We start from the raw sequence: 238,814 nt of genomic DNA, 5'->3' as shown, positions 1-238,814 counted from the left end.
GGAGAGGCAAGTGGGAGTACAGGCAGAAATATCAAAACTACTGTCTTTTTAGTTTGTAATTCTGGAGGGGGCGGAGCTCAGCTTTCATTTTACGCCCTATTTCCTCACTTCCTCCTGTGCTTGATCTCATACACAAATTTCACATGCTTATTGGGGAAGGTGGTGGCAACGTGCACCTCGCTAACGTTCCACCTGCACTTAAATGCAACATCCATTGTTGTTCCTGGAAAGTTCCCAGAATACTGCTTTGAAGGGGACCAAAAAATAAATAAATAATAAAATGTCAGCATGCTAGAGAGTGCATGTGTGAGAGTGGAAAAAAAATAGATAACATGCTCTTTGAATTGGAATATGAATTGCTCATCTCATGCTTTGGTATTAATCTCTCGGCCTCTTTATTCACTCTCGTCCTTTTGTGTTCAAGAGGAAAAAAGAAAGGAGAGGGTGGTAGGGGGGGGTTGAAGGAGAAAATATTGGATATTGTAGGATGTCCTGTTCGGAATTAGGTCAGCTCCAATCAAATCTTAAATGTTATCCCCCTCCACCACATCCTCGCTGCACTTCCACTTGAAGGAATATTCATGTCTTTCTTTGTGTTTGCTCTCAATGGAGAGACAGAGACCCCTACTGACTCCATTCACACGCGATATAGCGCTCACGCGGCACACCACTGCCACCTGCCGGCCATATGAACAAAACGCTCTGCTCTATTTGTGCATGAAAAGATACAAACAGGAGCTGAATGAAATAGAAAAAACGTAAAAGAAAGTCATGACAAAATAAGACGAATGAAATATTAATAAATGAAATATAAATGAATAAAATAAAGCCTCCCAAGCTCACTTTGGGCAAGAGGCCGAGTACATCCTGGACTGGTTGCCAGCGATTCACAGGGCATATAAAGGAAAACAGACCATTCACATTCACCTAACGTGTTTGTTTTGTAATGTGGGGAGAGCTGGAGTACAAAAAAAGACACTGAGAGGGGAAAAAAGTATTTTTTAAATAAATCAAAACATTTAATTGCGCCCCCCCCCTCAAGTTTAAATGCAGATTGAGCTGAGTGTTAGTTAAATACAGCGGAAATGTATTTAGTAATGCACCACTAGAGGGAGCCCGTGTCCAAACTTTGTGATTGAAGAGCAGCTGTACTGTATGCGTGTGCATGTGAACAATTGAGGAGTATTTACATCTCTCCATCCATTATCTATTCAAATAAAATTAATTATATCCAAGTCCTCTAATTAACCTCTATTGTACGTATGTGTTGTTTTAATACCACTTTGTTATAGACACACTTTAACATCTTGTTGAAAGTCTTCCTTTGAGGGGGTTGAGCCACATTTTGTTTTTGGTGTCCCAAAACTTCTGTACACAGCCCGCATGCATTTGGCAGGCATCTAAAGAAGAGGAATTACATGTACTACACAAATGTAGGCCTGCTCCCATAGGATCTCTTCTTTTATCATTTCATGTGTTGTTGTGGATCGCAGGCTCGCCTTTATTTATTCATTCTTTGGCGGTTCTTGGCTGATTCACAATTAAGGAGAACTTTCATGTAATTATGTAGCTTGTTTGTATTAAAAAGTACAATACATTATGTAATAGAGTAACTGGTCGATTTTTTTTTTTTTGGGGGGGGGGGGGGGATTTTTTTATTTTTTTTTTATCATATTTGGAAACATACCTGACAAGTGAACCAATAGATGCCACAATAGCTCACTATAAGGCTCACTAAGTGTCAATAAATAAAATAAAAATATTATACAATATTACAAGAGTCTTGGACAATTTTTTTTTAATGTATTAAAATGTATGCATTAATACATTATACACTATAGTGTCTATTAAAATGTGTTTACAAGTCTTGCACTTGTTTGATTTGATCTTTACGACTTCTTTATTTTATTACTACTATTTTTTAGGATGAATTATGTCTTTAATTAATGTGACTCGCTGCTGCGATTGAGAGACGCAACCAAACGAAATTTCGTTGCATTCTACAATGACAATAAAGCTCATTTTCTTATCTATTAAACAAAACAATAAAATAAAATGGGGCTTTTCTTTAAAAAAAAAATAAAAATAATTAACCAATAACTGATTTTTTTTAAATGAGCAAATATTAAATGTTAAAATGAACTTCAAATTTATATAAAATCTAAACATTTGTTGAGGTGAGGTATACAAAAAAAAAAAAAAAAAAAAAATCAATGGTGACATTTATCCCTGTAAACTTGTAAAGTGTCAAACTAAATTATACCAATAAAAACAATTAAATACAAAAATAAGAAAATTATAGAATAAAAAATAAATATGATTTTATGCCATAATTTCCCCAAATTAAATTACATACAGAAAAAAAATAATGTAAACATCCAATTAAAACAACTATGTGTGATGAAATGTTTTTCTTCTGCTCTTTTATTTTTTAATCAACATCAAATCCTGAAATTCCTACATTGTTAATAGACGTCATGTTTTCTTTGTTGCCTTCTACAAAAGTGGAGGGGAATAAAATCTTTCCCCCCCCCCTGCACCTTGTTCCGCATTCCTCTCAATCCCAACATCGTCTCCACTGCTCCTTGTTCATCGAAATGTATTCACCGACCCCCCCAGCAGATCTGACAGGCTGATTGCCAATTTCACCAGAGTTCAGCAGAAGCCAATGTGAGAGCACCCCTACCGTTGCCACGGTAACACCGCAACAAGAGGGAGAGAGAGCAGAAAGGGTGCGGGGTGGAGAGATGTGATCAAATGTGATGGTTTTGATATACGCCCAGCTCGCATTGTGCTCACACACGTAACATCTGCTCCATGCTGATAACGCGTCCTTGTTGCCGTAAAAGCATGTAAGAGGGAAAACAGTTGGCGAGCAGCAGGCCTAATTGCCTCCATCGCACACCCCGCTGACTTAAGCGGCCATCATCATCATCATCATCATCATCATGGTACGCGTCTGTGTGCATGTCATAAAACGCCCCCTCTGTTGAATAAAGGCCGAACGACAGGCGCTTGTGTTTGTGCTTGTTTACGACGATGAGATGGAGCATTAAAGCTTACCACTGATGCATGAGAGGAGCATTTGTTTAATGTGAGACTGCAGGAACATTTGGAGTTGCTCGACTGAACCTCAAGTCGAAACGTGCTCCGATAGGTCACAGGTCGCCGCCGTGTTAGGTAGAGCCAGGGTGGCAAAATGTCAGTGGGTGGAAAAACGCAGGAGACGTGCTGTCAGAAAATATCTCAAATCATCTTTCCCCATTGAAATGAATGGAAAGACCCCTAATCCGTTCCAGCCTTCATCCATAAAACTAACATTTTCACATTTGTGTTTTTAATAAGGAATAATAGCACTATATAATATTGTACTTTAGCATAACATTTAAATATTATGTAAAGAATTAGTTTGTGCAACATAGTTCAATGCTGCAAATGAATTCATTGTGCTGCTCCTTTTGTTGTGCCCGTCTTGACCACCAGGAGGCAATATAAGTAACGCAGAGAAAAACAAATAGTACTTATACTCTAACTTGCTCAGAAATATGCTGTAATATTCAGACATAAATTGCTTCATGCTTTGTGTTCAAAAAAACATTTCATAAAGACTTCTAAAACTGTGATTATTGATGCTTTTAACACGCCAGTGGTGTTTTCTATTATATGTTAGCATTGAGCTAGCAAGCCATTTTTTTTTTTAAATATATTTTTAAAATTACAGGAATTGTTTCATTTATTTGCATTTAATTGTTTTTAAATTGTTAAGTTCCAACTTAATAGTACAACTAAAAAGTTTATTAGTTTTTTTGGACAGGTGTTGGTTGGGGGGGCTACCACCCTAAATGAACCCTCCTCTATCTATCCATGATTGGTAAAAGAAGCAGGGCCCACCCCGGACTGGTCGCCAGTCAATCATGGGGCACATTTAAACAAACAAGTAACTCACATTCACATCTGTAGCCAATTTTGAGTCTTCAATTGAGCAGTGACGTTCACCCCAAACCTCAGAACTGTGATTGGTGCGAATCCAATAACGAAAACACTGACATATGTTAAAAGTTACCAAAGTTTATTACATGTTTATGTACAAACAACCCTTAAAAGGCACACATTTGCTTGTTTAAATAAGAATACATATTTTATTTTGAATAGCGTTGAGGCATATATTATGAATAACAAGGTGGTTTTAGTTACAAAAAGATGACTTTTAATGCGACGTTTCATGTTTTGTGCGAAGACGAGTACTTTGTGATGAAGGCCATTTGTGTGCTCAAGTGATTATAAATGAAAACGTGCATGCTCACTAAAAAGTTCATGAATGCAGATAAGAGACACATGTTAAGCAGGCTTCACACATAATGAATGTTAACAGATTTTTCATCAATACATGTTTTCAATACTGCTTTTGTAACAAGTTAAAAAAAAAAATTAAAAATCTGCAATTGTGAACAACCTGTGAGAGCCACAGGAGCATCCAGGCGGACAAAAATAGTCCCAACTCTCGATTACAAATATTGATCAGGTTTGTTGTTCCTGTTGATTGTTCCATGAGGGGAAATAAAAAATAAAAAATACCTCTTAAACTCTGCGCCACAGGGTAAGCTTTTAGCAACATCGGCTAATCGGGCTTTTGCCGACTGATTGAAATGGTTGGGAAAATATCTCCAATCCGATTATCGGCATATGTGTCCCCTGCTTTAGTTTAAGTCTGTCTAGTTTATGGTTAGTAGCCTTAATAGTTTTAATTCAAATGTGCAGCTAAGCTAAAATAAGTCACATAAAAATAACTGACATTTTTCAGTCATACCAAGTCCTTATTTAGTATTATCATAAAAACAGAGGTTGGCGGTAAGGGGTCATCAAAAGATGTTATTTTGTGAGAAGGCAACTTAAACATTCGCAAGTTCATCACTTAATAAATTCTTATATCCATTTTAGATCACGCAGTGATCAGACTCCCGTCATTCCGCTAAAGCCGTCTTCTTTTAATTAAATAGATGTTTGTCCAACATCAACCGTCAAGACATTCATGACACACATCAATATAAGTAAAGGGATGCTTACCAAAATTGGGAGGGGAAAAAAAATGCAAATGGCTGCTGTATAATCAATGCGTGAATCATGAGCTGTCCTCAACGCCCAAAATGTCCGCCGGCCTTCCACGAGAGACCAGGACGAGCCGGAAGAGAGGAGAAGAGGTTTCGTCAGTCTGGGTTGTTGTTTTTTTTGTCAATTCCTCAAATATTCCTAAAGCCAACGTTGCGCATGTCATCACGCCAGGAGGCCGAGTCGCTTGACCTTCGCCGAGAGAAACGAGTGGATGATGAACACGATCGTCTTGGGGCAAGAATGGAGGTCCAGTTGCTGGGTGCAAAAAAAGGATCCGTTAAGTTTCCATCCCATTCATTTTCTATCTGTTTATTCACATTTATGATCCATCAATCAATCCCCTGGTGCATTGTGGGGGGAAAAAATGCCACACCCAAAATTTACTCCAATCCAAAAACATTACCTAATTAATTATCACGAGTCATATTATCATGTGTCAAACTAAAGAACATAACACTAAATTGTTATATAAATTAGCATTATTTACTTTATCTTTTTTTTTTAAACAATATTGCAATATACTGTATTAAAGTCAATCATATATTCAGAGTATTTATTTATAATCAGCGTAAATACTTTTTATTTTTAAAATTCAAAATAATGCACAATTACAGTATCATTTAATAATTATTAAAAGTAGTAATCGTAAAATGAAAATGCATTTGTACAAATAAAGGCCTGCTCTCTAATCTATATCTCATTGTTGTTAATAACAGTTAAATTATGTTATGAATTTCATCTATTTGATCCACATTTTAATTTGACTATGTTTGTATTCTTATTAGAATAATTATTTAAAATATATTGAATTTATTGTACATTACCTGTAGTCATTCTAATAAATTTATAATATATTTCATTGATAATATTTGCAATTATTTTATATTTATAATAAATATTTTAATATTTATATTGACAATATTTGCAATTGGTTGGCAACCAGTCCAGGGTGTCCCCCGCCTACTGCCCAGAGCCAGCTGAGATAGGCGCCAGCAGCCCCCGCGACCCTTGTGAGGAATAAGCGGTCAAGAAAATGGATGGATGGATGGATGGATATTTGCAATTAACAAAAATGCATTTAACAAAAACTCCTCCACTCTACTTAATGCCTTCCTATAAATAACATGTCATAGATTAATAAAATACAAGAAACAATTAAATAAAATAATAAGAAATTAAAATGATATTCATAGATTACCTGATTATTGTGCCCACATTTGATCTAATCAAGTAAGTCAATTGCGAACCATTGCCCACTGACATAACAGAATATTAAACGTCTTCACTACACCCACCTGGCAATTATGAGGAAATATATGCGTTTGACTCACAATTTCGGCCTCGGGCCCTCCAAAGTCAAGGAACATCATGCGGACGCCGTCGTCCGACGACATCCTCAGTCGCTCGAAGGGATGCTGCAGCAGGACGCTCTTGCGGACGCCCATCTCTTCGGTGAACAGCGTGAAGCCCTCGTCGATGTGCACGCCCAGGGTGCACTGCTTCCCGTTCCAGCTGCAAGCTAACGTTTACAGCACATCGCAAATAGAAATAAAAACACGGTTGAATCTAGAAAGGCCTACTAGAATGCCTGAGCGTCATTTGGGGATAATTAAAGACACTTTAAATGGCGAGAGTTGTGTGATGACTCCCATTTAATATGAGTTTGAATGTGATTGTTTAATACTGAACACAGCAGGAAGCCCAGTTATAAGAGGGTGTGCACACTTGTGCAATCACATTAAGAAAAGATAGAATTCTAAATGTTATAAGTAATATTATAGGTGAAAGTGTTTCTGAAATGACCTTTTGGTCTCATTTTTTTTATACAACAAAAACCTAGCATTAAAACAGGGTTGTGTAAACTTCCCAGCATCGTACATGACATTGTTGTTCATAAATGAGAGATGCAATACAATATTCATTCATCCATTTTCGACAGACAGCATAGAATTTTCAGAGAACCTAGATGTGCTAACCACTAGGTTACATACTGTGTTGCCAGTAATAGAGAGGGTGGTGCAGTACCTCACATGACCACTAGAGGTCGCCCTAAGACAGTAAAAGTAAGTTTCCATGAGTACGAAAAAAAAAGAGAAGCTTTATCTAGACTTTCGTCTTCATATTCACTTAAAACCAAGTCAACTACCATGTTGATGTCTGCTCTAAATTTTGCCTCTTTTATTATTCTCTGCAATAAAATTTAAACAACTCTTGACGTCATTATCTCTATGACCGATTCCTAACACCAGACGGTTGTTTATGTCTCCCGAGTGAGCATGTGGGTTGTGTCAAAAGCAAACACAATACGGATCATTTTGAATCTTTGATGTAAGGACTAAAAGCGATTATCAAGAGACTCAAATGAGGGAAAATCATTTGAACGGTGCTTGAATGCCTTTGAGGGAGTTCTTACCATCAATTTTAAAGCATTCTACAGTGGAAGTTGTGGAACGATAAAGCTCAAAGTGAAAGTATGTTTCTTCTTGTATCACTACGCAGCTACTTAATAATAGCATGTGAAGTCTACCTTGCTATTATAATTTACTTTTATTCTGTGTAAAAGTGCAAAAAGCTAAGTTAAATGACTGTACATGTTTGTTGATATTTACGCTAGCATGCTAGCTAACGCAACTGATGAGGCTCACTGATTTGTGTTAAATCATTTTACTACGGAATATTTAACATTTGTTACATGATTGTGTACATAAATGTTGATTGGCGTTGGTGCTTTATGGTTCTCTTTGCTTTAAGTGCTTTGCTGCCATTTTGGCATCTAAAAAAAAATTACAAAACCCTTTTAGGAGGGTGTCAATTATTTGGCAATTTGCGGCAGGGGTTCACTGTTGTGTGTGAACTGCTGTGTACACGTGCTAAAATGCTTTTATTGTCTTTATGGGTGATTCTCCCCCCCCCCCCCCCCCCCCCAACCCCCACACACACCCCCACACACAACTCGACTGCTTCATGACTGGCTGTGCTAGAATCTATCATAAAACATTTGATTTTGTCAGCGCCTTGTTTCTACCTGTCGTGACCTCCTTGATGAGCTCGGCGGCAATGTGGCAGCCGTCAACCAGCAGGTGAGTCCACGCCGACAGCTCCTTGGGGGAATCCACCCGGAACACGTGCGTCTCCACACCTTGCTTGGTGCCCAAACGCAGGCCAAAGGAAAGCTCCGATTCCAGGAGCGGAGAGGTTTTGCCCGGGCCGGAGTGGACCAGCCTATGGCAGACATGACGATTTGTTAGAGAAGAGGAGATAACGGGGTTAAAAGTATAAAAAGGGTGTAACCAAATGCAGTATGACTCATGAGTTCTGATCTCACTCATGTTTTCCGAACTGAACATCTGCTGAGGCAGACATGGAAAGAGTGACAATGTGACTCCATCATCACTCAAATGGGCTTGGTGTGGCAATATTTTTATATGATACGCCGAAAACTGTCAGGGTTAGGGTGAAAGAATTAATGTATGTAATACCTTGTGGTGATGAGAGGGTGACTCTTAGCGGGGTTGCTGATGGCGTCTTTGCTTTCGGGCAAGGCCGGGTAGAGAAGCAGCTCCCGCTCGGTCAGCACAGCGAGGACCGGCCTCTCCGGTCCCTGCACCACCTGCACATCAGTGATCAGAAAAACGAAGCTTCATGAAGCATTGGCGATAATATTTTACGACTTTAGATGGTGCTCTTGGTTTCAATTTAAAGGCCATTGCAATGGAAATTGGGTACATTTCCACTCCATCGCTGAACCAAGAGTGCCATCTAGAGGAGTCAAAAAATACCACAAGTGCTTCATGAAGCAGTCATGAAGCTTCATTTGTTCTTCAGTACTGCACACATCAAACATTTGTTGACGGACTCTTAACTCATTCACTCGCAGCCATTTTCACCGCTCCCGGCTGTTTTACTGAATTTTGACTGATTTTGCAAGGCCCACAGAATATTGTTATAATAACATGGAAGCTAGCCAAAAGAGAGATTGGAGTCTCTTCTTTTCATCTGTTTCCGTTTTGCAGCAATTAGTATTAGAATATAGCTAAGTTTCATCATTATTCACAAATCTGTTTAGAACTGTGAGGAAATCACCTTGTTCGCATCATGGCCCTGGTTGATCTCTTATACTCTGCTGCCACCTGCTGGCCCTTTTTGTAATAACTACCATTGCTTCAACCATTATCTGCAGTTCATAGGCTGCATCAAAGCCTTCTGTATGCTCTATCATAGAAGAACATAAAAATGTATAAATATGTCTTTGGGACAATTAAAACATTTAAAATAGAACATATTTATAAGTTTTTGGGAGCAAATGAGTTAAGGAATCAAAAAGCATGACACAAGTATGACAGAAAGGATAATAGAGCTTGTCCTGAAATGCATTGTTCTTTCCTCCACCTTTTTCATACGAACATTTGATCCTGTTCCTTACCTGCTCGACAATCCAGCCCAAGTGTTTGACTTCCATACCAGGCTGCAATCTCTTCATCTCCTCCTTGACTCGTGGTAAAAGGTTGGCAGCACCGGCCTGGATGGCGTTGTACCAGGACTGGGCCATGGCCGGGTCTTTGGCCCGCAAAAACACAGAGTTCTTCCTGTTGGGAGAAACCACCTCGAAGTACCTGGCAAGAAAGAGATGAGCGGTGTTGACTTTTCTCGCCAATCAAAACGGACCAAAAAGAGGATGTACCTGTTTTCTGTGTCAGGGGGGCATTGCTTGCGGGACACCTGGCACATTTTTAGCGGGATGCTGCGGGGTTCCTTCGCCTCGGCGGATATGAAATCTGCACCCTTCTGAGGCGTTGGGGGAGGCGAGTCCCACGGGAGAGCGCCGCCAGGGGACCCTGAGCTCTTGAAGAAGGCCGACATTTCCTTGATGTACTTGACTGAAATCACAATGGAGGGTCTAATAGGGTAGCGCTTCTTTCAAAAGTTACAATCTAGTTACTATGAAGAGCGACTAGGTATGAGATACATATCGGGCTTTCAGGTGAAATTTCCAGATGAATCTGAATTGCACTAAAAATAGGGTCCGACCAATTAATCAGTCGGCCAATTCAAACGACTCATATTAGCGCTTTTAAAAATCTGCAACGATAACAAAAATACACAGCTCCTAAAAAATAAATAAATAAAAATTAAAATTAAATTGTCTGATTTTGCCAATAAAATTGGCATATTGCCCATGTTTTCTCTGTGCTGTATAGTTAAACAAATACTAAAGTACAAAGTATTGCAAAACAGTCATTCTTCCTGTAATCCGTATCTTTATTGTTGTAAGCATTATTCTTTTTTTTTTTTTTTTTTTTTTTTTAAACTAAGTCTTTCAAATAATCCATCCATCCATTTTCTTGACCGCTTACTCCTCACAAGGGTCGCAGGGGCTGCTGGCGCCTATCTCAGCTGGCTCTGGGCAGTAGGCGGGGGACACCCTGGACCGGTTGCCAACCAATCGCAGGGCACACAGAGACGAACAACCATCCACACTCACACGCACACCTAGGGACAATTCGGAGCGCCCAATTAACCTGCCATGCATGTCTTTGGAATGTGGGAGGAGACCGGAGTACCCGGAGAAGACCCACGCGGGCACGGGGAGAACATGCAAACTCCACCCAGGAAGGTCCGAGCCTGGACTCGAACCAGCGTTCAAATAATCGTTTATTATTATTTTATTCTGCCAAATATGTGACTCGACATCAGTCTAAAAAATACAAAGAAGAAAATACAGTGAGACTGGAGACTGGAAGAATCACAGAAACGTGTAGAACGTGTTGGAATCGTTGGATTGAAAACCTGTTAGCTTTCAAAAGTCAATACTGTATCCCTAAATTTTGTGAGTAGTGTATATTTAATTGTTGTTGCTTGTGTTATGTTTTTGTATGCCTGATGTGCAAGAAGATTATTATTTTTTAAATACAAAGTTGTCCCTTCTTCAGTTACATCCCATATATCGATTAGCATAAAATTGCTGTATCATTACAGTGGAATGGCATACAAAACATATCAAAATAAACAGCATCCTATCAAGATGAGCTATTTTTTTTCGATTCCCACACTTCATTTCCAGCTGTCACCAGCGGGATTGTTCAAAAGCGAAATTCACAATCTGTGAGCTCCACTACATTACTGACAGACAAATGGCTTCTGTGTATCCATAATTACAGGGAAAATGGAGACTAAAGTGGCCATAACTACACTATGTGGGCATTGGCCATATATATATACAGTGTATAAATTCAATGTGTTATTTGCTCACATTTTCCAATGAGGTCTTGATGCCGCCTTTCTCCAAGAACATTTATTGTTGAACCTTTTACTTATAGACCTCAATTGAAAATATGTGATGTAGATTATTCCAAACATTTGAGCTTTTCTCTCACCTTCCGTTTGTTCCAGGTCAAGTACTTGGTGCCATTTGGACAATTATTCTAGAAATAGCATGCTATTGAAATTCAGGACCAATGTAAAATGTCAAAATCACCTAAAATAAAATAAAATAAAATAGACCTCACTTTAAACCAAAATGGCCTTTTTTTTAAAAAAAACATCTCTGAAAAAGGCAACATTTTTTATATAGCTACATGACATTCTTCATAAGGGTGCTTTGGAGTTTTTCGGAACCTAAGGCAACTTTTACTTTGTAACCATGACACTGACACGTTTGTACACATGTACAGCACACACAGAGTAAGCTCCGGTGCAGCAGGCCAAGGTCTGGGGTACGAGTTTGGCAGGAAGTAAAAATAGCCCGCGGACTAAATCAGAAGGCTGAAGGTAGAGATCTTGTTTCACTGAAGAAGTGCGAAGTGCTCTCGTCTTGCTGAGCATAAAGAGTCATGTAGCTCGGAGCAAAAGAACCCTGGGATGGGACAACGGGAGCGAGCGAGGGGGGCTTGCACCGTTCCCAAAATAGATGGCATTCCTGCCGCTCAGTCAAGCAGGCAGCCTCTCATGCAGCTATTTTGTTTTAAAACAACATTCAGCAGGGGGGGGGGGTCAAATGTCGACAACAGATTCACTTGGCTATATAATGAAAGAGCAGCTCGATCGATCGACTTGGCTGATCGCAGGTTAAGGAGACGTTCCGAAACGCAATTCATTAACGGAAGAGATGTCTGTCCTCATACGACCGACATGGAAGGTAGGCAAGTATTGGAGGAAGTTAACTATCATGTGCAAGGTCCAACTTTATGTGTTGTCTTTGGCATGGAAAAGCAACAGTTTGAGTTACATCTCTGCACCCAACCGGTCAGAGTGGACATGTGGACACCTGGAGGCGGATGAACTCCCGAAAACGAATTGAAAAGACGTGGGCTGAATATTATATGCATATTTTTTAAGTCGTAGGGCCACAATTTTGAATTCGAAAAGTACATTTCTTCATGCTTTTATCTCTAGCAGACTCGATTATTGTAGGGGGTCTTCCTAAAGGCTTTAAACTGGCCCCAATCAACTGTGAATTCTGCTAATGGTCTATAATGCTGACTGGACTCTGAGATCTGCAGACATGAGCTGCTTTTCCACCAACAAGGCCAGGAACTTTGAGTTCTGGGTAAAGGGAGTTCTTGGTTGTAAAAGTTCAGCAGGGAATTTAGAATTGTGTTTCCACAGGGTCTTACAGTTCTCTGTAATTAATTCAAATGAGTTTGATTGAGTCCAGCCGATGTAAAAACAACGGCCCCAAATTTGACCAATCAGCCGTGGTCATTGCAGCCCGCCCCCTCAAAGTTCCTGCCTGGCTCAGCAAGACCCTGCTGCTGAGATAGTACTTGGTTGGCCCCTGGGGAATTTAACTACCCTGGAAATTGTTGTTGGTGGAAAAACGCATGAACTGAATTTTACCAAGGTAAACTGAAAAGTTCTCCAAAAGTTCCAGCGGTGGAAAAACGCCTATGGGTCAACTAGTGGCGGCCAGAGTTCAAAGTAAACACGGTGAAGCTGTTTTTAGCTGTTATGCTGCACATGAATGCAATTAGCTTCCAACAGAAGTAAAGTCAACCCAGTAGTGTAAACACTTTTAAATCCAGATTAAAAACATTTTTTTCACCCTAAATAAGCTTTTCTATACTTTTTTTTTATTATTTTTTTAAATCTTTGAAAAAGATCACTTTGGCCTAGAGGCCTGGAGTTACTAGTAAGGTGCAAAGAAAGACTATCAGGTACTTGCTACATTTCTCAAGTAGCTATCAATTGGTGTACTTAATGACTCAGAAATGACCTTCTGTCTATTTGCTCCCGTGCCAAATGAAGGATGTTTGCTGCAAACATCTTCCACCTTGCAGGACAAAGAGCACTCAGATTTAATGTACGAGGTTAAACATGGTAAGAGTGGATTTAAGTGGATTTCTTCACAAAGTGGCAGTTATGGGTTATTTGTTATTTTTATTACATTCCTCTAGTAGGAGATGGCGCCATGTAGCCAGACATCAAGGTTTGCATTTTGGTTAGTGATCTTTGTCAAAGTGTAACAAGCTTGTTGCAGTTATCCAACTACAGTAAAATGGGTTTATTGGAAACAAGTAGCAGCAAGATCTGCAAGAAGGAAGGGCCATTGATTTTGTGGCATACATACACGGAGATACTAGCGTCTAAGCTACATTCTTTTCATGGCAGTTTTGGATTCACAAATAGCTGTAGGAATGGAGTAAGTTGTGGATGAAATGATGAGAGGCTATGGATGGAGGATTAGGAAGGAGTAAAGGAATGAAGCAAGAGAGAGAAAGGAGAGGAAATTGAAAGTAAGAGAAAAAGAAAACAAGACCTGGTACATCCAGCAAAGCCCAGCCAGATATGTTGCCACAAATTCCAGGGGCGGCACATTCAATACAGAGGCTAAAATTAGCTGAGATGGCACTGTTATTACTTCAGCTTATCTGGCAACCAGTGAGACCACTTTTGTGTGCGTGTACATGAGTTGCTTCTTCCACAGAATCCCCCTCAAAGCTTTCCTTGACAAATCCTGAACAGACATTTTCAGCCAATTGAGTTTAGACATTACTCACTCAAAACAAAGTTGTTGTTTTTTGGAAAAGCGTTTATGTCTCTTCTGCCAGTACAGTTTCCAAATAGCCAAAGTACCATGTCCAAAAACGCTAGTTGCAATGCAAAAGCACTGCCAGATGACTTGCTTTTGAATTATAATTATAAACACATCCAATCAATCCCCCCACCAAGCTGTCAGTCACAGCTGACAACATGACAGAATAAATACTGCCTGCTACTTTGACTTGATAAATGTCATCAGTGCATGAAAGAATGTGTGATCACACTGTCTGGTTCCGCCTTTGCGTCAAGGCAGCAAAATGAAAATAAAAACAACAGCACGCAAGGGGCACATATATCTGCCAAAAAAAAAAGGAAAACCCCAAAAATGTCAGATTACCACCTTCTAGTTGAGCACATATGTCGACAGCTGAGTTGTGTTTCTGTCAGTAATAAAAGCTAGACTTTCAATCAACGTTCCCCCCATACACTCCCCAATTCCAATGGAAGGCAGGCATTTTAAGGGAAAATGTGCCACAAAGGCTGAGAAGTCTTTTTTTTTTTTTTTTCCCAGACATGAATATTGAGTCTCATGATCTATTTAACACTAAATTTCTTGAAATAATATCTGTGAGACCTGGGCTAGGCTAAAAGATGATTTCACATTCTTGAAATAACAACAAGCACCCATCAGAAGAATCTTACAGTGGTTGTGCAAAAAGAATACTTCTCAGATCTTCTCTTTTATCTTCACTCAACAAAGACTGTGCTGTACCTGACTAGCATTGTTTTCTCTTATCCCCGGCATATATCTTCTTGTCTGACTTTGACTTAGTCATCCTGACTAAATCAAACAGAAAAGACTCCACCCTCTGACCAAAACCATGGAAGTAAGACAGGTTTATTCAATGTCCCATTATTTCCTGTGGAAAATCTTCAAAAGCAAAATGGTGTTTGATCATCTTCCACAAGCGTTTGCCATTTAAGGTTGGAGGTGGCTTCAGTCATCAGTATTGTAAGAAATTTTGCTAAAAGAGCAGCCATTCCGCCCCCTTCGCTGGTAACCGTGGGAACGGCTGGAATGTCATTGGTCAGCCAGCGACCTCAGAAGCATGCGGTTGGCTCTGTAAAGCATGCCAGGCAAACAATGTCCCAATGTTATAGCACCAACAAGACAAAAAAGAAACTATACAGTATCTCAGGCCAAAACATAATAAATCACAATCATTTACCATTTCCCATTCAGTGTACTTGGATTAGTCAAAGTAAAACAAGATATTACTGGCCACAATAAGTTATGACAAAGAGGAGTTTTTACAACAAAGTGCAAATATTTCAAAGATGCAGCACGTGCACACAACCTGTCCATCATGATCACACTGTGAGGCTCGCGTGGACATACCTGCATTACTTCCCAAAATGTGATTTCATGCGATTATACGACAATGGCTGAAAATTTGAGCTCTTATTGGATGATACTAAGTCCATCTATGGAACTCCCTCCTGCAACTGCAGATCTCATTTGTTTACATTTATAAGCAGCAATTTGGGGCATTTTATCAGCTGGGAATTCTCAGTTAGTTCTCTTCGCCACTAGCGCCAATGAAAGACTTGCTATACAAGAGTTTCCCCCAGTGCTTTACAGGCCTGGCGGGCCGCCAGGCTTTCCTTGTACACCCGCATGACCTTGCTGTTTGTATTGTGGAATGCCTGTTGTGCATTGTTTTGCAAAGCCTCCGTTACTTACGAGTTACGGCTGGATCGCTAACGTGGCTAAACATGACAAAATTAGCGGTGTCTACATAGCATAAGACACTCATTGTCACCTCCATGACAGCGAAAAAGCTTCACTTCTGTAAGTAGTTATGAAGACAAAGGGAAGACGGTCAAAAAAGATGGGAAGCTATGCTAATTGCTACTATTAGCTTTTTTTGCTGTTGTAAACTCTTAACGGAAGTATTATAAAAGTGATACTGTACTAAGACGACTGGAGAAAGTTCTTTGTATCGTGGTGCTAAGTTTAGCCATCTCTGTTCTGCTTTGACTTGCAACAAAAATCTGTGATATGAGCGCTGTATGGTGCCAGTGAACTCAACTCACTTCACAGCTAGCAGCAGTTTGGCAGATTGTAAACAACTCTTCAAAAAAAGAGGCTTCGAGCCGGTTGCCACTCTCAGATGTAGTTTAGACAAAGAGAATTACACGTCGAGTATTTAAACTGAATGACTTTTTGTCTCAGTCAGCTAGCTTAATGCTAACATATAATCACTTGTGACCCTTTTGAGCATTTTATGAAATTACTTCCAAGTTGCTCTTTAAACTGAAACCGTGCAGCAAGACATACTCGCTTTACTGAAACCACAAGCAACGTGTGAGCGAACATGCCATTAATAAATAACGTGCTGCCCGTGTGTTTCCCCACTTAAGGTGTGCTTCATTCAGGCATTGTCAGTCATCTGTCGAGAGAGTTTCTCCTCTCCTGAATGATTTAGATAAGTTCATTATTCCCGCAGCCCATCTCATTAAGATCATGGCTCACTGCCAGCCGCGCCAAAGTACGGCAGCGAAGACGAGAACACTGAATCAGACTAGTAAACTCATTCACATTCTGTCAAAGCACCGATGTGATTACTTTGCATGGAGTGTCAGGAGAGTTCATTATACTAATTCCGCAAAGTGAAAGTGAAGCAAACTTGAACAGGATCTGGCCTGAGGACAAGAGGCGAGTGGAAAGGCGACTTCTCCAACATTCTGTCTGGGGGAGTCAAGCCGAATCCACGCACGCACACAAACACAGTATGTACTCATTCATCATGCGGCGAGATGGTTCAGCCGAGTCCACGGTGACAAAAGGCCTGGCCGCTAATTTATCGGGGGGCCCTGGAACAGCCAGCGGGGTGCAGAAGGGGTCCCGCTAAGCAAACGTCACACTACAGAGGAGGACGGCCCTCCGGGCAAGAGTTGCGATTTGATCAAGCTTTGTTATTTTGCGAGATAATCCATCCCCTTGCTGTGCGTAAGCGCAATTTGCTCACGGGCCAGCAGATCCAAAGGAAAAAGAACCGAGCTTTGTGTCCAGAGGGTCAAAGCTTTCGCAGCGGGGATAATACCGCACGTAAACTTGGGGCAGGACCAAAGTTGGCATGAGGATGACTGCTCTGTGATTGTGACCACTGGCAAGTTTTTAATGAGATGACAGAAAGAAACAAACAGTGGAACCTCTTCTCTGGTCTCTACTGGGATGACTTTTGACCTACAATTTGTTCAGTAGCTGAAGTCAATCCGCCACACTTTTGCCATACAAACTTTAGATGTATAACATTCTTAATTGACAAGTATAAAAAGGATGTTCCCAGGTGTCTCAATAACATGTCTGGGATACCCTTTCGTCAAAATGGTACAAAAACCAAGAATTGTAGCACCTTATTCATTGTCTTGCTGAAATTAGCCCTTTGAGAGGTCGGCTCTGTCTCATGCGTGAGAGACTGGACGTAGTGCCGTCACTAACGAATATTTTTAGAACTGATTAATCTATCGATTATTCAATCAATTAACTCATTGGATTCATTTTAATTTTGCACTTAAGTGTATTACGCAAGTATTTTTCCCTGATTACTGTTTATTAACCAGTGATTGCCATTTATTTCGTACTTAATGTTAATGTTGTACTAGGTTACAGGTTTGGTCATTGTTTTCCGAAGTAAAAACAGATGTTTGCAAATGTCTTTGAGTAAACACAGACGATATTCAGTCTTCTTTCATGAAGGATTAAAGAAATTAGGGAACAATTACTGTGCTGAAATCAGAGGATTTGGACAATTTTAAATTAAGAAATGGCTCTAAATGATTACTCGATTATTAAAATAGTTGTTGATTAATTTGATAATCGATTACTTTTGGCAGCTCCAAAGTACATTTTTTTGTTGCTGGTGGGACATAGAGGTTTGATTGTGCCTTTCACTTCACATTGATAACACTAATTAGCCACTTCCCCCCACAATCGCACATAAAAATCTCACCCCATGACCTGAAGTAAGACATGTTAATTTTAAACAGCCTACTGCTGACCTTTTTAATTAAAGAAATTCTAGGCGGAAGGGATGAGAGTAAAGTGAGAGGCAAGAATGATGATCTGAGCGATAGAACGAATGAAGAAAGGCATTCTTGAGGGATTCAGTCGGGCTATTAAAGAAAAAGTGCGTTTTCGGACTAAGAATCATTTTGTCTGGCCGAGAAGTAGAATGTCTTGAGAATGCCAAGCAGCACCACGCCACTGGATCAGCTACTCAAACCATCTATAGGCACAGTGATGACGGCACAAAGTCAAAATTGACGTCTCTGCGCGGATGTAGAAGCCGTAAAATAAATAAAATCTCACTAACATACTGTACTATTTCAAGTGGATGGCTATATTGGAGCCAGTAGAAAGATCGGTTGCAGGTGTGCAAGTGTGCGTATGGCAGAGAAACAGACAGCGAGAGATTAGATTTGGGGGTTAGCGCCTGTTGAGAGTGCTGACAAAGCGTCACAGGCACAGATGAACGTCCCCAAAAATCTAATCGCACCCCAGGCGTTAGCCAAACACATCACTGCTTGCGCACACGGAATTTTCACACTTTGGTAAAGCGGTATTTATGTGCTTAATGATCACAGTTGGTGCGATTTTGTTTGGATCCATCTGCTCCATGATATGACACTGTCGGCATAGTAAAAATCAAGCAGAACGTCGTGGCACAAGGCCAAGAACTTAGGATGTGACAAAGCCGCCATTTGTGTTCTCACGCAGTCGTCACCCGAGACTGACCAACCAACTGGGTTGCTTTGTCTCACAGGAGGCCTCTGACACTGATTGAATCAATTAGCCACTGATAATAGCCAAAAAAGGACAAACAAGTGCCAATGTGTACAAAAACACAAAAAACATGCTCCAGTAATTACAGAAAGACTGCCTGACTATCCACACATTTGTGCTTAACTAACTGAGCGAGTAAAAAGGGGTTCACACATGCAGATATTAAAAGAAGAAGTCAACCCCTCCCCCCAATTTTTTTGACAATATGTTCTATGCAGCCCACTTGTCTAAATATGGTATTCTGGTTGGTATTGTGTTTGTGGAATATGAGTTAAGCAGCAAAATCCAGCCGTTTTTTTTTTTTTTTTTAATCCATCTCAGGGGCAGCCATTTTGCCACTTGCTGTCGACTGAAGATGACATCACAGTTGCTCAGGTTTCAGGTAACAACCAATCACAGATATTAAAAGCAGCCTATCTGTTAAAAAAGTTGGGTTGATTTTCATTTGTGCAGTTGTAGCTCCCTCTAGTGGCTAGTTTCTTTAGTGCAGTTGAATTTTCACAAGGTATGTTTTGGCCTTTTGATGTTTCAAATCCACGCTAATGGTCAGATGAAAAATAAGTAATATGCTTCTGAAGCGAGTCAATATGTGTATGAATTCAATGTGTTTGCATTAGCAAGTAAGTGCCTCAATATATATATTTATAAATTGTAATATCTAATGTTTAAAATATTTTTCATTGCTGTATTATACAAAAGAACAATGTTGTGTTTTTTTAGTATGAGCTCATTTTTTTACAATATTGTGACCTTTTTTATATCGTAATCTTCATATCGTGATAATATCGTGTCGTGATGTTTGGATATCGTTACATCCCTACTCATGGTATAAGCACTTGATATGGGTATCGGAGAGTACTGAAGATTTGAGTATAGGTACTGGTATCGGTCTAAAAAAGTGGTATCGATTGAACATCCCTATATAGCATGGTGTGTCAAAATTGATGTTTCCCATGGAAAATTGTCAAGCACAACAATTGCAAATATTAAATCTGTCCAAGATTGATAATCGGTAATTAACAACGAATCCGGCTGCGTCAGGGAATCACTGATTTGGAACGTACGATAACCAGAAATAATCATTCACACTTTTTTACAGCAGTAATTCACATAGTATGGGAAAACCCATAAAATGATAGTGAGAACACACAAACTCCTTTCAGGCAAGCAAAACCGACCACTAATTCTACTCTGCATTTTGAGACATATTTTTCCAATAACATTTTGGTTGAACTCCAAACTGGATAACTTTTGGGTTTGTAAGGTAATCGTTACAGGTTCCACTGAACATTTCTTTTCCCTCCCCTTGGCTTTCAAACTATTTTCCCCAAATGCATGCGTCAATAGATGATGTCATTCAGGCAACGGTTCAAGATTGCACAGTGACCAGCAGCCTAATTGCCATTGCACAGACTGGACGGCCCGATGCAGCTGACAAAACATCTGAAACGCGTTCCCTGCCTGCCAGTAAAAGTTACTACAACAATGGAAAGACTGCCGCTGCGGCGCTTCCATAACTAAGTCTGCTTAATCCATGTGTGTGTTAGTGTGTGCGCAGTGAGTCACGAAGTGATGAAAAAAAAAAAGGACATGGGAGAGAGAACCAGCTGTGTCCAGAAATGTCCTGGCAGCACTGCAAACTGCACAAAGTAACTCGGGGGCTGAGTTTAAGTCTGCGCCGGAGTTGTGTACACTGTGTAAAAATCATGTTTTATATGACTGTATTATGGCACCTCAACGAATGCGTGCTGGCGCAGCTGTGTTTGAAAATACAAACCGCTAGACAACGGAAACCAATTTGGCAGGAAGGCAAAAACACGTGATGTGGAAAGTGAAACCAACAGTCAAGGTAATGTTCATGCACAGAGGTTCCATTTCACTGTTTGGACTCTGGAATGAAATATTCAAAAGAACGTTTTGATCTTGAGTCGTGATAATTAAACAAACAAAGAAAAAAGATTTTTGTTTTCCATTGGAAATGGTGCCAATAGTGTTCGGGTATGAAAAAAAAGAAAAGAAAAAGAGTCAGGTTTGACCATTCAAAATATTAAAGAAATGTTTCCAGCCAGGGCTGATGTTTCAATGTTGGGTTTTAAAGTAGATTTTCAATCTAATGTGTGTGTAATTTGAGTTTTGAGTAGTTTTAAATCAGGATTGGGGTTTCAAAGTAGAGTGTCAAAGCCAGGGTTTGGAGTTGCAAGAAGGGTTGATGTTTTAACGTATGGCATTAACTCATTTGCTCCCAAAAACGTATAAATGCGTTCTATTATAAATGTTTTAAGTGTCCCAAAGACATATTATTTATGTTTTTTATGCTTTTTTAATGCTAGAGCATACAGAAGGCTTTGATGCAGCCTCTCTAATACAGAGAAAGGTTGAAACAATGGTAGTTATTACAAAACCAGCCAAAAGGTGGCAGCAGAGTATAAGAGATCAACCAGGGCCATGTTAAAAACAAGCTGATTTCCCCACAGTTCTAAGCAGATTTGTGAATAATGATGAAAGTTAGCTATGTACTAATGCTAATTACTGTAAAACGGAAACAGATGGAAATATTTTTTTTTCTTGATGGAAAAAAAAGAGACTTTAATCTTTCTTTTGATAGGTTTAATCTTTTTGTAGCAATAGAACACAATATTCTATGGGCCTCGCAAAATCAGTCAAAATCCAGGAAAACAGTCGGGAGCGAAAGGGGTTGCTTCAGTGAAAATGACTGCGAGCGAATGAGTTAAAGTAGGGTTTGAAGTCAGGGTCAGGGTTCAAAGTTGGTTTTCAAAAAAATAGGGTTAGGGTTTCAAAGTAGGGCACAAAAACTAGTGTTAAGTGTTACAAGAAGGGTTTCAAACTACGGTTGGGGTTCAAAGTAGGGTTTTAATCCAGGACTAGGGTTTCAAGATAGAGCTGAGGTCTTAAATCAGGGTTGGGGTTTCAAAATAACACTCAAACAACTAAAGCAAAAATAAATTATTGTTTAACAACAAACAAGTATTATACACACACCCCCCCCCACACACGCACGTACACGGTTGTAAATATAACTGAGAGGAAATGAAGGCAGCTGGGGATTTATGGTTTCATCTGGTGTTTTATATTTATCTGACCCTTTCAGGTGTTTACTGTTCCTCTCACATACATGCACACACACATGCACACACATTGATTATTCCATCACATCTTGATGTAAAGTCAGACAGGAAGAGAGGGCAGCGTAGAGGTGAAGAGAGCACCCGCATGGGAATGAGAACAGCGCAAGTTTGATTTTCTTTCAAGGAGTCCGATTGACAACACACATACGCACTTTCCTATTCATGGTGAGAGGTTTGGGGAGAACGGAGATAGGAAAAGTGAATTTTGATCCAATTGGGAACTCAATGAAACATTTTCAGCAGAGTACATGTGCTTAAAAAAAATGTGAGTTTGCAAGCATGTTGAGGCCCCGCATCATATGTCATATGTCACACTCATGAATAAATCTTCTCTTTGCAGATACAATCATGTAACGCGAGCGAAAATAAGTGCTGGCTGTTAAAAAAAATAAAGTAGTGCACACTTTTCAACTGTGAGCATCCTGGTCTCTTTGCTGCTCTACTGAAGGGAGAACCTCCCCGACAAGACTCCCGACTTGACGGATCACAGAGCGGCACCGCTTGAGCTGTCCGCTATCAACACTTTTTCTGCTTGACTGTGGACAAGTAAGGCAGAAGCGCTGAGCTCCCCTGTCGGCAAACCCTGCTCCACTGGATGAAGTCAATAAAACTCGCCAGCAGGGTTGCTAATGAGCACACAAACATTGGTGAATTTGCACCATCTACTATCGTTAAAATGCAGTACCTTATTCAGTGGTTCTCAAATGTTTTACACCAAGTGCCAAATCAAAAAAATACTTCGCCTTTGTAACATTAAACACTATGCTTAAATAACTAATTAAAATGTATGCACGTTAAAGTTCAACAAACAAAAATTGTACAATAACAGTGAAATACAGAGGAACAATATAAAACAGAGACTGTACTGTGGGGGGAAAAACATCTAAACTGGATTAGAGGTACATAGAAAAGATTGATGAATATCATGCACAATTTGAAGATTTAATTGAAAGATTACCACATATCACACATTGGTCCAAATTGAAAACATTTGCGCCTTGTTTGACTGAAGTTGGTAAAGGCCCGACTGTCCAATTTCTCTAAAATATTACCCTGATTGATTATCCTACGGCACGGGGCCAGATCCAGTCCACAACATTTTAAGTGGTCCGCAAAAGCAATTCATGTGTCACCTTCCATGATCCTTGCTAAAATCTACAGCAAAATGTCCAATTGTCATGCGTAATAAATAATAACGTTGCGGTTTTGCAATATTTTTTTGCATTACACTTTTTATCGTATCTTTTATTATCCTTGACTTCTGATTTCAAAACTAGTAATCCATCAATTTGTTGTGTAAATGTATAATGACAAAATAAGATCATTAAACATTTATTTGGTTTCACCGCTATAACGGGAAGCCGTAACTACAAAGAGGCCCGCGACAAAAATAAGTCTAAGCCCAATTCACACTGGCTGTGGAACGGACGTTTTCCGTACGGCGGCCGTACGACTGTGGTGATGCGGAAGGTTTCCGCAAGCGTTCTATTTTTTTCCGGACACTTCATGTGGAATTTCATGAAGCTGAAGAAATTACACAAGCCGGACAGGAAGTCGGGCATCTCGCAGCAAGGTCAATCCATTATATTTCAAAATAAAACAAACTTTTTTTTTTTTTTTGGAGGGAAGCTAAATAGCTACATAGCGTGACAGGAGTCGGACATTTAAGACAAAAAAAGAGCTCAGAATAAATTAAACATGACAAAATGACACTATTTAAACACAAAACGTACTTACGCATGGTAGAACAGCCATGGTAGAAGTCCCAGAAATAATGTCCAAAAAGCATATCGATGTGACAACAGGCAAGCGTGGCTAATGTTTACAAATAGGACTCTATACACACAGTTGTTATTGGGTAAACTCATCTCTCCAACGTGAACCCCACGTGAAGGAGAGCCGTACGGAAAACGCACCGCGTCCTTTCCGCAGCCAGTGTGAATTGGGCTTACACCCGTATCCTAAGGTGTGCAGTATGGTAGGAGTTTATTATGGTATGGTTAGACTTGTCCTCACCAATCTACTCGGTAAATGGTTGGACCTTAAAGTCCCACATGTTAATCTTGTTCATGATGACAAATCAAATGTTGGTTATCACAGAGGAGTAACAGCTTGTGTTGCATTTGTGCACTCAAGTCATTCGCCCCAGTAAAACTGTCAAGGAGAAGAGTTTGCAACCTCAAAGTAGTTGGGATGAGCTAGCAGTAGTGATGCTACAAGATGTGCTGAGGCTCAGTTTAAAACAAACAAACAAACAAAAAACAAAACAAAACAAAAAACACTTCTACAATTGAACATAAAAGTTAGCAGTTCAAGCAAATGACGAAGTTTGGAAATTCATGAATATTTAGTCCCTCTTTTTTTGTTTGATCTCACACTTAAAATTCTACAAAGTGTGTCACTTTCCCATTCCATTTCAAACCTCCCTACATGAGCTCTGGTGGCACAAATAATGAAAAAAAAGCCTGCTGATATTCACTTTAAACATTCCACGGCATAGCGGGTGTTTCGTTGCAGCACAGCACCATCACACAATACTTTATATCCTCAATACATCTCTTCATTGGTATTCTGTTTAGTTCTTTGGTCTGGTTTCACGGAAGCTCATTATTTGAATGTACCAAGATAAGTGCGATCAAAGAATGATTTAAGAGAAATGATCATGTGACACTGAACCAGCATTATGGAAAATGAATTCAATTCTATAAAAGCGTATAGGCAAGGTCAGCACAAGAACTTTGGCACTGTTGTAGTCCATCTAAAGTGTTTGTGTGTAAATCTTGTGTAAACGTCTTACCTTCAAGGATGACTTCCTTGCCGGTCTTCTTCAGGGCCTGCACGGCCTCGTCATGCGTGGCCTCCCGTAAGTCGCAGCCGTTGACAGACAATATGGCGTCGCCCACATAAAGCGCCTCCGTTTGGTCGGCGGCCAAGCCCTTAAAAATCTTGGAGATGAGAATGGGCATCTTGTTCTCCTTCCCACCTGCACGACATGATGCCAATCAGGACTTGGCTTGTTGGAGCTTTAATGTTTAAAAGTGGAACCAGGCTATCACATGTCTTCCTTTTACTCGGGTTAAATAAAGGTTAGCAGGTTATTACGGAAGCGTAGAGCCAATGTGGAGTAAACATTTTTGGCTGGCGAGTATGTTCGAACATACTCGCAAATATGTTTGAACATACTCGCAAATATGTACGAAGGTATTTGTAGGTTACATGCTACTAGGGGTGTTAAAAAAAAATCGATTCGGCAATATATCGCGATACGACAGCACGCAATTCTCGAATCGATTCAATAGGCAGCCGAATCGATTTTTTTAATGTCCATTTTTGATGGAAAAATATTCAACAAAACGTCTAACTTTCACACCTTAAGCATGGAAGAATATTATATTAATGGAGCATTAAGCCATAATATTTTATTTCAATGCTGTTCTAACATGAAAAAGGTTACAACCTGTTTGTTAAATACAGTGGCTCACAGTTATAACACTGAAGTTCAATAAGATCAATAAATAAATACATTTTCATGATATTTTCCAAATTTGAAAAAAAAAAGCGCAAGAATCGACTTGTAAATTCATATCGGGATTAATCGGTATTGCATCGAATCGTGACCTATGAATCGTGATACGGACCGAATCGTCAGGTACTAGGCAATTCACACCCCTACATGCTACCAAGTTAGCATGCCACGGGGTATTATTTGCGCATGCGCAAGTGAAAAAATGACGAACCGAAATCATGCACGGCAGACATAACAAATCGTAAAAGTTACGAATAAAATCTGTTTTTGTCTACTTAAGTTTCTAATGAATTGGTAATGTGGCCCAAATGCCTAAAAAAATGGGGTTTTGTTTTCACTCGCGCATGCGCAAATAATACCCCGTGGCATTATGGGAAGGTATGCTAACTTTGTAGCATGTAGCCTACATGTACGTTCGAACATATTTGCGAGTATGTTCGAACATATTTGCGAGTATGTTCGAACGTATTTGCGACTATGTTCGAACATATTTGCGACTATGTTCGAATATATCTGCGACTATGTTTGAACATATTTCAATACGTTCGAAGTCGAACATATTTGCAAGTATGTTCGAACATACTCGCCAGCCAAAAATGTTTACTTCACATTGGCAACTCTACGCTTCCGTAGGTTATCAAGTGAGGAAATATGGTCACTAAAACTCAGCTGGCAGTTGAACTCTGGTCTTGGGGCCAGGCAGTCATTATCTATTGTAAAAGACGTTAAGACATTCAATTAATTTTAAAGATGTCTCGCGCAAGTTTGCTCCACGCGGGATTTATGAGTCAGTGGCCTCGCTCCTCCTATGCATGTCGAGCACATTCCCAATCGAGTTTTGGACAGAATGGGTTCCCCGTCTTTTGACCTCGGTGGCATCAGACAAGTCGTTTGCTGCATGACTAAGTAATAGAAATGAGGCAATGCCCAGAGGAGCCGAGTCAGTCAATACTTTGTGCTTTTAGGCGGGACGTAAGGGCAATTTCTACAAGAAAATACAATACTAATAGAATTGTGGTTACAATTAAAACGTGGACTGCTTTACGAGCAATTTGTAGAGTTCAGAAAATAAAATACTGCCAATCATACTGTCTCATACATTGAAATCTATGAAGGCAATGCTACAGTCAGTGAACTCACAATTATTATTTCTTCCCATAACCATCCGTCTAACACTTAATCCTCACATATTCCTTCATCATCCCACCCTGTCTTCTTATGTCACGCACACGCCCGCACCTCCAAGCTGACAAAGTGTCGTTCAGATGACATGTGGTATAGCGGGGGTGTGGTGACGCAAATGGTGACACAGGTAAATTGGTGTGAGCGGTTCAAACAACATTGACAAGTTGCAATGTTTGGCAGGATTTGCACTAAACAGTGGAAGCTGGAATGTTGAACATAATTGATTCTCTGCCACTTATTTGACCTTCAATTTCTTCAGAATAAGATTTTGAATAATGAAAACAAAACTAGAAGTGCATCGTCATCGATTAGCACAATGTGTCCTAATATCCAACGACAGTGAAAGGATAGTTGGCTCAGTAGTCTGAGCTGTCCAACTGCCAACCCATTCCAGTTCCAATTTCAGAGGCTCAATTTTGAGCAAGGCGCCGGGGATCCAAAGAGACTTAACTAGTCGTACAAAAATCAGTCAACTTTCTGGTGTGTCATAATTTTAAGTGGATCAATATAATTCCCAATGTTATAGGTATTTGTGTATTTCTATGATTTTCCAGCACATATCAAGGCACGATTAATAAAGTAACTAAGCATGTTGCTTCTTCGTTAGCTTTGTTTTTAGCATTAGCACTGTCTATCTACAGACAGCCAAAATGACTTCTTGAGGATTTTGTTGTTGTTGTCGTCAACAACAGCTCTAAAACGTACATTGCCGACGCCTACCAGATCGCTCTGTACACCTTGAACACTCCTGTGGTTAGCTTTAGCTTTCGGTCGCAGGCCGTGGCTACGAACGATTTTTTAACAGAACCCATTAAACCTAGAAGAAAAAATACATGAAGCTAGGCTAACAGAAATGGTACATCACAGTTAAGATTCAATTCGTATCTATTTTTGACCTACAGTTAGATATAAGATTCGACTTCGTACATTTTTTTGCAAATTGTTGTTGTAAATACATGTATATACTTTAAAGTCATTTATAACAATATGATTTTATTTATAATATATGTATTGTTTTGTTACTTATATAATAAATTAAATTACATGAAGTTACCTGTGGTTTTGTTCGTGCTCCGCTTAAATTAATTTTGGAAATACTTGGGGCGACTTTCAAAGCACAGTGTAAAATAAATAGATTTAACAAAACAAAACATAAAAAAGCTTAAACCAGACATAAGATGACAAGACTACACTCTGACCAGACACTGTCTGGAGACCTGGAACTTTACTCTCTGCTTAAATTAGACAGCAGACAGAGTGAAGGTTGACTGCCTCCGCGCTTTCTAAAAGCCGGGGTGGGCTCCCTAAAATTAACACAGGCGGTCCACTCCCTGATACATAGCTTTCATCTTTGACCAATGACAACTGCCGGCTGCTCCTCTCAGCTGTTCACTCGCTGTGGTGCCAGGAGACCAACATCTCGCCTCCTTTTCTTTTTCGTTTTTGCTTTCTGTTGCCTTGTCTCCCATCCTTCTTCATCTTTGCCTTCCAAGCAAAGAAGCACTGTAACAACAACATCAAGCCAGCATGGTGCCAGCAATCATTTTGTTTTAAAAACAAGCTGTGTGGCTCTACAAGCCACCCAGTTTCACAGAGATGAACAATAGAGTTTTGCCATTAGAGGCTCCATTGTTGTCAGAGTGATGGAAGGCTCAAATGAACATGTTACCATCGGCTATAATGAGGAGCAACGGCGACCAATGACTTGTCATCGTGTGCATACTGCAGACTAAAAAAAGACATAAGAACCTTTAGCACTGTCTGGAAAAGTTGACATTTTTGTTGTGCCTTCTCAGGTAGTACATGCCAAGGTGGGCAGGCACCCATTTGGCCCACCCGCGGGGACAGATGTGGGCCCTGTGACACCAGTTGTTAGACTTAGACTTAGATTTGACTTTATTTGCGGCAATCAAATGCTTTCACTTGCAGTGATCGCCACGCAAAGAAGCTAGATGCTAATGCTAATAGTCCCACCTTCTATCATGTCAATGCTATATGCAGCAATTAACGTGTTACAAAAGGTTCCGTGATGTGCCACGAATGTGACTTTGCAGGATCTTTGTGTAATAGACGTGTAAATCCTCCCTGATTAAGATAAACCATGTTTGCCTGGATGGAATGAACAGTAACAGCTCCGGCATCCTAAAAGCAGTGTTCTGACTTCTTACAAACTCTGTTTGCATTTAGAAAAATCCAACTACAGCATGATCACTATCCATTTTATTTACAAAACTTTAACTGGCCAACAAACCGTCCTTCCTACCGAGACCTCAGCTGAGGTCATGTAAACAGGATTGCAAAAGGCTTTCAAACAGCCGCCACGCTGTTTTGAGTACACATCACAGTTAGGCAAGTCTGATGTTAGATATACGGGGACTGGGGAGGTTGTTGTCTTGTCCCATTGGGAGGAACCAGTCACATAAATGTATTGAACACTGCACCAATTTTCATGTAATAGTAATAAAGTAATAATCATTTAGTATAGATCTTCTAGATGGACAGTTAGATCTGTCTATAGGCTAAATGTAAAAAAAATAAAATAATAATAAATAAATAAATAAATAAATAAATAAGCTCTTTCCTTCCTATAGACAATTCCTAACATCCAGGCATTTATGATTATGATATTTACATAATGTAATGCATTTATGTGAGCCTACTCTAATGCTAACATCATTTTTGTTTATTTCAGGTATACTGTTTTGTACTTATTATATGGTTCAATAAAGTTGATAAAAAAAATAATTAAAACTCTAATGCTAACATGCTAGCCAAAACATTTAAAGTGGTTAATTGTGTTCAATGTTAGCAATCTAAGGTTGTTCTACATGAAAAACTCAAAACAAATGAATGGCTTAATGTGCAACAGAACAGACATGGCAACATGAGTCTCATGACAACATTCATCCATCCCCGTTAATCGCTTATCCTGGCGTTTTAGGTAAATTATCTCATTAATGAAACGCCCTCTTCCTTTGATTTATTTTTAGCCTGCCTCACTCTCAATGAACATATTTCAAAATGAAAAACACAATTTGAAAGGAGAGTTGTTGTTGTGTCTGTTTTTAAACACTAAAAAAATCTTACGTGACATAAAAAAGGTTAATCTTTTCCTAGCTCCAGCTAGCTTAATAACACTAATCAGGCTCCACACTGGGGTAAATAAAGCATGGCGGCTGTCAACTTTTGGGCCACACAAGTTCGTTAAACATTGCCCCTAACATTCGCATTCGTACCCAAAACAAGCTGCTTTCTTTCGAAATACCAGAGACTAACGCATTTATAAAGTTACCAGCCAAGTTTTCTACGCTCGGCGGCAAGAAGTTGCACTCGAACTCAACTCGGGCGTTTTGAATGGCGCCGCCGCCGCTCCATATTTGAGTCCAGTATGAAAAAGTTGAACTCACCTTTGATACTAATCCCGAGTCCCCCGACATCTTGCTTGGTGACTCGCACCGTGCGCTTCACGTTGGTGATGGTCTCCGGGACGGGACACGAGCTGAGGTTGGGGGGATCTCCGTTGATCGCCCCCGCGGAATTCGTATTGGGCTTGGCCGTCTCCTCGGCGCTCTCGCCGGGGTTGACCGTCAGCGTGTCCTCGGTGAGAGTGGCCAGCACCCGGGTCCAGCGGTCCACGGCCACCCGGAGCTCCAGCAGTCCCGTTTTCTGCGCCTTCATCGCGGCCGCCATGTTCATCGCATTCCTGGAATAACTCTAGACGGGGCTGGCGGTCCTGTGGAGAGATATGGAGGGCTGGGGTAGGGGGCACACACGCACTCAAACGCATGCATGCTCACACAACTCCCTCATGCACAGTTGTACGCCCTCGCAGTATGTTGTCCTCCAAAGAGGTTTATCCACGAGTAGTATAAGAATTAAAGTTAATTGAGAGTGACACCATTGTACACTGACTGTAACACAGCCTAGTTCGAATTAAGCGTTTCTTGCTCACATAGCGTGTAAATAAATACAATTGCAATTACCTCAGAAGTGCTGGAAAGATACTGCAGCCCAAATGCCAATGAAGAAACACATTTTAATCAGCACTAACACAAGCCCTGTTATTTTGTTTCCATTGTAACTTTATATCAGGATTTCCCAACCTTTATTGGGACAAGGCACATGTTTTACACTAGAAAAAAAAAAAACAACACAGCCACACCACCAAACAAAAGTGTCACAAAAAGTGGATAATGAACCTCTCCTCTTAGCAAGGCCCAATAACTGCCGCAAAAAAGCAATTGAAAAAGCTTTACATTCTACCATAAAGGCCTATAGATGCCACACAATGATGGCGAAGTGCTATTTTTGTCTAAAAGTTCACTTCAACATTCCCAGAGAGGAGGAAGTGGTTCTCAAAATCCACACCTATTTATTTATTTATTTATTTATGTATTTATTTATTTATTTATTTATTTATTTATTTAACTAACTAACTAACTAACTAACTAACTAACTAACTAACTAACTAACTAACTAACTAACTAACTATCTCGGGCTGGTTCAAGTGACATAATTCTCATAATTAAAACTCAAAGGAAGTGTAAAGGGGGCCGGGAATCACACATGGTAATCAGGCCTTTTGAAAATGTGGATCAAAATCAGATTAGAATTGGATCTCTGTGAGTGCAGTGTAATCACACACATTTCAGAGCAGTAAACCCACTCCAACTAAGTAAAGAAAATATGTTGCAGCTTTTTCCCTGAGGATTCATTCAATGCTATTGTATTGTTCTTTCTATGAAGGGGTGTGAGCAGCAGAATTATGACATCAGAGCAATTCGATTGACTGCTGACACAATATTTTTTAAAAAATGACTTTTTAATCGCTTGTATGCAAATATTTAAAAGCATCTAGGGTGAAATCAAACCATCAAGTCATATTTTTTTAAAGTTGCCTACAATCCTGTGATTTTTTTTTCTTTTTTAATGCATGTCTTCTGTCGAGTTAGTGCGATTATCACAGGGCAGCACCAACAATTCCAGCATCACAGCAGTTACGCAATGAAAAGTCTCATGACTGAAAGACACTGTTGTTGTCACGTCTAAATCTCATTCTGCTGTGGTGGTTTAGGGAGAAAAAAAATGCATGTCTTCATGAAAATGCCAAATGTCATTCAAGTAAGTTTGAGGAAGTTGTCCTGTGCTGTGTTTTGCATTTGTGTGTGTGTGTGTGGCAGCTGGTGTTGCATCTGTTTCACAGCAGGTGAAATAGTAGCAGAAGTTGCAACAGCCAATATTTGTGGGTGACCTTGGGAAGAACCCGTCTTCAAGTTTAGAACACTGCTTAAAAAGTATCAAACATATTTCTGTAGTTGATTGATCTGATTTCAATTCATATGTTGTAGTAAAAGAAATCTACCCAAAAGAATTCATGATACAGGCTTGACAACTAATACTCTGCTTCCATCTGGTGGTTGAAACGCTGCACTACTTCATGATAAATCTCGGCTCAGGACTTCGTTGTGTGAGTTTACATGTGGTTGCCTGATTTTTCTACAGGGATAGATTCCAGCTCACACAAGGCAATGAGGACAAGCACAATTAAAAATATATATATAGTTAAAATACAGGCAACTAATGATAAAGAAGAAACTAAACACCACTGCTTGAACATAAACTATGAGCAGACTGTGGCTATAATCTTTCTGACCTTCTCTGTTTTACATTGCATGGAATAATCTATTCAAGATTAGATCAGATTAAAGGTGCATTTAAAGTGTCTTAAAAAATATAACCCCGCAATCTGTCTCAGGATTAAACGCACCATAGGTTTCAGGCCCTCACACCCCCACCACAAAATAATGTTATTTCCACCATATGGTGTACGAAAGTGGCATATTAGAACTTATTGAGGTCAAGTAGATTGTAAACAAATACAGTGGAAGTTGAAACATTGTTGGTTTGAATTTTACTTATTTTTGTTTGTTTCCATCCTCTGTCTATCCTAAAGACATGTTATGAGTTATAATTTGTTCGAGCTAGCGGTGCTATATTCCCAATTGGCGTAGTTCATTTTAGCTTCTTTTATTAAGTGTGAAATGATCCCCATGTTGGACATTCTGTCCTTTGCAAACTCTTTCCTTCTGGATTCTTCGCTCCTAACGTCCAAAAGCAATTAACCACTCGGTCCTGTCCTAAGCTCGTTGAACTGAGTTCTCGTGAGTAGTGTTAATGTTGGGGGGGTGTTTGGGTGTCCTGCATGATGATGTTTAGCATTATGACAAAGTGCGCCATCTGACCTCCAGTCTGTACATCTGTCAGTCTTGTCCGGCTTTGTGATATTGAGCGGCAGGTGGCCAGCAGCCTATCCTTTTTTCTTTTTTTTTTCTTTTTCTTTTTTTTTAACAAAGCTGGCATGAATAGAAAGCACAAAGAATACTATGTCCGCTCATGGAAAACACATTTCTACTTACTCAGTAGGACGTTAGCGGCGTTATGGTGGTGGCGTGTGCCTGCTATTAACATGTGGTGAGTGGGACATTGTCAATTGTTCCATGGGCTGACTTTTGGCTTTTTTTCCCTTTTTTTTTTAAATGCCTTTATAGACATCATTAAATGGGTTGACACTATTAGCCATTCACTCTTAATACAATAGGGAAAAATACAGATACTGTGTATGTGTTTGTATTAATCATAGTGTTCAATAATATAATCCGCAGTGGTGTAATAATTAGTACTGAGTTGTTTCTACAATATTTTGATGAATCATGAATCATCAGGTCGTTCTGGGTGAGTTGATGAAACTGTAAATTTCAATCGTAATAATTGAAATGCATATTATTAAATTACTTTATTAAATTATCACTTCAGCTATTGGTAACTAAAAACTATTGTTTTGTTATCAAGGTCATGCTGAGAGGAATAAGTATGAATTTTATTGCAATAATAGAATGTTTTAATTGTTTTTTTTTTGTGTGTGTGGTTTTTTTTAGATAATAACTCATCCAGTATATGTGTATCATTTTTATTTATTTTTTTAAGTAATACGTTGTTTGCTTACATTAAAAAGCTTACATTATCAAGATGGAAATCGTAATTTTTATGAGAATAAAAACATATTTTTGTAAATTGTTTCTCAGTATTAAAAGTAGAGCATTTTTGTGATCAAAGTCATAGTGTTATGAGAATAAAGTGGTACATGTTTTAGATAAACAATTACATATTTAAAGCCCAGAAAATGTCACACAAAAAAAATAATAATAATAACGTGCAAAAAAAGAAAAAAAAAAAAAGAAAAAAAAGTACAGTTATAGCTCTGGTAGGGCCACCACCATATGGCGCATAATGGCCCGATAGAGCCCCCACCCAAAAAGGCTTAATGTATTTTATAGATTAAAGTCGTAAAAAATAATATTGTTATATCTTTTAGATTAAAAAGTTGTATTTTTCTTGATTGTAAAAAAAAAAAGAAATATCATTTCAAGATTTTATTTGAAAAATGTATTGTTTGTAATCACATGTAATGTAAATGTATTTCTTATTGTCAAAATATGACTTTTTGTCAATAATATACATTTTCTTAACAAAAAAATACTCATAATATTTCATCTCTTAGTGTAATTATCGTTTCTTCAATCTTCATATTAGTTTTTGCTCTCTTAAGTTCTCAACAATAAAACGGACGGTGACCCCCTCCGCCGAGCATCCCGCTCCACAATCAGCCACATATATGCATGTCTCAATTCCCCAAAGACAGTGGACAGTTGGGGGTGTCCCACCCCCACATTCACCCTCACCCCCTCTCCGCGCCGACCCCGCCTCCCTCTGTTGCCTCCTGCTCCTGCGGCCTTCTCTGCATCCCTCCCCGATCTGCTGAGGGCAACAGATCCAGAGGTCTACCATATGGGCCGGTGTCTGAGCCCTGTGTGTGCGTTTGCGTGCATGCGTGTGCTGCGACTGTTAGCCTGCTCCACCTGTTCCACTGCAAGCTGGTGGCTGCAGATGACACGCTGATGACAATAAGGCAGAAAAAAAGAAAATGTGTAGAGGATACATAAGAATACTGTACGTAACTCAAAACAAGCGTATCTCAAATAATATTTTCCTAATAAAATGAAAACCGAAGAGTCAAACATTTTTAAGATTAAGAAAATGCGACTTCTTCTGTTGTGTGTGACTTGACCACCAGGGGGCAGTATAATTATAGTCATGAAAGCACAAACGATGAAGACTTTCACAACTACTGTATTTCAAGTGACTCAGTGCACTGCAGTATTATTTGTGTTATGCCTGTGAGTATTATATTGAGTGTGTATTTGTGTTCAAATTTATTTTTACTGAAAAATTTCAAATACCTGGCGGCACGGTGTTCGAGTGGTTAGCACGTCCGCCTCCCACTTCTGAGGACTCGGGTTCGAGTCCAGGCTCCGGCCTTCCTGGGTGGAGTTTGCATGTTCTCCCCGTGCCTGCGTGGGTCTTCTCTGGGTACTCCAGTCTCCTCCCACATTCCAAAGACATGCATGGCAGGTTAATTGGGCACTCCAAAAATTGTCCCTAGGTGTGCTTGTGAGTGTGGATGGTTGTTTGTCTCTGTGTGTCCTGTGATTAGTTAGCAACCAGTCCGGTGTGTCCCCCCGCCTACTGCCCAGGGCCAGCTGAGATAGGCTCCAGCACCCCCCACAACCCTTGTGAGGAATAAGCGGTCAAGAAGATGGATGGATGGAATTTAAAATACTACGGCAAGTTAGCTGTGGTAGGTTCCAGCTACTTGTGACCCTGAATATGACAAGTGGGATAGAAAATGGATGGATTTTTTTTTAAAAAATTTTTTACTTCAACTTGGAGGGGTAACCAATTTGAAGCCAAGGTTGTTGTAGTTATTAATGAACTACAACTAATAAAAAGTAACAGAACCACCATAAAAACGAATTGAAACTAACTAAATTTGAAAAACAAAACTCAAAACGAAATAAAAACTAACTAAAATGAAAAATTCCCAAACTATAATAACCTTGTTTGAAGCCTTTTCAGTTGTTCACCATCTACCCAGATTAACACATGTATTAATTCACATCTATGGTGTGTAATATGATAATTTTGTTTGTTTTTTTGAATGTTATTGTGTGGTGTTGTATGTTTTGGTGGTTTCTATATTGTCATGTTATACAGTGGTGGTGTTAAGAGGTGGATTAAGTCTGGTAAGTCCCCACTGAAGGTCCAGATACCAAACGTAAGCAACTGTAAAAAACTGAGGGATGCCCAGTCTCGGACCATGCACATCAAGCTTCCTCTTGATACCACGCAAACTTGATTCATCTTCATATTTCCTCCTGTGATTCTCCGACAGCTGACACGCCAGACCGTATCTGGCGGTGACAGCCCCCGCTAACCCACCCCGAGCCCGGTCCGTGTGGGAGCTAGACCCCGGGCCAAGGCCAGGGCTCCTGCTTTGGAGGGGTGGAGATAATTGGGGGGTGGGGTTTTGGGGTGAGAGGCTGGCAAGATGGCCCTAGTCATGGTGATCATTAATTGCCTGCTGGTCCTTCTGTCCTCCTCCTCCCGCTTGTCATGTCGGGGTGGGGGCACACGGCACGCGTATCAGCTGAGCCCAGGATGCTTTTCGAGTCATCGGGGTCATGTGGCAGACGCCTGGTTAATTCCCATGAGGATCCCCCCAGGACTCACGTCAGCTCCAGGCTGCGGTCGGCGGCCACAACATTAGGAACACCTGCTTCAGGCTAATGAGATGTACGACACGTCTTGGATCAAAACAGCTGACGCAAACATTTAGTTTTACCCCTCCCACATGCTTAAAACATATAGTTGAATATATTAAGTCACACTTTATGAACACTATAAATGTGTTTGTCATCATTTGGCAACCAAAATAGCCATTTTTATTTTGAAGCAATAACAAGATCGCCGTTGTTTGCTAGCTAGAGTTTATTAAGAGCCGCTCAGCAGAGTAAAAACATGCGTCCACACAGGTACGCTAACAACTTGGGCTAAACTTAGCTTCTTCGTAATACAGGGAGTCCTTGAGTTAAGGTGCACTATACCTATGGCGTTTCGACTACAAAGGTTACGTCTGGTCCATCATTTTGGCCCCGTCTGCCATTTTGGCTCCTCGCCCGCCATATAGCCCACATTGTTTTCCCGCCGTCCGCTATCCTTAGCTAGTGCTAGCGCTTGTGCACTTGTGGGATTATCTTTGGCTTTTTCACCCAATTTTTATCCACATCCCCCCCTTTTTAAGTATAGCATCTTATTTAGATTTTTCTTTATGCAAATTATTAAATGAAAATATTTACTTTACTGGCAAATTCGACTTAAGTCAAAATTCGGGTAACATCGTTAGCGTAGGAACGGAACTGAACTCCGATTTAACTACAAAAATTATAAGAACAGGTGACATATATCACCTCAACATACTTTCTTGGCACCAATTTCTACTTTCCTCTTTTTCAGCAAAAAGCTGAGTATAGGTTCACCCAAAAAAAACAACAGAAATAGGGGAATTTGTTCGTGGTGAACCACACTTTTAACATTATTTTTTACATATATATAAAATATGAACGCTTACACTTAAAACATATTAAAAAATATTAAAACATACTTTGTCAACACAAAAAAATCCAAGCTTAAAATGCATGAAAAAATACTGTATGCATTGCGATGCCTCTGTGCCTTTAAGAGGCGGGGCCTGATGGGTTGGCGTGATGTCGCTGAATCTGCGCGTTCTTTTGGCGTTCAATAAACGGCTGGAAAGTCGCTCTCCTTTCCCCAATCTGTGGGCAATGCAGTTAGTAAGTACTAGGGCCCGCTCGATATGGATTTTTTTGAAGCAGTAGATGCAGATTCCGATATATGGCTAAATAAAATTGCGATAACTGATTAATCGACTGATTAATTTAAAAAAAATATACTAAATAAAATAACTTCCTTTTTGGTCCCTTAATGCTTACAACAACAAAAATATATGAATTACAGGCAGTATTGAGTATTTGTTACGACAGAGAGAAAAATCTTTTGTTGGAGGGTGTAATGAGTTAATAAACTGGCTGATTTTTGCCAAATATGAAAAAAAAAATAGTATCATCCGATTAATTAATGTATAACAGAGAACATATAAGGAGAGGAAAAAGGGGCAATGACAAATACATAACCAGATGGAGAGAGAGATAGCCCTATTATGTAGATCCCTCCGTCCCCTCAGCCACACGTCCCTTCATGCATATATACCTTTACATTATTCAAGAAGGATATAATGAGAGTAACTGAACGCGGGGGTCTCGGTGGCAGAAGGTGGGCCACAGGTGTGCGACGCTGACATGTATTCTTTCGTCTGACCTCTCATTATGAACGCTCCCTTTCAGATTCATTACAGGGTGGCGTTCGACGGTCTGTCGTTCACATATGAGGGTAAATTATTCCATATTTTAATTTAAAAAGCTCTTCTTGTCCGCTCATCTGTTGGCCTGTCGTTATCGCGGGCATCTGTGTTTCCTTTGTTGCGCACCGTTCCTGATCACTCGGCTCCTCCCTCCCATTAAGTTGATATGGATTGTTTATTGTCAGTTTCTGATAGGACCACTTGCAGCTTTCAAGACGAAGTAAAATCAATCATTGTTTGGATTTTCACTTGTGGAGGCAGCACATAATTCTAGAAAATATTCATATAATAAGCTCCTATCATAAACATAAATTTAGTGCTGTCACTATCGAATATTTTTAGAATCAATTAAGGTATTCATTATTCAATCGACTAATCGGGTTCGTTTTAATTTTGCATTAAAGTGAATTACAAAAGGATTTTGGTATTCATATAGTGATTAAAAAAAAGGGAGTGGGGGGTTGATGTTGGTCTACAGGTTCGGTCATTGTTTTCCAAAGTAAAAACAGACATTCATGAAATAAAAAGGTAAAAGTAAAAACAGGGGTTTGCAAACGTCTTATTTTATTACTTTTTTCAACAAGGACTACAGAAATCAGTAAACAATTACTGTTGATATGCTGAAATCAGAGGATTTGGACAACTTTAAATAAAACAAAAATGTCTCTAAACAATTACTTGATTATTAATATCGATTAATTTTGACATCTATAGATAAATCTAAAACAACTAAAAAACTGTATGTCCAGTGTTAACTTTATTGAAAACCAAGGAGCCCGTGTATTTCTAATACTCGACAAACAACAATGAGCAAAAGTGTTCCGGTTTTGTGGCGGTGCCAGCAGGTCAGGCACCTGCAGCGCCCACGCAGATGGCACGACCGCTGAGAAAGTAGGCCGCCAATGACCTGGCAAGTACACCCAAGTGAACCAGCAAATAACAGCAAGGTTTCCTCGTGGAGGGGTGGGAGTTTTTACAGTCTGCCAAGACAGACACGGCACCGTGGAGGAGAAGGGTACGTAAAAAGGTCATCATGTGTGTATGGTGCTGTTAGATCACCGAGTCATCGTCTAATGCAGGGGTTCTCAATTAGATGTTAAAGGGATTACACCACGCTATTTTAAGTCCTTAACTATAGGCATATAATGATTAAATATTAGATTTGACACCATGGCAATGTAATTTTTTTTTAATGAAATATTAGGTGTTTTGCTGGTTAGTTTTCGAACACGGAAGTAAAACGGCCGGTTAAGTAAAACCCCGCCCCTCCCCGTGTGATTGCCACGCCCCCGCCTAGCCGACTGCAGTCTGCTGTTGTAGCTCTGCGTTTGAGCACTCATCTGAATGCCACAAGAAATCGTGGAGGAGAGGGAAGAAGAAAGCTTGAAGAAGGCGGAGGGGGGAAAAAAAACCTGAGCTGGTCTGGAACCGGGGACTTGCTGCTTACAGAGAAAACACGCTAACCATAATACTATTCATTCAGTTAAGTTCAATAGTGCAAAAGTTGTACTTGTAGTTTACCCAAGTGTCAGCCAGAACTACGTGGGATTTTAAGACAGCTAATCTGAAGGAAAATTGTTTGCTTTGAATTGAATTGAAGGCTACTTTTGTCACTATCCTATGGAGGTCTCAGAGAAAGTGAGTGTGCGTTAGTCCGCTAAGGCGGTGCGCGGGTGTGTTCGCACCTTATGATGTCATAAAGTGAGCACTCGCTTGTTTTCTCAGGTTGGGAGGGCCTGGTACTTGGAGAGAAGAATGACCTAGAATTTCTGGTAGAGGGGCAAATAGAGGAAAACACCACTTTGGCGTGTGTTAACACGGCTAAAAGCTCCAAAGTTGATTTTTCATGTTGCTGTACATTAAGAAAAATGGAGTAAACTTGAACTTGTCTTCCATGAGCCCAAAATGGAAAGAGAAACAAGGGCAGTCTTACCACTGATTACAACAACGACTTGTTTATATTTACTACCAGTCCATCTAAAAATTGCTTTACGTGAAGCCCAAAATGTTTGAGGGCTGGTGTGTTAATTAATATTTTGGAAATACTCCCGATCATCACTCCAGAGACACTGCAAAGTCGTGACAAATACAAAGACACAAATCACGCTGCACTTGCAGATTAGTTGGATTTTGTAGGCTATAAATTGAATCAATCGGCAGATGGATGTCATGCATGTCACCAGGGAGGGGGTTTCTGCTTTGCGTAGGCGCTCACGTCGTATGACGTACGAGGATCAGCAACCCCGGCTGGACTCGAGCGCAAGGATTCCCACCTTATCCTGCCGTTCAGACGCTCAGTTGGCCAGCAGGGTCGCGTCAGCTGATTTACTCTGTAACAGTCCTGCTGGTGTGATTAAAGCGGATGCGACAAAAAAAGGGTAGGGGGGGCGGGGCTGGGGTGCGGGCTCAGTGGCCAGCTGTCACACAGAGGGGGCATAATGACCACAGCAAATCCCAGCGCCCGTCTGAGCCCACTTCTTCTCTGATTCGGGCCTCCTGCTAACAGACCAGTCATCCCTTTGTTAAGCTGTCAAGTAGCTGCTTGACAAGATGAGTTGGACAGCACATTGTTGTCACAATCAAAGCTCGAGTCTGGATTGATGTATTGTTTGGGTGGCTCACTGAATACAAGCTTGGTTTTTAAAGTTGCAGCGATTGATGAGGTTGGTTTGGTAATAATGATTGAATGGGAGTATCTTAGTAACTTTTGTGTGCATTTACCTGGTTGGTGGCAAAATCGTTGGCAAGTTTTCAGTGGTGATGTCATATCATTATCATAAACGTTTGCATCCATTTTCACTATTTAATATCATCTGTAGGGATGGACCGATTATCGGTGCCGATATTTGGCATTTTGCCAAATCGGTATCGGCCTTGGGAAAAAAAATATATCAGTCGATCACTAATCATCTGCTCACTCTCACATAATTGCTAACAACTCCATCTAAATGAATGTCTCCACATGGAGTCCGAACATGTTAAAGTGCACATTTGTAACACAGTAGCAGTGAGGCTCGTTCCTGAAACGTATTAATGGCGCTGCTTTGTCCCAACAACTGTTTAGAGTGTGCACCTGCCAATAACTACATGGGTGGCTGCTCTATACAACCGCTAACACTCTCCATTAAGGCCAGAGGCCAAAGGCTACAGCTCCCCTTTAATTGATTTACTTACACATCTCCCTGCAGGAGCGCCATTTGAAATAGACGTTTATTGGACACGTTAAAGATCTGCAATTTTGTTGTTGTTGTTGTTCTTTTGTGCTCGCAAGGTCCTGTATCCCGTTACAACAGAATTGCGCCTGCACTGAGCAGCAGCCGGAACACATCTCCTACTCCAGAACCAAAACAAAAGCAATCTGTCACAAGGTGACAATCTTTAGAGCAGTGTTTGTTAGGGCTGTGCAATTAATCAATCAAAATTCAATTATAATTTAATTTATTACAAATCAGCATAATCACAAAAAAAAGATTAACACTCATTTTTGAGTTCTTTAAATTTATACATTTGCACCTTTTTTAAATTTTAAAATAACTCATGTAATACGTTTTGTTTAATCCAAAAGGAACTTGCATATTATGTTTAAAATATATATTTCTTTGTCTTAATATTTTTTAAAGAGATATTTTACTCATTGAGCCATTTTCAGCAGTAAAAAGTTAATATTTTGTCTATAATTAATGTGGTAACTTCATTATTTTTCATGTACAATTAGTACCTTTAAAAAGTAATTTTTCTACTTGCTGTCGACTGATGATGACATCACCTGTGCTGAGGAAGTAGGTAACCAATCATGGCTCAATTTACTAACCAAACGCAGAAAGCAGGTGAGCCATGATTGGCCGTTATCTACTTCCTGATGTCATCATCGGTCGACAGCAAATAAAAAAAAATACTTTTTAAAGGTATTAATTGTATATGAAAAATAATGAAAAAAATACTTTTTAAAGGTATTAATTGTATATGAAAAATAATGAGGTTATCAAATTCATTCTGGACAAAATATATAACTTTTCACTGGTGAAAATTGTTTAATGAGTCAAGTAGCCCCTTTAAGCTTAATCATTTTCTTGTTTTGTACCAAAAAATAAATGATCGTCAAAATCATAATTTCGATTATGACCAAAATAATCGTGATTAATATTGACTTCGTAATTGGCCGCCCTTGTGTTTATCATGAATGTGATATGCGCACAAACTGGAACTTGACACGTAGCAGAAAGTGGACCAACCATTTTTTGTTTATGAAAATGAATTAAGGTAATTGTGAATAGTTTCTCTGCATTCTTTTTCACTGATGATCATGTATCACCATAGGTGATTTATTCATTACTTATGTTAGATCCCATACATGTATCTAAACAGCTGATGTCTTGTAACAGTTTTTATGTTATCTATTTTACAAATAATTTACGACACATTTACTCGACCCCGCACTTGTGAACAATTTACACCCAACACACACACACCTTTTTAAAGCCAGTCTTCGCAGCTCGCGCATGCAATAGCCGACGCTTTCCTCCGTGGCAGGAGCGCAAGGTAATGACTCCTGCCACGGTGGAACTTAATTTGTTATTGTAGCGGAGCAGCTGTGCGGCATGCTGCAGAGAGCAGGTGGCGGCCTGGCAGGAGGAGGGGACAGAGGGCCAGGCCGGAGGAGGGGGTTGTAGGAGGAGAGCGTGTGGCATATGTGGGTGGCTGGAGGAGGATGATGATGATGAGGAGGAGGATGATGATGATGATGATGATGGTGGTGGTGTGTGTCCTTGAGATAGGGGTGGTGTAACTGTCAGCCAACATCCAAATATTATGCTCGTGCACTAACTCGAGAGATTCTGGGTGCAAGGTCCGAATGCAAACTGCTTAAATTTACATTAAGTGGAAAAGAATTCCAATTCAAAATTTGTGTGAAGCACAGAGCACTTTCTTTTGTTTTTATTGTTAGTTAGCTGGAATGGTTTTTAGCTATAGTATTTATGATGTATGTTTTTTATGTATTGGTTTAATGCCTGATTTTTTAACTTGCTCGTATGCCATTGAATTGCCCCTCGGGGACAAATAAAGTGTTTTTTGAATTGAATTGAATTGAATTGAATTGAAAAAAATAATTAATTGCATAATTAAACAGAGGAACCTACACTGAAAGAGAACCTTTTTATTTTATAAAGTTGTCCGAGGCCCATGCTAAATTTACCAAAGAAAGATTCGAGGTTGAAAACAAATGTTCATTTGAGGTCAACGTTTCACTGCTTTTTATAACTTTTCCTTGAAAGTCTGTCTTCGTATGATGATCACACAAGTCTACAATTACATAGAGTGGGTTGTAATCGTAGGATTACAATATAAACCCATCATTACAACGCCTATATGAGGGGTTTAATTAGTGAGAAGCAGCAGCAACAGCCCAGAAAGGACGGACAAAAACTCTTTGTACATGTTTTCATTATATATTTTCTGTACTTGAGTGTATTTTCCATGTATTCAACATTATTTGTTTGTGACTGCCTACTTTTGAACATAGATATCTGTACTTTCTCATCCTTTCATTTGTCAATTGCATTTATATATGTTTCTGTTTTGCAGCTATTAGCATTAGAATTGGGGGTGTAACGATAAAGGGCTAAATCGTGATATCGTGATATTAAAACTGCCACAATATCATCGTCGTCATGTTCACAATATTTAAAATTAACACATCTGCTCAAAAGGTCACGTTGATTTCCATTCGTGCAGTTCTAGCACCTTCTAGTGGCTAGTTTATTAGTGCAATTTAATTTTCTTTAGGGATGTTTTGGCCTTCTATGTTTAAAGTCTATGCTAATTGTCAGATGAAGGGGAACCTAATTTGCTTGTGAAACGATCAATGTGTGCTTGCATTAGCAAGTAAGTGCCTCACTATTGTTATTAGAGATTGTAGGTGGTTTATATGCATTGCTGTTATGTACAAAAGCACAATATTGTGCTATTTTTTTAGTATGAACTCTTTTTTTTTTTTTTTTTTTTTACAATATTGTAACCTTTTTTTTAATATCGCCAAACAATATCGTGATAATTATCGTATTGTGACCTTCATATCGAGATATCGTGATGTTTGGACATCTTTACATCCCTAATTAGAATGTAGCTAAGTTTCGTCCTTATTCACAAATCTGTTTAGAATTGTGTGGAAATCAGCTTGTTTTAACATGACCCTGGTTGATCTCTTATACTCTGCTCCCGCCTGCTGGACGTTTCTGTAACAACTACCGTTGCTTCAACCGTTCTCTGCAGTAGAGAGGCTGTTTTTTGGGACACTTAAAATATTTAAAATAGAACATATTTATACGTTTTTTTGGGAGCAAATGAGTTAAAAATGTACCGGTAAATAGAGAGAGAGAGAGAGAGTAAGGTCAAGTGTGATGGAGATCTTGATTGAGTGAGTACTTTTACTAGTACCTTAAATATTTATATACTTTGCACCCATTTTGTCAACTTATTTTTTTGACTGTTATGACTGCAAACTATCCTCTATCATCAGGTGTGAAGGCTCCAAGCTGCACACTCTGACCTAAAACAAATGTCTCCCATGTCCTTGGTGTTATTTTGTTTCTTTCATGGATACCCTGCATCAAAAGGGTCATAAAAATGCACAAATGACTAATAACCACAGCGTTCTTTTGTTTTTTTTTTGTTTTTGTTTTATAGTCTGCTTGAATGCGCCACAAAACAAAACAGAGCCGTCCTTTTGTCAGTCGAGATCTTACGCCCATTAGGCTCCATTAAAGAGTGAGAATAAACTATGCATAACACATACTCAATTGCATTATCCAATATGTACACGCCCCCCCCCTCACTCTCATGACAGCTATTATGCTCCCATTTGTTTGAGTAGCAGCTTTTTGGTCTATGTGTCTTTTCAGACGAGGATTTGCAAAGCCTTAATCCACCAGGCAAAGTTTTTTTTTTTTTTTTTTCTTTCCACCATCTGGAGTTTTAAAGCTTTTCAAGAGAAAAACACCAGGCGGTGAGAAACCAGGCTGGAGCTTCTGCTTGATGCAAGAAGGACTTTTCTTTCGCCTTTTTTTTTTTTTTCCTCTCCATCTTGTTTATGCCAGCTTTCATATCAGGCTTTGGTAGTACAGTGCTGCAATGCCAGCTGGGTCTGTTTGGGTGCAAGGGCATGACTGCAAGGCCCTCCCTCTGTGTCGTTATGACCCCCGCTGAGGACTTCAGTCGTTGTTTGTGCAGTAACAAGACGACATGCATACATACAGTGGCAATAAGGATGCTGTTGACGTTGATGATGGGGATACAGTGGCCACCAGGGTGCAGCAGAGAGTCTGACTGTAAATGGTCACCGGGTTGCATTCGTGTTCATTGTTTTCTGTGGCTCCAGGGTGAAAGTGGGGTCGCGGAAGGGTGGAAAGTGCATGGTCAATTCCCAGAAACATTCCATGGGAAAGTTTATGAGGAATTCCGACTGAATCCAAAGAGATTAGCATGGCGGCTAACATAGCGGCGTTTTTATCGGAACTGGACTGGACGAGTATGAGAAGTTAAAACAATTTGCTTTATTATTCTGTAAGTAAATATAAAAAAATGAATTGGAATGAATGGGATAGTTTTGTTTTTGTTTTTTTAAATTAGTGTACTATGGATACAATTTTCACATCCCACATGTTCAATTCTTTAAAAAAAAATAATAATAATAATAATTTAACAATTTTAAATTTTCCTTGTAATTGTTGACATGCATGCAAATTATTCCATGCAGATTTTTGTAAATATTTCAATTAATATGTTAAATCTATTTTAATCACTCAATCAGTCAATATGTATTTTGTCCATATTTTTTTCACATCCTGCCAACAAACTAATTGTTCAAAATGCAATGTTCAATTATTTAAAATGTATTTAATAAACTTTAATTGATTCATTAATTGAAAAATATAAAAAAAATAATATTTATTTAAATATTAAAATATATATTTTTTGGCCCTGTACTTGTGCCTCACTTGATTTAGATGCATTGGTGGTGTGCATATTATTATTATTATTTTTTTTAAATTTTTTTTGTTTATTTATTTATTTATTTATTTATTTTTATTATGGATGCTCAGTACCACTTTTTTTCAGACCAGACCAGTATGAGTACTCAACTCTTGAATAGTCACAGATACCAATACAAAACAAGTACATTACCAATCGTATTTTTGATGCATAAAAATAATTAAATAAATAAATAAATAAATAAATAATGAATATCATTTTTGACCTGCATTTATTTGTAAGTAGCACTGTACATTGCGCAGTCACGAAGCATCAAGAATAGGAAGAGGTTTATGGTACTCAATGCTCACAATTTTACAACAGGGGTCATATTGATGTAATAACCTTCAATTGTGTTCATTTTCAGCTTTATTCCCATACATCTATTTTCATTTGATCATGTTACTTCCCATGACAAGTGTCCAATTCCCATTCATGTGCAGCCCTATAGGTGTAAGGCAAAAAAAATAATATGTCTGTATATTAGCCACACATGACGCCATTATCAATGTGACGACTTGTCCCAAAGCCACAAACGTGACGCTATGCAGAAAACTAAACGGGCCCGTGGGAAAAAGTGTATTTTGCGAGCGAGCATGAAGTCGCACACTCGTCAATCATTTCCATGTAGATCCCCTTGATTCAATTAGCCCCTTTTGGAAACATGTGGATCGTTTTGGATGGAAGCCCCCCCCCCCGATCATTTTTCCCATTCGCCTTCTATTCTTTGGGCTGAGTCGGATTCCAAAGGGCTGACGTGAAAAAGGGGAAATAAACGAAAAGAGGCCCTGCAGGTTTCCATTAGAGTTCTAATTGGTTTTGGCTTTTGCTGGGCGGTCAGCGCCGGTGCCAGACGTTCGGCCTTTTGTGTTTTGCCATGTGGGGAGAATGTTCTGGAGGTAGACGGCGGTAACCTGCAGTCATCCCCTTCAAGCCCTCGTCGGTTGTTTTTGCAGGAGAACGTCAAGATTTGTGTGTTTTCTGCTGCCGGCCAATATTTGTTCCAGTGTGCGTCATGTGTTGCGGTTGCTTGTGTTTTGTTTTTCTGCTGTATGTGTGAGCCCACAAACGTATCACTCTCACTCCCCGTAGTCACCGCGTGGGTCCTTTCCACCGGGACCACCACCTGTTAATGTTTTACTCCGGGGGCCCCCCCGAGTCCGCGCCGACTCCAGAACCTTCCAGATTTGCTCATCGTGGTCCATCAGACCACTCAAATCTGGCTCACATTTACCATCACAGGACCCAATCTGGGTTGGATTTTGCACTTCAGCTGAGTCAAGACGCTGATCCAAGTTTGATTAATGACTCACCGGCAACAATTTCGCTCGGCGAGCTTGCCCGGCTGGATTCCCTTTTTAAGATGTTTGCAAAGTGCGGCTCTCGTGAGAATGGAGCAAATTTTTATGAGGTCATTTTGTTGCCCAATTCTCCCCGTGAGATCACCACAACAAAGCAATCTGGCTACTTCTGTTCGAATGATAAAGTGGCTAACCAGCAAATTAGCCAGAACTTGCCATGGGTTTGTCACGCATGTATTCTTAAGTCTTGAGCAAACATTCCCAGGCGGTGGCGTATATCGCGAGGGTTGCCAGAACTGCGTTCAGTCAGACTATTAGGTCAAAAATTTGACGCCAGAGTCTGATTTGATGTTTTTGCTTTCTAAATCCATGCACAAAAAGTAATTTAAACTCATTTTTTGGCAATTTAGTGTCTGCTTCCAATTTGCTAAATCACTCAGATTAGTTTGTAACCGAGAATTAGCCAACATGATTACTTCATACAAAATGGTTGCATCAAACCAAAATGGCAGACTTCCTGCGTCGTTTTAGGCATAGTTTCTTGAGACGTCTTTCTGGTTCTACTCATGATAGATGTGTGGGCAGAATTAGATAATCAAAACAAACTAAAAAGCCTTTTTTTTTTTATTCGTAGTTTGCTTCATTTAAATACACTCACTGCTAACTCGGCTACCATGTCAGTGAGATATCTTTTATGCAGGTCTTATTCATGTCTTTTTCCCCTTCGGATTCCACCATTCTTTCCCTTTTGTCGGGGGTCTACATGTAATAATATAAAATCCACATCACATTTCTTGATCTCATCTATTTGGAAAAAAAATGTCAACACTTCTAGTTTAAAAAAAAAAAAAAAAAAAAAAAAAAAAATGTCCACCCAATTTCATGTTCAAACTGGCATATCGTTGAAGAATTTTTGAACTTTCCAGAAGTTCAATTCGTCCATCCATCCATTTTCTTAGACGCTTCTCCTCACAAGGGTCGCGGGGGGTGCTGGAGCCTATCCCAGATGGCTTCGGGCAGTAGGCGGGGTACATCCTGAACTGGTTGCCAGCCAATCACAGGTCACACAGAGACGAACACGCATCCACACTCACAAGCGCACCTCGGGACAATTCGGAGCACCAATTAACCTGCCTGCATGTCTTTGGAATGTGGGAGGAGACCGGAGTACCCGGAGAAGACCCACGCAGGCACGGGGAGAACATGCAAACCCCATCCAGGAAGGTCCGAGCCTGGACTCGAACCCGAGTTCTCAGTATTGGGAAGCGGGCGTGCTAACCACTCCGCCAAAGTGCCGCCCAGTTCGCAGTTCGATTCAAATATGGAATATTAGGTCATATCCACCGCCCAGCCCAAGCCCAGCCCCTTTTTGCTGGTCCGCAAAAAATCAAATACTGCCATGAACTGGTTGTTGGTGTAAGAAAAGTTTGGAGGACAGTGGTCGAGGTCGAGGATATCTGCTTCTAATTTGGCCAATTCCCAAATGGCAACGTTCAGTTCAGTTTCAGGCAGTGGTCCTTGAGGCTTTTTATTTTATTATTTTTTTGGGGGGCATCATGTTATGACTGACATGTCGCCCAATTTTATGTTGATCAGTGAAACTGATGTCAGGCTATGATTAGAAAAAAAACTTTTCTGTAACTTTTCAGTCATGTTGAGGCCCTAAAAACCAATCGTCCAATCATCTCCCTGCACTGTTGCAGAGCTCCCTGGTGTTAAGCAAAAAAAACAGCATCGGCCTTGTCAAGCCGATAGGAAATGTCGAGTTGCGTGTTTCGTGAGACCTTGTGCACTCTCTCCGCCGACGTCTGTTTCCAATTGAGCCTCGCTGTCTGAACCCCCCCCCCCCCCCCTCCCCTCCCCAACTCCCCGTCGATGACTGCAGACAGTGTGGCAACTCCAAGCGAGGAGCGAGCGAGCAGTTTAAAAAGTGTGGGGTGGGTGCTGGGTTGAGAGGGGGGGGGGGGGGGGGCGGTGAGAGAAACGAGTCGAAAGGGATTCGCTGTCAGGGAGAATGTGAGGCTAATTGAAGCCAGTTCTCGCACAGCTGCTTCTTGTTGCCGCGCGGCGCTCCGACGGAGGATGGGATCCAGATGTGCTCCCGCGCCGAGGTATCGCCCGCCAATAACAACCCTCACAAATACCAGCCTGGCTTACAGGAGTCAAGGGCTATTTAGGGTGCCCTGACAAAACATAACTGCTTTTCTCGCAGAACATAACCCGACCCCCCCTTCTTTTGAGCTTGATTGCGGGGTCCACCGGTTCTGCATGGCATGCTGGGAACAAGTGGCATCAACATCGACTTGATACATGAGAAAGTTCTTAAAGGGAAGTCAAACCAACAAAACTTTTTTTTTTTTTTTTTTTTTTTTTTTTACAGTAATATGTTCTATGCAGCCCCACTAGTCTAAATATGTTATTCTGGTCAATATTTTGTTAGTGGAATATGAATTAAGCAGCAAATTCCATCCGTTTTTATCCATCTCAGGGGGCAGCCATTTTCTACTTGCTGTTGACTGAAGATGACATCACAGTTGCTCATGTCTCAGGTAACAACCAATCACAGCGCGGCATCAGGAAACAGGTGAGTTGTGGGTGGTAGTTGCCTGAGCCCTGAGCAACTGTGACGTCATCTTCAGTCGACAGAAAGTGGCAAAATGGCCGCCCCTTGAGATGGATATAAATGGCTGGATTTTGCTCAATAACTCATCTTCCAAAAATGTAATATTCATCAGAAATATTTAGACTAGTGAGGTCGCCTATAACATATTCTTGTCAAGAAATGTTTAATTAGGGTTGCCTTCCTCTTTAAAAAAATAAATTAAAAAGAATTAGAAAATGTTTTCATAATTCTAATTTAATAATTGTAAACATACATTTAAAAGAATTTGAATTGTCTTAAAGTGCAATAAGTTAGGCTTCATAAATGTAGGAAAATACTTTTAAATTCATGTGATCACTAAATTTCAAGAATACAGTAAGATACAAAAGAAAATCAATTTTCTTATGAATTTAAAAGAAAAAAAACTATTAAAATAATCGACTCATGGTCGACTCAAAATCGATTTGATATCTATCATTGGATTTTTTATTTATTTATTTATTTTTAACCCCAGCACTACTAATTAGTACTATATTCCATACACGCTGGTATTTTTGCCATAGAAACAGAAAATAAAATGAAAATGCCACAGAAAATATCGTTATATATCACCAAAACCTGACATTTGAACAGGGATGTGTAGACTTTTTACATCCACTTTGTATTTCTTTTAACCCCCTTTGTAAATAGTTTTATTATTAATTGTGTAATTGTGGGAGCAGAAATAAATGCATGTTAAATAATGTATAAAATGTTTTTTCTTGGCGATTTGTGCCTTTTTTTCTTTTTTTTTTTTTTTTTTAACTTGAGCACCTGCCCCCCAAAATGTCCATGCACGTGCCAGTCTCTCACGATGATCTAGTGCACTTCTGCAAACTACAGCCACAATAATGCATACAGTATATATTGGCTGTTCTCAGAATGGAGTGTCTAGTGGATGTCAATGTTCATCTGTTCCCCATCCTCAGCATTAAAGAACTCGAGCTGGGACTTAAACCATCTGATTGAAAGGTGCACCATGATAACTTGACAGGATCATTCACTTCCAAATGTCTCAAACCCACCACGTCCCTTTCAAGCCGGTGTTTTACGGCTTCGCTGCTTGTCAAAAGTTTCCATTTATCATCTTCGATGGGAAGCGCAGGCAAGGATGAGCATGTCCAGTCGGAAAAAGTGACAAGCTGATGACCGAGATGACACGTTTGCTCATCAAGCACATGAACCACAGAGGACCTGTATTACTTCCTGGCTTGCTCACCCCACCATCACCACCCAGCCAGTCTATGAGGAGATTTATGAGTTTTGTCAAGTTCACCTCATGTCGTAGTGATTCTCTTTTCATCCCTGCTGGGATATATTGCGCTTTCGCAAAGGATGGATTTACACTGCAGACCAAATGCCCATTGAATGTCTATATTCATTTTTTTTCCCCCAAATCACATTATATTAGCCAAAAATGTCCACCCTGTCATTGTCCACCCTGTTAGCAAGCTCACGTTATTTGCATTGGGAAGTCTTAAAGGCACTTTTAAAGGCAGTTAATGATTGACACACATCTAATATAACATATTTAAACCATTTTTAATTTCAATGCTTTCTCTGTGGTTTGGACTTACAATGCGTAATCATGGGAACCCCCCAGTATGCTATGATGATCTAACATTAAATGATTAAAAAAACATCTGATTATATGTTGTTGTTGTTGTTGTTGTTTTTTTGTGGTGACAATAACAAATTTTTATTTTGTCACTTGCAGTTTGAATCCTGCCAAAGTTTGTGTGTGGCTCAGATCAGAGTTTCGCTCCGTATCTTCCTCCCACGGGTGGAATGTCTTCTGGCCGCCGTTGTTTATGAGTCTTGTCAGTTTGTGTCTCTGCTTCTTGTCCTTGCTCGGGGGGGTCCTTGTTGAGTTGTGGAGCGAGATGTCAACCGTGGGGGCTGCAACAACAGCCGAGCAGGGGGGGGTTTGCCATAGTACGCCACTGGTGACATTTGTGCAGTGTTGCAGTGTAAAACCTGAGGGAGGATGGCTCCTGTAATTTTAAAATAATCGGTTGTATTAGAGTATTATTGATTTTGAATAGTATTTTGAATAGTAGTGACCTACATTTGGAGGGTGCTGACAAACATATGTCAGGCGATAAAAAGTTTTTAATCGTAATGACTTCAGTTGTAAACTCACGATGGATTAACCACAAATCTTATATCGGTTCTAAATGTATAATAAAATGTACAATGTTTTTTTTTTCTAAGCTTCATACTCAACATAAAAGTGTGAAAAAATGTTAAAGTAATAAAAACATGGCCACATCTTTTAGTCATTGATACAGTAATTTCATAATAATTAGTCAAATTGAGTTACAATTAGGGCGGCACGGTAGTCGAGTGGTTAGCACGTCCGCTTCTCAGTTCTGAGGTCTCCGGTTCGAGTCCAGGCTCGGACCTTCCTGGGTGGAGTTTGCATGTTCTCCCCGTGCCCGCGTGGGTCTTCTCCGGGTACTCCGGTCTCCTCCCACATTCCAAAGACATGCATGGCAGGTTAATTGGGCGCTCCGAATTGTCCCTAGGTGTGCGTGTGAGTGTGGATGGTTGTTCGTCTCTGTGTGCCCTGCGATTGGTTGGCAACCAGTCCAGGGTGTCCCCCGCCTACTGCCCAGAGCCAGCTGAGATAGGCGCCAGCAGCCCCCGCGACCCTTGTGAGGAATAAGCGGTCTAGAAAATGGATGGATGGATGGAGTTACAATTAAGAGTGTAATATTGATTTGTGTTGAGGTCATTTTTTTCTGCCACTAGATGGCATAATTGCATTTGTAAGACATTGGTGTTAGCTCAGTGCATTTTTCTTTTCATATTAAGAGTTATCTCATCTTTAACATGAAGTAACTTGTGAAATTCTACACATTTTTAAAATTGTAAAATACACCTTGACTCTTGTCTCCACAAATATATGCATTATCATTCTATTTATTACTGCTAAATTTTGACTTGGACATGTCTGCTGCGTTGCGACTGGAATTCCCCCAGTACAGGCTTTCCGAGTAAGGGTCATTAATCACACATTAAAAAAATTAGTGCCGTAAAAAGGAGCTTTAAATTAACTTAAAATTAATGCACTAAATTTTATATATATATATATATATATATATATATATAATTAAAAGAATATTGTTTTTATTTATTTTGTAACGCATTCATTGCCATTGACGGAAAAAGACGTCAAATTTTGTCAACACATTTTTCACCGGACTAAAACTAGACTAGACTAGACTAGACTAAAACCCTCTAATTTTATTTATTTATTTATTGGTTTATTGGTTTGTGACCACTAAACTAGAGGGCATTAGGTAATATCAACATTTCGTCCAATTATTAATTAACTGATTTCGTCCAATTATAGTCATGACAACGATGTCAGACTACGGAGGAGCTTATACAGTATTCGCACTTCCGAGACCGTTAACAGGCAAAACGTGTCAATATTTTATTAGCAAAGCCTTACATTGCAGCGTTCCAGCAAATTGCCATCCATAGTCCCGCCACTCGGGATATTATGGGTTCTTGCGGGGGGAGGAAAAACAGTTGCAAGTCAAACTATAAATACTCCTCTTGCATACAAAGCGGATTGTATTGCAAGTGTGACAAGTCCAAACATCCCCGAGGCTCAACCTTGGGAAATACCAACACCTTCCTGCGTGTGTCTGTCTGTGAGGCTTATCTTCCCCCCGGGTTTAATTGAGCCCTTCACAATCCCCGCTCAAACTTACACAAGCGCACACAAACAAGAGTGACGGCGCCAAGCCCCAAGGCTCTATCTGCTGCCAGGCCAGGTGTTCCCCTGTTCGTTGCCAGATGAGCCACCTGCACATCACAGGTGCGACGGCCGCTGGGGAAGTGAACAACACAGCTGCCGCAGTGGCCTCGGAGACAGGAAAAAAAAAAAAAAACACACACAAGATGGAAAGTTTATACGGAATGGTAGTGGGAAGTATAGGATAACGCGGTGTTGTCAACGCCTGACTTTCTTCTCTTGGCAAATAACAAAGTATGCGTTGTGGCTAGAGTGTTATGACTTTCGACGCTGCTTGTAAGTACATTTATTACTGATACTTAGGGAGAGGTGATATTTTTTTGGCTTGGGTTTCCTCTTCTTTAAGAAGAATATAATTTCCACGCAGAGTAACAAAACAGATGGAAGCTTGTTTTGTTTTTTCCTATAAAATGAGCTGAGAAAAACTGGCAGTTACTCCAGGATTGGATTCCTTATCATTTTTGTCCAATATGCTCCAAACATTGTGCGATTGGCTGGCGACCAGTCCAGGCTGTACCCCGCTTCTCTAGCCAAAAATCAGTAAGGAGAGGTTGAGACTGGCCCATGACTCTAATGAAGACAACTGCTTTACAAAGTAGACGGATGGCTCAAAACTTTGACTTAAAAATGTTTGTGAGGGCCATGGAGTAAAGACATTTTATTTGTTTGAGTGGTCAAGTTTCAGCAGCGCGGCTGCGTCGCAGTCAAGAGATCTGGGTTTGAATCTCTGTTTAGAGTTTGGAGTTTATGTTCTGTTGTTGGATATTTTAGTCTTTGGATTATGACGTGTTTTTCGGGGAAAATACAAAGTAACTGTACTAAAGTCGCTGCTTACCAAATAGTGTGAATTTTATGTTTCCTTTTACTTAATAAATAAATAAATATATATATATATATATATATATATATATATATATATATATATATATATATATATATATATATTTATATATATATATATATATATATATATATATATTTATATATATATATATATATATATATATATTTTTTTTAATTTATTTATTTATTTATTTATTTATTTATTTATTTTATTTTATTTTTTTCTGAACGTTTAATTCATTTTAGAATTTACTGCTTGCAGTTTCCTCAATTTCATTGTAAAGTCCATATAATCTGTTTGCGTGTACACAAAAGAATTTTTTTTTAAATATATATTATTTTTATTGTACCCAATGTGTGAAGTGAACCATGACCTTAAAACCAGGATACGTACCGAGCCATAACTTACGGCCGCCAAATGCCGACATAAACAAACTTACATAAAATTACAGTTCCAACTTCCCAAAGCAGGCACACCTCCAGCACGAGGCGAGGTGAGTGGATTTACTCACTGTATGTGTTATGACTGCGTGTGGGCCCCGGCCAAGCGAGTCTCCCTCCCCAAACATGGACTTGTTTAAAGAAGCGTCCGTGTTTACGTGCCAACGCGGCCATGACGCCAGCGGCACGCAGCACGTTTCTGCTCTCCTTTCCACCCCAATTACCCAAAACCGCTGCGCTCACAGCTTTCAAAAAATGCCGAGAGCATCCACATGGATGTCCACAGCAGTGCTTGCGGTTAGGGTGAGGGAGATTATTTAAAGCAGGGGTTGACGTTCCTTTTACTGGGGATTTTTTTTATTTTTATTTTTTTTTTATAAGGACTCTCTCATAAACCTAACACTTTTATATTTGAATATTTTAGCCTAAATTTAAATTACTGGTTTATGTAAAGGAATTAAATGGAATTTAATTACATTTAATGAAGAGAGAGAAAAAAAAAAACGTGCCGATGGAGTTTCCCATTGTATCTTAGCATTAAAGTAGCGGGAAATAAGAAGCAAATAAGAAGCAAAGTGCTTGCTTCAATCTATTTATTGGGGAATTAGAGTTGAGGTGTACTGTACAACTGACATAAAACAAAAAACAGTTTAATATTGTATATTTAAAGGTGCAGTCTTCCGTTTTTCACTCAGGAAAATGCACTATATAAATACAGGATGTATACCCATGAACTCGACACTTCTGGGCTTCTGTTAATGTGTGGTGGTGATTTTTTCCCCCTTTTTTCCTGTATTTTGCCATTTTGTGTTTGTTTTGTCAACAGCGGGACGTTTCTGTGGACAGACAATTGTTTACCCCTCCAGCCAATCGCAGAGCGGGAGGTGGAGGGGGGGGGGGCGGGCGTGTCAGTCATTGTCGGCAGATTGAGAAGGAGTTCATGGGTATACATCCTGTATTTATATCGTGCATTTTCCTGAGTGAAAACCGAAGACCCCGCCTTTAAACACCAAAATGTTCAAAGAAACCAAATCGTTTTAACGAGACTCTGCTAGCTCAATGCTAAACTAGACGGCCTAGCACAAATTAGCATATGTGCTAAGGTGGCTGCTAATTTAGCACACAAACAGCATACAACGGACAGAAATGCATTTATTCTCTTTGCGCTCTGCTCTGTGTTGAGGACCTTCTTTACGTCCTCTTCTTTCTCCTAATTACACTGCATATCTTCCAGTAGAGCTCAGTGCTGCCCAGCTTGATGTGGCACAAAGTGGTACTACAGCAAAGCCAACTTAAAATTTGAACTACTAAGTAAATGATCTCTTAAAAATCAATGAAAGCGATGAGGTTCACAGTTTCTTCGTTTTATTACCAGTCCAATATGTAGGTATAGGTACATATTTATTTATTGCAAATTATTTTGCGGACCCCCAAGCTCTGGCTCGTGGATCCCATTTTGAGAACCATGTGTTTAAAGGGAGTTTTGGGGGGTGGTCTTTGGCGTCTGGGTAGACACTTGGCATCTCCGTTCGGAAACTTTCAGGGAAGTTGCAGCCAAGGGAGCGTGTGACCCCCTGCGCTCATAAAATAAATTAGAAGACACATGCAGCCACTCTCTCGCTCACACTTTCACACTCACTTCCACCCGCCGCTCAAACAAGCCCCCGCGCCACCCTGCCCAAAAATACCCGCACCTCTCGTATTAACCCATCTCTGTCATTTACGCACGGGCACGTTGCGGGCACCCCCCACCCCCGCCTCTCTGTGCGAGTGTAACAGGAGATCTGAGGGTTTTCCGTGGGTGAGTAGGTGGGTCAGGCCTTACTTAAACTAATGGCTCCCAGCAGTGTTGAATAGCCAGACACGCTGGAGCCGAGGCCTGAGGTTTTGGAATGCCACTGCCGGCTCAATGCCTGCCTTTCATCGGCACCGAGTCGGAGGAGGAAAAAGCGAGGGAGTGCATGAGAGAGCGAAAGAGAGAAAAAGGGGGGAGGAGGTTACCCATTTGTTATGGGTGATATGAAGCTGGCTGCAAAGGAGGGGACAATGGACTCGGGGGGGTGACGAGAGACAGAGCGGGAGAGGGGTGATAGGGCTAGTCGGATGTCAGGCGGGGGGGTAAAACACCAGTCGGCTGGGAACCCCCAGTGATCAGCCCCTCATTTGTTTTTAGTGCCTTTAGGGTGGGCGGCGAACGAGCGTCCAGGGAATTTCGAAAGAAACGGAGGCTGTCGTCAAACTATTCGTTTGTCCATCGACTCATTTCTTAAGGCACTTGTGCTCATTTGAGTTATGAGTGACCTTTTGGTGAGAGAAGTGGGCTCCATCCTGGACTGGTAGCAGGTATAATTTCCCATCAATCCATTTTCTAGAGCACTCGCCCTCCTGAAGATGGCAGGTGAACTGGAGCCCACGCCAGATGAGTTTTAGCCGGGAGAAGTGGGATCCACCTTGGACATCCGTCCATCCATTTTCTATACAGCTTGTCTTATTACATCACGTGTACTTGATGTTTAAGTAGAATTGATGTTCCCCAATTAATCAGTATTGATTGAAGTGTATTGAATCAAATTAGGAAAAAAATATATATAAATTGAATCGAACTGAAGTCTTGTGAATCGAAATAGAATCGATTGAGGAAATTAGAATCGATACACAGCCGTAATGGATGGATAGATAGATAGATAGATAGATAGATAGATAGATAGATAGATAGATAGATAGATAAATAGATAGATATTGCTTTTTTTTAATCAACATTTTTTTGCCTTCCAAATTTAAAGCGCACTTGTTATGTTAATTTTTTTTACATTTATTATGAGGACGTCAAAAAATTTTTACTTGCATAATTTAGAATGGAAAGAAATGACCCCAATAGTTTGACATGAGTAAAAATTCTGAATGTCAAGTGCAAACATTTATGAAATACTTTACTTTAAAGCATGTCATTATGTTTATTGCTCAAACCCAACCTGTGCTGCCTTTAACGTAACCATCCGTCAGCTAAAGGATCATCTTGACCAAAATTAATAGTGAGATTAATCTGCATTAATACATGATTAATGCAATATTTTTTTCTGATTAATTAGTTAGTTAACACTTTAAAACTTTGAGACAGCACAAATATATATTCCGACTGCTATTGTGTTCCACGGAAACAACGCTGACTCCGAGTCCATTAGGATTTGTTTCCCAGGACAACGTCACACAATTGGCAGCGCCTATAACGATCGAATTAGCCTCAAGTTTAACCAGACCCAAGCAGCTTTGACACGTCATTAAACACCGCGGCGGGAGTTTGACTTCAGAAAAGCCACCTTGTCGGCCAGTTTGTTGCGCAAAACATGGCGAGCTAATTATATTTTCCAAACAACATCGGGACCATTGAACCCACCACAGGATCATCCTAAATGACTTTTTATTGCCATTGTTTCGTTCTTTTGGTCGAAAATATTGCCATGCCACCGCCACTGCGTAATGGGACATTAAATGGGTTGCGGCCAGTGTGGGTTTTTCTTTTTCCAAAATACAAACTTTGACTCAAATAGTCACACTTGGAAGGAGTTAGTGGTGATGCATTATTTCTTATGTGGTTATTTTGCAAAACAATGCCAACTACCATTTTATATTACTCACTCCACAAGCTGTGCTTTAACATCGAAATACAGTGGAGCCTTCAGATATAGAAACAAATAAAAATGTCATTCATGCATTCAATTAACTCATTCACTGCCTTTGACGGAAAAAGACGTCAAATGATGCAATGCATTTTTTCTGGGCTGGCAGTGAATGTGTTAAAGCCTTCCCCCCAAAAAACAAGAAACAATGTTGTAATGTGTATTTTAAGAAAGATGAGTAGCATTCGATAGTGTCGTACTTCATAAAAACATACAGTAATGACACAATTAAGTAGAATTTTTGTCACACTGCACTGTTGAATGCTGCTCATTCGAGTGTGCGGATGAGTTTGGTTTCAACCATTTTTACTATGTATGAATAAATATACAGTATGTAAGAATGTATGATAATTTAATCTAAAAAAATTGTTGAGAAGGAAATCATTTTACTTACGTCACAAACATCTGGCATACGAACAGGGGTGTGTAGACTTTTTCTACCCACTGTACACTTTTGAGTGACCCGGGCAGGCGTTTTTCTGCCGCAGGGCTAAGAAAAGTCGTTTGTGAATCCATCGGGCCCAGGCTGCTTACCAGAACCGCTTTGCGGTTTCTCAACTGCTCTTTAACTCAAAGTGCAGGAGGAAGAATAGATTTTAAATGAGAGCCTTTATTTCGGGGAAGCGCATTCCTTTCCCGCGTCGTTTGGGAGACGAACAGTCAAATCTGTTTTGTATTTACGCCACCTACCATTCATTTCGTCCCTTAATGATGACCAAAAAAACATCCTCTTATTTAATCTCTTCTCATTTTTCCCTTACAGTAAATGGACCTCTGGACAATTAGGGGCTTTGGAAGTGATGTGTCCCTATGAGATAAACACACTGCAGAGGAAGTAATGGATAAATATGTGAAAGATCAGACAGGGAAATCTGTGGCTCCATCAGATTAGCCAACATTGAGATAGCGGTGGGAGGGAAGCCTTGCCGGTAAGGTGGTTAAAGCGAATCAAAGGGAGCAGTAATGAAGAGGTTGGATCTGAAAAAAATCTAACAAATTGTGTCGTTTTATCAGTGGAGTCGAAACGTCCGGGAAAAAGAGGCAAGCGGGAAGGTTTCATGATCCACGTAACCACTCATTTACTGACAAACGTTGCATTTTCTTGCTTAAAATAGGACTGATCAACATTTTGCACAAGTACTTGATTGAGAATGGTCAATGACTTTGTGAATGGAAAATGTGTTTGATTTCTAAAGATTACTGTCAGTGATAATTTGAATTATTGCTTCAATGAGTAACCACAATGTATTGGAACTACTTGGAAAATAAGGGAAAGGGTAGATTCACAAATCATAAAAGTACAAAAAATATATATACTGTACTATTATATATTGTACACATACAGGGGGTTAAATTACTTCAAGTACTTAATTAACAAAATTTAATATTTTTTTATATATGATTACATATTTTTTTGTTTATTTAAAATTTTAATTTTAATTTATTTATGTTGAATTCTTCATTTATATTTTCTAGAGACTAACCATTGAACTTAATAATATTATGCACTGTATAATTACATTTTTTTTCAAGAAATTGTGCTTGCAAATAATAAAGCATACATTTTAGTTTTATTTGTATAATTATTATTTAATATTTTATTATTTTTATGCATTTTTAATGAATTCACTTGTTCATTATTTATTTTCATTTTTTTGACAATGATGAGGATGATCATGATGATTTCAATAATGATTATGTTTATTATATTGTTGTATTTTTGCGCGAACTCTACATTTGTTTTTTCACCTTTTTTTAATTTTATTTTATTTTTTATTTTTTTATTATCATTACCATTCAAATGTAGTTCTGTATCATAACGAAAACGCTCTGTTGGAAGCGTTAAGTACAACTCCAGGAAACAGTGGCTGGAATAAGGATCAAGTGTGGCACCGTAGCAGCTTTTCTTGAGCCCATAAAAATCGCTGTCATCTTTTTTTTTAAAGCCATTTGGCTGTTATTCTCCCAGTTAAATCCCATTTTTCAAATAGGGGGAAAACTACCCAAGGAAAATGCTGTCTGGAAGGAAAAGGCAAAAAGTGCAGACCTTCCTCAAGTATTCTTGTATGAGGCTAGCAGTAGATGGTCAAAATCAACATGGATTGAAAAGATTATCCTGAGTGATTATCCTGTGGTGTGGGGTGTGTTAAATGGTCGAGTTGACAATCGCCAGTGTTAAACCTGCTTCGAATTTATGATGACAAATCCTTTGGTTTGTTTTCTTGAGGTCAAGTAAAAAAAAAAAAATGCCTCTGAAAGATTATCCTGAGTGATTATCCTTTGGTATGAGGTGTTTTGAGTGATTTCCTGCCCAATTTGCTCCGAAAACTATCAGTCCGACAATTTGTTAAACCTGCTAAAACCTTTCAATGGCAAATAACTCAACACAGAGTTTGATTATTTTCCCTGCCTTGCGACAAAAGTACAAAAAAGGGGCCGATTATTGAATATTTTTTAAACATTATTTTGGGATTATTTTGTTGTTTGGTGTGTGTCGAGTAAATTTCTACCTGATCCACAGTTGGGTTGATAATTGTAAATGTTAAACCTGTTCAAAATTTACAATGACAGATCCTTTTGGATGTGATCAACATCACTTTAATGATTTTTTTTTTCTCCCTTGTGAAAAAAAATGATCCGAAATGATTATCCTGTGGTTTGGGCTGCGTTAAGAATGATTTTTCTGACCTGATGTCAAGACCAACAATCATAAATTACACATACCAATAATTTGGCTGAAGTTGAGCATTTTTTAAAAAAATCATTCTGATCAACACCCAGTTTGATTTTTCTTTTTCTCCCATTCCTTGTGATCAAAATATACAACCAACCAGTTGTCAGGTATCTGTAAAGATTATCCTGTGGTGTGTTGAGAGGGATTTTTCCTACCCGATCTTCTTGGAAAACGGTGGAGGACGAAATCGGAATTCATCGAATTCGATTAGTTTCCCTTGCAGTCCCGTGTCAAGTCATCAAAGGCCCAATCACCAGATGTCACTAAAAAGATTATCCTGAGCTATGATCGTATGATGTGGGTTGTTTTCAGAGTGATTGTTGGTCATCGAATACAGCACACAATTTAAGACCAGTGAGAACACACACGTTGATTTCCTCGTCATGTGTGGGGTCTCCCAATTTGGGTTAAAATGTTCAAAATCAGCGTGTGTGTACTCTGTTTAAACCATAAAATCAAGTTGTTTTGGTTGCATTTACAAGCAGTCCTCGTGGTGAGTCACAGAGTGTTCTGCAGGAACATCAGGATCGCATTTAGCCAGAATCGCTTACTAATATGTTTACTGTCTCAAATTCAGCATTTTTAATCTTCAGCTCTTTTCCTTTTTTTTTTTTTTTTTTTTTTTTTTCTGTATCGCTGATTTCGATGCTTGAACAAAAAGTGCAGCCAAAAACCCGACGGACACGACGCGTGTTTTCTCTCTCGGCGTCTGGCCGGGCCGCTGATGAGGCCCGCGAGGGAATTTTTTTATGAGTCGTTATATTGCATTCCTCGGCTGTTGATGAAATTACAAACCACTAATGTAGATGTCAATGCAGGAGCACGGGAGCATGGGAATAAAAACGCAAATTACGTTTTAAGAGAGGCCTTTGAAAAGAGTCCAGTAGTGAGCAAAGATGTTATTTTCATCCAGTGTGACAGCGGTGATTGCAGTGCATACAGAAGCTAATCGGGTTTATTATCCATCCAGCCTATCCTCGGATGACTTTTGGAGAAAGTCACAAGATTAGCAAGGGGCCGCTTGCCGCTCAATCACAGGGCACATCCCTCCATTTGCCGTACAACTTGTCCTCGTTAGGGTCCAAGCTGATGTTTGACAAATGTTTGACAGCATCTGCCCTAGATTTATTTATATATTAGGAATGTGCTCTGCCATTTTTTTTTTTTCAAACCGATACCAGCGTGAGTATTCATTCTTGAGTACGCATCAATTCTGATACCAAGTACTGATACCACTAGTACTTATAATACATAATAGGGGTGTTAAAAAAAAAAAAAATCGATTCGGCGATATATCGCGATACTACATCGCACGATTCTCGAATCGATTCAATTAAAAAAAATCGATTTTTTTTTTTTTTTTTTTTTAAGAGCTCAGAATTGTTCATTCGGTAGTCTTACCGATTCAACGTCTTATCATCATTGCCTTTTTTTTGTTTGTTTTTGTGTGTGTGTGTGTGTGTGAATCTATTTTTAAACTTCCATTTTTAATGGAAAAATATTCAACAAAACGTCTGACTTCGGGTTAGGATTCACACCTTGAGCATGGAAGAATGTTATATGAACGGAACATTAAGCCTTAATATTTTATTTTAATGCTGTTCAAACATGAAACAGATTACAACCTCTATAAGACTGAAATTTCAGATAAATAAATAATACATTTTCATATAAATCTTACACTCTACAAGCTTACTGATTAGTATTTTCTAAATTTGAATGAAAAAAAATCGCAACAATCGAGTTATAAATTCGTATCGGGATTAATCGGTATCGAATCGAATCGTGACCTGTGAATCGTGATACGAATCGAATCGTCAGGTACTAGGCAATTCACACCCCTAATACATAACATTTCAATTAACTTCTGATGCACATGATGAGTCACGGATGTATCAGATGGCTGCAATGTAGCCCCACTTACAGTAAGAAAGACTTATTTGTTGTCAGATCACCCATCAGCTTGTTGCTCCGCCAACGTTACTTCAAATAGAAGAGATGAAAATTAACCCACAATCGACTGAAGCTGAACAACAAAGAATCACTATGAAATGAAGACAAAAAGACTATTGGAAGTAAATTTATACACTTTCAAGTCACTTTTAAACGCAGGTCAGTGCTTTTGGGCCACTCGCATCCTGACTTTGCTTGACTTGCTTAGCATTTTAAGCCATCATGGATCAACCATCCCCTCCACTACAGTAACTTTCGAACGCGTCAGATGGAAGGCCTTCCTGACTGGCGCATCACTGACCCCCACTCGCGTCCCTCCCGCCTCCCTCATCCTCCCCCCCCCCCTGCTCGCCGCCACCTGGCGCTGCCTCTGAGCCTGCTGGCTGACCAGATGCACCCTGAATGGAGGAGAGGAGGCAAGGCCAGGTTATTACGGATGATTATTCACACAAATTCTGTTTTTTTTGTGTGTGTGCTGTGTGTGCGCGCCATACAGTACTTGCAAGGTTGACGGGAACGCCACATTGTTACACCACACAGGAAGTGGAGTGTGTCTGTGGGAATGTGGATCGCCAGCAGTGTCTGTTCTTGTTTATCGCTGATTGGGTTTAGGTCAGGGCTTGCCTTGAACCCCTTTTGAAGTGACTTTTGTGAAGTGGGGAGTTCTTCCTCAAACCAATTCCTCAAAGTTGGACATGTGGCGGACGAGTAGAGCACTTCTTTAATAAAAAGATGGAAATCAAAACTTTTTTTTTTAATCTGTTTCATCGATTAATGGACAAAATAATCGTTAGATTACTCAATTATTTTTTGTTATACGCTGAGGTCTCCACTTTTTGGTTGTCTCGGATCAAATTTGTGGAGAAGTACAATCTGTTATGTTTTAGGTGTGGAGGACTCAGGTGCGGGAAAGCAGGGCGTGGAGGCAGAGGTGTAGTCAAATAAAGGGATTGAATTAAACAAAAACAATGAGGTAAACAAGCTACTGTTGACAAACAAAACATCCCCCCCAAAAAAACAGCAATACAAAACATGGGGGAACTTCTCTGCAAAACGGGCAGCATGACGGGAGGAAACCACAATGAATCGACACAGACAGAGGGGAAACAAGAGACTAATACACACTCACATTAATTGACACAACGAAACACAGCTGGGCAAGACACAAGTGGCAGAGGTTGCTGATTGGTCGACACATCAGGAAAGGGCAGGCCAAAACACAGGTGGGCATAATGCTTGACAAGACTTGAGAGGCACACAAGGACAACAAAAACAAAACACAGATCATGGATGAAAAAGAAACATGAGGATAAAGACAAATCCCAAACTAAACCTGAACCATGACAAAAGTAAAACAAAAAACTAACCAAAACCCAACCCAAACCATGACACAGTCAATGTATCAGGGACCCTCAATGTCCCCCCAACTGTTTTTCTGTGTTTTTTTTTTTTTGTTAGAATGTCTCATTTGCTGTGATGAGTTCCACTCAAAGTGTTATAATTTCCAGCAATCCCTTTCAAATATCACCAAACTGTAATTCACTTTTTATCCACATAGGCTACCACATGTTGCCAGTGTCACCAAAACCGATCCATATTGTACTGTAAAACTAAAGAGTGGGGGTCTCCTAAATGGCCGCCATTTATCTCCACCTGCATTGTCTCCTTGTGTGCATAAATCAGCTGGCGATTTAAGTTTAACTTGCGCGGGTGGGGGTGTTCCTCAAGTCCCCCCCTCCTACACAATAGGTTGACTGCATTAAGGGCTGAGACAAAAGGGGTATCAATGAGAGAAAAAGTGGGGAGGGGGTCTCACATTGACAGGCATGCAGATGCGCACACTTTTGTCACCCTTGGCTCGGCCTCTTGTTTAGCCTTTAGGTGCCAAAGCAATTAGTTATGTTAATTGCAGGGCCCATGTCATGAATGAAGGCACTACTGGATGCTTGCTTGGCCAGGAGCCCTACTGCGAGGAGGAGGAGGAGGAGTGGGCTTAGTGACGTCACGCCCTGTGGGAAAATGTGGGCGGGGGCTTAAGCCTCGAGAGGCAGGGTGAGAGGGAAACTCACAAGCTGCGAGCGCGCACACCGAGGAGGACGCACGTACGGTTGAGTGGACCTAAATCACTTCCAAGACTAAAAGGCTCACAAACAAGCGAGAGAGAGAGAAAAAAAAAAAAAAAAAAAAGAGCGAGAGAGGGGGACGTGAACGCAGCACAGCATTGGACGCATGTGTGTGCGCTTGTCGCTCCATCTGGGTGCCATCTGCGTCCTCACATTCGTGGGAACGCAAACACACGCGTGACACATGCGGGAGAGGCCAAACGAAGAGGATAAGAGCGAAGAAGAAGAAGCCACAAGTGCAGCTTTTTGACTTTCTGTGCAGGACTTTCGAACGCGCGGACTCTACCTAGAGAGGAGGTAGGAGCGAATGTGTTGCTTGTGTGTGTGTGCTATACTTGATGTCCCTTACGTTGCTGCCCTGCACCGTGCAGATGGCGTAGCCTCATCCTGTCCTCTTTATCCCCCCATCCTTGTCCTCCGAGCTAATGTGGAATTAATGTACAGTGAAACGCAATCTGTTGCTGCTTTTGTTCGTTGTTTGTTCAGTGGAATGAATAATCAATAATTGACTGCATGGGCTAAGCAACTTCGTAACACGCGGTCATGTAGAAGTGTCAAGTAAGTCAATTATGTAGAATTTACATTTACATCATTGATAAAACAGAAGGGAGTAAAAAAACAAACAAACTACCTTTCACCTGGGAGGCGAGTCTCATCACAGTAGCACGTAGGCAGTATTGTGACCCGTTTTGGTCTTTTTGATGCTTCTGACCAAGTTATTTCAAAATAAGATACTGCATACCAAACTCCAAAATAAGTAATCAGCACTATTGCGCAACTTGTGGCCACTCTTTACTGTTACAGGTTGTTGTTTTTGACTCTTCACATCAAACAACTAATGCTACTGTACACAAAAATAACTTGAAAAAAACATCAATTAGGTGTTTGCCTAATTTATTCACTTTGAAAAAAGACTATAGTAAAATAAACACTATTTGATCGCAGATATGTGCCTGGGAGGTGAGTCTCTTCACATAAAATACAAAAAACAAGTTACCTATTTTGCAACTTCATGACAATAAAAACACTAAAAGAAGCACTTGCTCTTTATCATCTGTTCCTGGGAGGAGAGTCTCTTCACAACACAACTCAATAATCACAACATGTTACCATGTCTTTTTCATGTAATGTTGCTCAAATTCCAAAAAATGTATGACGTTAGGGGCAAGGGAATTCTGACGTTTCATTTACTGACACGTTCCACTGTCGATCTTATGCACTCCCTGTCCACAAAACATGTCCGCAAATAAAACATCTTCATCCTCTTGAAAGAAAGCATGCAAAAAAAGCGCTTTGACGCCCCTCAGTTGTCACTTCCTCCCAAATAGCCATCACTTTTATTTTCCACGTGGCAAGCAGAGCCGAAGAAATCAGTCCAGGGGAAGAGACACGTGCGCAAATGTTGTATGGCGTCCGGGACATATGGACGCGGAGCCGGCAGGGAATCCGCTTTGCGCGTCAAGCTGTTACACAACGGCGATGTGTTTTTTCTATCGTGCCAAAGGATTTGAGGTTGTTACTTGCATGGAATAGAGGAGGTCGTGTGTGTATTGGGGGGGGGCAGATAGGGAAAACACAGAAGAGACCTGGTTAGCGTCACACCGGGCCTGTTCAGCAGGGAGATAGGAGCGACGAACTGTCGGGCGAAGCAGAGACCCCCATCTGGTCTGCTGGACAGCGTCATCAGCGCTCGCTGTGCGGAAAAGTAGGACAGGGAGAATGACTCACAGCGAACTACGTATATCGACATATTTTCAACTTAGAGGACGTTGTATGATTCCATCCTTGCAGGTTTGAGAACTTCCAGTTGAGGCACAGACCAAAAAAAAAAAAAAAAAGTCACTTAAATCGCAGCCACGTGACCCTAGAAAAAGACCAAATGATTGAAACAAGATGGATTCCTCGGGGTGTCATCGGAATTACGTTTTGACTCGGAGGGCTGTTCGACTGTGAACTAGCCAATGTATCAACAAGTAATCGATTATCAAATTAGTAATTGTTTAGAGCTGCTGTTTAACTTCGAATTTCCCAAATCCTTTGATTTCAGCCTCTCAACAGTAACTATTATCGTCCGATTTCTGCAGTCCTTCATGAGAGCAATCTGACTCTTTTTTGTTGTTGTTTTTTTTGTTTTGTTTTGTTTTGTTTTGTTTTGTTTTGTTTTGTACTAATCAAAAAAATACATTTGGGCACATCTGCGTTTACTTTGGGAAAAATGGCCAGACCAGGAACTGAATCACTTTCATCCCCTCTCATGTGATATTGCCTAATTGTCGTTTAGTTGTTGTTGTTTTTGAAATCGCTAAATCAACTATCAAATCAAATACAATAATCGGTTAATACGAATCGGGGGAAATGATTTTGTAATACACGTTGATGCAAAAATAAATAAATTCTAAAAATATTCAATGGTGAAAGCCCTACTGTGAACCTATGTGAATATAAAATCGTGTCAGTAAAAAAAAAAAAAAAATCATTTGTACCACAACGACTCTAGTTTCCATTAGACTCTAGGGATATTGTTTAAAAAAATAAATAATGCTCCCATTGTATCAAAGTGAAGACAATTTGCAATTTTGATATTTTACCAAGGAACATGATTTGCCTTTAGGGGCCACTAAAATGATGTAGCAGCAGACCGAATTTGGCCCCCAGGCCCTTTGTTTGACACCTGTGATTTAGACCAACATCCAATGTTGATAACTATAAAAAAATAAATAAAGAAACTGCCCTTTAAAACCCACGATATTTTCATGAAACCAATGCGCACTGATTCAAAATGGGAACAACTTAACATTAGGTAATTTCAAACAATCTCTCGATATCAAATCTGCCTTCACAAAGTTAAGTGCTCAGGTTTTGTTTCGAATTTTGAATTTGTTTCTAAATGACATCAGGGTAGAGTAGTGGTTGGCACTTCAAAGTTGAGAGATCCTGGGTCCAATTTCAGTGTTTGCATTGGTTTTCTTCAATCCAAAACCAACTTAGCTTCCTTAAATTTGTCTAAATTGGTCCTGCCAGTTGTTTATGTTGTTGTAGTTTTGTTTATTGTACCGCTATCATTTGTCTGTCTTGTAAGGTTCTCGGCGTCTCATCTTGTTGAAGTTTTCTCGCCACGTTCCCCGCGGCGACGGCAGACCACCGCAAACCTCCCTTATTATCAAAAGAGCCCATCTCCACATCAGCCCCCCCACCGTCCCCTTTTTTCCTGCAAACACAGGCGCATACACGCAGCATGGAGCAGCTGCTTTAGAAGTGGGGATGCAGGAAGTGCTCTATTAGTTCCAGTAGCAAGGGCTGTGATATCTGACCCCCCCGAGGACGGAGATTGGAGGGTGGGTGATGGGGGGCGGTTGGGGACGAAAACGCCCTTGTCATGTCATACTCGGCGGCAGCTTCCCAAAGATGAAGGCTTCAGACGGTGGGGTTGACGCGACGGATGTGTGTCAGTGAACATCCGACAACCTCGTTGACATCGTGCACGGGGGTCCGGTGACCCTTCGCCGGCCACAACCGCCCACTCGGTGACCCGGGAAGAGGTTGTGGTCAAAGAGTTGACGACTCCAACTACTTCCTATTTTGGCCTGTTTTCAAATCAGATCATGTCTGCTGTTTTTTTTTTTTTAAATATACATATATATTAGTGTTCAACAAGAGTAGTTCTCGTCTTTCCCACGAGGCTACTTCTAATTAGCTCTGTCCCAGTCCAGACATCTTAAAAACGATCAACTTTTCTTGATCAGCCCGGCGACCGATTAACCCGACACGCCAGATGGTTTGCGTCACAAATCCAACAATCCTCCTGTAAAGTTTGTTTGATCGCACAGGAACACTCTTTAGATCTCATTAGTAATTTCATTACAATCAATGTTACTTGCTATCGATCATTGTTTAATTAAGAAAATTCACAATGTATGCATACATGCAAATTTGGCTGACTAGACAAGGCTTGGCAGATATTTTGCATTTTATGGGGTTATCGGGGTTCTGATAAAACTGCCGCGATGTTATCATCCGCACTCGTCCTCCTACCAAAGAATGCTGACCGGCCTGCAATCGCCTCAAGTGGCTTTATGGGATTAACACACCTGTACTCTCACTAATCTAAGCCTTGCAAGGACACACTGTGTGAGTGTGTGGGTCGCGCAGCAACAGTCTGTCTAAGTCGTTATATTTCAGTCTCCGTCTTTTCCTTCCTCAAAAAAAAGAATACCTAAAAAAACAAAAAACAGAAGAATGCATTGTATTCATGAACAGGGGAATGCACACAGTGTGCACGTACGCGATAACACACACGCACATCCCTAACGTTCATGCTCATCCTCCACAGATGTATCCCCCCCCCACACCCCCCCCTAAATTTTCCGTAGCACAGCTGGCCTCTTTGTTTCACTTATCTGTCTTTCCCAGCGGCGTACAGCTGGGCCCCGCTCGCCCACCCGTCCGCGTTACCTAAAGCTCAGCCTCAACTTTTCACTTGTGTCCTCCGAGCGGGACGCTTCTGTCCGGAATCCTTTCCCCGGATGAATGTCAAAGACGAAAACCGGAGGTCGTGCGATGATGCGAAGAAGTGGGTCAGAAGAGTTTTGAGTAAACACCTTCGGCGTTGAGCCACGCGGTGATGGCGACATCTGGTCGGGCGCCGATTCGGGGATTGTGGAGTCCCCTGACACGTGGTTTGAACTAGGTCAGCGTTTTCTGCTCTGCTTTATGAACTACTTTGGATTACCTGGATGGGTGTAGAATTATGTTTTTGGTGTGAGTGGATCTTCTATGCTTTCAAAATGCACAAGAATGCGCTTCATGTGGATTTTTTTGGGGTGAGAAAAGAAAAGCTACGTTTCCGGTTTTAGAGGCTCGCTCACAGGAATGATAATTGATAGGCAGGGTAACCAATTAGTTATGGAGAGGTGAGAAGGTTTGTAACCAGATAGGCAGTTAATCCATTAGCTTCTGTGTTGAATGGCAGCTTTGCATTGTCCTCGTTATGTCACAGTTGTTAAGTGTGTGGGTGTCTTCTAGCTATTTCACAGGTGTTTGTGTTTGTGACAAAGGCAGCGTCTAGTATGTGTGGCCAACACACATACATTAAATTTACTGCCCACTCCCGAACCCCAAGCCACAAGTCCGCTATCGATGATTTGATGGTTGCTGACAGACTTAAACTGATTCGTCGTCTGATTTAGGACGCAACTTTCCAGTTATCCAATTTCTACAGCACTCACACACTCGCACCGATGGACGATTTATTGTCTTCAGTGGGTGAAAAACCACAGAAGCTTTGCCAGGGCATGTAAACTTTGAGATTCGAACCAAGAGCCGCTCGAATGTTTGCGCTAACAATTACTCCACCGCGCTGCCGCTCTCCATGACTATATGGGCGAACGTACTTTATTGGTTGAGCTACCGACAGCATGAAAGTGTTTCCCCGAAGTCAGCGATGATGTGTTGATGGGTTTCACCACCACAAGATCCAAGAACTACAACTTGAACATAACTTGGCGCTTTAGAAAACCGAAAATCAAACCCCTAAATGTCTAACAGTTGTTTTTTCAGGGAACTGTGATGTTGTGCTAGTTAACTTGGTTTTCTCGTTTGAATGTAAAATGTATACTACATAAATGAACCTCTGGAACCTACATTTTTGTCTATCTCAATGGGCGGCCATTTTGCTGTCGACTGAAAATGACACCATGGTGCCAAAGAGGTAAAACGACCATTCACAACTCAACTGTTCTCTGGGTTTGGTCATGTGACGTTCGCAAGCTATGATGTCATTCTCAGTCAACAGCAAAATGGCCGCCCCCTGAGACGGACTAGCCAATCACAGCCATTGGCACAGCAAAATGGCCGCCCACTCTGTGGCGTCCTAGCCAATCACAGCCATTACGACATCCCGACTTTGAGTGAAACTGCAGCTGATCCCGATGTGTATTGCACACAAGTAAGGCATAGTAAGGCCGTAACGCCTACGCCGTAGCATGACGCAGAAGTATAACGAGCCCTTGAGTCTCTTCTTAATTTGTATACACAAACACAATATTCATCAGAATACCATGTTTAGACTAGTGGGGCTGCATATAACATTGTAAAGAACATTTTTGACTCAACTTCCCTTTTAAAACAACCAAATAGCTTGGCCTTTCAGTCTGTTAGCATAATGCTAATGCTAAATAACATACGTTGCAGTGCTTAAAGAACAAATGGAATAAATATGTTGCGACGTCTCAATGAACAGTATTTCTGTCTTGTAGTGTGCCCCCAGTTGGCCAACACGAGTGCACATCTCGTGAAAATCGTCACTCATTGTCACAACAGCTGTTTCATTTTCACTTCAAGTCTCGAAATACCGTTTTCTGCTTCATGTCCTGATGGTAATACCTGATACACCGTTAAAATAAACACGCTGAGCTCAAATATATTGGGATTTACCTTTTCTAACCGTAGCATGGCTAACCAAAATCCGGTTCCTACCAGCTCTTGTCCCGCACCGCCTGACCTCACGCGCAAGACCGTGCAATCCTCCCCTGCTTCCAGAACGACATCATTGTGCTTCTTTTGCTCCCCCTTTTTTCTTTTTTTTTTGGACTTTAATGGATAACGTCTGTGCGCCTCGCCGCTGGCCTCTCGCAGTTCCTCTCCCACTAAGTACAATTCCATCCCCAAGTTCCTTTTTCTTTCCACAATACGCGGCACGCTGCATTACAGCTGTGTTTTTCTAATCATCCCACCGAGCGACGAGGTTACGCGAGGGCTTCTTTTCGCTCCAGGAACGCATCTGTGCTTTCTCAAATGGACGTCGCACCGACGTTTTTATCCTGACTCGTTGTCCTTCACTTTGTCCTCTTTGATTTCTTATCCTCTGGCGCGGCCCGATACTTTTCTCACCTTTAAATATCTCGGCCGCACCGCAACGCCGCCTCTTACCCCGCCCTGGCCCTGAGCGAAGAGAGCGGCGTGTTGACGTTGGGCTGGCGCCAAATATGTAGTCGATGGCGCAAGAAGGTGGTTGCCGGAGCCAAGAAAAACAGCCTGGCTTGGAGTCTGACAGCCATGCTTGTCTTTCTGATGAAACCAAATGAAAACAGTATTTTCTAGCCTTGTTCCTGAACCTACCCCCGCCTGCTCTCCATCTGCCTCTCCCTTCTCACACCTAAGCAACAAACCTTCTCAGTCTTAGGGTTAGTCAGCACGTCTGCACCTTCTAAAAGAGTCATGATACGATGTGATGGTTAGTTTGTGACCAGTAGGTCCTTTAAAGAAGAGTCATTTTTTAAAATGTTTAGAACCTTTGGCGCCATGGTAGATTAGCGATTAGCACCTCTTCCTCGCAGTTGTCAGGTTTTGAGATTTCACACTAAAAAAATATGGAGTTTTAATACCTACCACACTCACTGGGTAGCTGTGGATTTTGATCAGATTGGGTTATTTTTTTAGTAGGAGAGTTCAGGATTTTATGCTGTCGATTCTGATACCGATCATCCATGAGTGAAATTGGCCGATACTGATTCCAATCACAGGAATTAGCTACACCTGTTTTCAATTAGAGCTGCTCAGTGCTCACCAACATTTATTTTAGTTCGTCGGATCGTCACATTAGAGTGGGTTGAAGATTGGATTTGGATGGGCAGAAGAGCTGAATCTGGTCGCCATTTTGGACAATTGTGTACTGAACTTTATTGTAACATTCTTGGAAAATGGCGGCAGTGGCTGGATGACTCAACGGGTAATGGCACTGACTTCAAATACAGGAATTGGGGTCCGAATTCTTTACCCTTTACACCAGGGGTGGCGAGATCCGGTCCTCGAGGGCCGCAGTCCTGCTGGTTTTGGATATTTCCCTTCTTCAACACAGCTGATTCATGATCAGCTCATCAGCAAGCTCTGCAGAAACCTGATAACGAGCCTGTTAATTGGAATCAGCTGCACTTCGAGTAGGGAAATCTACAAAACCTGCAGGACACCGGCCCTCGAGGACCACAGTTTGCCACCACTGCTTTACACCATATGCAGAGTGCACCTACTGCTAGTCCCAAGCTTGGGTAAAAAACTGTTGGGTTGCATCAGGAAGGTCACCCGGCGTGAAAACTGTGTCACACACATTATGTGAGTGACTTGTTTGGCAACTCCAGGGATGGGCATACTTTGGGTTGGTCACACTAAATATTTAAAGCAGATAGTTGGGTAAAATTGTTTTTATCTATATATATAATAGGACTCTTGCTAACCTTGCTCTCGCAAGATGAATTCTCATGGTATTTGTGAGTTCACGAACTCCAGAGAATACATATTGTACCGCTCCTGCTGATAACCGCCATTCCGGACCAATCACAGAGCGACATTGTGTTTGGGGGCGGGATATGCAACTGTGACGAAACCAGGAAGCCAGCGCCGACACAGCAGCTAACAAACAAAACTAACATAGACAGATGGACGCTGCAATTAATTCTGTTCTTGTAGAATTACTCACCGTTTCCTTGTTGAATGTTGAACAGCGAGGGGCGCTTCGTGCCCTGGCCGTGATTGGTTAAAACAAATGTGTAGAATGCTGCATCGTCCAAACAGCTCAAATTGTTGTACAGAATGTCCCGCCTTTTCCTGACAAAATTACTGTGGAGCGGTACCAGATTGGATATGTAATATCCATCTGACTATTACGAAAAACAAGGCGAAACTCTTGCTGAGGTGAAAAACTTGTTTGCCCAGCCCTGATGTAAAGTTTTATCACAAGGAAATTTGGTAAAAACTGCTAAAGTGGACTTAAGAGGAATTAACAACCTCATCGTGGTCCTGATGAACTGTTGGACTGCACAATATGGATCTAATGTACCGAGAGCTTTGGCCAGCTGGGACCTCCAACAGTCACCTGTGAAAGGGAGACATGAAGTGGTGGGGGGTGCTCCTATAAGCCAGCCCCTTCCACCCCTCATGATTGTGAGCACATGGAAGGGTGGGAGGGTGTCGCGAGGCACGAGGACGACTGAATGCGAGCGAGTGGACTTAAATGCCAAGCAGACAAAGGCCGCACCTGGTCCCCGTCCGTCCATGCACAAGCGCCACAATGCGGCGCACATCTGTTCCTCTGTCGTGTGCTCCCTCTTGACCTCCACACAAACACTCACACACACACGTGTTGTCAACACAAGTGTCGCAAACCATGCCCACTCGACGGCGCGTGATCTTCTCGGTGTCGGGTTGTTGTCGTCGTAACCTTCGCCGCCACTCGACGGGTCGGATGAGCGCGCTGTTTTGAAAGGCTTTATTTGGATGAGTGCGGTGTCGCCTTTCGGAAAAGGAGACACGTGTCGCCTTTGCGGCTTTTGAGCAAATTACATCGGCTGACGAGTGTAATTTGTTCTGTTACCATGCTTGTAACTGGAAACTCTTTCCGCATTGGAATGAATGGAAATGTCAGTAATCCGTTTCAGCCTCCTTTAAAACAGCAACAAACATTGTTGTGCTGAAATGTGTTTTCTGCAATTGGCTGGCAACCAGTTCAGGATGCACCCCGCCTACTGCCGAAGCCGGCTGGGATAGGCTCCAGCGCCCCCGCGGCCCTTGTGAGCAGCAAGCGGATCAGAACATCGATGGATGGATGGATGGATGTAATGTATTTTTAAACATTCTTGCACTTTAAAAATCTAACCATGTAAATACAAAACAATTTAGATTTAAAGAGTTAAAGCATCATGATTTCATGCATTTTTTGCGAGGCTCATTCTGGTGGGTGTGTCTTGGCCACCAGGGGGCAGTGTACTACATACATGCGTATACGCGCGACGCTGACGGTTACAACTTCTCCGTAAACTGCAGTAACATTAGTCACTTTTCTCATAATATAAACCATAAGCAATTCAATGATGATTTGTCTACCTGATGTGGACATCACAAAAACAGTGGACAAATAAGATTCATTGCTTTAACTGTTTAAGCACGAGAGCTAATCTTCAAGACTTGTTGACAAGAGGCTTATTAGAAGGTAGATCAAATCTACTTCATTTTAAATGTAAAAAGTAGTCGATTACGCGGATTTTGGAATTATTTTACCCAAAAGTGTATAAAATGTTTTAAAGACATATGCAAGATAAAACTCGGTGTCTGTGAGTCCTCCCAAATGTTCCCACGTAGTGTGTCACTGATAAATGACTGGCGCCTGCGTTGCATCTCTTCTCACCTCATCTCCGAAGGCGGTCAAGAGATAGCATAGACACACTTTGAAAAGTCAACTTTGGAGGGAAAACACAAGCGTGATAAAGCCTGCACATTTGTTTACATGTCTCAAAGTGTGACGTTTATCCCGACTCCTGGCGTTCTCCTCAATTCACATTGAAATTGGGCAGTCGCTCGGCGGCTTGGCGGCGAGGGGTCTGTTCTTTCCGCCTTGTTCGCAATCATCAGCCGCCGAGGCAATTACATGTTTTAATGCGCACTTGCGTCACCTGAAGCTGAACAAACAAACAGCACCTGGCTAGCAACCAGGGGACAGATGCTCGTTCCCTTTAGGTTGCCGTGGTTACGATCGTTAGGAAACTACGTAAGCCTAAGTTACCTCATTACAAGCGGCGTCAGAAGGCAGCTGCCGACTTTCGCTTGGCCTTTTGTATTAGAAATGATTAGAAAGAAGACAAAAATCTACCGAAAGAATCTGAACGTGGCTCTTGCATCCGACTGTCCTCAGGTGCTCGCCGGCCAGATGAAGTCACGTAAGCGTGCAGGCTCTTCTAAGTGGCGAACACCTGAGGCCCCCTGATGTCTTAACCAATCTTCAAAATGTGAGCGACAGTCACATGACAAGGCAAAAATTTGGCAAGTGTGCGCTTGCTGCTTTTAAAGTGTGCTGTGTGAACTCCGCATGACCAGCACATGACAGCACATGTGAAACAATGTGTGTTGTAATACCAGGGTTGACCTGTGAGAGGCAGCACAGTGCCACAGAGCAGCCTGACTGCTGAATTATTAGTAGAAGAATAGACGACGCTTGGCCAGGCTGGCAGACAGTGAAGTTAAAATATGATTAGTTAAATATATAAAAAAATAATAAGAAGAAAATACAATAATAATAATAATAATAATAATAATAATAATAGTAAATTCGTTTGGACTTGTTTTTTAAATTATGTAAATATGTAAAAAATAAATAAATAAATAAATACACAACTGTTAAATTTTTATATAAAACTGTTCAGCTTACTATAAATGTTTCTTTTACTATTTATAATATATATGTAGAAACGTTAATTATTTTAATAAAAACTAATTCAAATTTTTAGATTCTGTTACTTAATATTACTGTAATAATAGTTGATCAATCCAGGGTCACATTTAATTATGTAAACAGACAGATGAAATTAATAAGAAAAATGTAATATAAATGTAAATATTTAATACTAACATAATAGCACATTTTAAAATTATTTTATTCATAATTAATTAAATTACAATCAATATTTTAAAAAAAATACTCAATTGTTATACAAAGTTGTTAATTTTACGGATTATTTTTAAAGTTATGTAAAGTAGGTTATTTTAACAATAAAATTATAATATGTTCTCGTTCATTTTAAAGTTAAGTAAACTAAAGTTTTTGAGTATTTGCGAAAGAAGTGAATCTTGATTTTTCATCAGGATTCTTTCAAGGTCACAAAGGTTCACCAATTGTTTTAGCTAACAGTTTTTCATGTCATGTTTTTGACTCTTAGCTACTTGTAATTTTTATGGTGGTGAATGACTTGCGAGGCACGTCCGACAAACGCTGAACACTTGTGTTTGGCAACAGAGCCATCTTCCTGATTGATTATCGTTCTCATGATCACATCATCACATCGGCGGATTCCGTGGCTCGGCCAAACTCGCTGAGGCTTTGCCATCAAAAATATTGAGGAGGTTTCGGATTAACGAAAATCACTCGAAACACACCCCGCACTACAGGTCAATCACTCAGCATCCTTAGTTGACTTTGATTGGAAAATACTCAAATTTGTCCCGAATATCAGAATGCGTGTAGTACGTGTCCCCGGCTTTAAGAAGTGTTGTGCGTTCTCTGTGTTGACATGATTGCGTTATTGAGATGTCAGTGTAATTTCCCGACCATACGCAAGTGTGTGTCTGTGTGCGCCTGTAGGCTGCATCCTGCTGTGCGCTGGCGCTGCATATACTGTATATATAATATATAATGTATGCGTGTGTGTGTATATGTGTCCTTCCTGCACCCCTTGTTAGTGAACAGGTGGAAGGATGGCAGCCAGGCCACAGTGTGTAGTCGTAGAAGAGGCAGGATGAACAGTCAAAAATGTTGCATGCGCGCGACAGATGGGCAGCATCCGGGGGAGGGGGGAGTGGCAGAAATATGAATTTCACAAGCTCGTGTATCCATATTTGATTATAACATCATATTCAATGGTTGCTTTCAATGTCATGCATGTTTTGCAGGGTAATGTAACAATCAGTGATATGCTGCCTTGTTCTATTGGATGACGACACGTACTTTTGTGACTCATACTGCATAAATAAATTGCGTCAAATACTTAAGGTGGAAGTCAACCCCAAATCTTTTTTCTTTTTTTTTGACAATAATATGTTCTATGTAGCCACACTCGTCTAAATATGGTATTCTGGTTGATATTGTGTTACTGGAATATGAGTAAAGCACCAAAATCCAGCCATTTTTAATCCATCTCAGGGGGCGGCCATTTTGTCATTTGTTGTCGACTGAAGATGACATCAATGTTACTCAGGTCTCAGGCAACGACCAATCAAAGCTCACCTGTTTTCTGAAGCTGAGCTGTGATTGGTCGTTGCATCTTCAGTCGACAGACAGCAAGTGACAAAATGGCCGCCTCCTAAAATGGATTAAAAAATGGCTGGATTTTGCTCAATAACTAATATTCCACAAATGTGATATTGATCAGAATGTCATGTTTAGACTAGTGAGGTCACATATAACATATTATTGTCAAGAAATGTTTTACAGTTGATTTCCACTTTAACTAATACATTTATTAATTAAATACATCCACTTTAACTAATACATTTATTAATTAAATACATCCACTTTAACTAATACATTTATTAATTAAAGGGATACTTGACTCATTGCACCATTTTCAGCAGTGGAAAGTTCATATTTTGTCCAGGATTAATGTGACAACTTCATTATTCTTCATGTGCAAATAATACCTTTTAAAAACGATTTTTTTCCTCTTGCTGTCGACTGACGCTGACATCACCTGTGCTGAGGAAGTAGTTAACGACCAATCGTGGCTCACCTGTTTTCTGGGGTTGGTCAGCAAACTGAGCCGTGATTGGTCGTTACCTACTTCCTCAGCACAGGTGATGTCATCATCAGTCAACAGCAAGTAGAAAAAATATTTTTTAAATGTATTAATTAGACATAAAAAATAATGAAGTTACCACATTAATTATAGACAAAATATTAACTTTTTACTTCTGAAATAGCTCAATGGGTATCCCTTTAAATATATATTCTAGGAACAGTATTAACAAAACAAAGTGCAGATAACATTTCCAAATAATCCTGAAATCTATTAAAGAGTATTTTTGTGACAGATATGTATTTCAAACATATTAACTATTCAACTCTGCCTCCATTGTTATGCGTGGCCCACTCGCATCTGAAATCATGATAAACTTGGGAACCTGTTGCACAAGGCGGCGCAGAGTTCATCGGCCGTGAAAGAGACCTAAAGGGCGCCATTGAAGGCGAGGCCACTCGGAAAGAGCATGAAAGCGTATTTAAAAGGCCTCCTCCCAGGCTGAACTTCGACCCCGCCGGGCCTTGCGTGTCTATTAATCGTCCTTTCTTGAAGCACTTAGAAAAGTCTGATCCACTCCAAATGGAGATGCTGGTGGTTGAGGAGGGGGTTTAAAAGTGGGGGGTGCGCCGCCTCCATGGAGCTGCGGGAAACAAAGGCATCTCCTTATGCCGCATAAATGACACCCAAACAAGGCCCATGCCCCCTTATCTGGTGGTCTCATTCAGCGGCGATGGCATATTGAAAAGTTGCGTTTAACATTCAAAAGCTTTCACGATCTTGTTAGTAAAGCGTGAAATAGTGCCGGCCCCCTTTCTCTCTTTTCTTTCTCGCGGCCCACCGCCACCCCCCCGTCTTGACCGCAGCACTCAATGAAGGGGCATTCTTCCAGGGCACAATAGCATTCTTTAACATTTCTTCTGTTAGTGATCTGAATGGTCGGGAGTGAGGGGCTAAACTTTAGACATCTGGCTCTTTGATGGGGGGTGAAGGGGTCTGGGGGGGCATATGACGAGAAGTGAAGCTTTTTGTTGTCTTTTAACCCTCCTATTACATTTGTTTGGCAATAATGTTCATAGGTTAACTTTTAATGTAATCATAGTTTATTTAATAATTTTATCAATTGAATGCGAAGGGTTTTAATTACTCAAATGTATCAGAAACAACAACAAAAAAATCTTTGTAAATGTTGTTTTATCTCTAATTATTATTATCTCTGTTTTCTATGTTTGGTCATGTGACATTCACAAGCTGAGCTGTGATTGGTTACCTGAGCCCTGGCTTGTGATGTCATTTTAAGTCGAAAGCAAGTTGCAAAATGTGTTTTTAAAGGTACTAATTGTACATGAAAAATAATGAAAATATCAAATTTATTATAGGCAAAGTATTGTTTGACTGCCAAAAATGGCTAAATAAGTAAAGTATACATTTAACTCAACTACTTACAATTAGTGCACCATAACAGGAGTGCTGTCTGTATAGGTTTTTTTTTTTTTTTTCAATTTATTTATAGCAAAGCGTTGGAAGCTAAAAGAGATTTCAAAGTGTAGTAACTTTGCATAGAAATTGGAGCCTCCACTAAAATTTGTCTTCTTCTCTTGCAGACAGTGGAGAGAAGAAGAGCCCTGCCATGCCCGGTTCTCCTGTGGATGCTAAGACTCATTCCAGATCAGCTCCCAGTAGCAGCAGCAGCAGCAGCGCCGCCATCATCATGGCCCCCCTGCCCTCCATCAACCCCAGCGGCCCCCGCCTGGCCTCCTTCTCCACCACAGCACGTACGCCCGTCTTTGACTTTCTTCATTCCTCCCAGAATCCTTTGCTTCTCTCACACTCTTCCTTTCTTTGCCGCCTTCTCCGCAGTGACCAACGGGAACCACCATTCGCCGCCGACACTCAACGCGGTGCCGTCGCCGCCGCAGCGCTACAGCAACGGGCCGTCCTCGTCGTCCTCGTCGTCGCTGGCCAACCAGCAGCTGCCGGCCACGTGCGGCGCGCGGCAGCTGAGCAAGCTCAAGCGCTTCCTCACCACCTTGCAGCAGTTCGGCAACGACATCTCGCCGGAGATCGGCGACAACGTTCGCAGCTTAGTGCTGGCTTTGGTGGTAGGCGTCGCTAAAAAAAACAACAACAACAAACAGGATATCGACATCTCCTTTAAATGTATATTTATTTATTTATTTTGTGTCTCCTAGAATTCAACGGTGACCATCGAGGAGTTTCACTCGCGGCTTCAGGAGGCCACCAACTTCCCCTTGAGGCCGTTTGTTATTCCTTTTCTCAAGGTAAACATGCACGTTCGACCTTCTCGCCCGCAAAATATGGGTTTGCTTTTGCTTGGTCTACTTCCTTCTTATTTTTAACAAGACTATTTTATGCTTTGGTTTCATTTGGAAAACACAAGCCCGGCACTCAAAGTTCACCTCGACCTTCTCTGTGCCTTACGGGCCACAACATTAGGAACACCTGCACAGTCTGATGACATATTTTCGAGTTATTCTGTTGAGATTTTTCATCTCAAGGAGTTATTTTTCCTGGCTAAATAAAGTTTAAATAATAATAGCAACAATATAAAAAAGTCATATAAATAAATACATATTCAATAAAATAATACAATATGATGGTGTAGATGATGATTATTTTTAGTAATATAGTCATAGTAGTACTAATAATAATATTAGTATAATTTTTATTGTATTTATTTAGGGATAATCAAATAAAATTTCGGATACCCCGTTTAGATTACATTATTATTATCATTTTCAAAGATTTTTTTGAAAGGAATAATACTGCACAATAAGACATATTGTATTTGGGGTACCTTATGTAACTACACCAAAACAAAAAACAAAAAAACCCACAACCTATATAAAGTAATATCTTTTGAAATTATTACTACAGATATATTATTATTACATATTATTATTAAATTTAAAAAAGTGGTTTATTATTTTCTTATTCATATTAGTTAATAGAAAAGAACAATATGAATGATCAAATATTAAATAAAATAAAACAAATTATTATTATTATTATTATTATTATTATTATTATTATTATTGTTATTATTATTGTTATTATTATTATTATATTTATTTAATGAGGGCACGAGCAGTAACCTTTGTGAGGTCGCTAATTGCAATTGAAGAAATCATTCTTCTATTTTTACTTTTATGAAAATGGTGGTTGCCCTATTTGGCTACATGATAAAATTAAATTAATTGAAGATCAAATAAAAAAAATATGTAAACATAAAATATTGAATAATAAAATAAAATAAAATAAAAAAATATTTATTAAAAATAAAAAATAAAAATAAAACGTTGATATTTTAATACTATAGGTTGAAACATTAAAAATGTGTCGTTCTTTTGTACACCTCTTTAAACTTCTTTTCACGTTAGTCGCACCTAATGAAGTGTGTCCACTGTCCGCCATTCTTCTTATTTGCTGCCTTTTCAATTCATGGCAGCAGTGAGGCGAATGCAGTCGACCCCGTGACGCGTTCAAGTGAGCAAACGTTTCCTCAAAATGGTTTAACCATCATGATTTGCGTGCTCACCTGATGTACAACAGATGACGTTTTTGTGTTTAATGCCCCCACCGAGAACCACTTTTTGTAACCGGGAGACGTCTCTTCGAGTGTATACTTTTTCATTTTTTAGGAGCGCACCCCTCCCCGTCCCAAAAGGAGCCCATAAATCTTCCCGCAGCGGCTCTTTCCTCCACGCGTTTACCTCTCACTCACCTCCATCCGTCTGTCCTGAGATGAGAAAGCGCTGTTGCTTTTGCTAATTTATGACAAAAAGGGGGGCTCATGACTACGTTCTCTGAGGAGAAAGAGAAAGGAGGCTTTTTGGTGGGACAGGGAAGGGGGAAAATAGAAAGTCGGAAGTGTGAAACATGCCTATAAAGTCTTGCCTTCTGTACCCACCCACTTTTTTTTTTTTTTTATGGTCTCTTAGTGCCGCTGTCCCGTGAAGAGCGCTCAGCTGCCGAGGCGCCGCCGATCTTGCATCCGCCCCGTCAAAAAAAATAAATGAATAAAAAAAAAAAAAAGAAAAAAAGAGAGAGAGAGCGCCTCTTCTCAAATGTCCACTGGTTAGGGGCCCGAGGGTTGGGGCCAGACCACCCCTTTTTTCTTTCGGTGCTTTCAACTTTGTGGGAACAGTTTGGGGAAGACCCCGTTTTCTGTTCCCAATCCACAAAAACAAGCAAGACCTTGAGAGGCCAACTTTGAGATGGTCTCAAAAGGAGTTTTGCCCTTTTGCTCCATGTCGAACAAAAACAAAACATGTAACTCCTGTTTTCATGGTCTTTAATGCAGTGTTTCCTTACGTTTATGGTACCAAAGAACATATCGTCATTTTATATGAAGAAAAATAGCACAAAATGTGTATACAGTAAAGATATCCGGATCATTAGAAGACAAGGACTAGTCATAGCTGGAGGGAAAAACAGACATGGGGTATTCATAAACATCTTTGGACTTTTCATAGACATATATATTATGTATTTACTGAATTGAGAATATGCCCTGCGATTGGCTGACAACCAGTCCAGGGTGTACCCCGCCTACTGCCCAAAGCCAGCTGAGATAGGCTCCAGCACCCCCCGGGTGCTATATCAATCTGTGTATATTAAAGTAAATTGCATCATAGCATATGGTGAATAAAAGGCTTAGAAATTAATAATCTTAACTATTTTTTTTTATGAAATATTAATTTAATACATGAAAATATAAGTATAATATACATAACATAAATATATTTTTATTATAATTTTTTATTAATTATTTTATTAACTTAATTGTTAACCATTTTTTTATGAAATAATAGCACAATTTAATACATGAAAATATAAGTACAGTATACATAACATAAATGTATTTTTTATTATAATTTGTATTTATTTTTTATTTCAATAACTTGGTTTGGGGTTAGACTGACACAAAAAAAAACGTGTTTTTAATGTATTTCTAGTATGTTTATGTTTTTTTATTTTTGGTCCAAGACTTGTCTGGCAACCATCTGTACACAAACAAAAAAATTGTAAGTAAATTATTCCCCTTTTAATTGTTTTCTAATTGTTGAGTGTAACGTAAACAGTAAAAATGAGATACAAGGTTTCGGCCTGACGGCAGCGATATTAAACTCATCTTAAAACATTAGCCGTAATGAAAGATAAGGCATATACAGATTTACTACTTTCCTATGAAAGTGCCATCTTGTGGCATCATAGGTCATTTCAACAAACACAGATAGGTGTATTTTCAATATTGAACTGCAATTATGCTAAGGTTAAGTCAACTTTCTGCCATCTAGTAAGACCGTATGCATTGTTATGCTTGTCACTATAAATCACAACAGTACAAGTAATTTCTCATGGCAAACATGGTTATCGCTCACGGCACACTAATGTCCCGATACTTTTGAATAAATGAAGGCTTTGCTTGAGAAAAACTCAATCTGAAATGCTTCGAAATGCTGGGTTTTATTTACTCACCAGAGAAAGGAAGTGGCGTAATTGCAAGCACACCCGTGTCTGCTCCTAATTAAGGTCGACCAAGAAAATGGGGGGGGGGGAAAAGAGAAATGTTGAGGACAGGATGGAGACGGAGAAGTTCTGAATAGAAAAAAAAAACAGTCGTCGGGGGTTGGAAGAGTTTGTTGTCAAATGTTTCCAAGATTGTGTGTCAACATGCGTGTCTGTGCTGTGACTCAGCGCTCAGATGGTGCGCTTACCAATAATGGGAGTATCTTGCTCCAGTTGTAATGCAGCGACAAATAGGCAGTGAGGATTGGCAAAAAAAAAAAAAAAGATCTAGTGTATATGAAAATGTGAGTTAGCAATAAGCATAAAAAATAAGTTTCCTCCGCTCTTAATGTGCAGGCGAACCTTCCCCTGCTACAGCGGGAGCTCCTCCACTGCGCGCGTGCGGCCAAGCAGACCCCGGCCCAGTACCTGTCCCAGCACGAGCACCTCCTCCTCAGCACCACCATGGCCTCCTCCCCGGACTCCTCCGAGCTCCTCATGGAGCCGTCCGACGTCGCCGTCAAGCGGCCCAGCCCGAGCAGGTGAGCTCGGATGACGCAATTTTTTAATTGAAGGCTCATCTGACCACACCCGACTTTTCAGGGTGAAGGAGAACGGCTTCCACGAACGCCCGCCCGTGGCCATGGAGCCGGCCGCCAAGCGCATTTGCACCATCAGCCCGGCTCCCCGCCACAGCCCCGCCGCCGCGCACCCGCTGCCGCTCAACGCCCAGCTGCACCCGACGCCGCCGCCGCTGCAGCACTACGCGCTGGACGACATCGCCGCGCCGCACGTCCTTCACCGGGAGCACAGCCAGCGCATGTTGGAGATACGAGAGCTCAAAGACAGACCCAGGCTGCCAAGTAAATGATACAACTACTTAGTGGAATTGATTAGTTCAGTAATCGGGGGACATTTTGGATATCTGCGTATTCAAAATACACGGCAAAGATGATAATAATAATGCGGCCCATGAACTGATTTCTGCAATGATTCAGAGGGTTCAATGCATGCTGTTGTCGTATTTACACCCTTAAAACTGGCTGGTCAAAAATGATCTCATATTGGTCAAAAATTGGACCAGCCCACTAGTGGGTTGTAAACAGGGTTATAGTTTTGGAATTTTTTATTTTAGTTAGTTTTGATTTCGTTTTGAGTTTTATTTTTTAAATTAAGTTAGTTTTAAATAGGTTTCAGGGTGGTTCTGTTCGTTTTTATTAGTTTTACTTATTTAATAAATGCTTTGTTTTAGTTTAGTTTGAGTCAGTTTCAGTATTAGTTTTAGTTTTATTTGGGAACGAGGTCATCTGAAGGTGCTTTCCTATTGGCTGCTGCTAGATGGCGTCACCTCGGTGTAACACACTTTCAAACATGCTTTTTCCGGTTAATATCAACATAAATCTACTTAAAATCACATTTAAAATCATCCTCAAAGGCTCATGCATTTTTTTTTTTTTGGAAAAGAGCTCAGAATTGTTCATTCGGTAGTCTTACCGATTCAACGTCTTATCATCATTGCTCTTTTTTTTTTTTTTTTATTAATTACCAAAGACTAAAATGAAGGACATTTTTGATATAATTATAGTTAGTTTTAGTTAGTTTTGTAAACATAAAATGTAGTTTCAGTTAGTTTTTGTTTTTTAAAAAACATTTTCGTTTTTATTTTATTTCGTTAACGAAATAGTTTTTTGAATTTTAGTTTGAGTGATTTCGTTAGTTTTAGTTAACTAAAATAACCTTGGTTGTAACTTGTTTTGTTTCAAAACAACCCAAGTTTTGTTGTTGTTGTTTTTATTTGATTATTTTTTTTTAGTTTGTATTTGTATATATATTATATATATTTGTATATTTGTATATAAATTTATTTGTATTATTTTTATTATTATTATAATTTGAAGGATATTTTTTTTATTAATTATTTTTATTTATTTTTTTATTATTTATTTTATTTGTATTCATTAGTTATTTATATTATTATTATTTTATGAATAGTTTTATCGTAGATTATGTGGATTTATTACCTGACCAATATATCGATAATCGCGGTATCGTCATAATGTGATATAATCGTTATCGTGAGCCGTGTATCACATATCGTATCGTATCGTGAGGTCGCCAGAGGTTCCCACCCCTACTCTCTACCTACTGTAAATCTTAGTTTACTCTAAAACTGAGCCCATTTGGTCCCTATCTACATAGAGTCAAAATTTACTCTATCCATCCGTCCGTCCATCCATCCATCCATCCATCCATCCATCCATTTTCTTAACCGCTTGCTCCTCACAAGGGTCGTGGGGGTGCTGAAGCCTATCCCAGCTGGCTTTGACAGTAGGCAGGGTACACCCTGAACTGGTTGCCAGCCAATTGCAGGGCACAGAGAGGCAAACAACCATCCACACACACACAAGCACACTTAGGGACAATTCGGAGCGGCCAATTAACCTCCAAACTCCACCCAGGAAGGCCGAAGCCTGGACTCGAATTTGCGTCCTCAGTACTGGGAGGCGGACGTGATAACCACTCACCCACCGTGCCGCATAATTTACTCTAATAGAGTCAAATTTACACGACAGAATTTGCTGCTGCGATGTGAGAAAACATTTTGGAAAATGTGTACTGACTAGCCTGCTTGATTAAGGGTGGTCTCGTGTGTTTGCTTAGCGGCGCCCCCATGAATTGGGACTCAGTGTACCGTCCGCACGTCGCGTATAAACAGAGGTGCGCTGTCCGTGACCTACTGGATGGACTCTGGTGTATATCTTTCCTCCATTTCAGGGCTCTTGTCATTGGTCGTTGGTAACGGCAGTAGCTCTCACACACACGCACACACCTCGATATGTTCTTGGTGGAGGTGCTGTGTTTACGAGGTCTTAAGTCGCTTGTCTCGGAACCTCCCGCCCGCCTGCCGCCACTTAACTGGAGACACACACACGCACACATGCACGCACAGCTTTGAACTGATGAACGCTGATGAGAACCAGGAGGCCGAGGCGAACCTACATAGGAATCATTCTTCTTCTCAAACAGGCCCAGCGTGCATGTGGCTTCTTGTCGGCTGTTTGTTTCTGCGTTTGACGACGATCGCCCCGCTTTCCGACGCCTTTGTTGTGTACGTTAGGGATAGACCGATTATCGGCCGGGCCGATTATCGGTGCCGATATTAGTACGTAGCAAATTTTGTGTTTTCATCAGGATTTGTAAGATGTTCACAGACACTTTTTACTTGTTGCAAATACATTTCAAACATATTCAGACAATTTTTCATTGTCTGCGAAGATCTTTTGAACCCGGACGAAAACACAAAATGAGATACATTTAATTTTGCATACATTTGTCACTGCTGACACTGGGAAGTCCCAACACTTTTTAATTTATAAAAAATAATAATAATAAAAAAAATGTAGAAATTATGTTTAAATTTTGGAAAACTTTATTGACAGTAGAAAACTATTTACGTATTTTTTTATTTATTCACTGCAAACACTGGGAAGTCCCAACACTTTTTAATTAATAAAAAATAATAATTAAAAAAAATACATTTAGAAATTACGTTGAAATGTAAACGTTATTTACAGTAGAAAACTATTTATTTACTTGCTTAGTTTTGAATTTAGCTTAACACATGCTGATGACCCTACAATTTCTGTTAAAAATTTTAATTACACAAAGCTGTCTATTGTTTATATGTTTAAAATTAAAAGAAAAGGTATTTTTTTAATTAATTTTTTTATGCTATTATTTTCTCTTTTAGTGCAAATGAATAGAGGCTTGAAATATCAGTTATTGGCCTCCTTTGACGACTAATAATCGGCATCGACCCTGAAAAAAACATATTGGTCTATCACTCGTGTACGTGCGTGTATGTTGTGTGCACATGTGTTTTTTTTATGATGGCAAACAGCACGCGGCTGGTTGTGTTTAAGTATCGGAGCCACTGCATTCAGCCTGAGTGTCTCCCTACTGGAATGCTGGGAGCTCCGCAAAAGGGGAGGGTGCCAGCTCAGACATTTGGCGTGTGTGCGTGTGTGTGTGTTTGACAGCTGACTTCCAGATGTGCTCCGGCTCCGGGTGCCGAAAGTCTGTTTTGCATCACAGGGCTTCTCTTTTCCTCTTTATTTCACCCTTTTTTTCATCTTCATCTCACTCTTATTTTTTTCTTCCCCGATGATGATGTCATTTAAGTGCAAAAAAAATGCACAAAAAATAAAACAGCGCCTTAATTACACACCGTGTGAAGACGGTGATGTTACAGATTGGAATGATGATGAAACGCTTACTTGCCTGTGGCGTCTTCCGCATTCAGAGGAATGTTAATTATTGGTATCGCTTGCGTGTGTTTTTAATCAGGCACTAACGGGGGCTACCGCGAGGAGCCGGTCGACCACAGGCTGACTGACAGAGAGTGGGCTGATGAATGGAGGCATCTGGACCATGTAAGTGTCTTTTGGGTCTCCTTTGATTGGCTCAGGGATACAAGGACATGTTTTTATATTGAATACAGATCATGAGCATGTTTCATTAGCCTGACTGTGTTTTCAGTGTGTATCGGCCTAGTGGGGTCGACGAGGTTGTATTCATATTTTCTAATTGGAGTACAGGGCGGATCTGATTGAGCCCCTGAACTCTGCCTAGCAACAAGTGTTGTCATTGGGGAAAACGATCCAAGCAGTTGTTTTGATAAATGCTGCTCAATCTGCTAGATTGTTAACCTTTTATTTTTGTTGTGGACTATAAAAGAAGTACTCAAAATTGTATACCTTATAAAAATATAAATGATTTGCAGCATACTACTCAGTAAAATAATGTAAAATAAATACAGAAATAGAGATTTCCTTGATCAACTGCCAGATGTTACTTCCGTCGTAAAGTGGAAAAAAAAAACCCATAAAAAATATAGAATATAAAATACCGGTAATATGGTATACAAAATGTGAATACTATGTAGTTTCTGTTAGATAGATTTTATTTCCCTTATCAGGTATTAAAAAATACTATATAAATTACATAATGCATAATATATTATAAAACATATAAAAGATATTATAAAACTGATATATTCTCCTTAATTGACTGCGAGATCATTTTATTTTGTGAAGTTTAAAAAAAATTCTGTTTTATGGTTTGGGAAAAAAATACAATAGTATAGAATATAAAATATGTAAAAATAATGACTGTGTGACTTATTTTATTTCAACTGCGAAGAATAAAAAATACATTCCTTTTATTTTGCAAATACTAATAACTAATATTATCTATATAATATAAACTGAATACCAATTTTTTTTTTCCATTGATATAGACTGCTTGATTTTATTTCCATTGTAAAGTTATAAAAAAAATATTTTAAAATATATCAAGTAGAAACAAAAAATTCTAAATATTACATACAAAAAAAGGATGTTGTGGAAAAAAAAAGAGAATTAATTGATTGCTTTTCATTTTTAATGGAATGGGAGAATCTGATTGTTTTGAATTCCCATTTCCTCTTCATCGTGCCTGTTTGAAGAGCGAAGCGTGGCTTACAATTGCTGTACCCACAACCATTCTAACAAACTGTAAAGACCTGCACGGCTAAGTCAAACATTTTGTCGTGTGCAGGTGCTGAACTCCATCGTGGACATGGTGGAAAAGACGCGGCGGTCCGTGAGCGTCCTTCGGCGGTGCCAGGAGTCGGACCGCGAGGAGCTCAACTACTGGAGGCGGCGTTCCAGCGAGCAGGAGGACGCTCGCAAAGGGGGCTCGGCGCCCTTCTCCAAAACGCACAGCCCCCACTCTGCAGAGTCAGGTGAGGATTTTCGTATTTATTATTGTCATAGTCAATCAAGAAAAACACTCATGAAAATGGCTGCTTCAAACTAAAATGGTGGACCTCCATTTTCTGTTGAGTTGAGATGTTTTTGGGGCCTCATGTATAGATTGTCACCTAGAAAATGCTGTTTTCTGACATGCTAAGACCCCCCCCCCCCCAAAAAAAAAGGGCAATTCCAACAGACCTAAAAGAAGCTCAAGCCGCTACCAATTCAGTGCAAGACTGACACTGCCCTCTAGTGGAATCAGGAAGAACTCCACCTCAGCTGTGCACCGCCAGGCCAGCCTTGCGTTGTCCCCCTGCTGGGCCACAGTCACATTCACAGGTGCCAGGACCGGCCTGGGCCATATCGGCCACAGAAGGGCCGTCCTGCAGGCTCAGCGAGACAAAGCTGGCCAACATGTGCGAGGACCATCTGGGCCCCCGCGCGGTCGGGAACTCAGCCCAGCCACCGGGAGGGGGAAAAAAAAAATGTCAACAAAGATTGCTTGGTCTAATAAGAGAAAGTCTGCGATATTATTCAATATTTCAGGCATACCTGATGTTATGGCCCGTGAGTGTATATGATGCAGAACGTGTAGGATGACACACTGTGAGGTGAAGGTGATTTGTAGGCCGGGAGAAATTTGCAGGCAGGGACAGAATGTTGACACAGCTTGTAGGCCCGCCTTCCCCCGCCGTCCAAGCCAAACACATTCCTCTCGGAGGCTGTCAGATCTCGCATCAGACGACGATAAACAACGATTCTGTTGCGTCTCCAAAACAGATACGAGGGCCTTGTTTGCGCTGCAGATAGAGATGAGCTCAAAGTGAGTGCGGTGGGGGACCTTATTCCTTTCGGATGTCAATAGGTGGGTTAACATCCACCTATTTTTATTCAAATTTTCAAGAATTGTGAAAAAGAAACTGAATGGAAAAACCAGAGATTCGAAAACAGGCCTAAAACTGTCAAAAAAATGTTTTTACGCTTGGAGGGGGTGTATATTGAAGTGTATCGAAAAAAGGAAAATGCACATTTTGGCTCTGGAAACTACAAGAACGGATATACGTCACACATTTTTTACGATACTGCGTCAGACGCACGTTTGTAGTCACAATAAATGCGTTCAGTCCATCAAAACAAACATTCCCACCCGGAACTGCCCCTCGCCCCAACGTTCCGTGGGTGAATTATGTACCCCTCACTACAACGGCATCTCGTGGCGCATATTTCGCAAAAGAAAAATCGATGGCATAAGTTGCATGTCTATTTTGTGCATTTTCAAAAAATTGGCTTAAAAATTTTGAAACATTGGGATGGTGTAGGAATATTGTAAATAATAAGTTATCATACATTTGCTGCAATGAAGAACTGCTTCTGCTTGCAATGCAGAATGCTTTTGCTCTGTTCCCACTCACATTCACATCGCCTGGCTATTTGAAGATGACTCAAAAAGCTGAAGAACCACAACATCAAACGCAGCAGAATGGTTCGAGCCAGTCTGCTGAGCTCGCCTGTTTTCTGTTAAGAAACGATTGCAAACTTGACCACACATGTACAGAGCAATCTTCCACTCACATGCACAACACATAGACAAACAAGTAAACAGTGTTCCAACTATTCCTTGAATTTGCATTTTTAGGGTTGTAACACCCATGTAACTAGGGGTGTGGAAAACCAAATAAATAGAGAGGGTGAGGAGAGGAATCTTCAGAGAGTGCAGGAGTGAATTGTATCAGTCATTCCTCTCCTCTCTCCTCGCGAGCCCTGAACTGAGTGTCTTCTAGGGGTGTGAATTGCCTAGTACCTGACGATTCGATTCGTATCACGATTCACAGGTCACGATTCGATTCGATACCGATTAATCCCGATACGAATTTATAAGTCGATTGTTGCGATTTTTTTTCATTCAAATTTAGAAAATACTAATCAGTAAGCTTGTAGAGTGTAAGATTTATATGAAAATGTATTATTTATTTATCTGAAATTTCAGTCTTATAGAGGTTGTAATCTGTTTCATGTTTGAACAGCATTAAAATAAAATATTAAGGCTTAATGTTCCGTTCATATAACATTCTTCCATGCTCAAGGTGTGAATCCGAACCCGAAGTCAGACGTTTTGTTGAATATTTTTCCATTAAAAATGGAAGTTTAAAAATTGATTCACACATACACAAAAAAAAAAAAAAAAAGGCAATGATGATAAGACGTTGAATCGGTAAGACTACCGAATGAACAATTCTGAGCTCTTTAAAAAAAAATAAAAAATAAAAAAAAAAAAACGATTTTTTTTTTTAATTGAATCGATTCGAGAATCGCGCGATGTGGTATCGCGATATATCGCCGAATCGATTTTTTTTAACACCCCTAGTGTCTTCTCTCCTTTTTTGTATCGTGTTTAATAATGTCAAACAGGTAACCCTGACAGATGGAAACCTAACTTCTTACAGTTCTGTAAAATAAAATAACCAACGAATCTATATGTAAGCAGCTGTGACTGGCATACTCACGCCCAAACTCTGCTTTCTCTCTCTCTCTCCTCAGAGTCCCAGCGTGACTTCCCCCCGCGACCCGGCTCGGCGTACGTCACAGACGAGATCTGGAGGAAAGCAGGTGAGAAGTCGCGGTAAGACGCGTCTTCTCGTTTTGGCCAATGCAAACCAACCTAACGGCGTCTCTCTTCCCCACGCGCAGAGGAGGCGGTGAACGAGGTGAAGAGGCAGGCCATGGACGAGGTGCAGAAGGCGGTGGCCGAGGCCGAGCAAAAAGCATTCGAGATGATCGCGGCCGAACGGGCCAAGATGGAGAAGACGCTGGCCGACGCCAAGAGGAAGGCTCAGGAGGACGCCATCATGGTGATCAATGAGCAAGAGGATTCCAGCGAGGTGAGTTCATCGCCCTTAGATGGTTCTGAACTCCTGTTTGATAATAATACAGATTATTTTTATGATCCGGATTGCTACATACATGATTTATTTTTCTGCATGCTTTTATCCATTTTAGGGCTAAATGATTTGAGAAGGAAAATGCAGAAAAATCCACCCATTTTTATCCATGTCAAGTGGCGGCCATTTTGCCATTTAGCAGTCAACTTAAAATTATGGAAGACCAAAACTGCCAAAATTAATAAATAAATACATAAAAATAAATAAATAAATATGTTACTTTTTATTTATTTTTACTTGCATATATAACTGCTGTCAAAATTAGTGTTAACTAATTAATCACAAAAATTATTGCATTAATTATTTATTAATGCAGATTAATCACACTATTAATTTTGACCACAGGTGATCTTTCATCTTGACAGCTGATGATTACGTTAAAGGTAGCACAGGTTGTGTTTGAGCAATAAACATAACTACATGTAAGAAAGTAAAGCATTTAATAAATGTAATAAATGTCTATTGGGGTCATTTTTTTCCCCATTTTAAATCACGCAAGTAATTAACTGATTAGAAAAAGAGGAGGTGGAGCATGTGCAATGGATAATTTGAATTGTCTATATATATTTTTATTTTCATTTTTATTTATTTATTTGTTTATTTATTTTTAATTTTGTCAGTGTTTTGGTCCTCCATAAAAATGACTTCACAGTGCATCTAAACTTTGCACACCCCTTACTTACTAACACGCACCATCCCGTGTCTCCACAGTGTTGCTGGAACTGCGGCCGCAAAGCCAGCGAGACGTGCAGCGGCTGCAACGCGGCGCGCTACTGCGGCTCCTTCTGCCAGCACAAAGACTGGGAGCGCCACCACCTCATCTGCAGCCCCGGACTTCAGGCTCAGCCCAAACCCGTTTCCGCCATCTCCGCCGCCAGGGTGGCAGCCGCCGCTGCCGCTACCGCCGGGGCATCCCCTGTGGGGCTCACGACCGCCGACGTCACGGCATCAGCGTCCAGTCCCGGCGGGGAGAAGGTCCCCGTGGCGTCTAGCTCGTCCACCCCTTCCACCCCGGCCTCGGCGCCCGAGACCAATGGACATTAGGAGGAGGAATGTGGCTGAACTTTTTTTTTCAGAGTCACTCCAGGACAGCAGATGTTTCATCATCACTATTGACAGATTATGTGGACTCACCTCGGACCAACAGATCCCCCTGACCGAAGGAAACTTGTTTATAGTCAACTCCCACCCCGTCAAAAAACACTCTGATGACCCATTTTCGGCGGCAGGGTGAAAATTATTATTAAACGAGAGATTAAAAATAATGTACACTTTACTCTGAAGCAGCTTTCCTTTCCACATTTTTGTGTATACATTTAAAACCGTGAGGAGGAGGCGGGTTATGTGTAATAAAACCAGCCATGAAGCAGAATTAGTATGAGTTACACAAAAAAAGATGAGTCGCCAGATTGAGTGAATGTGTCAAACTTTTTTCTTTTCTGTTTTTTTGGGTTTTTTTTTTTTTGCAAAGCAATATAATAATACAAAGCGTTCAGGTACCAAACTGTTTCCATGTCACCAAAGTTACTTTTAACAAGGACCTCAGGAAAACACAGTGAGAAGTATGTTTCCACTGAGGGGTACACTTCAGTTCACTTCCCCATGGTACGGTTCAGAGCTACAAACACTAAGCTCTCCTTTTTTTTCTCTCTCTCTATCTGACTGCCGTAGTGTCAGTCTGCATACTGCTGGTAGGCCCTTACAGAATTAGAAGTGCCCAGGTTGCCTTGATTTAGTGCAAAACTGTATCCACTTTGGTGGAAAGCAATCTAAAATGATGATGATGATGATGATGATGATGGTGTTTTCCGAGTCCATTTTGGCACTTGAGCAGTATCATTGTTGTAGCAAATCGGTGAAAAAGCCTGGAGGCAAGTCCCCCACACGGACAAATCTCAGGAGATAAACTCACACAGCTTCAAATTCAACGTTTTACAGTTACTTCACACACACTTGCTCTCATTTGTTGTAAAAATGTGTAAAAAGAATTATGCCGTTATTTTTGTTTTGTTAATTTGCCCTGTTTGTCCTTTAAACATTTGGTACAAGTCACATGATAAAAGTTATATGGACGTAAAGTACGAAATAAAGAAATAGAGTTACTGAAAATGATGTTTTTTGTTTGGGTTTGTCTTTTTATTTGCGGATTTCGCCAATCGTTTGGCGAAAGACCGAAAATCGGATGAAATTACAATGTATAACCAAACAACGATTCATACTAGAATTCACAACCATGGACAAATTAAATCCCTATTTAGCACGTGGATTATATTATTCATAATAATAATAAACAGCACAATTTCGTAGGGCTCCCACAGAGTACAAGAGAAAAATGAATAAAAAATAATATTTATATTTTTTACATTGTAATGACAATAATTTTCTTAAATCAAATTTTCAAGCTATATCATAGCTATTTGCCACAACGTTTTATAATAATGGCTCTTGTTTTTAATTTTTGGTGGAAAAAGTGCTGCTGAAATAATAATCATAATCATAAACGAAGATACTAAAACTGGGCCCTATCATATATAATGTGGCTTACATGAAGTGAGTTTGTGGGTGTATGAATGAGTGATTTAAAAAAAAAAACAAACTTCTAATTTGGAGTAGATGTCTGTTTTGATACCCTGTCTGATCCGAGGGGCGGAGATTATACAAATTAGTGGTGGTGAACAGCATTCACGCTATACTTTTGATCAAAACAAGCGCTTCCTTCTATCAATCGTCTTAATTGGCGGGCAACCTGTCAGCTGCACTTCCTGTTTCGTCAAAACTAAAATGGTGTCACAAAAGGGGTTTTAAACGTTTTGGCGTTTTTGGTTGTTTTTGTAATCGTTTAGAAGAAAAGTTTTGGGATGTTGCACCTCACGAAGGAACTGGCTGAAATTTTCGCAGAAGACTCAGACAGCGAAAAAACGTTTTATGGCTTTTGTGAGGACGAATTGAGCGACCAATTTGACCAAGTACACCATTTTATTTTTCTCATTTTGAAGTTAATTTTGTTAGCGTGTGTGGGTGCGTACCAAGTAATAGTTTGTTATACATTGTTGACTAATAACAATATTTAAGACTAAGTGGCATTTTTTTCATGGTCTGATGGTCCTTTTATGTTGAAGAGCTTGCCATGTGTTCTGTAAACTACAGAAGTAGTTTACAGAACTACTAAACTTAAAAGAAAAAAATGTTGAAGAGCACATGGGGTAGTCCATAACTGCATTTAGAATTAGAACAAAATCGAGAGTAACACATTAACATATAGTCAAGGCAGTTACGCGAATACGAAAATGACACTTATCACAACTGGAAGTTGCTGCTGCAGGGGTACAACGTAAATTGAATTGAAACTTGCTTAACCAACCAGGCACCCTCTATTTAGAATAGTGACCTGGAAGACGAAGATGATGAAGATCAAGATGGAGGCCGGCCGTTTTTTGTTTCCACCATGCAGCAGAACGCCAAAACGTCCAAAACCTTCAATCTGAAGGTGATGTTCCACTCGTCTCTGACTGACCAGAACTCTACTGATGATGACTACAATGTTGAGGATGACACAGAGGAAAAAGAGAGGACCCAAAAGAGTTGGGCCAAAGAAGTCAGATCAGTTTTTTCTGATGAAGAACCTGAAGATGTGTCCGACTCTTTCTTGGCTAAGAGAGAGCTTAACATTAAGGCAAACAAAGCCATGGTAAACCACACTGAGAACTTACACAATTGCGCATCATGAAGTCACTGCAACGCGAGTAAAAAGTAACCACATTTTCTTTTCTCTATGCCGCGATAGTTGGCTCAGCTGATGGCGGACCTTGAGAAGATGTCAGGAGGAGACAGTGTTCTAAAAAAACAAAAAGCTAAGCAACCCAAAGACAAAACCTCTGTGAGTAGATGGAAAAAGGTATCAATTGTCAATATTATGTACACAATGTGATAAGATTTGATATAAAGTAAAGAGCTATGTCAAAAACAAGATGCCATAACTACAGGTTATAATGTGCAGTTTTGAGAGACATTACACTATTTTGTCGCTGAGTGGCAAAGTGTACAGGAAGGCTTTTTTTTTTTTTTTAAGACCTCTGGGTTTTGCAAGTGTACCCAATATTGTGGCCAGTGAATGTCTCTAAATGTCTTACCTTGGATTGTGTTGTACAAACCCGCTTGCTGCAGCCACGCCGCTCAAAAAGGGAGCCCAGGAAGAACATGGATCGGGTGTCCCGTCGACAGACCCGCTCCATGGGTGCATGTGAAGACCTCCCTGGCCCCCAGAAGGCCGAGCTAGAGCTCAGCTTGGAAGAGGAGCTTCTGGAGGTAATTTCTTGACAGTATCAATAAATTGGAGTGCTTTCATATTATGTTTGACTTCGGGTTGGAGGTACGGCGAGCCCCGCGGCAGTGGCGGCGTAGCACCCCACACCACAATTCCAGCCCCCACGTGATCAGGCCCGTGGACGACATCACGGAGGATGAGCTCCAACTGGTGGCCGACCACGTCACCGAGAAGGTCTACAACAGAGTCACTGTAAGTTCGCACAGCAGTCTAATTCATTCATTCAATAACCTCAAATCCAATAACATTGTATTAAACACTGACATCTCTTGCGTTCGGCGAGAAACGAGGTGCATTCAAATAAATTTGGACAATTGGTAACATCAGTGCTACTAGTACAAAAATTAGACTCGATTCCTGACTGTATATATTATAATTCACTTCATCACGCTTTCCTTTGGAGGTACAGTTTCTTAATGGAGCTGTGTGTGTTTGTTTCCAGGGCTCCACGTGCCACCAATGTCGGCAAAAGACGGTGGACACAAAGACGTGCTGCCGTAACGAGGGCTGTCGGGGCATCCAGGGCCAGTTCTGTGGACCGTGTCTGAGGAACCGATATGGGGAGGACGTCAAGAAGGCGCTTTTGGATCCGGTTAGACAAGTCCATCTCAAAAAAGGGGGCACAGGGTGATGCAAGGCGGATGACCTCAGGGAAATTGCACATCCACTACAGATGGTGGAAGTGGTGCTCATTGTGAACAATGTAGAATAGTAGCTAGAATTTGTCATACAATATCCATGTCATAGTCTCACTTCTTTGTTACACGTTATACTTATGTTTGAAGGTGACTCGTTTACTATGATCATGTTAAAAGTGTGTTAAGTCACTTTTTGTGTGTCTGCTCAGGAGTGGCATTGCCCTCCCTGCCGAGGCATTTGCAACTGCAGCTTCTGCCGGCAGCGAGAAGGCCGCTTCCCCACCGGCATCCTGTTTCCTCTTGCGCAGTACCACGGCTTCTCGGACGTCCACTCCTACCTCAGCAGGTACGGATATGTTAAGGTTACAAAAGGATGTGCAGCGATCATTTTGGTACCATTTTTTTTAGTTGTTTTGTGTTTATGGCCTGGAGCTCTTGTAAACTGAAGATGCCGGTATTGAGTTGAGTGAATATAAAATGTGTCACGTGCATTTCATCTTTCAGTCTCCACAACAAACTGAAGAGTGATGGTGACGATGTAGAGGCGTGAAGTTGTTGTTTTTTTTGTATTTTTAAACCAATAAAGGTTTTTCTTTTAAGTTTGTTTTTTTATGTAGGACACAAGTGTAATAAAGCAAGCAAAAGAGAATATTTGAGGTTTTAATCCAGCTGTTTTCATTTGCAGTAGTATACAATAGAAAATCCCTTATTTAAAACAGGCAGGGGGGATGACGAAGGCAAAGAGTACTTGTCTGTAGAGTTGTGGGGGAGCCTGACAGACGCATGGTGAAATAAAGATGAAACTTTTTTTTTTTTTTAATGCACACAAAATTTGACCCATCACAGCAAACAGTTTGTGGCACACACTTGAGCAGTTCAGGGTGTCAGTCTTGCTCAAGGACTCTGCAGCCACATGGCCGCCGATGGTCTTGATGACCCCCCCACAGTTGCAGGTGACAATCTTAACTTACGGGTGCCCGCTAAAGGAAGACACTCTTATAGTGGGGACGAGCGTCGTTCTGAATTGACCTTTTTAATACACTGAGCAACTCAGACAAATTAGCTGCTGCCAAAGATATCTCCAAGCTGCTCACTGGATGCTTAGTCCCCTAGTTCAGTGGCCAAAACCTTTTGTGTACATGACCCCACCCCCCCTTCAACAAAATCTTCCAACAAGAACCTAAAGTCTTGCTCCAATTACATTGTTCAGTTACAACTCAACAAAAAGACAAGACTGCTCCTCGTTTCGACTTATGTGTGAACCTTTGGTTACAGCATTTGCGCCGTACGGCTTTAAACAAAAAATATTTCACAAAGAAAAAGTAACTCCACAAGGCCAAGTGTCAGCTGGTACCACAGAGGGGGGGAAAGAGGAAAAGTTCTTGGAACATCATGACCATATTATACAAATGCGTCACTCACTTTGATCTACATACACCAACAAAACTCATAAGATTGTTGAGGGGCAAACAAATAAAAGGCAACCTCTCACAATCAACAAGGACCATCCGGCCGAGGCTAAGATTGCTGGAATTTTCTTTAGCAAATATATATATTTATATATACACATACACACACGTTGGGTTTTGTTTATACTGAATCATAACACTTTAGCTTGACTGTGTACCGAAAGACGTTAAATAACCTCAGGATTTTAGTTCTCTCACTCGAATGGCTGATATTTATCTCAAGTCACAGTTCCCAATGTCAGATACTGTGGAAATCCAGTTCTCCCAAAGAAAAAAAAAAGAAAGAAAAAAAATGCTCCATTTGGCATTAAAGATGGATTGGATGCAGTTTTGAAACCACCCGAACATGTGGTGCGTTCAGGAAAGCGCACAAACAAATGTAAATCACCATATAATTCAATGTGACATTTAACGTGAACATGTTAGACTTAATCAAATTATTCTGTGAGAGAAGGGCTACCTAAAGGAAGGTAAAGTCTGTCCGCGTTGGGTATGACATTTTAATACCCATGAAATGTCCCCTCTACAATTTTGAGCTCCATGATGTATAAAATACATTTTGAAGTTGTGCTTTTCCTTGTGCTGAACATGCTTAAGGTTTGTAGGACATTGCTATTGCGGCGAGACAATTTTGGTCATTTTATTGCAGTCTCATTACGGAGATGATCGATTGTAGTCGTGGGGCGCGTCTTGATTCCTGTAAACAAAACATTCCAACTTTTAAATCTAAATGCATAATCCTGTTTGATCAATGTCTGCGGTCCCTGAATGCGGCGTGCTCCTCTTAGTAGTTGCCGTTGATATGATTCAGGTCCACCTGCACCATGTTGATCCCGCTGCTGGCTAGCCGAGCAATGCTCTCCGGGGACAGCGTCTCCATGGTGACGATGGAGTGCTGGTCGCCGGACGACAAGGCCTCACCCTCCGGGGAATGGGCGGCGGGAGGAGTGTCGGACGCGGCGGCCGCGCTGTTGCTGGGGAGCGCCCCTTTCTTGTTGAAGTGGGTTTTGATGTGTTTGGAGAGGTGGTCGCTTCGCATGAAGCGCTTGGGACAGTCCGGACAGGCAAACCTTTTCTCACCTTGAGGACAAATCGAGACAAATATCCATCACAATGTGGTTATCTAGCCTGATTTAAAGGGATACTTGACTCATTGAGCCATTTTCAGCAATAAAGAGTTAATATTTTGTCCAGAATGAATTTGATATTATTTTTCTTGTACAATTAATAACTGTACAAACTATTTTTTTCTACTTGCAGTTGACTGAAGATGACATCACCTGTGCTGAGGAAGTAGGTAACGACCAATCATGGCTCACCCTTTTTCTGGGTTTGGTCAGCAAACTGAGCCATGATTGGTCGTTACCGACTTCTTCAGCACAGGTGATGTCATCTTCAGTAAACAGCAAGTAGAAAAATTTTGTATTTTAAGGTATTAATTGTACATGAAAAACAATGAAGTTATCAAATTCATTCTGTCCAAAATATTAACTTGTTGCTGCTGAAAATGGCTCAATGAGTCAAGTATTCATTTAAAAACCTATCCCTTGCTATATGTGAGCAATGATAATGGCCGATATGGGCTCAATAAAACATGCATCATCCATGAAAGGAAAGAGACATTTTGAGATCTCTTTTTTGTTCTTTTTCAGGCCGTCACCATGTAAACGGAAGCGGTCACGTTGCATCCTCCCCATCCCCTCACCTGTGTGCGTCCTCTTGTGACGCTGGAGCTCGTCGGAGCGTGTGAAGCGCTTGCCGCAGAAGGCCCAGCCGCAGACGAAGGGCCGCTCGCCCGTGTGCCAGCGCAGGTGGGCTCTAAGGTGTGACGTCTTGCCGTAGATCTTGCCGCATCCTGACATGTGGCATATGTGCTGCTTCTTTTTGGTCGGGTCACTGCTTTGAGACACAGCAGCACGCAAATGCATACAATTAGCTTACCGGCGTCAGGAAAATGGCAGTCTGGCCTCATTTGCGTTGAGGTGATGACGTACCGTGCTTCACCATCCTTGCAAAACGGGCAGGTGCAGGCCTCTCTGCGGTTGCGGCGTCCCTGCGACGGCGGGCTGATGTCCTCGTCGTCGAGGGCCGCGCTGTCATCCAAGCTCTCTGTGCCTGCCTGCAACGTTTGGTCTCCTACAGAGCGTTTACACAAATGGGAAAAAACAAAACATTTATAGCACTTACATGTAGCAACTCCCTATATAGTTATTTGCCTAAAGCGGGATACACATTTTTGTTTTCCCACATGTTCTCAACCGATTCAATTATACTGTAGTGTGGGATGTTATGAGTGATTTTTGTCCTGTTGCAAGCCACAAATAGATGGGCAACTACGTGAGTTAATTCTTTATATAACAAGGTCTCGCGCAACTTAATCCATTCCTCCATTCTCTGTAATGATCAGCAAACACCACAATAATAATGACAAGGAAAAGAGCTTGCAAACCGCAATACTATTACTCACATTAAAAAACGGTTAAAATCAGTATTGTGTCCCCGCTGAAGTCTGAACACGCCATAGTCTATTATTAATAGGGAAGATATAAATAGACAAATATTTTTACAATACCACTTCCAGGCTATAAATAATACTGTACCAAACAGTCATAATGACAAAATAGCGAGTGTGGTCGTAGCTGAGCGCGAAACGCTGCAAGTCCCAAATCGATGACTCCCGCCGACTCTCCGACATGTCATTCTCAATCGTAAGGACAGCGAGTGCGACCAGAGTCGCACACAGGCGACTGTCAGCCTCTGCCAAGGAGACATTCATTTGGATCAGCACCAAATTGAACACATAGGTCGATCTGAATAAATGAGAATATCATGGAAATGGTCATTTATTTCAGTCGTTCAATTTAAATGCTTTAACACCATACTGTAGTTTTCTACAAGTCATAATTCTGTTTTAGAAATGGTTTTGATGATTGTCTTCAAAAACAATTACATAAATAAATAATTTTTTTAGCTCTAAATTAGCGTTACAACCTCTGAAAAGCATTGTACCATGAGATTACTGAATCTGTATCATAAAAAAGTAGCATTTTTTTGGACTACTGAAATAAATTAACTTGGTCTCTGGGAAATGTGTACGACTATTTACAAAAAAAAAAATAAAAAAATAAAAAATAAAAAAGTCTAAATGGGTACTTTGTTAGCTCTCGACAGAATTACGGAGAGCACTATTGGCTGCATTTTTGTGATTAATCTTTACAAAGTTAACGGGAGTAAGGTTTGCGACACAGTGGCGGGAGGGGTCAAGTTACACCCCGTCCTTGTTCTTTACAGAAGTTGCGATCGAGCCTGATGACGACACACGAAGGCACACATTCATACAGCCGTTGGAGCAGTCCGACTGGTTGCGCCGGTGATGTCATTTGCACGCACGCCAACAAAAACCACGCACGGGAGATCAAACAGAGATAGGGGGCTGTTTGCATTGGGAAGAGAAAACACATCTTTTTGGATGTGCTGGGTATGTTTACTCACTCAGCAGCACTACTTTCACTCAAGTCTGTCGACTAGACATGGGCCCATAATAGATTCTGACTGTATGATAACGGTGACAAAAAATATTAAAATCTCAAATGTCCTTTTTTGAAACGTGGTTAAAAAAAAATAAAAAAAATCCCATTGAACACAATCTATTTTATTTTTAACTTAAAAATATCTTGATAATAATATGTCAAATGTGACCTCACTAGTCTAAACATTACATTCTGATTAATGTTACGTTTGTGCAATATATGAGTTAAGCAGCAAAATCCAGCAGTTTTAACAATATCAGAAGGCGGCCATTTTGCCACTTGCTGTCCACTGAAGATGACATCACAGTTGCTCAGGGCTCAAGCAACGACCACAGCTCAACTGTTTTCTGAAGGCGAGTTGTGATTGGTTGTTACCTGAGACCTGAGCAACATTGATGTCAAAATGGCCGCTTTCCGATATGGATAAAAATGTCTGGATTTTGCTGGTTAAATCATATTCCATTAACACAATATTAACCAGAATACCGTATTTAGACTAGTGGGGCTGCATAGAACACATTATTGTTAGTTTTTTGGGGGGTTGACTTCCCCTTTAAGAAATGTGTACCATGGTAAGTCTAAATAAATAAATGTTAACATTCTTCTACCATTTTAGTAATTAGTAAGTCAGTGTCTCATCACTGGTGAGCCTTTTCTCAGAGAGACCCTTGCTGCTAGCTGCTAACAACTTGCGTTGACTGAACATTGAAACACTGTAAGGAGGAGATCCCCGTGACTGACCTGCTGTGGTCGTGAGGGTGATGGGAACGCTCTGGAGCTGATGCATCTGAAGGCCCGAGCCCCCGAGCGTGTTGAGATTGATGGTCTGCAATCCCGGGATCTGCACGGTGTTGACCGACACTCCTCCGGCGGCGGGGGCTCCCTGGGTCTGGCCCACTGGGGCCAGCGTGAGCTGCGCTCCCGCCGGACTCTGAATCTGCAAGGTCTGCCAGCTAACTTGCCCGTTGGGCGTGACCGTGCGCAACAGGATGGGGCTGGTGTTTGGCATGATCTGGAGGTTCTGGAGGCCTTCCTGGCTGAGAGTCGGTGTGGCGAACACCTGACCGCCTGCCGTTGTGATGGTACCGACCTGAATGGTTTGGAGGGGTGTTGCCCCCTGAAGGACCTGCTGGGGCTGGATGAGGATCTGCTGTTGTTGTGGTTGTTGTTGTTGTTGCTGCTGCTGTTCCCTGTTGTCCGGCTGGATGGGAACACCAAGAGAAGCTGCGCTTTGTTGGTATGTCGCCGCAGCTCCATTACTGCTCTGCGTCATGCCGTATGAGGAGCAGGTCGGGGTGGTGACGGTGGACACGCTGGTCATGTAACCCGCGCCGCCGCTGGAAGATGTGGCCTGCTGCTGTACGAGCTGGCTCCCGCTCGCATCGCCATCTGATGCTGTAGTGGTCGCGCCGGCGCTGATGGGCAACAGCGATGGCAACGTGATGTTCCCGTTGAGCGACACGGGCATATTTGCCAGGAACTGCGTCTGGTTTTGCAAGACGCCATTGCCCAGGGTGATATTCTGGAGGGGGATGGGGCCCTGAATGATGCCGGGCATGGTGATGATGTTTCCCGCCCCGGCTCCTCTGTTGGCAGCGGCGATGATCTGCTGGCCGTTGGCGGAGGACACGATCTGGAACTGCTGTCCCGGAGCTGTGGCTCCCGCAGCAGTGGAATCTTGATGGCTATGTGCAAACTGCAGCGGCTGACCGTCCATTGTCTGGAACTGAGGGATGACCTGATATTGGATGTTGGGCATCACACCAGGGATGGCGGCGAGCACCTGTTGGCTCTGCATCGCCGGCGCCTGAGCGACGACATACTGTTGCTGCTGTTGAGTGCTCACGGCCACCGTGGACGACGGGGACAACAACCCTCTGCCCTTGCCGGCCTCGCCGCCCGTTTGTACGCTCACCGAGTCAGTGGTGACCGTGTTGCCGCATGATGACCCCTGCACGCTGATGGGGACAGCCTGCCAGCCATTGGCACTGGAGGTGAAGACACCTTGAGTCATGTCCAGCTGCTGCTGCTCTCCGGGAGAATCATTCTCTCCCGGGGTGTCAATGCGACTGCAAGTGGCCGCCAGCATGGCCAGTGGAGATGGCTGCTGAGAGTCCTAAATTAAAGGGGTGGAGTGGATATACAAAATAAACAAGGAGAGAAAGGAGTTAGAGCATAAAGCTGTGTAAATGAATGGCTATCAATAATTGTAGTGGAATCCACCCAAAATGTTATCAAACAAATATGACCAAAAAGTTCCGACAAAGTGTGTACGGTGGTTCCTTGAATTATGAATTCCATTTATTGTGAACACGATCCCAACTAAAATGATCTTTTTCCATTGAAATGCAATTAATCCATTCCAGCATCACAAAAGAAAAGTAACACTTCACTTAATACAAATGAATTTGTAATAATAGTATGGCATAATGTTTAACAAATGTTAATGTTTATTTTTAAAATGTATTTGTATGGTTTTTTTTATGTGGGGGTGGGGGGGGGGGGGGGGGGGGGGGCACAATTCCGAATGACAACATTCGATTATGATACAATTGCTATACAAACATAAGTTCACAAGAAGAAATATGTAATATTTAATAGTTAAAAACCAGACCATTACATTGAAATCAACATTGAAATTTAAAGAAATATACAGTATATATTCGAATAGTTTGTCTTTTTTTTTTTTTTTTTAAATACGCATTTGAAGGGGTATAGGGCTAGCTGGTGAATAGCGGAAATACGTGTATCTGACACCTGTTAAAATGCATTTGGGCAGGATATTTATATTTTTTAAACCCCATATTATTGAAATACATCATTAGGTTAAAAGCAAAGTTTTCTAATTAGATGAGAAATTTGATAGATATTCAATGGCAATAATTTTCTTGCATTTTTTTTTCCAAATGCATTTTCAACAAGAAGCAAAAACGTATTGCATATGGTTCAATTTCATTAGATAATATATTTCAAGGAAAATAACATTAAATTGACTTTCTGTATTTATGGATTTTTTTTTTTTAGCTGTGTTGCATAATGTGTAGCAAATGTTTTTTGTTTTTTAGCTCAAATATTTAGTATTTGAATGAAAATAATAGATGTACATCCAACACATGCCATACCTATTTCAACATTTTGTGTTTCAAAGATTAAAAATAAGTCATTAGGTTCAAATCAACATGTCAAATAATGATGCATGATAAAAATTACAACTAATTTTAATCAGATATACAAGGAGATGAGCGGGCGGATGGGGGAGGGCCCGCATTTCTTTCCCCTCTCCCCCTTCCCACAGCAACGGCGGGCTCGGCCTCCCCTCCCCCCATCCCACCCACTTGCAATGCGGCCCTATAAACTCACACTGCTCCGGTGGCCACCCCCACTCCTATGCCAGCCAAATGGGCCGAGCGAGAGGCACCGCCAGCGCGGGGGTTTGCCGGCAACACCCCATTTGTGGGCGAACTTTACCTGCCCACGTCCCACCCAGTGACATGTGCTCGGCGGAGAGAAACAACACACGGCGAAACAATGAAAATCCACACACGCACAAACCATCAACACAAGAATAAACCACAGTAGAGATCTGCTTGACCTACTTGTGAGTTTCGCTTTTGACCGAAGCCTCCGCCGCTCTCCACCGCGGCCATTTCACCCTGTTGCAGATCTGCGGAAGAAGACTTTTTTTCTTTTTTTTTTTTTTAAAAATCACTTAAGACTTTTCGCCCAAGTCCCTTCGTGAGTGCAGCGCCAACGACGTGGCACCGACACGCGGTCGATTACTCCCAAATACACGGTTAAAACTTTACGTGGCATAAAATGAGAAGAGAAATGAAGCCATACATGCCACAAGTGCTCGAAGGTTTGGAGGAGGGAGGGAGGGAGGGAGGCGAGGGGGTTGTTAACCAGCTAGCGTATTAGCGGCGCTAACGTGAACTTAACCTACACTGATCAAGTAGAGCATTTACCCACGGATCACTGCGCACAAACTAGTTCCCAACTAGGGCAGAAAAATAATTATAACATATGAACAGACAGACTATAGGGAAGAAAAACAGTTTGCCCAAATCCGCGACAGTGGCCAGTAAAGTTTAACACCAGAGGTATGAGAGCCGAAAAAAAGCCAAACAAAATACTTTTTTACCTCACTGCATAAAACTTTTTAAATGTCCGTACTTTCAATCCGCTATCTTGTGGCTCGACGCTTTGCCGTGATAAGACTTACTACTTAAAAAAAAAAGTTGACTTACTGCTCATAATGTTCAAGACGGGAGGAGTTTCTTCTTTTTCTAGTTGACAACTTTTTCCAACTTCACACAAACTTGTCACCACCCACCCCACTATGAAGGAGACCGGAGAGGGTGCGCTCGATTTGTACTGCAGGGACGCGTGGTTAGCCTCTATTTAAAGTGACGCGCAGATCCTTTGTTTCTGACGACTTTTTATTTTTACTACCTCCATTTCGAAAACAGATATTCGAACTTTGCACTCGTTATTTTGTCTCATTACTTTTTTTTCCCAACTTAAATAACGAAGCAACATAAAACTGATGTAAATAGAGAGTTTACTCATTGTGTCACTTGGTCAAGATTGATATTTTAGTATCATAGACTGATTTCATCAACATCATCATCATAATCATTATTATTATTATTAGTATTATAATTATTATTTACACTTTTTTCACATTTCAGAGACTGTACTTTTTTACATGAGTTAAATCAGCACTACGAAACGTGTTGCTAGCACTGTTTTGCTACTTTTTTTTTTTTTTTTTTTAACAGAGATGACTGTTTCATGCCCAGCTTTAGTTTTATTGTATTGATTTTATTTCATATTTTACAAAAAAAACAACCACACATACTAATTTAAGTTTGAAGCATTTATTTTAGCGTTGACTGAAAAGAAGCGCACCTCTCGTGCAACTGATTGCCTTTTACACCAATGGAGATTGTTCTTTCAAGTCATTTCCGCAACAACTCTAAGCCCGATAATCTTATTGGCCCCTAGTTGAGGAGAGGGCGGGTCCAATGAACTAGGTTGCGCCTCTTGAGTAACCCAGACGTGTGTTTTCTTGTTTTTCCTTCTCGGAAAAGACGCCATGTTAATTGCTCACATTTAGTACGTGCAGCTCGCTCCCTCGCGCCAACGTGTTCGCCTTTTCACAGCTAGATAGCGAAAGGTAGATTAAGTGCATGTAAACACGGAATTGGGCGGGTGTGGACTGTGGAAGGCGGGCTGGTTATTTTCAGTCTTGCCTCCGTGGCTGCTAGCCACTCCCTTGGTGGCGCCCTGTGGGCTGGGAAAGAGAGCAGAGGCGGGCGGGGGGCGGCCATGGCGGAAGAGAGAGGACAAGCCTGAGCCGGGCCGGGGGCAGGGAATGTCTCTCTTGTGGGAGGGTTTTTGGATGATTTCGCCGTGCAAGGGGGCTGTCAGTGTAGTAGCACATGTGCCCACATAAACAAAAGCCATTGATGTACACTCACTTGAGGGTTGGCGAAGAAGAGATACCGTCGCGATATTTTGCCGTTGCCAAGGCAGGAGTATCGCGATAAGATCATTGCGCAATCGTCAAATCACAATTCTAACCCCCCCATTAGACAACACTGAAGAAATTAGTAAATTACACATTTTTTCTTTTCTTTCTTTTAGTCAATGCACATCTTTTATAATAGTATAAATTTGCAAGTGTCCAAATTGGCCTTATCAACTTCCATCAGGGCCAGTAAGACATTCTTTGCTGGCCTCAACACTGTCAGAAACACTGACCTATATTTACAACCTAAATTGTAATATTTTATTTAATTTTAATTTGTTCACCCTCTTAATATAATTGCGTACATCATTTTTTTTTTGTCCTAAATTATCTCCTCATGATGCAAATTGTTCATTTTTTTGTGTTTCCTGAAAAATCTGAATTAAAAAAAAAAATGAATTGGGCGATTATTTTAAGAAGGCGTCCAATTGATAAGTGGAAGAATATGGATGAATAAAGGCAGTGATTGATTGATATACTGATTATTATAATCCCTCAAATGGACATTCCATTTATACCCTACTGTATATATTTTGCATTACAGTACGCACCACACAGAATGAAAAATCACGCACATGCAGGCTTAAAAGAGAGGTCAGAGTAAAAATGTACAGTGTACCTCTTCTTAAGCTATAAAATAAATTACTGGCACCCCACACACAAACTTGTTTTGATTTATTGCGAACAATATATTCTCTCTTTATTTGAAGTTTCTCATGGTTGCATTGCTTCCAATATGCATTGCACTTTTCTTTTCTTTCTTTTTTTGGGTACATCAGACTTCAGCCTCTATTGTGTTAAGCATGTCAATCTAATCTGCCCAGGGCCTTCAGGATTAGGAGTGCTGGTTGTTGTCAAATTTGCCTCACAGCTGGTACACAATAATGTTAGCAGTTGTCGGAAACGTTGGTCAGAGCAAGACAAACTTGACTTGCAAAACACTTGCAGTGATATACACGCAATGACACGGTTAATAATCAGCATCTGTGGTGTGTATGACGTACAGTATGCAATTTAAATTACTTTACGAATCTGTCGTATTAGGTAAATGTTGAATCTGAACTGCTCCTCATGGTATGTGTCACTTTGATATCTCTGCAGGATGTGAGTGTCCCACACACGATGTCAGTTTGAGATGTTCACTTCCGTCCTTCGTCTGTTCAAAGTGATTTGTGACTTTTAGACTCGAGTAGACTGATATAAGCAGCCAAAATGGTAAAATATTATCTCAGAGAAGCGGAAGCGTCCGGAAAATGCAGCGTGTCTGCTGGGCTAAGATTGCAAATAACCTTCAGGTGAGCTCAGTTTGACACACCGGGAAATGTTAAGCAAACATGGCTGAATCTGAAACCTGTCAGTAAGTACGGTAAGGCTCATTTTCACCTAGAATTCTTTAAATTTCAAATTTACAGTAGTTTATAACAAAGATAGATCAGTATGGTACGAAAAGTCTCTTTTTATTTTTTTATTCTTTTTATTTTTTTATTTTTTTAATGCTTCTTCATAGCAGGTAGGGCAGATACAGGGATTAGTGATGACATTATTTAGAGTTCCATACTTTATTTAAGCGCTGTACATTCAAATAAATCTTGGGCTGCTGTTCTGCTTTTCAGGTTGTCATCATATCTGCTCTGCTTTCAGTGATGGAAAATTCGTCCTCCACTGCCAGGGGGCGAAAGTGGGCCAGTGGAGGTCACAAGTGCTCCAACCTGGAAGAAATGGGACCCCTTTGCAGCTCCCTCTCGGAATCGCTATCGGATGATGATGATGTCTTTGGAAAATTTGAGTTCTTGCTCCAGAACTGCGGGTGAGTCAACTCCCTTTGTTTCAACTGTATATCTTTGTGCCACTAAAAGTCTCAAGTGTCAATGGAAAATCTATAGAAAGTCTCCGAGGTCAAATGTTCTGGAATGGTGCAGTGGGATAGAGCCATAAATTAGATTTTTACACAATGACCTCTTAAAATATCTTTTGTGTAACTCATGTTTCTAATTCAAAATCAAATAGAGCTCATTATGCGTTGAATTGAAATGGAAAGGATTGCTTTGTTTTGTTTTTGGAATACGGATGTCAAACTAATCATGTTTTAATGTGATATTGAACTTTTTTTTTTCTGGTTTGGTAGAAATATGGTTCCATAATTTTAGCAAACGTCTAATAATGTCACTATATGCAGTGCATGCAGATGTGGATATGAATAAAGGAGCAAAAAATAGTCACCATGAATATTATGAATATTATAATAAATACTTTTGATAAATACTGAAATTAACTGAATATTTCCAAACTCCCTCAACTATTGACCATTTCTGGAAGTTTACCAGAAATATCCCTCCCACACGTAACTTTCACTTTATCCTATTGAGAAAGTGCACATAGGCACTGACAGGAGACCTTCACACTTACTTGACATCTTTCACCACATAAAGAAGTCAAATTTAAAAATTCAAGACGAGGAGCCTTTTCAAGCAGTCAAAAGTGGTTTTGAACATGTTGATCTTGATGGTGACCAACACATGAGGAAATGTGCAGTTGCTATTCAAAAGTAGATCTGACGATGAGCTTATCTTTCTATGCGGATGCAGCCACTTCTTCATAAGAAACATTGCGCAATACTAACTGAATGTGTGTGAATGTGATGACGGAAGAGGTGGATTTATGTTGCAGGTTGAAGGCCAGCTTGCACAGCCACTGTAGTGGTTTGGGTATGTACAGAACCGGTCCGATAATGTTCACTTACTTTGTTCAAAGTAGCATTGTGACCACTGACCAGTGGGCGGACCGATAGATTGTCACTACTGTACAACAAAAACTTGGATAATTGTCATTTTAACCGAGAGACTTGGAACTTTAAAATCCACCAAATGTTAAAGTGACACTCACGCGCTTATCTTGCAGACACACATTGACATCCCTTCCGTGTTGGCATTCCAAAATACATTTCAGACTCGCCGTTAAACGGTGGAGCAGTGGCATCCAAAGTGGGGTGAGTGAGAAATACGGTCTTGTTGTTTTTTAACTGTGATGCCATTATGCTCGGAAGAGTTTTCTTATTGAACTGAATCAATCCTCGTCCTCACTTTAAGGTACCACGTTTGTCTTTCTTCTTCTCTTTATTCCATGACAACTCTCAAGACTTGCAATGCACCCTGCCAGCGAGGAAAGCCACAATGGCCTCACCAGCAAGTAAGTACTAAACCTATTTGGCGAAGTATACTTAATTAAAATCGATATTTAGATTTACTTGGATTAATTGTACACATTGGTATAATTAATTTTTAAAGCTACAGCCACAATGATGAGTGTATTGTTAAATTAATACTTATTGTAAGATACTTGTCTTGTACCTAATGTTGTGGTCTGTCATTGTACATTCAAGCATGATTTGATCGCTGTCTTTTGTCTCGCATCAGTGTTCCAGAGGTGCTCCAGTCGCGTTCGGAGGATGCCGAAGAGATCCTGTGGCATTTGGGTTTCGGCTGCGATGACCCGCAGCTCACGGTGCGCATCCCCCCGCGCTTCCTGTCCTTCCCCTCTCAAGCGCGGGGTATCAACTTCCGCCTGTTCCTGGAGTCGCAGGTCCGGCAGATACGCGAGGAGGACCCCAGCCTGTGTATAGCAAGTAAGACATTGAGGGGGAATCTATGCAGTAGATAGTCAATTTCATGGGTTGGGCTGTTGTAAGGGGTCCCCATAGAGACAGTATTGCCCTCATAGTCAGCATCATAAGGATGAAGGCTGCTTTTCTTTCTGTTTTTTTACTCTTACTTTTAGTTTGATGTCAGATGTAATGACATGTACAATGTCTGTAATGACAACAGAAACAGTAATAGAACTTTTGTATGACTGTATGATCGTGCAGTATGACCGCCCAGAATGTTAAAATATTACTGAAAGTAGTAATAAACAAATAGAGGCATTTTTACATCATTTATTTTAATTAATTCATTGGTTTTGATTATTTTAATTAAAATATTAAATATTTAATTAATTAAATTATGTAATTATTTCATTTACAATTAATTTAATTGTAATAATTTATTAATATAAATTCCATACATTATATATTATAAATTATATTAAATTATTTATATCCAGCCATTTCAAATCAAATCAGTTTGTGTTCAATGTTGGAGCTTCCACTTATTAAGGGATGAACGATCATGAGCTTGTTGACACGTCCTTGCCGTCTTTCTCGCAGGTCGTTTCAGACAAGTCCAAGCGTTGACCGCAATGGCCAACGCGTTCTGCTCTCTGTACTCACACGTGTCCCGGACCCCCCTGCGCAAACTCGTGGCTCCAGAGTTGACCTTCACCTTGTAGCCACCCACCCAGAGCGTGAGGAGCAGCGCAAGGAGCGAACCGTGCTCCCCCGTGGAGAGGCTGAAGGCCACCGTCTCTAACATGTGTCTCTACACTTCACCCAGGAGGTCCAGCCTGACTGACGTGGCCGATCTCGTACCCAAGCAGGTCCAGACTGAGACTAATAAGACATTGGAAGAAAAAGACAACAGTGTAGCAACACAAGTGATGTTAGAATCTCATACCAAGCAAAATGATAGCATTGCAATCGCAAAGCAACTGAAACCGGTTGCCACGGTAACCTATGAGCTAATCAGTCCAAAGATAGTTGAGTGTGTTCACCAAGCAAACGTCTTACATCACGTCTTTTCGAACATGGAAGGCAAACATGAGTCAAACCTTGGAGGTCAAAACGAGTCCGCTGCCTCCAAGTCTGCATCCAGACTACTCCCGGTCCAGACCCCCGCAGTGTCTTCAGATGTTTGTCAACATTCAATTTCAGACATTCTCCCTGCGAAGCCTCCAAGATCCATCAACTACCTCAAAAACTGCGACAAAGAAATCTTAGATTTGGTTGAGGTTAGTAGACCTTTTGAGTGTCTCTTCGAGTGATTTCGCTTCTTCTCACTTTTGATGCATGTTGGGTTCATTGAAGACTAGATTGTCGAAAGAATGTGATTTTGCCCTTAGTTGACTGCTGACCAGCCTGGGTGCACCTTGACTGTATATTGATGTGTTCAGTTTGCTGCCAACAGGTGCATCTTGCAGAGGAAGAAACAGCAAAATAAACACCAACACAGCAACTCAAAGGTACAATTTTGAAATGCATGTTTTTTTTGTGTGACACTCATCTATTTTAAGGGCAGCATTATTCACAATTCCACACTTACAAAAGGTGACTTCTCTCCCATGACTGCTTGTGTCCTGGTCTGTATACTGTGTAGGTGAGGTTGGCCAGGGCGACTGCACACCATCAAGCAGCAGCAGACTCGCAGTTAATGACACTTTAGCGCTTTTTCGGATAAAACCAACAGAGGCCATACCAACGAGGCCATTTAAGAAGAAAAACAGCAAGAAAGCGCCTGATGATTGACAGGTGACTCCACCCAAGTTAAATGACTGAAGTTTGTGAAACAATTGAACTAGTACACATTTTTTTTTTTAACAAAACATTTTTTATTCCTCAGAATTTTCGAAACACTGTTAACATAGTGTACAAATTGCTGTAACAGTTTCCAGGTAGAATATACTGTATTGTTTAAAACTTCTGTTTTCCAAATGTTCTAAATGGTACAGTACACGCACATTACTTTACTTTCCATTACAATATTTTACTTATGTGTTCAGTAAAAAAAAAAAAAAAAAAAACATATCTGATCAGATCAGATGCAGACAATATTGTCCACAAAAAAATCCACACATGAATGTATCTTATCAGTTTGTAGGAAAATGTATACTGTGTATATTAAAAAAAACAAAAATAATCAGTTTAAAGAGCATTGCCACATTAAGATGTCCCAATTGATCAGAATGCACATAAAATACAAGTTTTAGACATGAGAAGCATTTTTCAAAGTTTTAATCATTTCACTTATATCATCTACTTTAGATAATCAGTTTGCAAGGGGGAAAAAAAAAACATGGACTTTCCAAACAATTTCCATTATTTGAATTAAATTATCCAACTTATTATAACAGGTTGCAAAATAGTTAAAAGTGCAACTGAATTCTACCAGCTTTTTTTTTTTTTTTTTACTTCATCGGTGGCAGGGAGCAGCACTCTAACAAGATACTTCTACAAGGATCCACATGCCTGCATATGGCTTAATACACAAGTGCATAAAACACAAAATGCTGGAAAAGTCAAAACAAAACAAAAAAATGGAAAAGTCAAAACAAAAAAATAAAGAAAAGAGACTATGGATTACAACTTGTTGAAGACTAAAGGGGAAAAAAAAAAAAAGGAAAAAAGGAGTTTCCTTCAGAGGTATTTCAACCTACCCACCCCCACCCCGAATACTGGCAACAAGGTGTGTATTTGAATTGGCAAATTAATTATTACGAATATTCGATATTATTGTCATTCATAAAGTAATAATTCTATTGTTTATAACATGGCCACTGACCTTTGTGCTTTTAAATGAGCTGAACAACAAATGAGCATCTTAAAAATCATCATGACAAAAAACTTTAATTTAGAAAAAAATTATCTAGTTAAAAAGGGCTAAAACACTTATTCAGCAGTGTCTTTTTTGTGTGCGTAATGATCTTGACTTAATCAGAATATCATCCTTGAGAGCTTCTTGGTTGAAGTATGGACTTGTAGCTGAATGTGTTTGAAATGAAATAAATGACAGAAAATTGGGATGATTTAAATCCTCACTGGTAGCATTTACACATCAAAAAGTTTTTGTTTTTATTTTTCCCGTTTTCAAAGAGTTTGTCTTTTTGTAAAAATTTGAGGTATTTCGAGTTGTTGCCATCCTTAACCTTCACTTCGCCCCGGCCATGATTTTGAGATACTGCAGCGCGTTGTGGGCGGCGTTTGCACGAGCATCCTCGACGCTCAGGGCAAAGCCGTGGCACACGGTGATTGGTTGCGTGGACAGCTCCACCAGACACTGGCACCGCCCACTCAGGCTTCGCTCATCTGAAACCAAAGACAAAGATCCATGAATACAGATTATTATTATTATTATTATTATTATTAATCTTATAAAAAATGGACTATGCATTATTAAACATAAAAAAATGTGAAGGCAGGTATTATTTTTGTTCATTTGGGGGTCCTTACCCTCACATTCTACTGTAGTATATGTGACTGAGTCAAGTCAAGTCAAGTCAAGTCAAGTCATCTTTATTTATATAGCGCTTTCGTCCATATTAGACTTTATACCAACCTGATCAGCTACAGCATGACTGAACGGTATTTTGCATTTTGTGATCGGCTGTAAATCACCCGCCCTGGTTGAGCTCTAAAACTCTGCTGCCAACTGCTGGCCGTTTTTGTAATAACTACCATTGCTTCAAGCATTCTCTTCAGTTCAGAGGCTGCATCAAAGCCTTGTGTATGCACTAGCATAAAACAAACAAACATAAAAAACGCATAAATATGTCTTCGGGAGCATGGTAATATTAAAAATAGAACATATTTATATGTTTTTGGGAGCAAATGAGTTCAACGGCATCAAGGAGAGGAGTACCTAGATCTAGGTAGCTGACGTCAAAACACTGCTCAGCCGACAGATCGTCAAGCAGCGAGCAGAAGTTGGAGTCGTCAGGCATGCCCAGCGGGTTACTGCGCAGCTGCAGGATCTTCTCGCCGGCCGAGTTCCTCAGCGTGTCCCATGTGCAGCTGTAGCCTTTACTCTTGCCCGACTCCGCCCTGCTCCCCGCATGCTGTGCGGTGGTGTAGGTAATAATATAGGCGAAAAATACAAATCGATCAAATGAAAAAACAAAATTATGGTCATAACTGAGCCTGATGACACATTACTGGTTCGTTGTGCACCTTGTATTCAAGTAGGTTACATGCAAGCTTTCTTTTTGCGAGTGTCCCTCACCGTGTTGAATGTGTCATCTTCTGCATCGCCGTCGTTGCTGGTTCTCAGGTCCACCGGGACATCGTGTATCCGTGCTAGCATTTTGGCGGCCGCATTTCTCTTGGCTAGCTTCTTGGACGTACCACTTCCTGATTCAGAAAACGGCACCAAAATTTTATCAACATACAGCTTAACCATTCACTTGCACATATTTACAAATTTAATGAGATCCTAATGGCCAAATCAAATGTTGCTCTTTGTACCAATTTCCATAAATCTCTCCACTCGACAAGTCATGGTGAATTCCTTGCGATGTGCTGGACCAGACTCTTGTGTCACTGTGTACTCTGGTAGACGCCATCCCTTCTGCACCACCAGTTCCTGGCGGACAAACTCAACATTATCACACACATATGTTTGAATGTATTTATCGTATTTATCATTATCATCAATCCAGAAAGGGAACAAACCTGCAGAGCTCCGACAGGGTTACATTCTGATTGCTGCGACGTACCTAAAGTCTTCATCTCGCATGGGGAGCTGCACACAATACTGCAAAGTCAGAAGCAGACATTTCAGTCTAATGGAATAAACAGCGTGTGGAATATCCATCCATCCATCCATTTTATAAAACGATTTGGTAGCTACTTTTAGCAACTTTTCCAACTATTCAAGAAGATTAAGGCCACAAGTTGTAACTGACCTGTCTTCATCCGCAGGCACATCAACCCCGATAAATGAATCTCCTTCTAGACTGAAATCTATGGGACCTGCCAGCCCCCCTTTGAGCATCTTCAGCGCCGCCTCGGCCGCTTTGTGCTTGGCCGCCTTCTTGCTGGGGCCTTGGCCCGTGCAGCTGATCTCTCCTACGGAGACGCGGAATGTGAAGTTGGGCTGATGTGCCTGTCCCTCGGCCTTCAGCAGGTCGTACACCGGGGTCTTGCCTATCCGCGTTCCATATTCCTGCAGCAAACTAATCGGCGTCTTTCCGGGATTCACAGCCAGCATTTGCTCAATACTGGATAGAAACAAAAGTTAATATTAAACAGGGTGGTCTAAAAGTAGCTAAAGCCACGTTTTGTTTTTACAGGTACATTAGAGGACAGCACATAATTTGAGCCAAGAACAAACAATGTGGATTTTAAAGCAAAACTCAACAGATACCAAAAGAAAGAAGGCATAAAGTAGTTTTATGCAAGGAAGGAAAGGATGCAAAATAAAAAGTGAGTTGGAGGAAAGGAAGGAGGCATGGGCCGACATTAGCTTCGGATGATATGTAACAACATTGTATACTATTTTCTAATTGCCTTAATATCGGCGATGGGAGACCAAAATGTACTATCAAGCCCATGCTAAGCGAGCCTAGCCTGGACGCAGTTCGTTTTCACCTGGAGCACCCGGAGTTTCTGTTCCAGCTGTCCGAGGCTGTCTCGTCGTTCATTCCCTATTTCAGACGGACAGCCGGTAGGATTCGTATGGCAAGCCCCCCACCAAAACAAACGCTTCCTTTCATTAGACGGGTTTCTCCCCCACAAAACACGTAAAAACGCAGCCTTCCTCCTTTCTAGCGGCAGAGTTGCATGTGCATTGTGCACGGCAGCACAAATGTGACGTAGAGCTGAGAGCACAGCCGTCCAGAGTCCTGATTGGTCGGAGGGCTGTTGTTTGTTCACGGGGGGCTTCTGGCGAGAGGTGACGGACTTCTGAGTCTTTTTTTGTAGGTGAGACCTAGCTTGAGTTTTGTTTGTACAAAACATTAAAAACAAGTTAGCTAAGAATTTTGTATTTATTTTTTTAGGTAGGTGAGACTTATCTTGAGTTTCGTACAAAACATTAAAAACACGTTAGCTAAGCATTTAGTCTATTATTAATGCGATAACTTAATTATGTTTTCATTTCAATACAATAATGTTATTAAACTTGAGTTGAGTTGAGTTGAGTTGAGAATTTGAGTAAGAGTGGGGACTAAATTGGATGTGGCTATGGTCCCCCATCGATCCAGAAGAGGGCGACATTTATTCATTTTACAGACGGCAGGCAAGCCTGCCTCGAATCTTTTCTCCTTGTTCTGTGTGAAGTTTGCATCTTCTCCTCGTGCTTTCTCGACTTGCCCTGGCCTCCTAAGTACTACTTTTCCAGAAACCAGTTTAGAGTCAGTTCAATCATTGAAGACTCTTCAGTGGCTCTCAAACGTTTCATACCAAGTACCACCTCAAACCACATTTGATTAACATTGCCCTTAAATATAGTCAAATTTAAAAATGCACTTCAACAATGATTCAATTAAAATGTTTTATACATAAAAGTTATTTAAAAAATTTGTATAATTTTTTGAAAACAGACTGTTGCAGATGTACTTAAAATGTTAATATAATGAACTCTACTTCATGCATGCACTATATTGCATTTAAAAAAAAACAACAACCAACAAATCGAAGCCACTGAAACATTATGCACAGTTTGAACATTTCAGAATTTTGTTTCATCATGTACCACAAGAGGGAGCCTGGAACTACACTTTCAAAATTCTAAATTGTCCATTGCTCTTCTTTTGAATGTTAATGGGTTTGTGCTATGTGCACTGTAATTGAGAGGGCAAGAGGCTGTGTACTCCCTTGACTGAAATTTAAATTGCTTCTCCAAGTTCATTATTTCTTTTTAAGATTTGTGTTATTTTGCATGATGCATAAAATAAAATAAAAAATAATCACCAGCTAATTTTCTTCCACGTATTAACTTGCATCAACTTCCCTTTTGTCAAAACAGGTATGCAAATATGATCCTGAATAAATACGTCGCAACCCTTCAGTTTTTCACGGTCCTTTTTTTTTATCCCCCCACAGAACTTCCTTTGTGTCATACTGAAAACAATGTGAAAATGATTCTGCTTATCGCTGACCCTTGGGCTTAAACCTCATGAGCCACAATTTGGTAAGTTTCATATTTTTTTCAAAAATCTATTCTATTGGTCAGTCCACACATGTGGGTGTTATTTATTATTATTATTATTATTATTATTATTATTATTATTATTATTATTATTATTATTATTAGTAGTAGTAGTAGTAGTAGTAGTAGTAGTAGTAGTAGTAGTAGTAGTAGTAGTAGTATTTATTTATTTTTTTTTTTTATTTTTTACAAATAACTGACCAAACTAAAGTGTTGAAAACAACTTGCTCTCTGATGATGTAATGTTAATGATTGAACAAACATGTCATTTTTGGGGTCTCCTGAAAGTGACTTTAGAGGTGCAAGTTATCCACCTGATGCCAATCATGTGTTGTCTGTTTGGTGAAATTTTTTTTTTATTTTTTTAAAGTAGTTGGTATAATCCTAAAGTTGGCAATATTGACTACTTTTGTAAGATAGCACCTCTCTGTTTGCAGCCATATTGTTAGCGTTAGCATAATTTATGTCAGCAGGGAATGGATGCACTTTGAACTACAGAAATTAAAAAAATATATATATACATTTACCTCAAAACTAGCTTATAATAATCAAGAAAATAATTTGTAGTGTTGCTTCACTTCTGTTTCCACGGATAACTTTTAGCACGTTTCCATTCGATTATACCAATGTCACTAAAGGGCGGAGCTAGCCACGCTTCCCTCCCCCGATTGGCTGACTGATAATCATCTCTTTCCGTGTGTCAGCGGGAATGGCGTGTGCACTAAATTGTGGATTCAAAGACATTTGTGTTTCTTGTTCAAAATCTAGTTTCTTGTAATTTGAGCAAGCAGGAGCTGATTTATTGATTATATACACAAATCTTCAAGTGCTGTATTATTTTCCCCTTTCAATTTTGGCACTTTGGACACGTTTGTCAGTGCCGAGGTCCCCCACAAAAATTCCCACAAGTTTGCCGGCCCCGGCCCAACTGTTGTAGCAGCATTTCCATGAAATATCTCAGCTGAAAATTTTCCGCTTTTCCGTCTTTACTCTTGCGGTTCAGGCAAATTAATCCCGCGACACCGTGGAAACGGCGCTTGGGCTTTCTGACGGCTTTATCCGTCGGCGTCGGCGCGCCACACACGCTCTGCCAAGCGCAACAGCAAACGCGAACCGGCCGTGAAAACCGGCAGCCCTTACGGGAGTCAAACCGCTCGTTATTTATCCTTTGTGCTAATCGTTCGCGTTGTACGCTCATGTTTCACCGAGGCTTAATTTGCTGGCCCGCTCGTGTTTTTATTGGGTCGGCGGTTAGATCATCGACGGAATGAGATCAGGAATAAATGCTTGTATCGCTGTTACGTTATGCCTCATCCAGAATTCACGCGCGTGTCCACAAACACACTTTTCCTCCAGCTCGCCTCGGGTTGCTGCAAAAGTACGTCTGCTTCCTTTTGTTGCCAAAATCATCAGGAGATTTGACCCCCCCCCCAAAACCCCCTCCGCCCACTTCCCTTCCCTTCCTCAATATGATGCGTTTCCTTTTTTGTGTGTGTTTTGATCCCTCTCTTGCGGCCTAGCTGCGCTTGTGGCGAGGCTCCGGGTTCGAGTGGCGCTCCCGTATTATTTTTGGCAGCGGCGGTGGTTGGTGGCTGTTTGAGGGGCGGATTAGGCGGGAGGTGTGGGGGAGCGCAAACCCCCCCCCCCCAAACCAAGGCTGTTTAAGGGATTTGCGTCTGAAGGAATTGCTTTGTTAATGATCATAGTCGCGCGCTAGCATTTAGAGGAAGACAAACACGCACGTTTTTTCATTTCGCGACTGAAATGCACCTTTTTCGTTTGCAGGCCATACATAACTTGCTAAACATTTGAACAGAAAATGAATTTGTTCAATGGCATTAATATCGGCACTTAATGTTAGCTAGCTATACAGCAGAGCCTCTTACCAGTTCATATTTCTACCAACATACAACGTACAGGGGTTACGAATTATATACTCAACAAAATTAGAAACGCAACACTTTTATTTTTGCTCCCATTTTTTTTTTTTTTGTGATGAACTCAAAGATCTGAAACTTCTTCCACATACACAATATCACCATTTCATTCAAATGTTGCATCAAGTTTAAGTATCCAAACTGGATGAAACGTCCCAAATCGCCCGTTGGCCGTTTTCCCCATTTTCCATTTGTGCACAAAATCGTTCTGTTTTTTTTTGTTGTTTTTTTTCATTTTCGTTTTTGGCATGAATATTGAGAAAACAAGTCGTTTTTTGTTTTTTGTACTTCCCGTCTTGTTTGGAAAAATGACTGAACGAATGATACATGTATTCTTCTTCTTTGCCAAGATAATCCGTCCCACCTCACAGGTGTGCCATATCAAGATGCTGATTAGACACCATGATTAGTGCACAGGTGTGCCTTAGACTGCCCACAATATAAGGCCACTCTGAAAAGTGCATTTTTTTTAAAGTTTTTTTTATTGGGGGGTTTCTGGGGGCCCAGAAAAATTCGAGTCCCCAGTTGCGTTTATATTTTGTGCTGGAAAACCTCTGTTTCAGCAGGGTGCATGCCAGGGAATATTTGTAGCGCTTGCTGAGGCAACATGCAGTGTCAGACATGTCACTCCGCCATTTGAAAATGATTTTCTCCCATTCTATTCTTGGCCACAGATCAAAAGAACGTTATTACCCAACCTTATTTATTTATATATGCAGCACGGCTGTGTGTGCCAGTGCCCCGTGCATGCGTGCGTGTATATGTGCTGGTGAGTGGCATGTAATTGTGTGTGTGTGTGTAAGCCACAAAAGATATTTCAATTTCTTGCGAATATTAAATAAACATATAGTGAAGCACAGGCTGCCGGTGGCTGCGGGGGTTGGAGGGGCTGGTGGCAGGGCCCGGCGGTGGTGGAAGGGGGGGGGGGGGGAGGTTGCGGTGCGGCCGTGGCTCAGGGGGGTTGAGGCTGCTCATGGTCCGGGCCCCCGCCGGACACACTGGCGCCTCCTCGCGCTGGAGGACTTCAGAACCACCGCACTCCTCTCCACCAAAACCCTGCCAAGCCCGACTCCCCGCTCCCGCTTCCAACCGCGCTGCTCCCGTTCCAGAATTTGACTCTCTCGCTGTCGCTTTTTTTTTTTCCCCTCTGTCCTTCTAATTGGTCCAAACCACCATTCTGTTGTCTCTCTCTCTCTTTTTTTTTAGTTAGTTTATTTGTTTATTTGTCAGGGACCATGTATAGAAAGCACTCAGCCTGAGAGTAAAGATGCTCGGTGCCAGATTCAATCTTTGTAGCTCATTTCCAGCTGCAGTCCCTGTGGCAAGTAAGACAAATTTAACAAATGAGTAGAAAAGTTTAAGTAAATTAGATTGTGCACACACAGTGGATATTCAAATTCTACACACCCCTGCTCAAATGTCAAAGTTTTTGTGATAGAAAAACAGTGAGACCAAGATGGAAAAAAAAATCTATTTTTTCCACCCATAGCGTGACCTTTAACCTGTACAACTCAATTGGGGGGGAAACTACTGCTACTCTACTAAGATAATGTAGTTGCACAAGTGTGCACACCCTCTAGGGATGTGACTGAATTAACCAATCATATTCAAGCATGTTAAATGAGAGTCAACCTACACTTGCCACCATTTAAAGTGTATCTGTTTAACACCAAGTAAAGTTTAGCTGTTCTAGTAGGCTTTTCTAATTTCCCCCCTTTCTTTTCTCTTTAGTGGAAACTTGAAGGATTTGTGCTGACATTGAATGCTATTTCAAACGGTTAATATTTTCCTCCACCTTGACTAAGGCTTTTTGCAAATTAAATTGTAAAGGCAATTCACATTAATCATCCATCCATCCATCCATCCATCCATCCATCCATCCATCCATCCATCCATCCATCCATCCATCCATCCATCCATCCATCCATCCATCCATCCATCCATTTTCTTGACCACTTATTCCTCACAAGGGTCGCAGGGGATTGCTGGAGCCTATCTCAGCTGGCTTTGGGCAGTAGGCGTGGTAAACCCTGAACTGGTTGCCAGCCAACCGCAGGGCACACAGAGACGAACAACCAGCCACACTCACAAGCACACCTAGAAACAATTCAGAGCACCCAATTAACCTGCCATGCATGTCTTTGGAATGTGGGAGGAGCCCGGAGTGCCCGGAGAAGACCAACGCCCCACATTAATCATGTCAAATTTAAAATGATTTATCTTGGTCTCTATCTTATCACAAAAATCTGGCATTTGAACATACCTTTTAAACAGTATGCACTTTATGTGTCACAAATTTCTATCCTTTTTTTTTAAAAAATATATATATTTTTTCATCCTTCAGCACTCCCTCTCCTCTTAAATCCTCTCTTGAAATGTTCCACGGAAGTATTTTGTGGCTTGAGCATAAGAAAGAAAACAAGAGCTGTTTTAGGCTGCACGTCACTCAGAATCCAGTCAAGATAGTACTTTTTTTTTTTTTTTTTTTTGCAGAGGAAAGAACATTTTATAGCAGTGCTGTAAGGATATTAAGTCAGAATGGTCCAAAAACCTTCTTAAGTGTTTTTCCAACCATGAGGGATGGGAAGAGAGGAGGAAGGGGGGGGGGTAGTCTCTAGAATAAATAAACATTATGAATGAAGATAAAGAAATGATGAACTAATGTAAGACTTTTAAGGAAATGCACTGTGAGGCCTAACCCCAACGCTGACGTTTCCATGCAGTTGGTACATGAAAAAAAAGTGTTTAAATACAACATTTCTGCCCCTCTTTTAGACTCAGTGTCACTGTTTGCCTCAAATAACTTTGATCCAAGTTTATGCCTTTCCCCCAAAACATAAATATGAATGGTTTCAATAAAATCCAGTGATTCACAAGAAATACTGTTATGGTCAAAATGGAGTCCAAAGTACCAATTAAAGAAGATAAAATAGCATTCTAAATGAATATTTGTCATCACATCTATATTACTACATGGTAAACCAATCGGAAATACTCATGGATGGATCATGCTTCATTGGCAAAAATGCTTCTGCTGCCTCTAATTAAATTATGGATGTTCAACATGGCTACACGTCTCATGTCGTGTCACATGTTGCAATTTCCTTCACTTAAATTTTTACTCCCTGGAAGTAATTTGTCATCCGGAGGCCATTAAATGGGGAGCGCATTATCTTTTAAAGGGGTGCTGAGTCGCCCGCAAGCCTCCCACAGCCTTTTATAAGCGAAATGGCCTCGTTTAGTGTCGCGTTTGGCGCAATGGGCAGCGAGGGAGTAGCTCCCTTTTCAACTTTAAAGGCGGCTTTAGTGTAAAAAAAAAAAAAAAAAAAAAAAACGCGGTTACATGTGTATGATTAGAACTTAGTGTCGAAAATATGAGCAGCACTTAGTGATTGATGGTGCACACCCACATTAAACTAAATGATTTATATGTAGATATAAAAAGCTTTATGAAGTTAAGTAATACTGATTCGGCCTGGGACACATGTATGGATTTTTCAAATCTTAAAAGACTTTTACTTATTTATTTTTAATGTTTCAAGGATTCTGTGCAACTGGAGCCAACATTTTCTGATCTTTTTCATTTCTAAAGCATCTTCTCTTTGCCTCTGACTGTTACCTGCTCCTTCGTCCGCCATTACTTTTCACTTGTCTAGTTTGTCGAACACTTGTGACGTTTGACACCTTTTCACAATGTTTATTTTAGATGAGTGTGACCTAAGAATTTTGTTATACCAAATTGACATGGAAAAAAAAAATCAGCTCAAAGAAAACAGAATTGGTCTATGGCTTGAAGCCTCTTTTTGATTAATTGTTCAACTACTTACCTCACACTCTTAAAAACAGTTGGGTCAAAAATAATCCAACTATGGGTCAAAAATGGACCAACCCTTGGGATTGAAATAGGTCTTTTTTTTGTATAAAACAACCCATAAAGTTGAATTGAGTCTTTTTGTATAAGACAACCCATAAAGTTGGGTCATATTTACTCATAAAGTGGATTGATCCAGTTTTGATCCGTAATTGGGTTAGTTTTGATCCAACTGTTTTTAGAGTGCACTTCTGCTTATTTTGAAGTTGAACTGAGTTCATCACTAAAAAAAAAAAAAAAAAAAAAAAAATTTCATCTGAGTTACAGCTCCTATCTTGAAAAGCTCGTATTGCGGGTCACTCATAAGTCAAAGCACCATTGTCCAACAAAATGAGAGACAATGAAGACATTGACCATTTTTCACATCACTGGCGTTTGTTTCCTCTCTCGTTGACCTCTGTGATGTCTACACTTGATAAGGACACGGCAAACAAAAGATACTCTTTCCCATGGCTTGACCTTTCTACTGCTCTGATCGCTGAGAGGTTTTCCTCTTAAAGCCCTGTCGCATAATGGGCCCGGGGTCACGTTAGTTTTCCCCTTTGCTGGCCATCCTTATCTTGTTGTAACTTACGGCCTCGCCGTCGAGCCCCCCAGGCCATGCCGACACAACATTCCAGTCTTTTGCTGCAGAGTTGCGCTCACACCTGCAGACACCTGTGCTTTTGTCCCGCTACTAAACTCTAAACCCCCGACTTTGCGTTGCCAGTGGGGAGCGGTGCGCACCCGTGCCTGTGGCTACGACAGCATACACAGCATTCTGTAACTCTGCTATTCAGCTAAGACCAAATAACAGGAGGAAAAAGGACATTCATTACCAATTTGTTGTTCAAGACTTAAAAACTGACATTTACCTCCTTGGGAGTTAATCATTGTGTGACATCCAAAAAATAAGCATGCTAATTAAAATAAATAAATAAAATAAATAAATAAATTAATAAATCACCATGACTCTCAGTCGTAATCGTAATTTTAAATTAGTGACTGGTTTTGTATCAAGCCTAACTTCTTCTATTTCTTCTTCTACTACTGCGTTCTCTTCTTCTTTTCCATTTTCCAGCAGTCTGGATCTACTGTGCCCCCACGCTGCCTCTCACAGGTCAGTCTTGGAACTACAACCGGCAGCTGGTTCTCAGAGAAGTCTCGTGAATGTTGAGGAGATACAGTACACACACTATAAGACCAGTAAGCATACAGCTGATTTTTTTTTCATCATCGTGCATGAGGCTGCTCACATTTTACAATTGGGTTAAAATGTGTACTACTTTATTCAACAAAAACAAAAAAATGCACATGAGGTGTTACTTTTATAAAATTATAACATTCTTTAATATTGGACTTTATCCTGACAAAAAGTATGTCACGGCATTGCCTCAAAGCACTTATTAAACATTATTTGTTCAGGGACATACTTGTATGATAAAATATAGAGATACGCAAAATAAAGGTATGGGAAACTCCATGTTATGAACTTGTGTTTTCATGCCAGCAAACTACTTAACAATGTTGTAACAATGAATCAACCAACAAATGTAAATCTATTTTTTATTTTATTTTTTGCTCATTCTTATTATGATGTGCTACTGCTGGCATTTATGACACTTGATTGCTTATTCAATCCGTCTTGGACTACAGTGCCCATTTTGGCTGCACAATTTCATAGAGTCATACAAGCATGACCACAACCACCAAATTGTTACAATGGAGACTTAACCAATAAGTATTACATTTACCATGACAAAGTCAATGTGACAAGTTAAATGTTAGAATTCCGTATAAAACATGCCCTGCGGTCCTGCTGCAATAATGTTAGAATTATTAAGTTATATATCACTGTTTATAATTAAGTCAAATGAACTCAAGAAGCATGTTTTTGTGTTAACCAGCATTGTGCTCTTCAAGTCCTTTATTTTGACATGTAGTGCTATTTCCAGCATATAACGCCATTTTATCGTGGGAATGCTTCAGCATTCCTACGTATGTTTTTATGTGATTTTTATTCTTCACATTTTTTGCCGCGTAACAACTCTCACATAATACATCCAATTTACAATGTTCTAATTTTAACTAGCTTCAAAAGTTCACGCCTCCCGGGTTATATATCGTCTGGTTCCACATTACTTACAGTATTTGCACAATTTAACTTGTAATATCAACTTTTCTTCATTCATTTTCAATGGGACAGACATTGAACTTTTTCTAAGTATCACTTTTCACGCCCACTTCTATACATATAACTTATCATCATTACCAGGTATCTTACACTGCTTGCTGGCACAGATGGTAAAGGGCATTGTCCAGTAACCAAGAGGTCATAATTTCATAATTTATCTCTCAATTTACTTCATAAGCATTCCACATGCGTGAAAATCTTAGCATTCATTTATTGGCATTCAGCTTTCGGCATTCCCACGCAATTTCTCCAAAAATTGCACTTAGTCTAGTTGTTCATGAAAGTCTTTAGGTGTCAAGAATAAACTGAGTATTTTGAAAATAAATGAAACTTTAATTCGTTTAACAGGTGTTCCAGGGCTCTCATGACATAATGTGTTGTTAGTTTCTTCACAACTCTGTTTTATTTTTAAATGAAATGGAGCGGAAGTGCACTTGTGGCTCAAACATATGGAAAGAGCGTCCACCTTGTGGTTTTGCCTTTGTGTGTCCCGCCGTGATTATTTTCCTCCTTATGGTTTACACTTAATGTTTCCTGGCCGTTTTAAATAAAACGAGTAAAAATAAAGCTCAGGCCGCCACCACCGCCACTGTCGAGGGGAAGCGCGTGTTTTCAAAATGTCAGAAAATACCCGCGGTGCTGACCATCTTGTCAAAACCCCCACTCTTTGGCCGGACACACCCAAGACCAAGCCATCCTCAATCCTTATTCTGTGGATTCGACCATGCGCCCACTTCAGACCACCATAAACACGGCGCTCCCTGATGACAGAGTCGGCCCCGGGACGTTTTATATAAATTGACCTCAACTACAGCTCATTAGAAGCCCCAAATTGGAACCATGCAGACTGCTAAGTGTAAATGTTACAATGGGCGAGTCGTGGCTACTGGGGTGGGGGTGGGGGTCACCGTAAAAGGAAAATTACAATGTTTCCTATTGCAACAGAATAAAAAATACATTAGTACAAGCAGGGGGTGAATGAGTTTATATTTGGAATCTTACCTGTTAACTCAAGGCTGGGTCTACACTACATGATTCAAATGACATGCTTCCATTCTTTTTTTTTTTTTTTTGCCTGTATGGGAAAACATTTTTTCAGACTGATACCTGTATAAATTTTCAACTCTTAATAGTCACCAATACCAATATAGCATTTTCCCTTAAAATTGCATGAAATTAATGGCAATTTTCTATTTTTCTAATTTCTAGAACCTGATTTTAAAACGACCATAAGAGTGTACCAATACCTTGAAATAAAGCCTGGTGTCGGCCTAACCCGTCCATTCCTCCAAAAAAAAAAAAAAAAATCAAAATCAAGGATATCCACAGCTCCCAAATGCGGATGAAAATCAGATAGGAATAGAACATGAACACAACAATTCAACTGGAAGCAAAAACAGAGTAACGGATGTCTTCTGACGCAATTATGTTACACCGTAATTACCGTAAATATTTGTTTGATAGTGTTTCATAAATCATTTGAATTCACAGAACCCAGACAATTTCAACCAGTACTTCTCTGTGCTGCCCGAAGAAAACCCGAGATCAGAACTGAAACTCTCTAACCTTTTGCATAAACTATAAATATGGCACAAAAATAGAATAGAAGTGCACAGACCATTACATTATGTTATTTCTTCAAGTCAGTTCAGGCCAACTAATGTAATATAATTTCTTGATCAGAACTTATATGAATATCAACTCATTGAGTTCATGAGTTCATTCAACTCATGAGTTATTCATGCAAATAGACAGTTCAATAAATGCACCATTGACTAAATTGGGCACTCGGAAATGCAGTGTAAATCCAAATACTATTTTTGACACACAGACCTCATTGAGTCACCTCGTATCGCTATGAAAACGCCCAGCGCCACCCACCTCAAGCATTTTTACTATCCTGACAGGAAAGTTGCGGCTACGGTAGCTTCATGGCGTCAAATTGTAGATATTTTTCGCGAGCCAGCCTCAAACACATTCGCCAGATTTCACTCGTATCTGCACATCACACCTGTCATCCTGCTCTCGAGTAATTGCCCCTTTTGTTTGAGCACGTGAACAATGCAACCACTTGCCCTCGGTCCTAAATCCTCCCACCTTCTGTTTTTTTTACACTGACTGATAATTACGCCTCTTAATCTTAAGAGTGGCGCAATTGTTGTTAACTACAGTGCAGGTCTTTGTGTGGTGCTAAGCGCTTTGTCCTGCTAGTGACAATGAAAGCAGGTGAGGTGGAAACAAGAAAGGAAGTCAAACTGTTTGTAAGGACACAGTCAAGAAAAACGCTTTGAAATATCTTTACTTTTTTTTTTTAAGCACCATAATTGTCACACATCAGGACTTTTACATGTACTGTACACCATACATGCCCTTCACTATGTACAATATTTTCGTATTTCACATCCCAAAAAAAAGCAAACACTGAAACTTCCATCAGCGCTCACTGTGCATTTTCTTTTGTCCGAAGCACAAGGCTTCATGAGGAAGGTTACAGTTTTAATAATAAAAAAAAAAACAGAGAAAATGTAATAAACACAGTTAAAAAAAAACTATATATTGTTGCAAATATATAGTATGTAGCCCTTAATTCATCATTTGTGTGGAAGACTTCACAATACAAAGAATACATACATAGAAATAGTCAATGTCAAGATCTTTAAATAAATCTTTAACTTCCTTGTTATAGCTAATAAATAGTCTTAAATTAAGGCATTTTATTTTATATTTGGCTGGCTTCAATTCATCTCGCAATCCTCGCTGGCGTTACATTTCCCCGCAAGGTGCAACACAACCGGCAATGTTTATAATTTAAGACATAAATTAGATTATTCATGTAAATAGCAATTTAAATTACACAACGCACGAGAAGCACGAGAAAAGCCTTTCGACATGACAACACGCTTTTTTGGCAACGAGAAGTGTCAAGTCCCGCTTGCGCGTTGATTGTTTCAAGAAGAAGCGACGACTGAAGTATCAAAGTACAGCTGCGAATGAGATCTGCGCGGAAGGCATCCTAACCAAAACGTCTCGCTCTGAAACGGCTCGTCTTGTGGCTTCCGAGATTCTTTTGCCTCTGCCTGTGCAGATTCAATTTCCCCAGTGGTTGCGCTCATTTGAAAGGCAGGAAAAAAAAAAAGAAAAAAAGAAGAAGAAGCATGCTGGCTTCAGAAACGTGGACGTACGTGTGAGCCCTCATTGTTCTTTTTGTGCGCATGCTTTTTGTTTGTTGTTTTGTTCTTTTGTTTGTTTGTAAGGCTTGCTTGTATTTACATGGAGATGCTTGGTTACGGTCCAGGCAAGGGGGAATGAAATGATTTTTGTGGTAGGCGGTCATCGCCGAAATAGTATCAGAAGCAATGACCTACATGTACAACCTATATTCTGCACTGCTTTTAGTACACGTATGTAGATGCTAAGCCAATCATATTTCAGTGTCCATATGTTGCCATTTCATTCTAATTAGCTCAGGAAGTTCAGAATCAGTAGTGCTTCCCGAAAGTATTATTATAATCATTATTATTATTATTTTACAATAATATGTTCTTAGCGGGCTCAATAGTCTACAAACAGTATTGCCATTAATACTGTGTTGATGGAATATGAGTTAAGCAGCGAAATCTATCAATTTTTATCCATCTCAGGGGACGGCCATTTTGTCATTTGCTGTCAATTAAAAGAACATCACACTTGCTCGGCTAACTACCAATCACGGCTCATCTAGTGGTTGTCAAGGCGAGCTGTGATTGGTTGTCACCTGAGCCCTGAGCAGCTGTGATGTCAGTGAGTGGCAAAATGGCCGCTCCCTGAGGTGTTAATATCGTGTTTAGATTAATGGGGGTACATAGAACATACTTTTGTACAGCAAATGTTTGACCTGCCTTCCCATTTAACTCACTATAATCTGTTTCTTGAACCAATCAGATTTTCAAATTCATCCTCATAAGAGCATCAGCATTTTTGTGTTCTCTGATTGGTTGGTAAAGGCAAAATTTGTTACAGCCAACTTTGACGAGCAAAACTCGAGAATCAGCATCTCTGGTGTGATGTAGTTGCTTTAAATTTGTGTCGTCATGTTATTAGATATGATTCAAAACTGCTACATGAGAGTGATGGATTAGGTCGGGTAAGTCCTGAAGGCTCAGGTACCAAATGCACGGCCGACCACTGCGCATTTATTGCTTTGATGTCTTTGGCATGTTTCTAAAAAAAAAAAAAAAATCTGGATGACATCCAGGTTTCAGATCTCCAAAAGTCCGCTGCTGTTCTCCACTCCGGCGGGCACTCCCGTCTTCTCGTCTCCGTTTGCGATTGGCTCTCCGTTGCCGGCGCTGACCTCCGCCGTCTCTTCGCCACGGCGGTCCACGTCGCCCTCGGCGGCCGCGCTTTTCCCCTGCAGCGCCGACTCGGCGTGGGTCTTCTGGTGCTTGGAGAGGTGGTCGCTGCGCGTGAAGCGCTTGTTGCACAGCAGGCACGTGAACTTCTTCTCCCGCGTGTGGGTGCGCACGTGGCGCTCCAGTTCGTCCGAGCGGGTGAAGCGCTTGCCGCAGAACAGCCAGTTGCACACGAAGGGCCTCTCGCCGGTGTGCCAGCGCAGGTGGGCCTTGAGGTGCGACGCCTTGCCATACACCTTCCCGCAGCCCGGGATGTGGCAGCTGTGCACTGGCTTCTTCCTGAGCGATGCGGCCGAGGCCCCCAGTCGCTCCAGCTCCTGGCAGTTGGGGCAGTCGCACGAGGACCTTGTGGGTGTTGAACCCGCGCCGTAGCCCCCTGACCCCCTCGCTGGCTTCAACCCCATCGGACTCTCCATTAGCCCCGCACCTTGCACCGGCTTGGGCTTGTACATGTCCTGGGGCAGCATGTGCTGGGACGGCTGGAGGAGATGTGAGGATGATCCCAGCCCGACGGAAGGGTAGGGAGCCGGGTTCAAGGTGGTAAAATCGGTGCTGTAACTCGGCAGCTGGGGGCTAAGGGAAGCCTGCGGCGCCACGGGCTGCAGGGACGCCTGGATGCCGCCGTCCGACTGAGGCTGGCTCGCCGGCAGCCAGTTGGAGTTGGGATGGACGTCCCACCAAGATGACGTGGCGTTCGCCGGGGCGGCCGTGATACCGGGATGGATACCCGCTTTGTACCAGGAGCCGTAAGGGTGCGTCATGTCCAGTGAGGTGTAGACGCTGGTGAGGCAGTCCGCCGTAGCGTGGGGTTTGGACACTAACAGGGAGGGGTCCTGAGCGACGGACGTTTGGAAGGAGTGGGAGAAAGGATTATACTCTGTGGCGTAGCCGCCGGTCGTAGGAGGGGGGCTACCGGTCGGGGTGAGCAGTCCGCCGCCTCCAGCTGTGGTGAAGGAGCCGCTGTAGGAGTCGGCCAGGCCACTGGCGTCGGCGGCGCGCGCGTTTTTGGCCGTCTGAAGGTCGGAGGCCATGTTGTAGGGCTTCTTGAGTGGAGTGGTGCCGCCGTTCTTACCGGGTGTCGCTGAGTCCCTCGCTGGGCTGGTGCTGCCAAACTTGTTGCAGGTAGCGGTTAGCATAGCCAGAGGACTGGAGCCATAGCGCACTTCTTCCTGGGGAGGAGAAACAACATGAGACTGTGTCTGACTCGTGCAGCTTCTGTCAATGTCAACTCGAATACAAAACTTGTGCCCCGACGCCGCCGCTGGCTCTTCCTGTGCTTGCAAAACGCTCAAGGCTATGGCAGACGGCACGTGTTTGTGCTTGTGGAGGTCACGCAATGCACCTTTAGTTTTTTTAGTTTTTTTTTTTTTTTTTTTTTTTTTACTTAAAACCTCATGTTAGTTTTGCAATAAAATACAAGTAAATATGTGTAGTTTTAAGTAGTTTTAATTTGCATTAATCATCTTAGAATATTCGAGCTAACCCCCCTCTTACTACTTAATACTTATCTAAATATAATGTAATACTTCTTCTATAAATACTCATATAGTGTTTGTTACACACAGTGCTGCTGACTATTCTTGTTGCTGCTCATGTTCTCATTTCAGTAGGTAATGAACATATTTGCTGGAGTTAATTTCACTCTCATCTTTTTATTGAGACCAGTTATTGAGGCATACAGAGTTTTTTTTTTTGCTGCATATTGTATTCTGTGGCGACTTACATGAATAATACGTATCACGTAAATATGTATAGATGTGAATGACAAGCTTGTATATAATCAGACGTTAATGTGTACAGCTGTGAGAATAGTCAGCAGCGTTGTACCTAGCAAAAAAAAAATATCTTAAGTATAATAATAATTCTGTCTTTGTCTGTGTCATGTGCTGTTACTCCTCGTGACAATAAATTGTATTCTACTATCTCTAAGAGTAGTACAAGGAACATAAAAGCACTTTAAAATATCAACAACATTGACATGAAGTTGAAAAAGGACAAAAAGCGCTCCATACTTAAAATGAGATTTCCTACCTCCAGAATAGATGCGGCCATCCCTGAGAAACAAAATCCGAGAGGAAACTGGAGTGGCAGCCGAGGCGCAGCTCAGAGTCCCGGGACAGTTTGAAAGAAGTTCGGAAGCAACGCGTGGAAGTGTTTTGAGTCTCCGGGAGCCCGGCCCCCCTAATTACAGGCTTGGGGGCTCTCCTGGAAGAGGCTGGGCCTGAGGTAGGGGGGGGATGAAGGGAAATGGATGTGGATTGGTGGATGCGAGCGCACAATCCCGCCTTCCCAAACACAGTTGCATGAATGGGTTTCTCATCAATCACCATGTGGACATCCATTGCAGTAGATAGTCAGAAGGCTCCATTATCCAGTATTATCTCGCACAGTTTTCCCATTAAGATGAATGAGCGAGTCTCGCTTGTGGTTTTGAGTCTAGATTTTATTATTCTGGTTTCAAACATTCTGTCTGTTTCCAACGCACTGGAAGTTTTGACTCGGCGGCTCGCTTCGACTGAGTGGCTCAGACAGGCGAGGAAAAACAAGATCAAGTCGTTAAAATAAGGAGGAGATTATCACATCACATAAAAGCCATTTATAACGGGGAGGGGGGGCTGACTGATGATAAAAGGGAACAAATGACGAATGAGCAGTTGTAAAGCTGATTCTGCAACTCATGGAAATTTCTCTCTGGCTTTGTTGGTAAAGAAAGAGTTTGCTCATGTCCCCGTTCAGCCTGTGTGCAACTTTTAAGGATGTTGTTGCTTGAAAAATTCAAAAGGTGATGAATGGGCTTTCGTGCCCCCTTTTTCATGGTGAATCAGGAAAATGAAGACAGAACAAAACATTGCAATTTAGAGTAATCCTTCCATCTTTTATACGTGCTTCCGATTGGGCCTCTTTGGGGCCAATTTTTTTGACCGTACAAGCCAAGGAATTTGGCATCAATGACTTTCAAACCAAAATATCAGACTTCCTGTTCAGTTTCAGCCATGAGTTGTTTAGGATTTTGTGCATCCTCTTAGAGATAGGATCCATTCGAATTTAGGTCACGTTTGACGTTTCATCAGGACACGTGTAAAAATGGATGACTTTTAGGCCATGTTGAGAACTTTTTTTTTTTTTTTTTTTTTACTGTGAATGCTCGAAATGATCATCAAACTTTGAACTCAACAAGCTCTAGCTGCCAGAACTGGCACTGGCCCAAATTAATACAATACTTAATTCAATTCATAATTATATATGTAGGTCTGTTTGTGGATGAAATAGTGTAGTGGCCTGGTTGGGCCAGCCGAGCGGCTCCGGCCCACTGTTAGGTCGGACCTTGCTCACGCTCAATCCACATTAGATGGAATTTAAAAAATCTTGGTAATTTAGTGTGGCCTGTCCGTGTAATGTACCTGCTTCTGATTGGGGCTCATTTAGATTAATTCGTTAGTTGAAACTAGTCAAGGTAGTGAGGTGCGAGTCCTGAGATTTGCCCAATATGGCCGCTTTAAACCAAAATAGCCAACTTCCTGTTCAAAAAGTGTTACTGTTGTTCTTGTACAGTGTCAGGAGCTAATTTATTGTTACATTCCACTGCCGAGTGGCTTTCGGAGGGCCATGTTTGCGACCACTAAAATATAGGTAATTTCCACATGAAACGTGCTAACAAAATTTGGTAATCATGTTGAGACCACTAAAGAGCAAAAAATAATTAATTTGTTGGAAGAGTAATAACAAATACTGTAATTCCTAAAATATCGGCTTTTGAAATACGATGGGTCATTTTATAATGTATCTATTAGCTAACAATACAGAAAAATGATACCACAAAATTGCATTAAGAACAACAGAAAAGCACATAAAAGGTACCGTAATAATAAAGTTAATTTTAAGTGAATTGGATGAGTCCTGGTAAGTATGAGTTGTCAAATTCACATTTGTCGCGTTTCCCACGAAAGGAGCATTATGACTGTGAAAATGATATAATACACTGTACATGTATCACCCCATCATATTTTGCATATATGCACATCATTATTATGTTTTTTTTTTGTTTCTGTTTTTTGTTTTTTTACTATGAATTGAATTTCAATCCAGAAATTACAGGAAATAGTAATGTGGTGACAACCACATACAGTATTTAAGTATACAATTATTGATCAATTTATGGTAAGAAGGGATTTGATGAGGGGAAAAAAAGGTTTGCAATATCTATAAATGTGAGGAGAAAATTGTCTTTTGGTTCAGATTTTCTGCCAAAATGAAAAGAACAAATCAATCCATAAGACACATGAAGTATATACTTTACTGCACCACAAAAAAAAAAAAAATGATGTGGCTTTAAGTTTGACACCTGTGGTGTACAGTCTCAAATGTGTTTGTGTTGAGAACAATACGTACATTTAGTTGCCATCAACCAAGTTCACTGCTTAAATATAAGTTAAAACTTCATTGTGCTTGTTTCTATTTACCATTAAAGCTCACATTGCTTGTTGAATATGTTTGAAACAAGGACAGGCATACAAGCATATTGTTATTTTCCCAGCTGAGAATCTATGTTTGTTTGCCTTATTTCATTTGTTGGTCAAAAAAACTGACAAAAAAAAAACAAACAAAAAAAACTCTCCACTTTGAGTCAGAAAGACACATTCTCATCTCCTTCTTGTGGGCGTCTCATTTTTTGGTGAAGGCGAGCACAGAAGATTAAAATTGTTGTCAAAAATAAACATATAATTTGTGTCCTTATTTTCTCCTCAATTACAGGGCACGCTCGGAGCTGGGCTTGTCGTTGGGGAGAGTCTGGCCCTCACAAGAACACAGCGGCTATATTTGGGAGTCTGCTCTCCGGCTAAACTCCGTCGCTTTTATTTTCCCATTCCAAGAAAGGCTGCAAGTGGGAGAACAAAGGCAAGTGCTGTCTGTCAATCCATCCGTCCGTCCGTCCGTCCACATCAGGGATGTCCAAACTTTTTCCAGTGTGGGTCAAATGCCGAAAAATGGAAGGAAGGGAGGGACGGCGGGCACTTAACCTTGTGCTTGTGAAACACGCTAAAACAAGTTCTTAGTAACAGTTAAACATATTTAAAGAGAGTTTTCATTAAAGCAGAAAAACTGAAAATATAAATTGTGATACATTGTGACATTTAATTTTTCTTAGACTTATTTTTAATTTAATAAAATACCTTTCAACATTTTTCTTTTTTTCTGTAACCTTGTGATGTTGGCCATCTTAATTTCCTTTATTTACCTCTTCTTATTGGACAGTTTAGAACTTTTAGAAGAAAAGATTGACTGTCCGACAGAGTGGGATTTTGCAAATTTGGTTTGCTGAGCTTCGAATACATATTGGTAGCTAACGGATAGCTATTCTGGCCGCATATTGTACGTATTCACCGGCCAATTAAAACAGTTTATCAAGTGGCCCCAGATCTACTCATCCGATGCATTACAAAAGCTTATTAAATCTTCCAACGCACTCTTGAGGGATTTCCATCCCCTCTTATTTGGCATAAAAAAAAAAAAAACAAGTCTCCCCTCTCCTTAACGCCCCGTTAATGTTTAATTTTGACATACAAGTAAAAATGACAGAGCAGGTGAGGCTAAAACGGCAAAGAGCCTCTTCGCCCTAGCTTTACAAGGATTGGCATGCTCTGAATCTTTTGGCGTGTTCCCCATTTATAGCTGCCATCAAAACGAGGGCAAGCGAGAGGTGTAATTAGGGAAATGCGTAAAGCTCTTAACGGGCCTTTTGGAAGGCATTCCCTTGCTGCAGTTCCAAGTTGCAGCTCACTTTAGGTGCTGTTTTTTTTTCCCGTGATGAGATTTTGTCTTGACTACTACCTTTTCCTCCTTGAATGGCAACCATGTGCAAAACCTGAGAGGCTAATATCAGGTATAGCATGCTAATAAACGCTATATGAGAGATTATCGACAGTTTACAATTAGACCCATTGAGTCATTGAGAATACATACATACCTTAATCTTTATTTCTTTTTGAAATCATTGCAATGTGAATCAGTGCTTGCAATATTAATAACTACATCTTCCATTATTCTCCAAGAACGATGCCCCCACGTCCATCATGAAACTTGTAGCGTCTTAGTTCATTTTAGACACCCACCCCTCTATTTTCTATCGCGCTTGTCATCATTAGGGTCACGGGTAAATTGGCTGAAAAGTGTCATGCCTGAGGTCATGCCAGGGTTAAGTTTGAGTTCATGACCTGTTAAATTGGGTTCATGACCGTGAGGTCAAGTGTCTGTTATGTACTGATGTAACAAGTGTCTGTTTTGAACTGATGTAACTACCATCTAGTTTCAACTGGTTTTAGGCTATGTGATGTTATGTGATCTCAAGGGTTATGTGATGTCAAGAATCTTTAATCCCTTTACCTGGTCAACAGCCAATCAGATAATTCCATGTCGGTCCTGTTACCGACATGTCTAGCCACAACCAATCAGATCGATTCCTTGTCCACATAAGCCTCCTGAGAAGTGTTGTGTGTTTGTCGGATTATTCTGTTACCACTGTCTCTCTGCGCAACTCGCTTTGTTTCTCGTCTAGTCAAGTTTGTTCCACGCCTCTCGATGTGAATAAATAGTTAAAACCGTATTTCTGTCTGCGCTTTGGGATCCAACCTCCAGCTCATAACAGAAGCAGTTAAAGCATTGTAGCGTACTATGCTAATAAATGTTATGAATGAATGAATGAATGAATGAATGAAGACCATTTATTTTGATCAGTCATAAAAGAGGGGGAAAAAAAATACAACAAAGGTCCGTCATAAAATATTTGTACTGTCATATTTGTACTTGGCTGCACGGTAATTGAGTGGTTAGCGCATGTCCGCCTCCCAGTACTGAGGACTCGGGTTCGAGTCCATGCTACGACTTTCCTGGGTGGAGTTTGCATGTTCTCCCCGTGCCCACGTGGGTCTTCTCCGGGTACTCCGGTCTCCTCCCACATTCCAAAGACATGCAGGCAGGTTAATTGGTCGCTCCTAATTGTACCAAGGTGTGCTTGTGAGTGTGGATGGTTGTTTGTCTCTGTGTGCCCTGCGATTGGCTGGCAACCAGTTCAGGGAGTACCCTGCCTACTGCCCAAAGCCAGCTGAGATAGGCTCCAGCACCTCCTGCGACCCCTGTAAAGAATAAGTGGTCAAAAAAATGGATGGATGGATGGATGGATATTTGTACTTCTCAAAGGACCAGAAAATATCCTGACAACAAACAAATGGCAAGTTTTTTTCTTTTGTTGAGCGGACATTCCGTGGACTGCTCGCCAGTTGTGCAGGCATATAGACTTCCTCAGCAAGGTCATCCAGCAGACTTCTCCTCCGAAATAGTCCCGGAGAGTTTTGGCACATTGATTTACATCGCATGCTTGTTTATAGCGCACTTCTCGGGAAAGCTTAATTGGCGTCCGCTCTCTTCATCCGTCTCATCTGTGTGTCCTTCGGTGTCATCTACGGAGTCATCGCGCCGCCAAAGTGCGCGGCGACCGATCGATGGAATATCTTGCCGTGAATCCAATCCGCTGTCAGGCCCTCAGAAAATGAACAATGTTCATAATACTGTGACGGCGAGGGGGATGAAAATGATTAGATGTGTTTGACTTCTTTGCTTGATGGAAATGTGGTGAGAGGGAATCAGGGTCAGGGATAGACTTGCCTTGCAGCATGACTCTGTGCTATTTTTCCAGGCCGTGTGGTCAAAGATTGAGAGCGCTTGTCAACGGAAAATGAGAGCGAGTGAGAGAAATGTGTGCGTGTTTGCGTGTGTGCGTGCATGCGATGTGGGGTGTGTAGACGGACAGACTGGGGGGTGTGAGGCAGAGTGGTGGGTTCCATTTGTTGATGCATCCATGCTGTTGATTGTGGCTTCACATCTGAGTCACGTTTGCCTTTTTTTGGGGGGGATTCAAACATGAGAAGTGATGACGTGTTTTTTTTTTTTTGATGAAATAAGTAAAAAAAAAAAAAAAAAAAAAACACCTGGCCTGCCCGAGTGTTCCGCTTCTCCGCTTCGGGGCAAAGATGGCGGTTTTTGAGTAATGCGACCGCCAATAGACTGCGCGGTAACCAGTGGACCGAACATATTCAGTCAGCAGACATGGCGGTAGGCACGTAACGCTTCAGTGCCGGCAGATTTTTCCGAACGCCACAATGCAAATGGGGAGACGACATCCATTAAGAAAGTAGACTGAAATCCCCTTTTTGTCTGTTTCCAACGGTATCAAGTCTCACTTCTCTCGACTAATCACAGGCATTGGACGAAGGCCATCTCCACATGAACATGGGTATTTTTTTTCTTTATTAGCTTTTTTCTCTCTCTCTTTTCGCCCTGAAGGGTTTTTAAAACTTCAACATTTGTATGGACATGTTTTTAAAGAGCCATTTCATCAGGTCTGGGCAAAGCGGGGGCCACATCTGGCCAATGGCCCTCAGAGTGACTATTAAAAGAGGAAGACAAGTAAAAAAAAAAAAAACTTTCCAATATTTGTGTCATTTATTTATTTTTGAATTGTGTTTACATTCATTCAAAATGGCTTGGATATATTTTTCAAGAATTTTTGGGAACTTTAATAAAGAAATAGAAAGCCCATAGCTGACGTTATCTTAAAGGGATACTTTACTTATTTGCCCATTTTTGGCAGTCAAACATTAATATTTTGCCTATAATAAATTTGATATTTTCATAATTTTTCACGTACAATTAATACCTTCAAAAACACATTTTGCAACTTGCTGTCGACTGAAAATGACATCACAAGGGCTCAGGTAACCAATCACAGCTCATCTGTTTTCTAGGTTTGGTCATGTGACATTCACAAGCTGAGCTGTGATTGGTTACCTGAACCCTTGTGATGTCATTTTCAAAGTGTGTTTTTAAAGGTACTAATTGTACATGAAAAATAATGAAAATATCCAATTTATTATAGGCAAAATATTCATGTTTGACTGCCAAAAATGGCTAAATAAGTAAAGTATCCTAAGCCCTTCGGCCTTATTGTGACCGGTTTTCGGCTTTTGATGGTTCTGACCAAGTCATTTCAAAATAAGATAATGCCCAGGGTTATTAAGGGAGCAGGCTCATTTGCGTCAATTGATCAACTATGTACAGAAAAAAAAAATAAAAAAATCTTTAAACTAATTACTATGCCTCTTCCTAATTGCATTATTCACTGGCTACACTCTAAAAAGAGAATAGTTGAACCAATTTAAGATTGCAATTGAATTGTTGACCAACTTAATAAAATGGTTTCAATTGGTAACATATGATTGAATTAAACTGGTAGGCAACCAGTTCAGGGTGTACCCCGCCTACTTCCTGAAGCCAGCTGGGATAGGCTCCAGCACCCCCGTGACCCTTGTGAGGAGCAAGCGGTTAAGAAAATGGATGGATGGATGGATGGATGGATGGATGGATGGATGGATGGATGGATTCCATCACCAATAGCAACACTCAACATTGCAACACATGCTCTACTGTCATTTTTCGGACAAGTGAAAGAACATGGATGGTCGGATGATAACTGTGATAGGCTCCAGCTAGCTCACCACCAGTGACAGTCATGGGGATTTTCTGGACATACTCCTAGAAATTTCTAAAGAGAAGGCCCGTTCATGTGCCCGTTCCAGACAAGTGGCAGTCCGCAGATTTCTCTCGCTGTACACAAGTGTCCGTCCTGGCCTGTAATCTGCCCGTGTGTCACGGAGACCTGCGGCCACCTACAGTAAATGACCCCCAGCAGGCGTCAATGGCTCATGGTGGTGCAATCTCTTTATTTGGACTGTGTGAAATGACTGTACCCCTTTTTTTTTAGGACTGGTTTCTGGCTACTTTTTTTTCCTAGATGAATGAATGACTTGTGTTTTATGCCATCCACTTGGCTCCTTCTTGTGTCATATTTTCACATGGCAGAAATATTACACCCCAGCAATTGTCTAAACAATCAAACTGAAACGGCCTTGTTTAAGTAAAAGAAAACAAACCCAAAAATGGAAAGCCCGAACCTTACAGCAGCAGCAGAGGCTCGGTGCCATACATCTTCCCAATGGAGGTACGAGCCAACTAAAACATAATAAAGTGAAAAGCGTTTTTTGAGAAATACTGCATGAGCGTGTCAACTAATCAAAGCCACTTAAATGTACTGCAGACTTTGAGGCACGAACCTCACGCCATTTGCATTGTAGACGAGTACGGTATTGCAATATATAGTAAATAAAGCAAAAAGCAAAAATGTACATACAGCGTAACCAAATACTACCCGCGATAACTTAAAAAAAAAATTATATGTATTTTTTCTTGTATTATATATGTGTTTTCGTTTTGATATGATTTTTAATTTATTATGAATGCTTTTTCCTTCATCATTTGTGTTTTTTTTTCTTCATCTACAGTATTTTTTTTCTATTAAATGTACTTGTTTTAATTTTTTTTTTTTTTTTGTTATACAGCACAGTATATATTTTCTGTCTCCAGAATGTCATGTCATGGGGTAACGGGACAGACACCATTGGAAAGGTCTCGTCCCCGGCCTGACGTAGGGTTCGAGAGATACGGCCATGCAATGACCAAAAAAATAAACAAACCAAAAAGCACAATAAAAAAAAATCTGCGAAACAGTGAGGCCGTGAAAGATGATCCCGCGATAAACAAGGGAACAAAATTCCCACCCTAAACATTTTTATAATTTTCTCAAGTAATATTCTAAAATCTAAATATAGCTATCGAAAACTATGACCCCCCCAAAATTCTATCTCCATAACCTTTGGTTTTCTTTCCTCCTTTGCAGTGTGCTACCGTCCTGAATGCCAGACTTTGGACACCTCTGTTTTACACAATGACCAAGGTAACACTGCACACACTTTTTAAAAGTTACTTCTGGGGCCCTGAGAGCCTCAAATATCAACATTTTAATAATTGCTCCCTTCGACAGTAAACTCGGTGGGCCGCACTCGCTAAGTCAGACGCACAAGAAAACCACCACATGAGTAGTCAAGTCAGTGTAGCTGGTGACGCTGAGTGCGGTGGGGTCCTGTGGGCGACCATAACTCATCTGCGAGACACGTGTATGTTTCCTTGTCTTGATATGTGTCATGTTAGAATTGCACTTCATCATATTACGAGGCATTTTCATTCGCTCGTTTTTTTTATCATATTGGTATGAATAGAATAAGTTGAGATTTATTCATCGGCAGCAGACATCACCAAATGCAAATACCCTCCATGTCAACAACTTCACAACATTGCAGCTTTGCTTACCTTTTGACAGTATTATTTGCGTGTAGTCCGCCTGTCGCATGAACATGGTGGATCTTAGCTTCCAAGTCATGGCGGTGAAGAAAATCAATAAGGTTCGAGGCATTATGTAAATTGGCTACACTTTATGTATTATTATGTCAATTTTTATACTATTTATCACAATAGGACAAAGTTAAGAACAGAACAAAATTTACTTGGTCGTTTAATTTCACACTTATTTGATTGGCAGGCACTCAATTGACCCAACTATATTTGACTCTATTTAGAGTGGAACCAATTAGACTCAGTTTGAGAGTAATATTTACACTTGGAAGAGAGTACCTAAAATAAAGAATTAGAAAAAAATAAAAAATAAAAGTGACAGAAGGGTGGAGGAACAAACTCACAACCTTGGGTGACAGCCAATCTACTCCCTGAGCTCATGTCAGCTGAATGATTGCATGGAATCTTCTCCAAGACCAAAAATGATGTCTTTGGTCTCTTGGAGAAAAGCAAAGAGTAGGCGGGGCATAGCTCAGGTGGTAGTGTGGCAGTCTCCCCAGTTGAAGGTTGTGAGTTCGTTCCTCAACCCTTGAGTCAGTTTTATTTTTTTTCACATTTTTTTTTTTATTTTACTCTCTTCATAGTGTAAATCTTAGTTTACTCTAAGTCTGAGTCTATTGGGTCCCTCTTTAAATAGTCAAATTGACTCTAAATAGAGTCAAATTGACACTACAGAATGTACCGTGCACATACAAGCAATTCAAAAGTACATTTTTCCATAAACATAGTATGCCCTTACACACCCTATATAATACTACCTCCAAAGGTGGAAAATTGCCAGGCTGACTGTATGCCCCTCGTTTCGTGTCAGTGGTGTTTACACCAAATAGGAATAAAGGCGGAAAAATGGCATCTTTTACGGGTGGGTGAGCTTGCACCTTCCCCTCTTGTCTAACTTATATATTTAGTCAGTGCCCCCAGACCCTGACAGCAGCTGCTGCTGAGGTTTGGGTGGGAGCTCATTACTCCGCGGTGGAGCCCAGCCAAACCTTCTTTTTTTGGGCTGCTTTATTTCATATGGGTAAATCTTAACGCTATACGCGTCGTGATCTGTTCCATGTGTGGAGCGTGCGCCGGTGTGCGGCAGTCTTCTTTACGAACCCCGCCCCTCCTCTCGCACGCGCAACCCTCCACCCCAACTTAACTCAAATTGACTTCCGTTTTTTTCCAAATCCTGGATGCACCACAATTAGTTGAAAGGCCCGACTGTTCTTTCTTGACACATTTATCTACCCTCTTGTCAAACAATTTCCTCACGTATGGCCTGCTCCTGCTGTTTAAATGAGATTTAATATGGAAGAATCTGGAATCTTAAATTTTGGTCTTTCTGTGTGGAGTTTGCTTGTTCTCCACTTGTAGTTTTTCTTCGACATCATGTCAAAGTGAAATATCAATTCAAATATTGACATTTGAAATATATTTGTTAAATTAGTCGTCAAACTTTTTTACGCCACCCTTCTTAACTAATTTTCTCCCAATAATGTATAGATACATTCTATTTTAAATATTACCATGGTCCCACAGACGGATTTACATTTTTTTTAATGCTAGAGTATAAAGTAGGCTTTGATGCAGCCTCTGAACTGAAGAGAACACTTGAAGCAATGGTAGTTATTACAAAAATGGCCAGCAGGTGGCAGCAGAGTATAAGAGATCAACCAGGGCCATGTTGCAACAAGCTGTTTTCTCCACAGATTTATGAATAATGATGAAACTTAGCTGTATTTTAATGTTATTTTATTATTGTTATTATTATCATTATTATATAACTATTTAGTTTGAACATTAGCAGTACACTTAAAGAAGAAAAACTGCTCTTAAATAATGGTTCAATTGCAACGTATTGCTCACAAGGTAAACAAAGATAGTAAGCCCCCCCTGTATTTAATTGTGAGATTTTTTTTGGATTTTTTTTTGGCATACTTTCAGAGAGAGCCAATGTACCATGTGGTATGTGACATGCAGTTAACTTATTTAAAAAAAAACAAAAAAACTATGGGAGGTCAAACAATATGCATTTCTAACAACATACATACCATCAATTATTACAATGAAGTACGAAATCTCAAAGGCAACTTATGATAATGATGCTGTTATTTGTGTCTTTTTGATGGATCCTTTTATGAAGACACCTACAAACTTTTAAATTGTGGAAAAAAAATGGCATAAAATGTCTCCCTTAATTCCTCCTGGCTGCACTTTGTATATTTCAACCCTCTTCAACTTTGTGGTCCACGGCTCTCGCGACAAAAAAAATGCCCGTCGTCCCTCAAGCGCCTTTTCCGTGAATCGCAGATCTTTCAGAGCTTCGCACTCGATGCCTCCTCACACCCACAATCATGCGGTTTGGGGAGATCTTCGGGGAGCTGTCGTTTATTTATCAGAGACATATTGCGCCGGCGGCACGAGGGGATCTTCAAGCGCGTCAAGTCTCCTCGTCTCAGGAGTCGGGTGACCGAGGGTATCGGATGTCCCCGTCTTTTATTGAGTGATTGGGTGCAACCCAAGTGAAGTGTGCTTGATTTGTATTTCCTTTTGAGGAGAGGGGGACTGATGTGTGGCCACTTCCTGGTCAAGATGAGAAAAGGGGATCAAGATGAACAAAAATTGGAGAGGCTGTCAAGTTCAAGAAGCTCAGATTGGGGAAAAAAAAAAAAGCCAAAGCGGGTGGAGTAGGAGCACAGTCGTGAAATACAAATGGTCTTATAAGCAAGGTAAAATAAGCATATAGCTCATGGGGACTTTTATTACTTATAACCTGAAACCCCAAAAATCAAAACAAACACAAAAAAGGCCAAGCTGCGCCATATGTGTGTGCAAGAGGAAGCCTGACTTCTTTTCGTCAGACCACCCAGCGGCTCCTGCCCACACGCTTGCCTCCTCAAATGAGACTGTGCAGGACCTAACATGGCCGACTTCAAAATGAATCCTTTTGCAACGGCCAGAAACGAGCAAACGCTTAAACACTTGCTTTTTTTTTTAAAAAAGAAGAAGAAAAGAACGTGACAATGTGGGATTGATCTGACAGTAAATTTAGGACCGGTATCGCTGATACCGATGCATTTTAATAATCCGACTGAATAAGTGTGTCAAATTGAGTACATTTGAATGAATTTTCATGACCTTCAAGTGCTTTTGTGAGTTTTCCACACATTTGTGTCATTAATTAGTTAAGCATCACGTCAGAAAGTGTGAAATGTTTATAATATCATAAAAACGCTTTTGATTAAAAACCGCCAAGCTGAGGTCTGATTGGTCATTACTGAGCCGTGAGCAACTGTGATGTCATTCAGACAAAAGCAAGTGGCAAAATGATTTTGTCCTTAATTTATTTTTTCCACAAACACAATATTAATCAAAATGATGTGTATTGACTAGTATGGCCGCATAGAACATATATTAAAGAACAATTTTAGATTGACTTCCCCTTTAATGGGCTTTTTATTTGAAAGGTATTTTAACGAATATCGGTATCGGCCTTTTTTCAAAATCTGATGGCCGATAAAAGGTCAAGCTAACCGTTTTAATCTCAGGAAACTATTTATTTAAATTTTCAATTAACTTTATAAGAGATGTTGCAGACCCTGGGAATCTTCTCAACCTTTTGTGTTTGTTTGACATTAAAACAAAGAAATGTGAAAGTTTAAGATTTATTTTTTTATTTTTTTTTTTTAAACAGAGCTATGATATTTACTTCTTTAAGTAAGTGTCCATTTAACTTAACACTGATAACCTTGGGAGCTCCCCGAAATTTTTTTAAAATTTAAAATGAAGTATATTGTCTAACGTAAAAAAAAGAAACAAAAAAATAATAAAAGAAAGAAAATGGTTCTTCCTACACCAGTTGTATATTTATGTATGGAATATGTTTTTTTCCATGTTGAATTTTTAATTTGTCTTGACAATGAACTGAATACATTTCATTCATTCATTCATTCAATAAAAAAAAAATCTACATTTTGAAAATTCTAGAAAATTGTTCAATAAGCATTTATAAAATAAAATTTGACGGTTAACGGCCTCCTTTACTAATAATCGTCATCGGTATCTGGCCTGGAAAAACAATATCGATCTATCTCTACTTTTTATTCTAAACTAAAGCACCTTATCCTAGGACAAAAATACCTGTTGCCCTAGCAACTGGCTAAACAGTCGGATGTGATTTATTAACAACAAACCTTCATGACATGGCTTCATAATATTTTTTTTTTTTCCCCTTTCAGCCAGACAAAATGGCGCTGCGCATACTAGAACGGTTGACACTAATGTGAGCGTTGGTGTCTGTACTTGGTGCATGTGAGTATAAGTTTTAGAATCATCCAGAAGGAAGTAGGGAGTTTATTTTGAATCACTTTTGCTTCGACGATGAATTAACAAAAAAAATGCATTAAAATGTTCACATTAAAAACGCGAGGAACAATTTGTCCGTAAGTCAACCCGAGTGCAAATGTCGAAATCCTCCCCAAAGCCCTTCGATGCTTTGAGTGAAAATAAAGAAAGAAAGCGTCCTCCCCCCCCCGCTAGCCCGAAGCCACAGCATGCGGTCTCCTCTGGTGCTGCGCTAAAAATGGCAGTCGGGCGGCCTCGGGTGAAGCCCAGAACAGCCCTCACCGTAATGGCCCCGCGTGGGTGTGGCCCCTCGTAGATGGCTTTTGAGGGGGCCCCTCCCGGACGCCCGCGCCCCTTGCCAGCGCCCAAGGGCTCCAGGCTGCCTGACCAGAGACACCGCGATGCGGCCCACGCTGAATCCGGGCCCAGCCGGGGCCAGGGTGGGTTGGGCTTGTAGGTCAACGCCGCTGTCGACAGGGCGCTTGCAACGTCTTTGCAAGCAGGTCCCTGCACTCCTGCCCTCTGCTGGGGTCACAGGGCAGAAAGAAGGATAAAAAAAAAACCCACAAATATCGCATGGGAAAATATGATTCTCGCGCCTCTTTGACATATTTTTATAGTCGCTTTGAATCGTGAGTTGAAACATATTGGATCGGAATTTTCGGCATTACTTTTACTGTATAGTGGTTCAAATGGTTAGCATTACTGCTAATTACCATTATAGTAAATGTTGTAAATTACAAGTCAAGTGTCAAAAAAAAAAAAATAACATGGCTAAAAAAAATAAAAAATTACTCGTGAAATTTCTGTCCTGCACAACATATTCATTATGGCTGGCTTACGTTTGCAATATGCACCGAAAATATTATAATTTAAAAAAAAAAGTCATCATGAAAGTTGACAGTGACTTTAATAGAAATCAAACTAAGCAAAAGCGTCTTAGTAGACTTTCAAAACATGAAAAAAGTGTATTACTGGTATTTAAAAAAAATACACGTTTTTACACTGTCCTAGTTAAATGTGTATTTAACTTTATTTCATTTTTATTTTGTTTGTTTTGTTTTGATTTAACTTAACGTTTGAAATATACAAATCAATCAGTCAATCACATGCAATGATAAACATAAATAAAATCAAATTAATGAATATAAATCAAATGCATTTATGAAACTAAATACAGTACATGAAAAGTAAATGCAGCATAAAAATAAATGAACCACAATTAAATCGATATATTAAAAAAATAATAAAATACAAATAAATCCAAATTGCAAAATAAACAAATAAATAAATACCATTAAGTGCATAGCATTTAATATTTGACTTATTATTCGGACTCTCAAAAAAAAAAAATAATTAAGAAGAAAAATCCTACATTGAACGCACATTTTAACACATACTTTTTTTAATTTTATTTATTTATTTATTTATTTTTTTAAATCTTAGGTCAAGTACCTGTCAGTTGCACCATGCACTAAAGCATCCCCATTCATTCTACCAATCACAATTTAGGTACAGGTACATAATTAATGTTAATTCCACTTACTTTTTTTTAGACCAAGACTAGTATGACTTTCATTACTTAAGTAATCGCCGATACCACTAGTACTTTTGATACATAAAATTTCCCCGAAAAAACAATTTCCTAAAACAGTTTCCTATGCGCATTCACTGAACCCTTCTTTATTGACCACTAAAGTATTTTTTTTTTTTTCAAATTCAAGACATTGGTGTAGGCTTTACTCGTAACCAGGGAATTAATCTGGCTCTATTTACCTTGAATTCAGAAAGTGTGCACTTGCATTCCCCATCTCAATGGAGCTAAAGGAAGTGTTCCTGTAGTTTTGCTTCATAGCTAGTTGTGCTCGACTGGAATTTCTCAGCCTTTATATTTATATAGGCCACTTGAAAACAATGGATGGAACCCAGAGCCAGCAGCTACAATAAAAACAGCAGAGGCCCCAGAATTGAACCCTGTGGAACACCATCGCTATTCGGTTACGCAGTGCATGTGAATTCCATCGCTAATAATTAACGCTGAAGGTCTGAAAGCAGTTTAGTGTGATCTCCAGACGGTCTGGACTCGGAATCTGCTCATTTTTCAGCATCTTCAGTGCTCCTTTTCACTCTTGAATCAAGCACCAAATCTTCTGATCATGTCGACTTTTCACCCCCCGCCGCCGACTGTGGACGTGCGTGTGTAATGCCTCGCCGTGTGGGTTAACTTCTCCATGTAAAACGCGCACACGTGACAGCAATGCAGCCCGAGAGGCGATAGTAAACGATACGGTGAAGAAGGCAGCCACTCACCTTCTGGTTCAAATCAACGGGGGGAAAAAGGGCTCCGAGGGGGTTTACTTTTTGGATAGGTTGGCTTTTATTGCTTCTCCCCTTTGGTTGGGGCCTGTTTGTGGAAGTGTGGCTGGCGGTCGGCCCCTCAGCTGGCAGCGCGGCGGCGTTTAATTGCTCTTTGTTGTGGCGGGCTGGCGGGGGGGAGAGGAGAAGGAGGCTCTGTGGTCTTCCATGCACAATGGAGCTTCAGCCTGCCAACTCACACACACATGCGCTGCCTATACACTGCTTGAAATTCACCTCCGTTTATCTACAGTGTCAAAATGCAACACATAATTCCTGTCATTTGAACGTAACTAGTTGCACACATGGACACCATTATTGGCGGACCCTTTCGTTAAAGAGAGGAAAAGCCGAGACGGTCGTTGAATAATTTGAAAGTGACAAAAGTCATAATCATTCAAACTGGGCCCTCGCACCGCGAATCCTCCAAATGATCATCGTACTTTGACACCTGCACACATTAGTTGGCACAGGCGTCGGCCACCTGTGTAGGGAGGGTAGCAGCTTCCGATTGGGGCTCATTGAGGCAAATTCCCATGTTAGAGTTGATTAAATTATATGCCCTGGAATTTGAAACTTTGAGCCAAAATAGCCGACTTCATCATCAATTTCAGGCAAGGCTCCTTCAGACTTTTTTTTGTGTGTCCAACAAATTACATGTTGATCAGTGAAACTGGTGTCAGCGGATAATTTTTCTTAGTGTGAATTTTGGGGGTCGGGTTTGGCACCCCTTAAAGGGATACTTCACTTATTTAGCCCATTATAGCAATAAAAAGTTAATATTTTGCCTATAATAAATTTGATATTTTCATTATTTTTCACGTACAATTAGTACCTTTAAAAACACATTTTGCAACTTGCTGTCGACTGAAAATGACATCACACGGGCTCAGGTAACCAATCACAGCTCAGCTTGTGAATGTCACATAACCAAACCTAGAAAACAGGTGATGTTTTCTAAATCAATATAAAAAAAATATAATTCAGAAATTACATCTAAGAAAATGAATATAAATGGAAATAAATCTGTTTTTTATTTTCACTGTCATTAAATAAATAGATAAATAAATGACTAAATAAATAAATGACTAAATAAATAAATGACTAAATAAATAGATAAATAAATAACCAAATAAATACATAAATGACTAAACAAATAAATAAATGACTAAATAAATCGATAAATAAAAGACTAAATAAATAAATGACTAAAAGTGAAAATAAAAACCGATTTATTTACATTTATATTGTTTTTTTTAAATATAATTTTCGAATTATATTTTTTTTATATTGATTTTTATTTTCACTTTTAGTCATTTTTTTATTTATTGAGTCATTTATTTATTTCGAATTTTGGCAGTTTTGGTCCTCCACTAAACTCATTTTTCTACGGTTGCCTTTGATGGTCTTGAGATTTCATCCTGACAAATCCAAGACACCCTGGGTTGGAATTAGTAAAGTAGCCCCAGAACACTATTTGAGACCAATATTTCTGACACTAAGTAGCTCTTTTTTTTTTTCAACGTACCCCTGCACAGATTCCAGACAACCACTGCCGGTTTCAGCCAAGCAGCACCAGATTATCACCAAACCTAAAAATATATATTTTGAACAAATAGGCTAAAATAACTGAATATCTGATTATCTGACTTACATTGTTACCATTCCATCGTGCTGTTATAATGATTGATGAATCTCTCATCCAATAACTGCAACTGGAAAAGCCAGCCAATGGCGACTCAGTCACACAGCAAGACTGAAGAATAAAGACAGAAAAGACCGCGCTTGCGATGTCATAGTTTGTATAGCAAAGAGCTTACTGGTTTTGGCAGACAGCAGAGTGTTGGGGGAAATGATAAATGTACGTATAATTATAATCTATATATAATAATAAGGGATGGGATGAGAGTAAACAGAAGCTCCACGCTTTGTGTGTCGGTGCTGTTTTGTCAGGGGCCAAAGCCTATCATTATCGCATTTGTGAGGAACAGTTGCTGAATAATGGGTCGCGTGTGTGTTTGGAGGGGTAATGCGTCGCAGTGATTGGGCCCCTCCCAGCATGTGAATGTGTGTGCGTGTGCAAGGGAGAATCCTGACGACATCGAGCATAATTCCTCTTATGTTTTTTATTAGTGTGGTAACGTGAACAGAGACTCTCTATAAAGCAGGGCGGATCTCAGATTGGATTGAGAATGTAAAGGTAAAAAACAAAACAAAAATGTTGATTTTTTTTTTTTTTACAAAATTAAATACACTTCAATTAAAAGAAAGAAAAAACAGGGACAGATTTTGGGGGGCTTGAAAATACTTTTTTAATTAATGAAAAAAATTATTAAGAATTAATATTGGGGGGGATAACTTTTCTTACGTTTTTTTTTTTTAATTAAAAATATTTTTTCTTTTTTTTTTAAAAAAAGACTTTTTTTCTGTAAGAAAAAAATACAACTTTTTTTTTCAATGTCTTTATCATCCAAAAAACATGACCTTTTTCAATGCAATGTATTTTATTTTTTTTTACAAATATAACTTCCCTGAAAATTCTCAACTTTTCTTCCCAAAAATATATCAACTTTTTTATTTTTTTATTCTGTATATAATTTGTAATATATATATGTTTATGCATATGTATGTATATGTCTGTATTGTTAAATGACACTTTTTTTTAAAAATGACTTTTTTCTTTTAAATAAAAATATCTGAAAACAATCAGGTTATTGTTTTATGAATGTTTTTTTCTCTAAACAATGGGATTTAAGAAAGAAAAGATGCCTTAAATATAATTTATACATGACTGAAAATATTTTTTTAAATCTAAAACTAGCACAAAAAAAAATCTTAAGCTACTGCATCCATTATAATAATATATCATTTTCTTCTCCTTTTTTAATCATTATATTCATTATCTGATTGCAAAACATAGTAGTACTGTACATTGTTGTCATTAAAAAAAATAAATAATAATAATAATAATTAAAAAAAAAACTTTCCACCATGTTGCGAGTTTTGAATGTCCAGACCCAACAGTGTCTCTTTGCATTGTTGACTTTTCCCGCATCCCTTCACGTGTGTTTACACAGCGCACTCCCCGATTCTTCATTCTGCTCCTCCGTCACGGTGGCTTTTGTGCTCACTTTGTGGTGAGTTTTGTGTATTCCTTGTGTGATTTACTCCACAACTGAAGAAAAATGGTGATCTTCTTCTTCTTCTTTTCCACTGATGCACTTACTGTAAAAGTGTTCCCCCTGCCCACAATCGCTGATGAGTCAGTGCACGCACATAAACAGAACAAAGCACAAACAGTCTGGGAATATGTTTACATATGCAGCACGCTGGTGTGTACGTGTACGTGTGTGTGTGTCTGCTCCTGATATCTGTCCTCCCCCTCTGTTGTGCGCGTGGATGTGCACGGAAAAGAAAGCCAACGCTGGGCCGCTGCGAGTTTCTGGAAATGAAAATGGAAACTGGCACCAATTAGGGAAACCAATAAAGTAACCTCAATTCTATACGTTTGCCAAGTGGTGAAGCGGATTGGGACTGCAAACGGCTTCAGTTACATTCAGGCTCGAGTTAACGTACAGATAACATCAGACAGTTGGCTTCTTTTTTTTTTCTCTTTTTTTTTTAAGTGTGCGCTATTGTCCTCTATGACCCTACACAAGCTGGACTTGGTGTAGGTACCATTTAGGAAGATGTTCTGATTCAGTTTAACAACTTAATAACTGTGACCCTTGACTTTCGAATACCACTAAATGGTTCCACATTCATCCGCAAAAATGTTCATTCACTATATAATACATTTCATTAAGTATACTTATACTGAGAGGTGTCAATATTTTGCTTCATGAGAAGCAATATTAAATCTTAGTATGTTGAGTTGTACAACCACACTATGTACTTGTTTTCATTTCATCAAAATAACCCGAGAATCAAGAATTGTAGCTCTTTTTTGCCTTAATTTTCTCAGCCTGTTTAAGTGGGGCGGTACTGTTCTCATGCAAATGAGCCGCTGCTCACCTCGCCCATGGCCAACTACAAGTATGACTGCCGTTACTATGACGTTTAGCAGTGAAGGTACCCAGTTGAGCAAGTACATTTTTTTTTCTCGAAAAATAATACATTTTCCATAAAAAAATTATTTTGTCTCGAAAGTGGACATTTTTTTCCAATATTTAATTATTACTTATTTATTTATTTTCAATATTTAAGAAATACATATGTCCTTAAAAATATTTTTAATATATATATTTTTAAATATATGAATCACACAAAAAAAATCCCATAAAATTACAGCTATAGTTTTGTACGTAAAAAAAAATAAAAAAAATTCAATGCTTATCAGGAGCTAGCAAAAATTAAGAATAACAGAAATAACAGAAATGCGCAGAGACTGTAGACATCCAGTTAAAAAGTCCACCTATCCGTTTTCAACAGCACTTGTCCTCATTAGATTGGTGGGTGCATTGGAGTCTATCCAAGCTGACTTTGGTCACAAGATGCTAGTCCACCCTGGACTGGTCGCCAGCCAATCGCACGGCACATAGTCACAACAATAGACAATGTCGAGTCGTCAATGAACCTCAAAGGTCGCAGCAGGCGCCAAGCCGAGACTTGAACACAGAACCTCTTGACTGTGAGGCAGACATGCTAACCACTCATTCAGTTGACAACATCGCACTTGGCTAGCAAAGTAAGTCGGGAAGAAGCACGAGCTTCCAGTCCGCAGCTATGCAAATATATGCACAGTCACAGCATTCTTGCGTGTTGCCTTTTTTTTTGTTTTTTTTTTGTCTTTCATCAATCCCACTCTCACAATGACTCATGTGTCCGCCGAAATACCTTTGGACTGCGAAAACAATTCTCCACTCCAGACAGTAGTTTTTTTTTGCTAAAGGAAGATTTGCAAAATATTTCTCACTGTGGCTTTCAAGTTTTTATATATATCCCGACATTTCCTTTTCCTTACGGCTCTTTTCTTTCCGCTGGTGCCGTTTGAAAGCCTTCTCGTCTCTTGACTCTTTTCCTGTCATCTACCCCCCCCCAACTCAAAGTTCCTCCCCATCCCTGCCGCTACCCCCTCTGTCTCCCTTCCACAGCCTCTTTGGCATCTGAGTGGGACTCATGTGGGACTGATTGAGGCTGGAGGATGCAGACCTCATCAAAGCGTCAGTGTGGTCGAACGCGAGCGAGCGACGGAGGCTCCAATCTCGCGCTGGTTAATGAGACCCCCCCAACACCACCCTCTCCTCCTGTTCCTCCTTCCTTCCCCCCTCCCTCCAGCCGTGACATCCCTCCAGCGCCCATTGCAACACATCAGTTTAATCTTTCCTTCTCTTGTTGCGACCCCCCCCCCCCACTTCCTCCCTCATTTCCCCCCACCATCCTCTTAACACCCCTGCATTCAAATCTCACCCCCTTCTACGCTCTCATTTAATCCACTCCAATTGATTTAGTTTTATGCACACGTGCTCGTGAAGATGCAAACGTTTTGGATGAAAAATTCATGACTAATGTATGAACTCCGCCTTTGGTTTCACTGCGGACGAGCATGAAAAATGCCACAACATGAATACAGTAAGCAAAGCCACTTGGGGGGGGGGGGGGGAAAAATAAAATCAAAATCCAGATGGCAGCTGTTAAAAATCATCAAGTACTTCTACACCATTGTACTGTCATCCCTCGCGATATTGCGGTTCACTTTTTGCGGCCTCACTTCATCATGGTTTTTTTTAAAAATTATTATTATTGTACTCTTACTATGGATTATTCACTGTATCACAGGATTTTGCTGTGATTATTTTTCTCAATATAATACTAGAGATCTGAAAATGGCTGCGCACGGACACTACCCATTCAACCTGATGGCGGCGCTTGAGAGGTGCTGCAAAGAGGAATGGGCAAAACTGCCAAAAGATAGGAATGCCAAGCGTGTGGCATCAGATACAAAAAGATTTGAGGCTGTAATTAATTGGCAAAAGTGCATCAACAAAGTTCTTCTTCTTCTTCTTCTTCTTCTTCTTCTTCTTCTTCTTCTTCTTCTTCTTCTTCTTCTTCTTCTTCTTCTTCTTAATAAATTTGCAAAAGTATCCAAACCCATTATGAAGTGTTGTGTGTAGAATTTTAGGGGGACATTTTTTTTTTTATTCCATTTTGGGATAAGGCTGTAACATGACAAAATATGGAAAAAGTGAAACGCTGTGAATTCTTTCTGCATGCACATGCACATTTGTGTACTCCCTAATACTCGAAAATGTCTTCACGCCTGACAGTTTTGGTAAAAATGCGTTTTGTTTTCATTAAATATTGTTGAAAAATGCACATTTTTATCAAACATGGCATAAGTTTCACTGAAATAAAACTGTTTGCCACACATTTTACTTAAATGAAGCTTATACTGTAAAACTAGGCATTTCAATCATGTCGTGTCTCACTCTGGGCACTAGGGGGCACTTTGTAAAACGAGTAGAATACACAAGATAAGATGAAGAAGTGAGACAAAGAAGAAATAGGGCTTGTGAAGCCATTTGATACGCTTTTGTGTTTTAGGGCTATACAAATAAACTTGAATACAAAATAAAGTGAGTCAAAAAAAAACAAAAAAAACATACAGGACTTTTTATACAATAACACAAGTTATAAAATAAAACTTTGACAAGTAGCAGGAGCCAAGCAGCTAAAAGACAAAATATAAACTGAGTGCTATTATGCCACCAAAACACGAACAAGTTGGTTTGCTTGTATTCCGAGGTACCACTGTACTTGTATTCTTTAGCAGGAAAAATCACCTTGAGTAGTTAAATATTATGCTCGACGCATTTGGGTATAGAAAGGTGAATTCAGTGTTGACTGGCCGTTTGGTTTTGGCCGCATGGAGCCTCTCGTTCTACATCCTGGTCTTAACGACACGCTTCGAAGCTTAGCTAAACATTTGCCGTCGCATTCTTTTAATAAAGGGAGGAAACCAAAACCCTCGGAGAGAACATCGCTAATATAGTTCCAGCAGTAAATTAGCCGTGTCCTCGCTCCCCCTTCCAACCACTCTCTTTATTTTTGTCTAGCAGCCTGAGTGAGTGTGTGACTGGGATATCATGTGTATATTGTCACTGTGCATTGAGAGGATGACAGCTTCGGGATGTGTTTCTATACATTAGGAAAATAAACCTGTCGTAGCCAGACAACGATTTCATGGATGTCGATATAGAAACAAACCAAAACAGCTTTACAACACCTACGAAGTGTTGCCACACACAGTGCAAGGAACGTCGATGTCATTTGGGGGGTTATTTTGTCTGACTGTAGCGACTGTAACAAAGTAATTAGAGGTAATCTCTAGTAGGTCACAGTTTAGTCTCTAGTGGCCTTACAAGAAACAGAGTGGGAGCATGTAATGTACGGCTTAGCCACATTTTCACCTAGCGTTTCAGTTCAGGTCTATTGGGTTCTTTTTTTTTTTTATCAACGAACCCGGATCAACCTGTTCATTTGGCTCCACAGCCTAAATTCTGTATTGTATGTACAGTATTACTTTGTTGTTTATTTTCAGAATTGACAGGTGGTGGAACAGACAAATAATTGAAAAGTAACTTTTCTATTGTAAGTTAAGTGCTGAAACACTCATAAAATTGCACTAATACTCAGTGTCACTCTAACAGTGATTAAAATTGTCCATTTGGTCTTTCCACCCTGCAATTCTTCCGAATGGTTTTGGTCCGCAAGCACCACCCTCAATAAACTATTTCCAGCGCAGCAGTTAGCAGCTTTTAAAGCTTTATTTTTCAACTACCTGCTCACTCGACGGTGAGAGGTTGATCGTAGAGCGCAGAATCAACTCAAATCAAGCACCAATGATTTAGAAAATGTAAAATACGCACATGTTAGCTTTATGCTGACAAACAACACAAAACGGCATTGACGTGCTAACGGTTAGCATCGATAGTTGCAGTATTAGAACTTTTTGAGTAGCGGATAGTTAAAAATGAACGCTGAAAATGCAAAATGGCCGCCACACTAAACACAAATACCCCACCCTCCCGTGTTTCAGGTGTTAAAAATCAGTATATAATATCACACTTTAATAGTGTTTGTCCCAGTAATAGCAAAAGGCAATGACTGTCGGAAAGAACCTCTTCAAGTTTTTTTTGTGTGTGTCCATACAAGTTACTCCACTCTGCACGAGTGCCATCCCCTGTGCTGAAGTCTGCATATTCCGCCAGCCGCCTCGTCAACCTGAGAACACCCTAATGACTTCCTCGCTCTCTCCGCTGAGTGAAGTCATCCACTTTTCCATGTAGCTTCAAGTTTGAAGGCTTGAAGGAAGAGCGAGAGCGTTGGAGGTTGGGGAAAAAGTAACGGAAAAGGAACAAGACAAAAGCGCTAATGAGGTAGTCTCGGGTGGCGTACATCCTCCTTGAGAGAACACATGAAGCGTGCGCTCATTAAGTGTCCGATATGAAAAGCTGTAATGGAAAGGTTCTGTTCCTGGGTTTATTCACTGTAATTCACATAGTAGGAACAACCCAAAATTTGTACAATTTGAGGTTTTTGCTGGAAAGATTAAAAAAGATAAATAAATGAATAAAATACCATCACTGCCAAACAGAAACCTGTGACCAAATTTGGTCAATTTCACATTCTTCACAAACTTATACTCCTGCTTAGTCCACACAGTACTATTTAAAACAACTATTTAAGACCAAGTACTCATAAATGCATGGTAAATGATTGGCACCTCATCAGTCATTTCTTATGCCTCTATTTGGTTGTTCTTCCTCGGGGGAGACTGGTTGAAAACGGCAAACTTTTCTGGGGGGTAAAAAAAAAAAAAAAAAAAAAAAATCCTAAAACGTTGCATTATAGTCACTTCCTTGTTTAGATAAAGTTATACTGTCACTTGTCATGCCAATAAAATACATACTCGCCATAGGCCTAGCAGGATGGAATGAGGGTTGGCTCATTTGCATTCATCTCAAAAGGGCTGGTTTTATTTTTATTTTATTTCTTGGGCTATTTTGACAAAGGTTTGTTACCGATATGTTATTAAGACACTTGGGAACTATTTTAATTTGTGGAAAAAAAAAAAAAAAAAAAAAAAAAAAACATGTGTTCTTTAATAAAGGGTTACATGACCGTCCACCTATCTTTGTGTAATGTAATGTTTACGTTGAATGCATTTCTGAACATAGATATGATTATAAGATACAAGGACACTACTACAGTTGCCTAAGTATTTCTGTCGAGATTAAGTTATTTGAATGACAAGTGTTTTGCTGCCCTCTGGTGGCAAGCACACAGACACACAGCTGCAATGAGGACATACATCAAGAGCATGATGCACAGAAATAGCACAAATAAGACATTTCGGATTGAAACCATCCATATAAATGTATTCATCTTTTTAAAACAACAACTGAATATTATTTATTTAAGAAAATGTAAATAAAGTACAACAAATAAAATAAATAATCAATACATAAATAAATAAACTAGTAAATAAATAAATAAACAAATAACCATCTTCAGTTATGCTTAGAAGGGAAGAAGTTTCAATTCGCTGTTAATCTTAAAATGTACAGCTAAAAAAAAAGAAAAAAAAGAGGTAACATTTGTTGTACCATTACTCTTGAGTTGTTTTTCTTTTAAAACCAATCTTTATTGACGACTGCTCCCTCCATGTTTAAAGTGCCCGAGAGGGCGCTGTATCAATAAATACAAACTTAACAAATAAACAAACGTCGCCGTGACGCAGCGGCTCGCCCAACCGTTGCTGCGTGTGTGTAAAAAAACAAAATGGAGCGGAATATTGCCTCTTTTATGGAAATGAATTAGAAACATGGAAATAACAAAATAATAAGTCTTTATTAATGACCATAATAAGATAAAGTAAAAAATAAAATAAAATACAAAATACAAAATACAAATCGAAAGTAAAGGGGTGGTTGGGAAGGGGGTGGGGGTGGCTAACTCTGCTGCGGAAATGGGAGTAAACTATTTCCGGTGGCACATGTTAGAGCGCCCCCTGCAGTCGCAGATGATCACTCCTCCAACCAATGGTTACGGATGGTCGTCTTTGAAGCTTGTTTTGGCTCCTCCCCTCAGTCAGCCCAACTGAAGATGCGATTGCGAACCACTTTGAGACGAAACCACACATATCAAAGCTGAAACATACGCAAACTTTTGGATTTAGACTATTTAATTCGGGCGAGGGTTTATTTCGCCACATCTTACACGTCGGTGCGTTACTCAGATGATTGGTTTTGTCAAAATAAATGAAAACGGTGCCAATCAGAAGGCGCCAATATATTTATGTCATTTTTTTGTGTGTGTTATTTGGTTAACAGGCGGTTCTGGAGGTTCGCGGCGGGATGAGCGGCGACGAGCCACTGGCGAAGAAACACCCGAGACGGGAGTAATCCGCGGAGGAACATGAAGAGCGCCATGACTGGGATAAAAAGCACTTTATTCGTCTGTCTGCACTGTGGTGAGCTACGCTACTTCCAAATGGATTACAGTATTTATTGGGTGTGTATGTGCGTGCACGTTTCACCACTTCATCGGTCACGCATTTGCATGGTGCTGCTGTATTGATGCACTTGTTATATGATGCAGCCATTTTAATGACAAGGATGCTTGTTGTCCAAGCCTGTCGTGTTCGTTGCGTGGATTATGCAATAATTATTGAGCCGAATTCGGCGGATGTGTGTAACAAGGACCAGAGCATGCTCAGTTAGAATCTGAGGAGCCACATCTGTGTCTCATCGCACGAAAAGTGCTGGCCAAGATCTCATCGAATTTACCATTTTTTTCACGTTGGGAACGCTAGAAGTTGCTTATTTTTATAAGGCCATATTACATGCTTGAAATGTTAATGGCAGCATACTTTTATGGGAATACGTTTCGGTTTTGTTTTAGAAAGAAATGATATTGTGAGAATTTTTTTTAAACTTAGACCTTAGAAGTTACATTTTCAGATTATGAGAATGGTTGTGTTTTTAGAGAAACTACAATTAAAATGTAATTAAAAAATAAATTGGAATTTTACTAGATACAAAGTTGCAATATTACAACAATAAACTTGCCTTTTTTTAAGAACAACCTTTCAAGATAAAAGTCTCAATATTGGATTAAAATAACAGTATTTCGAGATAAAAAAAAAAACATTGCAATGTTGCGAGAGCCATCCATCCATCCATTTCCCGAACCACTTATCCAGCTTTTCTTTTATTTATTTTAGAGAATAAAGCTGTAAATTAGCTTTTTAACCGATTAAAATTTTAAAGTTGTATTTTTAGTTGGATTACAGAATATTTTGTGATAATTTTAATATTACAAGAAGGAAACATATTTGGTTAGAATGTTAGAAGAGTTATTAAAATGTAAAATTATGAGATTAAAATCAATTTTTCAAGATAAAAACTGTGATGTGAAGTATTATGAGTGGATGTCAGTGTTTTTCGTGATAAAATGGTGTCAATTACAAAATTAGATGAATATTTTACCTATTAAAATGGAGATGTATAGTTATTAGTTTATAAAAAGATGAAATCAGTTTGAAATTCGGCATTACTTGCCAAAATGGTCAAAGTTCAACAACTCACTTGAAATCGTAAGACACTTTATTGATACTGGTGGGAGCAGCATGCTGAGAAATCTCATTTGGAATTCAAAACGTGTAAATTGACCTTTGGAAAAAGGATGGCCTTCAACCCAAATTGAGCTTTGTGATGTTTGTCCTTAAGAACATAGCTGCCCCCTCGGCCTCCATCTTGGCTCGTCTAATCCAGACCGTGTTGAGTATTGTCACAAACTGTGGCGTCCCGATCAGCTCCAGCCCCCGAGTTCCATGTTAATTAGGTCTCGATCCGCTTAAGCCTCCCCGCTCAGCCTCTATGTCATTATCCATGGGCGTGTCGCCGTGACGCAGCGGCTCGCCCAACCGTTGCTGCGTGTGTGTAAGCCCACACACACTTGCACACACACGTCCAGTCTTTCAGGTTTGCTCAGGTTGTAATCCTTTTTAGGTGAGGTCAGAGGTAGCGTTTGGCATCCAGTTATGGTGAATTTATTCTTCCGCTTTTGCCACTGCTGGCAGATTAAGACAAAAATCCCCTCCAGGGCGGGGAGCCAACGTTAAAAATGTGCGTCGCTCTGAATGACATGAAACGACTCGTTGTTGTGATCGGAAAAAGAAGGAAAAAAAGGCTTTCATCACGAGAGCCGTCGTCCAAAAAGACATTTTTGGCAGGGATTCGCTACTGGGAGTCGCACGTTTAGATCTATTTGGTCTATCTAGAACGAGAGCCAAAGCAATTAAAAAATAAACTAAAAAAAAAAATACTTGACATAAAAATGAGAAAAATAATAGAAAAAAAATACCATATTATACAAGTATAATAAAAAAAAAGAATAATACATAGTGATATATGTTTTAGACAACAAACACATTATAAAAGAAAGTACTCAACAAATAATTTTAATAATAATTTTTTTTTATAAAAGCAGACAAAAAAATCAATTATACTAACTGGGTAAATTTTAGACAAATATGCAAAATACAAGAAGAAAATATAAAAAAAATATTATTCCCAAATTAGCACCCCCAAAACCAAATATTAGCAGAGAAATGCACAAATACTATTCAAGGAAAAATACAAAAATATATTTTAAGAATACACATGTTTTAGAGGGGTAATATTTAAAGAGATACTTCACTTATTTAGCCCATTATAGCAATGAAAAGTTCATATTTTGTCGATAATTGATTTGATACTTTCATTATTTTTCACGTAGAATTAGTGCCTTTAAAAACACATTTTGCAACTTGTTGTAGACTGAAAATGACATCACAAGGGCTCAGGTAACCAATCACAGCTCACCTGTTTTCTAGGTTTGGTCATGTGACATTCATAAGTTGAGCTGTGATTGGATACATGAGCCCTTGTGATGTCATTTTCAGTCGACAGCAATTTGCAAAATGGGTTTTTAAAGGTACTAATTGTACGTGAAAAATAATGAAAATATAACATTTTTTATTGGAAAAATATTAATGTTTGACTAAAATAAGTAAGTTATCCCATTAAATGTTGGAGGAAAACTAATAACACTTAAAGAAAGTTTAAATAAATTAAAACATAATACCAAATTATACAAACAAACAAAAAAGAGGAGAAAAAAGATGAGATAAAAATAAAAAGTGTAAGCCATTTCATAGCACGGTTGCGGGTTGTCTTTTATGGTTTGCAGCATCTATTTTTTTTTTTTTAATACCAGATGGAAGAAGCCAAAAGACAACTATTTCTCTGAGATGCTAAATAGAGTATTAACAACATTTACAGATATGAAATTGTTCCATCCCTTCAATTAAACGTTTTATCACCCTTACTATAACACTTAAAAGGTGTTTCCGTGTGAAAGTGCAGGCAGTTCTTCACAGGCTCACATTCTTCTCCGTCTCCTCTTGTCTTGCGTTCACAGTGCTCCAGTACGTGGCGTCGCGCGAGGTGACCGTCCCCGCGGGACCCTTGTACCGCGTGGCCGGTTTCTCCCTCTCCGTGCCCTGCGCTGTCTCCGGCTACGAGGGCTCGAGCACGCAGGACTTCGAATGGTTCCTGTACAGGGACGACGCGGGCGATAAGTCGCTGGGAGTGGTGTCCACCAAAGACAAAGGCTTCCCCTACGTCCCCTATCAAGCGCGGGTGAGGAACGGGGAGGTGAGGGTGGACCGCGACTCCGGCGACCGGGCGCGGCTGGTGATGCAAAGGCTGCGCGCGGACGACCAGGGCAAATACGAGTGCTACACGCCGAGCACGGACACCACCTACCAGGGCTCCTACAGCGGCAGTGTGGTCGTCAAAGGTAAACTGTCGAAACAGCACAACAACCTGCTCATCGTGTTTGCCACCGGTCACTTAATTAGGGACAGCTGTTCAATCTTGTGTAGGACAGTCAGATGACCTCATGCATAAAATACTCAAAGATTAGATGAAAAGTACATCGAGATTAGGGAAAAAAAAATAACAAAAGCTTCAAAATATTAGATAAAAATTCCAAAAGTATTCGAGTAAAAATGTAAGAGGTAAAATGCAGTAGAGGAAGAATAACAAAATATCTGTCAGGAATTATTAGAAAATGCAAAAATATTACACACAAAGTATTGAATGAAATATACGCAAATTTAGATTAATTATGCACAATAAGGAGAAAATAATCATATTAGACAATGAATGAAATATACACAACTTTAATTCTACATAAACAATAAAGAAGAAAATAATCACATTAGACAAATAATATCTAATACTCAAGAAATGATGAAAAGTAGATTAAAAAAACACTCACTAGTATTAGAAGAAATACACAAATATTAGAGGAAAAATACACATGCAAAATATACACAAATAGAAGAAAAATACAAGAAATAGATTGAAAATACCAAAATACGAGACAAAAATGAAAAATACCAGCTTCACCAATGTTAGAAAAAAGTACACGATGATAATAATAATAATAATAATAATAATACATAAATTAAAAGAAATTCTAATAAATGTTACAAAAATTTAAAATTGTAAAAATAATATTAAAAAATGACACTAAAATATTTTATAAAAATACACAAATGTTGGAACGATATTTAAAAATATTGTATACAAAAGTAAATTAAGTATTGGGGGAATAGTAGTAGGTGAGACTATAAATCGGGTGTCTGTTAATATGCCGCTGGCTACTACTTCATTTTGTCCAATTGAATTGTGTGAAATTGTTTTGATTGACACTGTCTGAAAGGTATTGATTTATTAACAACAGGCACATTATTCTGGTTGTAATGTTAAGTGGAGACCAAATCTCTTGGCGCGTTCAATTCTACATGATGTGACATCTCTGTAGTGCATTTGAAACCAGGAAGTCCACATTGCTACCAACATGCCTCATCGTCCTTGTTGAACAGCAGCCAAACTGGTTACGTTTTTTTTCCACCGGCTTGATCACATGACTGAATGTTATGCATTCTGGTTCAGATTCAAAATAACACCAGGAGACAAACTCGGATCTCCAGACCGTGCAAAAAGACAACTCTGTCAGTTCACCTACCATCTAAATAATGTATTCTTCCTGTGGTGGCTTACTGGAGGAATGAAATTTCTCTCTTTTGTCCACTTAGTGATCCCCGACACACTCCGGATCAGCTACAGCCGCTCCCTGACCGGGCAGCCCCTCCCGGAAGGTGCCGAGTTGACTCTGATGTGCTCGGCCAGCATCCGCTCGGAGCAGCTCACCCACCTGTCCGTCACCTTCGGGAAGCGCGGCGGCCAAGCGGGCTCGGGCGGCAGGACGGGGCCGGAGCTCAGCACCGTTCGCGAGATCATCTCCATCGATAAGCTGCTGGGCGTGGTGCCCGGGCGCGCCTACAAGAAGCGCTACGACGACGGCGACATCACGCTGGAGAAGCGCAACGCAGAGGACGGACAGGATCAGTACATCATGAAGATGAAGGTGCTGCAGCCCAATGACACGGGGGCCTATTTCTGTGAGGCCGCGCAGTGGATTCGGGACCCGGACAAATCGTGGCAGAAGATTGCTCACAGGACGCTGGACATGGGCAACCTGACTGTGAAGCAACTCTGTGAGTACAATCACATGCTTTTACTGGAAGTGCTTTTCAGCGAATGGGGATAGCTTCCACTTACTTTATTTTAATTGTTACGTTAACATAAAGGTGTCCCAATTTAAGAGTTTTTACAAACTATGAGCCCAAAACATTTTAATATGATTTCAAACCAACATTATCTTTAAACCTAAAGGGCTTCAAAATTATTTGTATTAAAAAAAAAAAAAATGCTGAAGAAGTGCACATGTACATGTGGCGAAGACTTTCTGTAACTTTAACGACTTTCCGTAGGTCATTAAAAAGCTTGAAAAGTCATTGCATGCCTTTTGTGAAAATCAAGGGATAAAAATGGCATTGAAATGATGTCCAGAAGCATTAATTTTATTTATGAAGACTACGGAAAAGAGGTGTATTTTACAAAATGGGCATGAGTCCACAAGCGCCTTCATTTTCCAGTTATTTTGCTCTTAATTTGAAAAGAAAAATGTACTGTTTGTGTCATCAACATCCAACATGGAACGCTAATGCAACCTAGTGACAAAAATTTTGTCAAAAATAAATCTGAATCTGTAATCTTTTTAACATCAAATAATTATGTAAATTTACTATAAGATACTCTATCAATGAATTACATTATACAACCACACTTGTATTAGATATAAATAAAATTTAAAAATATTTTATTGTAACCAAAAAAATAGCGACTAATTGCGAGTTAACTGTGGAAATCACAAGATCAATTATGATGAAAAACTTTACGGATGTGAGCATGTATTAAAACCGGCATTTAAAAAAAAAAGAAGATTTGCAAAAACCCCATACTAGCAAGTTCAAACCAGGCTAAACAACTAAACACGTGTCTATCAGTTGAGCTGTATCACTTCCTCAGCACCAATCAGTACTTAACAGTTCAGATGGCTCCTTTGTAGCGTCTTAGTGCGTTTGCACAAAACCGCAAATTGGACCCGGAATAAGTGAAAAAACATGGAAAGGTGAATATGCAAATAGTAAAACGCGACTTTGCTCACTGTAAATTTCTCTGGGAGGTCAACCATCGAACAGGAAATGTTTAGGCAGCCCTGATGGAAAGGAGCCACAGTTCCATTTCAGTCACTACGAAGTGGCTGGGGAGAGGGAAGTCTGGGCTTTCCTGCTAAAGCTGCTGCCTCATGACCTGACGCCGGATAAGCACTAGTAAATTGATTTGATGGATGCACAATGGCACCTCGAAGCACGATGAATTTAGAGTGCTGTTTTTATTTGAACACTCCACTGTTTAAGTGACTTTGAAGTTGTTATTGACCGTTGTTACCAGACTGGGTGGTCCGAGTATGTACGAAAAGCTCGAGTTAATTGGCAATGGTTGCAATAAAATTCTGCCGTGGTTGGACACGGATACAAAGGAAGAGCAATAGTGAAGCCTCAAAAACCTCAAACCTTGATGGTTATGAGCAGCAAAAGACGTTACTTGTGCAAGCTCAGTACGGGAAATCGAGGATGCGGTTCACACAGGCTGGAAAAGCATTTCCTGTTTTCGAGTTTAAGATGCATCATCTGATGAGATGTTCAGGTGGTAGGCTCAGAATTTGGTAGGGAATATTTTAGGCCCTTTGTTTGTAAACCTGAAGAAACCAACCAGTCTATCCAAACTTCATGGTCTTATTTGAGCCTAAAACGAAATCAGTACCTTGTTTGCGTGCTGCGTTGTTACCATAATTTACATTTCAAAGTCTCCAGCAACAGTCAATCGAGAACTAATAGAGTTGACTTAATAATAATAATGTTGCTTTCACAAGAGTACCCAAAGCTCTGAAGACATCAAAAGTGCACAAGGTATGTGTTTTACTAACATGTCACGATTTGGATCTGTGGCATAAGTCAGCCTGGGCTTGTAAGCGCTTGTGGCTACATTGGACCCTTTCCAGACTTCCGAGTGCTTGGATTCTTTTTTTGTTTGTTTGTTTTAGTTTTTGCCCACCGCTATTTTTGGCAGGCAGCCGTAAACCCGTTGACAGCTGATTGGTTTCCTGGCTGCTCCTTCAGCTCGCTGCCCACCTGGCCAGTTTAGGGGGCTCATGAAATGCCGGCGTGATTCCCCTGACACGCTCCAAGCTCAGCTCTTTCGCTCTCGTTGATGATGAGCCAGCTGAATGTGGTGGGTCGATACCAGCTGGATGCCAGCCAGTTGGTTGCCTCGCAGCTTGGCTCGCTTTTTTTTTTTTTTTTTTTTTTTAACGCCTGAAAGCTTTCACACCGATCCAGAGGATTAAATATTCTTTTCTTCCACCTTGCACTTATTGACGCTCGGGATTTGTTGTTTCCTTCAAGTTTTGTAGTTACACTACTAAGAAGTTAAAAGGCAACAAAGCAAACTTATGAGTTCTTGGAACTTGACATCCCCTTTTCTAGGTTGTATAGCGTTTGGTAGATGGAGGCTGTAAACACAATTGTACCCTCACTAATAAATTGCGCTGAATGGGAGTTGAATCAGGAACAATGCCTGCGTTATGTTGCATGTGTTCGCTCAGCACCTTCCCCTTTTGTTTGCAAAGACAATGCATCGATTGTTATTAGTGAGGAAGGAATATCTGTTTACCAGCATGGATCTATTTGTCACAAGCCACTTCCAATCAAAACTGAATTTTCTCTCATTTGCTCTCATGCTCTCATTTTGGCTTGAAACATTGCTAGGTGGATTTTTTTTTAGAAAGCTGAAACGGATTAATGGCATTCCCATTCATTTCAATGGGAAAGGATGTTTTGAGGAGTTTTGAGTTAGGAACATGGTTCACGGAATGAATTAAACTCGTGTCTCAAGGCATTGTCGTGTGTTAATTTTGTGTTTTAATAGTTTAGATAACAGAAAATATGTAGGAAAAAGGTTTTCAAATTGCGACAAGCACACAAGAGAACAACTAAGCAATCAAGCAGACAAGTACAGTCAAGCTAACTGTTAGCTTTAATGCTAACTACGGTAGCCTGCTTGCTAACGTCCTCGCCTTAAGTAAACTCAGTCTCATCACTCATTAATTCTGAATCCGTCTCCTCTCTCTCCCGACAGCCGAGTCTCTGAGCGTGACGTCATCGCCCCAAGGCGAGGTGACCCTGCAGGTGGGTTCGCCCCTCCTCCTGACCTGCGAGGTCAACGGGCTGCCTTCCGACGTCAACTCGGGCCTGCAGGTCCAGTGGATGAAGAGGGGCTCTGCGGGCGGCGAGCTAATTGGCTCTGGAGGCGTGGAGGTAAGACTCTTATCTCATGAGGGAAGTGATGAATGAAACTGGGTCATAATTGTAATAATAATTCCCCCTTTCGCGTTTACAGAAGACTTGATTACTTCCTCTTCGCGAAAACAACAGAACATATGTAAATGTCACTGGAATGATAAAAAAAAAAAATGGTTGTTTGCTTGTCTTTCTTGCGTTCACACGTGTACTAGTACTAGTAACGTATTAAATTCTAGAGACGAAGTTCTAATTTAGCAGCAAGCAAACAAAATGGACGTCTGGAAATGGTCAAATTGACAAACAAATTGCAGATTCAAGCCATTTATAAGCTCTCGAGACTTTATGGGTTGTTTTTGTCATGGTCAACCAAATTTCATATTGCTAAAATGATGAATTAAAAAAATATTCTATAAAAAAACATGAAAAAAATATTAAAAGTAACATTGTAATAAAAAAAAAATTCTCTTGACAAGTTTTCCTTGAAGTACCCCTCGCACATGGCCCAAGTGTCGCGGCTTTAAACCAAAATGGCTGACTTCTTGTGTCTCTTAAAGAAGTGGTTTATTAAAACCTTTGGAATTCCATTTGTTTTTACGTGGTCTCTCTTGAATTATTTAAAAAAAAAAAAAAAAAAAAGAGCTAAAAAAAATAAAAAGAAACAATTTAATTATAAAAGTCTTCTCCTTTGGGATCATAGTAAATAGGACTGCTCTATTATGGAAAAAGTAATTATGATTATTTTGGCAATAATTGATTATTTTTTTTGGGACAAAACAAGAAAAATTTTAAACGTTTAAAAATACTAAGAAAAAAAATATTTGAAACACTATAATTATGGAAGTTCTTTTTGGACAAAAGATTTACAGTATTAGTCATTTTAGAATACTGTAAAATAGGTGTAAAAATATACCTTTAAAACTCATTCACTGCCAGTCATTATAGAAAATTTTTACATTTCCAATACTCACGTGATATTCCATTCAATAATTATATATAAACCGAATCTACCAAATAACAGAATAGACTCCCTACTTTTTGTCCCGTCCCGTTCTTTTATAATTGACAGCAGAAAAATGTAGGTTTGCCAAAATACAGCCATTTCTCCCATGGACTCTGAAACTGTGTTTATTTCCTATAAAATGGGGCAATGATGTCATCTACCGGTGGTTGGGCATCAGTAAAGTTGTTTCCAAGTTTGATATTTACAGTGGAGCATGCTCAGATTCGCCCCCATTTAGCACCGCTCTAAAAAATACAATTGACAAGTATACTTGTCAAAGGCAGTGAATGAGTTAAACAACTCAAAATTAGTATTAATAATCTTTTATTTTTGTTTACGATTATGCCGATTTTGTAATTGTCAAGTGTAGTAATTGACTTTGTACTTGAATTTAAATTAATTGCACGGCCCTAATAGTAATAGCTCTGTTCACAAAAATAAATAATTATACTAACTGTATTTAAAAAAAAAAAAAGGTTTTCAAGTAATTGACAGGTGATTCTAGGTGGCATATGACATGTTGGGTTGAACTAATGTTGTATGGGAGACTGAAATAGATTAGCCCACTATATAATTTTTTTTTTTTTTATAAACTTACATTTTTCTAAAATGTATTTTATATATGTACTGTTCTTTTAAAATTATTTTAAAATCCCCTGGAGTGTCTTCCTGTACCCCCATTTGAGAACCACTGTCTTAAGGCATAGTCTTCATGTTGCTAAGAAAAACCATCGAGGGCTGAATTTTCAAAAAAAAGAAAATGAGTCCCACCACCCCTAACTTGAATAGCAAATGGGACAAAATGTTTGCAAGTTACTCGCGAAGAAAAAGTCTTTCTCAACTAATGTATTTGTTGTTGATGGCCTTACCAGGTGGAGGTGGCCAGGATGAGCCCGGACGGCGTTGTGAGTTGGGGGGACGACGTCAGCCGAGCCAGCGGCGGCTCGATGGAGAAAGTGGCGGATGCGAGGTACTCCCTCAAGTTGTTCTCGGCCCGGCCGTCGGACTCGGGCGTTTACCGCTGCGTGGTGAGCGTGTACGCCGGACGCCGGATCCCCGCCCCTTCCACGCCGGCGACGCTCACGCAGAGGTCCGAGGGCGTCGCGGTCAATCTAAAGACCAAAGGTGAGACGCCGCCGTCGCTCGCTTTTGTCCTCTCCACCACCTCGCTTATGAACACGTTTGTTTTCGGTAGACGTCGTCGTCTCAGCCGAAGCTCAGCTGGCCCGAGGGCCTCTCCTGAAACGTGGCAGCACCATCACCATCCTCTGCACCGCCACCATCACAACCACGGGCCCCGCCCAGGCTCAGGTGCAGTGGCTGCGTTGGCCCATCCCCGAGCCGCAAATCAACTCGGCCAAAAGCCCCGCGCCGGAGCCGACCGCCCCCCCGCCCGAACCCAAACTGGTGGCCACGGTCCGGTACGACGGCGTGGTGGAGATCTACGTCAACGGCAGCGAGGTCAGCGTGGACCGGCTGTCGGCCGTCAGCTACCGGCTGCGGGTCCACGCCGCCACCGTGGAAGATCAGGGCATGTACGCATGCCACGCTGAGGCCTGGGGGCAGGATCCGCACGGAGGCTGGTATGACTCGGGGGTCAAGGCGGAGTCCAATGCAGTCACCGTTTACTTGTATGCTCGAGGTAAGACGCCCGCTCGCTCGACCGACGGATGTCCTTGTTGCGTTTGAATTTGTTTCCGCTGCTTCTCGATGGATACTTTTCAACCCTTGGGGAAATGCTAGTTCTAAATTACAGTAGCTCATTTAAAACAAAACAATTTCTCTCAAAATAATGTAAAGCAAATGATTTATTTCCAAACTAAGATTGGTACTGTCACGAAACCTTTTATTAACTTTTCAGATTGTTTTAAAAGGGAAGTCAAAAAAATATGTATTGATAATATGTTCGATGCAGCCCCACTAGTCTAAATATGTTTTTCTGTTTAATATTGTGTTAGTGGAATATGAATTAAGCCTGATTTTTTTTTTTTTTTTTTTTTAAATCATTATCACAAGTCGGACAATTTGCCACTTGCTGTCGAGTGAAAATGACATCACTCAGGTAACAACCAATCACAGCTCAGCTTGAGAAAACGGGTGATCTGTGATTGGTCATTGCCTGAGCAACTGTGATGTCATCTTAAGTCGACAGCAAGTGGCAATATGGCCGCCTTCTGAGATGGTTAAAATCGGCTGGATGTTGCTGCATAACTCGTATTTCACAAATGTAATTATTAATCAGAATATCATATTTAGACTACTGAGGTCACATCTGACATTGTCAAGAAATGTTTAAAGTTGACTTCCCCTTTAAGTAACATTTACATACCAGTAAGAGAAATCCAATCCAGTACTGTATGAATTTAAAATAAATCAACAATTGTACTGTAATTGAACCAAAATATAAGACAGCTCACACTTTGACGACAACCTCACATTCCTACTTAAAAGTATTACACAGTATTACACATTAAGTGAATATAAGAACTACTTAGTATCAATAAAACATGAGTGTACATGTCACATTTTTGCAAATGTTTCATTTGATCTTTTTCATGGCACAACACTAAATCGCAACTTATTAGTCCACAAAGTAATCATTGTACAGCTTTATTGCGTCCTTAAAATATTTCAAAACAAAGCCATTGATATCTGAACTGCAGGTAACAAAAGTGAGTACACCCCTTAGTGAAACTGTCCAAATTGAGCCCAACACAAGTTTCAAGGGATACTTGACTCATTGAGCCATTTTCAGCAATTAAAAGTCAATATTTTGTCGATAATTAATGTGTTAACTTCATTGTTTTTTTTCATGTACAATTAATACTGTTAAAAAGTAATTTTTCTACTTCCTGTCGACTGATGATAAAATCACCTATGCTGAGGAAGTAGGTAACGACCAATCATGGCTCAGTTTACTGACCAAACCCAGAAAACAGGTGAGCCATGATTGGCCGTTGCCTACTTCTTCACCACAGGTGATGTCGTCATCATCAGTGCCTTAATGTAACCACAAATAAAACTAAAGCTAAAGCAAAACCACTCTCCTTTAGTTGCCGACCTCCTCCTCATCCCCCTGGTGGTGGGCGTGTCGTCCGCCCTGCTGGTGGGCGTCGTCATCATCGCCACGGTGACCTGCTGCTTCATGAAGCGTCTGGCCAAGCAGCGCGTTCGGAGGTAGCCGCCGTACTCGCCGTAGCCGCCGGGATGAACTTCCGCTGGCCCAAGTGGGATGCCAAACCTTTTCTACATGTTTTTTTTTGTTGTTTTTTTAATATACGTGTCACGAGGTCACCAACGTCGCTCTCTGTTCTCAGCTTCTCTCCGTCAGTTGTTGTATGTGCTTCGGTGCTTTCCTCACGAACTCAAATAGTCACTCTTCATCGACATGCTGTTTCCCTAACAAGCCACGTGAGCAGCTGCACACTCGAAGTATGGAAACAAAGACACTTTTTGTTGTTGTTGCTTATTAGGTGCTGACTGGTCGAGATTTGCAAGCGCTACATTAAATGCACTAAAGCGTGTTTAATCTTGTTTGAAAATAAGCTAATTCTTCAAATTCTTTGTCAAGGACTCGGATAAGTTTAAAAAAAATGGGACCAAAACCACTTTAGCGTACAGTATTTGCTCAAGTAGTGGCTGTTTATTTGCAGAAAGTGTTAGTTAGGTGCATATTTGAGAGGAGGCCGAAAATAAACGTCTGCCTCATAGCAAACAAATGTTCTGCCGCCATTTGAAGTTTGCACTTTTTGCACGGCTCCAAGTGACGAGCTTCTGTTTCAACCCACTGATGAAAAAGTTTTGTATTTTTGACACCAATAACATTATTAGATGCGAGACTGAGTTTTATTTCCTCCAGGAAACAAGGCACATTTTTCAAGGAAAATGGAGGATAGTGTGAAATTTAATAACTTGTAAAGCATATTGTAAAAGTGACTTTTAAATTCTTAAAAAAAAAAAAAAATCCAATCTTCTCGAAAAAATTGAATTTTACAATGCACATTTGGCATCTGTAGCCATCAAGAGTAGTTAATAAGTTCATCTAATGTCAGGTGGATTCCAAAAAATATTTTCTCAAAAAAAAAATTAAAAAAAATTTCGTATTATTTTTCTCTAAAGATACTATATTCCCATCTATATGCACATTTTCTTGAAAAAAAAGTGGTCACATAATACTTTTTCCAAACAAAAAAAAAATACATTTTTTTCCTTAAAAAAAACAAAACACGTACATTACATGTATTAACATTTTTTTTTAATTTTTTAATTTAATTACAACTTTTTATCCAGAAAAACACATTGAAATCATAATACTGTATTTTTTTTTTATTCAATTTGCTGAATATTTTTTTGTGACTTTGATGTTTTCACGTCAGTTTTTTTTTTTTTTTTAAGTAAAATAAAAATACAATAAGACTCTCATATTAGGCCTCTTTTGTCCCAAAAATCTGACTTTATTCTGATGGATTAAAATTAAAGTTTGTCTTCTTTTTTTCCTTTTTTTTCTTGAAAAAGCGGGACTATTTTTTTATGACTTTCAAACATTCAATCTTTTTTTTTAAGTCTATTTATGTGAAATATTGGAAAAAATATTACTAATTATTAATTAATTATTATTATTAATTAATTAGAATTATTATTATTATTAATCTCCCAATGTTATGCCTTTTTTTTCTTGGAAAAAATATTCCTCTGATAATATACTTTCGGGGGAAAAAAAATTATCTACAGTAATTAAAATACATGAACTCAGCAGTAAATTTGTAATAAATAATTATCGTGATGCACATTATTTTCTCAAAGCAGTCGACGTGCATAAGGCCACTATTTGAGGAAATATGTTTGTTTCTTTGCGCTTACTTGAATTTTTTTTCCCTCCCTTTTTTATGTTTTAATTTCCGGGTTGCTTCAAGTGACTGAGGCGGACAAACATTGCTGTGATTTCCCAAAATGTTTACGTGCGTGTTGTCTTGCACTGAAAACTTGTCAAAAGTCTCTCGTCTGTCGACACTTGAAAACATGAAGGATGAACGTGAGCCTCCATTTGTCGGGGAAAAGAAAAAAAAAAAAAAAAAAAAAGAGGTCCTCTCTGCTTGTGCTGTATATTTTTTGGCGTCCTCTCCTAAAGCCTGATTATAAATGTTGCTCACGAACATTGGGGAATCAAAAAAAAATAAAAATGCTGCATTCTGAGCCACTTTGCTCCAGATCAAGCACTCAAAGCTGATTTTTTTTCACAGCCCCCCCCCCCAGAACCTTCACCCACACTGGCACAGATGTGTGAGCACGCACAGCCTGGCTGGATGGTGGCGGGTGATAATCCCACTTTAGACACAACCCCACCACCACATGTGCGAAAGCATCAAACCCTTTGCTGAGACCTTTGCATGGTGTTCAACAACTGTCCCTGAATGCCTCGTTAAAAGGTGCTTTTGAGAAATTTAAAAAAAAAAAAAAAAAAAAAAGGTCACTTTGGCTGTCATGTCTCACTCATTGGTGTTCACTGAGAGAATGTTCCCCAAAAAGAAATGTCTGGGTCTGGAAAAAATAGGCTTTTTGCCTCATAAAAATACATATTTTTTGTTATTTTTTTAATCTTTAATCTCGTAACATTATAAATGGTATAAAAAAAAATGTTAATCTCATAATTGCAACTATTTTTCTCGAAAAAATATTATTGTAATGATGAAAAATGTACATTTTTTTTCCTACCAAAACAATTGTAATTAGGAAAAGTATGACATTTTTTAAAATCAAATTTAATATAGTGAGATTACAAATTTATTTTCCCCAAATTAAGCTTTTTATTAATCTTGAAAAAAAAAAAACAGAAAATGGCAAAAATGTGTCTTTAATTGATAGTCGGATTTCTTTTTTTAAAACACAATATAATGTGGTGAAATTGCATCTTTTTGGCTAAAAATAAATAAATAATCTTACTCGAGTGGAGTTGTAAGATGGCAAAAATGTTCTCGAAAATTTTGCCTTAAATCTTGTAAAATGCTGACTTATTTTCTCCCCAAAATGTTACCACGTCTAAACCTTTGCGTGCTGTTGTTTCTCTGTCCCTGAATGCATTTTTGAAAACGTCTTGTCATGGTGCTTTTTACTGTCATGAATAATAAAGCACTCTGCATTTGTCACATGCTGTGGCGTCTCCATGGTGTTCCCTTTTAAATGTTCATGAAAAAACAACACATGATGTGCTTGTGTCGATTCCTCATCCTGCCCGAGGCTTTTTTTGCGGGTTAAAAGCAGCCTGCCGGAGGAGATTTTACTTTTGGACCGGAACGCTGCGGGATGCTGCTGCTTGGAAAAAACATCGCAGGGAGGTGGTGGGCATCTTCCAAAGCTAAACCCGAGCGAGTCAAAGATTAACTGTTGGATAGCGAGCAGGATTTAGCCAGAGCTCAAAAGACAAACTGTCACTTGTGATTTGTAAAAATCGTATTGAATTAGGTACAAAACCCCATTCACTCCATATAATTCTGAAATGTATACAACTTTAATTTAAAAAATGTACTGTAATATCTATCCCCAAAAATGTTGGCCAGTGTTCATACAAAAGCAACAATGTGACTGTCCTTAGCAAGTGATTGCAGTGAAAGACTGTTACAGTACATGAGGAATTAAGAGTGTACATAGCATTACATCACTAATTCAAACAGTGCACCAATGCTAATCCTGCTTTTCCTGTATGACATCACACAAGCGCTTTGTGACGGATGATAAGAAGGTCGATACCGCAACGTTGCTCGACCTCGATCAGGCTGGGATAAAAAAAAAAAAAACACACAAGCGCACACGACACGCCGCAGGTGTGTGCATTTAAGAGATTGGTCACCAGAACGATGACAGTCATGTTTTATTCTCACAATGTGCTTTGAGAATGAACAGTACTCTTTGATGCACTTTTTTTGTAGTCGATGACATAATGCGAGATTCAAGTACAGTATACAGTAGAGTACAATTGGCTTGAGTAAACTAGACAGAAGTAAAAAAAAAAAAAAAAAAATGCAACAGTAATCGCATTGCAGCTTTTTCTGTGTGAAAAATCTGACTTAAATCTCATAAAAAATCTCTTCATTTTTTCTAAAAAAAAAAAAAAAAAAAAAGGCAACTTCAATCTGGCATGAATAGAAAAATAATACTGACTGACTCATGTAAGATTCTTCAAATGATTCTTGTATGATTATGCCCTATTTTCTCTGGAAAATACAGTTGATGAAAAACACTGAAGCCACAAATATGTACATACATATATACACAACAATCAATCATACGGTTGCATTGCATCATGTTTCTTGTCTGGACTTTACAAAATGGCCCCTGAAGGCAAGAAGGCTTCCAAGCTCTGCTTTCTTTCGAGTGATTTGCGCAATTGTAACCGTCATCATGTATTGAGTCCTTCTTGATCCTCGTTGCTTGCCGTCCTCCGTCGTTTATCTTTGGTAGCCGCACGACCAGGAGCGAGGCGTCACCAGCTCCCAAAAGCTATTCTGTAGCAAAAAAACAAAAAAACAAACTCTTTCTAGTAACCTCATGCACACATAATCCCGCCTGTGATTGTTATTAGCACCTTATATTTTAATCTGCTTGTAGGGACAGCGAGTTGTTGAATGGCGCCGCTGGACGCCTCAACCATGAATTGCGGGTCGGCTGTACTTAAAAAAACGCCTTACTATACATGGTCTTTTTTTTTTTGTTAAAAAAAAAAAAAAAAAGAGACTATATATGGTCATTTAAAAAAAAAAACGCCTTACTATACATGGTCTTTTTTTTTGTAAAAAAACACAAAAAAACAAAAAAAACTGACTATACATGGTCATTTAAAAATAAAACGCCTTAATATACATGGTCTTTTTTTTTTTTATGTAAAAAAAAAAAAAAAGCCTTTCTATACATGGTCATTTAAAAAACTGCCTTACTATACATGGTCTTTTTTTTTTTTTTTTTTAAAGCCTTACTATACATGGTCATTAAAAAAAAAAAAAAAAAAAAACGCCTTACTATACATGGTCATTTACAAAACCGCCTTACTATACATGGTCTTTTTTTTTATTAAAAAAAAAAAAAAAAAGCCTGACATTTAAAACAGTTTTAAGTACGCCATCTGTCCACTAAATCCTCCACTTGATCAAACGCTGGAGGCTTTCCAAGGTTAAATACTGGACATGTCATTGTATTCCACGGATGCATCATCTGCCAATAGAGGCTCTTAAGATATAGCGGGATTGATTATTGGACTAACAATATAATCAATAATGGTCCACAAACAGTGGACAGGATTGACTTCAGATCAGATCTCTGAGCAGTTGAAAGCATTATCAACACAGGTACTTACCAGAACTGTTTTTTGGTCCTGCCAACACTAATGTGTATAAATACAAATAAAAAATAATAATAATAATAATTAATAATTATATATATATATATATATATATATATATATATATATATATATATATATATTGCATAAAATTACAACTTTTTTGAGAAACAAAATGCAATACACATTTTTCAAATTTTGACCTTTTGTCTAAAAAAAAATTACAACTTTATTTGTCTAAAAAAAAATTACAACTTTATTTAGAATTTTTTTTTTCTAACTTTATTTAGAAAAAAATACCCCAATTTCCTTCAAGACTGTGTTGTAAAATTTGGATTTCATCTAAAAAATAAAAATAAAGGTAAAATGTCTTTTTGTCATTAAAATATTCAATTTGTAAGATTCTAACCTTTTTTAAGTATAAAAATGCAACTTTAATTATGTTGCATTATTATTTTTTTTAAATCTTCTAAAATTCCAACTTTTTTCCTCCAAAAATCTCATCTTATTTTGTTAATTATAAGTGTTTATTTTTTATAGGAATAAAAGCTTTTATGTTGAATTTGACTATAATGTCATAATTATTTTTCCCTCAAAAAAATCCATTAATCTCATCAGTTTTGTTTTTCCTATGAAAAATGTCATTGAATTTTCACAGAATAAAACAGAAATATTTTAACATCAGGACTTTTCCCTTCAAATTTTCATAAGATAGCAACTGTTTTTCCTTGGAAAAAAAATAGCATTTTCATTTTGTAAAAATTCGTTAAAAAAAATATGACTAACAACTTCATTTTCTCTCCCAAACAATTCCACTTGTGACTTTGCTATTTTTGTGAAACCAAATCTGCCTGTCATCTTGTAGCCATCATCAACACTTGAGAATACTAAAATGTAGCAGATTGCGGCACGATGTACTGTACAGTGCGCGTTCGTGCGCGTGCGTTTCATACCCCGGTGCGAGGACAGCGTATTTGCGCGTACCACTCCTGACAGTAGAGGCACACCTGGACGCCCTGACCCAGGAAGAGACACGCCCACATGATGATGTTGAACACGGGGCTCTGACGCTTGTCGTTCATGGTGAAGTTAAAGACAACTGTAAGGATGACGGCAGCATGTGGTGATCAAGAGCAAACAGAACAACCTTAAACAATGGAATAATGATAATAGCTTTATAATGCAATGTCATGCTAAAAGACAAACAAAACAGTGCATTAGTCATGAGATACTCCTAAAATGAATTTGTGGGTTACCTCCGAAGATGGCGAAGAGGCAAAACATGACAGGATAGAAGAAGCCGAAGCCCATGGTCAAGGCGTACTCGTGCACCACGGCCGACAAGATGAAGACGGACAACATGGCGGCTGCGCGGAACTTCCTTTTCGACAGCTGCGGGCATCGCAGATTGTAAATAAGAAACTTTTTTTTGGGGGGGTTTTGTTTTGAATGGTAGTTTTGTGCCTGACCCAGAGGAAGTCCCTGTAGCCGTAGTAATAGAGCCAGTCGTGTACCACCACGTTCCACGTGCGGTAGTAGTTGGCAAACGACGTCGAGTTCCACCAGTCCTGTGGAACAAGAAAATCACTTGGCAGGGAAGTTCCAACAAACACTTTTCCGTGACCCACAAATGGCTGCAGTGTAAACAATGACTCAATCGATGACAGAGCATTCAAAATCAATCGCATTCTTTCGAACAAAAAAAAACATTTGAAGAAATATGCTGACTCCCTGAAGGGGTCACAATCAATAGTACTCGTTAAACAAAGGAAATGTTTGACAAGTGACGTCTTTTCTTCTCATTTCATTCAACAATTGCAAATAAAATGTCGCTCTTACATGCAAGCACACTCCCCAAAGGGGCTCAAAAATCAATGGTGTTCTTTGGAACCAAAACAAACAGTTGACAAGAGCAAGCAAATAAAACGAGTCCATTTCTCGTGCGCTCATCCAGCTTGGTTGAAAACCATGAGGAGGATTTCTGACCGCTATTGTTGAAGTGCTGATGATTTGAAATCGATCACAAAGATGTGTTCGACTGGTCACTCAAACCAGTTCTTCCCATTAAATCAATGAAATGTGACGAAAGTGGAAATGAGAAGGTTTCAGTTTTTTTTTTATCAGATGATTTTTCAAGCAATGACTTGGTGTTATCTTTGTTTTTGTTTTTTTTAATGATGGTATTGCTGACCTTGTAGAACATTCTGTCGGCAAATCGCAGCAGCTCCCCAAAGAGGTTGAGCCAGCAGTGCAGGAAGGCGAAGAAGCACAACAGCAGCAGCATGATGCCTGCAAAACGGAATTCAATTAGGACTTCATTTTTTTAATTTTTTTTTTATGTAAAAAAAAAAAAAAAAGACTAATAAAGATGACTAATGCCATACAACATTGTTCTTGGAATAAATACAACAAATGATTTGTGAATATAATTTCTACATGTGTCTCACTTTTTGTTCTTGTAAAATTATGGTATTCTGGACTTTAAAAAAAAAAAAAAAAAAAAAAACTTTCCTTGTAAATTTTGAGACTATATAACTATAGATTTCAAATGTAAAAGTTACACCTTTTTGTCTACCAAAAATATTACTTAAACCTTGAGACGATGCCTTTTTTTTCCCCTCCCCCCAAGAAACTTTAACTTTTCTCTAGAAAAACAAATGCAGCTTTAATTTCATGAAATTATTTTTTTTCTTGGGGAAATATTATTTTAATTTTTTTTTTTAATTTTTATAAAATTACAAAAATAAATTAATAATATTGCGCCTTTTTCCTTCCTAAAATGTTTAATATCATAAAATTTTGACTTTTTTTTTTTCTTTAAATACAATTTTACTCTTGTGATTTTTATCCCGTTCTAGTTCTCAGAAAACATAAACACTACTTTATCTTTGAACCAACCATTCTCACCTATGGCCAGTTTGGAGCCTTCAATGAATTTGCATGTTTTGGAATGCGGAAGGATAGTGGAGCAGCTGAAGTTAAGCTACAGATATCACGTTAACTCTACACAGGAGATTCAAACCCAGAACCTCTTGATTGTGTGACAGATATGTTAACCACCCGGTTCCCATGCTGCCCCTCTACCGAGACTTTCCTGTGACATAATGCTCTCAACACTCGTGAAAATAAAACATAATAAGGCCTTTCAGTGTGTGTTGTTGACCTGGTCTACTTGCATAATAACACAGTTAAACATTTACCGACTCACATTGATAAGAGAGAATGCAGAAATTGTTACTGTTCGGCTTTTGGAGCAATGTGGAAGTTTGGTTGTGTACACGGTGCTGCCGCTATTAAGCAGGAACCTGGTAGTATGGAGTGGAAGACGGCGAGGACCATGGCTCGCTTGCTAAACGGCTGGTGGCTCTCCGACGTGAAGACGGGCACGCACAGGCGCACCAAGATGAAGTAGCCATAAAACAGGCAGGCCAAGATCTGCGGATAACGTGCCGACATCAATCATGGAGGCTTCAAAGCATGCTGGGTAATGAACGCAGCTCACCATAGTCGAAGTGACGCCGACGTATTTCCATCTTATATGCGTGTTCCTGGAAGGACATACAGAAAGAAGTCATTAATGCCACCAACCCCACATTTCTAAATGTCACAAGATGGCTCCAAAGCACTACTTTTAGACTGAGCTGTGACCAGTCTAATAGAACCTCCTCCCTTCACTATTCTTGACAGCAAGATGGCTCCAAAGCACTATTATAATTAGAGCTTGGTGCCATCTTGCGACATCGAGCACACAAATTAGCAAAGAGGTGAAATACTGCATCGGCCATTTTACCTGGGATACGATTCCCTGTAGATGAGAGTAGGACAGAAAAGGAAGTAGAGGTAACTGGACCATGTTGGGAAGCGGACTTTCTCCCCTGAAACACAAGCAGATCAAACCATCAAAGGCTGCTATTGATGCTTTAAAACAAAAAACAAAAAAACATTTACAGACGTTTGTGATCTCTTTAGCTTCGGGGTGTCATGATGGGGAATTGCTCCCCAGATTTGTTGGCTTTATTGTTGCAACTAGTGCACCGTTACCACCAAACTATCAATAATTTCCCACCTAAGGGCTTTAATATCTTTTGTGAAACAGTTTGCTATTTTTCTGTCAAGTTTTTATCTCGTGCACCCGGGGATATTTACAAGATTTTTGCTTTATTGTTCATGGAAATAGCAATCGAATGTTCATATGGGTTATGTTAAGATGTGGTGGTGATTGTGACATATTGCAACCAGCGGCTAAGTTGTCTCACTATATGGGGTAAGATGTCACACCAGAAACTAACGACAGCACGGTTCGTATAATATTATGCGGCTGTTTCCAGACATACCTCGTTTCGGTGCATTCTTCATAATGACGGGGGCCGATTCCCTCATGAATGAGTAGCTTTTCATCAGGAATCGAATCTGAAAACCAAAAAAAATACAGAGGGATAAATAACTAGTTTTCTCATCCTTAAGTTGGACAATAAACAACTACATGTAGCATATGTCACTTATTCCTATTAGAGAATATCAACACTATGGAATCCATTTTATGGCTTATTTGCCTGACCCCGATGATTCATACGGCATATCAGTATAAAGGAAGTGCAACAAAAACGTCCCACTGCATCGTCACGTGTAGCAAAAACATAAACGAGTAGATACGATCTGAATTATCTCTTATGTCAGGATGACTTGCCTTGCCTTGCCATGAAACACTGTCATAAAATGACCTACTGCACCTATCTCTTAATCACTCTTGGTAATCCAATATTTGTGCACTGACCTGCTCGAGTATAACGATGAATCGCGAGGCCGGCGGCAGCTGTTGCCGCACCACCACGTAGACAGGCAACAGTCCCAGAACGGAAGTCTGGAAGGCAGCGATGACCAGAGCTGTGCCCAGAGACAGCCCCAGCTTGGAGGTGCAGCGGTGGTACAAAGACGCCCAAATGCGCAGCCCGTAATAGGGAACAAGCAGGGAGTAGACCAACATGAGCGCCCACACCCAGACGACCGTTCCCAGCTTGCCAAAAGCGTAGAAGAGCAGGTCAAACTCCAGGACCAACCTGCCCATTGGGAACACAAAGTCAGCAAACAATTATTTTATCATCTGAACTAAATTAAGTGAAGCTATTCTAATCAAAACACAAAAAGACGAGACAAACTAGCTAAGCTGAGAATTAACAATATGCTAAGCTACATTAGACTAATCAAGAAAAACAACCAAGTTGAGATAGGGAAAAACTAGCTTGCTCAAATCTAGAGAAAAAAGAAAGAAAATACAAACTAGGCTAAGAATCGACGACAAACAGCATAAAAAATTAATGCACACTAGACTAGACTAAAATAATAAGCCAAGAATTTAAAATATGCTAAGCTACGTTGGACTAAACAAGGCAAACAACCAAGTTGAGATAAACGCAACATAATGGGAGAAACTAACTAGTTTAAATCTAGAGGGGAAAAAAAGAAAGAAAATACAAACTAAGCTAAGAATCTACGACAAACGGCATGAAAACGTAATGCACACTAGACTAGACTAAAATAACAAGCCAAGAATTTAAAATATGCTAAGCTATGTTAGACTAATCAAGACAAACAACCAAGTTGAGATAAACGCAACATATTAGGGAGAAAGTAACTAGTTTAAATCTAGAGAAAAAGAAAGTAAATACAAACTAAGCTAAGAGTCTGCGAAAAACGACGTGAAAAAATAATGCACACCAGACTAGACTAAAATAACAAGCCAAGTTAAAGTAAACTAAGGACAGACTAAACAGATAAGAATCTAAGATAAGATAAACTCAAACTAAGCCAAGATAAACTAAAATAAATACATGGCTAGCGTGCTAGTTAGCTAGCATTTATATAGACAAGACTAACTAAGCTAAGCTAAACCAAGACAAACTAAGCTAAAATAAACACGAGCTAAACTAGCCTAAAATAGAAGAGTGTATATATAATTTGAACAAACAAACAAATAGATAAGTTCAACTAAATGAAGCTCAAATGATACAGTATATACTCTTCTAAAACAAGCCAAAATAAGACAGACCAGGAGACTTTACGTGTGGCATTGCTAAAATAAAAATATCGTCCTCTATCCTATACGAAAAGCGCGCTTTACCACACCAATAATAAGAGTTAAAACATATTCACTTATAGCGGCATGCCAGAGGATGTTTGAATCCAGCAAGGTCATCTCCCATCTTTTTTTCCAGCAATTTTCCCACATCACAATCAATATCAGTATCGAACAAGCCCGTGGGTGAGCAAAACATTTCATCCGCAAACAGAATCCCAATCGTGGACGATACTCAGACGGATTGATATGGCCCATAAAAAACAAACACATTTTAAAAAATGGAAAAAAAAAATATAGCTTCAGCTGTGTTTGTTCGTCTCACTGACCTTCCCTGGTCGATGTAGTCCACAGTCAGCGTGCTGACGCAGAAGATGAGCAGCACAGCTACAAACATGTGGTAGATGGTCCTGATGTGGCTGATCTCAAACAGTTCGCTGGTTGATTGGAGGGGGATACTTTTATTAAATAAACATGTCGGTCAGAATGCTAGTTTTTCTTTCTTTTTTTTCCCTTTTTCAGTTCAGCCGTACTACCAGTATTAACAAAAATTGAAATAAAATCTAAATAAAATCTTCACGGTCAAATTAGAAACATGCTTAAATGGGGAGTCAACCCAAATCATCTTTACAATAGTATGTTCTATGCAACCATACTAGTCTAAGCTCGCCATTCTGATTAATATTGCGTTTGTGAAATATAAATTAGGTAGCAAAATACACCCGTTTTTACCCATCTCAGGGGGCGGCCATTTTGACTGAAAAATTACATCACAGTTGCTAGTGTAACAACCAATCACGGCTTGGCTTGCTAATGTCACATGACCAGACTCAGAAAAGAGTCGACAGCCAGTGACAAAATGGCCGCCCCCTGAGAGGGATAAAAACGGGTGGATTTTGCTCCTTAATTAATTTTTCCACAAACACAATATTAATCAGAATGCGGTGTTTAGACGAGTGGGGCTGCATAGATGTAAAAAAAAAAAAAAAAAAAAAAAATGAATTCAGCAAAATCATGCTTACTCTAGCAGTGATGCTCGGTCCATAAACACTTTGCCATCGTCCATCCTCTGAGATCTAAAATTAAAAACAGTGTCACATGTTTGAAATATGTTTGAGATATCTCAATTTAGCCTGACTAGTGTTTCCTGATGTTTGAAACTTACAGCACAAAATAAAACAAAAAATGAAATGAAACAAAAATGTTACAAAACAGTACGTTGGAGTGAACCAATGCATATTTGAGGTTCTGCGTTCTTGGCAACCCACCTACTGGCAATTCTTACCTGGATGAACCAACTTTAGCCGCCTTCCCATGAACTGATGCGTTCACAGGTTCTGTCAGCGCCTTGTCCAGAATGTCACTCAGCTGATCCTGGACCTGCTGCAGAATCTTCACCTTCATCCTCTGCAGGGTACACTTTCATATTATAAAAATACAAACACCTGTATAATACTACTTGATGACTGATGTTTTGAACTTACCTGCGCATGTTTGTGCCACTGGGTCACATCGTCCATCTTTGCCCCGTCACCACTGCCAGCTGTGAGAGATCATGTTTGCTTATCTATCATGAGCCAGCATAAAACGGAATTCCAATGCTAATGAGCTTACATGCTAAATGCTAACACAAATCCATTCATTTATTTTCTATAGTTTCCAACCATCAAGTGTATATTGAACGATATGTGTGCCAATCAACAGCGAACATATTATCGTCTTTTTCTTCTGGTATTTTTCATACGCTATCATTATCATACCAGAATTGGACATCCCATCCGTCGCGACGCTCCTGTGTCTCACGCCGTTAGCGTTAGCTGGCTGTGCGGTTGCCATGACGACCAACTCCGGGCGAGATCTTCACCGGTGGATTCTGTTCATGTCAAAGTAGAAACTGTACAGGAACTACAGGATGAACTTAAATCATGCGTCATTGTCGGGACCGTGACTCAACATTGAGACTAATCAGTGTCCTAACATGTAAAGGTCAACGGTTATTGAACTGAGGTAACCTCTGGTGCTTTTTGCATAGATAACGACTGTTATCAAGTTTCAGCTAAATAGTAAACATACATTAAATCCAACTGTAGATCACAGTTGGTAAGTTGTATTCATTTGTTATATTTATTTATCTCCTAAAATAGTCAAATAAAATTAAAATGTGAGTACTGTTACAACACAAAGGCAAGTAGACATGCTTTATTTTGTATTTTGCATACAGCTCTGTGTCCACTTTTAGAGTAGCGAACATTACAGCCAAGTAGTTTGTTGTGCAGGCAAAAGAAGATTAAATCATGCGCCGCAAACATCAGATTACAATCGAATATCTGTCAGTATACAAAATCAGCTGTCCTCAGCCAAAGCAAACGTTCTCATATTCGGTGGAAATAGTGCTCGGAAAATCTTTACAATGAGGCAAGTGGCATTTTATTGTGCTATACACAAAATCGATGGCAATCTCCTGTTTGAGAAAACACTTTTAAAGTGATGACAGCAGCAGCGGGCTCATCGCGTATTACATTACGGATGCTAGCTTTGTTGTCTGCATCAATATGTCATCATTTCTGTACACGAGGAATACTCACAGTGTTCTAATCCTCGGAGGTCCTCGGGGTGGGAGACACCTTTTCACCCGGAGCCTCCTGCACGCAGCTTTGCTGGGAGTGTGTCAGACTGCAGTGTATTAAAAGTGGATTCCTGGGCTACTAGTTTGCACTTTGCCCTTTCGGATCCTGGCTCCGCATCCAGACACACACCCCCCCCTCGCTTCCATTCTTCTTCCCCCATATAGGTGCTGGTAACATGAGGTCATTGGGCAGTAGAGGCCTGACGGAGTCATAATTTGGGGTACCGACAGGATGGGTATTGTAAAAGTGGAAGTCAACCGTAAACATTTCTTGACAATAATGTGTTATAGGCGACCTCACTAGTCTAAACATGCCGTTCCGATTAATATTATGTTTGTGGAATATGAATTATGAAGCAAAATCCAGCCGTTTTTAGCCATTCAGTGGGCGGCCATTTTGCCACTTGCTGTCGACTGAAGATGACATCACAGTTGCTCAGGCAACGGCCAATCACAGCTCAGCTGTTTTATGAAGTGATTGGTTGTTACCTGAGACATGAGCAACTGTGATGTCATTTTTACTCGACAGCACGTGACAAAATGTAAGACTTGGAAAAAGTTCAATGTCAGTCCCATTGAAAATGAATGTGGAAAAGTTGATATTTAACGTTAAATTGTGCGAGTACTGTATGTAATGTGGAATAAGACCGCATATACCCCGGAAGGCGTGAAACTTTGAAGCAAGTTGAAATTTGAATGCTGTAAATCGGAAGCATAATGTGGGAGTTGTTTCTCGGCAAAAAAAAAAAGTAAGGAGAATAAAAATCTGAATAACATATGTGGGATGCTTTCAGCATTCTCACAACTAGCAGGGCTGCATAGAACATATTATTGTCAAGATTTTTATTTTACTTTTTTTTTGGGGGGGGGGGGGGGGGGGGGACTTCCCCTCTAACTTGGCAATTAATGAAATCACATGTTTAGTGCATGTTAAATGTTGAATGAATAAGTGTTGACATTTTACCTATTTTTAATTAAGACAACTAGCTCATGGGTGAAAGTACATCAGCAGCTAATTACAGCCACCAGAGGCTAGAATTTATTAGCTTGCTCTAATTATTGATTTGTTTTCTTGCGCTGGCAAACAGACCACAATCACACTGTATACACTCTCAATCCTTTTTTTTTTTATTGAAAGGAGATTGAATCGGAGGACAAGTGTGTTTGTCAACTTCTGCTACAAAGGGAAAGCACCGCATGCACAACATCACACGCCGGAAAAGAATGCAACAATACACCATGATACAAACATACAATTTGTCACCATTTTTTTTATACTTCCCCAACATTCATGTCATTCTTCTAATTCTGCATATTTAACACGATGGTAAGAACATCTCGGCGACTGTGACGCAGTATTTTCATAGAGATAAAAGTAGAGCAAGACGACTGAAATCAAATCAATGTCATTTCGCACGCTTTACAATCACAGTCATGTCAGGACTTGTTTTGATTTTTTTTTGCTGTTGTTGTTGTTAATGAGAGGTTGTTCATTCAACTCATGGTATCAATAGGTTGTGTCAACACTTTGCAGTTGATTAAGCAATGTTTGCTTCAGTTCACTTTGGGGCACTGCAAACTCAACCAAACTAAAATTAAAAAGGAAAATAAAGGACAAAGTAGTTGAATAATTATCACGCAATCCATCTTGCTTATACTCGTTCGAATCATGGCTGGATTCAAACCCACAGCCTACAAATTGTGAGCCGGCTATGCTTGCCACAATGTCACCGTGCTGCCTGAATTACTCGACACGCAATCACTGTATCAAGTAAAATAAGGAAGTTCAATGAAAAAAATAAAGTCACATTTCAATACATCAAATTTAATTTTAATGGAATTACTGTGGAGTAGCTCAAGCTAAATATCAGTTGAATAAAAACACCAATGCAATCAAATGAAATGATAAACTAAACAAAAACGTAAATGAATAAAATAAATGAGAAAAGTATTAATTAATAAATAAAGTCAACAGTAAATGAAGTTAAATGAATAGGTAAAATTTAAAAACATGACCTGGATACAAACAGACAAAAAGAATATATACAAACTAATCACAGCAAATAAATGAAAACAATTAAAACAATAAATAAATAAAAATAATAATAATATGCAATGAATAAAATGAATGAGTAAATTATATAAATCAATAAGTAAAACGAAAATACACTACAAGTAGAACTAAAATTAACCAAATAAAATAAAAACAATTCACTTAATAACTTAATTGCAGAAAACATTTAAAGAATACAAAAAGACCAAATTTTATTTAAATAAATAAAAACGAAAATACACTACAAGTAGAACTAAAATTAACCAAATAAAATAAAAACAATTCACTTAATAACTTAATTGCAGAAAACATTTAAAGAATACAAAAAGACCAAATTTTATTTAAATAAATAAAATCAGTATAATAAAAAAATAATGGGATAATAAAAACATTCTTAAATCAAAAATCAATCGTAAAATAAAACAATAAAATTGAGTAAAAATTAAAATAAAATAAGTCCAATTAATAAACACAACTAAAATAAAAATAAAAAAATCGGGTTGGGGATTTAACATTATAGGGACACAGTGTAAAGCTCACAAAGTGTGGAAATGAGTCACAAACATGTCACAATAATATTAATATTAAAGTGCTTCATGCATATGTTAAGCCTCACTACTCTTGTCGAAAAAGTCAAAAGGTGACGACAGCTTGCGAAACATTCAGGATCACCACCATTTTTTTTTATTTTTTTTTCCCAATACTCGCGGGCCCCTCACTTCCTGACTCGGTCATCAGGACGGCAAAAGACAGCGTGTGACGGATGACAGTAATCAATAGACTAATCAATCACGTCATGTGACTCATTCAGGATGTACTCAACTTGCATTTGAGGTCCAAAGTCAACAGACTGTTGGATGAGGTCATTATAGTACATATGAGTGTGCGTGTCTAACCTTACTGTATCATCATTCTAACCTACCAATACTACCAGTAATAATAATAATAATTTAAAAAATATTTTTTTTGTCAAGTTATATTTTAATAACATAAAACCAATGGAAACAAATGTCACATTTAGCAGTGGCTAATAAATAAAAAGTAGCAAAAATAAATAAGATAATACATTACTCTCAAAGTGGACGTCATACAATTATAAAAATAGTTGCGTCACATCTTTGTCTTCCTGCTTTTGCATCATGGCATCATCTTTAAACCCTGACTGACACCATTCAATGTTACAATTACAATTGAGCCTTTGAGAACCAAAGTGGGCTAACTCCATTTTCAGTGAAAGTTGTTGCTCGGATGAATCAGAAAGTGCAATCGCGGACGTCGTCAAAATTGGAAACTCAACCGTGATTCAGAAAAGCATTCACAAAAATGACATAGACTGTCTTTTTCTTTTCCGCACTTGAAAATGACAAAATTGGAGTTAGCCCAAGCTAGTGCTGTCTCAACTGAAACATTATCTGCACATTTGAAGTCTCTTTTACTCATGTAAAGTTGTTTATTTCATTTAGGAAGTGGTGATTTGGCATTAGTAGTAAAAGGGGGCAGTGCAGCATTCCATCCAGCAGATGGAGCTGTGGTGGAAAAAGTGGCATAAATATGCAGAGTGGTGATTTGATTTTGATTTGATTTTTAATGTATTTATTTGTTTTTGTCATTTCTAACTTTGTATTCCTGCCAGTTCTCCCTGTTCTTTCTCCAAAACTCCTCAAATACATACATACACATACATTTTTTTATGTATTTGTTTTAAATAATATTCTTCTTAAGGTTATAGTATAAAGTTATGCTGTATTGTAAAAATAGAAACACCATCCGTCTGCGGAAAAAGAAAAGGTCATATGAGAACGTTTTGATGGACACTTTTGGCGAAGGTGAGTGTTGCGGACGTGGCAGCATTTCAAAATCCCCATTCGGGAATACGCCTGATCCTGTTTGAGATATAATATATGTAGATATTCTTTGATCCTCCTGACAAGGTAGTATACACACAAATGTGTGCACGCGCACACTCACACATATGAACACTGCTGGGAGTACGCTCTAAAACATGCATTCATTCACGGATAAAAATAGACCCAACAGATGCATAATTCACTCCTGTCTGAGTAACCACAATGACAATGTCCAGCAGTGGAACGGAAACTACTGTATTCTCATATTTTTTTTTTTTCACCTTTTGCATATATTTAAAAATATGTTGTTGTTTTTTACTGTGTTTTTCATTTTCAGTACAGGTTTAGCTTTACCACCTGATGGGTTTTGCAGAAAATAAAGGCAGTGCTGAGTCAAAGAAATCAATACCAGTAGCTACACTAATACCATATTTCCTCACATAGTGGCCATGATTTGGTAAGCCCGCTATTAGAAAGTAAAATTGGAAGTTTACAACAAAATAGAAATCACGATTATGGAGACGAGCCAGACTGGGCCAAAGTTTGTCACGTAAGCTCCCTGGACCACAACATTGTGCAACGACCACGAGTCAACATCTTCTGCATCGCTAAATGTCTACGTGTGTTTGGTTAGCAACACAGTTTAAAAAATAAAATAAATAAAAGTCTTGACAGTTTATTTTTTAAAGCTTTTGCGGGTAGCCAACTATATAAGGGAGGTGCTTCCTGCAAATGATTGGGGCAGGGCTTCTATTAATTAAAGTAGGAGGCACTGTTTGAGGAAATATAGTAATCATTTCAAAAAAATAAAATAAAATAACAATAATTGGAGATTATGACGAACAGCGCCAGCCTGTGGTCACCTCCAGCACTGCATAATTCTATCCATGTTTCAGTCACGTGACACGCAGTCCTTTGACTTGACAAAATAGGAAGAGGAAGATGGAGGTGTGTTACAGCAGGTGAAGACGAAGCTACAAAGACGGCTGATCAGCTGCATACAGATTTAGGGAACAAGAGAGAGAGAGAGAGAGAAGGAAAAAGAGCAACAGTGAGCGACTTGGGAGCGAAGCAAAAGACAGATGGCAGAGAAGAAGCGACGCGACCAAATAAGCTCACTTTGCCAGAGGGAAACGTGTCAACCGTCATTTGTGTTTGCCGGGAAAATGCTGAGGTGTGTTTGGGATGCGCACGGAACGCTCCGCACAGTGTCAAATGCAGCAGAAAAACTTTGACTAACATGAGAGCTAACGCTTCCTTACCTGCTCGCTTTTCTATGAGCTGGCGGTGGCCTCCTGATTGCAAGCCGCTCAGTTTGCTCAGGTCCCGATTGTCGCACACGTCGCTGGCGGACACGCCGTTGTCGTTCAAACACACGCTGGCCCAAAGACAACAAACACAATCATCATCATCATCATCATCATTATGTGATGGAGCTAAATGTGAGGGAAACTGATCAGTGATGGTAAAACACAAGCAGTGCATGCTGGGTAAATGTGATTTTCTTAGCCGTTCAGGTTAGCCCAGTTTGTTTTGTCTTGGTTTAACATTAGTTTAATCCTTTGATTAACTTTATTTAACCATGTTTGTCTTGTCTTTTGTGTCCGCCTTGGTTAGCTCAGCTTAGTTTAGCTTAGCTCGGTTTGTTTTGTTTTTGCTTATCTATGTCTTGTTTTTGGTTTCATTTAGCCTGTCTGTGTCTGTTTGTTCGTCTGTCTAGCTAGCTAACGAACTATCCATTTAATCTATCTTTGTGCTAGTCAATTAGCAAATCGAGCTCATCGTTTTGGAGGGCCTTTAGCCATCTATTTATCTTGTGTTTAGTTTAAGTCAAGTTTGTCTTGTCTTCTATCTGAATTTAGTTAAAGTGGCGATCCTGCGCTGTCCAGTCACAACTACTCACGGGCTCTAAATACAGGTGCGCTGACCGCTATGGGTAAAAACCTGGGATGCTAACTCAGCAGCCAGCACCTTCTTTTGAAGTCTCCGAAGAGTGATGTTTTAGGAATGTACACTTGAGCAGCACAGGCTAGCATCCGTTACATTAGCTACGTTTGACTTGTCTCAAGGAAGTCTTCCTTTAACAATGGTGACTACTCCATAGAATTTGACGCAAATTAATGAATCAGCAAATGCCTAAGAAAATGATCTGTAAGAGTATTATAATGTCATCCACGTCTTACCTGTTGTCATTGATGTCTGTGGTGTTTCCTGTGGACACAGAGAGGTGCGTGAGGGGAGGATGCAGGCTTGTGCACAGTGAGCGGTTGTCACATGCATTTAGCACCAACGACCTACCAATGTTATGCTCAAACAATCCCTTTGAGAAGATTCAAGATTACTTGATTTTTTGACTCTTTACAGAGACTGATGACGTGATTGTGGAATGGAATGCCGCCCCACAGCAGTGTGTGATTAGTGTGACGTGCCAGGCTTTTGTGACTGTGTATGGTTCGTCCACATGCTCCTGATATTCTTGAACTAAAAACAAGTTGGCCATGCTGTTGGTGCTCCAATGATTGGTTATAGAGTGGAAAGCCACCCCACATCAGTGTGTGACCAGCATGGTGACTATAAACGAATAAAGTGAAAACATACATTATGAGTGTGGTCATCAATTTGTAGACTAGTTAAAGGCAGTGTGTTTTTATTTGCCCATTTCTCACGACACTCCAGTGAAATAACAAGCCACTTACTGCTTTTCTATTAAAGTCCGTTTTGAGATAATCATCCTCACTTCTAAAGGTCATTAGTCATTTTCCACTTTTGCACTAATGATCACAATGACATTTTCCTCCTGATAGCACACCCTTCACACAATCTGCTCGACGTAATATTATTATTAACTAAGCACTAACAGAAAAGCACTCCCAAGTCATCACGGCTGCAGTCTGTGCAGAACATTTTGGTCGATTCAATTAGACGGGTGCTTGGAGGAAAGGTAGCGACTCAATTTCTGCTTCATCTTGCGTCGCTAAACTCCTCAAGCGGCACGATCGTCACCAATGTTGGCTGCTCGTGGACTCGGGAAGGAAAAGTGCACTTTATTAAGAACACATATCCCATTTAGCTTTTGACTGTAATATTATGACAGTGTGCAGGTGTACCTAATGTTGTGGCCAGTTGGTGGACATTAATACTTTAACGACATGGCTATTGTCAGGGAAGTCCGTGGGTGTCCAGATTGTTCGACTGTCCAGGCGTATGTCGTTTATAGTGAAAGTATGTGGCGGATAATGAAGCTCTGAAACCCACCAGGAAGCCTCGTTTCATGAAATCTACCAAAAGAGGTACAGACGGCATTCACATTTTTTTTTACCGCTCTTATTGAAATTCATGGCACACGAGTGGAAATATATGCATCCAAGGGAGTGGAAAGAACCAGGAGACTGCGCCACAGCTACTTTTTACAAGCTGTGTCAAAAATGTCCCATTTACAACGATATTAATCCCGACTTGCTTTTTTATGGACGCTGTCAAGGAGGCGTTCGCTTGCATTTTCGATATAATTCCATGGTTCTAAATATTTTTTCCCATCTTTTGGGGTATTCAACTCATGGTTGTAGTAATGCACTGACTTACACTAAGGACTATTTCTAATATTGCAGCTATACAAAAAAAAAAAACAAAAAAAAAAAAACAAAATCCAGCTGCAGCGTTCCAGCTTTGCTTCCGTTTTGACTGTTTCCGAGCAACGCTATCATTTGCTCAGAGGCTGACATGGACCAACAGAGCCATCCTTATCTGTCTCCTCCAGAGGCTTTTACCAACCTCATGTCATGGACGTCATCCATGCTATATGTTGGGGTGACATCCATGTCTCGTCATGTCTCGACTAGTGAGGTCACATAAAACATATTACTGTCAGGAAATATTTAATGTTAACTTCTTTAACAGCTCACCGTTTTCAGAATCCAGCATCTCGGCGGTGTCGGCTTGGCGCGGCGGAGGCCTACAAACAGCGAGAAGCCAAGATAAGCAATCAGAAAGTCTTTAGTTTGGATTTGTGCGTCAGCAGAACGCAAAATATGTCACGGTAGGCCAAAAATCACATTTCCCATTCTCGCACAGTCAGGGAACAAAATGACAAAAACATTAAACTGCTTTGCTTTTGTGTAAACGGGAGCACATTTCATGACATTCAAAATGAACATGCTAACAGCAAGCAGTAAGTTGCAGTGAGAAGAGCTACTGATATTGATATTCACTTTTTCCATTTTGTTACGTAAAAAAAAAAAAAGCACTCCTGCAAAATACAACCGATTCATTCATAAAATAAACACCAAACTAAGTAATCAGCTCATATTTGACTAAGGCTGTGAACATAAAATTTTAAAAGGTGCAACGCTGTAAACACATTCTCGATGCACTGTAACAGCTTATACCTTTGTGCAACATCAATAGTTTGCTTCCTTATTAGGAACTGAATGAATGCACAAGAGTTCAACAGTAACCGTTAAAACAGTGTGAATTATTATGCTATAAAAGCACTTGAATGCATTTTTTTTTATTGCTCTGGCTCCATTTGGAGAGCCTGTGAAAGGCTTTTTAAACTTGATATCCACGTTTGTGTGATGCCATTTTAAATGAGTTAAAAAGTTTGACGTACACTATTTGTAATTGAGATTATCAACACAACCAAAACAAAACGAGCGACTCACGTCATGTTCTGTGCGTTGTTTAGGTGGTCCAAGCGCTCGGCGGGTTGGTTCTGGTTGGGTCCAGGGGCGGCGGGATTGCTTTCTGCTGCCGGGTCGGCGGCGTGCGGAACTGGCGGGTCGCCGAGGGGAGCGTCGTCGCTGACTGAAAGCGGGTGCTCGCCGAGGCCTCGGGTGAAGACGGCGTGCGTGGGCGAGGGGTGGCCAGGACGCACCGGCTTGGCTGTTGAAGACGAGACACGCTCGTAAAGAAATGCTTCAAAAGTAGAAATAATCAACGCTTAAATAGCCTCTATTAATCACTTGGTGCGGCAATAAATAAATGCCTTACCTCAAATAAATACATAGCCCCTTTGCCATTAAAAAAATAATAATAATGCATAAAATACAAATAATACAAAATACTAATACATAAAATACAAATAATACAAAATACAAATACATAAAATACAAAAACACAAAATACAAAACATCAATACATAGTCCCTTTGCCATTAAAATAAATAAATAAATACATACATAAAATACAAATACAGTGATACAAAATACAAAAAATTAATTTTATAAAACACAAATAATACAAAATACAAATACATAAAATACAAATAATACAAAAACACAAAATACAAAAAATAAATATAGTCCCTTTGCCATTAAAAAAATAAATACATAAAATACAAATACAGTAATACAAAATACAAAAAAAATACATAAAATACAAATAATACAAAATACAAATAAAAAAATACAAATAATACAAAAATACAAAAAATAATTGCATAGTCCCTTTGCCATTAAAAAATAAATAAATACATAAAGTACAAATACAGTAATACAAAATACAAAAAATAATTAAATACATAAAACACAAATAATATAAAATACAAATACAAAAAATACAAATACAAAATACAAAAACACAAAATACAAAAAATAAATGCAGTCCCTTTGCCATTAAAAAAATAAATAAATACATAAAATACAAATACAGTAATACAAAATACAAAAAATAAATAAATACATAAAACACAAATAATACAAAATACAAAAACACAAAATACAAAAAATAAATACATAGTCTCTTTGCCATTGAAGCTAGCTACCATAGTTGAAATAGCATTATTCTCGTTTTGACGTGGAAAAAGTGTTTTGTTTTGTTTTTTGCTCATGCGCTCGTTCCTGGCTGGCCACATTGTCAGAGTGCAGGAAATAAACGGCGTGATGGATAACATCTTCAAATAAACAGAAACACTCTAGTCCATCCTTGAGCAGTATCGAAAAAAAAAGAAAAAGCAATTTGGAGTTTTTGCCCCCTTTCCTTGCAAATCCGATTGAAATTCATAACAAGAAGTTTTGGTCTCACACAAGCTCATGCGAGATGGAATAACTACACACGCACGCACAGTGGGAACATGTGGGAGCTTTCTCACGGTGCAATTCGGGAGCAATTATCAGCTGTGAGGGTGATGAAACACACAGACAGCAGGCGTCACGCGTGAAAAGTTCATAATTACATGTCCTCTCTTGCGTTCTATTCAAATATACGTGATGAAGCGTCCCTACATCTGTTTTCAATGTGTATATTTACTAGGGTTGGCTATCGATTCTGATTTCTTCAATCTACTCGATTTCGATTCACAAGAGTTCAGTTTGATTCGATTCACTTTTTTTTTTTTTTTTTAAAGATTTAATTCGATTCACTTCACTTCAATCAATATTGTTTAATTATGGAACATCAAGTCTTCTTAAATATCAATGACATGATAACTCCACAAACATTAAATTCCAAATTCCGGAGCCTAACCCAGGTGGCGGGGTACATATATTAAGTTTCATTAATTATGAGTTCATTAAACTTAATACTTTGGATTGGAGTCACTTTGGATAAACTTAATCAAGGTGAATCTATTAAGGGGCACTTTACTTATTTTGCCATTTTTGGCAGTCAAACATTAATATTTTTGCAACTTGCTGTCGCCTGAAAATGACATCACAAGGGCTCGGGTAACCAATCACAGCTCAGCTTGTGAATGTCACATGACCAAACCTAGAAAACAGGTGAGCTGTGATTGGTTACCTGATCCATTGTGATGTCATTTTCAGTCGACAGCAAGTTGCAAAATGCGTTTTTAAAGGTACTAATTGTACGTGAAAAATAATGAAAGTATCAAATTAATTATAGACAAAACTTTCTATTGCTATAATGGGCTAAATCAGTGAAGTAAACCTTTAAGTTTAATGAACTCATAATTAATTAAACTTAATAGTGTATATTCACTTTGGACTAACTTAATTCAATTGTGTGTTACCAAGTGAAGTGATTTTTTTTTTTAAGTTGGTCAACAAATCAGTCTGTAATCTTTAAGTGGTTCGACAATTCTCTTTTTAGAGTGTAGCATCTCCACTGGGTGGCAGAAAGATTCAAAAATATATATTTTTTATAAATACAGTAATGAAGCTAGTCCCCGTCTTGAAGCGTGCCAGCGTACCTATATGCGCAGCGTGAGGGCGTCGGAAGGGATTGCGAGCCCTCATCATGACGTCCTTGATGCGCTCCACTTCCTGCTGGTAGCGCTGCCGGTCCTTCATGGCTCCCTCTTTGGCCTCCTTCAGGGCGCCCTCCAGCGCCTTGACCCGCTCGGCGGTGGAGCGAAGACGCTTCTCCAGCTTCGGGAGCTCGCAACGGAGGTCGGCGTTGTCGCGTACTAGCTGCGATAGAGACAACAAAAGCCGAGTCAATAGTTGGCGTGTATGTTGAATCAACGTATTGCAACAAAATTAAGAGTTGGAGTTTGTATTTGAAAAATATTTGACGCTGATATTTTCTCCCTTTTACTGAAACTGAATATCGGCTCCAAATATCGGTTATCTGTCTTCTTGACTGGTAATAATTGGTTTCGGTTTGTCTCTCTACTCCACCCACCTGTGGTTATACTTTCCCAACTATCTTACTACAGAATATTTTCCTTATGAAGTACATTACTGTGGAGTGTTATTCTTCATAGAAAACACATTAAAAACATTTTTGTTTGTGTTCTTTGAGGCAAGAACGGATTAATGGCATTTCCATTCATTTCAATGGGGAAACATGATTTGAAATACAAAATGAATGAAACCACTGTATAATATTTTATATATATGTATATATATATATATATATATATATATATATATATATATATATATATATATATATATATATATATATATATATATATATATATATATGATTAATTTGGTAATAATTGAAACCATAATTAAGATGATCATTTGTTTTGTTTTGGGTTTTTTTTGCGCAAAACAAGAAAATGTTTAAACATAAAAAATATTTGAAATTATACAAGTTTCTTTTGGACCAAATAAGATTTATTAAATGAATTATTAATAAATTAAAAAAAAAAGTGCAAACATATACATTTTAACAACTCAAAATTAGTATGAAAAATCTTTTATTTTTATTTACAGTTATTCCCATTTTGTAATCGTGAAGTGTAATAATTGAAATTGTAATTCAATTTCAATTATTTGGAAGGCGAGGCTTGTCATCGTTAGGGTCAATTGAGTGAGGTTATGTAAAGGACTTTCTGACTTTTACCGGATACTGTTATGCATTAAGTACATGGTGCATGGTGCCAAAAAAAAAATGGCTGATGTATTTTCTCTCTGTGTGATTTATTGCAGTGTCGTTGGAAGAGCAAATTGGGATTGTGCAAGTCATTGTCCAGTTATGGTATATAACCTATGCTAACCTCCTTTTGCTTTTTCATACAGTCCTGAGCCACCTTGGAGTGCACGTGTGCCATATTGTGGCTTTGGAAAGTACGAAAGCGGTTTGCAGCCTCGGTGGAACTGCAGTGCGGAGACCCTCGGCGCTTAGTCCCGGAGTTTGTTGATTTATGACCACTGAAGTTGCGCTCAATTCCTCCAGCATCAGGAGGCAAACCACAGTACGATTAGATCACTGCAGCATTCATTAAAGAACGACTCCGGGCTCAAGTCCACTACATTTTTTTACGCCAGACACTCGGAAGTCCTTCACTGAGGCATAACCCCGACGTCGGAATTTGCTTTTTCTTTATTATTATTATTTTTAGACACATATTAGTCTTTTTCATTGTTATGTTTATGCAATTGGCTGACAATCAGTCCAGGGTGTACTAGGGATGTAACAATAAGGGCAATATTGTGATATTGTGATATTAAAACTGCCACAATATCGTCGTCATCAAAGTTCACAATATTTAAAAGGAACACGTGTTAAAAAAAAAAAGTCAGGTTGATTTCCATTTGTGCAGCTATAGCACCCTCTAGTGGCTACTTTATTAGTGCAATTAAATTTTAATTAGGGATGTTTTGGCCTCATATGTTTAAAATCTATGCTAATTGTCAGATGAAGGGGAACCTAATTTGCTTGTGAAGCCATCAATGTGTGCTTGCATGAGCAAGTAAGTGCCTCAATATTGTTATTAGCGATTGTTGGTGGTTTATATGCGTTGCTGTTATGTACAAAAGTACAATATTTTTACTTTTTTTTTTTTTTTAGTATGAGGTCTTTTTTTTTTTTTTTATATTGTGATCTTTTTTAAATCCCCCCACAATATCGTGATAATTATCGTATCGTGACGTTCATATCGTGATAATATCGTATCGTGGTGTTTGGATATCGTTACATCCCTGGGGTGTACGCCGCTATTCTTGCCCAAAAAAACTTTTGGTTCCCGTTACCCATAATGAGGATACGTGCGGTAAATGAATGGACGGACTCTTGACATTGTCCTTCCTATACGTTTTTTGAAGGTGTCCTCATTTGCATAAATTCCCAAGGAGGAGGAGGAGGCAAAATTGTCTCGTCATGTCTGTGTGCGCATGCATGAGGATGAATTCATTTGAGTTCACTAAATTCCAAGCAACTATTTTCCGCTGTGCCGCTCGTTTTCCCTGAAGGCACCTTGCTGCTCCGATGCTTGCTGCTGCGTTTTTTTGTTTTTTTGTGTGTAATGAATTTATTTATTTATTTATTTTCCCAAGGAGACGCTCGTGTGAAGTCGCTGCGCACGGCTGATTGATGATCCTGAGAGATGCTTTCACCCAAAGGAGAACGACAACAAGGCACACACCGCACTAACTTTTAATTTATTTGCCTACTTTTTTTTTTTTTCTTGCCTTCCAAAGGACTCGTTTCAGGCTTGAGTGCAATCCAAACAGGACGCTCTGTTCTCTGTTTGAACAGACGAGAGGAGAGCTAATGACTTTGTTACTCCGTCCATCTCTGTCGATGTTGCTTGGCATGTGGCGGTTGCCGGTTGGGATTACCTGTTTGTGGACCTTGGTCAGCTGGTCAAGGTTGTTCTCCAGAAAGGAAATCTTTTGCTTCTGGCTGATGTAACCGCCGCTACTGTCACGCTCCATCTCGGCACTCTGGCAGAAAAAAAAACAGCAATATGTGGCTTTTATATTCAGTACAGGCCAAAATGCTCTCATTTTATGACACTTAAACATTTATGGCATTTACTTGACACGGTTTAATCAGCAGGATTAGGGTTTTAAAATAGGGTTTCTAACCTGGGTTGGGGTTTGTAGTTAGGGTTTCAAATAAGGGACATGTTTTGTTTTGTTTTGTTTTTTTAATTTTCAAGGCCAATCTTAGGGTTTGAAGTCCACATGTGGGATTGTAGGTTTGTATGTGTTGACATGGTCGAGACCTTAAAAAGTGGTGGCGAGCTTCCTTCCTTCCATTTCCACCTTCTTTTGGTCCCTGCTTCCATCCTTCCTTCTTTTACTCCTTCCTTCTTTCTATTCTTCCATTCTTCCTTCCTTCTTTTGGTCCTTCATTCCTTCTTTTACTCCTTCCTTCTTTCCATTCTTCCATTGTTCCTTTTCTTCCTTCCTTCCTTCCTTCCTTCCTTCCTTCTTTCCATTCTTCCATTGTTCCTTTCCTTCCTTCCTTCCTTCCTTCCTTCCTCCCATCCATCCTTCCATCCTGGCTTTCCACCTTCTTTTAGTCATCCCTTCCATCCTTTACTCCCTCCTTCTTGCCATTATTCCATTTTCCATTGTTCCTTCCTTCCCTCTTTCCATTTTTCCTTCCTCCCTCCCTACCTCCCTCCCATCCTTCCCTCCTTCCTGCCTTACTTCCCTCCATAACACCCTTTTCCCCTTCTTTCCAGCTTCCTTGCTTGTCTATCCATTCTTCCTTCATCCTTCCTACCTCAACTCCATCCATAATCCCTTCCACTTTTTCTTTCTTAGTTCATCCTCCCTTTCTCACGTTCATCAACATTCTGCTTTGATATAATCCATTCATTCTTTCCATTGTCCTTTTTCCAGCATAGAACAAGAAATGAAATTAAAATAGGAAAGCTTCTGGCATGTAGTGAATATTTAACTTGGCAACTTTTTTTTTTTTTAAATTGGCCATGGAATTGTAAATTGACGTTACTGTGACAACATGGGCAATACAATGAACAAAATCTCAATGGTGAGGTTTACCTTTCGAACGCAAGCGGTGAGATCTTGGACAAAAAACTTGCGCAGGTTGTGGAGGGTGTGCAGCTCGCGAGCCTACAACAGGAGCAGAGTCAAGTGCAATTAGCAGCATATGGTCAGCCCGTCACGTCACAAGTGATCCCAGTAGCGACGTACCACCGTCTCTTCCAGGCACTTCAGGTCCTGCTTGGACTGCTCGTGTCTCTCGTGGAGAAATCTAAAAGTTGCCAGGAAGATGGAGAATTCAAAATCAACTTCCATTCGATTTGGAGTGTGAGCTGCACTTGTCTGGAGTTTTTATTTTATTTTATTTTTTTGACAAATGAACAAATCTGCCATGTGATGCAATGTACTGCAAAGGTCAGTGCAGCTGGGAAAGCAGATGGGGAAAAAAAAATCCCCGACTTCACAGGGAGGCAATATTAAAATAAGCGACCGATTGCATCAGTTTGTCTGGAAAACCGGCCGTTTCATTAGGTACACAAGACATAGCCTGTATCGAACATACTTATGGAAGTAAATCTGATAATGAACAGCTGTTTCTACTACACTGGATGGATGGATGGATGGATGGATGGATGGATGGATGGATGGACAGATGGATAGCGAAGTAGATAGGTAGGTAGCTAAATAGCTAGGTAGCTAACAAGATAGATAGGTAGCTAGTTAGCGAAGTAGGTAGCTAGGTAGCTAACAATATGGCTGATGGATAGATGGATGGATGGATGGATGGATGGATGGATGGATGGATGGATGGATGGATGGATGGATGGATGGATGGATGGACGGACGGATGGATGGACGGATGGACGGCTGGATAACGAAGTAGATAGGCAGGTAGCTAAATAGCTAGGTAGCTAACAAGATAGATAGGTAGCTAGATAGCTAAGTAGGTAGCTAGCTAGCTAACAAGATGGATGGATGGATGGATGGATGGATGGATGGATGGATGGATGGATGGATGGATTTTGATGAAGAAAATTTACATGAGGCAGTCGCTCAAGAATCCTTCAAAGTAAACAATAGCTATTGAAAATGAATGAAAGCCATTTATAATGGGTATTAATGCTTTACAACATTATAAACATCATTATTCAGCTACTTACCAAGGGCAAGCTTATTGTAAAGTGGTGTCGTAACATTTTATTATTTAGCTAGATGAGGGGGTTGTTTTATGCCACATGAGACTACAGCCACTGTAATATTTAAAGCTTCGAGCAGACGTTAACGGGCCCTAGCACCCTATTTTCATGGAGAATCCTCAATATCAACCTTTGACTCCAAGCTCCGCCCACATTTGTAGGTGTCAACAAAAGTTTGGCAAGCTAGCATTGCACATCTGTTTTGGAAAAACATTGGACACATTCCCTAGTAGAGTTCTTCAATGTACAAGCCCTGGAATTTGCACAAAATGGCTGCTACAAAACAAAATGGCTGACTTCCTATTCAATTTAGGGCATGGATACTTGAAACTTTTTTTGTGCGTCCTGTTAATTACATGATGATCGGTGAAACTGCCCAAAACTTCTAAGGCAAAGATGGGGAACATTTTTCCTGTTATGTTGCTGCATCACGACTGTTGAGAAATGACTGAAAGACATAAAAATGAATGGGAGCAAGATGGAGGATGATACGAAAGTGGCAGGTGGCCCGCAGGCTTTCCCACGTGGGCGCGAGTTTGAACGCCGGCCAAAAAAAAAAAAACATAAAGCGGCGACTCACGTCAGCTCCTCCAGCTGTCTGCTCTTTTGATGCTCTCGACTGCGGAGACGCTCGTAGTCGCCGTGCAGTTGCTCCAGCTCCAGCTCCTGCTTTTGGGTCCAGCTGAACGGATGCGCACGCAAAATGACATTTTGACATCACGTATGCCGATAATATACGTACATACATACATGTGTCATGTTACGTCTCAATTTGTAGTCTGCATGCAGAGATGTAAGTGACATATTGTGTCTCATTTTGTGGCTTGATTATTTTGTGCAGTTTCTTTAATATTTGTACTTTGGCATTTTGGGCATTTTGGAGATCTAATTAAGTTTCATAAGATGCGGTGTTTTCAAAGGCTATTTAGGAAAAAAATAAATTAATTAAATGACAGCCAAGGATATTTTTGAAAAGATAAATGTGTTTGGTTTGAAAGATAAAAACAAAAACAAAAAAAAACCCTTTTTTTTTAAATTACAAAAAAACAAATTAATTATTGTGAGTTATTGCGAGATACATTTTCAAGAAAATATCAAATCTATTATTACATTAATAACTGTTAAATTAATAATTATTGAATAAAATAAGTAATCAAATTATTAAAAACAGTGAATATAAATTGTATTTTTTTACAGTAAGGTATTACAAATTATTAATTATTGCATGCATTTGTTTCGAATTAGATAAAAGGCTATTTTTGAAAAAAAAATAAAAAAAAATAAATCAAGTCAAAATCAAGAGCAATTTTGGAAAAATATTATAGCAAAGTTTTTTTTTTTTTTTTTTTTTTTTTTTTAATGCTTGGTTTTGCCTTCCAAACATGAACGTGTGGGTTATTTAATGGCCATGAGAAAATGTGGCTCCAAACTAGTTGTGACTCACTGACATAATTGTGCCTTGAGGGCCACAAATGAACTCCAGCGTGGCCATTTTACCAACATTAATTAATTTAATGAGTTCAGATTCAAAGATGACTTCTCCTTCTATTAGCGCTTCCCCCTATCTTCCCATCCCATTCCGAGAACGCGATGAATGTCACGAATGAGGCACCTACTGGGTTAAGTCGTTGATGATCCTCTGCTGCTCATTGATCTTGTCTCGCAGGTGGCAGAGCTGCTCGTTGTGCGCCGCGCGGCGCGACTCCATCTGCTGCTCCAGAGCCCTCTGAGGAAGTTAGACCCGTCACAGGAAAAATTAAGTTCCCTTACCAACTGTTTAGTTGGGTTTCATTTGTTGGAGTACATGAACAGTTTTCAAACGACAGAATGACCCTCTTTGTACCAACTAACAGTCTCGTACATCGACAAACAAAAACAAGCGACTTCACTAAAATGTTCCCATAAAGTTGCAAGCACCCAAAATATTGTGATAAGTAGATGATTATGATGAAATGTGTTAAAAGGGATTTTACCTCCCTGATTTGGTCCGCCATATGTTCAGGGCCAGTAATTGTAAATGTGAAACCTGTTCAATAGTCACAATAGTCTATTGAACGCGAACCAATCAGGAAGCGACTTCTACTAACATAACTTGTAGGCCAAAAGCAACAAGCATAACATGTTTTCCCATAATGCCATGGAGTATTACGTATTTTCAAACACTTTTTTTTTTTTTTTAAGCATTTGGCCGACATAATACCAATATTTTTTTAAATTACATAAAAAAAACAAGAGATGTTTTGTTATGATTTATTATTATTATGGACTGCAGTATTTTTTTCCCCATAATGCAACGGGATATTGACTTGCGCATGTGCAAGTAATACCCCGTGGGATTATGGGAAAATATGCTATGTTTTGTAGCATTTAGCCTACAAGTACGTTCGAACGTACTCATGAGAATGCTCAAACATAATTGTGAGTATGTATTAGTAGAATTTAAAAGAACGTAGTTGCTAGGGATGTAACGATATCCAAACATCACGATACAATATTATCAAAAAAAGGTCACAATTTTGTAAAAAAAAAAAAAAAAACACGCAAAATTGTGCTTTTGTACATTACAACAGTGAAAAATATAAAAATATTATAATTACATATATATATAAAAAAAATATATATATATAAGTTGAGGCACTTACTTACTAATGGAAGCACACATTGAGTTCCTCCAAATATTGACATTCATATTACGCCATCTGACCATTAGTGTAGATTTTAAACATAGAAGGGCCAAAACATGCCTTGTGAAAATTAAACTGCACTAAAAAAAAAAAACTAGCCACCAGAGGGTGCTAGAACTGCACAAACGAAAATCAATTAACAGATGTGCTGCTTTTAATATCGTGATGTGACAACAACGATATATTGTGGAAGCTTTAATATCGCAATATCACGATATTGACGTTATCGTTACATCCCTAGTAGTCGCCAGTAAAATTTGTTTTACCCACAATAAAAAACAGTTAATATGTCAACGAATCGCCATGCATTTATAAACTCATGTCTTTGACACAACATTGAACAAACAGTGAATCAGTTTCGATGGGCGTAGAAGCGACACGGAACACGCGTGGAATAGAAACAACGGCCATGCAGTTGTAGTAAAACAAAGCACATGACGCACAAAAACACACGCACACACTTATAAACACTGCCAGTCTGCAGTTAGCTGATAGCGATGTGAAAAATGGCCGCGGCATGAGGTTACTTTCTCTTGCTGTTGTCATGGTTACCTGCATGTCACAGCGTCCCTGGACACAGCCATTCTCCTCGCTGGCCAACTGTGACACGCTTTCTGCAAGACGCACACACACACGATAACATGATTGGATTTTCTGTTTGTTGACACGTCTGCCGGCTTCGAGTGTGCATCTCCGCCCCTTCCCACTGTGCAGCGTTTAACTTCACGTTTCTGGAGGGATTCTGGGATTTTTCCTGTCACATACACATGCAAACAAACATGACTCCAAGCTCTGTCTAGTGGCTAAAAGAGGTCAAATCGAGCTGGCTGACAAGCATTTACACCCACAAACACACCTCCTGGTATGTGGAGTCTTCTTTTACCTAACAAACACTTGAAGGGAAAGTATGTGAACCCTTTAGAATGACCTTGATTTCTTTATAGACATTTTTTATTTTTTTTTTTCACAACACCAACACCTCCAATTTCATCACATTGATTGGATCTAGGTTGCAGACTCCTGATTAGTTCCCCCTATAAAGGTTTATAATTACCCGTGGATGCCTCAAGATGATGTCAAAGCACTACTTTTGTCCAAATGAAGCTCTTCAACTCACTTCCACATTCTTCCTTTGCACCAAAATGCCACAAAATGGCGCCAAACCAATGCTTATTATTATTATTATTATTATTATTATTATTATTATTATTATTATTATTATTATTATTATTATTATTATTATTATTAAAATTGCACTATAAAATTTCTTTAGTATAAACTAAATTCAGCCAAAAAAAGGCCAATTAAGAAACAAAACATATTGCAAATGATGACCATTTAAAGTTTCTATTTGACCCTTGAGGATTTGTTTTCTATTTGACTCCAGTTATTAGCTACTAGGGATGTAACGACAACAGCAATATTGTGATATTGCGATATTAAAACTGCCACAATATATCGTCGTCGTCGTGTCACGATATTAAAAGCAGCACATCTGTTAAAAAGTCAGGTTGATTTCCATTTGTGCAGTTCTAGCACCCTCTGGTGGCAATTTTTTATTTTTTAGGCAGTTTAATTTTCACAAGGCATGTTTTGGCCCTTCTCTGTTAAAAATTCACGCTAATGATCAGATGAAGGGGAACGTAATGTGCTTGTGAACCGAGTCAATATGTGGAGGAACTCAATGTGTTGTATTTGCATTAGCAAGTGCTTCATATTAAGTATTATTAGCGATTGTAGGTTGTTTATACACATTGCTGTAATGTAGAAAACCTCGAGCTCTTTTTTTTTTTTTTTTTTTTTTTTTTAACAATATTGTGGCCTTATTTTTAACATCATAATCCTCCACACAATATTGTGATAATAATCGTAACGTGAGCTTCATATTGTGATAATGTCGTACTGTGACGTTTGGATATCGCTACATCCCTAGTAGCTACCATATTGATTTAGCTGCTCTTCTTGAACTAATCCACCAGTTGAGGCCCTCAGGAACAAGCGCTCGTATTGCCTCAGGCACGTCAAGCTGTCCATCTTTTTTTTCCCGTCACCGTTCTATTCATTTTCTTGACTTTAGTTGTCTTCTACATTTTATTCTGTCTGTTTCGACAACAGCACTTATCTAATTGACTAGCAAGGATGTCACACATTGTGCTGCACGCTACGCTATGCTATTCTGTGCGGAGGTCTGCCTGGACTGGATTTGCTCTCAGGTCGGATTTATCACACCTTAAATCTGCACTTGTGCTCGACAGATATCGATAAGACCCTCCTTCTCCGGAGAGTGTAAATACGGGTTTGATGGCTCCTCTGTCGTTTCTTATCCGCCAACCTGAGCCAGCAAGAAAGCAAGATGTGTAAACACAGCACTGGTAAAGTAAATGTTGATATGCCCTCGTGTTTAATTAGATTTGCTTTTCAGAGACTAATGAGTTGCCGCGTTGTGCTTTAAATGCCACTTTTTAATACTCACTGGCATTCGGTATGAGGCGCTCGCTTTATTAAGCACCAATAGCACGATATATGGCTTTAATAAGTATAAAAATGTCCAGTTGTAACATATTTTAAAATAGTTTCCTTCTATAAGCAGTGCAGTTGAAGACTACATTTTTCAGAGAGACTTTCTCCACAACAAAGGGAGGACAACACAGTCACTCTTTTTGTTTTCTTTCAATGAAGAAGGGGGACACTTTACTTACTTTACTACTATTTTCAGTACAAGCTTTCAGGTATGACAAGTCATTTTTTTACCCTTTCAGTCACATAGTATCCACCTCACGAAAATAGAATGTTACACTACCGATTATTATTTGGAGAGAGGGACGGAGCAGCTCGTCGAGCAAGTATTAGCTCGAGCGGCTAACACGGGAGGCTAGTGGCAGAAGCTAGCAAAAATTGATTACTAGACCTATGATTGTGTCATGATTGTGTTTTTTTGCATATTATTGAAATGGGTGTTTTTATTCTAATGAATGAATTATTAGTTCACCACTAGATGGCCCTAAGTAATACACACAGTCCTTTTTAATTACTGTACTGTATCAAAACTGAGAATAGACCCTTACGCTGCGCCTCACGGAGGGCAAACATCCCATAACAAATGAATGTACATAGCTTCATTTTCGGCTAGCGTTCTTGTTAAAAGGTGGGAAATATGTCAAGTGTCACAAAAAAAAAAACGTCCCGGTAGGACATTACTGCGACTCATTGAAACCAGCCGTTTGGAGCCGCTAGCTACAAAAAAAGGAGTTTGTTGGAAGGCAAAGTGGGAGCGGAAGGTTAAGGTATGTTGTTTTTGCTTGAAACAGTACGTTGATCATGGTGTAAATTGTCATTCATTAAATCATTTGTGTCCAGATATACTTGTCTTGCTGTATATCGAAGTTTTCAAGCTAGCTTAGCTTGCTAGCTGCTAACAAACAAATGGGCGTGACGTCACACTGAAAGGGTCTATTATCTTTATAAAGATAATTCATTTATTGGATTGGAACATCCCAAAAGTGGAACACATTTGGAGCTCAACCAACATTTTCTCTGGGAAAAATATCCATCAAAAGTCCAACAAAATTTGGGAGTTAAACCACTGTCATTATCATCAAAGATTAACTCTACACAAAGCAGAAAATGGAAGTTGCTGTGCGATTAACAAAATTAATTCTAGGAGTGCCTAAAAATAGTAAATACCCCGATCAACATTATCGTTATGCCTCTCCATTCCGTGTCTGTCTGGCGACTTCAAAAACCGAGGCATTCGATTACATTAGATCTCAGCTCCAACATTCATCTTTGTCAACGCAAAGACAACGTTGCCATACCTCCGGCTTGGACCCGGGCCAGCTCGTCCGCTAGGGAGTCGTAGCTTTCCTCAAGCTGCCTCCTCTTACGTTCCACGTCCTGCGCGTACTCGGTCAGCAAACGGATCTTGGCCTCGTGCTGGGAAGGAACAGAAGCGAGCAGTTGGAGACGCTCCCAAGAGAACAATTAAACTCTCACATCCCGACAGCAGTGTTGGAACAACTGTAAATATGTACTGTACTGTACAGTGGAAAGGAGGAGAAAGTGTTTATCTTGTGAGGGCGGGTGGATTAACACGACACTGAACACGATTTTACTGACTAATAAAAATGACTAATACATTTTAATTGACTAATTTTAAAGGGGGGGAAATATCTAAATCATTGTAACAAATATTACAGGACAGTTGGATTAAATAACGGAGAACATGCCCATAATTATACAGCAATATAAAGTGCTTTAATGCGGACTCTTTCCATTTCAGTGAACCCTCAGTGGTTTACTATTTTAACCAGGAATGAGGAATAAATGTGTCCAATAAATGTGTACTTTACATGACATGAAATACAGTCACCTCAGTCCAATAATGATCCCAGCGGAATGTGCGGCGCCATAATGACCAGCCTCTTTAGTCGACTGCCCAAAGTGCAAAGCATCTATTTGAAGGAGGCATGAATCTGAGGCGAAATGTCCAAATGTTTAAGAGGATAATGTACCTGGCAATAAACGGAAGCGAGGCAACTTTTAACAGCGGAGGCCATTTTAGTGCAGATTGTAACTTGCAAATGGACTCTGACTATTTCTGACTGCGACTAACAAACTTTTTTTTTTTTTTTTTTTTTTTTACTGATGAAGACACTTAGGCCTGTCACAACGCAAGAATTTGTTACGCCTCCGCTGCCAATCAGCGGGAGCGTTTCCCGCGTATTAGCCACTTTGCGGAATTATTTTGGCCCGGCCTCAGGCGGACGCTGCTTGCTTACACTCAGCATGATGGAGCGGTAACTTATGTTTGACACACGGACACGCAAGATTGTTATGTTCCTCCGTTCTGCTGAGAGGAGACCATTAAATATGGAAACTGATGCATGTGCATGTTTTGTTCGCTTCCATGGACGTGACGTGGGCTGCCGATGCCCGGGGCGAGACAAACATTAGCTTGCCCCGCCCCCAACTTTAACCCAGCATCTCGACAGTATTTACAATACCTTGATTTAACCACAATGATATTGTTAAACTATAATAAAAAGTCTTTATGCGCCATAGTGGTAACGAACAACATTGAAAAGAAAACATCTTCAGTCGATCAGAACACAAGGCTGTGACGGCTGAATACAGTTGTTTATGTAACATGGGTTGATAATTATGTACATGCTAGAAGAATGGTGTTGGTGCTTTATGAGCGTTTCTGTTTTAACTCTCCTTTTATGTTGCAGGTCAAAATGACCCAATTTGAAGTTTCTCTAAAAGTAAGTCACTAAATAAAATTGTTGCATTCATTTTTCTGATGCATTTGATCATGAAACATTCCTTGGGTCAAATCGACCCATTTAAAGTACAAAAATATATAAGTGACAAGTGTGAGGACTGAAGCGTAATCAACAATAAATATGAATTGTAATGGTTGCTCATTGAGTTAACCATGCTATATTCACCCCCCCAAAATTTTTTCCCAAAATCCTACGTTTGGGTGACATGGCCTGGGTCCAAATAAATATGGAAAAAAATGTTTTAAGTTATTTTTTAAAATGTATTTATTTATTTATTTATTTATTTATTTATTTATTTATTTATCTGACCTGCAAACATCATAGTTGTGCCTAAGAAACAGAATATATATCATTTTCTGATTTGTTTTATTTATTTATTTATTTATTTATTTATTTATTTATTTATTTATTTATACTTCATGGTCAATTAAACATGTCTGGGTCAAACTGACCCATTTTAAAATTGGGAGGAAAAGTGTTGCAGATTTATAAATTAAACATGTCCTGGGTCATATTGACCCAGAGACTATACTGATATTCCTGAGAAACAAAATCTAGAAAGAAAAATGTAATTTAAAAATTGAATGAAATTTGTGTAGCCGGCACGGTGGTTGACTGGTTAGCACGTCCGCCTCCCAGTTCTGAGGACTCGGGTTCGAGTCCAGGCTCCGGCCTTCCTGGGTGGAGTTTGCATGTTCTCCCCCCGTGCCTGAGTGGGTCTTCTCCGGGTACTCCGGTCTCCTCCCACATTCCAAAGACATGAATGGCAGGTTAATTGAACGCTCTGAATTGTCCCTAGGTGTGCTCGTGAATGTGGATAGTTCATCTCTGTGTGCCCTGCAATTGGCTGGCGACCAGTTCAGGGTGTGCCCCGCCTGCTGCCCATACCCAGCTGAGATAGGCTCCAGCACCCACCTTGTGAGGAGTAAGCGGTTCAGATAAAGGATGGATGGATGGATGAATTAAATTTGTAATGTTGGGCTTTAAAAAAAAAAAAAAAAGTACTTTTAAAAATTGAATTTGCATTCTATTGCATATTTTTGCAAACCCCTTTCAGTGAGGCTGTTTTATTCGCATTTGACACTTGCATGCATGCAGATTGTTTCAGATAAGTAAAAGTATGGTAACTGAGAGTAGACCAATAAAACTTTGCGGCGACATATACTGGCATCGCACCTGTGCGACGAGGAGGTGGCGGGAGGACAGCTCCCTGCCCGTCTCCTCCATCTTGCGCTGGCACTCGGCCTGAAGGCTGCCCAGGTGGCGGCAGCGCTTCACCATGGACTTCACCTCCGACTTGATCTTGCTGATGTAGAGGCGGGCGAGCGTGAACTCCTCCTCGATGACGCCCGTGATCTCGGTGGACTGCGCACACGAGAGAAAGGTGATTGAGTGAGAAGAAAGTCAGGAGTTTTAACGGATCGACAGTCTGAAATACACCACAGAGGAAGGATACAAATCCATTTTCACATTTGACAGCGAGTAAATTGAGGGAAAAATGTATGGCTTGTGCTCAGCTTTTATATTGAGTTTAATGGTTGTTGCCTGAACGCAAAGACAAGCACTTTGGACTCAGTCCACGGACCAACACACAGGTGGCCATTCTCAACCCATTTTATTCAAACTAATTCATTTTGAATGTGACGTAACAAAAATTACACTCATGAACTTTCCCCCCTAAACCCCATTTATACAATTATGAATCCCATCTGTGCACTTAATGTGACTTTGAAGCTTTGTTGTACACAGTATAATGTTCATACGCTGTAAAAAAAAAAAAAAAAAAAAAAAAAAAAAAAAGTACAGTGTTTTAAATAATTAAAACGTGTACAACTTTGATACAACTGCTTAACCTGCATGAGGCTGATGAATATTTGAAAAGCGCGCCTATAAATATGAGACATGATTGAGAATTTGAAATGCGCGTGTTTGCCTTTCATCCTCGGATGCACACGCGCATCCGCCCTCACCAGTCGGATGTCCCGGGCGCCCACGATGGCCCCGAACTCGCTCAGGTCCCTCATCAGCCCGTTGAGGACGTCGGCGATGCGCTTCCTCTGGTGGCGGCTGGCATCCTGCATGTGGGAAAGCTCCGCCTCCAATGCCACCAGGCGCGTCTGCAGGGAAATATGTTATTATTTCTTTCTTTATTTATTTATTAAATATTTATTATAATTATTTGCCTTCAATTATTTACTAAATAATAACAAGAATATAGAGTCCAAAGACCTCATGCACAGCATTCCATACATCTACTACTCTGCCTTCCTTCCTTCCTTCCTTGCGGTGAGGAACCCAACAAAAGATTAAAATAAGAGCGATGACTTCCTAGAAATGTGAACTGCCAAAGTTTACGACCGCTAAATAGAAAATCAATATGTCGAGCATGCAAGATAGCGAGTGATGTGAGAGGTTGGGCCGGCTTGCACGCAGAGCCGGCAGGCAAACACGGGCAATTGCCTGGGGCCCCCCACCCAGATTTCCAGGGGCTCCTGAATGTCTCGTGAAACTCATTCCATTGCCGCCTTGAGATACGAGCGCTGTATGGTGCTAGTGAACTCAAGTCGACACATTTTACAACAAGCACTTTGGCAATTATTGAACAAATATTACAAAAAAGAAGCTTCAAGATGTTTATTGACACTCCCAGTTGGAGTTGACAACAAAACTAAACATAGAATAATTCTTTTGTGTTTATTTTTTATTTTCAGTTCTTATTTAATGTTTTTATGTACGTGCATTTAAAATAGCCACATAACTTCATCTTTCAGTCCACTAGCTTAATGCTCATGCTAATTTGCATCCATTTTGCAGTGCCTTCACCCTTTCGGCAATTCACTGAACACAAATAGTGCAGCAACAATATATAAACATACGGACAGACAACATAATCACTGTAATCTTTATCCACCACATAGAGCAACTAATATTATTGCTGTACTTTTTGGCTGAGAAAGTAGTCAATGAAGCATCGCTATGAATCTCTTTGGTGTTCTAGGCATGAAATGCCCCGCTGCAATATGATTGGCTGCCGCTGCTCCAAACAGGGTTCCTATCCCAAATCATCTTTTCCCATTGAAAGGAATGGAAATGTCATTAATCTGTTCTAGCCGATTGCAAAAAGACAAAATGATTGTATCTGTAATGTGTATTTTCATATTGTCCTCATTATACAGGTACTTTATAAAGACATTCAGTAATGTCATATTTGAATAGACTTTAAAAACAGTTTATGTCCAACTGCGTCAAATTAATGCTCCTCCTTCTGTTGTGCCATCATTGGCCACATGGGCGCAGCACAAGACGGAAAGACAGATTTATTTTTCGTTGAGATGTTATGGATCTCACAGGTCATATTGCAGCAGGGTGTGTCCGGTCTACAGCTAATCTACAATTCATAATAATATTGTCTAATAAAATAATATATATAATAATATACTAATTTTATATTAAAATATAATGACAAAAATATTCAAGGGACTGCACGCGGCCTTGCTCCAGTTGCATGTATTTGATGAAATATGCAGGCTGCGGAGCCAATACTCTCGGGAGCAAATTACTTGGAAATAAACAAATGGTTTGACCCAACAAACAACGGCACACGTGGTGAAGGGGGCCGGCTGGAATAGGGTGCTTATCGCCTCACCGTGGCCATTCTACCGCCTCTTATTGATAGCGTGTCGTTTAATCTGGAGCTGGGCATCAATTACAACGGGATTAATGGATTTAAAAGGTTATTCTGTCATTTTTTTTACATCCCAAAGCATCATCATCATCCATTTGCAGCGATGTTAACCAACCCCTTAAAATGCAACATCATTCCAGTTCATTTCCATCATGATTTTTTTTTTTTTTTCTTTTTTCCAGGCTGCCCGTCCATTATCGTGACATGAGGACAAACTCAGCAGATTGATAATTAACTGAAATTGAGAATATTGTATATTAAAAAAAGGGAGTTTAATGGAAGGTGATGCAAGATTAGGAGGATGATGAATGAGGTGCGCGAGACGGCCGTCAGTGCGGATTGGAGACGCAGCAGAGCGGCAGTGACACTGACTGATGGCGAGGCCTCCTGCACCAGAAGAGTCCCGTGAGAACAAGATGGAGGCAGCGCAGGTGACAGCGACAGGTGGAGATAGCGATGACGAGCACATTAATATTGCAGACAACAAAATGCGACCGTGTACAGAAGCATGAAAAAAAAAAATCGTAAATTTTTGGAAATATTTTTTCAAATATGTAAATAACTGGTATATTCCTAAAATTTATATACAGGAAGCATGCAAGCACTTTTCTCTACTTACATGAGGTGTAGAGGAACAGGGGAATTCAAAGGAAAAAAGAAAAAAAAATATATACATTTTGAAATGTAATTATTAAAAGAAATGTAATCAAATTTTTATTATATACAAAAGTAATATATTTTTTATACTTAAATAAGGTGCAAATGAGCTGAAGAGGGGTAACCCGAGACGATAATACAATAAAAGACCCCTTAACACATTCACTGCCATAGACGGTTTTAGACGTCAAAGATTTTAATTTTTTTTTCCTGGACTGGCAGTTAAATGCCTACAATTACAATTAAAAAAAAAAATATTTATAAAATATTTTTTTAATTTTAAATAAATATTTTTTTTAAACTATGCATTACTGTTTTTATGGGTTTTTGTGATATACAGTACTTTTTCTAAACTAAAAAGCAACTAGAATTTTAGAATATTTGCAAGTAAAAAAAAGTATTTGAAACAATTATATACCAGTGCAATACACTTTTCTTAAAAAAAAAAATAAAAATAAAAATCTGCAAAATTTTCTAGAAAATTGGGGGGAATTCAGTTTAAATGTAAAAATTATATATGAACATAATATACATTTCTATGCAAAAAAAAATCGCTATTTGAAGATGGAAAATTGGAAAATGTAGTAAATTTACATTTAATTGGAAGAATTATCTGCGATTGGCTGGCAACCAGTTCAGGGTGTAACCCGCCTACTGCCCGAAGCCAGCTGGGATAGACTCCAGCACCCCAGTGACCCTTGTAAGGAGTAAGCGGTTAAGAAAATAGATGGATGGATGGATGGATGTAAGAATTATATAAATATTACACATTTTTTTAGATTTAGAAATACATTTCTTTTCTAAAATTTTATTTGTAATATAGACCTGTTATACAGTAAGTAAATAGGGGGAAAAAAATAGTCATCCACAAAAATTGGCCAACGCAAAAAATCTGCCTCGAAACTACGATTGCTTGCCACGACCGTGTTTCTGCACGGACATTTGTTGCTGCAGACGCACTTTTCCAGTGACAAATGCCCAAAATAAGATGAAGACGCATAGCGTCTTAAAGATGAAAAAGGACAAAAATACATTCTTATGTATCCTGTAGAAGTTGGATCCAGTCACCACCACCACCAAACTTTCACGTTCACAGCTGTCGACCATTTTGTCAATGAACCTACATGTAAATTCCACAAAGGAGGGATTCGAACCTTGAACCGTTTGACTGTGAGACAGATAGGCTAGCTGCTCTGAATCCCCATTCACTGACCAAAATAGTGCAAAGTATATTTGATTCGAAAAACACTTCCTATTGTGTCAAATGTACTCAATTCAAGTGTGCTTAACTAAGCCTCTAATTACTTTAATACTTTCATTTTAATGGATTCCCAACACTAGTTTAGTCACGTCAAATGGTAAAATATTACGCACAGCGTGTAGAGAAAACCTTTGGAAAACGTGTCTGTGAGTCTAATAGGTGCGAAAAGAAAAGATTGGGTCTATTAAGACGGGATCTGTGTGAATGGTGATGTGGCCGTCAATGATGCAGTATGAATGTCACTTTGAATGGATATAAATGTAGTGGCTGACTCTTCATCACCCAACTGTGAGGCGACGACATCCTTTGCAGAATGCATAAAAGAGAGGTATTGAAAGGCTTGGTGTGAAATGTGAATAATAGCCCCCGCTCAGTCAGGACTGACCGGCTGTGACTCTTTCCCACCCATCAGCGTCTTCAAAAACGCACCAGCGGCGTTCAAGCCGAGCCGTCCCGTTGTGAGCTTTTCCCCATTATCGGTGTGCTATTTAAGCCCTGATGCGATGAGTAGAGACTATCGGCGCTCATTACGCGGAAATAAAGGCAGAAAAGCCTCCTCTGGTGACGGCTGGATATTGTTCATAATTGCGTTCGGCGCGGGCTGCCAAGAGATAAGCGACGCAAAAGTCAAATTAAGAGCAGCTCATACTGCACTTTTGCAAATAAAACTTTTCCGGCAAGATGAATGACTTTCGGTGGTTTTCATCTACGCCTCGCTGCACAACAGAATGACAGCCAATTTAAGAGCGGACACATTTTTTGAAAATAACTCTTTGTGTGATATGGTGTCTCCACGCCACTGCAAAATACAACCTAAATAATAAAAACACATTGCAGATGTGGATTTATTTTTATTAAAGGGATACTTGATTCATTGAGCCATTTTCTGCAGTAAAACGTTAATATTTTGTCTATAATTAATGTGGTAACGTCATTATTTTTCCTGAACAATTAATACCGTTAAAAAAAAATATTTTTTCCACTTGCTGTCGACTGATGATGACATCACGTGCTGAGGAAGTAGATAACGACCAATCATGGCTCACCTGTTCTCTGGGTGTGGTCAGTAAACTGAACCATGATTGGTCATTATCTACTTCCTCAGCACAGGTGATGTCATCTTCATTCAACAGCAAGTGGCACAATTGTTTTTTAACTGTACTAATTGTTCGTGAAAAATAATGAAGTTACCACATTAATTACAGACAAAATATTAACATTTTACTGCTGAAAATGTCTCAATGAGTCAAGTATTCCTAAAATAACAAAAATGAATTGATTGTGAAAGAAAAATTCACAATATTTTCACTTAGGAATTTAATGTTGTTTTTTTTTTTACTTATTTTTTTTATTTAAAAAATATGTATTTCTATATATGAATTATTTATTTTTTGTCTGTTTTTTTTTTTTTTTTTTTTATTCATTCCAATTACTTGGAGTTCAGATTTTGTTTAGTAATTCTATTTTTGAATATGCAAGCTGTGCTTAATCATGACCACATATGTAAAAAAAATAATTTAAAAAATATATATTTTAATTTTAATTTCAGTATTTCTGTTGGTGGCTTATATGTTCAGCAAACAAACAAACAAAACATTTTCATGGGCCTCTTGAATTTTATTTTCATAAGATTATTATTATTTTTTAATATTTATGACTTATAAATGATTTTAAAAATGATTATACCTTTTTGGCACTTCAACTGGAAATCACAATAATTATTTGTGATTGTTTCGTATTACTATTGTAACGGGATGAGTGAAAAGACACTCTCAATGTTCTAAACCGCCCTTTCTGTGCCAGTGTCGTATTGAGCGGAACACGGACATCATTGACTTCTTTGGACAGCAAACTATTGGCGCGTCAACCAACAGCGCCTCTGCAGGTTGCAATCGAGTACTGCGCTTCCATTTGGTCTCAATCACTTCAAGACATCAATGACTATCAATTCCACACAACCCAGACCGCTTTTGTATTGGCTCCTCAGCTTGTGTAGGTGTAACTTTCAATTAATTTCCTCCCACTCGGTGCGAGGTCAACTCTTAAGTATCCACCCACCATTTTCTTGGCGAGCTCCTCGGCCAGCAGCTTGTTCTGCACGCTCTTCTCCTCCACCTCCAGGCTCTTCTGGTCGTAGTTGACCGCCAGCTCCTCCAGGGCCTGCAGCACCTCCTTCACCTCCGCCTTGGAGCGCTCGTTCTCCGACTGCAGCCGGCACAATTCCGACTGCACCCTCTCGCCGTCGCCCCTGGACGACGCCAGGAACTGGGCGACACACACAGGTGTTGTTGGTTAAAATTGCACTGCCGGTGAAAAAGAAGTTTTGAAACAAACTTTTTATCTGGCTGGTTTTGATTGTGCAGATTTTTTATAGCATGCTGTTGGGCTCTGTTATTTTGAAAGGTATAGTTAAAGGCCTTTATTATTCACAAGGCATACCCGCTGGCATTAATGATGTGTAATTAGAAGGTTTATCACGTATCTGGCAAACTATGGCGAGGCTTATATGCAAACACAATCGCACGGCCATTTAACAGTCCGCAAACAGACATTTGGCGTTGTTTGCTTGCAGCCCTGCTGCGAGGCCTTTGAATGAAAGCATATGCGGGTGCGTTTCTCTTCCCGGGAAGTAGTTTACTGCTTGTTTGTGCGGCCAAATTGAAGTTAATGTGGGCGGTTTGTCAGCCTAAGCAGGGAGGAATTGCAGACTGCGATATTGTGTTGCATATTGTTGTTTGGCTGCAGTGCTCGTCAAAGCTGCGACAAGTGAAAGCGCTGCCATTTTGAAGACGTTGGACGCAGAGTGCTTGATGTTCTTTTAAAATTTGCTCCAAGGCAGGTTTGAAAAAAAAACAAAAAAAACAAAAGTGTATTTAGTTAAAGACGATATCTCCTCACAAGAAGTTAAAGTGAAATTGAAAGATGAACTTAAATTGCACAATAACTTGTACAGGAGAATGTCATTTGACCTTCTCGAAACTTTTGAATATCTATGTCAAAGTTTTCAATGTTTGAGGCCCATTTGAACAACTTGCTGTCCTCTAATAAGTAGCCGAATGGCAAAAAAAAAAAAAAAAGTGTTTAATCTATAAATTGACTAATACATTTACAAGGACGTCTACTTCTATTCCCTCTTCTCATCTCTCTGTGGCTCTGCTGCCTTGAATACGACCAAAATTAAATGAAAATGAGACATTATAATACAAATATTTCAGGATATACCACTATTTGCATTGGATAGCCCTTAAAAAACAAAAATCAGCATAAAATTAAACACCCAATTAAAATTACAGAAGGGTATTACAATCATACTTTTTGAATCCAAAAACCAGAAGAAAAAAAATATTCTGAAAAACAGGAAAACATTTTTCTTTACATAAAACAAAAGTAAAAAAAAAATATATATTTACGTTCCTCCACAATTGACATTAGAGACTCGGGTCAGGGAACATCCAGAGCCACTTTCAAGCAACTACATCACCATCAACTCCACTAGTTAAAGAGCCATTATTGTCTTTTCAGGGGCTCACTTCTTGACAGATCAGTTCATTTGACCTTCAAAATGGGTGCTATTCAGTAATTATTGATCCTTTTTGAGATGAGACAAAATGCCTAATAAGTCTATGATCAACCTTCAGGCGAACGTTCATCCAAACGTTTGATAGAAAAGAATATTTTTCATTTGTTTTACCTCCTCTTGCTTCAGCATGTCCTCCTTCAGCTTCTCCACCATCTGACTTTGGTAGTCAATCTCAGCATCCTTCAGTGGGAGAGACACAGAATGCATCAATATTATTTTTACACTGTTTTGTATAATCAATGCACATTATTGATCAGAGATGTTTGCAACGGATCGGAAGGACCATTGAAAACAAACACCCCTTGAGATAAACATTCACGTGACACTTTATTAGGTAGACCTGCACTACCTAATGAACATAATTACAAGATAATAAAGACCAGATTAATGCAAGAATATGTTTTATTGATGTGGTTAGAATTTGCAAAGATGTACTGCATCATCCTGAGAGCTACTGCGGCTCTCACTATGACGCACATGTGCTATTTTTATTTTTAATTAATGTCAAATCATGTTTTTTCCATTTTTTATTTTTCTTTCTTCAGTGTTGATGCAAAATTTTAAGAGAATGTAATATGGCTGTAGATATACATCCTGTCCCATATACAATTATTTCGGCTTTTCTTCGGGTGTACAGGTGTATGTATCTAATGAATGATGTTGTATTTTTAAATCCTCCTTTGTATGTTACATAAATGTAACATATGTTCTTATTACATGCAATTCCTCTTAATTCGACCTGTGTGTGAACTGATTAACATGAATTAATTCATTCACTCGCAGTCATTTTGACTGAAGCAAGAAGCCCCTTCGCTCCCAGCTGTTTTACTGGATTTTGACTGATTTTGCAAGGCTCACAGAATATTGTGTTCTATTGCTATAAAAACATGGAACCTACCAAAAGAAAGATTAGAGTCTCTTCTTTCCTCAGGAAAAAAAAGTACATTTGTATCTGTTTCCAATTTGTAGCAATTATTATTCACAAAACTGTTGAAAACAATGGCAAAAAGAGCTTTTTGCAACATGGCACTGGCTGATCTCTTATACTCTACTGCCACCTGTTGGCTATTTTTTTGTGATAACTACCATTGCTTTAAGCTACCTCTTCATTTCAGAAGTTCCATCAAATCCTTCTGTTTGCTCGTGCATTAAAAAACAAACAAACAAACAAACAAACAAAAAAACGTGTAAATACGTTTTTGGGAATGAAGGACAAAGTATTAAAAAAAAATGTGTTTACACGTTTGTGAGGCTGAGGCTTACATCCAACTGGTCAGATTTGCTAAGGTATTTCAAGCTCTGGGCCTGCAAGGTCAAAAAGGTTAAGAACCCCTGGCCTGGTCTTGCATTCTCTGCTCTAAGTGCTGCTTGCTAAATACTGTGCGTGATCATACTGCCCACAATGGATTTGTCACCTTGTCATCCAGCTGCTTGTAGAGCTTCCGGATCTCCTCCTCGTACTTGTGACGCTCCTCCTCGGAGATGTGCACCACGATGGAGGAGGTCAGGGAGCACGGGCTGCATATGTCCAGCACCGGCTCCTCGGAGTCGGGAGGAAGCTCCACCTCGTCCTCGTCCTCGTCGCCTCCTCCAACCTCACCTGGAGGGATGAGAGAAGACATGTTTATTAGCCGGTGGAGAAATTGTGGTTTTCCCGCAGAAAAATGGACAGTAGCAGGACACAATAGTAATCCTTATCAAATAATAATAATAATAATAATAATAATAATAATAATAATAATAAAATATTCACAAATATCAACGTAGAATTTTTTACAATATGAAGGAATGAGCCGCAGTGTAAGTGACAATCGGATGAGTCCATTGAGGGGGTAGACAGGTGAAAAAGAAAAAAAAAAAAAGACTGAATTTTTAGTTTTAAAATTTTATGTTATATAAATAAGTGAAACATATTTCGTATGTGCTTGACAGATGTGATTAAAAATACGTTTTCGTAGTCTATTATAATTTTCTATAAATACAATTATTTTATTTTGGATAATTTTTTTACATTTTAGTTAAAACTGATTTTTTATTACTTATACAGTTTGGAAAATTTAGACTTTCAACAAAATGATTATTTAAAAAAAATTAATCTAATTTAGCTTTCAGTTTAATAAGTTCTACAATACTACAGGGAGAAACTAGATTACATGGGTTTTATATTTTGATTATAATTAGTTGGTTTTAAAATATTTGTACAAAAAGTAAAATATTTTTTTTCAATTTTGAAAATGATTTGGTCATATTTAATGACTTATATTTTGAAGAAAAATATAATAAAAAATATTCTTTGTTTTAATTATACATTTTACATCTACATATTTTTTAGAACATAACTTTTCATATGAATATTTTCAGAAAAATGTCAGTAGGCAGCATAGTTTTTATTTGCTTTTCAGATTTTTGTGCATAAAATAGTTGTTATGTTTTAGTCAATTATACATTAGTTATATAAGTATCTGGCGTGGGGAAGATCTCGCTTTAAATGTAAAATATTTTTGTTAGAATTAAACCCAATCAATATCAGTAAATAAATAAATAAATAAATAAATAAATAAATAAATAAACTGCATTAGGGGTGTGAATCTCTCTAAATAAAAGTCGATTCAATACACATCTTGATACATGGGGTGCGATACAATTCAAGGATGGTTTATTTGAACAATTCGGTTCGATTCAGCAGGATTATTTTCCGATTCGATATTGTACAGCTGAGTTCAAGAGGGTATGACGCCTTGAGTTTCATGTTGTCATTCTAATTTATCTTCTTTATTCTTCGACTGACACTGAGGCTTACATTCAACTGTTCAGCAGTCACACAATTAGCCCTAATGTCAAATTGGTGTTGTCTTCCTGAGAAACGGCCCGTCGGATTCCCCATTGCCATTAACAGGCTCTAATGGCTTCTTTTTGTACATCCTTCCATCTTCTCTCTCATTTGCTGTTCTTTCGGCCACCTTTCAAGCAGCCCCTTTTTGCTGTGGCCTCCTTCTTTCGAGTCACACGCGCTGACTGATATCCAATGTGGCCGATCGATGCGGGAGTCGCCGCGTGAGATGCGCTCAGGGCGATCGATAGCGATGACAATACACCTCGGGTGACACCTGTCGCCGACCGGTTCCCGCCGCCCGCTGGGAGGTGGCATCATCAATAAAGAGGTGACAGGTCGACGGCTCGCAAAAGCGCTCGAGGATGGAGGTCAAAAGTAGACACGGGTGACGTTTATGTGGGGAGGAGCCAAACACTGTCAAAGTGATCCATTACAGAAATTAAAAGTGTTCCTATTCTGGAAGGGACATGGAGGAATAGGATGTACAGAAAGATGCAGTAGGTTCTGTGATTTATTACCTCCGACAAGGATAGGTAGTGTTCTCTGCGACTTTTTTTTTTTTTTCCCATTGACAATATAACCCTGATGGTATGTTCATAAAAGCAAGATTGCTTTTCAGACAAGCACCAGGAATGGGTAGTAACAAGCTACATTTACTCTCATACATTTACTAAAGTAAATTTTGGGAGAAATTATTATTGTTAGAGTAGTTTTAATGCAGCATACTTTTTGTTATGTTCTGGGGTTGGATCCCAAAAGCGCAGACGCAAATAAGAGTTTAACACTTTATTCGCATAACATCAAGAGGCGTGGAACTAACTTGATTTGACCAGAAACAACGAGAAGGCATTGAGGAAAAGAGGAGCAGGTGGCCAGCTGGACAGAGGAACAGAGGTAACAGAAGTAATAATCCGACAAATCACATACTTCTCAGTTAGCTTATATAGACAGTGAATCGATCTGATCCATTGTGGCTAGACATGTGGGTAACAGGACTGACATGGAATTATCTGATTGGCTGTTGACTAGATAAAGAGATTAAAGATTCTTGACGTCACATAGCTCCTGACATCACATAGCGTATTACCAGTTGAAACTAGATGCTGTTACATCAGTTCAAAACAGACACTTGACCTCACAGTCATGACCCAAACATAAACCTGGCCCCAAATAACTCACAGGCAACTCGGTCATGACAGGACGCCTCCTGGCGGACCCTAGGTTTAAACATAACCCTTGCATGACCCTAGTCATGACAATAGGTAAGCATAACCCTTGCATGAACCAAACATAACCTTATCATGCCCTTGCATGGCCCAAACATAACCCTGGCATGGCCCAGTCATGACACTTTTATGCAACTACCTGTATGTCATGCGCTGTCATATCTGCCTAAAAATGTCAGCATTTCAGGCTACAAGAACTCCACAAACAGTTGTCCTACTTACTGTAAGTGCAATTTTTGGCCACTCCCCCCATGTCTGACAAGCACTATAGAATATGGATGGCTGTGCCACGTAATTGACTGGCAACCAGTCCAGGGTCGACCCGATTTTTCTCGGCCAAAGTCACCTGGGGCAGACTCCAGACAAGAGCAATAGATAAGGAATTTGGCACGTCCTTGCCACTTTGGAAAAACTTTCACGAGCAACGTACAAATACTCGGGACAACATCGACGCACGCGCCAGTCGTATTGATGGCGGTGTACAATTAATTTAGCGCTGATTATATTTCATTGGCAGTGATTAAAGATGCGACGTGTACAGCAGCTCGAGCGCAGGAAAGAAGGAACGGGATTGATTGAACAATCTGGATGTCGAGCCAACCTAACTACCACTGAAGACTTTCACACAGCCATTGATTTTAAGTCAACGGTGTGTGTGCGCGAGGGTGTAAACAAACAACACCGCATTGTGAGTTTGACTGCGTGTACGTGCACGTGTGAGTGGTGATAATGTGGGGCAAATGTGACGTATGACTTTTCTGTAACAGCGATTAACCTCTTCAACTACTTGAAGTCTAAGCACATACGATTAAGAAGATGTAAGAATGCAACCTTACAAGCAGGGTTCACTTCACTCCTGTCGCAAGCTCACTGTAATTGAAAGGGTCCGCAGTAAAGCTCTTGATGATGCTGGATGTGTTCTTGTTTTTTATGACAGGCACTCTAATAAATTTCCTTGAGCACTGTCTTTATGCTTTATGCAGTGCTTAGCAAATTTACTGGACCAGCCGTCGTAAAAAAGAAAGAATCCGGCTTCATGAAGTGCTTTAATGCGTACTTCTTTTGGTTTTACAAATTGCATTGGCGCCTTGAGAGACAAAACAGGTGCATCTGAAATCATCTTTGACAAATGAAAGGAAATGACATTAATCTGTTACAGCTTCTCAAAAAAACAACAACAATTTTGGAATTATTAAAATGTACATTAAATGAAATTAAAGAGTTTTTGTCAGACTTTCTTCTTCGCTGAATACTGTATAAAATTGATCAGCACAAAATTGGGTATGCACATTAGTGTCTCAATGACCTACACATAAAATTGAGTCGGCCATTTTGTTTGAAGCAGCCATTTTGGAGTCATAGCCTACGCATTGGCAAACTCATTCTGGTAAATTCGCCCGAATGAGCCCCTATTGGAAGAAGATATCCCCCGCAAATGTGCTATGCTAAAATGCTCTTTTTTTTTTTTTTGCCTATGCGCTCTAAAATAGGCGGAGTTTTAGGTCAAAGTTGGATTAAAATTAGGAATAGCAAGTAATACCTTAAAAGTTTGGTCACTTCAGTTGAATTAATTAATGTTCCTAAATTCTGTAGCTCCCTGAGAGATAACAGCTGGTGATTGGTGGAAAACCAGGAAGTGAAGGTGGCAACCGCATATTTTCTTTCATTATTTCATATCAACAATCACAAAAATATGAGGTTGTTTTCCTAACTTTTGAGCAGATTGGTTTGAAGATTGAAGATTATTTTTGACAGCTGCGCACTGAAGTTGAAGTACATTTAATGTAACATTCTTAGAAATTGTTGGTTCAAATCCCAAATAGGTATAACTGTGCCAATTTTCACCCTTTGTTAGATCAAAATTTCGACCCAAACGGGCTAGGTTAAATGAACGTGGTATAAATAACCCAGCTCGGTCCGTTTTGGACCCAATACTTTTACCCAATGTTGGCTACTTTTGACCCAAGAATTTTAAGCGTACAATACATTTGTCCATATAGTGACCAGTCTCGAGGCCATGATGATCCCATAAGGAACATAAAGTGAACACAGCTGACATCATTGTACATTATCCCATTGGCAGCCATTTTCTCCAGCATTACCGTTCCTCCAGCAGCTCAACTCAGTCTCAAGTCTGTGCACGGTCTCCTTCAGCGACCTGTTCTTCTCCTTCTCCTTCTCGTACTTCCTCTTCCACTGCTCGGCGGTGAGCTCAAGGTTCACTGTCACCGTGTTGCGGATGGTTTTTGCCCTAATTGGGGGAAAAAAAAAAACAGGAGAGAAGGGGATGGAGAGCAGAAGATCAGAGGAGAACAGAAGAGCAAGGCTATTCCAGCTTGAGCCATTCAATTAAAATGAGCTTGCATGGCTCTAATTAGGATGCAAATTGGCTTTCTGCCCGTCGCGTTTGACGATGCATGCCGGGAAGGGGAAGGCAGTCCGAGAGAACAAAAATTTTTTAAAAAAATAAAAAAATGAGAATGTTTCACAGTGCCTGTTCAGCATTCCCTCATTAATAAACAACTAGTCAATAAGGGCGAAAATGGGAGACACTTAAAGGGGATTTAATATGGAATATTGACTTTTTAATGTTTGTCGACAAATAGTTGGGTCTTTGGAGTGCCAGGCCACCCGTCAATTGTGAAATTAAATGGTCAAGTAAATCTTGTTTGCCTGATTTAAATTTTGCCAGATTGTGATGCAACAATAGAGCTAGATTAATTTAACCACTCATGACTTGACAGCTGGGCTGGGTGAAGATACACCATTTTCAAGCTATGTTCCGGCATCTATTTTCAGCATTTTCAACATACTCCAAGGTTTGTCAACGTTTTCAACGCGGTTTTCTGTGTTTACCATAGACAGGCTGGCGCGCAATTGGCAAATATAACACAGCAACTTGATGATGAAGTTCTGCATCCATGAGTGAAAATACAATTTAGATTCTGTTTTGTGTTTAAAGGGGCTTGCTTTTACTTTCAAACTCTGGACTGCTTGAGAAGCTGTAATTTAGTCATCTTGTTTTAAAACCCCAACTCCGCCCCAATCGTCATGGCAACAAAAGCCGCTTTCTGGATTGGCTTGATTTTGACCAAGTGTTATGAGTAGAATTATTTGTTCATTTTGATTGAAGAAAGTCAGATAACTTTTATTGAGACAGATATTATTGGGGGGTTCTCTTTTAAGGAAGTTGAAAAGGAGAGCTGGCTACACTGATTTAAACATTTCTCACCACGTAATAAATAGTTCATGTACCCATTAAATTAATGACAGAGGAGCAGCGGTAGATGAGTGCATAACTTGGAGGTGGATTTCTGCATGTGAAGCCAATTTTAGGACTTGGGACTTACTTGGCTAAAGCTTAAGAAAGACTTGAACCAACTTTGAGTTGATATTCATTAGGTTCAATTTGACTCAGACTTAAACAGTCAATTCCTCCACACACCCACAGGGGGAGCTGAAGAGTTATCATCATAACTTATTGCTGCTTTATATATTGTATAATGCAAGCACAAAAGCATTTTGAACTTTTCAGAGCACGAAAGGCTGCATTTTATCCTCCACATCACAGGTAGATGAGTCATGCAGCCTCTTTTAACGACCTGAGACACGTTGCAATGATCAGCACTCCAAAAGCGTTGTCGGCAATCACACGCTAGCGGCATGTCAAACGGGCGGCCAAGCGAGACGCGGCGGCCAATCTGCTCGTTGTTTGTTACCTTTGGCCGAACATGAGCGTGGACCTGGTCTCGACGTCGTTGTAGCTGGAGGGGGAGCAGCAGATGAACATGGTGGTGCGACAGTTGCCCCCCAGAGAGTCTTGTAAGATGCGCGTCATTTTGCTGTCACGGTACGGGACGTGGGACTTCTGCACAGACGGGAGGGAATGGAGAGGATTTCGCTTAAGAGAGCAAAGGGACATTTGTGCCAACCTTCCATTTATTTTCTGTAGCGAGTTTTAAGAGGGGTTTTTTCATTAGAATTGTAATCGCTGTTCGTTAAATTTGCCTGAAATGTCAATGCTACAAAATATTACACATTTTTACCACATAGTACCCATTGAAAAACAATGATTAGACCACAAATTCATGCAATCCTTTAAGTTGATGATTGCTAACCACTGTACTGTAAGAGATCTTGATAACACTTGATAACACTCTAAAACTATTGGCCAGATGATGTTATGATATATGGGGTATGGATGGACCCAGAGGCGGAGAAACCAGGCAGGGAGAAAGCAGGAATATTGACGGGAACCAAAGTAGATGACTGGACTGAACGTGGACAGATTGGGCATGATGTGGATAGACTTGGCATGGCATGACTGAGCAGAACATGGAGACTAGAGCAGAGCAGAACATGGAGACTTGAGCAGAACGTGGAGACTTGTGGAGACTTGGGCAGAACGTGGAGACTTGGGCAGAACGTGAAGACTTGTGAAGACTTGGGCAGTACATGGAGACTTGGGCAGAACGTGAAGACTTGTGGAGACTTGAGCAGAACATGGAGACTTGTGGAGACTTGGGCAGAACGTGGAGATTTGAGCAGAACGTGGAGACTTGTGGAGACTTGAGCAGAACGTGGAGACTTGTGGAGACTTGGGCAGAACGTGGAGATTTGAGCAGAACGTGGAGACTTGTGGAGACTTGAGCAGAACGTGGAGACTTGTGGAGACTTGGGCAGAACGTGGAGATTTGAGCAGAACGTGGAGACTTGCCGTGGACGTGAGAGAGAGGAACACTTGGCGTGGACGTGAAACACTTGGCTTGGAGGTGAGACACTTGACCAGGAAGTGAGACAAACTTGACAAGACGTAGAATAATCTTGACCAGACGTAGAATAAACTTGACCAGATGTGAGGAAGCTTGACTCGCCAGCAACAAAGCACACCACGCCACGAAAAGACAAGACAAGACAAGACAAGACAAGACAAGACAAGACAATGCGTGAACAAACACCACTCCCTAAATACAACACTAACGAGACACTAACAAGTCACACCTGGGAAAAACAGGAGGCACTAATTAGCAACACATAATGGGAGGGGACAGACACACAGGTGGACGAGGTTAACTATGACGAGACTAGGGGAGACAAAGGACAACATAAACACCCAAAACTAAACCAAAAAACAACCCCCAAAACCGAAACATGACAAATGAGGCTTGCACGAGTACCCAATTTGTGAATAGCTAAGGTGATCTACTAATTAGAGGATGTTTCAGTCATAAATGGTCAAATAAAAAGGCTCTTGTAAAGATATTTTGGGGCAAATTATTACATAGAGCAACATTAAACTGCAGTCAAAATGAATGCAAGGCATGTACTTCATTGTAAGGGTGTTGAACCATGCGAAAAAGAAACAACATACAAATAATTCAAGTAAAACGTAGCTCAATTGTCGTGAAGGAAAGCGTTCTCCAGCCCTACCGTTCCTTCGGCCAAAGCCGCGATGACGTTGCCGAGGGCCGACAAAGACCTGTTGATGTTCTTGGCCTCGTCCAGCACGGTTCCCTCGGCGCCCGTCTTGCTGACCTAACACAAATAGTGATATTTAATTGTCAAATATAGACATAAAACTGAAGGCAAAGCCGTTTTGGCCGTCTAGGTAAATAATTAATTTTACAGGTTGCATGGTTTCAGATATATTTTAGACAAAAAGTAATTGGAAGGTCTTCGTTTATTTTGTATTAATAACTAAGGAATCTGGTGTCACAACAACAAGGTTAATTTTCCAGTAAACATTTTAATAACAAAATGTCAAGCAGTTTTTCCGTGTTTCTGCAGGGCATTTTCTATTTACTTTTAATTGGGAAGGAAATATCTCATTATACCCCATTGGATACACTTAATGAGAGGCTTCTTTTTTTTGCCAGATAACGAGCTAGACCGGCAGCTTCCTGTAAATGTAGTCCAATTAATTAATATTTACATCAGATGAAAAGACCCACTTGCTCGTTCATTCCCAGAGGCAACCAAAAGGTGCAGTGTCAGCGCTTATTTCCTACATACGGCCTTGTATGACTACTTTCTGAGCAGAAAGGAGATTTTTTTTTTTTTAAAGGGTTTGAAAAAATCCAATTCCCTTCCAAAAAGGAATCGTTTTGTCCCCAACAGAGAAACCGATTGGATTGCTAAGAGACTGAAGATGATATTGCAACACAGGGAGGCATTAGCACCCTCTCGCTAAAAATAAGAGACAGTCGGTTCTGGGCGTACGTGTGAGAGCAAAGAGGAAATGTTGTCATTCGTAATCCTTTTGACAGCGCCGCTGCAAAGTGTCGGCTTTCTCGGGGGTTGAAGTTCAGAGATGTTGTTTATCCGTGTGTCGATGTCAGAACATACAAAACGACCTCTCTGGTGCCACGGAGGCAACATCTCGCAATGTGAAAACATGTTTTCTCATTTGCACTTAGATAGAAAATACAGCAAACAGTAAGCCAGTGAGCGAGTCATTTCAAATGATATTAAGCAATTTCTATTGGGGGAATTATTCATTGAGTCCCTTACTGAATTTGTAAGTTTGCCCACTTATGAATTTTTATGGTTTTTTATTGATTATGGTAATAAGTAAATGTGCATTTTATTAAGTGAACTGAGTATCGTCTACAGCTAAAGCAAGATTCTGCCGCCAACTGATTAGCTTGTACCCATGTGGTATAAAGCTGCGTGCACTCTAAACACAGATGGGTCAAAAACAACCCAATTATGGGTAAAAAAAAAAAAAAATGGACCAGTTATCTACTTGAGTCAATTTGACCCAACTTTGAGTCAAGATATCGGTATTTCAGCGTAAAACAATTCATAAATATTGGTCAGATCCTTTACTTGGGTAAAAAAAAAAATCGGGTCATTTTATATTAACTCATTCACTGCCTTTGACAAGTATACTTGTCAATTGTATTTTTTAGAGCGGTGCTAAATGGGGGTGAATCTGATTATGCTCCACTGTAAATATCAAACTTGGAAACAACTTTACTGATGCCCAACCACCGGTTGATGACATCATTGCCCCATAATCACAACAACGACCTTAACCAGATGAAAAACCTTTTTTTTGTGGGAGCTGAAGATCAAACCGGTAGACACTTCCCCCATTTAAAGTGTGTCCCCTGTAACACGTCCACACGTCCTACCTTCTCACTCCCGGCCAGGTCCACCAGGTAGAGCTTCCCGGTGAGCTTCTGCTCCGACTCCACGTTCTCCTGCTTGATGCTGATCAGGAAGATGCTGTGACTGCGCGAACTGTGCTCGTTCATGTCTGAGGAACGACACGAGTCGACCGTCACGACGTTTCACGGCTTTAATTCAACACTTACAAGAACAACAAGAGCAACTCACTTGTGACGGCGACGTGGCGGTTGACCTTGCCCTCGTCTATCACGTCCATCACCTCGTCTGGACTGGTGACAAAGCGTTCAGTGCAACCCTTGGGGAAGAAAGCGTTCATAAGAGAACAAACAAATGGAAATAAACCATGCAGGATAGAAACGTCTGAAGAAGACTTTTTGAAGGCAAATATGTGGAATATTCTGCAGGGGCCTAGTCAGGTCTCAGCCTAGAATTTTTTCTAGAGACCCCCAACTAAAAAAAAAAACAGAAAGGGTAGACATTTTGAAGGCATGGAAGAATATTCCTGAGAAGGCACAACTGCAAGCAGCAAGAACTGCAAACAAGCTGCATGTGAAGACTTTTTAAAGGCAATAAGGGAATAACCAAGTCGGTGATTTCATCTCATGCAACGGAGCATGATTTTCACATTAAGTGAAGACTGTGTGAAGGCAGAGGAGTGGATTCTTCAGTGACCAAGGCAGTGACACTGAAGACACAAATGAAGGCAGCACAAGTTGCAAACAATCAGCCAAATGGGGACTTTTGAAGGTTTGAAGGCAGAAAACTAGAAAAATCATGGCATTTGCCTTTTGCCTTGTTTTCATCAAATAGATGTTTTCACACATTAAAAACAAGTGAAGGCCACAAGACCCTCAAATGCACAGCAATTGAAGACTTTTTGAAGTCAAACAAGTGGATTATAAGTTGTTGTGTAAGTATGTTGTCCATTTATGGAAGACAGTAATAGCAACAATTGAAAATATTTTGAAGCCAAATGAATATCCTTCAGTTAATTCCCTGATACACAAATGAAGGCAATAAATGAAGATTTTTTTTTTTTTTTTTTTAAGGAACTTCAATAGCCAAGCAAATGACCCAATCCTAACCCGGTGGAGTATGCTTCTCACTCACTGAAGACGTGAAGGCGATAACGGGCACACGCTTTTAAAAGAAGACTTTTTGAAGGCAAATACATGGTAATATGAATTTTGCACATGACAGTATTGTACACCTGCGTGATAAAGAGAGCGACATCAAATCCACATTTGAGTGAGTGGAGGATGACTCACCTTCACATAAGGGACTCTGTATTTGTCTTCGTGCACTGACAGATTGGTTTTGGTCACTGCAGGAAAGTGGAGCGAGAGAGAGAGAGAGTGCAAGGTCATACGCTTGCATTCTTCTAGCATGTACTGTCTGCCATGCACACACAGCGGACCAAATTTTAGGCACACCTATTCAGTGTGAATTCAAATACTGAAAATTGTGGTTGTGTTGCAACATATTGAGTCTGATTTAGACTGTGTTCTTGTTAGTGGGAATGTGGCTCTCCTTATTAACATTTTTTATTTATTTTTTTTATTTTTTTTGTGGGGAGAAAATCACAAGAGGTTAAGTAGAGTCGCTGTGCTCATTTCCACACATTCCTGGGCCCTGGCTCACATTCCTCACTCGTAATTACATTTCGCAGCACAATGACGCGCGCATCAGGCTGTGTTTGTGTGATGATTGTAAAGCCGTCATTTGGGTGCCACTTCGTTTTAGAATGGTCCTTATCTGCTCCTCCGCATACTGATTGGGCATTCTGTTCAAAAATCATAGACTGTCCGGGCCTCTGTCAGATGGAAATAAAATGTAGTGATGCTTTGAAGTTCTTTTGTCCGTCCGTCCGTCCATCCATCCATCCATCCATCCATCCATCCATCCATCCATCCATCCATCCATCCATCCATCCATCCGTCCGTCCGTCCGTCCGTCCGTCCGTCCGTCCATCCATCCATCCATCCATCCATCCATCCATCCACATATGCATCAATCCATCCATCCATCTTTTATTTATTTTATTTTTTATTTTTTTACAGTGCTCGACCTGATTGTGGCCAACTTTTGGTCACAGAAGCAGGGTCCACGTGGATTGATCACCAGTCCCGAGTGGATTCGCTTCAAGCTGGTGGCTCAAGCTCACCCATAATTCATAATGCCAATAAGATATTGGAACTTTCATTTTATTTAGTATTTATTTCGTTTTCAGTTTTGATTTTTAAATTTAGCTTGTTTTAATTCGTTTTCAGGGTGGTTCTGTTTTTAATAGTTTTAGTTATTAAAAAAATGCTTAGTTTTAGTTCGTTTCAGAATTATTATTATTTTTTTAAATAAATATTACATGTGCGCAGTATTAAATTTAATAAACACCATGGTAAAATGAAAAAAGTAACACATTTCTTATCTAGCGTTGCATTTCGACTGAGTTAAATGAAAAAGCAGGCGAACCGAGCCACTGGTGCCAAAAGTCAAGCAGGCAAATTTGTCGCTGAGGAGCGATGTCATCTGAAGGTGCTTTTCTATTGGCTGCTGATAGATGACGTCACTTCTGTGTGGCGCACTTTCAAATGTCTTTAAAATCCTCCCCAAAGGCTCATGTATTAATTACCAAAGACTAAAACAAAGGACATTTTTGCTATAATAGTTATAGTTTTGTAAACATAAAATGTAGTTTCAGTTAGTTTTAATTTTTTTTAAATTAATTCAATTTTTATTGTATATCATTGACAAAATTGTTTTTTGAATTTTAGTTTTAAGAAAATGTGATAAATGTAATTGCTCCTAAACATAAAACATAAAAAACATAAAATCAAAAAAACATCTCCACGCACCATCTAGCAGGTCCCGAATCTTATCCATGTAGATCTCAAAGTAGGATACCTGCAATTATATGACCAAAAAAAAAAAAAAACATTTGCAAGTGATACATGCACATTGATGCCGGATTCATCTGTTCTGCCATGGCCTTATCCTCCAGAGTAACAAATACTGGGGGGATTACCGCACTCTAAACATGGTGATTTATTGATGCTTGGCTGACTACCCCGCATTCGGATTATTACATCACAGGACCGAGCATGTATTGTACTGTTTGTGTGAAAAAGTGAGAACAAACCTTGATGTGGAATTCCAGGTTCTCATCCATAGCAAATATGTGTTCGAAAATGTCTTCCGCGATCCGGGGGATGATGCCCATCCCCTGGGGGTCGTGAAGGTTTCCCTGTAAGAGATGAGATGTGAGTGAAGAGTGGTAGGTGGTGGGGGTCGCGGAGGGTCCTTTGAGTGGCTTCCCATCGGGACTGGGAAAAGTGGTTCCCCGCAGAGTGCTGGGGAAACGAGATGTGATGGAAGCGGCTTTACAGCCAGCTTCAGTCATTAAGAAATATTCTGCTTCTATTTGCCACTCCGAGGGATGTAACTTTTGAATTATTGATGAGCTTGCTACTGTACCTCCATAGTGTGAGTCTTTCCCGAGGCCGTCTGGCCGTAGGCGAAGATGGTCCCGTTGTATCCGTCCAGGACATCTGAGAGAGGGAAATCAGAGGCGCGTGAAAGTGGGAGAACTGTGGCAGGAAACTTGCAAGACCTCAGTTCATAGAGCATCTAAGGATTAATTAGGGGAGCATGTTTTGCTTTTTCTTGTGCTTTCCAGGATCTTTTTTTTTTCCCAAAATGGAGGACCTGGATGATGTTTTTGACACGCATCAAAGGATTAATACAGTGAGGGTATTTGTTTCCAGCATGTGCAGCTTTGTTCCGAGAATCCAAAATGTAATGAGGTCCTACTCAAGCCACATCATCTAATGAGATTGGAACACATTAAATGGGATTTTTTTTTTTATATATTGTTGTTCAAATCTGGACCAAATCTGGATTAAGCCTGGTTTGACATTACACAGCATCTGACCCTTCATACACAAGGAATACACAGCACTTGACCATGCAGTGTGACCTAACGAATCTCCTTGACAATGCCTGATTTAAAAAAAAAAAAAAAAAAAAAAGGTCACAGTAATTCAACGTGGTGTTAAACAAGGTCTCCCCAAATTGCCTCCAGCACGTGTACAGCAGTGAAAACCACTCGTCTGCCTGCCTAAAACTTATACAATATAGCAATTAGCAGCACACAGTGCCGGGCATCAAACCGCTTCTAAAAAATCCCAGTGGTAACAGTCTAACAAGAGTCAAAGAAGAGGAAGAAGAAGAAGCTCATCACCTTGAACTGCCTCGTTACCCCACCAAAGACTAATCAGATCGTTTCTCACTCCATAGACATTTTTCTTTTTCATCTCTTCTCTTTCATCATCGATTGAGTCAAAAATCAATCGATCTTTTTTTTTGTTTTTTGTTTTTTTTTTACCAATTTCCTGAATCATATTTGCAATATGGATGTGGAAAATATAGTATGTTTAAAAAATGCACTATGACTTGCTGTATGGTTAAATGCCCGGTGATGAAAATCTAGCTCCACTGTGATTAAATGTTAAAGATGTCAGTCTAGTTGAAGTAAAAAAAGGCTTTTAGTAAGTCATTAAGTAAAACACGGATTATAACAGACATAACAGAAAAAATATCCAATTCTATTTTGATACAGCCATTTATTATAGATTTTCACACTGAGCAACTTTAGTTCCTATAGAAGAATAAGCCCAAGGGCTGAAAAAAAATAAAAAAAATACTGACTGGCTAATAAACCTGACTGGTTGACTAACTACAACAAATAAATAGTGAACAAACTAACCAACAAACTGACTGACTGATTTACTCACGAAAGTGGATGTTATCTAAGACCCTAAAGAAATGCAAAGATCTTACTCGCCTGCCACTTCTCAGGCACTACAGTGCGCTAAATCCTTTATCTCACGTTTTCTGACTTTTGTGCTCCAGTCGCGTTTGCCTTTTCATTCCATCTTCCCCGAAACGCCGTAGAATTAATGTAACTTGACAAATCAATCCCTTCCACGCTCTGTCTGCCTAAATGGAGCGCCCCACTTGATGCGAGCGTGGCACAAAAATGTGAGCCTGAAGGTGGAAAATAAGAGAGAGATGCAGGTTGCTGGGGGAAGGTGACAGATGAAAGACTGTCACGGATAATAGCTGACTGTGATCAACGCTGTGTGCTTTTTGAAACGCGCATGTCGCGGGAATTGTTTTTTTTTTCTTTTTTCTCACATCCGTTTGAAAGAAGCTGTTAATTCCCGCAGCCAGTGAATGGATTCTGCAACTCAGCGGAGCGCAGAGCTCTGCTAAGGCAGAGAAGCCGTAATGATGTCAATCGCTCTTGTTTAATTGAAAAAAAATGAAACTAAATTACAATACTATATTGGTTCACTGCAGAACTGGAGGTGATCATGTAATAGAGGTAACGCGAGTGTTACTGTTTACCCTGCTGATGTCTTTCAACTCCGTCAATGGACGGAGGAGACACAATGTAAACAGGGATGGAAGAAGGCTGTAAATAAATAATTAACATACGGACTAACTGGCCAAGTGACTGGCTAACGAACAAACTGACTTAGTCACTGATTTACTTACTGATTGACAAACTAACTAACTAACTAACTAACTAATTTCCCAGAGGGAGCCATCCCAAAGGGAACAATAAAGTCAAGTCTAAGTCTAACTAACTAACTAACTAACTAACTAACTAATTTCCCAGAGTCAAAGTCAAGTCTAAGTCTAACTAACTAACTAACTAACTTATTAAACTGAATTAGATCGGACTATGGATTGACTAATTGACCGACAAGCGAACTAGCTGCCAAACTGACGAACAAACTGGCTGGTCAACTGTCGATGAACTGACTAACTCTGCTGTACTTACTGACTAACCTCCAAACTAAGTAGATAGCTAATTCACTAAGTGACTGACCAACTAAGTGACTGAATGACTGGCTGACTACTTGACAAAATGTCTGATGACTGATGGATTAACTGACTGACTGGTTGGCTAACTAAACTGACTAAATAACTAAGTGACTGACAACACAAAAATGACTAACAAATTGGCTGACTGACTAATAGGTGGGTTAAAAAAAAATGACTCATGACTGACTATCTGATTAACTAACAGATAGATGATTCACTGGCTAACAAAATGGCCGTTTGATTGCCTAATCTAGAGTACTTAGTAGCTAATTTACTAACTGACTAACAGAGTAACTGACAGTCGAACCAACTAATAAACTGAGTGACTTATTGTCTGTTGTTGACTATCTAACAACGTGACTAACGAGCTATCTAACAGATTGACTTGCTTGCTATCAGATTGACTGATTAGCTAACTAAGAGTGAGTGAATAATAAACTGATTGACTTAACCGACAGACTAATTACCGAATAAACTGACAAACAATAACAACCAAACAACTAACCAAACTCACTGACCAATAATCAAGTCAAATCAAGTCGACATGTAGTCAACTCACCCAAAACTGGTTGGCAAACTAACTAAACAACCAACTTACTGAGTGACTAACTGCAAACCAAACATTACCACTCACTTTTTATGCTCAGTTGGGGGTTGAGTGAACTCTTATACGGCACATCAAGGATATGGAAAACGTCATTTGTATTATTGTGTAGTAGTCCATATCTCATAAAACCACTTCCAATTATTTCCAAATCCAGACCCTTGTGGGCTGAGCCGTCCCAGAGAAGAATCAAGTGGTTTGGGGACTCACCTTTGACAATGTGCTTGGCACAAGTGTTGTAGACCTGCTCCTGGGTGGCATTTGTGGGGAAGACCTGGTCAAACACGTAGCACCTCCCCTGCAAAACCAGAGAAAGACACACCGTTTTTGTTATATTTCCAAAAGAAAAGGTCGCCCCCATCATCAGCCATCATCAATAAAAGATGTTTCAATAAAAGCTGACAGCATATAAATATTGCCTCTGCGCCCAGTGGACATGCTTTATAGAGGACGGATCCTGTGGCGTCTAGTCTACACGCACTGCGCTTGTGTGTCTTTTTTTTTTCCTTTATTGCTGCGAATTGTGAGTCCACACAGAGCGAGAAGGCATGGAGGTGAAGCCATTACAAGCAGCATTCAAGGACTTGCCGAGCCAAGTCAAGCGAGGAGGAAAAATCGTGTTGGGAGGAGGGGGAACGAACGAACGCATGCAGCCAAACAAACTACGGAGATGAGCTGCAGGAAGCAACCAAAAATGGGTCCCTTGTCAGTCCAAAGCCACTAAAGCACTTGTTTTAAAAACAGAAATGTACTTTTTGTCATCCATTTTCTTTCAAACAGTTGAGCTCCCCCTAACAATTTAGTTACTAAACATTCTGAGATAGAAAGTGCCAAAGATTTTTGTCGTGTGCTGAAGGTTTTATCCCAAAGTTCAGACACAAATAAGGTTTTGACTATTTATTCACATTAAGAGGTATAGAACAAATTTGAGTAGACAAGAAACAGAGAGTTGCACAGAGGGAGAGGAATAATAGTAATAATCCGGAAAAACACACACATTTCTCAGACTGCAACTACAAACAGTGAATCGATATGATTGGTTGTAGCAAGTAAACGACCAAAGAACGACATCACATATGTCCAGACATCGCCTAAAGGATTAAAGATTGACATCACATA

At 39.8% G+C, this 238,814-nt stretch overlaps 9 protein-coding genes across 20 annotated transcripts in view; 4 read left to right on the top strand and 5 right to left on the bottom strand.

The window, feature by feature from the left end:
- Positions 1-4,048: 4,048 nt before the first annotated feature.
- snta1 (syntrophin, alpha 1) lies at positions 4,049-30,881 on the bottom strand. Of its 2 annotated transcripts, XM_077530619.1 has the most exons (9): positions 30,778-30,881; positions 30,202-30,527; positions 24,881-25,066; positions 9,791-9,986; positions 9,533-9,722; positions 8,589-8,719; positions 8,135-8,331; positions 6,441-6,628; positions 4,049-5,364 (listed from the first exon to the last, which is right to left on the bottom strand). In XM_077530619.1, the coding sequence occupies exons 2-9, from the start codon at positions 30,488-30,490 to the stop codon at positions 5,272-5,274; spliced, it is 1,470 nt and encodes a 489-aa protein (XP_077386745.1). In that variant the 5' UTR covers positions 30,491-30,527; positions 30,778-30,881; the 3' UTR covers positions 4,049-5,271. The 2 variants fall into 2 exon arrangements, with proteins under 2 accessions (XP_077386745.1, XP_077386744.1); XM_077530618.1 differs by lacking the exon at positions 30,778-30,881 and having other exon boundaries at positions 30,202-30,649.
- cbfa2t2 (CBFA2/RUNX1 partner transcriptional co-repressor 2) lies at positions 30,039-95,288 on the top strand. Of its 2 annotated transcripts, none has more exons than XM_077530616.1 (11): positions 30,039-30,552; positions 80,515-80,685; positions 80,771-81,012; positions 81,103-81,192; positions 84,800-84,984; positions 85,046-85,305; positions 88,790-88,875; positions 90,041-90,227; positions 92,776-92,844; positions 92,926-93,116; positions 93,888-95,288. In XM_077530616.1, the coding sequence occupies exons 1-11, from the start codon at positions 30,540-30,542 to the stop codon at positions 94,218-94,220; spliced, it is 1,827 nt and encodes a 608-aa protein (XP_077386742.1). In that variant the 5' UTR covers positions 30,039-30,539; the 3' UTR covers positions 94,221-95,288. The 2 variants fall into 2 exon arrangements, with proteins under 2 accessions (XP_077386742.1, XP_077386743.1); XM_077530617.1 differs by lacking the exon at positions 30,039-30,552 and adding an exon at positions 65,569-65,936.
- A 665-nt stretch (positions 95,289-95,953) lies between these two features.
- On the top strand, positions 95,954-101,373 carry LOC144024379 (cell division cycle-associated protein 7-like). Of its 2 annotated transcripts, none has more exons than XM_077530623.1 (8): positions 95,954-96,142; positions 96,556-96,864; positions 96,961-97,053; positions 97,341-97,481; positions 97,546-97,692; positions 97,943-98,092; positions 98,348-98,484; positions 101,260-101,373. In XM_077530623.1, the coding sequence occupies exons 1-8, from the start codon at positions 96,035-96,037 to the stop codon at positions 101,330-101,332; spliced, it is 1,158 nt and encodes a 385-aa protein (XP_077386749.1). In that variant the 5' UTR covers positions 95,954-96,034; the 3' UTR covers positions 101,333-101,373. The 2 variants fall into 2 exon arrangements, with proteins under 2 accessions (XP_077386749.1, XP_077386750.1); XM_077530624.1 differs by lacking the exon at positions 101,260-101,373 and adding an exon at positions 98,643-98,737.
- On the bottom strand, positions 98,785-107,500 carry sp1 (sp1 transcription factor). Of its 5 annotated transcripts, none has more exons than XM_077530611.1 (6): positions 107,385-107,500; positions 106,734-106,801; positions 103,879-105,253; positions 101,602-101,743; positions 101,313-101,503; positions 98,785-100,687 (listed from the first exon to the last, which is right to left on the bottom strand). In XM_077530611.1, the coding sequence occupies exons 1-6, from the start codon at positions 107,389-107,391 to the stop codon at positions 100,392-100,394; spliced, it is 2,079 nt and encodes a 692-aa protein (XP_077386737.1). In that variant the 5' UTR covers positions 107,392-107,500; the 3' UTR covers positions 98,785-100,391. The 5 variants fall into 5 exon arrangements, with proteins under 5 accessions (XP_077386737.1, XP_077386741.1, XP_077386738.1 ...); XM_077530615.1 differs by having other exon boundaries at positions 101,313-101,506; positions 107,385-107,486; XM_077530612.1 differs by having other exon boundaries at positions 101,313-101,506; positions 106,734-106,814; positions 107,385-107,471.
- Positions 107,501-109,046: 1,546 nt separating this feature from the next.
- On the top strand, positions 109,047-119,320 carry tespa1 (thymocyte expressed, positive selection associated 1). The gene is given in 7 exon segments (XM_077530627.1): positions 109,047-111,656; positions 111,806-111,856; positions 112,084-112,292; positions 112,872-113,551; positions 113,728-113,782; positions 113,917-114,068; positions 117,234-119,320. Coding segments are annotated over 4 exon segments (966 nt in total). The 5' UTR covers positions 109,047-111,656; positions 111,806-111,812; the 3' UTR covers positions 113,761-113,782; positions 113,917-114,068; positions 117,234-119,320.
- Positions 114,537-118,175, bottom strand: tarbp2 (TAR (HIV) RNA binding protein 2). Of its 2 annotated transcripts, none has more exons than XM_077530626.1 (7): positions 117,903-118,175; positions 117,218-117,532; positions 116,985-117,054; positions 116,778-116,895; positions 116,536-116,663; positions 116,176-116,371; positions 114,537-115,622 (listed from the first exon to the last, which is right to left on the bottom strand). In XM_077530626.1, exons 1-7 carry the CDS (start codon positions 117,953-117,955, stop codon positions 115,465-115,467), a joined length of 1,038 nt encoding a protein of 345 aa, XP_077386752.1. In that variant the 5' UTR covers positions 117,956-118,175; the 3' UTR covers positions 114,537-115,464. The 2 variants fall into 2 exon arrangements, with proteins under 2 accessions (XP_077386752.1, XP_077386751.1); XM_077530625.1 differs by having other exon boundaries at positions 116,985-117,066; positions 117,903-118,171.
- Positions 119,321-131,681: 12,361 nt separating the features above from the next.
- Positions 131,682-133,887, bottom strand: sp7 (Sp7 transcription factor). Of its 2 annotated transcripts, none has more exons than XM_077530621.1 (2): positions 133,848-133,887; positions 131,682-133,000 (listed from the first exon to the last, which is right to left on the bottom strand). In XM_077530621.1, exons 1-2 carry the CDS (start codon positions 133,885-133,887, stop codon positions 131,682-131,684), a joined length of 1,359 nt encoding a protein of 452 aa, XP_077386747.1. The 2 variants fall into 2 exon arrangements, with proteins under 2 accessions (XP_077386747.1, XP_077386748.1); XM_077530622.1 differs by having other exon boundaries at positions 131,682-133,004; positions 133,867-133,887.
- A 25,997-nt stretch (positions 133,888-159,884) lies between these two features.
- Positions 159,885-175,786, top strand: igsf8 (immunoglobulin superfamily, member 8). Its single transcript, XM_077529934.1, has 8 exons — positions 159,885-160,044; positions 160,152-160,291; positions 163,285-163,665; positions 164,972-165,433; positions 168,480-168,658; positions 170,516-170,768; positions 170,839-171,285; positions 172,697-175,786. Exons 2-8 carry the CDS (start codon positions 160,237-160,239, stop codon positions 172,822-172,824), a joined length of 1,905 nt encoding a protein of 634 aa, XP_077386060.1. The 5' UTR covers positions 159,885-160,044; positions 160,152-160,236; the 3' UTR covers positions 172,825-175,786.
- A 700-nt stretch (positions 175,787-176,486) lies between these two features.
- LOC144023838 (kinesin heavy chain-like) overlaps positions 176,487-238,814 on the bottom strand; it is an 86,794-nt gene continuing 24,466 nt past the window's right edge. Inside the window, exons 2-31 of one of the 3 annotated variants that reach the window (XM_077529744.1) lie at positions 237,906-237,993; positions 234,674-234,747; positions 234,339-234,443; positions 234,055-234,103; positions 232,471-232,526; positions 231,410-231,497; positions 231,205-231,329; positions 229,499-229,603; positions 227,788-227,936; positions 226,171-226,319; positions 221,425-221,609; positions 220,121-220,189; positions 218,488-218,694; positions 212,797-212,943; positions 212,003-212,191; positions 209,357-209,474; positions 206,094-206,155; positions 204,474-204,583; positions 203,438-203,539; positions 201,872-201,932; positions 201,719-201,790; positions 200,543-200,647; positions 197,719-197,938; positions 195,233-195,452; positions 194,474-194,523; positions 192,755-192,782; positions 191,834-191,949; positions 185,806-185,918; positions 185,530-185,588; positions 185,364-185,452 (exon numbers count right to left, since the gene is read on the bottom strand). In XM_077529744.1, the coding sequence (XP_077385870.1) occupies positions 185,845-185,918; positions 191,834-191,949; positions 192,755-192,782; positions 194,474-194,523; positions 195,233-195,452; positions 197,719-197,938; positions 200,543-200,647; positions 201,719-201,790; positions 201,872-201,932; positions 203,438-203,539; positions 204,474-204,583; positions 206,094-206,155; positions 209,357-209,474; positions 212,003-212,191; positions 212,797-212,943; positions 218,488-218,694; positions 220,121-220,189; positions 221,425-221,609; positions 226,171-226,319; positions 227,788-227,936; positions 229,499-229,603; positions 231,205-231,329; positions 231,410-231,497; positions 232,471-232,526; positions 234,055-234,103; positions 234,339-234,443; positions 234,674-234,747; positions 237,906-237,993 (3,123 nt within the window). In that variant the 3' untranslated portion in view covers positions 185,364-185,452; positions 185,530-185,588; positions 185,806-185,844. Of the gene's footprint in view, positions 177,143-178,925; positions 179,072-179,228; positions 179,365-179,441; positions 179,541-180,163; positions 180,262-181,277; positions 181,408-181,474; positions 181,521-181,762; positions 181,848-182,306; positions 182,383-182,746; positions 183,030-184,374; positions 184,483-185,067; positions 185,122-185,330; positions 185,453-185,529; positions 185,589-185,805; positions 185,919-186,630; positions 187,460-191,833; positions 191,950-192,754; positions 192,783-194,473; positions 194,524-195,232; positions 195,453-197,718; positions 197,939-200,542; positions 200,648-201,718; positions 201,791-201,871; positions 201,933-203,437; positions 203,540-204,473; positions 204,584-206,093; positions 206,156-209,356; positions 209,475-212,002; positions 212,192-212,796; positions 212,944-218,487; positions 218,695-220,120; positions 220,190-221,424; positions 221,610-226,170; positions 226,320-227,787; positions 227,937-229,498; positions 229,604-231,204; positions 231,330-231,409; positions 231,498-232,470; positions 232,527-234,054; positions 234,104-234,338; positions 234,444-234,673; positions 234,748-237,905; positions 237,994-238,814 lie in introns of those variants that run through there. The other 2 variants (XM_077529746.1, XM_077529745.1) reach the window with 2 other exon arrangements.

The sequence above is a fragment of the Festucalex cinctus genome, chromosome 8, assembly GCF_051991245.1.
Source record: "Festucalex cinctus isolate MCC-2025b chromosome 8, RoL_Fcin_1.0, whole genome shotgun sequence".
Classification (NCBI taxonomy): Eukaryota; Metazoa; Chordata; class Actinopteri; order Syngnathiformes; family Syngnathidae; genus Festucalex; species Festucalex cinctus.
Note: the sequence above shows the minus strand (reverse complement) of the source record. Positions and strands in the feature narration are given on the sequence as shown.

Coding starts and splice junctions, on each gene's coding strand:
- tarbp2 (XM_077530625.1), bottom strand. CDS start 117,955: ATGAACGACGAGACAGCCTCGGACAGCTGGAACAGAAACTCCGGGTGC. Junction 117,533..117,902: donor AGAAACTCCGGGTGCTCCAG/GTGAAAACGAAC, acceptor GTTTCTATCCAG/TATTGAGCAAATGCTGGCTG. Junction 117,067..117,217: donor GTGCCTGCGGATGAAGACAG/GTCAGTTACAAC, acceptor CTGACTTTGCAG/TATTGTGTGCAGCTCCCCAT.
- LOC144024379 (XM_077530623.1), top strand. CDS start 96,035: ATGTTGCACCTCACGAAGGAACTGGCTGAAATTTTCGCAGAAGACTCA. Junction 97,693..97,942: donor AGGTCTACAACAGAGTCACT/GTAAGTTCGCAC, acceptor GTTTGTTTCCAG/GGCTCCACGTGCCACCAATG. Junction 98,093..98,347: donor AGAAGGCGCTTTTGGATCCG/GTTAGACAAGTC, acceptor GTGTCTGCTCAG/GAGTGGCATTGCCCTCCCTG.
- sp7 (XM_077530621.1), bottom strand. CDS start 133,887: ATGGCCGCATCTATTCTGGAGGTAGGAAATCTCATTTTAA. Junction 133,001..133,847: donor GGTAGGAAATCTCATTTTAA/GTATGGAGCGCT, acceptor CTCCCCAGGAAG/AAGTGCGCTATGGCTCCAGT.
- cbfa2t2 (XM_077530616.1), top strand. Junction 81,013..81,102: donor GCTTAGTGCTGGCTTTGGTG/GTAGGCGTCGCT, acceptor TGTGTCTCCTAG/AATTCAACGGTGACCATCGA. Junction 90,228..92,775: donor CCCCCACTCTGCAGAGTCAG/GTGAGGATTTTC, acceptor CTCTCTCCTCAG/AGTCCCAGCGTGACTTCCCC.
- snta1 (XM_077530619.1), bottom strand. CDS start 30,490: ATGAACATGGCGGCCGCGATGAAGGCGCAGAAAACGGGACTGCTGGAG. Junction 9,723..9,790: donor CCCCCTGACACAGAAAACAG/GTACATCCTCTT, acceptor CTTTCTTGCCAG/GTACTTCGAGGTGGTTTCTC. Junction 8,720..9,532: donor TGGGCTGGATTGTCGAGCAG/GTAAGGAACAGG, acceptor ACTGATGTGCAG/GTGGTGCAGGGACCGGAGAG.
- sp1 (XM_077530615.1), bottom strand. Junction 101,507..101,601: donor TGCAAGGATGGTGAAGCACG/GTACGTCATCAC, acceptor TGTGTCTCAAAG/CAGTGACCCGACCAAAAAGA. Junction 100,688..101,312: donor TCACAAGAGGACGCACACAG/GTGAGGGGATGG, acceptor TTTGTCCTCAAG/GTGAGAAAAGGTTTGCCTGT.
- igsf8 (XM_077529934.1), top strand. CDS start 160,237: ATGAAGAGCGCCATGACTGGGATAAAAAGCACTTTATTCGTCTGTCTG. Junction 163,666..164,971: donor CGGCAGTGTGGTCGTCAAAG/GTAAACTGTCGA, acceptor TTGTCCACTTAG/TGATCCCCGACACACTCCGG. Junction 168,659..170,515: donor TTGGCTCTGGAGGCGTGGAG/GTAAGACTCTTA, acceptor TGGCCTTACCAG/GTGGAGGTGGCCAGGATGAG.